Here is a 288,358-nt window from a genome sequence, read left to right on the forward strand (position 1 = left end):
CCACGTTTGATCCCAAGATGTATTTCCGATCTTATACTCTAGCCTCCACAACGCCTGCTATTGCCATCTCCATAACACTATTCAACTTCACCACTGTCTCTTATTTTTTCTTTTTTTAAATTTAGAATTCTTTTTTTCCAATTAAGGGGCGACTTAGCGAGGCCCATCCACCTACCCTGCACATCTTTTTGGATTGTGGGGGCGAGACCTCGAACAGGCGCCGGAATGTGGCGATGAGGAGCTTTTCACAGTAACCTCATTGCAGTGTTCACGTAAGCCTACTTGTGACACTAATAAAGATTATTATTATTATTAACCACTGCGCCACCGAGCTGCCAACTTCACCACTGTCTCAGCTCATCGGCAGCTGAAGCCCTCATTCATGCCTGCCTTAACCTCTAGATTGACTACTCCAGCACACTTTAAAAAAAATAAATTTAGAGTACCCAATAATTGTTTTCCAATTAAGGGGCAATTTAGCACAGCCAATCCACCTAACCAGCACATCTTTGGGTTGTGGAGGCTAAACCCACGCATACATGGGGTAATTGTGCAAACTGCACACGGACAGTGACCCAGGGCTGGGATTCGAACCCAGGTCCTCAGCGCCATAGTCCCAGTGCTAACCACTTCGCCACCATGCTGCCCTTTCCAGCACACTCTTGGCCGGTCTCCCATATTAGTCCCTCCATAAAACTGAGGTCTTTCTAAAATTTGCTACCCGTGTCTTAATTCACAGCAAGTGCTGTTCCTCTGTTGACCTGATGCTCACTGACCTACAGTGGCTCCTCGTCATACAAGAGCAAAGAGGCAGAGGGTTGGACCTCGGTGCGTTCTGAAGAAACAGCCCTGTCCTGAAATATTAACTCAGTTTCTGCAGGTTCTGCCGGATCGGCTGACTTTTTCCAGCACTCTCTGATTCCATTTCAGATTTCCAGCGCCTGCATTATTTTGCTTTTGTTTGGCAGGCAGTCGCTTGTTTTAAGTATTGAGCATTTGTTCTCCCACATTGGTTGAGCTTGGCCTTGCCTATGCATGGCTCCTTTCAAGGCTAGCTATCAATGTCATCACCTCAGGATTATTCATTCCGTTTGCTTTGTTTCAATGGAAATGGAACCTTAAGCAATTTCTAGTGAAATGAAAGTTACAGGAAAGTTAATCCTTTAACGATTGCGAATTTGAATCAGTCGCTCTTCAAACACTCGAGTCGATTAAAATTTTAGCTAAATCAGTGTCACAGTGGTTAGCATTGTTGCCTACGGCGCTGAGGAACCGAGTTCAAATCCCGGCCCTGGGTCATTGTCTGTGTGGAGTTTGCACATTCTCCCCATGTCTGCGTGGGTTTCTCCCCCACAACCCAAAAGATGTGCAGGATAGGTGGATTGGCCACACTAAAATTGCCCCTTAATTGGAAAAAATAATTGAGTACGTTAAATTTAAAACATTTTTTTTTTAGCTGAGTCTTTAGATATTCTGCATTAGCTCAGGGTGAAAAATCACTGGCGTAAGAAAGCCGCGATTTCTTACACACTGAAGTGTAACCTTGTGCACAATATCTGGAAAAGTAACGTTGACAAGGGATTGAACAGAAACAGCAATAATTTCCTGGAATTGGCGTGAGTCACTTTAGCTTCTTTGAAGTCTCATTCAATGGGAAATTAAACATGATCGGTCTACTTGGTTTAGGTTCGAAACTAAAATGCAAATTTATTAAAAATAACAGTTAGACTGCATTCTAAAATCAAAGCAAATGCAATGTCAGTACAGGCTAGCTTTTAACTTGCATTTCCATGGTGCAAAAAAAGAAAAGAAAATGCTTGACAATTCACTAGCCGACACAAACATTGCTTTACTAGCACCAGCACCTATAATTATGTGACGTTTCATTTAATCACCAGAGTTCACCTCGATCATAATTGTTCCAGTAAAACTACTGGAAAACAGCCAACTCAATTTCCCTGCTTGGGTAAGGCATTGACAATCAACCCCTAGCCTCAGAGACACTCGGTGGGTCCTCCGCTTATCAGGCCTGAATAATACTTGAGTCCCAAGTTTCACAAACTTTTGTCAAACAGAAAGCGCAATGGTAACAGGCTAGCATGTAGCCTGACAGCCTAATAATAGATGCTAGACTTAAATCCATTCAAGGAGCACCTCTACTTTAGTTGACTAACTTTAGAACAAAGAAAATCAGTCTGTCTCCACAGAATCTATGGAAAGGTTCGCTAGCCTGGAACAAGACTTTTTCTTCAAACGGTTACCAGGGCCAATTTCTAAATGGGTCTAAATACACCTTCTGCTTGTGATAGACACATTTAGGCAACCAAACCATCCTATATTTCTTCCATGTATTTCAAAGTTCCATCACAGTAAATAAGACAAATGTATGATCTGTCACAGGCATACGTTTTTTTTTATATAAATGTATTTTATTGGGTTTTTGAACAAAGTATATTTATATTTATGTACACAGAATGAAATTTATATATATAGAAAAGAAAACGAAAGAAAAAAAAACTGGCAGGATATTGTGCTCAACAACAGCAACTCTGTACAGTTAGCAATATTATTATTATTTTTTAAAAATAATTTTTATTCAAATTTTCACATTTTCACAAAAAAGAAAACAGTAACAGAAAGTTCTAAGAACAAAAAAAGAACAACCCCCCCCCCCCCCCCCCGTGTATACAAAAGGGAAAAAATAAATAAACGCCCGTCGTTGGCAAAGATTTAACCCAAACAAAAACAACGAGACAAACCACCAACCCCCCCCCCCCCCCCCCCCCCCCCCGCGGGATGCTGCTGCTGACCTTTTGAATTTACCGTTCTGCCAGGAGATCTAGGAATGGTTGCCATCTCCTGAAAAACCCCTGCACTGACCCCCTTAGGGCAAATTTCACCCTCTCCAATTTAATAAACCCCGCCATATGTTTGACCCAGGCTTCCACGCTTGGGGGCCTTGCATCCTTCCACTGAAGAAGAATCCTCCGCCGGGCTACTAGGGACGCAAAGGCCAGAACACCGGCCTCTTTCGCCTCCTGCACTCCCGGCTCCCCTGCAACCCCAAATATTGCGAGTCCCCAGCCTGGATTGACCCTGGATCCTACCACCCTCGATACCGTCCTTGCTACACCCTTCCAAAATTCCCCCAGCACTGGGCATGCCCAGAACATGTGGACATGGTTTGCTGGGCCCCCAGAGCACCTAATATACCTGTCCTCGCTCCCAAAAAACTGACTCATCCTTGTCCCGGTCATATGAGCCCTATGCAGCACCTTAAACTGTATGAGGCTAAGCCTCGCACAAGAAGAGGAGTTCACCCTTTCCAGGGCATCCGCCCACGTCCCCTCCTCAATCTCCTCACCCAGCTCCTCCTCCCATTTACCCTTCAGCTCCAGCAATATTATTTTTAACACATAAGTAGGCACCTGTTTGTGGGGGTGGGGAGGGTGGGGGGGAAACTGGGGGAGGTACATATACATTTGGGTGCCAGAGAGACAATTACATTGGTTATGTCCAATACAGAGGGCAAACGAGTTTGGATCTGGTGTTGGTGTTACTTGCTTCTCCCAGACGGTTTTCGCTGCCATTGTCGTCTCACGTTCACCCCCGCTTCGGCCATTCGTCCTGTCTTTCACCTGGATTTTCCTTGCTCTCTGTTCCTGTATGTGCTAAGTTTGTTATTGTTTCCTGTGCTCTCCTGCCAGCTATTATTCCCTTGCCTCCCCCCCCCCCTTCTCTGGTTCCCCTCTATTGTTCCCTGTCTCCACCCTCTTCCACCACCTCCCCACCCTTCTGCCCCCCTTCCCCCATCCCCTTCTCCTGTGGTTCGCCTTTCTTTTCTCTTAGGTCACAGGCATAAATTGATCATCGACCTGGATTTTGCGATCAGTGTTGAAACGATGGCACTCGCCCCTGAGCTTGGAGAAAGCTGCTCATGAAGATCTGGCGGTCTCCGTGGTCGATTTCAAATTTGATTTTGTTGCTAACCGTACATAATCCTCTGGTGCCCAGCAACAATGGTGTCATCAAGCAGCTTAAGCAGCCAGTCACGTTGAAGAATTCTCACGGGGAGAAACCTCGGGATTAAAATGCACTTCTTACCCTTCATTATTGCATCAATCAAGAAAACAAATTAAAAATTGGAATGTAAACTTGGAATTAACGAAGAAGTCAAACTTCAATAAACACACTTGCTTTAAAAATAAAAACAGAAAATGCTGTATAAACTCAGCAGGTCTGGCAGCATTCATGAAGGCAACATTTGACCGAATATGGCATCAAGGAACTCTAGCAAAACTGGAGTCAATGGGAATCGGAGGGAAAACACTCTGCTGATTGGAGTCGTACCTGCGCAAAGAAGAACAAGGTAGCCTGCCTCAACGACTACCGACCGGTGGCCCTGACGTCTGTTATCATGAAATGCTTCGAGCGGCTAGTCATGAGACGGATCACTGCCAGCCTCCCAGACGGTCTCGATCCACTGCAGTTTGCCTATCACCACAACCGGTCCACAGCAGATACTATATCCCTGGCTCTACAATCAACACTCGAACACCTCGATAACAAGGACACCTACAAAAGACTGCTGTTCATAGACTACAGCTCCACCTTCAACACCAATATCCCGACAAGACTTAGAACCAAACTCTGCAATCTTGGACTTGACCACTCCCTGTTCAGCTAGATACTGACTTCCTCACCAACAGACCACAATCTGTCAGGATAGGCATCACCTCCTCCACAATAGTCCTCAACACCGGGGCCCCGCAAGGGTGTGTGCTCAGTCCTCTACTGTGTTTCCTATGCACACACATGACTGTGTTGCAAGCTTTAACTCCAATTCAATCTATAAGTTTGTGGATGATAAGACTGTGATGGGTCGCATCTCAAACAACGACGAATCAGACTACAGAAGGGAGATAAATCACTTGGTTGCATGGTGCACCGAAAATAACCTCTCTCTAAATGTTGGAAAGACCAAGGAACTGATCATCGACTTAAGGAAGCGTAGCACGACAAACACCCCGGTCTGCATCAATGGCTCCGAAGTGGTGATAGCTTTACGTTCCTGGAGGTCACCATCACCAGTCTGTCCTGGTCCACTCACATTGATGCAACAGTCAAGAAAGCCCAAGAACGTCTCTACTTCCTATGGAAGCTAAAGAAATTCAGCATATCTACATTGATGCTCACAAACCTCTACAGATGTGCGATAGAGAGCATCCTATCCAGCTGCATCACAGCTCGGTATGGCTTCTGCTCGGCCCATGATCGCAAGAAACTGCAGAGTGTGGTGAACTCAGCCCAACACATCACACAAGCTTGCCATCCTCCCATTGATTCTGTCTACACCTCCAACTGCCTCAGGAAGGCAGACAGCATTATCAGAGACCCCTGCCACCCAGGCTTTGCATTCTTCTAGACCCTTGCATCAGGCAGAAAATGAAGACCCGCACATCATAGAACATAGAACGATACAGCGCAGTACAGGCCCTTCGGCCCTCGATGTTGCACCGACATGGAAAAAAAACTAAAGGCCATCTAACCTACACTATGCCCTTATCATCCATATGCTTATCCAATAAACTTTTAAATGCCCTCAATGTTGGCGAGGTCACTACTGTTGCAGGTAGGGCATTCCACGGCCTCACCACTCTTTGCGTAAAAAACCCACCTCTGACCTCTGTCCTATATCTATTACCCCTCAATTTAAGGCTATGTCCCCTCGTGCTAGCCACCTCCATCCGCGGGAGAAGGCTCTCGCTGTCCACCCTATCTAACCCTCTGATAATTTTGTATGCCTCTATTAAGTCACCTCTTAACCTTCTTCTCTCTAATGAAAACAACCTCAAGTCCATCAGCCTTTCCTCATAAGATTTTCCCTCCATACCAGGCAACATCCTGGTAAATCTCCTCTGCACCCGTTCCAAAGCTTCCACATCCTTCCTATAATGAGGCGACCAGAACTGTACGCAATACTCCAAATGCGGTCGTACTAGAGTTTTGTGCAACTGCAACATGACCTCATAGCTCCGGAACTCAATCCCTCTACCAATAAAGGCCAACACACCATAGGCCTTCTTCACAACCTTATCAACCTGGGTGGCAACTTTCAGGGATCTATGTACATGGACACCGAGATCCCTCTGCTCATCCACACTACCAAGAATTTTACCATTAGCCAAATAGTCCGCATTCCTGTTATTTTTTCCAAAGTGAATCACTTCACACTTCTCCACATTAAACTCCATTTGCCACCTCTCAGCCCAGCTCTGCAGCTTATCTATGTCCCTCTGTAACCTGCAACATCCTTCCGCACTGTCTACAACTCCACCGACTTTAGTGTCGTCTGCAAATTTACTCACCCATCCTTCTGCGCCCTCCTCTAGGTCATTTATAAAAATGACAAACAGCAACGGCCCCAGAACAGATCCTTGTGGTACGCCACTCGTAACTGAACTCCATTCTGAACATTTATCATCAACCACCACCCTCTGTATTCTTTCAACTAGCCAATTTCTGATCCACATCTCTAAATCACCCTCAATCCCCAGCCTCCGTATTTTCTGCAATAGCCGACCGTGGGGAACCTTATCAAACGCTTTACTGAAATCCATATACACCACATCAACTGCTCTACCCTCGTCTACCTGTTCAGTCACCTTCTCAAAGAACTCGATAAGGTTTGTGAGGCATGACCTACCCTTCACAAAACCATGCTGACTATCCCTAATCATATTATTCCTATCTAGATGATTATAAATCGTATCTTTTATAATCCTCTCCAAGACTTTACCCACCACAGACGTTAGGCTCACCGGCCTATAGTTACCGGGGTTATCTCTACTCCCCTTCTTGAACAAAGGGACCACATTTGCTATCCTCCAGTCCTCTGGCACTATTCCTGTAGCCAATGATGACCTAAAAATCAAAGCCAAAGGCTCAGCAATCTCTTCCCTGGCTTCCCAGAGAATCCTAGGATAAATCCCATCAGGCCCCGGGGACTTATCTATTTTCACCTTGTCCAGAATTGCCAACACTTCTTCCCTACGCACCTCAATGCCATCTATTCTAATAGCCTGGGTCTCAGCATTCTCCTCCACAATATTATCTTTTTCTTGAGTGAATACTGACGAAAAGTATTCATTTAGTATCTCACTTATCTCCTCAGCCTCCACACACAACTTCCCACCACTGTCCTTGACTGGCCCTACTCTTACCCTAGTCATTCTTTTATTCCTGACATACCTATAGAAAGCTTTTGGGTTTTCCTTGATCCTACCTGCCAAAGACTTCTCATGTCCCCTCCTTGCTCGTCTCAGCTCTCTCTTTAGATCCTTCCTCGTTTCCTTGTAACTATCAAGCGCCCCAACTGAAACTTCACGCCTCATCTTCACATAGGCCTCCTTCTTCCTCTTAACAAGAGATTCCACTTCTTTGGTAAATCACGGTTCCCTCGCTCGACCCCTTCCTCCCTGCCTGACTGGTACGTACTTATCAAGAACATGCAATAGCTGTTCCTTGAACAAGCTCCACATATCCAGTGTGCCCAACCCTTGCAGCCTACTTCTCCAACCTACACATCCTAAGTCATGTCTAATGGCATCATAATTGCCCTTCCCCCAGCTATAACTCTTGCCCTGCGGGGTATACTTATCCCTTTCCATCACTAACGTAAAGGTCACCGAATTGTGGTCACTGTTTCCAAGGTGCTCACCTACCTCCAGATCTAACACCTGGCCTGGTTCATTACCCAAAACCAAATCCAATGTGGCCTCGCCTCTTTATGGCCTGTCAACATATTGTGTCAGGAAACCCTCCTGCACACATTGTACAAAGAACGACCCATCTAATGTACTCGAACTATATCTTTTCCAGTCAATATTTGGAAAGTTAAAGTCTCCCATAACAACTACCCTGTTACTTTCGCTCTTTTCCAGAATCATCTTCGCCATCCTTTCCTCTACATCCCTAGAACTATTAGGTGGCCTATAGAAAACTCCCAACAGGGTGACCTCTCCTTTCCTGTTTCTAACCTCAGCCCATACTACCTCGGAAGAAGAGTCCCCATCTAGCATCCTTTCCGCCACCGTAATACTGTCCTTGACTAGCAGCGCCACACCTCCCCCTCTTTTGCCCCCTTCTCTGACCTTACTAAAACACCTAAACCCCGGAACCTGCAACAACCATTCCTGTCCCTGCTCTATCCATGTCTCTGAAATGGCCACAACATCGATGTCCCAGGTACCAACCCATGCTGCCAGTTCCCCTACCTTATTTCGTATACTCCTGGCATTGAAGTAGACACACTTCAAACCACCTACCTGAACACTGGCACCCTCCTGCGAAGTCAAATCCAGACAAAGGAACAGTTTATTCCCCAAAGCAACTAGACTCCTCAACGGCTCCCCCTCGGACTGATCTGTTCCCTGTAAGAACACTGTTCATGACGCCCTATTCTGCTCTTGCTCATGCATTTGCTTTGTTTGGCCCCTTGTTCCGCACTGTAACCAATCACTGTTTGTCGATGTACCATTTGTCAATGTTCTCTGTTGATTATTCTTTGTCTACTATGTTTGTACTGTGTACGTTCCCTTGGCCACAGAAAAATACTTTTCAATGTACTTCGGTACATGTGAGGTACATAAATCAAATCAAATCAAAGGAAGATGGTTGTGGTTCTTGGAGTCTAACCATCGCAGTTCAAGGAGTTCCTCAGGGTAGTGTCCTCAGCCGAACCATCTTCAGCTGCTTCATCAATGAACTTCCTTCCATCGTAAGGTCAGAAATGGGGATGTTCGCAGATGACTTCACCATGTTCAGCACCATTTGCGACTCTTGAGTCACCTAAGCAGACTATTTAGCAAAATGTGGATAATATTCAGATTTCAGCTGACAAGTGGGAAGTAACATTTATGCCACACAAGTGCCAAGGCAATGACCATCTCCAACAAGAGAGGATCTAATCATCACCCCATGATATTCAATGGCATTACCATTGCTGAGTCCCCCACTATCCACATCCTGAGGGATATCATTGATCAGAAACTGAACTGGACTAGCCATGTAAGTACCGTGAGTACAAGAGCAGATCAGAGGCTTATGACATGTAATTCACCTCCTGACTCCACTAAACCTGTCCACCATCTTCAAGGCATAATTAGGTGTCTGATGGAATACTCTCCACTTGCCTGGATGAGTGCAGCTCCAACAATGCTCAAGTAGCCCGACACCATGCAGGACGGAGCAACCCGCTTGATTGCTATCTCTTCCACAAATATTCACTCCCTCCACCACTGATGCACAGTATTAGCCATGTGTACCATCTAGACGATGCACTGCAGGAACTCACCATGGCTCCTGAGACTTCACCTTCCAAACCCACAACAACTAAGACTGGACGGTGAAGGGCAGCAGACAAATGGGACCAGCGCTTCTTGCAAGTTTCGCTCCAAGCCACTCACCATCCTGACTTGGAAATATATTGAAATCGCAGCCGGGGCGAAGAATCCAGTTTGCCGCAGAAATCGGGACCGGCACCGTTTTGCCGATTGTCCAGGCACCAAAAAGTGGCGTACTCGGGGAGTATGCTGTGCCACCTGGGGCCATTGCCAGAGGCCCACTCCAACATCCTCCACCTCCAATCCGCCGAAGTCCCGACAGCGTGGAAGTAATGTGCACCAGCCGGTCGGGATACTCGCGTGACGGCTGCGGACTCGGTCCGCGGCCGCCCTGATCGGAGGCAGGTGGATCGGGGGCCGGGGGGGCCTTATAGGCGACCGAGGAGTTCTTGTGCGGGGTTTGAGGGACAGGTGCGCGGCCGATTGGGGGGTCTCTTTCTTTGGTCTGGCTCCGCGGTGCGAGTCTGCCATGGAGCACGGCCGCCGCCGCCGTGCGCATGTGCGGCCTCTGACCCGGAAGTGTGGGGGCCCGATCTGCAGTAAAAGCTGCGAGATTTACTCCAGGTCCATGCTAGCTCCATGAAGGGCTGTGAATTCGGCTCTTTAATCCAAGATTTTCAGGAGTAAATCTTTACAGTTCTGAAATCAGATTGGGGACATAGTCCCAATAATGGAGAATCCAGCCCATTGTTCTTTCATTGTCGCTGGGTCAAAATAATAATAATAATAATCTTTATTATTGTCACACGTAGGCTTACATTAACACTGCAATGAAGTTACTGTGAAAATCCCCTACTCGCCACATTTCGGCAACACTTCAGGTACACTGAGGGAGAATTCAGAATGTCCAGTTCACCTAACAAGCTAGTCTTTGGGGACTTGTGGGAGGAAACCGGAGCACCTAGAGGAAACTGACGCAGACACGGGGAGAACGTGCAGACTCCGCACAGACAGTGACCTAAGCTGGAATCGATTCTGAGACCCTGGCACTGTGAAGCCACAGTGCTAACCACTGTGCTACAAAATCCTGGAACTCTCTCCTCTTACTGCACAACGGTGTACCTACACCACATGGACTGCAGCGTTTCAAGAGGGGAACTCACCACCATCTTCTCAAGGGCAATTAGGGATGGGTAATAAATGTTCGCCGAGTCAAGAATAAATAAAATTAACTTTTTTTTCATGAATTTAGAGTACTCAATTCATTTTTTCCAATCCACCTACTCTGCACACCTTTGTGTTGTGAGGATGAGACCCACGCAGACACGGGGAGAATGTGCAAACTCCACACACACAGTTAAATAAATCCAACTTAGCGCACAATTAAAAATCTAGTTACACCTCATTCACAAAAAATTCTCAACAGCTCGTGCAGTGAAATTAATAATATAAATGTGGAAGCTCATATTTCTTCAGATGATGCAGAAGATTTCCATCTGTGGGGAATTCAACAATACATCATGAGGCAACCATGACAGCAATTCCAGATGTCTGTGTTTGACTGCCTAATTCTGGAGGTCAGAGGTTGCTGTCAATTTCACGGTTATATTGATGGCAAGCACTGCTAGTTTCACTGTCATAACCATCGCCAATCCAGGTTGATGCCAAACATGGTTTTAAATATTGTGTACGTTTGCTATTATCTACGTAGCTAGAATTTGTGTACCCAGGGGATTATTTTCTCACTGCCTCTGTTTTGCACGCACTCATTTGTCAGTCGTAACTGGAATGTGGTTGCACCCACTCCCAGGTAAAACTTGCAATTCGAGTTCCAGTTAAAAGGACAGACTCTCTGAGGAAAGACCCTGCAGGCATTCCGTAAACTAATTCATCAATTTTGTGTAATTTGAGAGATTTTCTTTAAGATAGTGAATTTTTTTGTCTGTCTGATTGGCTTGATATATGTATTGAGGGTTAGCGTTGAAACATAAAATGATCTATTTAAAGCTGCCTTTTTCGTTATTAATTCCCACCAACCTCATCCTTGTCAATTGCATCAAATTGATAATAGTTTCTCTCCTGCATTTGAACGGTCAAGTAGTCCATTAAAACATGGTTGATTAAGAAGGGATCAGGAGTTTAAAAAAAATGAAAATCGCTTATTGTCACGAGTAGGCTTCAATGAAGTTACTGTGAAAAGCCCCTAGTCGCCACATTCCAGCGCCTGTCCGGGGAGGCTCGTATGGGAATCGAACCGTGTTGCTGGCCTGCTTTAAAAGCCAGCGATTTAGCTCAGTGAGCTAAACCAGCCCCTATGTTATGAGAAGAAGGCAAGGAGAAAGGGGAATGAGAAAAATATCAGCCATGATTGAATGGCGCAACAGACTCGATGGGCCAAATGGCGGGGTCGGGGTCGGGAGGGGGGGTGGGGCCGGAGGGGGCCCGAGGGGAGGGGCGGAGGGGGCCCGAGGGGGGGTGGCTGTAGGGGGCTGGAGGGGGGGGGGGGGGGGGGGGGGGGGGGGGGGGGGGGCGGAGGGGGGGGGGGGGCGGAAGGGGGGGGGGGGGGCGGAGGGGGGGGGGGGGGGGGCCGGAGTGACCACCGGCGAGCCTGGATCCATCCGCCATGTTTGTGCGGGGCGGCCTGAGGGAGGGTGGCCACCGCGCATGCGCTGGTTGGCACCGGCCCAACTGCGCATGCGCGGGACCCGAGTCTTTTATGCGGCGCCCCAGCACATGGCGCCCCGGGCGACTGCCCGAGTTGCCGGTACCTTGAGCCGGCCCTGCAGCTAAGCACACTAATAGTTCACAGTAGCATGCACACACTGCTTCCTTGGCTGCTAATGGGTTGACAATCTAGTTGCAGGAGGTGCACCTAGGGAAAGTGCATGATGATGGTCCCGTGGCCGCATGCCATCAGGACATTAGCTTTTGTTTTAATTCATTGATGAGGTGTGGGCGCCTAGGGCTCAATCTTAATTTCTGGAGTGTCTCGCTCGGTAATTTCAGAGGGTAGTCTCACTGCAGCAAGTCTGGAGTCACGGCTGAGACAGATTAGGATAAGGACAGCGGATTTCTTTCCCCAGAGGATGCTAGTGAAGGAGATGGGTTAGTAGAGAAAGCCAGCAATTTTATGTTCACCATTACTCAAGTAGCTTTTTAATTCCAGATGAATTGGCAGCACGGTAGCACAAGTGGATAGCACTGTGGCTTCACAGCGCCAGGGTCCCAGGTTCGATTCCCTGCTGTGTCACTGTCTGTGCGGAGTCTGCACGTTCTCCCCGTGTCTGTGTGGGTTTCCTCCGGGTGCTCCAGTTTCCTCCCACAGTCCAAAGACGTGCACGTTAGGTGGATTGGCCATGATAAATTGCCCTTAGTGACTAAAAAGGTCAGGAGGGGTTATTGGGTTACCGGGATAGGGTGGAAGTGAGGGCTTAAGTGGGTCGGTGCAGACTCGATGGGCTGAATGTCCTTCTGCACTGTACGTTCTATGTATTTAACTAGCAGAAATTAAATTTCCCAGCTGCCATGGTGGGATTTCAACTTAGGTTTGTCCGGGCCCCAAGGATTGCAAGCGCAGTAACATAAGCAGTTTTCTCCCTGATTTTCAACGTTCATATGGGTTACAGGGTTAATAAGATGTGCCCCGATGCCCAGACGTAGTGCAAGGGTAGAAAGGGTCGAGAGCTTCAAGTTCTTACATGTCCAGATCACCAACAACCTGTCCTGGTCCCCCCATGCCGACACTATAGTTAAGAAAGCCCACCAACGACTTTTTCAGAAGACTAAGAAAATTTGGCATGTCATCTACGACTCTCACCAACCTCTACAGATGCACCATAGAAAGCATTCTTTCTGGTTGTATCACAGCTTGGTATGGAGCATGCTCTGCCCAAGACCGCAGGAAATTACAAAAGGTTGTGAATGTAGTTCAATCCCATACCAACCTCCGCGAACAGGCGCCGGAATGTGGCGACTAGGGGCTTTTCACAGTAACTTCATTTAAAGCATACATGTGACAATAAGCGATTTTCATTTCATTTCAATCCATCACGCAAACCAGCCTCCCATCCATCGACTCTGTCTACAATTCCCGCTGCCTCGGAAAGGCAGAATTAAGGACCCCACGCGCCCCGGAATTACTCTCTTCCACCTTCTTCCGTCAGGAAAAAGATACCAAAGTTTGAGGTCACGTACCAACCGCCTGAAGAACAGCTTCTTCCCTACTGCCATCAGACTTTTGAATGGACCTACCTTGTATTAAGTTGATCTTTTCTCTACACCTTGCTCTAACTGTAACATTATATTCTGCAGTCTCTTCTTCCCTCCCTATGTGTGGTATGCATTGTTTGTACAGCGTGCAAGAAACAATACTTTTCACTGTATATTAATGTGACAATAATAAATCAAATTTTTAAAAAAGCCACTTGCCACAAAGGAAAAGATGTCCGCTTGCTCCAACTGGTGCTTCCTTTTCACAAGGGAAGTGTACACAAAGCATTTGTCAACTGCAAGATAAACGCCCATGCTGCAGATTGCCTGCTGCGATCGATGTCCTCCGAGGTGTCTTGGAGAGAATAAGAAGATTTGTCCTCTTCCAGAACTCTCTCAGGGAGATTAACAGGGTTGATGCTGTGAGGTTGTTTCCCCTGGAGAATCTAACCAGAGGGTATAATCTCAGAGTTAGAGGTCACCCATTTAAGAGAGAGACGAGGAAATAAATTTCTATCAGAGGGTGGTGAACCTCTGTAATTCTTTACTGCAGAGGCTGGGTCGTCAAGTGTGTTCAAGGCTGAGCTAGAAGATTTTTAACTAGTAAGGGAATCCAGGGTTATGGGGATACGGCGGGAGAGGGTAGTTGAGGATTATCATATCAGATCATTCATGATCTCATTTAATGGCAGAGAAGACTTGACAGGTCGAATTGCCTACTTTTGCTCCTGTCTTATGGTCTAATTTTGCCTGCAGAACATTTTGCAGCCCCGAGAGAGCTTGACTTGTGATCTAGAGTTGGCAAATGCAAATCATTTCTTTATTAAAAATAAATTTAGAGTACCCAATTCAATTTTTCCAATTAAGGAGCAATTTATCGATGCCAATCCACCGACCCTGCACATCATTGGGTTGTGGGGGCAAAACCCACGCAAACATGGGGAGAATGTGCAAACTCCACACGGACAGTGACCCAGAGTCGGGAACGAACCTGGGACCTCGGTGCCATGAGGCAGCTGTGCTAACCACTGCGCCACCGTGCTGCCTTAGCAAATCATTTCTGACATGTCAAAGGTATGGGTGGTCTAAACATGTGGGTCTTGGTGTAGAAATGGCGTGGACAAAATGTTTCAGCTGCTGTTGCCCTGTATTTGTTGGCCCCTCCTGATTTCCTCTCTTATTTAAATATTGCAGAAAACTTGTAACACTCAGAGATACATCCATCTGCATCATTTATGAGATTGTGCCAGCTCTGTGCAAGGGCAACTCACCACCCCCATCTTTTCCCCGTAGTCCTGCAATTGTTTTCTTTTCACATAATTATCTAATGCTCTCCTGAAGGCCTTGATCAAATCTGTATCCATCACACTTGAAGGAGTGCATTCCAGATCCTAACCACTCATAGATCATAGAACAGTACAGCACAGAACAGGCCCCTCGGCCCTCGATGTTGTGCCGAGCAATGATCACCCTACTTAAACCCACGTAACCCGTATCCCAACAATCCCCCCATTAACCTTACACTACGGGCAATTTAGCATGGCCAATCCACCTAACCCGCACATCTTTGGACTGTGGGAGGAAACCGGAGCACCCGGAGGAAACCCACGCACACACGGGGAGGACGTGCAGACTCCACACAGACAGTGACCCAGCCGGGAATCGAACCTGGGACCCTGGAGCTGTGAAGCATTAATGCTAACCACCATGCTACCGTGAGGCTCACTGTGTAAAAATTAAATTTTCCTCATGTTGTCATTGTTTCGATTGCCAATCACTTTTGTTACATGAATGCGCTTTTTAAAAAAGATTCAATTTTTCTTTTGCCAGCTTGGTTTAAACAGAACTGGATGGAACTCTCGAAAGACAATGGAAGCTGCCCAGCCAGCTACAATCACAGTCACATTCCACCAAGTGGGATGAAGGAAAAAGACACCCAGCCCCCTGGGGAGTGTGAAAGACTCCGTCTGTTGGTTTTGCAGTATCTTGAGAATTTTCGAATGTTTCCGAGATGAGATATCAAAATGTTATTACTGTTCTGAAACAATAACTGCAGCGAACATGGATTAATATAATTTCTCTGGAATATACAGCCAGTACGAGCTGCCTACCAAGCAGGCAAGATAAATTAAAGGACATTTCTGCAGTGAAGTATGTCGCAGGCGTGCCCCCTTTATCTCTCTCTCTCTCAGAAGTACTGTGCCTGGATTGTCCCAAGACGATAAATATACTACAAATTGAGATCTTTTGGGAATAAAATGTACAAATGGGATCTTTGTTACTGCACCCAGGAAGGCAACTGAACAAAACAACCACGACATGAAATCATGACATTGAGACCAGTCAAGGAACAGTTAATGGCTAAACTTTTATTCTGTCATCTGTACTGACAGATTTTTGTGGGCCCAGATGAATGCGTGTGATGTATGAATAGTGGCTGCAATTTACCTAGCCTATTTTTTTAAATTTTGGAAATAGTTTCAATAAACTTATCTTGTTCTTTGTTTAACCTAAGAAAACCTGTCAGACTAGTTCCTTACAATCAGAAAATGTAAATACTGGGACGCCTACAGAATTGGCAAAGCATATCCTCTCTAAATGACTAAAAAACCTTGTTACGGTCAAGTGGAAGTGGAGTGGGAGAATAGGGGAGTCATTTCATTCCTCCCCACATGGACATAACACTTTAAATTGGCGTCCATTGGTTCTTGACTCTTCTGACACTGGGAAGTTTCTCTCCTTTGAGCCTGCCTGGGCCTCCTCATTACGTTGAGCACCTCTATCAAATCTTCTCCTAATCCTTTCTTCGCAAAGGAAAACGATCCCAGTTTTTCCAATTTATCCATGCAACTGTACTTGGTACCATACTCGTGATTCTTTTCTGCACTCTCTTGAATGCCTTTATATCCCTAAAACATGCTGCCCAGAATTGGACACAATCCTCTAGTTGGAAGTCAAACTTTTCATAACTCCTTTTGCACTCTATTTATAAAGTTCTTGATTTTGTATGTTTTGTGAATTGCTTTCTCTGCCCAGCTACCCCCGTTCAATGATTTGTTCAGGTATGTCCCCAGATCCCTCTACTTCTGCAACATTTTTAGAATTGTACTTCTTATCTTATATTGCTTCTGCTTGTCCATCGCTTTCAAAATGAGCCACCCCACACTTCTCTGTGTTAAGTCTGCTACAGGCTGTGTTAAGCCATCACCAAACTTTAGATTTATCTCAGATGTTTGGCTTCTTACCTAGCTGTCATTAAATCGGGTTCTTGCAGCTGTTTCTTTAACTCAGAGCACCCCCTCTGCTTTTTAACTTGAATTTTCCTAAACAGGACATGGCTCAACTCTTGTTCTTTGTTCCTTTAACTTTTTTGAAGGGGTAACAAAGAAGGTAGATGAGGGCAGTGCAGTCGACATTGTGTACATGGGCTTTAGCGAGGTCTTTGACAAGGTACTGCATGGTAGTTTGTTGCAAAAGGTTCAATCTCATGCAATCCAGGGTGAGGTAGCCAATTGGATACAAAATTGGCTTGGCGACCGAAGCCAAAGGGTTGTCGTGGGGGGTTGTTTTTCAAACTGGAGGTCTGTGACCAGCATTGTGCCTCAGGTATCAGTACTGGGTCCACTGTTTTTGTTATATATATTAATGATTTGGATCAGAATGTAGAAGGCATGGTTAGTAAGTTTGCAGATGACACAAGATTGGTGGCATAGTGGATAGTGAAGAAGGTTATATAAGATTGCAACAGGATCTTGAACAATTGGGCCAGTGGGCCGATGAATGGCAGATGGATTTTAATTTGGATAAATGTGAGGTGATGCATTTTGGTAGAGCAAATCAGAGCAGGACCTACTCAGTTAATGGTAGTGAGATGGGGAGAATTACAGAACAAAGAGATCTAGGGGTACAGGTTCATAGATCCTTGAAGGTGGAGTCGCAGGTGGACAGGGTGGTGAAGAAGGCATTCAGCATGCTCGGTTTTATTGGTCAGAATATTGAATACAGGAATTGGGACATCTTGTTGAAAATTTACAAGACATTGGTAAGACCACACATGGAATACTGTGTTCAGTTCTATAGGAAGGATATTGTTAAACTCGAAAGAGTGCAGAAGAGATTTATGAGGATGCTACCAGGACTTGATGGTCTAAATTATAAGGAGAGGTTGGATAGAATGGGACTTTTTTCCCTGGAGCATAGGAGGCTCAGGTGTGATCTTATCGAGGTCGATAAAATAATGAGGAGCATAGATAAGGTAGATAGTCAACACCTTTTCCGAAAGGTAGAGGAGTCTAGAACTAGAGGGCATAGGTTTAAGGTGAGAGAGGGAGAAATACAATTTATAATAATTATTTGTAATAATTAAAGGAATAATTTTCCAAAAATTTAAATGCATTCAAAAAAAATTATATAAATCTTGGAGGGTTTTTATTAAAGAACTCAAAACGTGTGTGCCTAAAGTTGCAGCTGTGAAATAAAGATTTTCTTCAAACTCTATTGCTGCCCTGGATCATCTTATTGTGTTAATGATGCGGTATAAACCCAGGCTGTCATTGTTGAAAGGCAGAGATAATTGAAGGGGGTGGTGTATCATGAACCCCTGGTTGAAACTGCTGAGACTATCAATGTCGCGATGCAGCAATTAATTTGTACCCCACCAGACAGGGCTCACTGCGATTTGGCTCTAGTCCCATGTAAAGTTGCAGCTGCGAAACACACAATCAGGTGGCAATGTGAAAGGGACGACTGCAGAACCCAAGTACGAACCTCCATCTCTAATTGAAGCAAATGGACCTCATAGTCTTTGCATTGTTGGTCTATTCCTATAATGTAAATGATAAATTGGTTTGGTGTTACAGATTATTCCCTTTGTAAAGGTCAGCTTTGAAACGCAGATAGGTTGAATTACACCACACTTGGATGTTTTGAATCTCTTGGCACAAAAACTTTGAACGCACTAGCTTTATGAATGAAATTAAGTGCACATGTGAATGCTGTGTATATACTTGTCTCCTTTGGGAACAGTGCATATGACATGAAACAACTCTGTGGCTGCAGATTGGTATTGTTTCATGGTTACGTTGTCAAACATGAAAGACCATTTATCAAGCCAATGTTGCACCTTGGTTCTGGAAATAAACAAACACAAAGATTCTTAGATACGCAGGATATAAAAGTAAGTAAAGATTAAATCTCAAAACAAGGGTGAGCAACAGTGAGGTGGGAATTACGTTGGGACAGAAACATGTAGGTTGTTGAGATGAGGGAGTGTGATTCAATCCCTCACATCACTGAGTTCTCTATCTTTGATCTACTAATGGATGTGGAAGAGGAATAACTCCAGGTTACTGCAGCACATCTGCTGTGGCTTCCTGAGGGCAAGATTAATGGAAGCATAGGAAGACGTTACGGCCTACATTCCAGGCTGCAAATGGTGTAAAACACCAAAGGGAACATGGAAGAAAACAGGAAGATTGCCAGTGAAAAAAGACAAAATTATAATCTAAATCCTCCAATAATTAAACCTATTATTTGTGTAATTATCAACGTAACTGGAATATATCTTGTAGTGATGTTACAAATAAGAAAAACAAAGCATTAGCAGAACACCCACTAGCCGTTTGAAAACAATCTTATATTGGCAAACTGGCCATTAGAAGTGTTTTTCAACCTGCGGGATGGTCACGGCGTTCCTGATCGTGGGAGAAGCGCCCAATGACCATGACTAGCTTTTTAACAGAACAACAGTCTTCTGACCAGACATGTCGGCAGAGAGTAGGTCACGCGCCCAGCACGTACACTGACGTTACGCACCCTGCACGTCAGTGCTTTACGTGCAAAGTCATGGAAGAGCGATTCCTTCATTTTCTAGCTGCGAGCAAGCAAGGCAACAGGATGATGGATGAAAAGAAGATGGTTTGAAAAAGAAAAAACTGAAAACGGGAACAAAGCAGTAACACTATGATGGGCGCAATTCTCCGGAAAGATTGCCAATGTGGTAGTGAACGGGAACTGCTGCGAGCTACCCGCCACTCAGCCCAGTGAGGCCAACAACACAATTCATTAATTGGACCACTTAACGTGGCCCACGGGCATCACACTGTAAATAAAAACTCGCCAGCTAATATGAAGAAAGGTTGAGTAGATTAGGATTGTTTTTGTTGGAAAGACGGAGGTTGAGGGGGGACCTGATTGAGGTCTACATAATTATGAGGTATGGACAGGGTGGCTAGCAACAAGCTTTTTCCAAGAGTAGGGGTGTCAATTACAAGGGGTCACGATTTCAAGGCGAGAGGGGGAAATTTTAAGGGAGATGTGCGTGGAAAGTTTTTTACGCAGAGGGTGGTGGGTGCCAGCGAAGGTGGTAGAGGCGGGCATGATAGCATCATTTAAGATGCATCTGGACAGATATATGAATGGGCGGGAAACAGAGGGAAGTAGACCTTGGAAAATAGGCGACAGGTTTAGATAAAGGATGTGGATCGGCGCAGGCTGGGAGGGCCGAAGGGCCTGTTCCTGTGCTGTAATTTTCTTTGTTCTTCTTGTTCTATGTCAGCACCGCGCTCGGCAGCTCCCCGCTAACAAGATTGAGCATCACTTAGACAGCTCTTAAACAGCCAACTCCACTCAGCTCTCAGCCATAGCCCCGAGACGCCCAGTCCAAAGATTTAGAGACGCGGATCTGAGGAGCGTCCTTGATGCGATCGAGGCCAAGGTCCTGTTCCCCCGAGGGTCCGGGTGGAAACCGGAGCACCCGGAGGAAACCCACGCAGACACGGGGAGAACGTGCAGATTCAGTACATTCCTGACCCACTCAGGAATCGAAGCTGGGACCCTGACGCTGTGAAGCCACAGTGCTAACCACTGTGGACTGGCCGAGGTGCTGCACAGTTTGTCCGTGTCGCGGGTGGGCATTGCCGAGGCACGGCAGAGCTGCCAGGGCCAGATGGCAGAGGGGCAGTCAGGACACAATCCAGCTGCCCCTTCATTCAGAGGTGAACCCCAGGGCCCTATGGGCACTGCCAGGAGGAGGGTGACAACCCAGATCCATCCCATGGATTGGTTTCGGGTGCCACCAGCTTCCCTGGGTTCCACACCTCTGACGAAACTGTGTCTCGCAGTCAGCACCCAGGACAGGGTAGCATGTTCCGCCGTCAAGTGAGTCGGGGCCCTCTAGCCCCAGAGGACATTCGCCAGGGGCATCAAAGGCCACAGGACGTGGTAAGCAGCTGGCTGCCTCAACCTCTGATGTGAATCCTGGGGATACACCTGGACGCAGCAGTAGAGAAAGGAAGGCCAAACAACTTGAAGATCACTGAGACGGCACTAGGCGGTGGGGGTAGGTAGGGGGTAAGGAGGGGAGTGTGCGTGGGGTTTGGGAGAGTGGGGTAATGGTGTACACTTGTACGAGGCACATTACAATACCCTCACCACAACCAGTATGACGCCTCTGGCTCTTTGTTCCACGATGTGGGATGACCACCAATCCCATGTCCCATTCCCTCCAGACATGGGGTCTTGGTCCCTCCACCCCCAACTGCCCATGCACACACAGCCACGGCGAGGGGGGCTGCTCGCCAGACTGCGCATCCTACACCTCAGAACAAAATATCGGCAATCCCGGCTGCAGGCATGTGCACGGGGCTGGGGCACATCCCCTGGGTGTTCGGAGGTGGGCTGCTGTGTCTGTGATGTTGCCTCCCGGCGGTGTTCAAGCACAGTGTACATGCATCGAGTTGTGATTGATATGCATCGCAAACGGTTTGGCGTCCCATGCGGTTCTCATTTTTGGCCTCTCCCACTATTCACCTGTCTCGTCGCGCTCTCGCTCGAGCAAACCGAGGCTACTGAATCATATCCAATTTTTTGAACTACACCTTTGTTAGCTGTGCCAATGCAATTCAAGATGCAAAGCCCATGTGTGTTACATGCTGGGAAGAACTGGCAATGAGAGTTTAAAAGTCTCAAAAGTTCAAAGGCATTTGAAGAATAAGCATGGCGAGTTTGAGGACAAACCTCTTGAGTTTTTTCAAAGGATAAAGCGAGAGCTTAACTCATCAGCTGAAGTCCTTCGCAAAAATGTAACATTGAATTACAAAGCAAGTGAGATCGCGAGGACCAAGCAGGCTCACCTGTTTCGCTAAAATAAGCGAAAATGGTGTGTTGCAAATGTCAGCCGACGTGGGTCCCAAAGGTCGGCCGGTTGGTAAAAGTGGGTCCCGGGAAAAAATAGTTTGAGAAACACCGCATTAAAGCGTTACATCCATGTAAAATAACAAAGGTTTTGTGGAACAGTGAATAGCATCCCTGCCTCCGAGCCAGAGGTTCCAAGTTCAAGTCCCACTCCGGGGTTTGATTGTTCATAAAACGGCCAACCAAGTTGATTACCTTCCTGCAAATCCTTCTAATACATGCCGATGGCAGGCGGTAAGAAATTCTTGGTCAACCAAGTGATGGAAAGAAAGTTGGAGTCTCCAACATCACTATCCATAGACTGCAACATGCATGTAAAAGTGCATGTTGCCACAGCGACTCGGACTCCGAATGATCTGTAACACACCACCAAAGTAGTAAACAGATGTAAATGAAAATAAAACCTTTATTAACATTCTTTTTAAACACAGTGCAATGTCACAAATATAACATGGTCACCATCAGTAATAAAAACTACTGTACATCGGTAACACAATAATCTGTACAAACCCACCTGACCGTTTAGTTGTGCAAATAAGGGTGTATTTACACTACATGTTCAGTACCAGCATATTAACACAGATGCTAATCTTATGCAGTGCAAATTGTGTTTAAGGCTTGAGCAAACAATGAAACAAAATGGAGTGAGAGTTTAAGGTGAAGCCTTGACTCGAGATTGAGAGTAAATTTACACGATCACCACAGTATTAAGATTCGCACTGACAGTTGTAATGTAAATGCATTCCACATGTTTCACAAACAACGGACGTTTAATTGGAATCACAGCACTCATATTGGAAAATCTACATCTTCAGTTGTGCAAACATGTTAATGAAAATGAGTAGAACGGAGAAGTAAAGAATCTCTGAAGGGCCCTGAAACACACGTCAAAAACGTGAGGTATTTTTCTGCTTCAACTTTTTGTACCAGGTTGGACGTTCTCGGTTTGTCTGCAAGAAAAAAATAATTTAAGTTAGGAAGAATGCAGAATCTGGAATAGATTTTCTATCAAGGGATCCCTTTGGGGTAAATAAAGACTTCTCCGACCAATTGTGATGATTTTATATTGAAGTAAAAGTTTATTAAAATAAAGGAAATTTTAAAAAATGACACTGAAATGCAAGAATAGCTATACACGGCACTTTAAAAGTTCCAAAAAGATCATAGCTTAAACTATATTCAGAGCTAACCTTTTCTGATGTCAACAGTCTTCATTGATGTTGAAATCTATAGAATTCCAGTAACTTTACCACACAATGCCTTGTTACTCTTGGGGAGCTCTTCAAGGGTGGCAGAAAACTGGTTCTCCAGACCTGGCCTTGTCCACATTCTGCCTTCTGGGAGAGCTGACCGGCTACCACATTGTCTTCTGGGAGATCCAGGCAGTTACCCCCTCACACAAGCTTCAGAATTTTCTTAAATGTGCTCCTTCATTTTGATCTTTCTACCCTCTATTGTTTCATAAAAGTTCCCTTGTCCCAGATCTGATCAAACTCCCTTATAGCTCCTATATTTTACAAAGGAAACTTACCTTATTTTTACTTACAATTTTATGCTCCCCTTTGAAGTAAAACAACCACTTCAAAACTCCTTATTTTATTGCCTTATGTAAATTCGTATTTATGTTTCTCTTGGTTTATTAACATATCAAACCCAATTAATACTGATGTTCAGACCTTTGCAGTCTCTCTGTCTCTTAATCCAATTATACCCATCGCACCACCACCGGCCTGTTTTCCAGCATATGAGAAATATGACAGTGATCTTACAAGAAAAATAATGTAATTTCTAATTTTCCTGACAACTTAATTCCTGTGACAATCGGAAATCTGTCTAACTGAGCCGTGAATAAATTCGAAGACCCAGCCTCCACCCCTCACTGGGGAAGCGAATTACAGACACTAACAACTATCTGTAAGAAGGAATTCCTCCAGACCGTCTGTCATTTTCTGTGTTTCCATTATTACCTCAAAGGCTGAAGATGAGCACGAGTAAAAATCCCGAGATTGATAGGTTAAATAAACCTGCCAAGATAGTTCTGATACCCGTGTGTTAAGTACTGGCATTCGAGGAACCACTGCATTTCCTGTTTTCTATCCAGGTTTTCTGGATATGCTAACTTTCCAACTTTATGCTATTAAATGCATCATATGGATGTAATATTTTCATAGATCATCATAGATTATCATAGAATTTACAGTGCATAAGGAGGCCTTTCAGCCCATCGGGTCTGCACCGGCTCTTGGAAAGAGCACCCTACCCAAGGTCAACACCTCCACCCTATCCCCATAACCCAACCCAACACTAAGGGCAATTTTGGACACTAAGGGCAATTTATCATGACCAATCCACCTAACCTGCACATCTTTGGACTGTGGGAGGAAACCGGAGCACCCGGAGGAAACCCATGCACACACGGGGAGGATGTGCAGACACCGCACAGACAATGACCCAAGCCGGAATTGAACCTGGGACCCTGGAGCTGTGAAGCAATTGTGCTATCCACAATGCTACGATGCTGCCCAATTTTGTAAGCTGCATGTGCAATTAGCATGCTCAAAAATATTCTGATGTGATGTGGCGGACATGTTCTCCTGTCAGTTTCTTTAGCACAATGTTTTGATTCTTTAAAAAAAATTTTTTTTTTTTTTTCTTTTTAAAGAGTACCCAATTATTTTTTTCCAATTAAGGAGCAATTTAGCGTGGCTAACCTACCTAACCTGCACATCTTTGGGTTGTGGGGGTGAGACCACATGTATGTGCAAACTCCTCACGGACAGTGACCCGGGGCCGGGATCGAACCCGGGTCCTCAGCGCCACAGGAAGCAGTACTAACCACTGCGCCACCGTGCCGCCCCAGCAGTGGTTTTTTAAGTAAATCTGTACATATTCTACCCTTCCCTATAGTATGCTCTCATCCTTCAATGGTCTTTCTGAAACATAATGTGTTACACTGAGACCCTTAAAGTGAGAAACAGAAATTAGGCAAATTATTTTTATATATATATATATATATATATAGTAGAGATCAAGATTGCTTTCACATTTTTCAGTTCGCATTGCAAGTTTTAAAAAGTCCAATTATGCAAAATTATACTACATTTTGACTGATCATTTACCGCAACATGAAATTGCATTAATAATATCAACGTAAACCTCCCGGCATAAGATCCATTTCATGTGCTCTAAGTATGGGTCCTCTGCCATTCCATTAGCCATTTGAGTGATTGTGTAACGTCTGGAATAACTATTCTGAACTCAGATGGTGCCTAAATTACATCACTTGTAATTTAAGTGCTTGGAAAGGATGGAAAATGATATGACACCCAGCGACAATAGCTTCCCATAGGAATGAACATTTCCTTGCTCAAGGGATTTGGGAACTTTTAGGGGGTTTCAAAAAACCCATTGCACCGTTAAAATTGGTTCAGGTTACTCCTTGTGTCTCTGCACTTTCATACGTGAAAAGTACACAATAGCACTGAAAACCTCAAAGTGAAACAGATCGCTGCAAATGGCTTTTTAAAAAAAGGAGGATTATGTAATCTGCCCAACAAAAGGACTAAAGATCGAACCCAGGTCCTTAGCGGTGCGAGACCACAGTGCTAACCATTGCGCCACAGTACTAACCCTAAAATTTTGGAATGTGATTCAAAATTGATCAAATTATCGTTGGGAATCTGGATGCAGATGATAAATCAATTGAAATTTTCAAGACTGACAGCGATAGATTCTTTTTATAGTGTCACTGATCAAAGAACTCAGTGCAGATCAGCTATGTTGATTCAATAGTTGAACGAGCACAAGAGATTGCCTATTCCTGGTTCCTATGTTTCAATTGGCTGGAAGAAGCCAAAGTATTTGGGCTGGTGAAAAACTAACATCCCCTTTGCTCCAGACAAAAAGATAACTTACAAAAAGAGTTGGTTTTGGTTTGTAGATGTTTTCACCCTCATGTGGGGGAATGCTCAGAGACAGTTCTGTTGCTTGTGCAATTGGATGGCTTGTGACTTCATCTCGAGAAACTGGCAAGCCACTGCCATACTGCTTGTTATGCAAGTTTATCAGAACCTGCTTCATTACTGCCAATTCCTGCAAGATATAAACATAACTGACATTAAAACAAGTCATCAGAACAAGACAGGCAACATGGTCTCAATTGCATTTGCTGTCTGCCCAATTTTATTGCTAATTACAATTATTCTACTCCTATGTTTATTTAACAATTAAACAAATTGAAAGATGCACCTTAATAGCGGATGTAACGTTAAAAAATTCCTGTTTTTCAGCCAAGTTACAAACGCGTGACTTCAATTAAGTAGAATTTCATACAATTTACAGTGCAGAAGGAGACCATTCGGCCCATCGAGTCTGCACCGGCCCTTGGAAAGAGCACCCTTCTCAAGCCCATGCCTCCATCCTATTCCCATAACCCCATCTAAATGTTTGGACACCAAAGGCAATTTAGCATGGCCAATCCACCTAACCTGGACACCTTTGGACTGTGGGAGGAAACCCACGCAGACATAGGGAGGAAGTGCAAACTCCACACAGACAGTCACCCGAGGCCGGAATTGAACCCGGTTCTCTGGAGCTGTGAGGCAGCAGTGCTAATCACTGTGCCAACCCTCCATTTTCTTTTTTTTTTTTAAAATATTTTTTATTCAGATTTTTCAACAATAAATGTTATCCCAACAAAGAAAACAGAAAGAAAAAACAGAAGCCCCTCCCCCCCAATACAAAGCAATAAATTAACAAGAAAGAGTAATAAACATAGAACCGTAAGAACAAACCCCCCTGACTGAGCCAAAGCCCCCCCCCCCCCCCCCCCCCCCCCCCCGGGATGCTGCTGAAGATGACCACCCTCAAACACTCCGCCAGGAAATCAAGGGCTGCCACCGCCGAAAGAACCCTTGCACCGACCCCCTCAGGGCAAACTTGACCCTCTCCAGTTAAATTAACCCAGCCATGTTACTAATCCAGGGTTCCGTGCTCGGGGGCCTCGCGACCCTCCACTGTAAAAGGATCCTGCTACTAGGGACGCAAAGGCCAGAATGCCGGCCTCTCTCGCCTACTGCACTCCTGTCTCCGATGCCACCCCAAACATAGCGAGCCACCAGCCCGGATCCACCCTGGAGCCAATCACCCTGGACAAGGTCCCCGCCACCCCCTTCCAAAAACCCTCCAGCACTGGACAGGCCCAAAAATATGGGTGCGGTTCGCTGGACCTCCCGAACACCTCCCATACCTGTCCTCACCCCCAAAGAACCAGCTCAGCCTGGTCCCAGTCATATGCGCCCTGTGCAGCACCTTTAGCTGAATTAAACTGAACCGTGCGCAAGAAGATGAAGAATTCACCCTCCCCAGGGCGTCCGCCCACGTCCCCTCGTCAATCGCCTCCCCCAGCTCCTCCTCCCACTTCGCTTTCAGCTCCTCCACCGAGGCCTCTTCCCCCTCCTACATCACCTGATAAATTGCAGAGATCCTGCCCTCACCGACCCATGTCCCCAAGAGCACCCTATCCTGAACCCCCCTTGGCGGCAATAGCGGAAACTCCACCACCTGCCGCCTAACAAACGCCCTAATCTGCATTTACCTAAAGGTATTCCTGGGGGGAGACCCCACTTCCCCTCCAACTCCTCTAGGGTCGCAAACTTCCCGTCGAGGAAGAGGTCCCTCATCTGCCTGATGCCTGCCCTATGCCAACTCAAAAACCCTCCATCTATCCTCCCTGGTACAAACCGGTGGTTCCCCCGTATCGGGGACCAAACTGAGGCCTTCACCTCCCCCCATGACGTCTCCACTGACCCCAGATTTTGAGGATAGCTACCACTACTGGACTCGTAGAGTACCTTGCCAGGGGGAGTGGCAGCGGGGCCGTCACCAGCGCCCTCAAACTCGTGCCCACACAGGACGCTGCCTCCATCCTCTTCCATGCAGCTCCCTCCCCCTCCATCACTCACCTACGAATCATTGCCACATTCGCGGCCCATTAATACCCACACAGGTTGGGCAATGCCAGCCCACCCACCTCCCTGCCTCGCTCCAAGAATACCCTCCTCACTCTCGGGGTCTCCTGCGCCCACAAGAACCCCAAAATGCTCCTATTAACCCTCCTAAAGAAAGCCTTCAGAATCATGATGGGTAAACACTGGAAAAGAAACAAAAATCTCGGGAGCACCGTCATCTTAACCGACTGGACCCTGCCCGCTAGGGAGAGTGGCAACACATCCCACCTCCTAAACTCCTCCTCCATCTGCTCCACCAGCCTCGTAAAGTTTACCCTATGCAGGGCCCCCCAACTCCTGGCTATCTGGACTCCCAAATACCTGAAGCTCCTTTCTGCCCTCTTCAACGGAAGCTCTCCTATCTCTCTCTCCTAGTCCCCCATGTGCACCACAAACAATTCACTCTTCCCCACGTTGAGCTTATAGCCAGAGAAGTCACCAAACTTCCCCAGGATCCTCATCACCTCTGGCATCCCTCCCCGCCGGATCCGCAATGTACAGCAGTAAATCGTCCGCGTACAGCGACAGCCAGTGCTCCACCCCCCCTCACAATCCCCCTCCAGTTCCTCGATTCCCTCAGTGCCATGGCCAGGGGTTCAATCGCTAAAGCGAAGAGCAGGGGAGACAAGGAGCACCCCGCCTCGTCCCTCGGGACAGCCGAAAGTCCTCCGACCTCCTCCCATTCATCACCATGCTTGCCACCGGAGCACTGTAGAGAGGCCTCACCCAACTAATGAACCCCTCACCAAACCCAAATCTCCTCAACACCTCCCACAGGTAACTCCACTCTATCAAAAGCTTTCTCCGCATCCATCAATGCCACTATTTCCGCCTCCCCGTCTGTCGCCGACATCATTATAACATTAAGAAGCCGCCGCACGTTGACATTCAGCTGCCTCCCCTTCACAAACCCCGTTTGGACATGCGGAACCACATCCTCCACCCTCCTGGACAGTATCTTGGCCAACAGCTTCACGTCCACGTTGAGTAGCGAGATCGGCCTGCAAGACCCACACTGGAGGGGGTCCTTATCCCGCTTCAAAATCAGAGAAATTAGTGTTCTGGACTTCGACGGGGGCAAAGCCCCCCCCTCCCTCGCCTCATTCAGGGTCCTCACTAACAACGGACCGAGCAGGTCTGAGAATTTCTTGTAAAACTCCACCGGGAACCCGTCAGGTCCTGGTGCCTTCCCTGACCGCATGCTCCCCAACGCCTCTATCAGCTCCTCCAACTCGATTGGGGCCCCCAGACCCTCTACCCGCTTCTCCCCCACTCTCAGGAACACCAGTTTATCCAGAAAGCAGTCCATCCTGCCCTCCTCCCAGGGGGTACCGACCGGTACAGCTCCTCATAAAAGGACCTGAACACCCCATTGATGTCCCTTGCACTCCGCACCAGATTCCATTCTACATCTCCAACTCCCCCTATCTCTCTCGCTGCCTCCCGCTTCCGGAGCTGGTGGGACAGCATCCGACTTGCCTTCTCCCCGTACTCATATACGGCCCTCTGCGCCCTCCTCCACTGCGCCTCCGCCTTCCGGGTGGTCAATATATCAAACTCCGCTTGGAGACTACGACGCTTCCTCAAAAGCCCCTCTTCCGGGGCATCCGCGTACCTCCCGTCTACCCTTACCATTTCTTCCACCAACCTCTCCCTCTCAACCTTCTTCCCCCTCTCCCTGTGTGCCCTAATAGATATCAGCTCCCCTCTAACTACCGACTTCAACGCCTCCCAGACCACCCCTACTTGCACCTCCCCATTAGCTTCCAAATATGCCTCTATGCACCTACGGACCCGCCCACATAGTTCCTCCTCCGACAGAAGCCCCACATCTGACCTCCACAGCGGGCGTTGATCCTTCCCCTCCCCCAGCTCCAGGTCCACCGAATGCGGAGCGTGGTCTGATATGACTATTGCCAAGTACTCCGCCCCTACCACCCTCGGGATTAGCGCCCTGCTGAGGACAAAAAAAATCGATCCGGGAATAAGCCTTGTGGACATGGGAGAAAAACGAGAACTCCCTACCTCCCGGCCTCAGAAACCTCCAAGGGTCTACCCCTCCCATCTGGTACATGAACCCCCTCAGCACTGTGGCCCCCGCCGGCCTCCTGCCCGTCTTGGACCTCGAACAATCCAGAGCTGGGTCCAGCACAGTGTTAAAATCTCCTCCCAATATCAAGCCCCCCCCCCCGTCTCCAGGTCTGGAATCCGGCTCAGCATACGCCGCATGAAGCCTGCATCGCCCCGTTGGGGGTGTACACATTGACCAGTACCACCCGCTCTCCTTGAAGCCGACCACTCACCATTACGTATCTGCCACAGCTATCCGCCAGCACACTCGACGCCACAAACAACAAGCTCTTTCCAACCGAAATCGCCACCCCCCCGGTTCCTCGCATCTAGCCCCGAATGGAACACTTGTCCAACCCACTCTTTTCTCAGCCTCACCTGATCCGCCACCTTAAGGTGCGTCTCCTGGAGCATAGCCACATCCGCCCCCAGCCCCTTCAAGTGCCCGGGCCCGCTTCACCGGTCCACTCAGCCCCCTCACATTCCATGTGACCAGCCGAATCGGGGGGGGGGTCTTCCCCCTCCCTCTGCGCCGGTCAGCCATAGCTCTCCCTCGGCTCACCACATGCCCGCAGTACCCCCCAGACCTGTTCCCCACGGTGGCAGACCCCCTACCCAACCCCCCCATCACCAGCAGTACCCCTTCGGCCCTTCCAGCAGCAACCCGGTACCGCCCCCCTATTCCCCCCACTTCTCCTATCTGCGTAAACCCTTCCATCGTACTTCCGTAAGTCAGCCGACTCCTGCTGACCCCGGCTGCTCCCGCCACCCCAACGACTCCCCCCGGTGCAACACAACCGCCACCCCTCCCGCCCGGTGCCGGCCCCTCCCACTCCACACCCGGCACGGGAGAAACCCGCGCTTCCATCTCAAACCCCGCCCCTCCGGCCCAACACGCGGGAAAAAGAAGGGCCCATGACCCAACGGGCCCGCGAAACAGCTCCCCAGCCCTCCACCAGTGAAAAACAAGAAAAAACACCAAAATAAATAATTAAAGAGCCCCAAGAAAGCAAAAAAGCAAAAAGGAACCAACAAAAACAGCAAACAGGAAAAAAGGATACCAGGGAGGACAATGCCTCTGGAAAATGTACATCAGTCCCCAACCCCCACAGTCCTCAGTTCGAGTCCAGCTTCTCTGCTTGGACGAAGGCCCAGGCATCCTCCGGGGAGTCGGAAGTAGAGCTGGCGATCTTTAGAAGTGACCCAGAGGCGTGCCGGCTGTAGCAGGCCGAACTTCACCCCCTTCTTGTGAACCACTGCCTTCGTCCGATTAAAACCAGCCCTCCTCTTCGCCACCTCCGCACTCCAGTCCTGAAAAATCCGGATCTCTGCGGTCTCCCACCTGCTGCTCCTCTCCTTCTTCGCCCATCTCAGCACACGTTCACGGTCAATGAAGCGGTGAAAACAGACCAGCACCGCCCTTGGCGGCTTGTTCGGCCTGGGCTTCCTCAGCAGCACTCGATGGGCACCCTCCAGCTCCAAGGGCCCCTGAAAGGACCCCGCGACAATTAACGAGTTCAGCATCACGGCCACATAGGCCCCCAAGTCCGAACCTTCCAGCCCCTCCGGGAGGCCCAGGCTCCGCAAGTTCTTCCGGCAGCAGCGGTTCTCCATCTCCTCCATCCTCGCTTGCCATTTCTTGTGAAGTGCCTCGTGCGACTCCACCTTCACTGCCAGGCCTAGGATTTCATCCTCGTTCTCCGAGGCCTTTTGCCGTAACTCGCGGATCTCTGCGCCCTGAGCCGTCTGAGTCACCATAAGCTTGTCCAATGAGGCCTTAAGCGGTTCCAGGAACTCAGCTTTCAGCTCTCTGAAACAGCGCTGAAGCTGCTCCTGCGCCCACTGCTGCCTGTTCCCTGCCCGCCGCCATCTTGTTTTTCCTGCCTCGCACTTTTCTCTGCTCCAAAGCCGATTTTTTGATCGCCCCGCTCCTAGTCCAGCCCATCCACCGGCAGATGATCACAGCAAATGTGTTCCCCCACTGGGAACAGTCCAGCCAGCGTTGCTACGGGCCCTTAAAAGAGCCCAAAAGAATGAAAAAAGCGCGAGCCACCGAACGTGCGGCTTAGCTCCGCATCACCACAACCGGATGTCAACCCTTCATTTTCAAAGTTAACTGAGAAACAAACTTTCTATGAATTATTTTATAATGACAACTGGGAACATTACATGCATTTTCATCTAACAGGACTGTGTGCCCATTTTTGTATGGATGCAATCTACATGTAGTGTTAAAGATGCATCAATGGGTGGCACAGTGACGCAGTGGTTAGTACTGCTGCCTCATTGTGCTGAGGACCCAGGTTCGATCCTGGCATCGGGTCACTGTCTGTGTGGAGTTTGCACATTCTCCTCGTGCCACTACCCAAAGATGTGCAGGGTAAGTGGATTGGCCATGCTAAAATTGCCCCTTAATTGGAAAAAAAATAATTGGGTACTCTAAATTTAAAAAAAAGATGCATCAATAACTGGAAATGTAATATTTAATGTTCACTGCAGCATAAATCCTCCTTAAATGCGATTGCCTATTTTGTTTCTGGATCTGTCAAAAGTGACAATGGAAAATTAGGTAGGGGAGCAAAACGTGTAGGTAGTAACACAATTCCCTATACATATAGGCGCTCCTTTCTCATTTCCCACCTGAGAATTGGGTGATGCAAAGAGGAAAATCAAGGTTCGGTGCCCACTTTTTAAAAAAATCAATGCTTTAAAGAGCAAAATATGGCAAAGCTTTCTGTTTTACAACAGATGGCTCCCCTTTCCATTTATGATATGCAAAATTAGTTATAATTTGGATTTTCTTTTGGAAAATACTGTAGGGATATTAATAATCAATAACATGATTTATTCATAACATTTTGGTCAAAAAGTTAACCACATCTACATGAAAAGCCATATTTAAAATTAAAACTCCTGATTTAAGTTCGTTCAACAAAGCATAAAAACAATAAGCTTAAGTACACTAAAGTAGGAATTGGTATACCAGAGTTTTGATCACTTAACGTAAGTGACCAGGCATTTTGCGATTTGCATATGTGTAGTGCAGCTGTCCTGGAAGGCAGCACAGCTAATGTCAACTTGTTGATGAAGATGAGACCAGCACAGTATGCAAAATGACTTCAAGTGGATTCACAGGGACAGTTTTAAGTATAAAGATGGAAAGGTTGTGATGAAAACCAAGCTCTCACGCTGAATGATCAATGTAACACAATTTAATCTGATTCCAGCTCAAAAATGTAAGAATTATGCTCCAAGCATTAGGAAAGTTTACAAATGAATCCCACAATTTTAAGAATTGGTGGATTGTTAGGTAAAAATAGCAAGAAAGATCTTGTTGCCAAACACTCCTGTTATGCAGTGCGGGACCTCTGCCAATTTTCATGCCAGCTGAACCTCATTAACTAGACATCTGGAGATATGCTGGGCCAACATTTCTACAAACATCTTTAAATGACACAAGCAGGTTGTCTCTTCAATTTACTCCCATGGATTTCACTAGTGTATTCAGCTATGAGGTGAGATTATTCTTTAGAAGGGACAAGGATATAAACATATTTACTGTTACATCAAATAAGGGCCCTCTGCACCGCCGACCCCAAATACAAGCCTGACCCTTTCAGAACGAGTCGTGCTGCCCTGAACTTTGGCTGGATTTTAAACTGACAGAAATGACTGCTTTAGTGATTTACGGATTTTAGGGTACAAAGGATGGCTCTCAAATTATTACACTGAATGGTAAGTGAAAGACGTCCAATTTTGAAAACCAAGTCTCCACATGTTGAAATAATCTTTCAGAGATGGGTAGAGTATTCTGCCGGTTGAGTATCTCCACAAAATAAATACTTTCAATAAAGATTACATGCGAATGATCAAACTTATATTACAGTAGCATCATGTTGAGCCTGTCAAACTGTTGGGAGTAAATATATTTAGCTAATTTTAGCATTTAATTGAATGCTTTTGCAAGGGTAGATTTAGAGCTATATATATTACATGTTAAATGAACGCACTGCATTTTCCAAATATATAAAATATTTTAATAGGAATGACATTTGGCTCTTTTAGTATGTAGTGCCAGCAACATGGTAAGATAGCAAAGCTCAATAATCTTCCCCTGCTACTGTCGATTGTACTTACAAAAGTACAACAAATCTTTTGGTCAAGATAAGTTCTTATTTATGCTCCATTTCTTTGCTCAATTAATTATCATTAGATACCTAGAACAACGAAACAAGATCACAATGTAATCTTGCTAAGTTCTTTTGCTTTTCATGGGATGATACTTCTGTGGTCCCACAGAAAAGCGTTGTAACTCATACAGTATTTGACCTAGCTACATTTACTCCTTTCAGTATTCCATTCCGACTTAGAAATCTTAGTTTTTAAAAAAATAAAGAAAGACGAGTTGATGAACATAATAACCCCTTTCCTGCTCTCACTTCTTATGTGGTTACGTTCTGCCAATTACAAGATAATTTGAGAAAGAATTACCTCCCGTTGATTCAAGAGTCTCTCTAAATCTGCTGCCATTTGATTTTTCATGCGGAGTAAAGCTGCTTTTTCTTTATTTAGCTGACTGAAAGAAAAGCAGATACATTTGATTATAGTTAGGATGTCACATTTCTTATTGAACTGAGGCTTCTTTCTCCAGTTGTGCACTGAACTTAGCAGGTTAAATGAACAGGAACTTCATGTAACAATCACAAAAATATCCCAACTTTAAAGGTCAATACAAGATCACTGACTTTAAAGAATATATTCACAAAGCTTATCGTTATGAGAGAAAAGTGTTTGAAAAACGATGGTTAATTAATTGAAAATTGGCTCACCACGGCTGCTGGAAGGCAGTGAATAAAGAACAAAGAAGAACAAAGAAAATTACAGCACAGGAACAGGCCCTTCGGCCCTCCCAGCCTGCGCCGATCCAGATCCTTTATCTAAACCTGTCTCCTATTTTCCAAGGTCTACGTCCCTCTGTTCCCGCCCATTCATATACCTGTCTAGATGCCTCTAGTGCTTGGAGGTTGGGCTCTGGACAGCGATACAAGTGAGTTTGGTGTCAAACATAACTAAATTACATAGGGATAGGTCGCTGCTGCTTAAGTTCAGCATAGTCAACTGCTGGAAACACCATTTATTGGGATGTGGCTTGTGCCCATACTGCAGTCAGAATGATGGTGGAAACATATTTTTAATGGTGAACTGTGCTGCTCACTATTTGTCATTTGCCAGCAATTCTTGGCACCTACTCTTTGTTTAGCGATAGCTCAAACTCTCGCCTGGATGCTCAAGAGGAAAGTCAAATTCTGTGGCAGGACTGTGTAACAGCGGTAATATTTATTGGGTTCAGAGCCACCAGGCTGTTGTCCCTCTTCACATGCAAGGCTAACCTGGCTAGCCACAGAAATATGCACGCTACTCAGATCTGAGCAGGGTTGGGAACAGGAAGCAAGGCCCATCATCAGCCTTGACTCCTGTCAAGCCATAACCAAGAGAAAGAGGCAGGAGATGGGATCTTTCAATCCTGCGTCTGTCCACATTATCATCATCTCTGCACCTGTGTAAGGTGCAAGTTCTTCATGTTGTTGGTAACACCTGCATATGTTCCTGTATATGTAAACAACCCACTATATCATAATATACTGTTTTTGAATAAGAATATTGCTTGTTTTAGAGCAAAACTAGGCCTGGAAACATCATGGCAAATTGGTAGTGGGTCTTGCATTCAGCCAAACTGATGATGTGCATAATGCACTTGCATTTCTACACTGCATTGTATTTTGAATTGGCTCAGTGGATTTAACAGGTCAGAAGCACTTAAGATTTACTAACATCTCAGGTCCGTTACTGATGACTATGCTGAACTTCAACAGCAGCGACTTATCCCTATGTAATTTAGTTATGTTTGACAGGATTACTACTGCTTTTCTAGAGGTTGGATTATTTACGTTTAGCAGTACTGGGAACCAATTGTTGCCTGTCCAAAGAGATGAACGGAAACACGTTCTGATGTTATTGGTAATTCAAGGTGCTAATTTCTCCTGTTCAATTTTCCATTTGGAAAACCTTGCAGGCTATCACTATTTTTCAAAGGCTGCAGGCAAGGGGATAGTCCAATTTTAACAAGCCACGTAATGTTAAATCCAGCTGGCCATTAATTTGAAGAAGGACAGAAATGAGTTTGAAGATGAGACAAGGCCAAGGGAGGTTTTTGTTTCCTTTCCAATTTTCATGGGAACAACACAAGCTGTTTGATCAAGAAAATAGAGCACCTGGGACCAGATAATAATCTACTGATGGTATGAGGCAGATAGAAATAGAAACATCAACAAGAGCTTGCTTGGTGAACCTCTGCCAAAAGCATCTTCTCCGAGGACTCTTTCAGTCAAATGCATTTGCCTCTAAATCTTGCCTGTGAGAGGTTGACAACTGATGCCAAAACAGGGAATAATTCTGTCACAAGATGTGCATTGGTCCTGCCAAAATAAATTGCTGCCATGGATGAATACCCCCTTATTTATCATATGGTCCTTTGAGAATGATTCACAGATATCTAATATGTCAGGCCTGTCAGAGACCTAAATCAGCAGCAGGGGACAAATTACCTTGAAGGCTACGAAGGTTCGTGCAACAAAAATTCAGGAATATTTTGTTATTTGGAAAACAATGACTTCAGTCCAAAAATGGCAAAAAAGAATTAAATCATACTTGGTGCCACTGAAAAGGTTTCTCCACCCACCCACCCCCCCGAAACGCCTGCCAATTTATTTCAAGCTCAGGCCACAGATATAATTTATTCATCACCTCAAGTTCTAGCTCCAGATCATTATCTGTTTTTATATTTCATTATATACACACACGCTTTAAATAAACTTAATGCTGTTATTGATGATTTGTAGGTTCTCTGACTGGTACTTCTGACAGTCCTGGCAAACAAATTCAAGTTTGAGTTCAAGTTCAACGAAAGTTCGCTCTTTGCAAATTGGATTCAAGGCAGAAAAAAAGTTTCAGATAGATCTGAAAGATAGGAACAACAACTAATGTTGCATACACCATAAATGTTAGTTTAAAAAAAAAGAGTGATCACTAACATTAAATAGAAATTGTGGTATGGTATGCACTAACAGCGACCCTTTCTATCAGCACGAGAGGTGAATGGCTTGGTCAATTAGCACTTGAATAGGAGCAGGTTCAAAGATCCAGCCAACACAGATTTTTGCCAGTGAATAATATCACGCACTAACTAGGCCCTCGTAACATTGACACTCAATGTGAAATGCTGGCGTTTGGTGCATACACACAAACAAGGTCCAAATTTTTAAATCTGGGTTTGGGGGGGCGGGGTGGAGAAGGAGAATTTTCCAGCCCCCTGTGGTGTGTTTCTCAGTGCAGGGAGCTGGCCTTCAATGATATCAGTTATGGCAATGTCCCCAGGGTGGAAAGTTGTTGTTGGTGTTGGGGAGGGGGAAAGAAGAGGTGGAGGAGGAGGAGGAGGAGGGGAAGAAGATGAGGAGGAGGAATCCAGTTTGCTCTTTTAGGTAAAGCAAAACCATTGCAGCAAGATGAAGAATTTGATCAACCCAAATTTTATGGCATGAAATCCAATTCACATATAAAAATAAAATTTGCTTCAGAGACATGGTCACACAAAATGAGTTTGAAAAAAATGTCATCTTAATAATCAGTGCGTACACCTCTTTTACCAGCTATTATGCTTTATCATCTGTGATTCCAAATGGAAACCTCCTTCATATAAAGTAGAAGCTAGTTCCAGGACAGAAATGTGGCACGGACACCATCGTGAACTTTTCTTTTAGCAGTATGTACTGAAGTGTACAATTGGAATAGATGGAATGTACTCCAGTTCTATTGAGCAACGCAGTAGATACAAAAGTCTAGTTTCTTCACATTAATAGCAGCATCAATCCATTCACTATAAATAGACTAATGCCACCCGAAATAACATCAGTAGGAAATCTATTTGAAAACCCCATCTCCATCATATGGATTTTAAAAAAAAGCAGTGTAGAGACTCTTCAAATACATTGGTATCCATACCAACATGTTTCTGCAGCAACTGGGTGGCAGATAGGGTTAGCAGACTATCTTTTCTCTCTGGAATCTGGGTGTGAATCCAGCCCAGATGGGATGAAAATCTACTCTTTCTTTGCTGGCTGTATGAATTTCAAGTGAACTGAATTTGGACAATTTCAAACCGGTTCCTGGTGAGTGTGATCGAATGCACAAAATATTGCATAACTGAGCATTAATACTCAAGAGTGGCTACAAGAATGGCCGGTGACAGCAGCGTAAACTTCACAATGGCGCATGGAAAGGCCATTCCTCTCTGGTGACTGCACTGTAAGGATTCTTTAAAATACTCGGAACATCACGCTGCACGTAACCTGATCTGATGCTGAATGCCAAAAAGCAGAAAATAATCAATTTCCCAGTATGAGTGGCTCTGAACTTGATAGGCACAAAGAAAAAAAGCTGCAATTGCAAGGACCCTTCCTGCTGATACCCTTATTTCCCCTTTCTTTATTTTTGCTGTCCTCATTTTGATCCGTGGACGCTTAATGGACATATATCTTTAAATCAAGCAACAGAGTGAAGGAGGAATTCAAGAATATACAACATGGTATATGCTGCTGCTAGCTTTGGACAGCAAGGCACGGACAGCAAGACCCAGACCTTTTGGCACCCAAAAGATAGGGTAGGACTCAGTTCCATTTATTGACTGGTGGCCAATGAATTGGCCAAAATGTCGTATTCTGCCCAGTAACAGGTGGTGATTGGGTCCTACTCAAGTGGGATGGTTATCAGAGACCCAAGGAGCTCACTTTCAATCCTAGACACTCAGGGGAAAAGGTGCTTCTCTCTCTCTCCAAAAAGGCGATGAGTTGCTGTATGAGGTCTCTGGGGCTGTCCTCGTGGGAGTTTAGAAGGATGTGGGAGGATCTTATTGAAACTTACAGGATACTGCGAAGCCTGGATTGAGTGGATGTGGAGAGGATGTTTCCACTTGTAGGAAAAACTAGAACCAGAGGACACCATCTCAGACTAAAGGGACTAACCTTTAAAACTGAGATGAGGAGGAATTCTTTCAGCCACAGGATGGTGAATCTGTGGAACTCTTTGCCGCAGAAGGTTGCGGAGGCCAAATCACTGTGTCTTTAAGACAGAGATAGATAGGTTCTTGATTAATAAGGGGATCAGGGGTTATGGGGAGAAGACAGGAGAATGGGGATGAGAAAATATCAGCCATGACTGAATGGCGGAGCAGACCTGATGGGCCGAGTGGCTTAATTCTGCTCCTATGTCTTATGGACTTATTTCTGAAACTGCAGAGACCTGAATGAATGGAAACCATTACAGACTGGAAAGCAGAATTTTGACCTGAAAGCCTGGCTTGAAGGACAGTGTGCTACAAACAACCATGTTTAACATATTGTTTTTAAACACCCCACCCCACCCCATCCTAATGTGTTTGCCTGTGTGTGTGCGCGCAATCACAGAGTGTGGGGGCAAGTTAAAGTGGGGGATTAGGAAATAGATAATAGTTAACCAGTTCTAATTGCTGCACGTTGCATTCTGATTCTTGTTATAAATAAAAAGTAATTGTGTTAAAATTACAAATATGGTGACTAATTATTGGGCAGCCAAGGGCCAAAGACTTCGGGTTTTTTCTAAGAATTATTAGTTAATTCAATTGTGCTGTGACTCTGCGGGTGTGATCTAACGGGAGAAGCAGCAAGTGCGGTAGTGAGCAAGAATTGCTTCCCGACGGCCGGCCTGGTGAGACTGCAGCCAATATCTAATGCCAACTGGGATAGGTAACAATGCCTCACGGTTTCACGTTGGAAATGGCTCTCCCACCAGCTGATTCGCCTGGACCGCGCCTGGCAGCACGCCGCTAATGAGGGGGAGCAGCTCTTAAACCGCCCTCTCCGAGCAAATCACAGACAGCACACAGTCATGCCACCGCGCAGACCAACCCCACAATTTGGAGATGCCGACCTGGCCCAGTTGTTGGACGCGTGAAGTCGAGACGGGACACCCTGTTCCCCCGAGTGAGTCAGAGGGTCAGCTACAAGTCAACCAGTGCTGCCTGGTGGCAACGGCAGAGGCCATCAGCGCGGGAATGTCACAAAGAGGACCGCTACCCAGTGCCACAAGAAGCTCAATGACTTCCACCGGGTGAGTTGGCGTTGGCCCCCTGACACCGCTCCCACCTGCCACCCCACGTACCCCGACAAACTGGCGGTTGGCACAACACACATTACCGTGCATCTTGGCACCTCACTCATGCCCAGCAGCAGTGCCCACACCTATTTTGTGCCATATCCACCCCCCCTCCCCTCGGATGCATGAAGCCTGTGGCTCACAATGCCATCTGTCTCCTTAGGAGGAACAGGCCCCTAACAGGCAGGATAGGGCCCAGATGGATACCGGGGTGCCGGACATCAGAGTGCTCCCTTCTATGAAGAACGGGCCCTGGAGGTCACGGGGGTGACCCAAAGACAGAGTAGTCACCGATGCCGAGGTTGGCCTGCGCTGCAGAGATGAGGATCCATCGGCCCCCACCCAGATGACCTGTCACATGTGAGTTGTTCATGCCAGACATAATGATCCTAATCTCCCACTGACCACATGTCCATTCTCCTGCAGTATCTCCATCTGATGGTGCCAGCTCATCCGGGGCCCCCCCACTTCTGCCTTCCAAGAGAATACCTCGGAGGAGAGTTCACAGCTGCCATCACCACTTTTCAGCAGCGCAGAGACACACACCTCAGTGGGGTATATTAGTGGACAGGCCTCTGGGGCACAATCTGGTAAGTACCACACAGTTGCTCATGCACATCAGACAGAGACAGGAACAACACCTCCTGGACAAAACTCGGAGGTCTGCTGAATCCAGGACCTAGCTTGGTCCCAGTCTGATGCCGAACCTCTGGACAAGGTTATCCCAGAGCTGATGCAGATGCTTGGGTGTGGCCATGAGATTTAGAGGGAGATGTCAGCAACACTCCAGCCAGTTGGAGGAGTACCAAAAGCTATGGATGTCGGAGATGGCGGCCGGCAATGCGTGGCACCGAGGGCAATACTGCAAATTTGGTGACCACAGTGGAGCTTTACGTCAGCTCCATGAATGGTGGTGTCCAAAGCATTGCTCGATCAGCGATGGCCATGTCTGAGCGCCTTGACAGCATGTCCTGGTCACTGGCTGACGTGTCCTGATATACGTTACCTTGCCGAAGCGCTGCAGTGCATGTCCCAGTTTCAGGTGGGCATTATCGAGGCGCTGCAGAGCATGTCCCAGTTTCAGATGGGCATTATCGAGGCGCTGCAGAGCATGTCCCAGTTTCAGATGGGCATTATCGAGGTGCTGCAGAGCATGTCCCAGTTTCAGATGGGCATTATCGAGGCGCTGTAGAGCATGTCCCAGTTTCAGATGTGCATTATCGAGGCGCTGCAGAGCATGTCCCAGTTTCAGATGGGCATTATCGAGGCGCTGCAGAGCATGTCCCAGTTTCAGATGGGCATTATCGAGGCGCTGCAGAGCATGTCCCAGTCATTGGTTCCCTTCAGATCCTTGGCTGTGGCTTGATAAGATCAGCAAGAAACCATGGAATGAGCTTTTGCTCCATCTCCACCTCCTTCATTTTCTGATCACCCTGTTCCTGCAGACTGTCTGCTATTAATAGTGGATGAGACAACATTTCCTGAACCTAGGGTCGGCCTGGGGCATTGCTTCATTGTAATTTCCTCCAGCTGAATCAGACTGGTGTCCAAATCAAACCTGAGGTGGGTTGCAAATCCCGTATCCTATCCACCACAAATACTTTATATTTCCACGTCAACAGCAGTGCCTGTCATTGCCACTGGCGCCATTTGTGTCAATTAGAAACTGGATTTCTGGAATGTGCCATCCATTGCCAACATGATGCAACTCAAGCCCCTGGAATAACATGAGAAAATAAATTTAAAATGTAGATTGGCTGGGGCCAATCACAATGCTTGACGACCTTCTTTCTATTGTGTCAGATTGCACAGTACAGCTCCTGCTGCTTTATGTGATACAGGGATAATAAATCTTATGCTGCACACGCCTTCTACAAAACTGTGCCAATATTTTCAACCATGTCTTGATCCACAGCCTCCTTTTCTTGCACACCCTCATCATCCTGTCGCAATGAAGGCGCTCACCCCACCCCCCGCCCCAATGCACCATCATCATGCTGGTCGGCTTTCAGAAACATCAAACCTTTATTCATCGCAATGTAACACAGGAAGCAATTGCAATCCTTCTGGCCCTCTTGAAAAATGAAATGAAAATTGCTTATTGTCACGAGTAGGCTTCAAATTAAGTTACTGTGAAAAGCCCCTAGTCGCCACATTCGGGCAGCCTGTTCGGGGAGGCTGTTATGGGAATCGGACCGTGCTGCTGGCCTGCTTTCAAAGCCAGCAATTTAGCCCTGTGCTAAACCAGCCCATGGGCTGTACTGCGGGATTCCACTGGAGATATCCAGGAACCTAAAATGAGACTTGGAATTTCATTCATATGATGGGTAAGGTGACTAACAAAGCACAGTAGTTGCATATTGATCGACTGAAAGCATTTCACGTTCATCAAATTGAGACAGTTGCCACATGGGGTTTTGAGTGTCTCAATGTGTTTTGTCAATATATAAAGGTCAGAGAGAGGCAAAAATAGACATTGGATCACTGGCAAATGTGGCTGGAGAAGTAATAATAGGAAACAAAGAAATTCAGACAAACTGAATAGTTACTTTGCATCAGTCTTCACGTTGGAAGACACCAGCGGGATGAAAGAGCTCCAGGAGAACCAGGGGCAGAGGTGAGTGCCGTAACCATTACGAAGGAGAAGATTCTGGGGAAACTGAAAGGTCTGAACGTGGCAAAATCACCTTGACCGGATGGACTACACCCCAGAGTTCTAAAAGAGATAGCTGAGGAGATTGTGAAGGCATTGGTGATAATTTTTCAGGAATTACTGGAGGCAGGAAGGGCCCCAGAGGATTGGAAGGTGGCTAATGTAACACCATTGTTTAAGAAGGGAGGGAGGCAAAAGACGGAAAATTATAGGTCGGTTAGCCTGACTTTGGTCATTGGTAAGATTTTAGAGTCCATTATTAAAGATGAGATCGCGGAGTACTTGGAAGTGCATGACAAAATAGGACTGAGCAGCACGACTTCATCAAGGGGAGGTCATGTTTGACAAATCTGAGGTATTTGAGGAAGTAACAAGGATGTTAGACAAAGGAGAACCAGTGGATGTGATTTATTTAGATTTCCAGAAGGCCTTTGACAAGGTGCCGCATAGGAGACTGTTAAATAAGTTAAGAGCCCATGGTGTTCAGGGTACGATCCTGGCATGGATAGAGGATTGGCTGACTGGTAGAAGGCAGAGAGTGGGGATAAAGGGGTCTTTTTCAGCATGGCAGCCGGTGACTAGTGGGTACCTCAGGGGTCAGTTCTGGTACCATAACTTTTCACAATATATATTAATGATCTGGAGGAAGGAACTGAAGGCACTGCTGCTCAGTTTGCAGATGATACAAAGATCTGTAGAGGGGCAGGTAGTGTTGAGGAAGCGGGGGGCTTTAGGACTTGTACAGACTAGGAGAGAGGGAAAGAAGTGGCAGATGGAATACAATGTGGAAAAGTGTGAGATTATGCACTTTTGAAGGAGAAATGGAGGCACAGACTATTTTCTAAATGGGACGATGCTTAGGAAATCAGAAGCACCGAGGGACTTGAGAGTCCTTGTTTATGATTCTCTTTAGGTTAACGTGCAGGTTCAGTCAGCAGTCAGGAAGGCAAATGCAATGTTAGCATTCATGTCAAGAGGGCTAGAATACAAGACCAGGGATGTACTTCTCAGGCTATATAAGGCGGAGTATTGTGAGCAGTTTTGGGCCCCATATTTAAGGAAGGATGTGCTGGCCTTGTAAAGGGTCCAGAGGAGGTTCACAAGAATGATCCCTGGAATAAAAAGCTTGTCATATGAGAAACGGCTGAGGACTCTGGGTCTGCACTCGTTGGAGTTTAAAAGGATGAGGGGGGAACCTTGTTGAAACTTACAGGATACTGCGTGGCCTGGATAGAGTGGACATGGAGAGAATGTTTCCACTTGTAGGAAAAACTAGAAGCAGAGTACACAATCTCAGGCTAAAGGGATGATCCTTTAAAACAGAGATGAGGAGGGATTTCTTCAGCCAGAGGGTGGTGAATTTGTGGAACTCTTTGTCCAGAAGGCTGTGGAGCCAAATCACTGAGTGTCTTTAAAACAGAGACAGATAGGTTCTTGATTAATAAGGGGATCAGGGGTTATAGAACATAGAACACTACAGCGCAGTACGGGCCCTTCGGCCCTCGATGTTGCGCCGACCTGTGAAACCATCTGAAGCCTATCTGACCTACACTATTCCATTTTCATCCATATGTCTATCCAGTGACCACTTAAATACCCTTAAAGTTGGCGAGTCTACTACTATTGCAGGCAGGGCGTTCCACACCCCTACTACTCTCTGAGTAAAGAAACTGCCTCTGACATCTGTCCTATATCTCTCACCCCTCAATTTAAAGCTATGTCCCCTCGTGTTGGTCATCACCATCCGAGGAAAAAGACTCTCACTGTCCACCCTATCTAACCCTCTGACTATCTTATATGTCTCTATTAAGTCACTTCACAGCCTTCTCCTCTCTAACGAAAACAACCTCAATTCCCTGAGCCTTTCCTCGTAAGACCTTCCCTCCATACCAGGCAACATCCTAGTAAATCTCCTCTGAACCCTTTCCAAAGCTTCCACATCCTTCCTATAATGTGGTGACCAGAACTGCACGCAGTACTCCAGGTGTGGCCGCACCAGAGTTATGTATAGCTGCAGCATGACCTTGTGGTTCCGAAACTCAATCCCCCTGCTTATAAAGGCTAGCACACCATATGCCTTCTTAACAGCCCTATTAACCTGGGTGGCAACGTTCAGGGATTTATGTACCTGGATGCCGAGATCTCGCTGTTCATCTACAGTACCAAGAATCTTGCCATTAGCCCAGTACTCTGCATTCCTGTTACTCCTTCCAAAGTGAACCACCTCACACTTTTCCGCATTAAACTCCATCTGCCACCTCTCAGCCCAGCTCTGCAGCTTATCTATGTCCCTCTGGGTTATGGGGAGAAGGCAGGAGAATGGGGATGAGAAAAACATCAGCCATGATTGAATGGCGGAGCAGACTCGATGGGACGAGTGGCCTAATTCTGTCCTATATCTTACGATCTTATGGTCAGTTGGTTATTGTTCTGTGGGCACCCCGCCAGTCCGTAGTAATTCCCCTATTTCATTGGGATGTATATAAATTAGTGTTCTGCCTGAACAGAGCACAACTTCGTGAAATGGCAAGCACTGCCTGATTCATGGCAATCGTCTGCTGCTAGAAAGATTTAGCGGCTAAGAAATTCAAGGCAGTGATGACTTGGAGTTGTTGAGGCGTAAATGCCTGTTGGACTGAAGTAGATTCTTTTGTTGGCTGCTGTTGTATCATCTTAGTTACCTCTGGAGAGAAAGCAGAGCTTGCTGAGGTAGTGACATGCAAAACAATCTAAGTATGAAGATGTTTGTCTGTAAACTCTGGTGAATGGGTACCTTCATTTGGGAAACACGTGTTTTATGATGCCTCTCTTTATATCCCCTTTGCGATTCTCCTGCTCCTCCTCAGAAAAAGACTAATAGGATTCTAATTGCAAAGTTCACAATCATATTTTCTAAAGGACTAGGCAAACAGGGCAATAAGAGTCTTGATGGACCCTCCAGGGGATCAAATGGTTAAAATTAATATTCAGCCAAAGAACAAATCGCCAACTCCGACAAACAAAATGGGTCTCTTAATGTGCTATCGACCTCAGGAATAGTGGGCGAGATTCTCTGACCCCCCCCCCCGGCCGGGTGGGAGAATCACCGCGGTGCCATGCGAATCGCGCATGCCGTCCTGACGCTGGGACGTGATTCTCCCACCCGTGAAAACGGCCGCGTGCGAATTGTGCCGGGCTGCACGGAGAATCGCCGCAAAAGGCTGTAGCGGCGATTCTCCGGCGGCGCCGCATTTCTCCGGCGCCGCCGCAATTCTCCGGCTGGATGGGCCGAGCGGCTGTCCGAAAAATTACAATGTATTTATGACACAAAGTGGCTAACCATCTCATGAGGCTGCTCCACCCAAGCCTCTTCACACCATTCTTTTTTCAAATAAATTTTGTGTGTCCAATTCATTTTTTCCAATTAAGGGGAAATTTAGCGTGGCCAATCTACTAGTTTGCACATCTTTGGGTTGTGGGGGTGAAACCCACACAAACACGGGGAGAATGTGCAAACTCCACACGGACAGTGACCCAGAACCGGGATCAAACCTGGGACCTCAGCGCCATGAGGCAACAGGGCTAACCCACTGCGCCACCGTGCTGCCCACACCATTCTTCATCTAGATCCTTTAATGTATCGTTCATTTCCTTTCTCCCTCATGCGGTTGTCCACCTTACCCTCAATTCATCTTTGGTATTTCTCTCAACAATGCAGTAGCGAGTTCCACATACTAGCCACTCCCTGGATAAAGACGTTTCTCCCGAATTCCCTATTGGATTTGTTAGTACAGTAAGAAGTCTTACAACACCAGGTTAAAGTCCAACATGTTTGTTTCAAACACTAGCTTTCGGAGCTCTGCTTCTTCCTCAGGTGAATGGATCATGGATCCACATCATGGATTTGTTAGTGACCATCTTTTATGCTTGTCCTTTAGCCTGGTCCCACCCACAAGTGGAAACATCTTGTCCATGCTCATCCTATCAAACCCTTTCATATACTTAAAGGCCTCAATTGCAACACCCATTTATCTTCTACTTCTGGAGAAAAATAGAGCTTCAACCTCTTTACGCTTTCCTGATAAGTATGATCTCAGTTCTGGTTAAGCTAATAATTCTTGATATTTACCAAACTTCATTCTCCAATTGTGAAAGTTGTCCTTTGTATGTCTGGATTTGAGCATCTCTCTGACGTACCGTTTCAATAAGATAGCTGTACGGTTGTTGTGCGTGACTAAGCAAGGCATTGGCATCTGCAAGCTGAAGAAAAAAGAGAGATACATTGGTTGACAATTACTTTCACTAACAATTCAGCTACGTAACTTTATTTGAAATGAAATGAAATGAAATAAAAATGAAACTTGAAATTTAAACTTTCATGGAATCAATCATCGCAAGTTTAACAATCCTGAATAAACCTGAAACAATCACAAATTAATGTTTTTTGAAAGGAGAAAAGCATGTTGGGATCATTTGGTGGGTGGATTAAAGCAACAATGAAAGACTATGCAACAGATCAGCGATCTGATAAACATTAAACCAGTGATTTAAGGCATTCTGCAAGATATACTCAGACCGCTCAACAGAAAATATTGATTATCCACAAATAAAATAAATTTTTCAATTCATTCTATCAATTAATGAGTATTTAAGTTATTCTGTGGGGTGACAAAATATTATTTTTAATTAACCTTTCAAAGAAGTGTCAAGTTCTCCATTTTGAGTATGTAGGTTACACACTTTTGCCAATACAGTTTAGCACTAGTTACAAGACGCATTTCCCATGAAATCACTCTAGGCATCACTCTGTTCATACATTCACACCACTACAAACTTATTCTCTTTATCAAAAAAGCCAAATCAAAACCAGCTTTATATGTAAATATTAGCTATACTGACATGTCCACAAAACTAAAATATTACCGAAAGAATGCAGCAAAAAAATTCTGAAGAAACAAAATTGGGCTGGCATGGTGGCACAGAGCCTAGCGCTGCTGCCTCACAGCGCCAGGGACCTGGGTTCGGTTCCGGCCTTGGGTGGTTGTGTGGATTTGCACTTTCTCCCCGTGTCTGCATGGGTTTCCTCTGGGTGCTCTGGTTTCCTCCCACAGTCCCAAGATGTGCCAGTTAGATGGATAAGCCATGATAAATTACCCCTTAGTGTCCATAGATCTGTAGGTTAGGTGGAGTTATGAGGAAAGGGTGGCGGAGTGGGCCTTGGGAGGGTTGCTCTTTTAGAGGGTTGGTGCAGACTCGATGGGCCAAATGGCCTCCTAATGCACTGTGGGGATTCTATGATGCATGATTAAACACGGAAATCCAAAGATTGTTTCTTGGAAGGAGTGCACCACAGCTAGCTTTGCAAATATTGCACGATGCTGTCTGCCTCACAATTGGAATGTATTAAATGGTGAAAAATTGTAATGCTTGAATGGTAGATACAATCTAAACTTTCCACAAAAAGTTAAGTATCCTTTAAAACATGTGATGTGTTAATTACTGAGCCAACCTTTGACTAACTAGTACCAACGTGGATTCTCACTCCTTTTGATATTAATTGCTGGAGATTTTAAAAGAATGAAAAATGTAAGATGTAAAATATGCAATTTTAAAAACCCTAGAGGTTATCTCTAGCTAAAATGTTAATTCTGTTTCTCTCCACAGATGCTGCCTGACATGATCTGCTGAGCATTTCTAGTATTTTCTCTCTGGCTTTTCCTTGCTGTTAATGCAGAGAATTTAGCTGCTGCAAACTGAAAGCAGGAAGTCCTGCTCTTGGAAGAATCCCTGTCTTTAATGTAGAGCAGCCAGGATCCAGGATCCCTTGTAAGAGTGGCAGGATTGGAATAGTGCACAAATGTAATGGGCCTGGCCTGTGTTGATTGTGGGGCCGAAAACATTAACCAGGCCATGAAATAGCTAATATGAATGTGAAATGCTGATGGTCTAACATGTAAATTCAATCTCTGGTTATTTTTAATGATGTTTGTCAAGTTTAATATTCCGTATCATTTAAAAAAATTATTTCATGGGGCTTGGGCTAAGCCAGTATTTTTACCCCCCATCTCGAATTATCCGTGAGAGTGTGGTGGTGAGCTGCCTTCCTGAACTGCTGCAGTCTCTGTGGAATAGGTGATATAGGGCTTTTCACAGTAACTTCATTGAAGCCTACTCGTGACAATAAGTGATTTTCATTTCATTTCATTTCATAGGTACACCCAGCACTGTTACAGAGGGAGTTCAAGGATATTGGCCCAGCGAAGTGAAGGGACAGTAATATATATTTCCGAGTCGGGATGGCGAGTGGCTTGGACGGGAACTTGCAGGTGTTCCCGCGTATCTGCTGCCCTTGACCCTCTAAGGTGGTAGAAGTCACTGGTTTGAAAGGTGCTGTCAAATGAGCCTTGGATAAGTGATAAAAGAGCTTTCAGTAACAACTGTAATTTCTTCAGTGTCTTTTTTTTTACTAAGACACCCAACGGGCCAATTCATAACAAATTCTGAAAATTGGCAGTAGACCAGTAAAACTTCCAAGTTAATTTATAAAAATTCAGTAGACCAGTAAAACTTCCGAGTTAATTTAGAAAAATTGCCTTTGCTGATCTTTACATAAAGGTGCGGTCGGCTATTGAAAAAAAATAATCTGAACATGATCATTTGCTCTGTTGCTTACAATGGAGAAGAATCAAAAAATTAGATTTTAGTACATTTTACAAGTTTGTTTTGAACTAGGGCAGCACGGTGGCGCAGTGGTTAGCACTGCTGCCTCATGGCGCCGAGGTCCCAGTTCCGATCCTGGCCCATATTCCTACTTAATCTTAAAAATGTTTATAAGTCTCAAGAGAAAATAAAATATTATTTGTGCTGAAGTTGTAAGTGCTTATCCTGAATTTTTGGTCACGATTATGTTAAATTAAAATATCCCAGAGTTTAGTTTTTCGATAATTCATAATTCAGTTAATGGCACAGATATTATTAATTTGAGGTGCATATTAAATTTCCGTTCCAGAACGAAAAGCTACTGAAAATGCAAGCTTCACGATGTTTCAGTTTTACAGTATTGGGGCTGTGGATAGTCCTGCTCCCTCTTGTACTATATGCTGATGACAACAATTTTTCTGCATGCCTTTCTGGAGTGTATATGTTCCTTCCAAATCATCTTGGATTGTGATCAAATGGCACTTTGTTATTCTTACTCAATTAGTTCAGCATGCTTTAGCTGGGTCAGAATGATTGAGATCATATAAAAGGAACAGGCAAGTTTAAAACTGTTGGCTTTGGTTTAAAAAATGTGTAAAATATTTTATTTATGCTCAGTTTAAAGTGGTGTGACACATTTTGGACAAATATCGCTGCACGAGTTCACTACTTAAAAAGCAAAACAGCACTTCAAAATTAGCTTTTAAAATATGATTTTTAGAATTCTGCAACATTGGATGATTTTTCTCAAGTTGTTTAAACGTAAAAACACCGTACCATGCATAAAGACTTAAATAATTGAGCAGAACTTGGGGGAAAAAAATACCCCACCCAGTCCCTAGTAAATTTATTGTGCAACTACCAAGTCAGTAGTTTTACCCGTGGAAATCATGGCAGTTCTGTTTGTTTGCTCTTGGTGTTTTACATATTTGGGGACTTAAGTTATCTCAGGTAGGGATTCATTACATTTAGCTACGTGTACAAAACACAAGCATTGGAGTCAGGGATGTCGGGGCAATGGGTGCAATGCAAGTAGGGGAAGAATTCCCAAAGGCGGGTTACTTCAACACAAATGCCAACAGGTAAGGCAGCAGGGAACAAGCAGGCAACAAAAAAAATAATAATTTGTCGGATACGAAAAACATGGGGAAAGAAAACTCAAGCCGACCAATTATTTAGCAATTTCCTGGAGAAAATCTCTCAGCATTCAATTTTACAAACATCACCCTGGCACTCCAAAAGAAAGGATATTATTAAAAACTTCTGTTCCCTCATTAAATTCAGTTATCTCACCTTTTCTTCACTGTTCAGGGAAACGTGCTCAGGGGCAAACATATAGATGTGTAATGAAAAGACATTTCCAGTCAAAGCTAACCAAAATCAGCAGCCATTTTGAAAGCTGAAATCAAGCTGGGGCTGCTGTATTATTTAAGGTTATCAGTTGTAGCATCAACATACATATGTATTTAATGTTGAAAACTTTTTACTCAGCACAACTATAATTTAAACTTGGAAGCAGTGGTGGCATCATAAATAAATGACATTTCCTTAATTTAAATCTCTTGGCTTTTTTTTAGCCTTGCAAAAAGTGAGCTTGTGGCTAATTCAGCTAGTTAGTTAGAAAAACATATATATCACTTCAAAGGAAGCAATCGATCAAAGACACAAAACTCTTACCTCTTCTTCCTCTAAGATAATAAAATAGAAGTTCAAAACACATGAGTTGGCCAATATTTAAAGTATTTGAGCTCTTGCTTTTGAACTAAATATCAGTAAACTTTGGTCTCAATTTCTTCCGACTTGAACTGTTGTTATATGTCTTCAGTTCAAAACCAAGATGTAGCAGAGTAGAGATGTACTTAATATTGGTGAATTTTAGGAATCAGCTTAACTGATGACAGGATTGATTCACAGTCCTTGCTTTGACAATAAGCATGGATAACTCCACATAGCGATTGGATTGCTCCTGGTTGGAGGAGTTAATAATGTAGATCTGAAAGGAAAACATTGCTTCTAAATTGATTTTGAACTTGTTCATGTTCAGAACTGAAGAGGGTAGAGCTATTTTCTGTAGTGATGCAGATCAGTCTAACTGTAATATCCCGTGCAGGACTTACGGGGTGGGACTGATTATCTTCCCCAAGGTCCTTGCGGAATATGATCTCCCCAGCTAGGGGTGGTGGGATCTCTATTAAAAGTTGTATAAAAGGTCGGCCAGTATGGCACCGACTAGACAGAGAGGAACTCTGATATATATACCAGGCAGTGTATATATATCATACTGTAAATAAAATAAAGTTCTTTATTCTACTCGGTGTGAACTCCCAGTGTCCTTATTAAACTGACAATGAGGGCGGGATGCAGGCTTTCTCCTCCAAGTTCTCGGAGCTGACTGTGGAAGATGGTATCCTCCTATGGGGCAACAGGGTTGTTGTTCCAGAGAAGGTCCAGGCAATTGTGTTGAAGGAATGTCACAACAGCACCTGCCACAAGAGGCACCCCAGAGTGTCCAAAATGAAACTACTGGCGAGAAGCTATGCCTGGTGGCCAGGTTCGGATTCGGATAGAGACGTTGACCCAACGGTGCTCCATCTGTCAAGAGCACCAGAAGCTCCCTGTGACGGTATCCCTACACCCTTGGGAGTAGCTGGGGCACCTTTGGGCTTGCGTGAATGCCGATTTCACTGGTCCATATCTGGGCTTGATGTTTCATGTCCAGGTGGACGCTCACTCCAAGTGGTTGGAGGTCCAAAGATGGTGCCGATCTCTTCCCGGGCGACCATCGAGCGACTGCACATTTCTTTCCACCCATGGAATCCCCGAGGTGCTCGTAACAGATAACGGGCCTCATTTACAAGCAAAGACTTGCCGCTTTGTCAAAAGCAACAGAATTTGGCATATTCCCACAGCCACATTTCATTTAGCATTGAATGGCTTAGTGGAGAGACCTTGCAGATTGTTTAGAACAGTACAGCACAGAACAGGCCCTTCGGCCCTCAATGTTGTGCCGAGCAATGATCACCCCACTCAAACTCACGTATCCACCCTATACTCGTAACCCAACAACTCCCCCTTAACCTTACTTTTTTTTAGGACACTACGGGCAATTTAGCAATACCCCCATTAACCTTACACTACAGGCAATTTAGCATGGCCAATCCACCTAACCCGCACATCTTTGGACTGTGGGAGGAAACCGGAGCACCCGGAGGAAACCCACGCACACACAGGGAGGACGTGCAGACTCCACACAGACAGTGACCCAGCCGGGAATCGAACCTGGGACCCTGGAGCTGTGAAGCATTGATGCTAACCACCATGCTACCGTGAGGCCCCTAAACTGTTAACTGAGGCTAAACAGACTTTGGGCTCGATGGACATCAGGCTGACACGATTTTTATTCTCATATAGGACCACACTGTATACAGTAACTGGGATGGCCAGCTGGGTCGTAGGCTTCGTACCCGACTGAGTTTGATTCTCTTGGACATCAGCTCAAAGATACGCTGTAAGCAAGGTTTGCAATGATGTTGCCCAGTCAGACGTCGACCTCTTCACACCTGACGATGCAGTGTTCGTTCATAACTTCAACAATGGTGCTCGCTGACTCTTTGGGATTGTTGTCGAAAAACACCAAGTTTGGGTCCAGGGTCAACTGATGAGAAGCCATTTGGATCACATTTGCTCACGGAGGTTGCTCCCTTGTGAGGTTCATCAGAAAAAACCTGTCCTGGATCCTCCAACTCCATTGCCGAACCAGCCCATTGTGACGCCTCCAGTCTCTTTCGACGCCGACAGGCCCGATGTTGTATCTTTCGACTCTTAAGTTGAGACGCAGACATCGGAGGTCTTGGAAGCCGATTCAACAGTTCAACGCCTCCTGCCGATCATTCACTGTGACATTCCTACCACAGGCAACGTTCACCGGAGAGGTATACGCCGACTAATACCCGGCACATCAGGGACATAACAAACGGCTGCAATTGAGGAGAGTCTGATGTCCTTCACCTGCTCTTCCTACTTATCGGTCATCAAGGGGGTCTTTGGAGTTTGGTGGGGTAAGAGGGGAAGGAATATAATATCCCACATGGGATTTACGAGGTAGGAATGGTTTTTCTTCCCTGTGGTCCTTGCGGAGTATTTTGACTGGGGGAGGAAACCCAGGCAGACACGGGGAGAATGTACCAACGGGGATCTTATCGAAACATTTAAAATTATGAAGGGAATAGATAGGATAGATGCGGGCAGGTTGTTTCCACTGGCGGGTGAAAGCAGAACTAGGGGGCATAGCCTCAATATAAGGGGAAGTAGATTTAGGACTGAGTTTAGGAGGAACATCTTCACCCAAAGGGTTGTGAATCTATGGAATTCCTTGCCCAGTGAAGCAGTTGAGGCTCCTTCATTAAATGTTTTTAAGGTAAAGATAGATAGTTTTTTGAAGAAAAAAGGGATTAAGGGTTATGGTGTTCGGGCCGGAAAGTGGAGCTGAGTCCACAAAAGATCAGCCATGATCTCATTGAATGGCGGAGCAGGCTCGAGGGGCCAGATGGCCTACTCCTGCTCCTAGTTCTTATGTTATGAACCTGGGTCCCCGGCGCTGAGAGGCAGCAGAGCTAACCACTGTGCCACCCATTAAAGTGGCGCAGTCACCGATTCAACTATTATGGCATCACAAAATAGACTTGATAATGAAACAAGAATTCACAAATATTCATTAGGTTAAAGTCCCAGTTCGGGGCGTAAAAGGTAACCATAACAATCAGTGTGCTCACCAGAGAGCCACAGACAATTACATAACTGCCGTTGGGGTTGGTCAATATCTTACAGGCAGAGAACTGGACCCTTTTATTAATTAGAATCGCCGCACCCCTGGCCCTCCCATCAAAAGCCAAATGAGAGACTGGCTCTACCTTCCCCTTGTGCGGCCTAGTTTGGTCTGACTGCAGATCCGCAAATGAGTCTCTTGCGAAAACACATCGGAGTTTGAAGGTGAACAAATGCCTTCGTCCGTTTCACTGGCCCATTCAAGCTCCAAACGTTCCGTTGACCAAGCAAATTTGGGGCCTCCCATCCATCTCAATCTGGAGTCAGCCAATTCCACCAAGAGACATTACCCAAGGGATACTTAAAAAGTACAGTCGGGGCAGCACGGTGGCGCAGTGGTTAGCATTACTGCTGACGGCACTGAGGACCCGGGTTCGAATCCCGGCCCTGGGTCACTCTGTGTGGAGTTTGCACATTCTCCGCATGTCTGCGTGGGTTTCAACCCAACAAGCAAAAAAGATGTGCAGGATAGGTGAATAGGCCACACTAAATTACCCCTCAATTGGAAAACATAATTGGTTACTCTAAATTAAAGAAAAGTACAGTAATCAGATCCACCCAAGATGGCCATCCCACCAAGTCACCAAACTGGACAAAGAAAAGGCACCGTCAGCAAACTACCATCACCCCCCCCCCCCCCCCCCGTGCTATCGTTCTTGAATACAACCACACCCAAGTACAAATACAAATGGAGCGAGGCAAACAAAAACTATGAAAATCCATATTGAACAAACCCAAACTCAGTATCCAAAAAACTACTATGATGAGCTGCAGCAAACCCTTCAAAACAACTCCCGTTAGCTAAATAAGTTAGTAGGGAGGGCGTGATCCAATGCAGGTGGCAATGTGAATCCACCATCTTACTCAACATACCTGAGAAGTACTTTGTGGGTGTTGGGCCTTCCAACCCCTCCGGCAGCCCCACAATTTGAATATTCTGCATCTTGGACCTACTCTCTCGGTCATTCGTCTTGGCCCTCAACAATTTATTTTTTCAAGCAACGAAGACAGCTCTGATTCCAGTGAGGAAATCTGATCATGCGGCCCCTTTGATTGTGGCTCCATGGACTTCCCCGATCTGAGTGTTTTTCCCAGATCCGCTAGAATGGGGACCAAGGCTTCTTCGATTGATTTCCTAAGATCCTCAGGCACAACATGTTGGTGATTTTCGAATTCCTTCGCCAAGGTACTAGAAAGTGCCTCGGCCATTAGTGGAAGGGCGGAGCACCAGAAACTGAATCTGCCATTTTACCTGCTGATGAACTCCGAGAGGCCATGAAGTATGTGTTATGGGCCAGGTTTCAGAGAACCCCAACATGTATCATGGAGTTCACCTGACCCACAACTTTTAATAGATTGTGGTATGGGGAGCACAAGGCCCACTCTACAGTTGTGGTACAGCAGAAATGGCAAAGTATTTTTTAAAGCAAAACAATGTTTATTCTATAAACTCAAGTTAACTGTTTTAAAACATACAGCGAACATCTCAGCAACCATTAATTCAAATACAATCCCCAAAGAATATAACACTAAGTAATGCTTAATAACTTCCCAAACAATATCCAGAAGACAAAAGAAATACCCTTTAACAGAAGCACATTATGTTTACATTCAAAACTGAGAACATGTATAATTCTGAATTCACCAAATGATCAAGAGATAGTCTTTTGATGGCAGAGAGAACAGCAGTACACCTGCTTGGTCTGGCTTCAGCTCCAACACTGAAAATGAAACTAAAACACACCCCAGCAAACAGCCTAAAACGAAAGTAAAAAGCTGACAGGCAGCCCAGCTCCACCCACTCTGACATCACTGATAAACAGCATTTCTTAAAGGTACATTTCTCAAGCACCCATTTCTTAAAGGTAATGTCACATGACTTATGTAATTAGCAGAATCCTTGGGATCGGGTCTCTGCAGAAACTTGTCGAGGGACAAATGCTCAGGAAATTCAAACCTGTATTTATTTTGATATTTTGATCAGTGTGTGGGTCATACATAAAACGCATTAGCTGAAGATGCAACACCGGTGGAAAGGTAAGAAACTTCACTCCCATTTCTGCATCCTGTAAATCCATCAATGAGCTTCTGCTCCCAACTTTTTCCTTGACTTTTTTGGGCATTTCAGTCGTACAGGATCTTTATTACAATTGTTCTGTGGGTTTACGAGAGTAAACACTCCAGGTACTAAGAAAAGGAGCAAAAAATACAGTACTCCAGCAGGAGCCACCTCGTGCACGTTTTCTCGCTGCATCAGGGGCAGCACGGTAGCATGGTGGTTAGCATAAATGCTTCACAGCTCCAGGGTCCCAGGTTCGATTCCCGGCTGGGTCACTGTCTGTGCGGAGTCTGCACGTCCTCCCTGTGTGTGCGTGGGTTTCCTCCGGGTGCTCCGGTTTCCTCCCACAGTCCAAAGATGTGCGGGTTAGGTGGATTGGCCATTCTAAATTGCCCATAGTGTCCTAAAAAATGTAAGGTTAAAGGGGGGTTGTTGGGTTACGGGTATAGGGTGGATACGTGGTTTGAGTAGGGTGATCATTGCTCGGCACAACATCGAGGGCCGAAGGGCCTGTTCTGTGTTGTACTGTTCTATATTACACCACCAGAGATTTTACAAGAGGTAGTGAAAATTTTAAAAAGTATTTTCAATACAACTACGCAGACAAAAATTATCATAGAAACCCTACAGTGATAACCACTGTGCCACAGTCAAAACAAATTTGTAAAATCTATTAAGAGATAAATAGCTACTCAAGCATAATGCAGTCTAGGCTGATAGTGCAGGAAATCAATGGTATGAGCTAGCATCCTAATTATTCATGGCAGCATCCCTGCACGACTACTTGCTCAAACAATTGTGACAATCACAAATTAAATTGCAAGTACTTTGAATGCTGACGGTTCAATGAGGTTGTCCCTTTCTTAGTGAAGCTTGTCATTACTGGGGAGGGTAACTCACCACTTTTCTTTGCTGATAGGGTTGGCAGAGGCAGGACAGAACAGCTGATTCTCTCCTTCCACTTTAATTGTGTGTATTAGAAATATAAACAGTGCAAAATGTCACCAGATTGCAGTCTAAATCCAGACACACAGAAAAATAACGTTTTGGATGCCTCTCTGTTTCCCTTTCAGATACTTTTAGATGCTTTCTGATTCCAATCCTCCCTTATGAACACCACAATGTGGTCTTTGGATTTATCTTCCAGCTATTGAGTAATCATTGTGTTAAATATAACTACAACCCATGCCCAGATAAAATAAAATGGTACTTACCAGTTATAGATGGCAAGGACAGGGAGAACTGCCCCACCCTGTCATAAATGTTAGAGATACAAACTTCACATTGCCTATTTGTAACAAAACCCAATTTGTTGTGAAGGAAACCGTGTCTGAATTCTGATTAATCTTTTTTGCCAGAATTTCTAGTGGGATGGCTGGTGGTAAGAATTTGTGGCTGGCGTCAACGGTGATGGTTCCAGTCTTTTCCCTGTTCAACTGTAGTGTACTGCTTTGAGCAAGACTAACAAATGCTCAGCTGCAGGCAAGCTATTATTTGACTCAGACTGTGAACTTCATCGTCGTGGCCTGGATCTTGCTGAATTCTGGTGACCTTTCCCTCCTGGCCCAGGAAAAGAACTCCCTTGCAACTTTCTGCCATTTCCATGGATGTGGGCCCATCACAGGCCTCGCTCCACTTCAGCTTGTGGCCTTTGCTCAAAGGATTGGCCTTGATTATATGGTTCTTTAGGCTCTCTATGAATGTGTCTTAAGGTAGATTTCCAAGTCTGTGCCATACCCATGGTGATGGGAGTTTCTTTAATGTGAGAATGTAATCTGTGACAGTTTCACTTGGCATATATGCTTCCTTTCACGGAATGCATTTGCAATCTTAGTCGTGCCATAATGAGTCCAGAATCTCACTGACTTCAGAATAGTCCATACTATTGGGATACTGCAGGCAGCATTAGTGAGACATCTCCTCAAAAGCATCTGGCCCCAAATTGGTGAGTAAAATATTTACTTAATCCTCATCCATGTTATTCGCTTCCAGCCAAATGTGTAACCTTTGTATTTACACTGGTCTTCTTTGCCAGGGTTGAATTTCCCCATTGTCCCCAAATATATCTTCAGTTTCATTTTCAATAATGTGCTGTGCTGACTCAATGTGTACCTGAATATGATGCACAAACATTGAGTAATCTTTCAAACCGCTCAAATTTCTCAGTTAACTTTAGGAGTTTCAAAAAGTGAGTCACAACATTCTTCAGTCTTCATTTCTCAAATTGAATGCAACAAAACAAAATTCTATCCTATCCGCCTTGTCATTTTTCTGCTGTTTATCACACGGAGTAAACCACCCTCAACCTGCAGGCAATCATTATTGAACTAACTTCATTTATACCTCCCTTGGCAAAGAGGACAATATAGCAAACTGCTCAGGTCTTACAATATACTACACCGTGAAATTTGTGGCTCATCCAGGGCTGAATATCTGACAAGTGGACTGGCAACAAAGAGGAAGCAGTCATAGCATCATTACTGAACAGAAGGGTGCCATGAATTCTGTACGTACTTGTTATGTGCCAAGGCTTAGAAAACACCAAAGTGTATCATGGTGTTCACCTGACCCACCACTTTTAATAGATTGTGGTTATGGGGTGCGCAAGGGCCTACTTTACAGGTATGATGCAACAGAGATCTATCGTACTTTTAAACCAAAACCATGTTTATTTATGAATCCAGTTAACACTTTATAAACCCACAGCAAACATCTGAACAACTATCAACACCAATTCTCCCCACAGATACAATATTCTATAAGTAACCCATCATAACTTTCCTAACAACATCCATAAGACCAAAATACCCTTTTTACAGAAAGACAGCAGATTTATATTCTCTACAGAAACAGGTATTACTTTGAAATTATCAAATGATCTGGAGAGTCTTTAGATTGCAGAGAGAGAGCAATGCACCTTCTTGCTGTGACTGCAGTTTCTTCAACTCCGAAACAAAAACACAGACACACACCAGCTTTTTTGCTCAAAGCAAAAGTAAAAGCAGAGTCACAGCTCAGCTCCACCCACACACTGACATCACTCCAGCTATTTGATAACACCAATTTCCTAATCTAATCTATCAACCTAACTGAATTCCTGCAGCCCAGAAATGACACTGCCAGTTTTGCAGTTAGCATCACAGCTTCTGTGCTCACACTCATCAAAAAGAAAGCTGCCCAAAAAGAGCTAGAAATCATGGCGATGTGGCTTTTCCTTCCTCAATTTCAATTTAGCATCACACCAGAGGATCTCTGGTATGCAGCAATATTGACAATAGCAAGCAGAATAAGCAGGCAATCACAGTATTCTCACAGACAGCAAATCAGCAAATTAAAAGCACGCTATCCATCCCTTTTAGTTTAAAATTTAAGATGGATAAATAAATGATGATTGGACTCAAAATGCGAAATTATGAATATATAAGCAATTTAAAAAAAAGTAAAATCTTATCATAATGAAGATATTCCACAAAGTGCCAGTGAGGGTGTTTGGTAATAATTATAAAGTTAGTACATTGTTAAAAATATAGTTACACCTCATTCAACAAGGTGTAACCTTTTCAAGGGCTAACAGAGTTAGTGCGAAAGTTTGCAGGAGTTCAGATTACACAGGAAGTCCACTCTCTGAGGAACCGCAACAGTGCATCCTCTGGAGGAGTGTAGTATCACTATCACTGAGAGCAATATCTGGATTTTCACATGATTCTGCACTCTGTAGGCTCCTGAAGTCGCTGCCAGTTTCAGCGAAGTAACGATAGCGTGAATTCTGACAGCATCACAAAGTCTGGGCAAATATTTTTTCAATTCCTGCTTTCTTTATGCATTTTTAAAAATTCAATCTCCCACACTGCTTTCATTGTTATTAACTGTTTCTTTTAAAAGCCACCAACGTACAAAAGAAGTAAATTAGATTTTGAAAGCTTTCCAAACTTGCCTACAAAAGGCATATATAAACTTGTTTTTATGATGTGCTTGCTGACATTTCAATGACATGACACGAACAGAACCACTTTTTCATGATGTGGGTGACAGGGCATCATTCAGTTCACAAACTGACCAGGACTTGTTTTTTCAAACACCTAGAAATATTGTCACAAGAGAAAAAAATGGCACCATTTGCCAACTTGAATTCATCAGGGAACATAGCTAGTTAGAATAATCAAAAGCACGATTCTGTTAAAACAAGATTATGAGTAGCAAAAGCAATAAAGGCCTACATTTTTACATTGTATTAAGACTTGCTACTAATATCTAGATATTGCTATCTGAGGAAGAAAACATTGTTCAGTATGCATTACCTGGCAGCTGGCGTATTATAATCCTGCATTTGTTTCTATACTTCATGTTATGGCAGTTTCTGTTTACTAAGAACTAGAATACTTTACATTCCTTGGAACCTACGCTTCCTCACAATGTTTAGCTAGCTGCCAGCTTCATTTAAAAATAAGTCAAACTCCTTTAGCACCAATTCAACAAGGGAGGTAACAGTACATCCAGAATAACTCTCTTAAAAGAATCTGCTATCCAGATCACCATAAACTATAATTATTCTGTTCTAGCATTTGCAGCACACTGCACCATTCCAGGTGCCTTAAAAAAAAACATTAGCTCCATTCATATCGAAAACCAGAACATTTTAAAATTTAGACTGATGGCAGTACTTAACCACTATCTCAGAACTTGTGAAAATAATCACTTTAGATCCTGAGATTATCGTATTATCGTAGCAGATTATCGTATAATATTCGGGTAATGGTCAAATCTATATTGGACCGACGTTTAGCCAACAAAATCCAAACTCTTTGCACATACTACTCGCTCACCGCTGAAGTCAAACTTGCCCTGGTGCAAGCCTACCCACTGATAGAATCATAGAATTGTATACCATTGTTCAGCTCCAGTTGTCTGCGCTTGTCAACATGTGACGTCAAGTCAAGGCGACCACCTCACTGCTGCGCAGGGCCAAACCCACCCTCTAATATGGCAACATGATATAAGGAGGAGTGGTGGTTACAACCCAATTCAAACTTAAAGTCATTGAGATTGCAGAGCCGGCAAATAATTGTAGTAGAAACTAGATGATTCAAGATATCGGAGAAGAACTTTAGAAATTGAAGGAAGCTTTTTGTACACGTTCGGCTCATTTTGTGAGAATTTTGGGGACAGACTTGGCCGGTACAACTCTGCAATAGCGGGAAAATGGGAGAGGGGTGGATTTCAACCACTTGAAACTATTACTCATAAAAGTTAACCCTTTACTTTTTGGCTCAAAATTTAGCCTGAGACACTATTTTTATACACGTACACAGAGTACAAAAGTTAGTTTCCACCATGGGAGGACGACATTTGGGCCATAGTGCCTATGCTGGCTCTTTGAAAGAGCTATCCAACTGGTCCTACTATCCTGCTCTTTCTCCTCAGTCATAGAGATTTTTTCTTTACAATTATAATTCAATTCCATTCTGAAGGTCACAATTACATCTGCTTCCACCATCCTTTCAGGCAGTATATTCTACATTATCAAACCTTGCGTGAAAAAACCCAATCCCCTCTGGCTCTTTCGCTAAATAACACAATTACGAGTATTTAACTATCTTGACAGTCTGGGATGTTCTAATTCTAATAGGTTTTGCTGATTTTATTATACACAATATTAATCTACTTTTACCACTTTCATTGTAATTTTTAAATTTGCTGACATTATTTGGCACGAAAATTCAAAAGGAATATAATGACAAAGGTTTTCTTAGCTTACTCCTTTTGACAGGCTGTGTACTGCACTGTCACTTTCATCAACTCATGCAATCTACCTTACGTAGCAGAATAGATAAGAGGCCCAAGTGAAATAATTGAAACTTAATGAGCAGTGCATGGAACACAGATGTTTTGCCCTCAAATTAATCTCCTTTTAATCACATCATCCAGATCTGTTTCTACAACGCTGCTACCATTTTTTAGGAAATGGGCCAAATTTTGTCAAGCTTGCATTCGTGTTCACTACTGAATCAGCCATTTAAACTCTGTGACTACAAGAGCAGGCCAAGGCTGGGAATTCAGAGCCTTTTCACCACGTACAACTGAAAGTTATGATGTGGAATACTCTCTACTTGCCTGTATGAGCGCAGTTCCAATAACACAAGAAATCCAACACCCTCTGGGACAAAGCAGCCCACTTGATTGGCATCCTACGTTAAATATTCATTATCTCCATCAACGGCACACCATGCGTACCGTATATTAGATGATTGCGGCAACTCACCAAGGCTTCTTTGACCTCCCAAACCTACAACCCTGAGAAGAATACAGCCATCAGGCACAAGAAACACTAACACCTGCAAGTTCTCCTCCAAGTCATACATCATCCCGACTTGGAAACAAATCACCATTTCTTCATCATCCGAGTCCAAATCTTGGTACTCCCTCCACCTAACTGTGAGTGTACGTACCTACCTCACAAAGACTTAAACAATTCAAGGCAGCAGCTCACTGCCACCTATGGTGTGCAATACATTTTTTACCGTTAACATTTTAATTTTAAATCACACTTACGTGCTCAATAGAATGTCATCGCAGTGTGTGGTTAATTTGTTGGCAAACCCTTCATGCGGACTAGAAATATTTAATGAATGGGTGATGACCACACCCAAATCCATTTAATTTTCACCCTTTGCAGTGAATGGCCATTTGTAGTTTAAAAATATCAAGAAATAGGTACTCCCATACTCCATTACACAGGCTATAAAACCCTATCGTTATTGTATTTTCATATTTCCCTACATGAGAAACAAAGAAAAGTTTTGTAACTTGCAGCAAGTTTAAGCTGAATACTGCTTGCTAAGAACAAATTATAAGGCTGATTTCCCCAACCAGGTGCTCGCAAATGGTCGGACAATCAGTGGGCTGTCTTGCGTTTTTTTGGCTAGTGCTGCTCCTTTCTGGGGGAATTAGCCTTTACATGTCCAAACATGGTTTCCAGGAGGTTGCAAGTGTTTACACTCTTCAAAAGAGATTACATGCGTGGAACGCAAAAATGTACAAATTTAACTACCGTGAATAAGAAACTTGCAAGTACATTCCTACATGTACATGGTAGTAGAACCAAGACATAAATCAATGAATCGACAACTACAGAATTTGGTGGGTGGCACGCTGGCTAGCACCGCAGCCTCACGGCTCCAAGGACCCGGGTTCGATCCCGGCCTCGGGTCACTGTCCGCGTGGAGTTTGCACATTCTCCCCGTATCTGTGTGGGTCTCACCCCCACAACCCAAAGATGTGCAGGATATGTGGATTGGGCACACTAAATTGCCGCTTAGTCGGGGAAAAAAAGAATTGGATATTTTACATTTTTAAAAAATGATAATAATTTTGAACTTTTAAACATGATCTAGTTCTGGAGTCTGCATCACTTCGACAAGTCGACCTCATGTTCCCTAGAAATCAGGGTTCATCCTTCTTTATCTGTTCAATAGTGACATATTGGCAGCACGGTAGCATTGTGGATAGCACAATCGCTTCACAGCTCCAGGGTCCCAGGTTCGATTCCGGCTTGGGTCACTGTCTGTGCGGAGTCTGCACATCCTCCCCGTGTGTGCATGGGTTTCCTCCGGGTGCTCCGGTTTCCTCCCACAGTCCAAAGATATGCAGGTTAGGTGGATTGGCCATGATAAATTGCCCTTAGTGTCCAAAATTGCCCTTAGTGTTGGGTGGGGTTACTGGGTTATGGGGATAGGGTGGAGTTGTTGACTTTGGGTAGGGTGCTCTTTCCAAGAGCCGGTGCAGACTCGATGGGCTGAATGGCCTCCTTCTGCACTGTAAATTCTATGAAAAACTGGAATCGAATAGGCAACTCAAATAATAATTTCCGACTTACTGGAATAGATCATCTACCACCATGTTTTCTCATCTTTGGCTGCGGATGAATATCTATTTTATCAGAATGAGGCTTTCTTTAACATTTAATGAGTAAACCAACAGTATATTTAAAATAATTATAAACCTCTCTGTTCTCCCTCTATTGTTGAAACAAAAGATACTCTTTCCTGTGCCATTTCTCATCATAAAATATGTTGCAACTAAGGCACTCACTTCTCACACTTTGAAACACTAACATGAAGCCACTTATTCAGCCCAATCTATTGGCCCTATCCCTTGAGGCACCTAACTCATATCTTTAACCCATTTCAATCAAAACACTTTCCATAAAAAAGGCCCAGAATGTAAATCTTAAAGAATGCTTCAAACTGACTGGGATAACCTGGTTCATTGATTAGTACCAAATACATTGACTAACCTGTTAGATGGGTTGTCTAGGCACAAATCCAATGACAGAACTATGTAGACAAGGATTTTGTGAACCATGGACATCTCAGCCCTAACTGGATGTACGTTTATTAGTCAGGCTGCTATGTAATCAGCCCACAAATTGTAGAAACAACAAGCAATAACTGAACTTCATTCAGTATCTATTGTGGCTAGTAATAAATAATCCATTGAGGAGAAACATGCTTAATTTTTGCCATACGACTTCCGATGGCGGGGTGTGCTGAGTAGTCGCAGGAAATGTGGGAAAAGGTGGAAATTGCCGCTTTTAGCCCGAAAATAGGCCACTAAGCCAGAAAAACCTGCCCCATCCCTTCTCCAAGATCATCATAGGCACGGAGAGATTCCCGCAAAAACTCAAAGAGCCGAAGAGATGGCAGAATTAATAGAAGTCTCGAGAGGAAAGTCAAAACGGCGAGCACACGGAGCTGGCCACAGCCAATCGGGCCGGGTCGCGACACACAGGCCGGACTACCTGCCAATAAGCCAGTGGATGCTCCTCAAATATAGGGAGGCTATTAAGTTGAAGATGATGGCGGCAGTGAAAGCGTCGATTGCGAATGCCTTGGTCCCTTTCTGAAAAGGACAGAGCAGCGGTTGGAAGTGCAGGAAACGACGATAAGGGAGCTTCAAAAAGCAGCAACCGAACAAGGTGACCAGATCACCTCATTGGAGACGGAGGTGACAAGGTTGGAGGCAACCTAAGGAATGCGTAAGGGGAAGGCTGAGAATCAGGAGAATCTGTCGCACCGCCAGAATCTCCGCATTGTGAGCCTGCTAGAGGGTATTGAGGGCAGAAACCCCACGGAGTACATGGCCCAGATGTTGGGCAAGCTGGTTGGGGGAGGGAAAACGTCCCCAAACTCTCAGAGGTGGCCAGGGTCCACAGGTCACTTCGGCAGAGGCCAAAAGTAGGAGTAGCAGCGACGGGCAATCAATGCCAAGCTGCACTGGTTCCAGGATAGAGCACGGATCCTGAACTGGGCAAGACAGTCACGGTCCTGTAAATGGGAGGGACACTCAATCCGTGTTTACCAGGGCATTGGAACGGACCTGGCGAAATGCCGAGCCAAATTCAGTGCCGCTAAGGCGGCTTTGTACAGAGTATTGTTCGGGATGCTGTATCTGGCCAAGCTATGGGTAACCTTCCAGGGCAATGAACATTATTTTACTGCACCGACCAAAGCGTTCCATTTGTGCGGAGAGAAGGACTAGGAAAGCAGCAGCAGCAATAATGAGAGACTTTAAAAGACAATTTCGCGGGAGAAAGATGCCATACTTTCAAACTGTTGGAAGTCACAGGAAGAAGGGAGGGACCACAGTAAGGTACAGAAACGGTAGAGGGTAGAGTGAGGAACACAACAGGTAGGGGGAGTTAAAGATAGCTCCGGGGGTGGGAAACTACACTAACGAGCAGGCTAGCACAGGGAAGTATGGGAAAATGGGGGGCCGCGGCACAGCTGCTGACGGGAAGTGCCTGCCTGGCAGTGGGGAGGGGGGTTTAAAACCCGAGGCACTGGGGAAGAACGGGGTGAGGGGGGAGGAAGATAAGATGGGGGGATGGAAGAGATGATTACAATAGGTCGCACATGGCGACAGCAGGAACAAGGACACCAAGAACAGCCATCTTGGATGGTTCCTGAACAAAGGGAAATCCCGGAGTGCCGAGTCACATCCACATGGAGAATATGGCAACGTCATCAGGAGCGGGACGGAAACTCCCCATCAGGATAGTCACCTGGAACATCAGGGGTCTTAACAGCCCAGTGAAAAGATCCAGAGTCTTCACCCATTTGAAAAGCCTGAGAGCCGATGTAATGTTCCTCGACCTGAGGGAGAAGGACCGACTGAGGGTAAGAAAAAGCTGGGTAGGACAGACATACCATTCGCGTCACGGAATGAGGGCTCGGGGAATGGCCATACTGCTCAATAAGAGGATGGTATTCATGGCAACCCGGGGGTATGGCATGTCATGGTTAGTGGTGCCCAGTTAATGTGTACACTCCCAGCTGGACGACGCTGACTTCATAAAAAAAACCATGGCAGATTCCTCGACATAGACTCCCACTGACTCATTATTTGGCGGGGGCGCGGGGGAGGTTTATTTCCTGAACGACATGCTTTGATTTTGTCTTGTTGTATAAAGTATATTATGAAATCTTAAAACCCTAAAAAACGATACTGTTAAAAAAATTGTCATACAATTTACCTCTTGACTTAAGTCATTAGCATGGATCTTCTGACAATCCACATCTCTTCGAAGGAGTGAATTCTGCTTTTCCAATTGCAACAGCCTTCTTGCAAGATGAACACTGTGAGAAAAAAGGGGTTAGCAATTAATGGACTGAAGCATATTTGTTCATTTAGAGTTACAATGTCCCACAAGGCTTCTGTGATTACAATTTCTTAATATAGCTGGGTGCTAAAGAATCTTACCATTTGTAATCCAAGGATCAGACAAAAGAATGAAGAAAAGTATAAGATTAATCTTCTATGATTGAATTGAGTGGGAAACTACACATTTCGCCAGTATCAGTTCGTGCTCTAAAAAGCTTGCGTTTGCGAATGATGGAATAAATTAATCAAGACTGAACAGAATATCCATCACTTGATGCAACAAAATGATGTGGGGAAGTGTGGTCTGTTCCTCATTTTTATCATGACGCAAATGTAACTTTGAACCAAGTGAATCGAATCATAACTGCTGCATGGTATGTCCAACTTACAGGAAATCAAAGCAGTTCAATGAAATGTATAAAGCCTTCGAACATCTACTTTGTTCAACACCTCTGTTCCATGGGGTTGCCAAACTTGGTTTCCAGTGCCGGTTTAGCCATGCTCAACACAACTTTTAAGAGCATCACCTCTTTCGTTTGCAGTCCTCTGATCTGAACATTTTATTGAATTTTCACAAAAGAAATCCACACCTGGAATGTTACTCTGTCTCTTCTTTTCCAGGAGAAACTGATTTGTCCATCTTAAAAAAATGAATTCTGTTGAAAGCCATAACCAAGTAGGTACACCCAGTGATGAAATCTCAACTCGGTGAACAATGTCAAACCACACAGACCATTTTGTAAATACTTCAACTGCTGAATGACAGACTCTATACATCCATAAAGTAAAGAAACATGCTTTTCTAAATAAAAATGCATTTCCAAAGATTAAAAATAAGTATTCTACATGATTGCAAATCAAATCCCATAACTAATTCAACAATATTAATCTTCCTATAGAAAATCAAATCAAACCAAACCAAAATAAATCATGCCTTTACGGTTATACATTGGGAAATGTGGCACTCAATACAGCATGTAAGGGCAACAACTTGAATGACATGCTATTGATAATACTGAGATCATGTTTAGTTTACCATTTCACTTCAAAATTTGTTTAAGAGGCAGGAAAAGACCTGCACAATAGTAAAGTAATATTCTGCAAGGTTGTAGAAGTTCTCCACATTACCGGGACACATTTTTAAATTTCAGCAACTACAGAAATGAGCATGCCAAGCGTTGATTGCTGAAATAATCAGAAAACAGTTTCTCGTGTGTGAAAAACTTTCAAAATATATTTTCAACTTTTATGTGGAAATAATTCAGAAACTGCATATTCATATGTATTTTACATATTCCACATAGCATAAATTAGATTACTGATCTTTAAGTGTAAGTGCATTCTCTGAAGCAATTTATATTCCATAAAAAGTGCTCATAACAAGAACCACATGTTAAGAGATAAGTCAGAGGGACAACTTCCCTAGATGTCTTTGCATCCTATAAGATTTCCTCTTAGCATCCCGAATTTATTATTTTGAACACAGGAGGTGCTACCTTCATGGAATAAACTTAGCAAATCTTCTTTTGGAGAAAGGGTAAAGGACCATTTATCATCATCTTCATGATTCAGAACCGTGATGTGATGATGTATTTTGTACCATTACAACATGTCTGCAAATGCAAAAATGTATTGACGCTTTCTTTTTCTTGTGGATGGCGTTCTCCACGAGTACTCTGCAATAAAACCTCAAAACAAGGATAAACATCAGAATCTCAAACAGCGGAGGAAAGAAACACAACTAAGAACTCCCTTGTCCTCAGGTTACTCAGAGAAAATCGCACATCTTCAACAATCTCATCTATGTTCCAGCTGCAGCTTGCCACCCGTGGATTCCAAACAGGACTGTGGGAGAGAGTCATTAATCTGGTAAACCCCACGATGACCATGGGTACCATTTTGCTCAGGTTAGCCTAGGTAACAAGTTATACAGAATTCCACCCAATTTAGTCAGGAAAGCTGAAATAAAAACAGAAAATCCCGGAAAAAAATACAGAAGGTCTGCAGTTAGAAATCTTAATTCTGTGAACAAAACCGGGTAGCCTGTTCCCACGCTAAGGTCTGATTGAGTTGAATTAATTCCTATTTTCGAAAATTACAGAGATTATTTCCTGGTTGGTTAGCCCAGTTGGCTGGATGGTTGGTTCATAATGCGGCCCTACTTCAGCAACGCGGGTACAATTCCCATACCAGCTGAGGTTATTCATGAAGGCCCTTCCTTCTCAACCTTGTTCCTGGTCCGAGGGGCGCAATTCTCCGTGCTCACGAAAATTCGGAGAATAGCGGGCGGCGTAAATTTTTACGGACACGCTGGTCCAACGCCCTCCCGCTATTCTCCCCCCCACGCCCGCCTCGAATCCCTGCCCGCCGTTTTTTTACGGCGAGCAGCTATTCACCCCTGGCCGATGGGCCGAATTCCAAGGCCTTTACAGCCGTTTTTATGAACGTAAAACACACCTGGTCTGACTGTTCGTAAAAACGGCCGTAAAGTCCCGATCTGGGGAACCATGGCACCGACTGGCACGGCAGTACCACGGCCACGGGTACTTACCCCGCGCACTCTTTCTCCCTCCGCCGCCCCGATGGATCCATCCGCGGGGCTTCTGCGGGGCATGACGGCCCGCGCATGCGTGGGTTTCACGCACAAGCGCGATGACGTCATCCGCGCATACGCGGGTTGGAGTCGTCCAATCGGCGCATGCGCGGCTGACGTCATCTGACACGTCAGCCGTCGCTAACTCTGGCTAGCGGGCTTAACGAAAATCGTTAAGCCGCGATGCCGGAGTTCACGGCCGCGCGATGCTAGCCCCGACCGGGGAGCTGAATCGGTTCCTGGTCGGGGGGGGGGGGAGGCTGGCGTCAAACGCGCCCGTTTTTGACGCCAGCTTCCCGAGTTTTCGTGACTCGGGAGAATCGCGCCCGAGGTGTGGTAACTCGCATGTTAAATGACCACCAATCATCTCTCAAAGGGGAGACCAGCCTATAGTCCTCTGGGACTGTGGCAACATTTTGTTTCCTGCAGCTGATGATAATTGCATCTATTTGTCATGTGAGAGTACCTTTAAGAAATGGGTGTTTACTACTGCGGTGATGTCAGAGATGGATGGAGCTGGGCTGTCTGTCAGCTGTTTACTTTCGTTTTTGAGCAGGCTGCAGGGTGTGTTTTAGTTTTGTTTTCAGTGCTGGAGCTGAACTACCTCTTGATCATTTGGTGAATTCAGAATTATAAATGTTCTCAGTAGTGAATGTAAACCTAATGTGCTTCTGGTAAAAGGTGTTTCTTCTGACTTCTGGATGTTGTTTGGGAAGCTTAAAAGATTACTTAGTGTTGTAGCCTTTGGGGGTTGTATTTGAATTAATGGTTGGTAAGATGTTCACTGTATGTCTTAAAGAAAGTTTTTTTTTTTAATTTAGAATATCCAATTCATTTTTTCCAATTAAGGGGCAATTTAGCGTGGCCAATCTACCTATCCTGCACATCTTTGGGTTGTGGGGGTGAAACCCACGCTGACACGGGGAGAATGTGCAAACTCCTCATAGACAGTGACCCAGGGCCGGGATTCGAACCCAGGTCCTCAGCGCCGCAGGCAGCAATGCTAACCACTGTGCCACCGTGCTGCCCCGTTTTAAAGAAAGTTAACACGAGTTCATAGAATAAACAGCGTTTTGCTTTAAAAAATATTTTTCCATTTCTGCTGTACCACGCCTGTAGAGTGGGCGGTGTGCTTCCCATACCACAATCTAGTAAAAGTTGTGAGTCAGGTGAACTCCATGATACACTTTGGGGTTCCCTAAACCCTGGCCCATAACATATTTTTCTGACGTTGAAGCATACATTCTTGGGTCTATGGAATAGGCTGTTTCCAATACAGGAGCACACCGCTAAGGAAATACTAGAAATAGCAAATGCAAATAGTGGAAATGAATGATATCTGTGGATTGCCAGCATTTTCTATTTTATTCAAATTGCCCAAATTAAAAGACCTTTTCAGAAGGAGAATCTGTTTCACTGGGGGTGAAAGCGAAAAATCACTGTTAAAAATGATGTAATATGTTTGGAATTATAAAAGATAGCTACAAGATCAATGCCAGCAATTTTAGATTGTTTTTAGTCTCTGTTACCTAGTCTAAACATTGCCAAGTTGACTTTGAGGCAAGGGAGAAAACACAGAAGTGTGGATCCAAGGGTTTCATGTGTGTAGAAAATTGAAGGGGTAGCAGATTCAATGGTAGCAAGGAGGTAAGGGGAGACTAAGCGGAGATGGTAAACTGCTACCGCTGGCTTTCTTCACTGCCACACCTCCAGAAAGGAAAGGATAAAGAAAACAGAGCATGAATATACCAAAGGAAAACGAGCAAAAAAGGAAAAAACAGAGGCAGAAGTATACAAATAATAGAATCAGCATCACTAAGATATTAGAAGAAAGTAAAGAGTGGTCATATTCTCTTGACTTAGAGTAAAAACCCAAGGAAATCTATAACATATAGAAAGATAACTGCGGACCTATGTCACCCTGTTAGCTGGCTGGGGCATATGTTCATGGGAAATTCCCGGGCCTCTTCCACCAATAGGATTAGGATGTCAACCATAGCAATGCAAAAGGGAATCAGCAACTCCGAGCAAGGGGAATTAAAGATGACGGCTGTTGATAGGTGATCGCATTATTCAGTAAGTCAACATTTCCACATACATAAGTTGCAATTATTTTGTCCTTCTCACAGCTCCTCCTACATAATGAAGCATCAATTTTGTAAGACTGCAACTGTTGTTTAAAAGCAATCTCCTGGTGCTTTATCATAGCTGTCATCTTCGGCTCTGTTGAGGCCTGGATATTCTCTTGTTAAACCTGAGTAATTTCCAATTGCATGCCAAGACTACTCGTCAAGATAGGAGTTTCACCCAAATCTTTGTAACTTTATTATTTCCTATTCGACAATAAGGAATCCAGCCTTTAAAATAAAAGTCAGCTTTACTAAATCAAATGCTAGTAAAGCACTTACATCTTCCTGACTACCAAAACTCAACTTTAGGTTTATTTATAAGCGACTTAATTTAGATTCACCTTGTTTTGCATTTTGTAAGAGCATAAAAACTATTAGTTACTGCCTACAATCTTAACTAAATTGCAGATATTCATTAACTCAAAGACCTTTCTTTATAAAAATTGATATGCATCACCAGCATAAAATAAATCTTGAAGTTACCAGATGTTGCAAAAACATTCAGCAACATCCTTTTACTGTACATTTATTCTCAAGGAGTTCAAAATCTACAGTAACTAATGATAAAAATTAAACACAAATTTATCACATTAATGCAGAAGTAATCAAATCTTTGTGGGTGCCGAGGACATGGGTTCGATCCTGGCCCTGGGTCACTGTCTATGTGGAGTTTGACGTTCTCCCAGTGTTTGTATGGGTCTCACCCTCACAACCCAAAAATGTGCAGGGTCGGTGGATTGGCCACACTAAAATTGTCCCTTAATTGCAAAAAAAAAGAATTGGGTACTTACAATTGATAAAAAATAAAACAAAGTAATCAAATCTAGTAAAGATTACAGTCCAGATTTGTTTCAACTGCATTTGTTTTTTTCTGCATTTGCTTTGACTGAAGACGTCTAGTGTTTTTACTGTCTGCATTTCTCAAAGGTTTCTTTTTAATTAAACTCATGCCCTAGAGCAGAACTGAAGGATAAAAGCGGAATCTCAGCAATGTTTCAGAAGGACTAATTAGAAAATGAAGACCTGCTCCTGTTTAAACATTTTGCATGCCTGTCTATTGAGATTGTTGTACGCAATTGATTGCATTAAAGAATGTGGAAAAAGATAGCAAAACAGAGTCTCAAATCTAAGACTGATTCCTCCCACAAGTTCCGAAAGACGTGCTGGTTAGATGAATTGGACATTCTGAATTCTCCCTCTGTGTACCCGAATAGGCGCCGGAGTGTGACGGCTAGGGGATTTTCACAGTGACTTCATTGCAGTGTTAATGTAAGCCTACTTGCGACACTAATAAAGATTATTATGAGATACCGGTCCCCAGTATTGGACATGCTAATTAAGTTTAAATGGCTGATATTTATTGAATAAGACAGTTTTATTGGATATGACTGTTTTTTCATGAACACATTTGTGACCAAATGTTTTTGAATCAAGCATACAGTCTATCGACCATTCATTTGAGAAGAGTCAAAGTTAGAAAGGATTCATGGAAGAGGGAAAGCAGGCAGCATTCCTACTGAATTAGGGCAGGCAGGGACAAAGACATGATGCTCCGCATCCCCACCCATTTTAATATTCCTTAAATTCACCAGCAGAAGTGACTATTTTGTACGTCCGGCCATTTGTGGGTGTGCAGGGTTTAATTGATTTCAATAATGAACTTCAACCCAATGTATTTCCCATCATTTGCACCACAATGGGTGAGAGGGATGATAATTTGTCCTTTGCCATCTAGTGTATTATGGACAGCGTGGGGGCCTTAAACATTTTTCTACGTTCATATTAGCAGTGTTGATACCACTGGCAGTGCCACACTGTGGTAGAGCTTTTGGGAGCTTTGTAAATGCACGGTCTTATTTTATTCAGAAATGGATTAGCAGAGTGAAGATCTCTCAGCTCTGGTTCATGACGCCGCAGTGGAACAAGGAAAAGAGAGAATAAGTTAAATTTTTAATTTTGCGACTGAACATATTATGATGGGTGTATTGTGCAGACGTGCAATGCGAGACTCAAGGAACACAAACAAATTTGTTATGCACAGCACTATTATTGAGCAGTAAAGGGTTCTGAATTCATTTTCTTTCACCGCCCAGAGGGAGTGCAGTCCCGATGATGCAACTTTATTTCACATTTTTAATAGAACTTTTCTTTTGAAATTGCTATGATTGGTGTAAACTGAAAAAGGAGAGATAGACCTTTTCACTGTTAGTGATTCAATAAGGTCCTTGTCACTCAGTTGTTTGTGTAAGGGCTTGATTGTTTTCAAATTTAATTTCCTGCTGTTTACTTCTGCTGGATTGGCTTTTCATCTTTGATGACCACAGATATGACTTTTCCTCTGTTGGTCTTTGCTAAGCCGTGACCATTGCAGACTGTGCTTGTGATTTTCTGATATGGTCTAGATTGTCCATGACTTGGAAGTTTTGTCTTCAGAGACAAAGACAATGGTCTGAATTGTACATTCCCCACCAGGGGAGAAGGCCATAATATTCCCCGAATGGCCTTCCCACCGGGATACCTCCAGCCCAGACCTCTGCAATTATATGGTGGGGCTGGCCCATCCACCCATGTCCCATTTGAGATCCTTAAGTAGCTAATTAATTATCGCTTCAGGGCTGTTTTCTGTCCAGCCTCAATGTTCAGGCTGGCAGGAGGAGTTCAGGCACAGGAATAAGAGCTGGAAAAAACTAGCCTTACCAATACGCCTAACTGCCTTTTGCCCACCCCCATGCTCTGGGACTTCACCTTCCCTCCCAGAGATCCTGACTTATCTGGTCCTGGATTCTTGGGACTAGGATCCTGGGGACTTCCCACAGTCCAGTCATGTCCACAGCAACTTCTGGATTGCTGAGACCAGAGAGCTGTTGGCCAATCAGTAAGGGACGGAAGTGTAATCTCCAGTCAACTAACACTCGCTGCAGTGCTAAACTGCTGCTGACCAGCTAGTAACAGCGGGAATGCGCTCACCACTGACACTGCAGGTGGCACAGTGGCGAGCACTGCTGCCTCACAGCTCCAGGGACCCGGGTTCAATTCCCACCTCGGGACACCGTCTGTGTGGAGTTTGCACTTCCTCCCTGCGTCTGCATGGATTTCCCCCGGGAGCTCCGGTTTTCTCCCACAGTCCAAAGATGTGCAGGTTAGGTGGATTGGCCATGCTAAATTGACCCTTGGTGTCCAAAAGGTTAGATGGGGTTGCTGGGTTATAGGGATAGGGTGGAGGCGTGGACTTCGATGGAGTTCTCTTTTCAAAGGCCAGTGCTGCCTCGATAGGCCGAATGGCCTCCTTCTGCACTGTAAATTCTATGATTCAGGTGTGGGAAGAGAATCCTAAAAATCCTGGCCAATCTTTTTAGAACATAGAACAGTACAGCACAGTACAGGCCCTTCGGCCCACAATGTTGTGGGGTCCATTTATCCTAATCTAAGATCAACCTAACCGTTACCCCTTCAATTTACTGCTGTCCATGTGCCTGTCCCAGAGTCGCTTAAAAGTCCCGAATGACTCTGACTCCACCACCTCCACTGGCAGTGCATTCCACGCACCACCACTCTCTGTGTAAAGAACGCACCTCTGACATCTCCCCTATACCTTCCTCCAATCACCTTAAATGTCCCCTCGTGACAGCCATTTCCATCCTGGGGAAAAGTCTCTGGCTATCCACGCTCTCATTACCTTGTACACCTCTATCAAGTCACCTCTCTGCCTTCTTCGCTCCAGTGAGAAAAACCCTAGCTCCTTCAACCTTTCTTATAAGACACGCCCTCCAGTCCAGGCAGCATCCTGGAAAATCTCCTCTGTACCCTCTCCACATCCTTCCTATAATGAGCCAACCAGAACTGGGCACAATATTCCAAGTGTGGTCTAACTAGGGTTTTATAAAGCTGCAGCAAAACCTCCGGCTCTTAAACTCAATCCTCCTGTTAATGAAAGCCAACACACCATACACCTTCTTAACAAACCTATCAACCTGCGTGGCAACTTTGAGGGATCTATGTACGCGGACCGAAGATTCCTCTGTTCCTCCACATTTCCAAGAATCCTGCCTTTAACCCTGTATTCAGCATTCAAATTCAACCTTCCAAAATGAATCACTTCGCATTTATCGAGGTTAAACTCCATCTGCCACTTCTCAGCCCAGCTCTGCATCCTGTCAATGTCCTGTTGTAACCTGCAACAGCACCCAACACTATCTACAACACCCCAACCTTCGTGTCATCGGCAAACTTACTAACCCACACTTACACTTCCTCATCCAAGTCATTTATAAAAACACAAAGAGGAGAAGTCCCAGAACAGATCCCTGCGGGACACCAATGGTCACCGACCTCCATGAGGAAGACTTTCCATCCACTACCATCGCTGTCTTCTTTCGGCCAGCCAATTCTGTATCTCGACAGCCAAATTTTCCTGTTTCCCATGCTCCCGAACTTTCTGAATGAGGCTACCATGGGGAACCTTATCAAACGTGTTTCTGAAATCCATATGCACCACATCCACTGCCCGACCTTCATCAATGTGACTCGTCACATCTTCAAAGAATTTAATGAGGCATGACCTGCCCCATACAAAGCCATGCTGACTATCTTTAATCAAACTATGTTTTTCTAAATAATCTTAAATCCTATCTCTCAGAATCCTTTCCAATATTTTGCTCACCACAGATGTAAGACGGGTGGGTCTGTAATTCCCATGGATTTCCCTATTCCCTTTCTTAAAGAAGGGACCAACATTTGCCTCCCTCCAATCATCCGGTACTACTCCAGTGGAGAGTGAGGATGCTAAGATCTCTCCCTCGCTTCCTGTAGTAACCTTGCGTATATCCCATCAGGCCCAGGGACTTATCTATCCTGATGCTCTTCAAAATTTCCAGCATATCCTCCTTCTTCATATCAACCTGTTTGAGTCTATTAACCTGGTTCACACTGTTCTCATGAGCAACAAGGTCCCTCTCTCTATGAAAATACTGAAGCAAAGTTTTTATTTAGGGCCATCCCCATCTCCTCAGACTCCAGGCACAAGTTCCCTCCACTATCCCTAATTGGCCCTACTCTCACTCTGATCATCCTCTTATTTCTCACGTAGAACGCCTTGGGGTTTTCCCTAATCCTTCCTGCCAGGGCTTTTTCATGCCCCCTTCTAACTCTCCTCAGTCCGTTTTTGAGTTCCTTCCTGGCTACCTTGCAACCCTCAAGAGCCGTGCCAGACCCTTGCTTCCTCAACCTTGCGTAAGCTTCCTTCTTCATCTTGACTAGAAGCTCCACTTCTCTTGTCATCCAAGGCTCCTTCACCTTACCATTCCTTCCTCGTCTCAGTGGGACAAAACTATCCAGCACTTGCAGCAAGTGCTCCTTAAACAACCCCCACATTACTGTTGTGCATTTCCCCAAGAACAATTATTCCCACTTTATGCTCCTCAGTTCCTGTCTAATGGCAGTATAATTTCCCCTCCCCCAATTAAATACGTTCCCATACTGTCTGTTCCTATCCCTCTCCAAGACTATGGAAAAGATCAAGGAGTTGTGGTCACTGTCACCGAAATGCTTTCCCACCGAGACATCTAATACCTGGCCTGGTTCGTTGCCGAGCCCAAGTCCAATATGGCCTCACCCCTAGTCGGCCTATCTACATATTGAGTCAGGAATCATTCCTGTACACACCTGCCAAAATCTGCTCCATCCAAACCATTTGCAGTAAGGAGGTACCAGTCAATATTAGGGAAATTGAAGTCACCCATGACAACAACTCTATTACTTCTGCACCTTTTCACGATTTGCCACCCAATCTGTTCCTCTATCTCTCTGTTTCTATTGTGGGGTCTATAGAAAACTCCCATAAAGTGACTGCTCCTTTCTTGTTTCTCACTTCCACCCATACTGACTCAGTAGACAAACCCTCCTCAACTACCTCCTTTTCTGCAACTGTGAAGCACTCCCTAATCAACAGTGCCACTCCCCCTCCTCTTTTCCCTCCCTCCCTATTCTTCTGAAAACACCTGAACCCCGGAACATCTAACAACCATTCCTGCCCCTGTGAAATCCATGATTCCGTAATGGCCACAACATCGTAGTTCCAAGTACTGATCCATGCTCTAAGTTTATCTCCCTTTATCCTGACACTCCTTGCATTGAAACAGACACACTTTAACCCATTCCACTAAGTGCAACTTTGCCCTATCAACTGTCTATCCTTCCTCACAGACTGGCTGCATACTATTGCCTGTTCAACAGCTATCCTATCCTCTGATCCATAGCCCTCTGGTTCCCATCCCCCTGCCAAACTTGTTTAAACCCTCTCGAAGAGTTCTAACAAACCTCCCATCCAGGATATTGGTGCCCCTCCAGTTTAGGTGCAATCCGTCCTTCATGTACAGGTCTCACCTTCCCCAGAAGATGTCCCAACGATCCACATATCTGAAGCCTTCCTTCCTGTACCAGCACTGTAGCCACGTGTTCAGCTGCACTCGTTCTCTGTTCCTTGCCTCACTTGCACGTGGAACCGGTAACAATCTTGAGATCACTACTCTGTTTGTCCTGCTCTTTAGCTTCCAATCTAACTCCCTAAAATCTCTTTTTAGACCTTCAGCCCTTTTCTTAGCTTTCTCGTCATCTTAAGCACGTTGTCTCGTGCCACTGACTGTGCTGCAGTTGCCTCCTCAGACCCACTGCCTTTTTTGCAGTGTGAGAGCAGACTCCAGGCCTCATCAGGCAACTAATTCATATGTCATATGGGTTATCTTGGAAGCACCTCCAGCTCACGTTCCATCAGTGAATTAGGATTGGCCGAGTAGATCCTGCTCAAGTGTGCATTCTAGAGCTGATTAAAACTGCGGTTCATTGAAAACATGAGCCATTACAGTGAGGTTATACAATAGTATACCTGTAACCCACCTGCCAAGATTTTAATTTTAACTCAGCTAATTAGATAACTGTAGCATATTGGGCTACAGGAGGGTATGAACGTTTAAATACATGTGCTTGGTCTTCAAGATGTTAATCTATCTGTTCTTGTATTTATATAACACTTTCCATGACCTCAGGACATCCCAAAGCATTTCACAGCCAATGCAGTACTCCTGAAGTGTAGTAACTGCTACAATGCAAGAAATCCAACTAATCCACATACAGTACGGTCCCATGGCTATAAAATTAATAACCCAGGCAATTATTTTCTTTAGTGATTTAGATGAGAAAAATGAACTGGCCCGGGCAATTCTATAATTAGAATCCCCAAAATTTCAGCTTTTGACAATATATCATGTCTTCAATATGATTCTACCTCAACGAACAATGCAGAAGATCCGAAAAGCATTGTGTATCGATTTTCTAAACCATACCTTCTCTCAACGAGATCCAATGAAATGCTGAAATTTGAGCCAACAATTAATGCATTATTCTGACTTTGAAATGGGGAGCAAGAACAAGACCTGATATTCAGCCATTTGAATTTGTTGGTTAGTTCCAACCTCATTCTCTGGGTATTTTTACTTTTAGTTTGACAAGTTATTGAGATTTCCATTCCACTCTTCTGTAAATATGCACAATTTTCACAGAGGGTGAACTCATGATCAATAGGATAAGAGAGATAATATAAATAAATATCAGCGATTGCAGAATCTTGTATAATAAGCACAATATTTGAAACACAACAGAAAATCAATCAATGATCCAACACAAAACAACAAATTAAAGGCTTAACAAGGGCACATTTCATGCTTGTAGCGGAGGTTCTCGGAGGTCAAATAAAGGAAAGCTGAAACAGGCTGCCTGAGAACCGTTACTTAACTTAGAAAGGAAAACTGTTACGAGCCCCAGAGACTGATCACTGTGGTTCCTTTTTAAAGGTTATGGAAATAAACCGACAAACAAGATTTCAGTTTTTAAGAAGTTTACAGTAACGAAAATCACCCCAGATCAAATATTAATTAAAGACAACTAAAGAAAAAATACCAAAGAACTAAAGAAAAAGATATGCTTCACATCAGCTAATTCAATACTTTTACTCTTTGCCATGTTTCTGGCAGATAGGCAGCAATAAAGTAAGAGTCTCAAAATTACTCCCAGCAGAGGTTCATCTCTACCTGCCAAGCCTGCCGCATCTTATATATCTTATGCCAATCGTTCCACTCCAATTGAGTTTTCTGAATCGGATTATCACCAGCTAGGCATACCATGAAAAATCCTCCCCTGTCTCAGGCCATATCAGTCCCAATGATCCAGAATATCAGAGATCCTGGCATCTGACCCCTTTAGTCGGCTCTGCTAAACGTACTTTCACTAGAAAGTTTGACTTTTCCTTCCCATCGTTTCCTGCAGAATAGCGAAGGCCTGTCTCTGGAGGAGTTCCAATTATTTCCTGTCTGCATCTCAGCAACAGCTATTCTTCATTCTGTTCGCTGTGGTGAAAGGTGCTAAAACTGCCACCTGACATTTCAATAGGTTCTTTGAGTTTCTCTCCCCATGACAATCTCCGATCACATGGGGATTTCTCTGAACCAAGGTGTTTAGCGGAAATTCACCATTCTCCTTTTCATAACTTTATTTTCCGTAAAACTTAGTTGTCTCATAAAGTTCCGCATTCATGACAAAATACTACAATATTTGCTTCAACAATCTTTGCAGAATGCATGGACGTTTTCTATTTCATGTGGTACCATACTCAGGAGCTGGAAATAGCACAAAGAGTGTCAATTTCTCACCTCTGCTTAAGGCGTCGTTTTGCTGACGTGGGGACATTCGCACCGTAGCCATAAGAAAAAAGAACCCGTTCTGCATCATCCTCATTTTCCACTGTGGAAAAGCAAAATTAATTTAAATATATACCAGTAGACTTTGAAAGGTCAAAATAAATTCTCATCTGGAATTAACATGTGGAAAACTGTGGTACTATTCATTACTGGTAAATGTTTAGAGTTGGATTTTGGAACGATCTTATGAGACCTCACTTTTTATATGAATTACCGGGGCATTGAAATCTGAGGCCCGTCAATGGTTTTCAGTCAAAATTCACAACATTGTGTGGAATTGATCCACACAAACCAGACAGTTATGTACATAGATAGTACATAGAATATACAGTGCAGAAGGAGGCCATTCGGCCCATCGAGTCTGCACTGACCCACTTAGGCCCTCACTTCCACCTTATCCCCGTAACCCAATAACCCCCTCCTAACCTTTTTGGTCACTAAGGGCAATTTATCATGGCCAATCCACCTAACCTGCATGTCTTTGGAATATGGGAGGAAACCGGAGCACCTGGAGGAAACCCACGCAGACACGGGGAGAACGTGCAGACTCCGCACAGTGACCCAGCGGGGAATCGAACCTGGGACCCTGGCGCTGTGAAGCCACAGTGCTATCCACTTGTGCTACCGTGCTGCCCATTCTTGAACTCGGCTACACTGAGTCAGCTGACCACATGGGAGTGTTGCAATAAGGGACAACAACTGTTCTCATTGTCTCTGAAATAGTGAACTCGGTCCACCCAAGTTCCTCAAGGTAGCATCCAAGGTCCAACTATCGTCAGTTGCTTCTTTAATGACCTTCCTTCCATCACGAGTGGGACTGTTAGCTGGTGATTGCAACTTCTTCTGATCTATTCACAATTCTTGAAATCATGGCTGAAATCTTCTGGTCCACCGATGACACACCCCGCCGTGGGTTTCCCGAGAAACACGCCGCAGGGAGGCCAGAGAATCTCGTCCACTTAAACAGTCCATGACCCCATGCAGCATGAGGTGGGCTACACAGAATACTTCCGATATGTGGCAGGATTCCATCTATCCCACAAAAGTGCCAGGCAATAACTATATCTGAGAGAGATCCTAATCGCCTTCGTTGCGATCCCAGTTGATGTTACAACTGGGGCCTCACGGTAGCATGGTGGTTAGCATCAATGCTTCATAGCTCCAGGGTCCCAGGTTCGATTCCCGGCTGGGTCACTGTCTGTGTGGAGTCTACACGTCCTCCCCGTGTGTGCGTGGGTTTCCTCCGGGTGCTCCGGTTTCCTCCCACAGTCCAAAGATGTGCGGGTTAGGTGGATTGGCCATGCTAAATTGCCCGTAGTGTAAGGTTAATGGGGGGATTGTTGGGTTACGGGTATACAGGTTACATGGGTTTAAGTAGGGTAATCATTGCTCGGCACAACATTGAGGGCCGAAGGGCCTGTTCTGTGCTGTACTGTTCTATGTTCTAACTGGACGAGAAGATCCCAGAATGGAATGCTGGCTCAAAAGACCTGAACGTTTACCTTTTTTAAAATCAAACGTGGAGAACTAACATCAAACGTGGAGAACCAGAGTAACAGGACTGCCAATTAGTTTTAACAATAGAAAACATTTATTAAATGGTTAGCACAGCTGCTTCACAGCACCAGGGAAGCGGGTCCAATTCTGGCCTTGAGTGACTATGTGGAGTTCGCACTTTCTCCCCGTGTCTGCTTGGGTTTCCTCCGGATGCTCCGGTTTCCCCACACAGTCCAAAGATGTGCAGTTTGGGTGGAATGGCCATAATAAATTGCCCCTTTGTTTCCAAAGGTTAGGTGAGGTTACGGGGATAGGGTGGTGGAGTGGGCCTGTGTAGGATGCTCTTTCAGAGGGTAGGTGCAGACTCGTTGGGCCGAATGGCCTCCTTCTGCACTGTAGGGATTCGATGAATACTCCTGTACTCCCCCCCCCTTAGCTAAATACACACAGGTTTTAAGACTAACACAGAGGACAAAGTACATTTGAAGCTACAATGGTTTCATTAGCACAAAGTTAGTGTTTGTGGATTTCTCCTCAGAATCCCCCCAGATGATTGTCATATGGGAGTTTCCAAACTCAACTCCCAAAACAAGCTTTAAAATCTCCTTGCATAGCAGGTTTCCTCCCACAGTCCAAAGATGTGCGGGTTAGGTGGATTGGCCATGCTAAATTGCCCGTAGTGTAAGGTTAATGGGGGGATTGTTGGGTTACAGGTATACGGGTTACGTGGGTTTGAGTAGGGTGATCATTGTTCGGCACAACATTGAGGGCCAAAGGGCCTGTTCTGTGCTGTACTGTTCTATGTTCTATGTAATACTTTCACTTAAAGGTTTGCAATCTGGATTTCAGTCCAGGTTTTACAAATAACACCTTGGAACAAAGCTTCCGCTCCACTTTTAAGTTGCTCTGTTCCAGGATTTTGTACCCACCCTTTTAGGATTTCTTCCCCTTGATGGTCTTCCCCTGTTACACAACTTCTGATATCCAGCCAATACTTTCTTCCCAATTACTTTAAAATTGGTTTCCCAGACATTCCAAACTTTAGGATTACTTTCAAAACCCTTTTCCTTCCAGGCACAGAAACATTAAGCACACCTAAAACTATACTTTATTTCAAATGTTTACCAATACAAGTATAAATCCCTTAAACTACCTTTATTTTCCTAACACCTTCCTTTGACATTGAATTGCATTAACATTGTCAAATCCCCCAAGATCAAGAGCTGGGAGTGCATAAACTCAACTACACCGGCCATGTAAATGGCTACTACAACAGCACTAAGACCAGGTATTCTGTGACAAGTAACTCCTCAAAGCCTCTGCACAACCTACTATGAACTCAGGTTGACAATGGAATACTCTCCACCGGCCTGGATGGTACAGCTGCAACAAGACTTGAGAACCTCAATACCATTCAGGGCACAGCAGTCTACTGGATCAGCACTACAAATACCAGCTTAAACATTCCCTCCCTCCACCAAAAGTGCACAATGCTAGAACATATAGAATTTAAAAGGTACCCAGCAGCTAGTCGCCAAGACGTCTTCAGTAGCATCGGTCATATCTGCAAACTTTGTTACCTAGCAGGTGAAAGGAAGCAGGTGCACGGCAAAAAGCATCACCAAGTTGCCCTTCATGTCACACACTATCCCAACTTGGACACAAAATGTCCCATTCCTTCATTGTTGGTCTGACAAAATCCTGGAACTCACAACCCAATAGGACTGTAGGTGTAACTTCTCGACAAGGATTGCACCATCTTCTCAAAGTCAATTAATGACAGAGAGTGAAATGTTTTTTTAAAATATAAATTTAGAGTACCCAATTATTTTTTCCAATTAAGGGGTAATTTAGCGTGGCCAATCCACCTATCCTGCACATCTTTTGGGTTGTGGGGGTGAAACCCACGTAGACACGGGAAGAATGTGCAAACTCCTCACAGACAGTGACCCAGAGCCGGGATTCGAACCCGGGTCCTCAGCGCCGTAGGCAGCAATGCTAACCACTGTGCCACCGTGCTGCCCGACAGTGAAATGTTAGCTGCGTCAGCAATGTTGATATCCCACAAATGAATTTTAAAAAAACAGAAATCCACTGGACCTTCTAAGGGCTTAATTTTCAAAGCTTTGAAGGCTCAGAGAAGATGGGACCTTTCTGCCCACTATCTATGATTCTATGATTTAAATATCAAACATTGAGCATGTGCGACCAAGCACACATGCACAGCATGTCGGTCAATAAGAGTTGGCAATATGTCTTGGTCTCCCAATTGAATTCTACTGTGCTCTACTGATGGTAAGTGTATCCTGTGTCCTAACATTTCATGATAAAACTGATATGGGGAAAATGTCCTCCATGCACACGATGTAGCAAAATTGTAAGGATGTTCTTCGTTAACACATTTACAATTTTGCTACACAACAGAGCAAATAAATATCTGCTCAATTCCAACTATGCACGTTGACCTACTTTCAGCTGATTGCATTATAACACCATCCAGCTCTTCTTCTAGTTTCTCATAGGTCACCAATCGTGCTTGAAGTTCAGCGTTTTGTGCCTGAAGTTCAGTGGTATGCTTATCTGCTGATGACTGCAGTCTATAAAATTCTTTTGTTAAAACCTGTTGAGAGGATAATGCAAGAAATCACAATTAACTGTGAACTTATTTTTACGAACAAGTAAAGGCAAATTACATGGAAAATGTAACTAGCAATTTGCTACTTAGCAAGGCTTACATAAAATTCCTCTGTGGGCTATTAGCACAGGTTTCAAATGATTTACTTTCAATGACTAATTATGCAGTTACGTTAACCACCAAGATAGATGAGGTACCAAAAGACTGCAAAGAAAAGCACAGCCGAAGCTGGGGGGTGAGGGAGGGAAGGGGCGCAACGGGAAGGGGGAGGAACCATAGACCGATCCAGAGGGCAACGAAATGCACATTGGGTCAGTTAAACGAAGGACAAAATAAACCTCTTATAATAAAGGAAATTAGCGCGGGCGAGAAAAATGTGATGTGTACATATACAATTGCTTATAAATATGGGAAATGCCAATGAAAACATTTAAAAGAATTTTACACAACTAGTGAAGCTTTATATATGAGGACTAAAGAACTATTTCATAGTCAGATGAAGGAGGCAGAGAATAATAGGCAGGAGAAGGTGGGAAGGAAAAGGGGTGAGGAGGAATATGGAAGAGTCAGATGGAAAATGGAATGAAGAGCAACATGGAGTAGAGGAAGCCAGGAAAAGGAATGGGATAAGAGGAGGTGGAGCAAAAAAGCAGGAAAGGAGAAGGATGATATAGGTTAGAAAGAGCAGCTGCACACGAACGGACGAGAAAGTGGAAATTAGCAAAAGGACAGGAAATGAGACACCTCCAAATAAAACACTTCCTCTGCAAAGAGACGGTAGGGAACCCTGGGGCACCAGAAGCCACACTACTAGAGGACCTGATAGGCACAAGAAACGAGAAGGGGGGACTATGTGGGAAAATATACGGACAGCTACTGGACAGAGCCCGGACTCCACTGGAAGAGACCAGACAAAAATGGGAGGACGAACTAGGGACAGAGGTAGGATGGGGACTCTGGAGCGAAGCACTGAGCAGGGTAAACTCCACCTCCTCCTGCGCAAGCTAAGCCTAATGCAGCTCAATGTGATGCACAGAGCGCACCTGACCATAACCCGAATGAGCAGGTTCTTCCCGGAGGTGGAGGACAAATGTGAACGGTGTCAGAGGGGCCCGGCCAGCCTCACCCACATGTTTTGGGCTTGTCCCAAGCTTGCTGGGTTCTGGGCAACCTTTTTCGAGGCAATGTCCCAAGTTGTGGGGGTGAGGGTGAAACCATGCCCGAGTGTGGCAATCTTCGGGGTATCAGAGCAGCCAGAGTGACACATGGGGAAGGGGGGCAACGCCCTAGCTTTCGCTTCCCTAAGCGCACGCTGGAGAATCCTGCTCGGCTGCCGATCGGCAGCACCACCCACGGCTGCAGACTGGCTTGCTGATCATTCGGAATTTCTTCATTTGGAGAAGATTAAGTACGCCACCCGAGGGCGGAGGAAGGCTTCCTGGATACTTGGGGGCAGTTTGTCGGCCTGCTCCAAAACCTGTTCGAGGCCAGCAACGAGGAGTAAGCTAATAAGAATTTTTAAAAACCACCAAGATAGATGAGGTACCAAAAGACTGCAAAGAAGTGGGCGGCATGTGGCGCAGTGGATAGCACTGGGACTGCGGTGCTGAGGAGGGGGAGGGGGGGGAGAGACAACGGGGAAGGGGGAGAAACCATAGACCGATCCAGAGGGCAACGAAATGCACATAGGGTCAGTTAAACGAAGGACAAAATAAACCTCTCTTATAATAAAGGAAATTAGCGCGGGGGACAAAAACGTGATGTGTATATATACAACTGCTTATAAATATGGGAAATGCCAAGAAAAAGATTTAAAATAAAGAAAGGGCAGCTGGAAGAAGGGGGCAAGTGAAGAAAAGAGTTGGGTGAAAGATAGGAAGAGGAGGCAGCACGGTGGCGCAGTGGGTTAGCACTGCCGCCTCACGGCACCGAGGTCCCAGGTTCGATCCCGCCTCTGGGTCACTGTCTGTGTGGAGTTTGCACATTCTCCCCGTGTTTGCGTGGGTTTCACCCCCACAACCCAAAAATGTGCAAGCTAGGTGGATTGGCCACACTAAATTGCCCCTTAATTGGAAAAAATGAATTAGGTACTCTAAATTTATTTTTAAAAAGATAGGAAGAGGATAGGGAGGGGAAGAGGAGGAAGATGACAGGGGAAAGATACGGTTGAAGAAAGGGTAGGAGACAAAGGAGAAGGAGGGGAGAGAGGAGGGCATGGAAAATGGGAGACCAGGGGAGCAAAGATAAGGAAACTACTCCAGAGAGGCGGATATTTAACTCCTGCTTTCTCCTGCCCAGGGAATAACAGATTCCCTCTTTCCATCGGCTCAAAATTTAATTTGTGGGAAGGTTGTTCAAAAGGTGTGAACTCTTCACAGTATGATGAGTTTGAGAAATCGTCTTGAAAAGGGGAGTTGTTACCTGCCTGTGGCTTTTTTATTCTCATTCAGAGAAGTCAGGGCACACACTTAGTTAATATTTATTGTGTGCAACTAATAAATATAGAAAAGATATACTATTCAAGTCTTCCTTTCACGTTACTATTTTAGTTGTAAAATTCTGTTTCAATTATCAGTCAGAAACTTAGTCTCTAGTTTACATATGAAACGGACTTTTACCAAAGTTTGGCAAAGTGTCAGTTGAGATGTGAAAACAGGTGGTGTGAAAACCTGTGCAAATCCCCTGGCGGCAGCGGCAGGGTGCCTGGGAGGCAGTGGCACCCTTCGTCAGTGCCAGCTCACTACTGAAGAGGGGGGGGGGGGCAGCACTATCGCAACAAGATGAATGACCTTCTTTGTGCAGCCAGGATAAGTCTGCCACCTCGTCTCTCTTTGAACCCCCTCACACACCACTCGCAACTCCAAAGTGATCGCATACCCAGCTACAACACCTGTCAAAAGACCTTTTTCCCCACCCCCCAAACCCCATAGTCTCCCCCACTAGCTACTCTACTCCTCACATCCCTGCTGCCACTCAAGTCCCACACATGCCACATCTCATCAATATCTGAACAAGGCAGGACTCCCACCTACGCTTTCCCCATCTGTCTCACAGCCACCCAGAGTCATGAGCGAGTTCAGATGCCTCACCTCCTTTGAGGATAGAGCCCTTGAGCTGGCTGGGGAGGAACAAGACAGTGCCCGTGCAGCCGGCGAAGTGGGGCTGCAGACAAAAGTGAGAATCCTCAGGACACACAATTCTTCAAGCCTCATGTCGAAACATTGTGTCATCATTTATCTCCCATGCCATGATGCACTAATGCCATCTCCCTTCCCTTGCAGGGCAATTGGTTGACCAGCCAAGGCCATCTTCGTGCTCCTTGGAGACCATGGACATGAGCAGCTTTGGGGACAATTCTCGGACACCACCACTGAAGAGACGCCACATCTGTCACCCGCAACCTGCACCAGTGCAGATACTCACACCTCGATGGGATTAAAGTAGGCAGGCGTCTGGGTAACTCACTGGTGAAAACCTCAAAACTGAATATCCACATCAGGCAGAGGCAGGGAAGTCGTAGGGAACCGGCACCCGGTGAGATGTCAGAGCCCGACACCCTGCTGAGCCACTGACCGACGATATGCCCCTGGGTCCAGTAGTTCCAAAGCTGCTGGAACTGCGAGCATCAGAAAGGAATGACAGCAACTTTCCTCGGAGTGCAAGGCTAACTGGAAGAGTCCCATTGACCTCTGCCGAGGAGATGATGCTTTCACTCCTACGCAACACTGCAAGTGTGGCGCGCGCAGAGGAGACCTTGGCACAGGACGTGTACTCCATGGCAGGGGATGTCTGCTCCATGGTTCAGCTCATGAGCTCCATGATGCAGGGCTTCAACTGCATGGTGCAGGCACAGGTGGGAGTTCATGAGTGTCTGCCTCAGAGGACGACCAGGTTACTGGCTCTCAGTCCAGCTACCTCTCGATCCCTTGGAGGAGCCCAGAGGCGAGGCCCCCAGAGGCAAGAGAATGGGCAGGAGCGCAGCGTGGGGCCAGCCACCCAGGAGACCCTGCGGTATACAGCCGATGACACTCTGCTCCACGTGAGTGACACACCTCCAGCCCAGCACAGAGAGGAGCAACCCACATGCTGCCCAAAAGTAGGCCCGGCCCCTCAAGTTCCAGGCCCAGGGGATGCCTGCCAAGATCATCTCAGGCAACAGGCCCCACTTCAACCTCAGCTGCGGACCATGGGATATATCTTGATGTAGAAGGAGGGTGAGGAAGATTAAGAAAGTGTAGACCCCTAGTGAGCACAGGTAAATCAAGGCACTAGTTTGAGATAGGTAACCATTGTAATGTAGCTCTTGTATAAAACATCACTGTTCACCAGCAGTCTATCACACCTTGCACCCGAGACATGCATGCTAAGCGGGTGTAACCTATGGCCTGGCTTCCTGGTCTCAGCCCAAATCAATATACATGTGGGCCCTCGTATAAGGGGCATCAGTTACCTCCCTTATGCATTTGTGTGTGGGTGACTGGGAAATGCCACACAGATAACCGGTACTGGCCTGAATCGAGCCACCTGCATAGAGGTTCAGAGCGGCGGTAACTTTAAGGACCACGAGCAGTGGGTGTCCTGCCATTCCATGAGGTACCAGCTCTTGCCAGACCTGGAAAAGACGGTCCACTGACCCCTAGGACAGACAGTCTTCTCCGGCACATGGGTTCTGACATCAACAGGCAGGATGTCTGATGTCAGAAGACCCTTTGGCAGCAGTGTCTCCGGTGAGGCCCCACCATCTGTGGTGCAGCTCCCAGAACAGCTATATGTCCAGCCTCCCCTGCAGGGCCCTGGTCCTGGCCGGGTGCAGCGGCACATCGACGCCTCTGCTGCTGCTCAATCGTTAGAAACAGAATAGCCAATTCAACTGGCTCCATGATTCTCCAGAATCATGCACTGCTAAGAAGAGGACACCAAAATGAGGATTCCTGAGAGCCCTGACCCTTAGCCCTCCATGCCTCTGGGACATCCACCCATGCACCTCTCCCTTACAGAGTGTCTCTTGACTAAGCCTCACCCCCTCCCCTCTCACACTACTTCACTTTCCTGCAGTTATCCCTCTTAACTCCACCTAGGTGAGGCACCTGGACCCTCAACAGTCTCAGTTCCATCTTCCCTTCGACCATTCTCTCTCACTACCTCCACCCACTGGCATTAGACCAAAGGGACATTGAGTGGATGCATGGGACCAGCATCTGCATCCTCATGGGACATCTCCAAGGCACACCTTCACCATGACTTTAACCTTGGTGATGATAGACATCACCATCACACTTTGCATAGGGACATCAGTGTCATTTGTGTAACGTTAATGCTTGTATGAGCACTAAAGTTCAATGCTTGGGGACAATGTTTCCAAAAAGTTAAGAACTTGGTTTCAACTATTTTGATTGAAACTAAATAAACTAAATTAAATAAACTGAGAATCAGTGGCACTAATGTTTAGCTCATTGGCACAATTGACTAATCAAGGAAAGGTGAGGTAGCATTTCAGGTGAATGACTGTCTCTTGAGGCACAAATGATTCACGTGAAGCCTACAAATAATAGCATCACATGCACACCCCGAGAGGACACCCTATTTTTCCCAGGCCACAAGGGCTGCAGAGTTGTCAAGCCTTTCATCAGCCATATGTCCACCCAACAGTTCCTGACAGTTAAACACCTTTGCGAAAGTGGATTGGAACTTCCATGCAGCTTAACCCCTTTGTCCTCAGAATGCTGCCTGAGTGTGAAGTTCTGCTCTCACTGAAGTCGTCCTTCCCCCAGTGAAAGGGTCTTCATAGAATTTACAGTGCAGAAGGAGGCCATTCGGCCCATCGAGTCTGCACCGGCTCTTGGAAAGAGCACCCTACCCCTTACCAAGGTTAACACCTCCACCCTATCCCCATAACCAGTAACCCCACCCAACACTAAGGGCAATTTTGGACACTAAGGGCAATTTATCATGGCCAATCCACCTAACCTGCACATCTTTGGACTTTGGGAGGAAACCGGAGCACCCGGAGGAAACCCACGCAGACACGGGGAGGATGTGCAGACTCCGCACAGACAGTGACCCAAGCCGGAATCGAACCTGGGACCCTGGAGCTGTGAAGCAATTGTGCTACCCACAATGCTACCATGCTGCCCTGTAGCATGCCTCATGCCTTATGAGGCAAGGATGCAACTCATTCCCGAGTCCCCCACTCTGCCTTTACAGCCTGGCCTCTCATGGAACCACACCCAGGTGCCTCACAGTCGCTTCCCATTCTGACCCTCTGCATTCATCTCCTCTCACCCACTTTCCAGCTCCCACTAAGGACAATTTGGCCACAAGCCCAGCAAGAAGGACAGGGGAAGCGATACCTGCATGTCAGCCTTTAGACCCCCTTAAAGCAAGGGGCGCACTGACATGAAGGGGAGGCTGCGAATGACCCCTACCCCCGAGATTGAGAGACTGAACGCCACTCCCGGCCCAGAGTTGAACTTATCAGTGTTCCTCCGCTTCCTTTCACCCGGTGCACCTGGGCATTTAACACCCTGGAGAATGTTGGCCAACTGAGAGCTCACCTCAGAAATTCTCCAGAGGTGAGGCCACCAGGTTTACATTTATATACACCTGTTGTAAACAGCGCCGAGACATCATACTGGCGCCTGTTGAATTTTCAGTGCAACTCCAACATTCATAACACAGAAATCAATACCCAGGATGAATATGGTTCGCCAAAATTGCAATAAGGATTCCTTGAATCTTCAAAAATATTACAACAGATCAGAGTTGAAATTGCTTTTTGACTGATTTTTGGGATCTTCCCATCCCGCAGAAAGAGATTCCCCCCCTCTCCCCATGGCAGGTTCCCCGGTGGTGGGATTGGTGAGCCATGGAACACAGAGTAGACATCGGCAGGACTGGAACATCCCACCGGTGGCCAATGCGAGCAGCTTTTGGGGGGTGGGTGCAAGATGGAAAATCCCACCCCTAAATCGTCAGCGTTAATTTATAATTCTTTAGTTGGGTCGCGCACACAGGCGTGAATGTAAACTGCAGTGTACTTCTGTTGCATCTATACTGAATAATTTGGTTACCTTGTGGAGCATGGGCCTTGAAATTCTGCTACCAGGTGAAGGATCAGATGCCAGCCATTCATCAGTTTGTTTAAAAAGAACAATTTTTAATTGTTACTATCTTGAATTATTTAAAAGCGCTTGAATAATTCAAATTCCACCAATAAGATAAAAGCTCGATGCAATGTCACAGCATAAGCCACCTGGTGTATGGCTTCCCACATCTGCGAATATTCCCATTTTCCAAGCAAAACTACCATGCTAAACCACCAGAACTATATGAATCACATAAAATATGCTAGTTAAATGGATTAATATTTTTTCTGCATGAATGTATGGGTCATGACTCCTGTTAATATCAAAATGACATGTGACTCAGAATACCACCTTAAATGTACTATATTAAGATAGTTACAGAGGAGGAGCAAGATGGCCTTAAAAGTAGACGATCCAGCAGCATTGTCCCATTGAATTACTAACGATCCACCAACACATGGAGACTGAATAAATTCTACTAACTTGGTCCATCTTGTACAAAGAAAGAAAAATAAGTTGATTTGATATCAGTGAGAAAAGTTGGGTAAGGTGATCAAACGGAAATATTTCGTTGGCATTATAGTCCAGTGGAAGGTACTGATTTTGCAACACGTTGGAATGAGTTAAAAAAGACAAACTTGCATTTATATAATGCTTTTCATAACTGACGGATATCCCAAAGCGCTTTACAGGGAAATATGTACTTTCTGAAGTGTAGTCACTCTTGTAATGTAGGACTACAAATTACTTTTAATGATTAATCTATCTGAAACCATGTGCATTGACTAAACTTAATGATGGAAATCATTACATGGGACAATGCGGGATATCTTAGCACATGTTTAAAAACAAAATGCACGGCATCTAATATTCACCATAAAATAACCATCTGTTCCCAATCGATTCCAAACCCGCACAACATGCCAAATATGTCTGAAGAACTATTATAGATACCACAGAAAACTGTAAGTTTTTTAAAATTTTAAGACTATATTTTCTTTCAGAGCATGTGGGCAATTTTGAAGAGCAGACATTTTAATTATTTCTGGAAAGCACTGGTTGTACTCATTAGATGCACCTCAAAAGCTTCATTGATATTCTAATATATCTTTTTCATTGTAGTAGTCAAGGTAACAGTCTGTAATTCCCAGGATCACGCTTCTGATCTTTTCAAAGATTGGAATAACATTTGTAACTTCCCAGACTGCTGGTGCCACAGTTTTACCTAATGAGCTGAAACAAATTTTAAGAACTCTTAGACCTATTCAATCAGATTGTGATGCTTTATAAATATTCAAGGCCACCATTTTTTTGATGGCTGTGCTGAGTGCTATTTTTTCCATGAACATAAATCAATCCTGCATAGTCTCTGAAAGAAAGCGCTCCCTGAGTCACTTTTAACTGTAATTTTGAACTCTCTATTGTCAACCCTTTGATTTGCTATGGTACTTAAAAAGTTTTTGATTTATTCAATCACATTCTCGCCTTTACCTTTGTTGTACTTATCCCCAGTGAAATAGTTTCTCATGTCAGCTTTATTTTCCCATGGTGATCCTCACACTGTTGCTCCCTAAAGTCTAAGGGGTACAGTTTTGAGCCTACCTGGTTTAATTGTCCATCATCAGATACGGCTGGAACACATCAAATGCTATCAGGCTTCAATTTCCTCGACCAAAATCACCAAATACCCCATGGATTGACCTGGGGAAGAAAAGTAACGCCTTGCTTCTTTTCTCCACTACTAACTGACCCCTGTCCCCTCCAGTCTCACCTCCAACAATAAGTGGCTTTATCGGGAATGAGAAAGTGTATTTTTCAACAAAGGATAACCAGTTCCCGGTACAAACTGAAGTGTTTCAGGGCATATTCCACGTCAGGTCTCAAGAAATACACTGCATTTCTTTTTCAGACTTTTCCCTTTTTTCTCCCTCCCCCCCTGAAAGCATCGATTCATAGAGAGTTTTTTGGGTGGAATTTCCTGGCTGGTCATACTGGCGGGAAATTCTGGTCCCACGCCGCGCACGGGTTTCCTGGTTACAGGAAATCCCATTGACAATGGGGGGATTGGTCGACCCCGCTGGCGGGCCGCCACCCCCGTCGAAAAACACATGGCGGGATGGGCGGTAAACCCGCCCTTTGTTTTAAATCATTGAAACAAAATGCAGTGCGTGCTCTGATGCAGCTTAGCATGTACTGTCCCTTGCTATGTTGCTAAATCTACTTTTGGTTCCATGGAACCTGTTGTGGGTAGAATTTCACTACATAAAGTAAATACTGTTCGGCGTGCATTGAGTTTGAATACAAATTAAACAGCAAAGTTCTACAAAGGCCACTAGATTTACTGTGACATTGTTTAGATTGAAATTTCTCAAACCCTCATTCCAGAAGTACACGATGGAAGGGACTTTTGATTGCCAGTCTGTCTGGGCATTGCCCTGGATGCAAATCCATGGTTTGGAGCCAATTACATAAAGGTGATGGCACTTATACGCTTAACACCCCCTTGTGCTCCTATCCTGTAAAAGGGCAGGGAATTTGAAGCTGCACCCAACTACTCCATTGTGGGATGGAGGGCCTGACCATTCTCGGCAAGGAGTTACATTATTCCAAAAGTTAAAATTGTGAATTTCTCAAATCACTGCTCCATGACAGCAATATTACCTTTGGGAAAGAAGCATTATGCCCCTCCCCCCATAGCCATAACGGTTTAGTCAAACTGGCTACTTCATACAAATGTATATGGATTTTGTCATGAATTTGCCTGACAACAGTAGTAAAACAAATTTAACAAAACCTAACAGGATAGCTAGATGGCCAGCAACAGGTAGAAATATGTCGAGAGACAGCAGTAGCCAGTATTCAAAAGGCCCCAGTGAGATTCGTCTCTCGCAACAACTCGATTAGAAGGCAGTTTAGATAAGAATTTGATGTGAGTGGTTTAGGAGTAGAAACCGTTTACATAGATAATTGGAAAAATGGGGTAATGGGGTATACATATGTGAATTTGTAATGTCAAGGAAGTTGAACGGGGCAGACAGCCAAATAAGCATAATCAAAGAAGAACAAAGGTATAATTGGCTGGACCCTCAGATGAATGGAGGCCAGTTAACACCTACCAGACTTAGGAAGCTGACAAGCCAGTTTCCAGTCACCAAGCCCGAAGGCCAAGTTTTACATCTAACAGCCTCAAGGCTTTAGAGCCAAGGCAGCGCAGAAAACCTTCTTAAAGGCATTTGAAATATCTACGTTGGATCAGGAAAAGATGTTGATTGCCATCCCTGTATTGTGTGGTAACTATAAGCTGGTGTAACTTATAGATTTATTTACTTTGGATGCTTTTTGGGGGAAACGGGGCAGTCTTAAGAAGTTCAAGGACTACAGATATATTTTGGAATAAGGAGTACGTTCTACATAAACTGTGAGTGTATGTAGTAATTCATATACCTTAATTGTTGTAGAGTGGAGTAGTACCGTTCGTGTGTATTTGTCTTTTCTTTACTTTAATAACTAGGAGTTAATCATTGTCACACAATGACTGGCTACTTAGTCTCACTGGGGTTCACTTGTCTCCTCAAACAAAAACAAAGCTATACACCCAAACAATCCGGTGTTTCAAGTTGGGAGAACCTCGCAGATAACATCAGCGTGCTTTGTGAAAATTTGGTCATATTAACAGTGGAACTGGCAGGGGGAGTTGGCTCCGTTAACTACAATGGCTTCAGGACAGAAGAAGGATGGGTGCAAGACATTTCCACCTCCTCCAGAATTTTAGGTCATAAATAATGGAGGCAGAGACCAAGAATCGGTTCCCTCCACAAATTCTGGCCCCTCTAACACTGCTTGGCTAGCATCCTTGTTCACCATCTAAGGTACAGTGGAAGGCAGTGGAGTTAAACAGCAAAATGGATAATGCAAAGTGGATCAAATTAGCAGTGTGTTATGACTCGTGCATTTTGATTCTTTCACCCCGGCAAATGTGTATACTATCTGGTGGCTGTAAAATGAAAATCAAATCAAATGTTCTACCTCAAGTTTCTTTTGGTATTTATCACATTCCACCTGGCACTGTTTGAGATTCTTGGCTGTTTCTTCTTGCACCAACTGAGCTCGCTCTGCCTCGAACGTTTTTAGCTTCGTCTGATTCATGAGTTCAGATATGCGGCTGTCTGTGGTACCCTGCATCTGCCTAAACCTGGAAAGTAAGAGAGAGGTAGGAAAATATACGTAACACCATACATTCATAAAGACATACAGTGCAGAAGAGGCCCTTCAGCCCATCAAATCTGACAAAAACTGCGGAAAATCTTCACAAATCCCACTTTCCAGCACGCTATGACATTTCAAGTGCTCATCCACATACATTTTAAAGGTTGTGAGGTTCTCTACTAGTCTCCCAGCCCAGTGCATTCCAGACTCCCACCACTGGTGAAAATATTTTTCTTCAAATCCCCTTTAAACTATTAAATTCTCCCCCTCCTCCATGCGCCCCTCAACAAGATGGAGTTACAGAAACTTTCCTTCGATTACATTTGTCCTGAGTTTGAAAAGAGTGCATATATACAGCGAATATAAACGCAGATCAATTATTTTCAATTTTCACCTAAAGATACAACAGTCGAATAATATTTAACATGCTCAACAATGGCCCTGATAAAATATGATACATTATATAATACAAAACAGTTATATGCCAACTCAATAATTAGAAGCATTTACAAAATAACAAATTTATTTTATTTGGCACATACTACCAATGTGACTTTTAACCTAATTTTTGTACTTCAGGAGCTGTACTACTTGATGGGTTATCTTTTTTTTTGCTCACTATATTAAGTTTGGTTACAAAAATAATCCTTGCTATTTTGCAACAATATCATTCCTCTTACATTCCTAACGCAACATGTATGAAGAGCCAAGCTTCAAAAAATGCTGAAGCCATGTTTTATGGATCTGTAATGAAAGGATTTCATGGCAGTGAGCGCCAACAGTGAGTTATTGCTGAGTCCTCATCTCTAGACATAGTAAAGGAATCTCAAAAACGCTGCTCCTTTTTCCGTCTTGACCCGAACAAAATGCAGTTTGAGTGACTTCCTACACCATTTTACGTCTCAGCTGTATCGCAGCATCTGTCATTGTTGGCTCAGAAACGTTGGATTGTATGAATGTGAGCAATCTTTTTTATGCTTGCTTAAAAACTCTGGGTATGCTCAACAACTGTACCAAGGATTTGCAGGCATTCAAAGCATGTATTTACTGCGCTACAGCACATCTCTAATACCAAGATCAAATAGGGGAAGAACTGTAATGTTTAATTTCTAAAGGTCGTGAAAAATAGAAAACTTCAAAGAGCTTATAAAACAATGCATGTTGGTGTGAAAAATTGTAAAAAGGCCTATCATACATGTGATACAATTATATTGTGTTGTTATGTTATTGCTAGTAACATAAGCTGCCACTTGATGTAGGCTCTGCTGAAATGCTCCAGACTCGGAGATAGGTTTAACGTATTTATTGAACGATTAACAATGCTCTTAAATGAGTTTGACACTCTGCTAATCTGCCTCTAGTAACTCAGTCTATTCTGCTAACTATACAAGCTTGCTCTCGCCCATGTGCTAGGGTGTGATGTTGCTGATAACCAACCCTGTCTTGCTCTCTTGGTTTCTGCCGGTGGAAGAGGCAGAGCCTGTGTGCCTTTTCCTTTTTATATGGGTCGTGTAGTGCCCCCTTGTGGTAATGCCACATCTGGGTGTCCTGATTACCCATTGATTGTGTCCTGTTCTAATGACCCATTGGTTGCGTGTCTGCATGTCGTGACATCTCTGGTGCTCCCTCTCGTGGTTACTTAGTTGTAGTGTATTTACATTAACCCCTTGTGTATACACAGTGATGCATATCACTACATATTGTACATCCGTTAAATTGTTGACCACACAAACTGCAGTCTGTGTCCAAGTATGTTGTGGTAAATTATTCTCGTCATTAAAATTGCTAACATACACCAGCTTCCTTTATTAAAGCTATTTTGCAGCAAGCAGTTTGGTCAAATATTTTAAAATAATGATCTCACACAGCCGCAGATTATTTTAGCAACTCCTCGCACACCCCACAAGACATTTAAGGCAACACAACTTTTAGAAAATGATAGAAGTTGATGTTTTGTGTGATGCAGGGCATCAAGCAAGATTTGATTCACAAAATCAAAAGCAAATGTTAAATAAGCTCTATTTATTTCACACTGTTCAAAGACTAATCCCTATAATTGGATATTCTTAAAGGAATAGGCTAGGCAATGTCAAATATAGCTTAATCTTGCGGCCAGGATAACACATTGCTTACTACCGAGTTCAACATGCTTATTCTTATAGAACTGCATACTTTGCAAACTGGGGAGGACAGAGAGAGGCTAATGAGTGGGCAGAAAGTCAGCAAATTAAGTATAATGCAGGGAAGTATGAATTAATTCAGCTTGGTCATAAGGGTACAAAAAACGGGATACTTTTCTTTTAAAAGATATGAAACTTTCGAATATTGATGTTGAAAGAGACTTGGGTGTGCTTGTGCAAGAAATGCAGAAAGGTAGCATACTGTTACAACAAGGAATTCGGAAGACAAATTGCATGTTGGCCGCTATTGCTGAGGGATTGGAGCACAGGAATTAAGTCTTGCTACAATTATAGAGCTCTGGTGAGACCACATCTGGAATATCGACAAGAATATTGTGCTCTCGCTGGTAGCGACCTTGGAATCGGAAGGGCATTTTTTAAAAAAAAGATTGGATGGTGGCATCCTGGAATCCCACCTCCACCAAAATTAAGTTCTCGGAGGGAAGGAACATGGTAAACCTTCTCGCTGCCAAAGGACGTCCTTAAATGACCAATTCATTTTGATTGAGGGACACTAGGAGGGGACATTGAGTGCCAACCTCCGACATTTGCTGCTAACCTCTCTCCCCACGTACCCTAACCCCCTCTCCCTCCAAAAATTGCTTACTTGGGGTTTTGGTCGCTCTGTGATTATGGGGCTCCTGTGCCTGTCCTTCCGAGAGCAACCACAGATTCTCAAGTGGCACTGCTGAGCATGAGGCTGACGGCTCTCAGCAGGCAAACATTTTGTCCCAGGGGCCTTCATTCCAGGGGAATTGCCACTATCTGATTGGTGCGTGGCTCAGCAGCCTTCCTGAATAGAGGGGGCATGGGTTTCTTGCCAGCTCTCCAGTCTCAACAAGATTCTGTCCACTGCGTGCAGTTTTGGTCTCTGTATTTAACAAATCATATACTTGCATTGGAGGTGGTACAGCTAAGGTTCACTGAATTGGTCCTGGGATTTGGAGGTTGTTCTGTGATGAGAGGCTGGATAAACTGGGCTTATATACTTCGAAGCTTAGAAGAATAAGAATAACATCATTGAGACACAGAAGATTGTGAAGGGGCTTGTCAGGGTAGATGCAGAGAGATTCTTTCCGTTGATCGAGGAATTTAAAGTACAGGGACACTATCTCAGGATAGGGGGTCAAACACTTAGGACCAGGCTGAGGAAAAGTTACTTCACTTAAAGAGTTGTGAATCTGTGGAATTCTCTACCTCAGAGGGTCATGGGTACTCCATCATTGAATATATTTAAGGTTCGGGTATACAAATTTTGGTCCCTCACGGAATATGGGAAGCCAGCATGAAAGCGAAGGTGAAGCCCAAGGTCAGTGACGAACGATTGCATTGAATGGTGGAGCAGGCGTGATAGCCCATATGGTCTACACCTGTTCCTCTTTGTGCCTTCTTATACATGATCCTACAATTTATTGTGAGTGCAATGTGGTAAATCCACCAGTATATTTGAAAGCTTAACATTTTTCATAGTTCAAAAGGTCAAAGTGTTTTTCTCAAAATATTTTGTCTTTCATCATTATGAAAAGAGCAAAGGTAGTCTGACATTTCAAAGTGTGCTCTTAAAATGGAACTTACAATAGATAAATCTCCAGACCACAATGATAGCGTCTACAAGTACCAAAACATGAATGGGAACAATTATAACCAGGGGCTCTTGCCAAATTAATTTGTTCTCTAAGAGTCAAAACACTTATTGCAGAGTGAAAACATTCCATTATATTTTGCTCTGAAGAAACAAATAATTATTTCATTAAGCTATCAGTTTGTTATCGGAAAACAATCTTTCATGACCAATACATGCTTGAAAGTGTAGCTCTGCAGTGCAAAACCATTGCTCAATTTGTATGTCAATAGTTCAAACATGTTGATGTCGAACATAATATATGCAATGTAAGTTTTTGCATTATGTAATTCTGATAATATCTTAGAAACATCCCAAAGTGTTTCATACACAATAGGCTGCTCTGAAGTACAATGACTTTTGTGATGTCGGCCAAATTGGCAACCACGTTGCACAAACCACAATTTCACCAACAGAATTGGGACAAATGACCAATTAATCTATTTTGCTGGTTAAAAAATTAATGTTGTCCAGGACACTGGGGATGCAACTCTCCATTTTATATTTGCAACTTTCCTAAAGCTTGAGGAGGCATTCTGTTTCTGTACTTCTGTTTTCTAGACACGAAGAGGGAATATTAAATATATGTCCAGTGACCGTTCCTCTCCAAATTTGTTTTTTTTTTTAAATTTAAAGCACCCAATTCTTTTTTTTCCCCAATTAAGGGGCAATTTAGCATGACCAATCCATCTATCTTGCACATCTTTGGGATTGTGGGGGTGAGACCCATGCAGACATGGGGAGAATGTGCAAACTCTACACGGACAGTGACCCGGGGCCAGGATCGAACCCAGGTCCTCAGTGCAATACCAATCTACTATCATCCTTGATTTTCCTGGAGAAAAATGAACTTACAGGAGGCAACTTGCATAACATAATGCTTCGAATATGCTTCTCACATAAATACAGAAACATAGCAAGCAGCATTGTTCAATAAATACTGTAGCACACCCTTTCAGTATCTTTTAGTATTGAAGTACGTCAGAGCATTGCAGGTTTCAACCGTGAATAGCTTCATTTTCCATTGTGTATGTGACATATACATTTTCTACTTATCCTGTGAGCTTTAAAAAAAAACTGCATTGGTTGCTTAAATATTTTGTTGTGATAGTTAGCTTGTGAACTGAGTGATCTGTACAGGCTGAGCAACTTGTTATCAGATTATCATTAATTTGCAAGAGATCCTTCTCGTTCAGGTGTGGCCGGGACCTTGCTGCCCCGCGTGCTTGCCATCTCCTCATTCCTTCTTTCTAGGCTTTGCCGTTTTTTGGCCCTTGGAGCTGCTGCCACATGCCACGTCTTGTCCTGATGGTGTTGGAGGAGGGCGAGGGTTTTTTTCACCCGGTTTTACCAGGCCATTTTTGATTTAAAGCGCCTAATTTCAAGTTTTCAGGATGACAGCCACCTTTTGTGCATCCGCACAGCACATCCGTGTCACCGGAAGTCCACTGGACCATTTCTTGAGGGTATTTAAGAGTCAACCACATTGCCGTGTGTGTGGAGTTACAATCAGGCCAGACCAGGTAAGGATGGCAGATTTCTTTCCCTAAACAACATCAGTGAACCAGATGGGTTTTTATGACAGTCATTGGTCCTTTTTATTTAATTCAAATTTTACCATCCGCTGTGGTGGAGTTTGAACATGGGTCCCCAGAACATTACCCGGGGGTCACCCAGATAATTGACACATACTTTTTGATTACCCAGAATAGGATCTGCAAATAAAACATTTAAGTTTATTCCTAAATGTTTTTTCAGAAGACTTACTCAGAGTAGATACCTGTACATCTGGCTTTAATCTTGACTTTGCATTCTTACATCTATCACTAGTACAGCCGCTTTTTGTGAATACACTGAAAAGTCCCTCAGTGGGCCTTTCTGAACTTTGAAAACTATTCTTAAAATTAATTGAACGCTTTTGATAAAAACATAGTATATGCTCATGTTTTTATATAACATGAAACAATATATCTGCAATGTTGCAGGCTTGGTGCCAAATTACAGTTGAATAATCAACGAGCAAGTCAACTTTATTTTATATAGTGACAAAAATAGAGCAGCAAAACATGTTGAACCAACAGTGGATATCGCCATGGGAACACAAAGTGCACGTACAACCCTAATTGTAAACAGTTCATTACGTTGGTTAGATAGAAATCAGATAGCTTTCACTAAAGGAGGGAAAATTAGAGGGAGAATCATCACTTGGTCTCACAAAGGTCTGTTCTCAGGTATTTATCTAAACAGACAGTGCTGAGCAGTATCAAAGTAAGCAGCTGAGAGAGCTCAACCATATCTTGGAAAATTTGTTTCTGAATGTCTAAGTGATTTTGTGCCTGTAGAAATTACTCAAGGATTGCCTCTTTTAACTGTGCCCAAGCAGCAGACTTTGCTCTGGAGCAGTGTTCTTCAAAGTCTGGGGCGCGACCCGCGGGTGGGTCCCGGGCAGGTGTTGGGAGGGTCGCGGAGCCGTTGTCCGCGGCGCTCCCAATTCGCGCAAATCCCCGCGCAGCAGCCGGTTCTTCATAACGCCGGCTGCAAGCGGCCGCGAACATGTGAAAAAAATTTGGCCGCGGTGCGCATGCGCGCACGATGATCGGCGCGATAATCGGGCACGCATGCGCAGTGCGGCCGCTATTTTTAAAACGGTTGCAGCTTTTTGTTTTACAAGTTCTGTAGTGGTTTTTATTCATTTACTTTATTCATTTAATTTTTAGTTTTTTCATTTATTTTATTCATTTTATTTTTTTTACACGTTCAAGAGGGTTTTATTAATTTTTTTCATTTATTTTATTCTTTTTTCTTTACAAGTTCGGGGGCGTTTTATTCATTTTTTTTCATTTATTTAACTCATTTTATTTTTTTTACAAGTTCGGGGGGGGGAGGGGGGGGGGGGGGGTTTATTTGATAAAATTTTACAGGAAAAAAGTTCAGAACTTTGGACAGATGGAGACTCCATACTTTCCGACACAGGAAGGCTTCACCTTCATCCAACAGGTTCCATTGGAGGAGTGTGTATGAGGGCCAAAGGGACCCAAAACCATTTCCTCCATTTTTGTCAGCAGCAAACAAGGTAAGAGAAAATGGTGGGTCGCGCAGGTCGGCCGACGTGGGTCGCGAAGGACGGCCGGCGTGGGTCGCGAAGGACGGCCGGGTTGGGTCCCAAAGGTTGGTTGGTTAGTAAAAATGGGTCCGCGGAAAAAAAGTTTGAAGAACACTGCTCTGGAGTATCATTCTGGAGTATTCTCAAAGCTCACTGTATTATTTTGTGACACGATATCATCCCTGGTTACGTTTCGGTAAAATTTGCAGAGGCTGAAATAGACAAATATCTTGTTTACACTTGAGATGGTCAAGTTGACTGACGGCAGCAGAATAGTCTATATACATTTCAGTCTTGGATTACCTATAATGATAAATATTTCACCACACATTCTTAAAAATTCTTGTATTGCCTTTCAGTACAAATTTATCTACAGTAGAGGTTAAGGAAATACCATCTTGGACGTCTTCCAAATACCAGATTGAAAATACTCTTATCGCATCTGTTGTTGAGGGGCATGAATGCCTGTATATGTCATGGAATGGTTTTAATAGAGGGATCAGTGATTCGGGATCCAGAACGCACCAGTTAGCACCACCTTCATCCTTTGATAACAGCATATCATTAACATGCATGAAGAGTTTAGTGTCTACATAAAATTCTATTTAATTGTGTGGAGAAAAGTCCCTTCCACGTTGTTTTTAAATGGGAACCAAAATAAAACAAAGTTACATTTTCAAATCCTTCCAAAAAAAAAGGTTGAGAGAGAACAGAAAGCAATCGATCATTCTAAAAATTCATATTATTATGCACCTTTAACATATGCTCAAAGGCAGTTTGCAGAGTAGTAAGAAGCGAAGATGCCAACTAATTGAAGATGCCAGCTAATTGAAGATAAATATTAGGAGGTGACTAAAAACATAGCCTCAGAAGATTTTTAAGGGTGCATGGATAGATTCAGAAGCAGTTTCTAGGGAGATAATTTGAGAGATCAAAGCCAAGGCAACTGACGGTATGTGTGGGCACGGAGGCTGGTAGGGGGCATTCACGAGAGGTTGAAATTAGAGGACGTCTGAGTGTGGACAATGACGCAAGACTTGAAGGATCCCTGTGTAAAAGATCACAGATCATCTACTATTCAAGGTTATTGAGTATGGATGGTGATTTTGATGGGGTTGCAGAATACATCAAATGTAAAACAAAATCGTTCCATTACAATCTCAGGTCCATGCAAGCAATATGCTTCTCACGTCACCCCAAATGTATGCCTTAAGACAACGCCAGTTGGGGTTAGATGCCTGTATCAAAATTAGTGACCAGGTTACATATGTATGAAGGATCACATTTCTATGTATACATGAAAACTGTGAACCCCTTCTCCGACCATGAAACACAAAAGTGAAGCATCCAAAATGATGTACTCCTAAATAGGGAGATCCTTATAAACATAAAATTCAAACCCGCTCTCTTCCTCTCCCCATTCTCCTCTATTCCAAAACCCAAATGCTTCAGTACTGTAACGGTCCTGGATGAAGACGACTGTATATGCTGGTTGGTTCAAAAAAGCTGCTCCCTAATTGGTCAAAAAGCACAAAGTCAGGGAGCAAACATTTCTATTTTCCATATCTGGGAATTTTTTGGAACTGAAATCAAGATCAACTATTTGCACAGGGTGCAGTGAAAGGAACCTGAAAGAACTCCATCTAGACCAAAGGCAACCCATGTGGTGAAAGCACTCCTGAAGTTACGAACACAGTAAACTGTATCAATAGGAACAGGAAATTACAAGGGTCACATGCAGATTAAGTCGACAGGCAAATGAAATTCAATCCGGGGAAACGTGAGGTCATTAATTTTAAATCAATGAAAGGCTGATCAGAATATTTTCTTCATGTCAACAGATTGTAAACTATGGATGACAAATTTGCCATCATTTTGTGTATTTTCATAATCTGTCTATGCCCCTTCATAGCTTGCTGTTCCCGTTGACACAATGTTCCTCACATCATTACATCTGTAAACTTGAATATGCAGATACCTGGGTGAGATTTCCCCAGAAATCAACAATGGCCGCCAGTGGCGGGAAAAGAGGCGTTGAAGTCCTCAACTGAAGGGCAGCCTTTTCCGCTGTATTGTCCAGGGCTTTGGAAACAAAACCTTCTGGGATTGCGTCCCAATGACGTATTGCTGACAGGGTGGCCTCGGATTCACTCTCCCCACCACCAACTTAGTCAGCCGAGGATCGGGTGCCATTTTTAAAGGCCGTCCTAGTTAAGAGAGAGATAAGCAGGTCACCATGGAGCCCGCCCACACCCTTCCTGGCACTTCCCGAGCAGTGCCCAGGCAAGACTCCCTTCCCCTCACCCGAGTTCCCCTAGGAGTGCACCTTTTAGGAGATTTGTGATTCACGATGTTCTGCCATCACACAAACATCGATGCATTTTCTGACGGGGAGGATGGTTCAGGGTAACTGCTTGATAATGAAAAATGTTGTTCCGATGTTGATGATTGGGAAACACACCCCATCACTGATGATCACTGTTTGCGACAATTTAAAACAAGACCTTTCAGCTCTCGCGATATTTTCCACTCCATTCTTACGTCACCCCAAATGTATGCCCTCCTAGACACAAATGAGAGCAGAAAGTCTTGGCCTCTATGTCTTCTTCTAGGCCATTGGTAGATACAGTCAAAAGCAGAGGCATAGGAGAGATTTCTAGGAAACACACTTGTCCCACCAAAGGAATTTAGGTATCCTGGACACAATTAACTAAAAGCTAGTGAATGCATGGGTACAAAATGTAATTACAAAGACTTTTGAAATGTTAGTCTTTATCTCAAGGGGACTGTAGCTGTTCACAGCCTTCATCAGACCCCAACTCGTATCACAGAATTGTGCATAAGCACATCAGCCCATCAAGTTTGGGACGGTTCTTTCAAAAGGCAATCCAGTTAGTCCCATTCCCCCAATTCATTCCCATATCTCTGCCATGCTTTATCCTTCAAGTGTGTAATCAATTCCCCTTTGAGTCTGTTTCCACCAGCATGGCATGCAGCACATTCTGAATTCTAACCACTAACCAGGTAGAATAGAATTTACAGTGCAGAAGGAGGGCATTCGGCCCATTGAGTCTGCACCGGCTCTTGGAAAGAGCACCCTACCCAAGCTTACAACCCCACCATAACCCAGTAACCCCACCCAACACTAACGGCAATTTTGGACACTAAGGGCAATTTAGCATGGCCAATCCATCTAACCTGCACATCTTTGGACTGTGGGAGGAAACCGGAGCACCCGGAGGAAACCCACGCGCACACGGGAGAACGTGCAGACTTCGCGCAGACAGTGACCCAAGCCGGGAATCGAACCTAGGACCCTGAAGCTGTGAAGCAATTGTGCTCACCACTATGCTACCGTGCTGCCCATGTCGCCTCTGATTCTCTTGCCAAACACCTTAAATCCGTGCCCTCTGGTCATCGACCCTTCAGCCACTGGAAACATTTTCTCTATCTACACCCTAATGATTTTAACACCCCTACCAATCTCCTCTTTGCTTTCTCTATTCTAACAACAACAACCCACTCCCCCAACTCCAGTCTGTTCACATAACTGTAATCTCTCATCCGTGAAAACCACTCTAAGTAAATATCTTTTGTACCTCCTCTAAAGCCTTCAAGTCATTCCTGAAGTCTGGTGCCAAGAATTGGACAAAGGACCCCAGCCGGAACTGGACTAGCATTTCATACAGGTTTCGCCTAAACTTACAAATAGAGCCAGGCCACTCAAGGGTGAAATAAGTAAGCACCTTTTCACATGAAGGGTTGTAAAACTTTTTAAAAATTAATTTGCCCCAATGAGCTGTGGCTGCAGGCTCGATTAGAATTTCCCAGACCAAAATCAATAGATTTTTCTTCTGCAATTGTATCAAGGGATTATGGTCAAAAGTAGAAGAGGTACAGATCAGCCATGCCATAAGTGAATGGCCGAACTGACCAGAAGGATTGGGTGGCCTACTCATGTTCCTAAGTTTCTACTAAAAATTATAATAATTTTTAAAAAGCACCAGTAAAGAGTAATGACACTTGGCAAAACTACAAGAGCAGTGAATTCAAAAATATGTATTAACACATCAAAGGCACACCTAACTCAACATAATCACCCTTGAGGCCAGTTTGCCAATGGCTTTGAGTTACTGAAACAGGTCCTTACAAATGTTACCATTGAACGGCTCACTTGCAAAAGGATAAAATTGCTTCTTAAAAGCAATTTTCCACCATGCTGGTGGGGCAGCACGGTAGCATGGTGGTTAGCATAAATGCTTCACAGCTCCAGGGTCCCAGGTTCGATTCCCGGCTGGGTCACTGTCTGTGTAGAGTCTGCACGTCCTCCCGTGTGTGCGTGGGTTTCCTCCGGGTGCTCCGGTTTCCTCCCACAGTCCAAAGATGTGCGGGTTAGGTGGATTGGCCATGCTAAATTGCCCGTTGTGTAAGGTTAATGGGGGGATTGTTGGGTTACGGGTATAGGGTGGATACGTGGGTTTGAGTAGGGTGATCATTGCACGGCACAACATCGAGGGCCGAAGGGCCTGTTCTGTGCTGTACTGTTCTATGTTCTAAAAGTAATATTGGTTTCTGCTACTAGTCACCGAAAATGCCCTGTCTAAACCCGATGCCATCTTCCCCCATACTGCTCATGAAATCAGTTTCCGCATCCTTTACCTCTCCTGAGAAAGTCAGTATCTACCAAAACAAATAATTTCCTCTAAATATCTAGAAGCATGCAGAAGTTACAAATGGAAACAAGTCAGTCACCCCCAACAATGGGTCAACATTTATCCTCTCACAAGCAAATAATTCCAATCACATTTAATCATCGTGTTTATAAATCCCTTCAAGCTATTTTTCCTTTATCCACATAACTAATCTACTCTCGGGTCCTTGCATGGATTTGCTTGAACTAATGAAGAATTCCTACACCCTCACAACTCTGTGTAAAGAAGTTTATCCAGACCTCTGTTCCACATCATTCCTTAATCCTTGTACTTTGTCCCTTATCGGCTGATAAAACAGCCTTCTTCTACTTCTTCCGGTCCCATCTTTTCATACTTCTGCCCATTTCTGACATATTGCCTCATAATTTGTATTGTTCTAAAAACATTTTTTGCATTTGTATTTCCTCATACCAGATATTATCCTAATAAATCGATGCTGCAACCTCCAAAAAACTAGTATTGCAGCCCACAACCGCACACAGGGTTTATCAAGGTTTGTACAACTTCTTCATTACCTCTTGCCAACTTTCAGATACTCATAATTCATATTCCTCAAAGGAGCTAAATGAAAAACATTTCTCCCTTGTATCTAAAATTGTCTTTGCATTTCTAATCTTCCTGAATGGAAATTGACTTCATCGTTTTTTTTTCCAGATTTGACTAAAAAGTATAATCTTCAATGAATTAGGTTCATGCTCACAGTTGACACTGGCAATTGGTGATGAATCACAAATGTGGCCATATTGTGCCACCCAACTTTATTTCCTTCAATGCAGGCGTTTGTAGAGATGATTATGCACATTTGAATGAATATCACTCACTTTCATGACTCTCAGGGCAGAATTTTCTGCGCAATCCGCCGCATGTTTTTTGGTGGCGGAGGTGACCCGTCAGTGGGATCTTCTGGTCCCACCGTTAACAACGGGATGTCCTGCTGAATGCAGCTCTCGCCGACGGGAAACCCGAGGCGGGGGTGCGTCGTTGATGGGACCGGAATATCTCACCGCCGTGAACAGTCAGCAAATTACGCCCTCAGTTGACTTCTCTCTCCTTTATGACTAAAAACATATCTTTGTGAATCAGTATTTCTGTATTCGTTTCTCATAAGATTCCTGCTTATGCCCAATGGCACTCTAGGATCTAGATCTCTTCGAACTGTTTTGGCATCGGATCCAAGTAAAAGGCTGTCAGCTGTAATTACAGTGCAGCAGCAATGCACATTGGCTGTGCCATAAACTACAAAATTATTCCTGTGTACAATATTTACTCAAAACATTACTAACGTGATAAATCAATGTAAGATTGCCTGGGGATTTCTTCTGCACCTTGTGCAAATGGATATTTTCCAAACCAAGTATTAATCTGATGTGATATTCTTGTGCCAAACCAAACCAGTTTGCCTGAACATGTTTCAACCAAGTTTCAAGCAGGCTTGTAATTGATGTTAATCTGATTACCATTTCTTTCCAACTTTGGTCTGGCAGATCATCATGTTTCTTTATGCCAGGAGTGCCCAAACAACTTTACGAAGGGCCACATAAAAAAACAGCTGTCAGCCGGGAAAACTAAAAAATATCAAGTGACCTCTGACAGCTACACACAAGTGGATGTCAGAGAACATGATTGATATCAGCTGTGACAGCATCCTCCGAGGTGGTTACAAAAATTTGATTTGTGGTTCTGTTACATTTAGAAGATTGAAGTGTGATTTGGTCATGGTGCTTAATTGATAAAGGGATTAGTGGGTAGATACAAAGAAACTACTTCCTCAGAGGTGCAATCCAGAAATCGGGGGCATTTTCTTAAAATTAGAGCTGGATTATTTAGAAGCGAAATCAGTAAGTATTTTTTCCACACAAAGAGTAGTAGAAATATGGAAAACTCTCCCAAAAGACTGGATTCCTGAGTCAATTTTAAAGACTTAGATGATTAATTTTTACTAGATAAGGATGTCAAGAGATATCGATGAAAGGCAGGTAAATGGAGTTGTTGTATAGATCAGCCGTAATCTAACAGAATCGCAGGACAGGCTCTAAGGGCTGAATCCCTACTCCTGTTACTATGTTCCCAAAGCTAAACAGTTTCTCATCGCCGTTCACCATTATAATGTTGTTAGAACTCCATTTTTTATGGATTACTTCACAACTTTTAAAACTAGGTAAAAGGGGGAAGAAAATGACAGTTCAGTGTAAATCTGAAAAATACATTTCTTTACATAATAAAATGTCTAGGATGTTATCAGCATATATTCTCTGTGCATTAATCATTCCTCCTGTCCCACTGCTTACTATGGAGAAATTGGGACTCCCAGAGAGGGGATCTAGTTCACTACATTGCTGACCATGGTGGAATTACAACACAGGAATTTGGAGAAGGCTCCTACCAACTCTTTGATGGAAGTACTCATATGGGAATATCCATAGGCTATTCAGTTCCTCAAGCATGTTCCACCACTCAGTTAAATTATGGGCTGTCTGTATCTTTATTTCCCTTAAGTTTTAGTACCTTAACCCGTAATACTTCAAAAATCTCAGTTTTAATATTTTCAGTTGGACTAATTTCAATAGTTATTTGGGAGCAAGAGTTTCAGATTTTCATTATAAATAGAACATAGTGCAGAAGGAGGCCATTCGGCCCATCGAGTCTGCACTGACCCACTTAAGCCCTCACTTTAACCTTATCCCCATAACCCAACAACTCCTCTTAACCTTTTTTGGACACTAAGGGCAATTTAACATGGCCAATCCACCTAACCTGCATGTCTTTGGACTGTGGGAGGAAATCGGAGCACCCGGAGGAAATCGGAGCACCCGGAGGAAATCGGAGCACCCAGAGGAAATCCGCACAGACGCGGGGAGAACGTGCAGACTCCACACAGACAGTGACCCAGCAGGGAATTGAACCTGGGACCTTGGCGCTGTGAAGCCGCAGTGCTAGCCACGTGTGCTACTGTGCTGCCCAAATGATTTATGTGAATTAATAACTGTTTCTGACGTCATCCCGGAAGAGCCCAGCTCTAATTTTAAGGTTATGCCCTCTTCTCTTTACATCGCCCCCGACATTCAGGCCACATCTCAAATTTAAACCCATCTTTTTCGGAAAAATGTGGCCCATATTCAAAATGATACAGTAGCAAGATGAAAATACCAAATGCTTCTGCTAAGAAATGCCCAGGGGAATTTGGGGTTTAAACACAGAAGTGCCAAGCAAATCTGGAGCAAACTCAGGTATAAGAAAGATGAGAAATTCCTAAAAATAAGGTCCAATTCCCAAGAAGATTGAGATGCATAATTCCTCAGTCATACTTCAGCAAATGACTACAACAGTGATTGGGCCAGGCAGCTAGTTATACAACATTACCTCCATTGGTGCTGAGTGGACTGAAGGAAGGCCTCTATATATACTCAAAGCATGTACATTTTGTACACAACATAACTTGATAGAATATTAGGATGCTTCATCTTTTTTGAAACTGTACACTCAATGTTCAACACCATGCTGCAAGGCTGATGGTGTGAAATACCTATATTGTGCAACTTCCCGTTCAATGCCAGACTAAGCAATGACGACATTATAGCTTCATTGCCCCATATATCAATATTAATTGATGTGCAGCATAACAGCAATATGAAACTCCATAAATCTGAACCAAAATCAAGTCACAGTATCAAGGTGTATCAAAGAATGTGTTTCACCGTAGCTGGATGGCTCATCATCAAATGCAGGAATTGATGGAAGAAAGTTGAACAATGGCAAATTGTCATTAAAATATTATGATGCGGAGATGCAGGCGTTGGACTGGGGTGAGCACAGTGAGAAGTCTTACAACACCAGGTTAAAGTCCAACAGGTTTGTTTCAAACACCAGCTTTCAGAGCACTGCTCCTTCCTCAGGTGAATCTGAGGAAGGAGCAGTGCTCCAAAAGCTAGTGTTTGAAACAAACCTGTTGGACTTTAACCTGGTGTAAGACTTCTCATTAAAATACTAGACATTTTTGTTCATTACACGGCTAGTATTCATTTAGGTAGCTATGGTTACACTTTTGCACACAGATACAGACTAGATTTGATCAGCTATCACAATTCAGATATCTATCAAGTCATTCTCGAAGACGAAAAATAAAAATCGAGAATCAGGATTAAATATCTTGGAACATTTTTTACTTCCCTTTCCTACTCCTTTCCCAAATGCTGGGATATAGTTCTATGGTAGGTGCCATGTTCAATGTGAGAACCGTTACAATAAACATTTGGCATCCTACTTAACAGTGGAAGTTATCTCAGGCAAGTCTGATTCTTTTGTCACTTATTGTCCAGATTGGTACACTTCCCAGCAAAGATCAATAGGATATGGGAAGGTTAGGTGACTTTTACTTTTCCTACTCCAGGAATACATTTTCAACGACCTGACATTAACTAAGTGAGCATAGTTTAGCGACAAAGCTTCAGGTTCTCCTGATCTTTCTAATTAGTTAGCAAAATGTGGATCTATTTACTTAGGGCATGGTTTTCCAGCCACGCTGCGCTGGAAAAGCAGCTTGCCACTGCACAAGCACGGCCAGTGAAGGCCAGAGACCCCGCTCCTGGGATCTACCCGCTTGCAACACCTCGCGAGTTCGGGGAATTTTTTGCTGGGCCTCAGAGATCGGGACGCCATTTAAAAATCTATCGTTAGAACGGAGAGTGTGAGCAGAGCTCCCCGTAGTGAAAAACAGGGCTATGTGTGGCCTTGACCACGTGTTCCCTGTTTAGGCCCCTTATTCACAGCAAGTTGCGTTGACTAGCCATGTGTTTCTTGGAACTGCGAGTGCCAGCAAACACGCGGCTAAACATGCTCACTCAGGAACTTTTTTCCCTTTTAGGAAGATCGCGTTCTTAATCACCATATCATCTGAAGAGCAGATATGGACTTCTCAGTATACATGCTATCATACTCTGATGTGGTGCAGAATAATGCTTTATTCCCTAGCTAGAACTTTACAGCCTCTCGCAAGTACCTAATTTATGGGCAATGTTAAGGTTAACAAAAGACAACAAAAGTAGAAATTCAAAACACGTTGTTTTAAATATACTGGTCCATACTGAAGATCTCGTGCCTCAGCAATGGCACAAATTTTTAAAATGACTAAAATAAATGTAAACTATTATGACAGTAGAAAATATGAAATGTAATCACTGGATAAGCGTTTTCATCCAGTTCTAACCAACATGGAGTCACAAGAATTATCAATTTTCTGTGCATTCAACCTGCAGAGGACAGGATTAATTCATCATGAACTTACTGTTCCAGAAGTTGGTCACATTTTGCGAGCGCATCCTTTTCTGCTTCAACAGCTCGATCCTTTTCCGCAATTGCATTTTCTCTTGCTTCCCTTAAATTTCTGAATTAAAACAGATTTGAAAAAGAAAACCTTCAGGTGAATACAAAGCAAAATGTGGAAATGCACCCCGTGGGTAAATTTATTTCCTTTCAATAACTAGAAGACATTACTTTCCTATAGGAAATTCAAAAGTAAATGTAAATAATCTTTATTGTCACAAGTAGGCTTAGATTAACACTGCAATGAAGTTGAGAGGAGCCGGAGCGGAGGAGCCGGAGCGGAGGAGCCGGAGCGGGAGCGGAGGAGCCGGAGCGGAGGAGCCGAGGAGCCGGAGCGGAGGAGCCGGAGCGGAGGAGCCGGAGCGGGAGCGGAGGAGCCGGAGCGGAGGAGCCGGAGCGGGAGAGCCGGAGCGGAGGAGCCGGAGCGGCAGCGGAGCGGCGACAGGGGGGCCCAACAGCAGCAGGTCCATCCCCTCTCCCTCCCCCCCCCACGCGGGCCAGGAGCGGTGCGGCGGCGGCCCCCCTTCTCTCCCCCCCCCCCCACGCGGGCCAGGAGCGGTGCGGCGGCGGTGGCCCCTCTTCTCTCCCCCCCCCCCCACGCGGGCCAGGAGCGGTGCGGCGGCGGCGGCCCCTCTTCTCTCCCCCCCCCCCCCCACGCGGGCCAGGAGCGGTGCGGCGGCGGCGGCCCCTCTTCTCTTCCCCCCCCCCCCCCACGCGGGCCAGGAGCGGTGCGGCGGCGGCGGCCCCTCTTCTCTCCCCCCCCCCCCCAGCCAGCAGCGGGGACACCCCACCCCCCCCAGCCAGCAGCGGGGACACCCCCCCCCCCCCGAAGCCAGCAGCGGGGACACCCCCCACCCCCCCCCCCCACCCAGCAGCGGGGACACCCCCCCCCCCCCCCAGCCAGCAGCGGGGACACCCCCCCCCCAGCCAGCAGCGGGGACCCCCCCCCCCCCCCCAGCCAGCAGCGGGGACCCCCCCCCCCCCCAGCCAGCAGCGGGGACCCCCCCCCCCCCCCCCAGCCAGCAGCGGGGACACCCCCCCCAGCCAGCAGCGGGGACACACCCCCCCCCCCCCCCCCAACCGGCAGCGACCACCGGCCCACTCCCCCCTCCCTCCCCCCCCCCCAACTGCTGTGACCACCACGTGGCAAAGACAAAGGGACTCTCTCTCTCCTGGTTGAGTGGGGAAAGAAGACAAAAGAAAAAAGAGACTTGTATTTCTGTTCTTCCCAAAAGAAAACTGGTAAAGAGAAAAGGGGTAGGGGAAATAAAAAAAAAAATATATATATATATATACACATATATAGATATATAATAAAAAATAAAATAAAAATAGGGTGCGGAAAAGGGGGAAAAAGAAGAACAAGGAGAGAAGAAAAGATGAAGGGGAAGGGGGAGAAAAAAGTGCCAGAAGGGAGCCAAGAGAAAGGGGGCACCGGAAGTAGACTGGGCAAAGGGAAAGCCAGCTCGGGCGAACGAGTCAACACGCGAAGCGGCGGGAAGGATGCTTCGCCGCATCCAGAAGAGCTGGACGGGCGGGCAACCTCTCCCCTGGGGTTAGAGGGGGGCGTGAATTGGAAGGAAGCCTTTGCCGAGGTGGTGAGGGAGCAGCTGCAGGCAATCAAGGCAGAGTTAAAAGCAGACGCAGAGGCCGCAGCACAGGCAGCAGTGACCAGGGCCATGTCAGGGGTGCAGCAGGTTCTGACCAGATTGGAGAAGAAAGTGGATGCCCAAGGGAAGATACTGGAAGCCCAAGGGAAGATACTGGAAGCCCAGGGGGCAACCATTAAAGAGCTGGAGAAGGCAGCGACTGACGCGAGCGACCGGGTCATATCCCTGGAGAGGGGAATGGTGAAACTGAGTGCAACACAGGGGAGCCTGAAGGGCAGGGTAGACGACCAGGAGATCAGCTCGAGAAGGCAAAATATTAAGATAGTGGGCCTGCCAGAGGGGATAGAGGGTAGAAATCCCACAACATTCGTGGCTGCGATGCTGGGCTCCATAGTGGGGCGGGAAACTTTTCCCACCCCACCGGAAATGGACAGAGCTCATCGGTCACTGCGCCCGAAGCCCAAGGAAGGGGAAAAACCGAGAGCAGTTATAGCCAGACTGCACCGGTACCGGGATAGGGAGACAATCCTGCGCTGGGCCAAGGAGAATAGAGCCTGCAATTGGGACGGGCACGCCATCCGAATCTACGAGGATTTTGGAGCGGACATAGCTAAGAGACGGGCGGAGTTCAACAGAGCGAAAGCAGCTCTCTATAAGAACAAAGTACGTTTTGGTATGCTGTACCCAGCAAAACTCTGGGTCACATACCAACACAAGGAATATTTCTTTACAGCCCCTGCCGAGGCGAATAGATTCGTCGAGGAGCACGGGCTGGAAAAACGCCATGGGAAGTAGGGACGAGGGGCCCATGGCAAGGAGATACGTCATGCCGACGGGGGGGTGGGGAGGGGCGAGGCAAAGCCAGCCCCCTCCCCCCTGGCAGGAACACCCAGAACGGAAAACAACCCAATGCCCAAGGGCCCGCTCCAGGTGGGAGGCCAGGCCCCGGCACGAGGGAACGGGAGTACTGGAGAGGGGAGAGGGGAAGCGGGACAGCAACCTCCAAGAGGGGAGCCACCGTGCTAGCAGGAAAGCTAGCGAAGGGGGCGCGCAACAGAGCAGGGCCGCAGCGCACCCCCAACAGGGGGGAAGGCGCCAGGCAGGGGAGGGGGGGGATCACCCATCAAAGGTGGGAGAGCAAATGGGGACAGGAATGGGGGAGAGAGGGGCAATGGAGGGGTACACAGGGGTATCCCCGAAAGGGATAGAGCGGGGGGGGGGGGGGGGCACTCGGGGGGCGAGAGACCAGGGAGGGGAAACGCAGGGACGAAGGGACAAAAGAGGCCAGTAAGGGAATAGGGCCACAAAGTGCCACAGACAAGGGCTCGAAACAGGGAACTGCTGCAAGCACCCACCCAGTACGGTCTGTGGGTGAAGGGGCCCCCCGGAGTGCAGGGGACTACCCGCGTGGCGGACACAAAGTGGACGGCCATGGCGGGTGTCCCCGGGACAAGGGGGAACCCCGGAGCGCAGGGACCCGACCGCATGGGGAGAGCAGTGATAGTGGACATCCTGGACGGCCCCCTAACAAAGGGAAACCCCAGAGGGCAGGGGCGCGTCCACCGGACAAATATGGTTAACCCCACAGGAGCAAGGGGGCAGAAGCCCCCCACCAGAATAGTCACCTGGAACGTAAGGGGACTTAACGGCCCAGTGAAGAGATCTAGAGTCCTCACCCACCTTAGAAACATGAGGGCCGACATAGTCTTCCTCCAAGAGACGCACTTGAGGGAGCAGGACCAACTGCGGGTAAGAAAGGGCTGGGTGGGACAAACCTATCATTCCTGTTATGGGGCAAGGGCCAGGGGGGTGGCGATCCTGATTGGCAAGAGGACAATGTTTAGGGCGACAAAGACGGTTACGGACCCAGGGGGACGGTATGTCATGGTCAGCGGGGCCCTGGATGGGGCGCCGGTAGTTCTAGTTAACGTGTACGCGCCCAACTGGGACGACACGAGCTTCATCCAAAAGACCATGGCAGAAATCCCGGACATAGCGACGCACCGACTAATCATGGGGGGGGACTTCAACTGTGTACAGGACCCAACGACGGACAGATCAAACCCCAGAACGGGGAAAACCTCAAACATGGCAAGGGAACTCAGCCACTATATGGAGCAGATGGGAGCAGTAGACCCCTGGAGATTCACCCACCCGGGGGAGAAAGAATTCTCTTTCTTCTCCCCAGTACACAACGTGTACACCAGAATTGACTTCTTTGTGGTGGGGAAAACGGTGCTTCCAGAGATAGACAAGGTGGAATACTCCGCAATTGTGATATCAGACCACGCTCCACACTACATGGATGTGCGGCTAGAGACGGGAAGGGCCCAGCGCCCCAAATGGAGGTTGGACGGTGCCTTACTAGCTGACAAGGCCTTCAGCGAAAGGATAGCGCAGGCCATAGCGGAGTACACTGAGATCAACCAAAACGGGGAGGTCTCACCCTCCACGTTCTGGGAAGCGCTTAAGGCCGTACTAAGAGGGGAAATCATAGCCTACAAAGCGCAAAGAGATAGGGAGGAAAGGGTGGCTAGGCAGAAGCTGGTCGACTCCATACTGGAGGTAGACCATAAATACTCCGAGGCCCCGACTGTAGAACTCCTGGCGGAGAGAAAAGAATTACAAAGGAACTTTGACCTGCTCTCCACCAGGAAAGCAGTACACCAACTCCGCCAGGCACGCGGGGCCCTATACGAACACGGAGACAAAGCCAGCCGCCTGTTGGCCCACCAGCTGAGAAAGCAGGCAGCCAGCAGAGAAATTGCGCAAATCAGAGATACCAGAGGCACGTTGGAAACAACCAGAGAGGATTAACAAAACCTTCAAGGCCTTCTACCAAGAGCTGTACACCTCAGAGCCCCCAACGGGGAAGGCTGGGATGAACCGGTTTTGGGAGAGATCATGGAGAGCATTAGCTCCATGCAGGCGGGGAAGGCGCCGGGACCGGACGGATTCCCGGCGGACTTCTACAAAAAATTTGCGACAGCGCTGGCCCCGCACCTGCGGGAGATGTTCACAGACTCGCTAGCTAGGGGCACGTTGCCACCCACGTTAGCACAGGCCTCAATCTCGCTGATACCTAAGAAAGACAAAGACCCAACGGAATGTGGGTCATACAGACCCATATCTCTGCTGAATGCAGACGCCAAAATACTGGCCAAAATCCTAGCCAAAAGGCTAGAAGACTGTGTACCTGAGGTGGTCACAGAGGACCAGACGGGCTTTGTCAAAGGTAGACAGCTGACCGCGAACATCAGGCGCCTGCTGAACGTGATAATGACCCCCTCCGGGGAGAGAACACAAGAGGTGATCGTCTCCCTGGACGCAGAAAAGGCCTTCGACAGAGTCGAGTGGAAATACCTCATAGAGGTACTGGAGCGGTTCGGGCTTGGAACAGGGTTCACCGCTTGGGTAAAGCTCCTGTACAACGCTCCCATGGCGAGTGTACAGACCAACAATACCAACTCCCAATACTTCCAGCTGCACAGGGGCACCAGACAAGGATGCCCACTGTCCCCGCTGCTGTTCGCACTAGCAATTGAACCGCTAGCAATCGCGCTCAGGGCAGCAAAAAATTGGAGGGGGATCCGAAGGGGAGGTAGAGAGCACAGAGTCTCACTCTATGCGGATGATCTGCTCCTCTATATCTCGGACCCACAAAGCAGCATGGACGGAATCATCGCGCTCCTGAAAGAGTTTGGAGCCTTCTCCGGCTACAAACTCAACATGAGCAAAAGTGAGATCTTCCCATTACACCCGCAAGGGGGGGGGGGGGGGGGGGCAGCACTAAAGGGGCTGCCGTTCAAACAAGCCCGACATAAATTCCGCTACCTGGGGATCCAAATAGCCCATGACTGGAAAGGGATCCACAAATGGAACCTCACCAGCCTGACGGAGGAAGTTAAAAAGGACCTGCAAAGATGGAACACACTCCCGCTCTCCCTCGCGGGGAGAGTTCAGACGATCAAAATGAACGTACTGCCCAGGTTCCTCTTCCTGTTTAGATCCATCCCGATCTACATCCCCAAGGCCTTTTTCAAAGCGCTGGACAAACTCATCATGGCGTTCGTATGGGGGGGTAAAAATGCTAGGATCCCAAAGAAGGTCTTACAAAAAACAAAAACCAGGGGAGGGTTAGCCCTCCCGAATCTACAATTCTACCACTGGGCAGCAACAGCCGAGCGAGTAAGGGGATGGATCCAGGAGCCAGAAGCTGAGTGGGTGCGTGCGGAGGAGGCCTCCTGCATGGGAACCTCCCTCCGGGCCCTCGCCACGGCAGCACTCCCATCCCCACCCAAAAAACACTCCAGCAGCCCAGTGGTGACAGCCACCCTCCAATCCTGGAACCAACTGCGGCAGCAACTTGGCCTGACCAAAATGTCGAACAGGGCTCCCATCTGCAACAACCATAGGTTCAAACCAGCACTGACCGACGCCACCTTCAAAAGGTGGAGGCAGGACGGGGGAACATTGACAGTCAGGGACCTATACACGGACGACAGGATCGCAACACTGGACGAACTGACAGAGAAATTTCAGCTAGCTGGGGGGAACGAGCTACGGTACCTGCAGCTCAAAAACTTCCTACGAAAGGAGACAAGGACGTACCCACAACCGCCACCACAGACACTACTGGAAGACCTACTGGACGCAAGTATCCTAGAGAAAGGGAACTGTAGTGACATGTATGACCGACTGGTAGATAGGGACGACACCGTACTGGACGCAACAAGGAGGAAATGGGAGGACGACCTGGGGATGGAGATAGGGTGGGGACTCTGGAGCGAAGCACTGCATAGGGTCAACTCCACCTCCACGTGCGCAAGGCTCAGCCTGACGCAACTAAAAGTGGTACATAGAGCCCACCTAACAAGAACCCGTATGAGTAGGTTCTTCCCGGAGGTGGAAGACAGATGTGAACGGTGCCAAAGAGGCCCGGCCAACCACGCCCACATGTTCTGGTCTTGCCCCAGACTCGTGGAGTACTGGACAGCCTTCTTCGAGGTTATGTCCAAAGTGGTGGGAGTGAGGGTGGAGCCATGCCCGATAGTGGCGGTCTTCGGGGTTTCAGAACAGCCAGATCTATTCCTGGGGAGGAGGGCGGACGCCCTTGCCTTTGCCTCCCTGATTGCCCGCCGTAGAATCCTGTTTGGCTGGCGGTCAGCAGCACCGCCCAGAGCTGCGGACTGGCTGTCCGACCTCTCGGAATCTCTCCAAATGGAGAAAATCAAATTTGCCATCCGAGGGTCGGACGACGGCTTCCACAGAACGTGGGAGCCATTCATGCAACTGTTCCGGGACCTATTTGTGGCCAATGTACAAGAGGAAGAATAGTCGGGGGAAGGTAGCGGGAGGGGGGGGGGGGGGGGGGGGGCTACAGGTTCGTTACGGGGGTTCGATGGCTAGCTAAGGCCCAAAACCAAGCTAAATAAACATGTTGAGGGGGGGGGGGGGGGGGGGGGGGCGCAGTTACTACTACGAAGATGCTTACCTGTAAATATGTATGTTAATTTTTGCGTGTTTGTTTTTGTTTGTTTTTTTTTTTGTTTCTCTCTCCTAACAATTTGTAATTTGTTCAATATAAAATACGAAAACTGAATAAAAACATTTATAAAAAAAAAACACTGCAATGAAGTTACTGTGAAAAGCCCCTAGTCGCCACATTCCGGCACCTGTTTGGGTACACAGAGGGAGAATTCAGAATTCTCAGCTGGTACGCGAATTTAACCCGCGCTGCTGGCCTTGTTCTGCATCGCAAACCAGCTGTCTAGCCCACTGAGCTAAACCAGCCCTCCCATACTCAATCTTTGTTGATACCGAATTTAGTGCAAAGATAACTGACATAGTAAATCATAACATAATATTTAAGATTACTGACAAAAGACTACCAATAATATTCAAAGTACTCCCTTTCCCCTTTATTCATATCATGGGTGAGAAAATTTGAGGCCTGAGATAAGTTTGGTTTGATACAGGTTGTAGGGCAAATGAGCATATAAACTAGTATTGAGAATCAGTTTCATCCAGTTCCATAGCAAAAGGACATCTAAGGTCACCGAACCTATACGTAAGACCAAGAAAAGATATAAACAAATTTTAGTCACACTGGAAAAGGCTTGTTTAGGTTTATTTCCCCACTTTCACAATCCAAGCACCATTGACTTTGTCAAGATTAGTAACTAAAATGAAAAGTAAAATACTGAGGATGCAGATAATGAAATAGGTTTTCAGGAAATGAGCCTCTTAATTTGCTACCTTCTCTCAGTTTTGATAAAAGGTTACAGACCTTGAAACAACAACTGTTCCACTCTCCATAGATGTTGCCTAATCTGCTGAATATTTCTAGGATTTTCAGTTTTTCATTGTAATTAAAATGGCCGACATTTAGTGTCATCTCAGATAGTGAAAGCGCAGATGGAGGCAGTCCTTTTACATAAATAACTCAAACACTTTTAACATCCGAGGCAGTTATTAAAAAAGTTAAGCTCTCCAAAAATAAGGATATTGCCTGCTGCATTTGATCAAAACTACCAGCAGTGACAGCACAAAGTGGAAAAATTTGGGACTACTTGGTGGCATGGTCTCTAGTCCAGTATTGTTGGCATCGTCAGCTTGTTCTGGATTTTCCCTCACTTCAGTGTGTTCAAAATGTGCAAAATGGTTCAGCAATAATTACACATGCATGTAACTGATCATGTGTGGTAGCATTAACGATGGTGTCAGCCTTTAGTGACTGCACTTACTTCTGTATTAGAAGGCCACTGAGTCTAGTTCCACTCCACACTAAGTACAGACAAGTCTGACAGTTCCGCGCAGTACTGAGAGAGAGTTCTGTCCTTTAGGAGGATAAATATTTTGGATCTGTATTTAAACGGGAGGCAATGTTGCCTGCTCAGGTGAAAATACAAGGGCACTTTTCAAAGAAGAGCACGGGAGTTCTCTTGGTCTCCCTTTATCCCTTAAGCAATGGAAGTAAGTCAATATCATAGATCATAGAATTTACAGTGCAGAAGGAGGCCATTCGGCCCATCGAGTCTGCACCGGCCCTTATAAAGAGCACCCTACTCAAGCCCACGCATCTACCCTATCCCCGTAACCCAGTAACCCCCCTCTTAACCTTTTTGTATACAAAGGGCAATTTAGCATGGCCAGTCCACCTAACCCGCACATCTTTGGACTGTGGGAGAAACCGGAGCACTCGGAGGAAACCCACGCAGACACGGGAAGAACGTGCAGACTCTGCACAGATAGAGACCCAGCCGGGAATCGACCCTGGAGCTGTGAAGCAACTGTGCTACACAGAGTTATAATTCACCATTTATATCATTACTGTTTGTGGGGTCTTGCTCTGTGCAAACTGGTTGCCGTGCTCTCAATTGACTACTTCATTTGCTCTCAAATACTTAGGAATTCCCTCAGGTCATGAAATGTGCAATATAAACGCAAGTACTTTCATTTATTTCAAAACTCACAACCTCTACCACTTAGAAGGCCAAGGGCAGCATTCCCAAGGGCAGCAGGTGTACGGGAACACAATCACCTGCAAGTTCCCCTCCAGGCCATACACCATCCTAACTTGGAACTACATTGCTTTTATCGTTTCTGGGTCAGAAAACCTGGAACTTCTTGCCTAACAATACTCTGGTGTACCTACACCACATGGACTGCAGCAAATCAAGCAGGTGGCTCACCAGCCAGTAAGGCCTACATTCACAAAATAATTTTAAAAAAACGCTGTGCACATCTGCATCCGGCACTTCTGCAGTTTCCCCTGTTGTTGAATCAATATAAACTGAGTAGAAGCTGCCCTACTACATCAGAAATGATATAAAAATAGTATGGGTAATCACAGATGCAACCCTGTAGCCCCCTCCCCAGCATGTACATTTGGTCTCATTAACATCAATTCATGTAAACTGCTATTTTTCTGTAGAGTAGACGGCTGGTATCAATCAGCATGACCTGTACCTTGATAGAGATCTGAAAAAAAAAGTACAAATCCAAAAGGACATGGATGGTTCATATTTTGCAAAAGCTAATTTTATACAGTACTTGTGGAATGTTATTTTTCTTCCAGGAAAATCCCACATATTTTCTGAAGTTATTTTCCTTCTTTTTAAAAACTTGTAGTTTCCCCTCAATTTAGTCACAAACATGGATTCTCATACCTGAAAATTTAAAAGGGAAGGATTTTAGCCTCCTGGTTTGCAGTCTATGAATACTTCAATACGATTGACTTTCTGCCTGCTTGATGATATCACTGCTACGGTCTCGAGGCCTGGTTGCAGGTGCAGCCACAAGCCAGAGTTGTAAAGGGATTCCCACCCCATAATGATGGCCTGGCTACCTCTTCTTTTTATTTAAAGTTTTTTTAAAAAGGTGGTGAGGAGGAACGTCCATGTCGAGATGCCCTCACCGTTACTTACAATTTAATGCAGCTGGGTGCTTCTCTTCAGCTGAAAGGCCTCCAGTTTTGAGAGCCCATCTGCGCCCATAATTGGACAGAGAGGCTGTCTCCATGCCAATTTGCGGGGAGCCTCCATGAAAATCCCAGAGACAAAGAGATAAAAGAAAATATTTTTAAAAATTATTTTAATTTCTTTAAAAATCTCCAAAAGTCCAAAGACATGCAGGTTAGGTGCATTGGCCATGCTAAATCACCCTTAGTGTCCAAAAAGGTTAGGCGGGGTTATTGGGTTATGGGATAGGGTGGAAGTGACGGCTTAAGTGGGTCAGTGCAGACTCGATGGGCCGAATGGCCTCCTTCTGCACTGTATGTTCAATGTTCTAATTAAATTCTGAAAGGATGGGACCCAACACACGTAAAGTTAAAATGATAAGAATCAGTAAGGCTATTTGGCAGTAATTATGACTAATCATGCAACTAAACTTTTGCTTACTTTTGAATGCCTCCGTTTAAACTTTTCTGATGTTTCTACAAGTACTGCAACTGAATACTCTTACACTGATGTCAATGTTAAATCAATTGGTACCTTACGTTATATAATTGATTTGGGTAACTCGGACCGCAACTTTCAGATTTTCACATGTCAATGCATGCACACATGCTCAAGAGGTTCCTATCCAATTTACACCATTATAAGGCTGAATAATAATAATAATCTTTATTGTCACAGGTAGGCTTACATTAACACTGCAATGAAGCTGCTGTGAAAAGCCCCTAGTTTCCACATTCCGGCACCTGTTCGGGTACACAGAGGGAGAATGCAGAATGTCCAAATTACCGAACAGCACGTGGGAGGAAACCGGAGCACCCGGAGGAAACCACGCAGACACGGGGAGAATGTGTAGACTCCACACAGAAAGTGACCCAAGCCAGAATCGAATCTGGGACCCTGGAGCTGTGAAGCAACAGTGCTAACCACTGTGAATGTTGTTAACATCAGAATTATGCTCAATGCAAAAACCAGGCCACTCTAGCTGTTACAAACCCCATGGAGGCCATGGGGTGTGAACCATTCAGTTCCCCGTGACCTCCACAGAATGCAAACTTCCCCAGTAACAGGGCGGGGCTTCCCCTTTAATGAGGGGAGCCTTCCCGGTATAAAAACCCCGACTTGGGTGCAGGTTGGGGAGGGAGACCCTTTGAGGAGAGGAGCATTTGTGTATCGTTAATAAAAAAGTATTGTTTGCATCCTCCTTACTGTTTCATTTGTATTCTTTTGGCGTGGATACTCCAGTAGCTTTACCTAACCTTTATAAAATCTGCTGTTAAGTTTTATGGTTATTGAACTCCATGAATCATTAAAAATTCTTCCTCCAGGACATAACTATAAAACACTAACTTTATTTTAAGCTTGAGGTGCATACCTGGGAGGTTAGGAACAAACATAGGTTGAAAGAGAATCCTGTTTGACTAACAGTTGATCAGAGGCTAATCTCCATGTAATATTTAGAAAAGTCATTAAAATGAGTAATGTGGTGGAGCAGCATCAGTGTATTAACATGTTGCACCATAAATCTGTAGGGTGTGGGCTTGCAGTTATTACCACTCATGGCAAATGCTCAATCTAAGTTGAGCTGACACTGAGTAAATGTTAGGCATTTCACTGCTATAGTAGAAGCAAATAAGTCATAGAAAGAATCCGTTAACAGCACTTTGATGCAACTCCTAAAAATAATGCTGGCAGCAGAAGGTTGCAAGAATGAGTCCACTGAACCTATTCTGTGGCAGAAAATAAAAAGAAATTAAAGAAAAAAAGCAATATTACTGTTATTCACCTTCGCGCACTTAACTGCAAGCAGAATAGTGCATGCAAACATATGCCCGTGAAATTTGGGTTTGTAAACTGGTTTAACTTGTTGTCATCACAAACTGGAAGCTACTGCCACTTTCATGAGGACCAAGAGATTTAAAGAAAAGCTGAGGCTCAGCTATTGGACACAGTGAATTCCAAGTTGTACTCAATCCAAGGTAATATACTGCCATTAATATTACTTTAAAAAAAAAATTACAATGTTAAAAGGTACATCAACACACACTGTGACTCCGAGAAAAAGGATCCAGGTGCAAACATTGACCAAACACAAAGTGCATGATGGCAGCTGTAAAGACAAATAAATTGCGGTGATATGTAAACAGATTTGTTGAATATAAATCCAAGGAGTGCTACTGATACTCTACAAAGCATCAGAGAGAACAAAGGCCAGTATTTCATTCTGGTGTGGTCACCATATATAAGATATAGGGGCAGATAAAATTATTTCAAGAATTGTTTTTATGTACTTAAGTGTGAAGAGAAGCTAAGGAAAATAAATCAGTTTGTTTTTAAAAAGATTGATTCGAGATTTTGTTTTTAAAATGGGAAGCCATTAAGTAAGGTGGGTCAAACCAGGGCTCAACTACACAACTTTAAACTATGCAAGCCGTGAGCAAAGGAATTAATCATTCAACTTAGACAGGACTGCCACCTAGTGCAAAAAAAATGGACTTGATACAAAGCATTCAAAGAGGAAATACTATGACCTGAATTTTTCAATCAGTAACGATTGGTGGGATTTTTAGCTGCAAATTCTGGTAATCGGGCGTCTGATACAACACTGAAGTCTCTACAGGGGATTTGCATTATATGAGAGCAGGACAAGCAAGAGAATACTTACTGAGTAACACAGTATGAAAGAAGAGGTGTAAGATCAAATATTTAAACAGAAAATTATGTAGAGAGAATTAAAGAGAAGGATAGAAACAGAGGGGATTGAGAGAGAGAGAAATAAAAGAGACAAAGAAAATATTTAAATTTTTTATGAAATATATAATGATTGACATCTGGAAGGATCAGACTCCACACTTGTAAAGTAGATTTTCAGTGCCAGTGAGGAGTTTGGTTATAATTAAGGCATCACACCGTTAAAACTTCACTTACACTTGAATGGACAGCCCTAACTTTTAACTTTAGTGGGTATCTAGTGATTAGGTATTGCAATTTCATGCCCTTCTTGCGTTTGAATGCTAGTTCTCTTGGTAACGTATCAGTACAGCACAACTTAGGGAAGAGAGGAAAAATTGGACATCAACTTTCTGATTTCAGTGTTTAACTATGCGTGTATAGATGCTGGGAGTTGTTATTTACTCCATTATAGGTGAGCCCCATTAGCGTTGTGGTTATTTCTATCTCAAAGGTCTGGCCAATTAGTTTCTAATTCAAAAAAAGATAGTAGTTTCTGAATTTGAACAAGATTAAAGAAAGGGTCTGAATGGGGAGTAGCAAGGAAAACATATTAAATGTGCTCAACAGCCTCTCATCATTTTATTCTTATGCTGTTATCCAGTTAAGCAGCTGACCAAAGGTGAAGATTTTTGTTCCACCTCTTCAACTCAAAATTATTAATTTATAAGCCTAAAACCAAGAGCTTTACAAGATCTAAAACTAAAGTAGACGTGAGGTTGAAGAGTATTACAATTGTCAGCTTGCCATTTTTGGTAACATCCCTGCCTGAGTCAGAAGGACCTGGTTTCAAGCTCGACTCCAGGCTGGTTTAGCTCACTGGGCTAAATTGCTGGCTTTTAAAGCAGACCAAGCAGGCCAGCAGCACGGTTCGATTCCCGTACCAGCCTCCCCGGACAGGCGCCGGAATGTGACTAAGGGCTTTTCACAGTAACTTCATTGAAGCCTACTCGTGACAATAAGCGGTTTTCATTTTCAGATACTTTATCTTTATTTCCAATTAAGGGGCAATTTAATGTGGCCAATATACCTCCCCTGCACATCTTTCGCTTTCTCACGGCCCCGCTGCTGGCCCCTTTTCGGGGCCTGAATCGATGCTGCCGGCGACCCGTTAGCGCCGTCGTGTTCACAACAGCGCGGACACTCTGACTCACCATGGGAGAATCCTGCTCCATAATCTCCCAAACAGAGAACCCAGCCCTATGTGTTTACCTGAAAATGTGGTGCTAAAGATTTGCAAGGGAGCACTGGGGTTCCATAGAAAGGCTCAGCGATCAACTGCTCTTTGAAAGGACATCAATGTAATCGACATTATGAATAAAAAACAGCATTTAAAAGTATTTATCAGCTCCCTCTTTTTTATGTTAATCATCATAATCATGATTAACAGGAACTTATAGAATTTACAGTGCAGAAGGAGGCCATTCGACCCATCAAGTCTGCCCTTGGAAAGAGCACTAGCCCCACACCGCCACCCTATCCCCGTAACCCACCTAACCTTTTTGGACACTTTTTGGACACTTAGGGCAATTTAGCATGGCCAATCCACCTAACCTGCACATCTTTGGACTGTGGGAGGAAACCGGAGCACCCGGAGGAAACCCACGCAGACACGGGGAGAAGGTGCAAACTCCGCACAGCTAGTGACCCAGTGGGGAATCGAACCTAGAACACTGGAGCTGTGAAGCAACAGAGCTAACTAACCACTCTGCTACCGTGCCGCCCGAACATTTTAAAATACATGAAACAGGATCCTTCATAAGCCTATGCATGAAATCAAATTAAGTGATTCAACTAAATAATGAAACAACAAACATATTTAGCCTACTACAACTACCTAGGTTGATTTCCTTTAACATTGCTTGAATATTAAAATGATGAGTTACATAATTGCTTGCCAAGTATCATACAAGACTGAACTTGATCATTTGTATAAACTGGAACATCACCAGAAATTGCTTAGACACATGCATGCATATGATGAAAACACATTTATTTTGTCCAATTGGCTATAAATTCATTTTCCAGTGCAGCTGAAGACTGAATACTGCTCGTCATTAAAAGTAAAAACACTGCGGATGCCTCTGAAATAAAAAGAGAAAATGCTAGAAAAACTCAGCAGGTCTGGCAGCATCTGTGGAGAGAGAAATACAATTAAAGTTCTGTGTCCTTGACTCTTCTTCAGAACTAAGAGAGGGGGGAAATGTGATGGATTTTATACTGTTTAGAAGGGGGTGGAGCAGGTGGAGGAAAATAAGTCAGTGACAGATGAGAGCTGGGAGATCCAAGAATGGCGAACCGCCTGCCTTCGCCTCAGACAGTACCCAGGGGGAGGGTAGAATCAGGTTTTAGAGAATGGAGATTGTGGCAGGGACAGCTTTCTCTGTCTATTTTGGTTCAAATATGATCCAATTTGTTCCCCCCACATATTTTTCACAAAGGGTGTTGATTGTTTGCTAAGGCACTGCTACATTGGCCAATTCCCATCGTATTGTGGGACAGCAAAATCAAATGGATAGTTGACCTCATTCAATGGTCATAAATGTGCTTCTAGGAGTTGCTGAACGGCAATCAGAAATGGGAAACCTATCTGAATTTACTGAGCAAATGTTATATCTCTCCTACTGTTACAATTGAAATCAAACGAGACAAGATGATTCTTGGTCTGCATCGTCAACTCTCACTGGATAAACTTGCTGAAATATTCGGTAGGTTGGCTGATATATTTCTAATCATCTTCTTTCCACACCCACCCTTTACCCTCCCACAAACTTTAGGAGCTGTCATCCAAAGTACGATTCAAGTACCGCATGAATAACGTTTGACAATAATATTCTGACAGATGTTATGAACCGTTATGGAGAATAATGCTTCAAGTGTGCTTTTAATACACTAGGCAGTCTGTCACAGCATTGTATATGGTAAGTCAGATGACTTAGCTACCCTCTCATCCTTCTCAGATGTCTTTGTGTTGCCGTTCTGCTTCGTTTTCCTTTCTGGTCATTTGCAACTATAGAGCAGGAACTCAATTGCTTATTTTAGATACTGTGGATATTGCTTTACCTGTTTTCCCTCTCATACATCTCTTTGGAGCCACATCGAAGGTGTTCAATTTCTAGGTCTGTTTTCACTCGAATCTGCTCCAATTCATGACGAAGCTTGTCTTCATATTCATTTTTGTAGTGATCCCTTCCAAAAAAAAAGTTCCATATTGTCTTCAACATCAAAAGAAAAATGTGGTGAATTCTATACGTTTATGATACAACTGATCAAAATACTCACTGCAACAAATCAGGTCAAAGCATGATATTAATGTAAATTCAGTAAAGTTAGACATAAGTACTTTACTGTTTGAAATATGTTTTAAAGTTTGTTCATTATAACAAAGTTTGTGCATACTACTCCATCATTTAACCTTTCTGTTAATATAAACTCTTATACAAATTTTAAAAGCGCCATCGACATTCAGCTCTAACTTCTTCCAATCCACTACCTCCAAATGAATGTTTGCAGCCATACAGAATATGGGTTTTAATAAATAATCAATATTACTTTCATTTTAGCTTGTAATGGAGAGAAATGTTATATTAAGCATGGCACAAAAGCCATCGTAATTGAAAAAAATGAATAATTAAAAGGGCACATCCTACAATCAGACAGGCCTGTTCTTAAGCTTATGATGTCTGCAAGCAAAAGGCAGGCATTGTGCCCTTTTTGAATTAAACAAAAGGCTGGGCGACAACAGAATCCGGGTGCATTTATCAAGCTAACATCTCACCCAGAGTCAACTTGCCAAGCAATCAGCACCCTTGCCGCATGCAGTATAAATTGTTGCTCCCTTTAGAATTTGGTATTCTTGTGTGTCCTGATGGGTGTAAGTTGAAAAGTTTTGGCAGCATGTCTCTTTTTCAGCTATATGAAAGCTCTGTACTACCAAGTGACTATAAACTTAGAATCCTTGTGGATTTATATATTGAACAATAAATAAAGAATTTATTGATATTAACAACAATGTGTATTTATATAACACTATTTAATGGTCTGCAGTGCTTCATGGGAACATAATCAAACAAAAACTGACCCCCATGCCAAGAAAGACGCATAGGAGAGATTCACAAAGATTGGCTGAAGGGGTAGGTTTAAAAGAGCAACATAAAGGAGAGTGGTATAAAGGGAGGGGTTTACGCAGAGTATTATAGGTCTCGGGCCTATTAAAAAATTCATTTGTGCGGGATGTGGGCATCGCTGGCTAGGCCAGCAAATTTGCATAAGGACTAAATTGAGGGAAGCTAGCTAGAATAAATGTCAGCCAAACAGACCTTCACTATCAGCAGAATAAAACACCAATTGCAATTAAACAGTCTCTCAGCAAACAACCCGATAAATTGAAAACAGAGAATCTTCCTAAACTCCACCCGACTCTATGACAATGAAGCCTCCTCTGGTCTGTCCTCAAACCAGTTTTTAAGTTAACCATCCCTCATTTACAATTTAGTTTTTGATTTCAAGTATTTGGGTTTTTATTACCTTTCAGCGTTAATGTAATTCCTTTAACTCATTTAGCTCCAAAAACAAAACATCCCTCTGGACTGCAACTTCAGCAAGATTTGCAGACATCACATCTCCAGATCTTTTGCTGTGTAAACCCACCTGCTGTTTTATAGCTCTATCTCTTCTGACTTAATTAAACAAACAATCGTCACATGAACTGATATCTTGAGGTTCTCTGCCATTCTCCAAGTCCAGCATTTCAATTACTGTATCGTACCTTTCTAGCTGTTAATCTCTCACCGCAATATGGCCCCACCCGTAAAAGTGTAATAGGCTCCAAGCTTGCTTTACCCTCAAACTAAAAATATTCCAAAAACACATGAACCACACACTGGATATTCACAACAAACCTAAGGTTAGTGGCGAAGATGCAAAAACTCTAATGAGCCTGTATATGGCTTTTGAAACAAATGACAGCAAATTCACACCAATCTATTTTATGTTTCTTCAGAAGATCACTAGCCAAGGAAAAGGGGACGCTGGGGTCGTCTGTCCTAAGGCATCAAGAATCATTTTGAGCTGTGCAATTTGGATTGTCAGGCCAATTAACTGAAAATAAATCTTTCATTTTAATATAAAATTATAAGTCTTGGACAATATGACATACCTTGAAATCACATATTTTTCATACATTTCTTCCCTCGCTCGCTTTGCCTCCTCAAGGTGAGTTTGAAGGCGTTCTATACGGTCTTCTTCATGGGCACAGCGGACATTCATTTCCATATTTTGGCGATTCAAATATTCTTTGTCCTTTTGCAGCAAACTAACAGACTGCTGTAATGCTGACACCTGCAAGGGCAAAAATAAACACTTTCAAATGAAGATCACTGATTTTTAAACATGTTAATGATTTGAACAGTTAGCAGTGGACAAACACATTTTAAGAAGTAGTTATTTTTCAAGCAAGGTGGTCATTAACCATGCTTGACATGGTTAAGGGACTGTTTAGCACAGGGCTAAATCACTGGCTTTGAAAGCAGACCAAGGCAGGCCAGCAGCACGGTTCGATTCCCGTATCAGCCTCCCCGAACAGGCACTTCTGAACAATTCTGTGTGACTTTTAACATCTACCTGGATAGACAAAATGTAGACTCAGTTTAACGTCTCATCCAAAAGATGGCAATTCTGAGAGAGCATTCCCTCAGTGCTGCATCAAAATGTGAACTCAACTTACGTACTCTAGTCTCTGGAACAGAACTTGAACATAAGACCTTCTGACTTAGAGGACAGAGTGTTACCACTGAGTCAATGCTAACAACAAGTGTCGTATTGTTAGATTTCCTGACAACTAAAATTGGGTTTTTGAAAGTCAGACTCACGTCAGAGAGCCCGGGGGGGGTGTGTGTGTGTGTGTGTGTGTGTGTGTGTGTGTCTGTGTGAGAGGGATTGGAAACCCCCAAGTCCAGGCAGCCACTAGGAGTCCATGTCTCTGGGGACCGGGAGTGGGCTGAGGTTCTTAGGGCTTCCACATGAAGAAAGAAATAGAAAGATGCGAAAACTCAGATCATGCAGCTGGAAGCGGAGTACCACATTCAGAGAAAGGCTAACATGAAAGAGCAGAAAAAGAAGCTTCAAGCAGAAAGGACTGTAGGTGACAGACCTTAAGTTCAGGCAGCTCAGGTAAAGTCCAGGCAATCCAAGTGGGCTTGGGAGAAGTCCTGAAGATCTAAGAAGGTAGCAGACAATCGGTGACTCCGTACTACAGGCCATTGGGCCAATATTCTTCCTGGTGTGGTCAAAGAGCTGAAATTTGGTTTGTGAGTGCAGACTCAGGAATCCAAGGGAATGGAGTCTTGGTAGATGAGATTGAAAACCTACGACACGAGCCGTCATTAAGGCCTTCTGAGTTGGAGCAACCTTTGGAAAGAATTCCAAGGTGATTTCTTCAAAGTTGAAGACTGGAATCCCTTGTGTCAGAAAGACAGTTTCAATGAGACTGGTTCACGCAATGTTTACTTATGTCTGTATGGGTTGAGAAATCCATGGAATCTATTTTGGTCACATCTGCCATTTGCTGTGCCGTGTAGTGTGTCAATGATAACCATCATTAAAGTCATCATTAACCATCATTTGCCTTTTAATTCACAAGTACCTTCTAGTAACCCTGAATGTCAGAGTATAAGATAAATATTGTAAATTGTTTGATCTTTCGAACCTTGTGTAGTAAAGTGTATCTTTGTTTATTCAAAACCTGTGGAATCTTGTGGCTTTATTCTCGTAGCTAGTGTCTTGAATCTCAAACTTTGTGTACTTTAAATTAAGTGTTACTGGTCCCTAACTTTGGGGGTCTGGTCCAGGATCATAGCAACTGAAGGAAAAAACGAATCACTAAACATTCAGTGAGAATTATAAAATTACATTAACCCCGAGAGTAGTAAGGGCAGATTGATGGTCATACCTCTTTGGTTAAGTCATTTCTTTCCTTAGTTTGTGCCTTATGTGTGATTTCAAGCAATTCTAGTTTTTTCCTGAGCTCGGAAGCCTCCCGATCAAGCACATCTCTCTCACTGAAACAAATCACATGGAATGTGACCAGACACAAAATAACTATAATGTGCAAAGTTAAAAACAACTCAAATACATTTCTCATTCCTAAACCTCAGCAGATGTCTCAGCATTGACAAACAATCATTATGAGGTTTCATCACAGACTTTGTTTCTGTGTAGACATGCAAAGTACATCTCGTGCAAATAGCTGCAACCATCTAACCCCATTAAGTTTACTTCCTGTGTCAAGTGTTGAGTATTGTTTTTATGTCAAAATGTTTAAAGCAAAATGCTATATGAACATTTTTTTAAATTACAAAATTAGACGTTAAATATTTGCGTCATGTTTCTGAAGGGCACTGATATCCAATAGGTAGCGCTGACTTTTCATTCTTGTTACATCATGATTCAGTAGAACTAAAGTCAATGCTTGAACTGTTTATTAACTACTCACCTGCAGGATATATACAGAGATGCAAATAAGGCAACTCACAGGAATATTTGGCACAGTTCAGTGTCTTGTAATATATTAGAAGTCTTCCACTTGGCATACATTCAGACACTTTAACAAATCCTATGTCTGATCAAATTAAATGAAATTTTACATTTCAGTCTTCCAAAAGCAGGGTGGCAGGTACACACGTGACAATATAATTCCAGAGTTAATACCAGAATATGGAGGCATTGTGGTGCAGTGGGTACGGTTCCTGTCTCTGAGCCAGAAGCCCAGGTTTGAGTCCCACCCCAGACCTTGGTGGCCAAGAAAGGTACATTCATAATGCTGTCGAACAGGATGAGTACCAACTTGCTATCCTTCCAATGTACGCCAATGGCAGGCAGTAAGACCAGAGATTACTGGTCAACCATGTAATTGATGGAAAGTTGGAGATTCTACTATCACTTTCAATAGCTCCACAATGCAAGCATTTAAAAGGTGCATGGCCACAGCGGCACCATAGCATAGTGGTTAGCACTGCTGCTTCACTGCTCCAGGGACCCGGGTTCAATTCCAACCAAGGTTCTTGCCCTTGTGGAGTTTGCACATTCTCCCTGCGTCTGCGCGGATTTCCTCCCACAATGCAAAGATGTGCAGTTTAGGTGGATTGGCCAAATTAGTGTCCAAAAGGTTAGGTGGGGTTACAGAGATAGGGCGGACGACTGGACTCAGATTGGGTGCTCTTTCAGAGGGTTGGTGCAGATTTGATGGACCAAATGGCCTCCTTCGGCACAGTAGGGGTTTCTACGACTAAATCTCAATCCCCCGAGTGAACTGTAATATATGCAATGGAATGGTATGACATACTTGCAGGACACCTCATGCCACTTGATTTTAATGCCACTAGGGAGTACAATTCCAATGTGGTGTCAAACCAAAAGTTTTAAAAACCTGAGGAAGTTTGCTTTCAAATAGTCAAAATTAACCACCTCACAAAATAGATCATGGCATTGAAGAGCAACTCATATCCGAGACTGCTGAGTACCAGGCGGGATTTTGACAGATGTAAAATGGGTATTACCTTTATCCCATATCAGGTTTTGGCCCAAAACAACTACCAAAGAGATTGCCAATGAGTGTACTTACTGCTTCACTCGGTCGTAGTTCTCTCTCTTGTAGTCTGCTTGCTGAATAAGTTGTTTGGTGTCTGCTAGTTCCAAGGTAAGGCGCTGACAACGGACTTCAAGATCGGAGCGAGATCTCCTTTCAGATTCATAGCTCTAAAGATTTTAAGTGTGTCATAGGTCAAGTGCTAAACAAAATGTGCACGAATCATTTAGCATGGCATCATGGCTCTAAATTGGCCATATTTCCACAGAAAAGGGTCTCACTAACTCAAAAAAGGACCAAGGCGGTGAAAAGACACTTTTTTAAAATTTAGAGTACCCAATTCCCAATTAAGGGGCAATTTAACGTGGCCATCCCACCTAGCCTGCACTTCTTTGGGTTGTGGGGTGAGACCCATGCAAACACGAGGAGAATGTGCAAAGGGACAGTGACCGGGGCCAGGATCGAACCCGGGTCCTCAGCATCGTGAGGCAGCAGTGCTAACCACTGGGCCACCGTGCCGCCGCCCTCATGTGAAAATATAATCTATCTTCAAAATCTGTAAACACTAATTATTTCCTGGCTCGTCTCAGGAATTGCTAAATAGCTTACAGCTACCTGGCCCGTTCCAGACACTTGGCGGGGACGCCAGTCACAGGTCCTTTCTTCTACTTGTCAACGTAGAGATAAAAGTAAAGACAGAGATGCACAGGCAGGCATTACGATCCAGCAAATGGCAGGTTCAGAAATTCTGCATTTTGGAGTTATTTCTGTTTGTGCAAACTGAGATGACTGCCATTAGTGAGTATGCAAAATTCAATAGGAATAATTCTGTCTCGCCTTCCACACTTTGGGAATCCTTGAAGGCGGTGATTGGAGGAGAAATTCATTGTATATGGTGCATATGGACAGGGAAGTAAGGGTGGAGCGGCAGAGGTTGGTGGGTGATATCCTGGAGGTACTCGTGTGACCCTACCCTAACCTATCCTGCCAAACAGGAAGAAGCTGCAGACACAGTTTGATCTGTGGTCTACAGGGAAGGCAGTGAGACAGATGCGGCATTCGAGCTGGTCTTTTATGAGTATGGGGAAAAAGCCAGCTGACTCTAGCGGTGGCTTGGGTTTCGCCCCCAGATAAAGATTACGTAACGTTTGAGATGGGTTGGAGTTTCTAGTGGTGGGGGATGAGATGGGAAGAGTTGGAGGCCCCGTTAGGCCCAGAGGAGATGTGGAGGTATTGAGGAGCTTTGGTTCATTTTCAGGTTGCAAGTTGAATCTGGAAAAGAACAAATGTTTTTTTGTTAACCCCCCCAAGGGAGAAGAGCCAACTTGGGGGTGTTGCCTTTTTGCTTGGCCAGCTCAAGCTTCAGGTATTTGGGAGTCCGGGTGGCCCATGATTGGGCCCAGCTTCATAAATTGAACTTCGCAAGTCTGGTGGATAGGGTTAAGTCCAAAGTTGAGACAACCTTCCCCTGTCCTTGGCGGGCAAAATCCAGTGTATAAAATTGAATATTCTTCCAAGATTTTTATTTTTATTTAAATTGCTTATCTTCCTCCCTAAAACTTTCTTTGGGAGGGTCAATAGGTTGATCTCATCCTTCATATGGGCGGGCAAGACCCTGAGGCTCCGTAGAGTAGTTCTTCAAAGAAATAGGCAGTCAGGTGGCCTAGCATTGCCCAATTTGCTTTATTATTATTGGGGCGGTCAATGCTGAGAAAGTGCTGGGGTGGTGCAGTGACCCAGGCTTCATATGGGGACAGAGGTGAGGTTGTATAGGGGATCGAGTTTGGGTGCACTGGTGATGGCCTCGCTTCCATTTTCTCAGGCAAGGTACTCCACGAACCCGGTGGCCGAGCCCACTTTAAGGATTCGGAGACAATGCAGGCAGCATTTTAAGCTTGGATCCGTTTCGAGGATGACCCCTATCGGTGCTAATCCTTAATTTGAGGCGTCGAGATTGGACGCTACGTTTGGGGTGTGGGAAGGTAAGAGACTTGAGAGATTCGATGATTTGTTTGTGGAGAGATGGATTGCCTGCTTGGAGGAACTGTTGCCGAAATGTGGGCACGTAGGGCTAAGCTCGTTCAGGAATCTCTAGATAAAGAATTTTGTACGGGTGGCCTTTCCAACATTTCCCATGGCACCATGAACATCTATGTTGGAAAGGATCCTTTCGCTGACAGGGTCGGAGGAGGAGGGTAGCATGTCCGGTATTTATAGGTGAGTTCTGTCTGAGGATTTGGACTTGGCAGATGGGGTGAAGGACAAGTGGGAGGGGGAAATGGATAATGAGGTGTGGAGTGAGGTCCTTAGCAGGGTGAACTCCACATCTTCATGTGCGCAGCTTGATCTAATCCAATTTATGGGCGCGTCTGCCTAAAACTAGGATGAGTGGTTTCTTTCTGGAGGTAGAAGACAGGTGCGATCGGTGTTCTGGGGGCCGGCCAATCACACACACATGTTTGGGTCTTGCCCCAACTGGTAAGCTTTTGGGTCTCCTCATTCAGCACCATATCACTGATTCTGAATGTCGATCTGGGGTTTGTTTTTGGTTGTCTTTCTTCTCTTGGTGGAATAATAATACTCTTTACTGTCACAAGTAGGCTTACATTAACACTGCAATGAAGTTACTGTGAAAATCCCCTAGTCACCACATTCCAGCACCTGTTCGGGTACACAGAGGGAGAATTCAGAAAGACCAATTTGCCTGACAGCACGTCTTTTGGGACTTGTGGGAGGAAGCCGGAGGACCCGGAGGAAACCCACGCTGACACGGGGAGAATGTGCAGACTCCACACAGACAGTGACCCAAGCCGGAAATTGGACCTGGGACCCTGGCGCTGTGAAGCAACAGTGCTACCCACTGTGGTACCATGCCGTGCTGGAAGGGGTAGTTTTGATTGGTGGGGGTTTTGATTTGTTGGTTTTGTATATCATCTATTGTGGGTAATATGGGTTGTGGTGTAAAATTTATTGCGAAATGGGAATTTTTGATAAAAATACTAAGATGACCCACTGATGGGGACGCATAGTGCATCCATTATTTTGTAATATCACATGTAGATAATTGTAATATCACATGTAGACAGTTTGATCTCTGGTCTACAGGGAAGGCAGTGAGACAGATGCGGCATTCGAGCGGGTCTTTTATGAGTATGGGGAAAAAGCCAGCTGTCTGTTAGCTCATCAGCTGAGACAGGAGGAAGCCTCCCGGGAGATTATCCAGGTTAGGGACTCTAGCGGTGGTTTGGGTTTCGCCCCCAGATAAAGGTAACGTAATGTTTGAGATGGGTTGGAGCTTCTAGTGGTGGGGGATGAGATGGGAAGAGTTGGAAGCTCCGTTAGGCCCAGAGGGGAGTCCGGGTGGCCCATGATTGGGCCCAGCTTCATAAATTGAACGTCGCAAGTCTGGTGGATAAGCAACTTGATGAAGCAAGTCTGATCATAACTAGAACTGTATATTTTCACAAGATATGAAAGGAAACTGCTAAACAATTGATAATTCAGGGGCGGCATGGTAGCACAGTGATTAGCACTGTTGCTTCACAGCGGCAGGGACCGGGTTCGATTCCTGGCTTAGGTCACTGTCTGTGCGGAGTTTGCACATTCACCCAGTGTCTGCGTGGGTTTCCTCCAGGTGCTCCAGTTTCTTCCCACAGTCTAAAGATGTGCGGGTTAGGTCGATTGGTCACGCTAAATTGACCCATAGTGTCCAAAAGTTAAATGGGGTTGCTGGGATGGGGTGGAGGTGTGGGCATAGGTATGGTGCTCTTTCAGGGGCCGGTGTAGACCCAATGGGCCGAATGGCCCCCTTCTACACTGTAAATTCTATAATAACTGGCCTCGTCTTGCCAGCTGTTTTTCTACTTTCACCCCTCTGCATTGTGCTATTATGTAGCTGGGTAGTACAGTTACACCCCAAACTAGATGATGCTCAGACTGCTTATAGGAACGATGAACACCACTGTATCAAGCTAATATTTATCAAGATAATGTCAAAGACTTAAAACAGGTTTCTTTAAAAGTTGCAGTTGTATTGTTTCACCGCTTCCCAAATAGCATTAAAAAAACCTTAGTGCATGTCTGACTCAGCCATGTTTCACAGGCCATAGTTAGGTTCCGGGTAAAATATCAGTACTTTTTGTAGAATATAGCTGAAAGATCAAATTAAAGTGATGGACAAAGCTTCGAAGAAGAATAAACTGTCCAGTCTCCACAATACTTTGCTGATAAACCAAGATGTAGGGTTGACAGATTAAGTCACAATGATAGAAAATTAATAAATGCCTGTAAATACAGCTTTGAAAACTAGAAAGCCTCCAGGTAAAATGATCTGTCCAATTTTGGAGATGGTGTCACGCATTAAGACCAGGAGAAAACTAATTTCTATCATATTACACAGAAACATGAATGTTTGCCTGAATTGTTACGCAATCCACTATTGTAGATCAGTTTCAGCAGCTCACGTTTCTGTATTCAGCTTCACCTCTCACAAAGAGATCGCAGTATATTGGTAATGTCACTGGGCTAATAATCGTGTGCTCCAGACTAATGCTCTGGGGAACTGAATCCCACCATGGCAGCTGGTGGAATTTGTTTGCATTTAATAAAGTCTGGAACATAAAACTAGTCTCCGTAATGATGACCATGATAAATATCATTAAATGTTGTAAAACCCCTCTGTAATGTTCTTTACGGAGGGAAATCTGCCACCCTCACCTGGTCTGGTCTACATGTCACTCTCTCATTTCTGAGAGTCTGGAATCACACGTGGGTCAGACTAGGTAAAGATTGCGGTAAACCAAATGGGTAACCAGTCGTTTTCATGGCTATTATTGATGACTAGCATTTGATTCAGATTTATTAATTAAATTTCCTCCAGCTGCCGTGGTGGGTTTTATACTCATGCCTCCGGAGCATTAATCCAGGTCTTTGGATTGCAGGTCCAGTAACATTATAATGCTACCGTCCCCACAGAGGTTTACCTTGGACAGGACACTATGGGGGACTACAACATTTGGAATACTGCAAATGGCCATCCCAATAGAAACATGCCTTCCTTTCACCCCATCAGTCTTGGAATGCATTCATACTATAACCGCAACATCAGTAAGAGCTGATTTTGCTTTGGCATGGAAATGCGGGCTGAATCCAATGTCAGATTGGGCCCTAAACAATATAGCAGTTTCAATTGGCTTTGCTTCAGTTTGTTCAGGTCATCACACACCACCTGCTCTCCCAATTCCGCAGTGCTAAGGGCTCTCAACTTCATCTTGTTGACTGTGAATACTGACAGGTCGAAAGCTAAAGGGCTGTCAAACCTGCCTGGCACTACCAGCTGAAGCAGAACAGCTACAAGATGGAAACCAAAACAAGAGGATTTAACATTTTTTTTAAGGTGATAGTTATATTAACAGCGATAAGGACAAGTAGTTATTTGAAAATAAGTTTATATTAATGGATTAAGACTGATGTTTTCTTGTATGAAGCTAATAAACAAACATGTAGCACAGTGGCTAGCTCTGCAGCTTCACAGTACCAGGGACCTGGGTTTGATTCCGATCTTGGGTGACTGTCTGTGTGGAGTTTGCACGTTCCCCCAGTATCTGTATGGGTTTCCTCTGGTTTCCTCCCACAGTCCAAAGGTGTGCAGGCTAAATAGATTGGCCAAGATCAATGCGTGGGGTTATGAGGATAGCGCAGGGAAGAGTGGGCCAAGGTAGAGTACTCTTTCCAAGGAGCAATGCAGGCTCGTTGGGCCAAATGGCTACCTTCTGCACTGTAGGGATTATATCGGACAAACTCTCGGTGTGGTGCCAGTCGACTGTTTGGACGATCACTGCTTTTTAAGCCATCCACATCCATCAGCAATAAGGATCCGTGATTCAGAAAGAGTTAACAGGAAGGAAATTCAACAACAGGAGTGACATAAATATGAGCCATGAGTGGATTGGGAGTTAGAGAGTGAAATTAAACTGCAAAACATTTGGCAGAGGAAAGCAGAAGCTGCAGTCTAACAAAATGCACTCTGGAAAATACACAACAGAATGTGAGAAACTACTCTTTAGAAAGATAAATGGCAGGATTCTTCTGTTCCGCACCCAGACCATAAATTCCCGCCTCAGGTTAACGGACCTTTTAATGGTCCGTTAAATTATCTATTCTGCCCGTAAGATCGAAAAATTTACAAAAGGTTGTGAGATAACACCATACAATTTAAAAAGCGTGGTCCATCCAAAAGGTTGCCTGAATATACAGATCAGAATGTGGAAATAATGTTTGTTTTTTTATAAGTAGTTGTGAGATGAACAGTGCAAATCTTTACAAGAAAAACACTGTCTGTGCAAACTATTTGTTTAAATAAATCCACACAGGAATGGCTGCACTGTAAGTAGCTACAAACATGAGGACGCTAAGACGTTCAGATATTTAAAAAAACATCAAGAGTTACCCACCTCAATCATGCTGTTCAATTGATTTTTCTGGCTGTTGCTTTCTTCCCAAAGACTGGTTCTCTTTCGTCGAACCTCTTCAATGTCTTCTCTCAAAGGTTTCACCACTTCATAAAATCGTAACTAGCGATAAGAATGATGGTATGATAGATGATTACAAACATTATGATACCGTAATTACATGTACTACCTTCCACAATTTACGCAATAGGGTCTATTCCCCCAATGATGCTTCATGGACAGAGGATCATAACTTCCAACCAGCAGCGCAAATTGTCCGATGGAATTCCAAGAGTTTAACTGTGCTTACCCGCTCTGGAAAACGTGGCTGAAACCCCCGCAAGCTGGAGCTGCTTGGGTCCTGCTGCAAAAGAGACCCTGAAAGCCGCAGCGCAGTGCAACACCACGACCCCTTTTTTACTGAACCGGCTGTCGGAAAGCAGGTAGGTCTATCGGGCCCGGTGAAATTGACAGGCCAAGGAGAAGATGCCCAGCCATCAGGCAAGTGGATGAGATTTGGTTGGTTGGAGGTTTGGGGCGGGAGCGATCCTATGGAGGATGGGGGTGTCCCATGCAGGGCTCAGACTGGGTGTTTAAGATAGTTATGCTGAAATTAGAAGCGCTTTTCTTTCTTCTAACTGATTCAGTGTACTAGTGTAACACAGGTAGAACCGTCCAAAGTTAGTGATTTAAATTGTCCAGGTGAAGTTCGTTCTACTGGACAATTGCTGCATAAACCCTTACTGGGAACTTCCAAGAAACGTTCCCCAGCACATCTTTAGGTTACCCCCCAAATCCGACGTTGGGGAGTCAGGAAGTTACGGGCGATAGGAGTTTTAAACAGAGTGTAAACAAAAGCCTTCTCTAAAATTATGAAAATAAATATATATATAATTTACTTCTTCATGACAGCAGAACGTTATCATATTACAGTAGGATATGATAAAGTGTTTTGGTTAGATGTTAAGGTCCATAACTGCAGTTTGGTTCAGCCACACTGATTTATGTTCTTGCTCATGGCCTTTCTTAGATATATCTGCCCCTCAATCTGTATACGGCAGTTTTGTTGAAAGCATGACTAACCATTTCACTTGCTTACATCAGTGACTCTAAAGTCAGCTTAAGATGTATTTGACAACAACTTATTTTAACAATTTAACTACTTGCATTTATATGACACCTTTAAGGAGAAAAACACTGCAAGGACCACCAAGTCGTAAAACTATTTGGAGGGTCAACTATAGGCTGGAAGAGAGAGGTGGGATTTAAGGTGGGTCTTAAACAAGGGAGAGGGAGGTGAAAAAGCAGAGCGGTGTAGGGAGGAAAATCCAGACTTTAAGATAGATGATGGCATGGTTGTCAATATTAGATTGAAAAGATTGGGAGATGCAGAAGAGGCCAGAGTTGGAGGAAGAAGAGGTGTGAAGGGGTGGGGGAAGGTTACAGAGGTAAGGAAGGGATGAGGCCGCTGGGGCACTTAAACAAAAGGATGAGAATATTTTTTAAAAAGGGATTAGTGGATGGTGAGCCAAGGATGTTGAGTGAGCAGGACTTGGTGCAGGACTGAATTGGGACCTGCAGGGTTTTGGTTATGGCAGGCTTGAGGATGGGAGCCTCGCCAGGAAAATAGTGTGCCTGGACTTAGAACCATAGAGCTCCTACAGCACCGAAGGAGGCCATTCAGCCCATGGAGTCTGCACAGACCCTCTGAAAGAACACACTACTTAGGCCCACGCCTCCACCCAATCCCCATAATCCCATCTAACCTACACATCTTTGGACAGTAAGGGGCAATTTATCGTGGCCAATCGACCTAACCTGCACAACTTTGGACTGTGGGAGGAAACTGGAGAACTCGGAGAAACCCATGCAGACTCAGGGAGAACATAAAAACTCTACACAGACAAGCACCCAAGGCCGGAATCGAACCCGGATCCCTAGCGCTGCGAGGCAGCAGTGCTAACCACTGTGCCACCTTGCTCCCCCTATGATAGAGGTGAGGAAGAGGGTTTGAACAGCAGCTGCGCTGAAGCAGCAACAGAGATGGGTAAAGTTCGGGAGGTGAGGGTAGGCTTGTACTTTGCGGGATATGGAGTCAGACGTTCAATGTGAGGTCAAGAGGTTACAGGGGTTGCAAACACTCTGGTTCAATGTAAGATAGTGGCTGAATAAAGGGATTGAATTCATGGCGAGGGTATGGTTTTGTTCAGATGACACTTCTTTCCATTCTTTCTCTCCTGGGATCTCGCTCTCTCTTCATCCTGTCGTTGACTGACAATCATTCATGTTTCCCTCACTCTGTGATAAACACACCCATTCTCTCAATTTGTTCTCAACTCCTCCTTTATTTATTTTCTTTTTCTTCCCTCCATGCTGTCTCTCCTTGCACATGCTGCAATGTTAGCCTTAATCCACCAGAAATTCTATTTCAACCAAAATCCTGTCACCCTCACTCGTTATTTTCAATAAGATTAAAAATCCTCTACACATCTATAAATCCCCTAAAAGTCTTGGGCCAACCATTGTCTACCACATTTACCAGCCACACACCCCATTTGGTCCTCTGAATTGGGCCTAGACTAACCACCCCCAGCCCCACACCTCTATTAGTAGCCGGAGTTTCAGCCATTTGCTTTTAAACCTTATCACCTCTACTGCTAGATCGCTATTCCTGCTTCCAAAACTAAATTATTTAACTCACCTTTACAGCATCACTTCAAATTGTCTGACAATGGCCTAGTGGGGACCAACATTCCGTTTCAGGGATGAACCTTAGGATCATTTATCTACATTAAAGAATCTCTATAAATGCAAGATGTTATTGTTGAAGAGGAACCCAACTGCTTCTGAAGAGATATTTAATGCATGCCATTTAAATTCAGAGTAAGATGCAAAAGGCACGTTCTGTAGAAAATACTTTCAATCGAGATAATAGATGGAATTCTCCTGAGGCCCCCCCCCCCCCCCCCCCCCCCCCCCCGGGCAAGGGGGCAGATTTCAGTGGGAGGTCCAAAAATCGGTTTTACGCTGCCCTAAATTTACGGCAGGACCTTCCACTGGTGACTGTCATGACAGATTATGCAACCCACTATAGGCCAGCATGAACCTCACTTGCAGCCCGCTAATGGCATGTAGATAAAGGCTTAACCACCCATTTTTGATTCTCTTTTTAAAAAATAAATTTAGAGTACCCAATTCATTTTTCCAATAAAGGGGCAATTTAGCGTGGTCAATCCACCTAGCCTGCACATCTTTGGGTTGTGGGGGCGAAACCCACTCAAACATGGGGAGAATGTGCAAACTCCACACGGACAGTGACCCAGGGCGATATCGAATCTGGGACCTCAGCGCCGTGAGGCAGCAGTGCTAACCATTATGCCACGCTGCTGCCCAATTGATTCTTAGCGTTGCCAGTGGTAAAACATGCCAGCACGAAACGCACTTCGAACAATGTGGCATGCAGATGTCAGGACTCACGTGAACAATGCCTGGGATTGCCTCCGGAGTTTAGGATGGGGACCAACGGCAACTCTGTACCACCAAAGCAGTGGGTTGGGGGAAGCATCTATAAGTTCCAGATTAGATTGTCCTGGAGGAGGTCTATCAACCAGCCTCAGAATGTTCCTGGAGATCCATCTTCTTTTTCCGGTGATCCACCTTCTTCAATAGCAATGTTTAGCGCGTTTTCAATTTGGCACTCAGATAGCAAGGCGGTCTATGTGCTGTCAAGCCTGCCCCATCATGGAATATGGTGCAAAAACCCAATTACATAAGTAATGAGGTTGAGGCTGGAAGATGTGGCGTATTTTCCCATGTCCTCCACAGACGGAAACACTCCGCTAGCTACCTCCATGGGACTTTGTCCCCAGATGAGAAAATTCTAGCCAACGGGGGTGATTTTCAGCCCGCATTAGCCGGTACGGCGACACGGGCGGAAAATCCCGCGAGAATCAGAAAACGCGATTCTCGACGTCGAGAACACGTTTTCTGAATTTCCACAAAAAGTACATGTGGCACTATCAGGCCCAGCCCTACTAGTGATGTCGTAAACCACGCCTCCCATGACCCTCAAAATCTGGACTAAAATCTTGTCTGTGCTGCTGGAGAGCGACAGACCAGGCATCAGTCAGAGCCTGACACTGAAAAAATATGGGAAGATGCCACGCAATGATTTTCAAATACAATACTATGGCACCATCTGGTGGGCAAAATTTATCACAGCAGGTCCAGTAACACAACTGGAGGAAAATAAGCAGCACATTGTTTTTTTTAAGTGCACTACTGAATATTGAATTTACAATTGGACATAATCCAGGATACATTAAAAATTAACTGCTGCTGACAGGCTTACAGTATATTAACTTTCTTGTATTGTATTTTTAAACAAAAGAAAAAAGCCCTCAAAAAAATCAATAGCTTTGTAGAATCATACAATTTTACAGCACATGAACCGCCATTTAGCCAACCAGCCATGCTCCCGCTCTTTGAGAGAAAGAGTTTAGTTAGTTCCTCTGCCTGCTGCTTCTCTACACAGTGATGCCTTAGTAATGCTCTTTAGATTTTGTATATTAAGTCACTTAACCACCCCCCATGCAGTACTTCACAATGCTCCCATTCATCTTGGATGTTTCTTCATTCCCTACTCCACATTCCCTATTTTCAACAGGATCACAATATTTTCATGCTTCCCAATGTTTAAATGCACCCCACACATTCGTTTAAATCCATCTATTAATGGGAATTGTACAGAACTGCAGTTTATGGCAATTAAATATTTTCGTCTACAGTGCTATACAGTTAAAAGAATTAGATTACCGGGGAATCTCGCTGTTCGACTTTTACTTACAGACACATATTCAGGGATGGAAAGCTGGTCTTCAGACCTGGTTTTCAGCTCTGCATACTGATCTTCAGTCAATTCCAGATCACGCAAACTGCGACGAATGTCACCCGCTCGCTCTTGCAGCTGCTGATTTGTCTCTTCAAGTTGTTTCTGCCTCTCTAAAATGGTCTCCATTTCTTGTTTGCGAAGATCTTGACGTCTCCTGTGCCATAACGTAAAACCATTTGTTAGCAGGGGCTGCTATTTTACAAATGAATGTATTTTCTTTTTCCGCCATGTGGCAGAACTGAAACACCCTGGATAGAATTGGGATCAGAGAACTAAAAGTGTGAGAATGATTTAGTTATCGGAGGGAGCTATTCAAAATTGCACTTTGTATGTACCGGCCGTTCTGATTTCCGCCCTTCCAGTTCACCTCCAGATAGAGCAGTGGGCTCAGGTGATCTTGGCACTTACGCTAAATGTCCACTCACTTACCAAAAACAGAAATCTGAATTAATTCTATATTGGAAGCATTTTTTTGACCCACAGGGATTCTATCAGAGGGAGTGCAATTTTAAAGATTGGAAAACTGACTACCAGGACAGCAGATTTCAAATATCACAGTATCATACATGTTTGCAGACTTACCTGGCATCGTCCTGCTGAACTTTCAGCTGGTTCTCCAAACGGACCTGTAACAATTGCTTCTGGTGAAGGGAATCATTCAGCCTTTCCTCCAAGTCTTCTATCTGTGCCGCAGAGAAACAATGTGAGAAATAGGCACTCTAGGCAAGGGCGGGGAGTGTACTGGCTGAACTCAATTCATAGAATCATAGAATCCCTACAGTGCAGAAGGAGGCCATTTGGCCCCTCGGGTCTGCACCGACCCTCCGACAGAGTACTCCACCCAGGCCCAACCCCTGCCCCCACCCTATCCCCTCAGCCCCACCTAACCATTGGACGCTAAGGGGCAAATTAGCATGGCCAACCCACCTAACCTGCACATCTTTAGACCGTGGGAGGAAACTGGCGCACTCGGAGGAAACCCACGCCGACACGGGGAGAACTTGCAGACTACACACAGACAGTCACCCAAGGCTGTAATTGAACCCGGGGTCCCTGCTGTTGCGAGGCAGCAGTGCTAACCACTGCGTCACCCTTAATTAGTTTAAAACAACCATCCAGAATGATGTTTACCTCTGCAGGGTCCAAACGACACAAAGGTGGAGGTTGAAATCGTCTTTGAAATCTCACAAATGGGCCACGAAAGTTCAAAGATGGATGGAACTTCAAAAATATTTGGAAGAAAAGTCACGCTCATATATACATTGTTAGATCTTTTCTGAAACCTGGAAACACCACTTGTCCGGAACATTTTTTCAGCTGGTCCTGCAATTCTCGTACTTGCCACTCGTGATGCCACAACCGTCAATCTATCAGAAATTTTAAAAATGCAGGATTGTCCCATGAATCATTTTCTAAGAATCTGCTGTTGTGTAATAAATGTTGTTAGAAAGTATAGGTACTGGTAGAACCAATTTTGTTTTCTCCATTCAAAGAGAATATAGTGTTGGGGAGGCAGTGGCCTAGTGGTATTGTCACTAGACTGGGGATCCAGAGGCCCAGGTTAATACTCTGGGGATCCGGGTTCAAATCCCACCACGGCATGTGGTGGAAATTGAATCTAAAAAATCTGGAATTCAAAAGTCTAATGATGACTATAAAACCATTTTCGAATAGTATAAAACACCCAGCTGGTTCACTGATGTCATTTAGGGAAGGAAATCTGCCAACCTTACGTGATCTGGCCTACATGTGACTCCAGATCCACAGCAATGTAGCTCCCTCTTAAATGCCCTCAGAAATGGCCTAGTAAGCTATTCAGTTGTATCAAACCGCTACAAAGTCAATAAAAAGAAACCTGACGGACCACCTGGCATTAACAACGGCAAAGTCAGCCCCATCGACCTGCGAAGTCCTCCTTACTAACACCTGGGAGCTTTTGCCAAAGTTGGGAGAGCTGTCTCACAGATTAGTCAAGCAACAGCCTGACATATTCATACGCACGGAATCATACCTTACGGACAACGTCCCAGACCCCACTATCACCATCCTGGGTATGTCAAGTATGTCTTGTCCCACCGACAGGACAGACCCAGCAGAGGTGGCGGCACAGTGTTATACAGTCGCGAGAGAGTTACCCTGGGAGTCCTCAACATCAAATCAATATTGAACACCACTGAGAGGAAGCACTGAGGGTGGCCAGGGTCACAGAATGTACTCTGGGTTGGGGACTTTAATGTCCATTACAAAGAGGGCTCAGTAGCCCCACTACTGACCGAGCTGGCTGAGTCCTAAAAATATAATTCATTGCCACAGAGGGCGGTGGAGGCCGGGACGTTGAGTGTCTTTAAGACAGAAATTGATAAATTCTTGATTTCGCGAGGAATTAAGGGCTATGGGGAGAGAGCGGGTAAATGGAGTTGAAATCAACCATGATTGAATGATGGAGTGGACTCGATGGGCCGAATGGCCTTACTTTCGCTCCTATGTCTTATGGTCTTATGTTCTTATAACTGCTAGACTGGGTCTGCAACAGCTGAGGAGGGAATCTCGTCCTCACCAACCTGCCTGCTGCAGATACATCTGTCCATGACAGTATTGGTAGGAGTGACCACCGCACAGTCCTTGTGGAGATAAAGTCCTGTCTTCACATTGAGGATACCCTCCATTGTATTGTGTGGCACTATCACTGTGCTAAATGGGATAGATCCAGAACAGATGTAGCAACTCAAGACTGGGCATACATGAGGGGCTGTGGGTCAGCAGTAGCAGAATTGGGCTCAGCCACAATCTGTAACCTCATGGCCTGGCATATCCCGACTCTACAATTACCATCAAGCCAGGAGATCATCCCCGGTTCAATGAAGAGTTGCAGGAGGGCATGGCAGGAGCAGCACCAGGCATACTGAGAAATAAGGTGCTGACCTGGTGAAGATACAATATAGGACTACTTGCATGCCAAACAACATAAGCAGCAAGTGAGACAGCTAAGTGATCCCACAACCAACTGATCAGATCTAAGCTCTGCAATCCTGTCACACCCAGCCGTGAATGGTGGGGAACAATTAAACAACCCACTGGAGGAGGCTCCACAAATATCCCCATCCTCAATGATGGAGGAGCCCAGCACATCTGTGCAAAAGACAAGTCTGGAGCATTCGCAATAATCTTCAGCCAGAAGTGCCGAGTGGATGATCCACATTGGTCTACTCCACCAGCATCAGAGATGCCAGTCTTCAGCCAATATGATTCACCCCTGGCACTGGGTACTGAAAAGGCTTTGGATGCTGAAAATACTCCGGGAATAGTACTAAAGACTTGTGCTCCAGAACTTGCCGTGCCTCTAGCCAAGCTGTTCCTGTACAGCTACAACACTGGCATCTACCTGGCAATGTGGAAAACTGCACAGGTATGTCCTCTACATAAAATGCAAACCAATCAATTACAGTTCTATCAGTCTACTCTCAATCATCAGTAAAGTGATGGGATGGGTCACCAACAGTGCTATCAAGCAGCACTTACTTAACAATAACCTACTCACTTACACTCAAGTTTGGGTTCTGTCAGAGTCACTCAGCTCCTGACCTCATTACAGCCTTGGTTCAAACATCGACAAAGAGCTGAATGCCAGAGCTAAGGTGAGAGTGACCGCCCTTGACATCAAGGCAGCATTTGATAGACTAGGGCATCAAGGAGCCGTAGAAAAACTGGAGTCAATGGGAATCAGGGGAAATACTCACTGGGTGGAGTCATAACTAGCAGAATGGAAAGCCGGCACGGTGGCGAAGTGATTAGCACTGCTGCCTCACGGCACTGAGGACCCGGGTTAACCCCGGCCCCGGGTCACTCTTGGTGCAGAGTTTATGCATTCACCCCATGTCTGCATGGGCCTCACCCCCACAAGCCAAAGATATGCAGGGTAGGTGGATTGGCCACCCTAAATTGGCCCTTAATTGGAAAAAAATAATTGGGTACTCTAAATTTATTTTTAAAAAGAAAGGAAGTTGGTTGAGGTTGTTGGAGGTCAGTCATCTCCGTCCAGGGACATCACTACAGGAGTTCCTTCGGGTAGTGTCCTTAACCCAACCATCTTCAGCTGCTTCATCAATGACCTGCCTTCCAACATAAGGCCAGATGTGGGGATGTTCGCTGATGATTGCACAATGTTGAGCACCATTTTCAACCCCTCAAGACACTGAAGCAGTCCACGTGCAAATACAGCAAGACTGCCAATATCCAGGCTTGGGCTGACAAGTGGCAAGTAACATTCATGCCACACAAGTGCCAGGCAATGACCATCTCTAATAAGTGAGAATCAAACCATCGCCCCTTGACAATCAATGGCATTACCATCACTGAATCCCCACACCTATCAAAATCCTGTGGTTATCATTGATCAGAAACTGAACAGTCGAGCCACATTAATACTGTGGTTATCAGAACAGGTCAGAGGCTAAGAATCCTGCAGCGAGGAACGCACCTCCTGACTCCACAAAGCCTCCACCACCTAACAAGGCACATATCAGGAATGTGATGGAATATTCTCCACTTGCCTGAATGAGTGCACACCATCCAGAAAAAAGCAACTCGCTTGACTGGCATCCCTTTCACAAACATTCACTCCCTCCACCACTGATACACAGTGTCAGTCGTGTGTACCATCTACAAGATGCACTGCAGGAACTCACCAAGGATCCTTAGGCAACACCTTCCAAACCCATGAGCGCTACCTTCTAGAAGAACAAGAACAGCATATTCCACCATTTGGATGTTGCCCTGCCGAATTGGAACTATATCGCCGTTCCTTTACTGTTGCTGGGTCAAAATCCTGGAACTCCCTCCCTGATAGCACAATGGGTGTACCTACACCACATGGGCTGCAACCGTTCAAGAAGGCAGCTCACCACCAACTTCTCAAGGGTAATTAGAGATGATCAGCAAATGCTGGCCCAGTCAACGAAGCCCACATCCCGTAAAAATTATTTATTTTTAAATTCACTGAGGGTAGGACTCCTAGTTAGTTGACAAGGGCAGATCAGCATTATGGAAACAGTTAATGCTTTAGGGCACATTAAAGAGCTTACTTTGAGGGAAGCACGATGGCGCAGTGGGTCAGCACTGCTGCCTCACGGCGCCGAGGTCCCAGGTTCGATCCCGGCTCTGGGTCACTGACCGTTTGGAGTTTGTCCATTCTCCCCGTGTTTGCGTGGGTTTCACTCCCACAACCCAAAGATGTGCAGGTTAGGTGGATTGGCCACGCTAAATTGCCCCTTAATTGGAAAAAATGAATTGGGCACTCTAAATTTACTTTAAAAAAAGAGCTTACTTTGGTGAGGTATTCCACCTTCAGGTTGTCAATGACCAGGTTTTTCTGCGATAACTCAATTTTCAGGAGTTGTAGGTTGTGAAGGAGCTCCTTCCTCTCAATGAGCTGCTTGGTGACTTTAGTGGAGGCTTCTCTCTCTTCTGAAGAAGAAATGTCATCCGTAGGCACAGTCGTTTCTAAACTGATGTCCTCAGACTCAAATGAGCTGGAAACGTGGGCTTTGTTATCATCTTTACACTTCTTCCGAGACATGGCTTTCTTCTGGAAGATTTAGTGCGACGCTGGGTGAAGACACGGGATCTTAAATATGAAATAAAGAATTTTTAACTCTCTCTTCCTCAAAGGTGATGGCGGACCAATCGCCTCCTCTTAATGACCTACAGAAACAGATTACAAATAACATAGAAATTGGGTTTTAATAAAGCAGCATTCTAAAAGGAATATGAACAGGAAAAAACAGTTTACACCAATAAAAAATGATCATGTTGAAAATTCTTGTGTCCAAGTCAGGGGAGTAGCTGTTCTTTTTTGTATTCATTCACAGAACATGGGCATATCTGGTAACACCATCACGTATTACCCATCCCTAATTGCTCAAGGTGGTGGCGGTGAGCCGCCTTCTTGAACAGTTGCAGTTCTTACGGAAATACTCAGCATGTCAGACAGCATCTGACATGGAGATAAAGATCAGAGTTCACGTTTCAGGCCTGTCACAGACCTGAACGTTAATGCTGTTCTTATCTCCACAGATGCTGACAGACCTGCCGAGTATTTGCAGCATTTTCTGTTTGTATTTCAGACTTCCTGTAGTATTTTAGGGAAGCACAAGTGGATAGCACTGTGGCTTCACAGTGCCAGGGGTCCCAGGTTTGATTCCCTGCTGGGTCACTGTCTGTGCGGAGTCTACACGTTCTCCCCGTGTCTGCATGGGTTTCCTCCGGGTGCTCCGGTTTCCTCCCACAGTCCAAAGACGTGCAGGTTAGGTGGATTGGCCATGATAAATTGCCCTGAGTGACCAAAAAAGGTTAGGAGGGGGTTATTGGGTTATGGGGATAGGGTGGAAGTGAGGGCTTAAGTGGGTCGGTGCAGACTCGATGGGCCGAATGGCCTCCTTCTGCACTGTCTGTTCTATGTTCTATTTTGCTCTTGCTATCTGTAAAGTGTAAGTACACCCACAATGCTGTGAGGTGGGAAGTCCAGATTTCACCCAGTGACAGTGAAAGAACGGCGATATAATCCCAAGTATGATCGCAAATTAAGATGGTGTGCATCGTGGGAGGGAAATGTGAAGGTGGTGGTGTTGCTATGAATCTGCTGTCCGTGACCTTCTGGATGGTACAAACCATGGGTTTGGGAAAGGATGCCGTCAGAAGTCAATGCATTTTGCAGATGATACACATGAAGCCATTGTACATTATTGGTGGAGGGAGTCATGTGGTGTTGGTCAACAAGGTTCTTTTGTCCTGGATGGTGTTGAGCTTCTCGAATGTTGTTGGAGCTGCATTCATCCCAGGCAAATAGAAATTATCCATCGTACTCCTGTCTTGAGCCTGGTAGGTGGTGAAAAGGCTTTGTAGAGTTAAGAGGAGAGTCGGGCCTGCTCTTGTAGCTACAGCAGGGGTTCCCAAAGTGATGTCTGTGGAAGCCTCCCAGGGGTTCCGTGGCAAGACAGGCATATTTGTAAAATTTGAAATATAACTATCCAAAACTTGTCCAATCAGAGGCTGGTCAACATGAGGGGACTATGTAGCTGGTGAATGTATTTGTGACCGTGTGCCTCTTCCCAATTTCTAATATACTCATAGATATAGCTCGAAAAAACTTGTTCACATTTGATTTGTTTTCTCACTTATTTCACGGTAAGAAAAAAAGCCCGTCGATATTACGCTTGGGATTCCCTGATGAACCTGGGAGATCACTAAATTCTATGATCACTATTCCGTGGCTCGGAAAGTTGGGAAAGCCTGAGCTACAGTATTTATATGGCAAGTCCATACACATCTCTGGTCAATTGTGATCCACTCAGGATGTTGCTGGTGTAGCATTCTATGGCAGTAATGAAACTGAAGGTCAAGAGTAGACTTCCTCTTTCTGCATGTGGTCATTGCCTGGCACTTGAGAGATGCACATGTGGCTTGCCACTTCAGGTGTTTCTCCAAAATTCTCCTGCATCCAATCATTCAATAGCCTTGTCCCCCCCTATCTCCACAACCTCTTCAAGTTGTACAATCCTCCAGAAGAATCATAGAATGGTGGTTAAAGCACAGAATGCATTCATTCAGCTTGCTGAGTCCATGCCTGTCTTCTGCAAGAGCAATTTAGTTGATCCTCATGGCTTTGCAAACTTTATCATGTTCCTCCAAGGCCATGGATGCGGCGTTTGTCATCTTCAGGACGATCGCTTTTGCCTCCCGGACCCTGGCTGCGGCCAAACGAAATATGCCCTGGCACAGGATGTTGAATTTACTCAGTGCATAATTCCACCCCAGCCCCCGCCGCAAAAGCTCTATTCCCAATTCCTCCTCCCATTTCCGTCTTATTTCCCCCACCGGTGCTTTCTTCGTATCCAAATTTACTTTGTATTGTACTTTGCAATCCTCCCTTCCCCCAGCTCATCCTGAATTTGCAATTTTTCCAATAGCGTATACTTTAGCAGCTAAGGGAACGAGGGGAGCTCCTTCCGCACGAAATCCTGCATGTACTTGAATTCACTCCCGCCCGGCAGCTGGAACCTCCCCTGCCACTCCTCTAGCTCGTGAACCTCCCCTCTATGAACAGGCCCCTTACCCGCTCCACCGCTTCCCTGTGCCAGTTCCTGTATGTCATGTCGAACCCTGCTGGTATGAACCTATGATCCCCACATGCTGGGGCCACTACTGACATACCCGACACCAAAGAGCCGCCTCAGCTGGTTCCATATCTTGAGCGACAAACACCACATGGAGACGGTTGGTATACCTACCCGGGGAGAACGGGAGGCGTACCAGCACCAGGGCCCTTAAGAATGACACCATGCAGGTGGCCTCTTCCATCTGCACCCACTCTGAACGCCCCTCCTCCAACCAGCGTCTCGCCTTCTCTGCATTCGCTGCCCATTAGTAATACAGTAGGTTTGGGAGCCAGCCCTCGCCTTCCTCTCTGTGTGCAAAAAAGCCCTCCGGATCCTAGGCATGTTACCTGCCCTTACAAAGGGTGACACAGTAGAACAGGGCGGCATGGTAGCACAGTGGTTGCTTCACAGCGCCAGGGTCCCGGGTTCGATTCCCGGCTTGAGTCACTCTCTGTGCGGAGTCTGCACGTTCTCCCTGTGTCAGCGTGGGTTTCCTACGGGTGTTCCGGTTTCCTCCCACTAGTCCAGAAAGACGTGCTGGTTCGGTGAATTGGACATTCTGAATTCTCCCTCCGTGTACCCGAGCAGGTGCCGGAGTGTGGTGACTAGGGGATTTTCACAGAATATTGGAAGGGATTGAAAAATAAATAAAACGGCAAAATGTTCATTTTTCACAGTCTGTAAGTTGTTGCGGAACCAAGGACAGCGGCAGGTTATCCCACCTCCTCAAACCCCCTTTTACCCGTGGCCAGATTCTACTTATGCTCAAATACCGAAACCTTATTTTGGCCAACTTAAATGGCAAGGCATCCAAATTTGCACTCCTTCTCTGGACATTCACCGAGACTACCTTGCTTTTTGTCACATTCAGTTTGTACCCAAGAAAACTCCAAACTTTCCCACTAGGTCCATTATTTTCCCCATACACTCTAGCGGATTCTAAACATACAGCAACAAATCATCGGCGTACAATGACACCCTGTGCTCCCTACCTCCCTTTACGATGCCCTCCCACTCTCGACGCCCGGAGCATAAGAGATAAAGGCTCGATAGCCAACACATATGACAGCAGGCATCCCTGTCTAGTGCCCCTATGCAGCCTAAAATATTCCAAATTCATTGTATTCGTTCTCACACTTGTTGTCGGGGCAGCATACAGCAAACACACCCATGAAATGAATGTCGTCGGATGGTCGCCATTTTATCATCAGCGATCACCAGCCCTTCCGTGAAGACAAGGCGATACTGCCAATAGTGTCTACGAGGATCCAGCGCAGGGCTCCATTATCGGCTGCTTACGAATACTCTTTCGAGCACGGCCAGGGACCTAGACTGCGCAGGCTGACGCTTGAGCTGTCTTCCCCTGCAGATAGCATATGCAATCCCGCCTACGGCAGACAACGTCCTGAATTTCATGGACTCCTTGCCTGTCAACGCCCCGTCTGTTCGTGACTGGATGCAAACCGACCCTGTACTTGCCAAGGTGCGACATCTGGTCCTCTACGGTGGGCAGCATCGACAGCTACCAGAAGAGTTAACCGCTTTCTCCTCAAAATTCTCAGAGCTGAATGCAAGGACGGAATCCTCCTGTGGGGCACCAGGGTTGTTGTCCCAGCGAAGGGACAGGCTGTTGCGTCGAAGGACCTTCACAGCAGACATCCGGAGTGTCCAAAATGAAGATACGGGCGAGAAGCTACATCTAGTGGCCGGGTTTGGACACAGATTTCGTGACAGCACCCCAACACCACTGGAGTGGCCCTGCATTGTGGCTCGCATACACAATGATTTTGCCGATCGCTTCTTCGGATCGATGTTTCTCATCCTGGTGAATGCCCGCTCAAAGTGACAGGAAGTCCACAAGATGATAATGACCACATCCCAGGCAACCATCGAGCGATTGCACATTATTTTTCCACCTACGTAATCCCTGTGGTACTTATGATTGATAACGGGGCCTTGATCACAAGTGAAGAGTTTTGTGAAGAGCAATGAGATTCGCCACGTCTACACCGCCCCACATCATCCAGCATTGAATGGTTTGGCAGAGAGTTGAATTAGGACTCAGGAAACAGAAGTCAGGCTCGATGGATGCAAGACTGGCAAGATTTTTATTCTCGTACAGGACCACGCCACACTCAGTAACTTGGGTAGGCTACGCCGAAATGTTAATGGGTCGTAGGCTTTGTACATGACAGTTTGATTCTACCAGATGTTGGCGTGAAAGTGCGCTGTAACCATGATTTGCAAGAGCGTTGCCAATTTCGATGTCGACTTCTTTGACACTTCGCACCTGAAGGCGCAGTGTTTGTTCGTAACTTCAACAACGGTGCTTGCTGGCTCTCTGGGATTTTCGTCCACCAAATGCTATCAGTCACTTACCAAATTTAGGTCCGGGGGTAACTAATGAAACGGCACCTAGATCACATTTGTTCACGGAGATTGTTCCCTCCTGAAGTGCCTCGAAAGATGCCTGTCCTGGATCTTCCGGCTCCATTGCCGAAGCAGCCTGGGTATGACGCCTCCAGTCTCTCTCAACGCCGACATGTCTGGTGTTTTGTCATCCGGCTCAGAAATGGGAGACGCAAACCTCTTGAAGTGTCTGGCGCTGACTCCATAGTTCAGTCGCCTCCTGACGGTCGTCCACCACCGACTGATCTAGAGCATCAGCTCCACAATGACTCATCTGAGTCAATGAGATGCTGAAGCCCTCCGATTGCTCCTCCTTCTCTGTGTCATCGCTCGTCGAGGTGGTCTTCGGACCTTGTGGGGGAGGATTGTAATATTCCGCACGGACCTACGGGGTGAGAACATTCATCTTCATCGTTCTCTTTGCGGTGTATCTCAATTAACCAATGTATACAAGGTCGGCCAGTAAAGCACCGACCAGAAAGGAACCTGGTCGGGATCTACCGGGTAGTGCATACATCCTTTGTGCAAATAAACTTTGTCCTTGTTTTACTCGGTGCGGACTTTCCGTGTTCTTATTAAAGTCCTGCTTTGTTCTTGTGATTCTTGTTCTTTCTCCTGCCTTCCCCTTTTCTTGACCGAAGGAATGAACTTTTCGGGAATCCTCCAGCATCCGCATTGAAAGGGCAGCATGGTAGCACAGTTGCTTCACAGTGTCAGGGTCCCAGGTTCGATTCCCGGTTTGGGTCACTGTGCGGAGTCTGCACGTTCTCCCCGTGTCTGCGTGGGTTTCTTCCGGGTGCTCCGGTTTCCTCCCACAGTCCAAAGATGTGCGGGTTAGGTGGGTTGGCCAGGCTAAATTGCCCTTAGTGTCCAAAACGATTGGGTGAGGTGTGGGTGAGGTTACAGGAATAGGGGAGAGGTGTGGGCTTAGGTAGGGTGTTCTTTCTAAATGCCGGTGCAGACTTGATGGGCTGAATGGCCTCCTTCTGCACTGTAAATTCTTTGTCTGGATGAAAGGATTTGGAACACCCCCACCTCCCATAAGGACGATTAGCCAGTCCCCCCCCCCCCCCCCGGTGCATTTCCAAGCTGTGTCTGACTTCCAGCATTTGCCAGAGAAATGCAATCAATTAAAGTTGCTTTTAAACACAGCATCGCCATTTGAAGCAACTTTTGTTCCCCAAAGGGAAGAGGATCGATCGCCAACTGTTTTACACACAAGCAGCGTTAGTTGTGGCTGTTCAGGCCCATAGCAACCGTGGCCCTCCCTTAGTCAGCTCCCCAACCCCAGTCTGCTGAGTCAGACTGGCACCGACTTACCCAGCTGGACCACCGCTAGAAACCCAAACACACCTTCACTACAACTTGAAAATGCCGCCTCGACCCCCACATCCACTCACCACCTCCACAACCGATAGGACCCCGAGTAACGCCAACGAGAGACCAGCAGCGCCCCCTGCACCGGAGGACCGCGTTCACAACAGCGCCCCCTGCGCCGGAGGACCGCATCCCGCAGAGCCCCCTGCACCGGAGGACCGCGTTCACAACAGCGCCCCCTGCGCCGGAGGACCGAGTTCTGCAGAGTTCCCTGCGCCGGAGGACCGTGTCCCGCAGCGCCCCCTGCGCCGGAGGACCGCGTTCACAACAGCGCCCCCTGCGCCGGATGACCGCATCCCCCGAGCCCCCTGCGCCGGAGGACCGTGTCCCGCAGCGCCCCCTGCGCCGGAGGACCGCGTTCTGCAGCGCCCCATGCGCTGGAGGACCGAGTCCAGCAGCGCCCCCTGCGCCGGAGGACAGCGTCCAGCAGCAGCGCCCCCTGCGCCGAAGGACCGTGTTCTGCAGCGCCCCCTGCGCCGGAGGACCGTGTTCAGCAGCGCCCCCTGCGCCGGAGGACCAAATCCAGCAGCAGCTGGGGGACCGCGTCCAGCAGCAGCGCCCCCTGAGCCGGAGGACCGAGTCGACAGCAGCGCCCTGCGTTCAGCAGCGCCCCCACGCCGGAGGACCGCGTTCAGCAGCGCCTCCCTCGCCGGAGGACCGCGTCCCGCAGCGCCCCCCACGCCGGAGGACCGCATTCTGCAGCGCTCCCTGCGCCGGAGGACCGTGCCCCGCAGCTCCCCCTGCGTTGGAGGACGAGATAAGACAGCTTCACCTCAAATCAGGTTACATTCCCCGTCTTGACCGAACCATGAGTGATTTTTGAGTATCACGCAGCTGCATTTTCGATCAGACCGTAAAAATAAAGAGAACTTCCAATGCGCAGTACGGGGGGCGGAGGGGAGAAGCAGTGGAATAAAAAAAATCGAGAGTTTCAGTCAGGAAAGGGTTTTAATCATCACCCAGCGTCTGAAGTTGGGCAACCAAAATAAAGACAACAACCCCCTCATATCATTGCATTTTGGACAAACACTACACAGCATTTCCAACAACATTGATTCACACCCAAAACCAGATGAATTCAGCTCATAAAATATAATTATAAACCGCCTAACAACAGTCTGAACCTAAGGAGAGAAACAAATGAAAACAAAAGAGTTGGAATTAAGGGGGATTGGGGATATGGGGAAGAGGACCCCTTTAAAATGTGATTTCCCGCAGAATATTGACAGCCCAGGAAGCCATTTGGCCCATCGTGTCTGCCCGTCCCACCAGTGGTTCATCCAGTGCCATTCTCCCCGTTAGCCTGCACATTCTTCCTTTTCAGGTAAAGGTCTAATTCTCTTTCGAGAAGCGCGCGCCCCTCGATCCTTTTGCAACTGCGAATAGTTACCCCCCATCTACTCGTCCGGACCCCTCATGACTCTGAGTGCCTTTTTATAATCTCCTCCCAACCTTCTCCTCCAGGTGCTCCGGTTTCCTCCCACAGTCCAAAGATGTGCTGGTTAGGTGGATTGGCTATGCTAACTTGCCCTTAGTGTCCAAAAAAGGTTAGATGGGGTTACTGGGATAGGGTGGAGGTGTGGGGATAGGGTGGAGGTGGGGGCTTAGGAAGGGTGCTCTTTCCATGGGGCAACACAGGTGCAGAAGGTAGTCAAGAAAGCATATGGCATGCTTGCCTTCATTGGCCGGGGCATTGAGTATAAAAATTGGCAAGTCATGTTGCAGCTGTATAGAACCTTAGTTAGGCCACACTTGGAGTATAGTGTTCAATTCTGGTCGCCACACGACCAGAAGGATGTGGAGGCTTTAGAGAGAGTGTAGAAGAGATTTGCTAGGCTGTTGCCTGGTATGGAGGGCATTAGCTATGAGGAGAGATTGAATAAACTTGGTTTGTGCTCACTGGAATGAAGGAGGTTGATAGAGCGACCTGATAGAGGTCTACAACATTATGAGGGGCATAGACAGAGTGGATAGTCAGAGACTTTTTCCCAGGGTAGAAGGGTCAATTACTAGGGGGCATCGGTTTAAGGTGCGAGTGGCAAGGTTTAGAGGAGATGTACGGGGCAAGCTTTTTACACAGAGGGTAATGGGTGCCTGGAACTCGTTGCCGGAGGAGGTGGTGGAAGCAGGGACGTTTAAGGGGCATCTTGACAAATACATGAATAGGATGGGAATAGAGTAGAGTAGAGAATGAGTAGAGAAATACAGCACAGAACAGGCCCTTCGGCCCACGATGTTGTGCCGAACTTTTGTCCTAGTTTAATCATAGATTATAGAATTTTGGACACGAAGGGCAATTTATCATGGCCAATCCACCCAACCTGCACATCTTTGGACTGTGGGAGGAAACCGGAGTACCCGGAGGAAACCCACGCACACACGGGGAGGATGTGCAGACTCCACACAGACAGTGACCCAAGCCGAAATCGAACATAGGACCCTGGAGCTGTGAAGCAATTGTGCTATCCACAATGCTACCGTGCTGCCCCTAGAGGGATACGGACCCCGGAAGTGTGGAAGATTTTAGTTTAGACGGGCAGCATGGTCGGCGCAGGCTTGGAGGGCCAATGGACCTGTTCCTGTGCTGTACTTTTCTTTGTTCTTTGTCTTTCTTCTCCTCTCTGAGCAGAACACCCCCAACTTCTCCAAGGTGAATGCAAATTACAGCGGATGCTAGAATCTGAAACAAGAGCAGAAAATGCTGGAAACTTTCAGCAGGTTTGACAGCATCGGTGGAGAGAGAATGGAGCTCACGTCTGGAGTCTGGATGACTCTTCGTCAAAGCTTCTCCAACTTCCCCAATCTGTCTACATAAACTGAAAGTCCTCATCCTCGGAACCATTCCATTGACTCTTTTCCACACCCACTCTGGTGCCTTCACATCTTTCCTAAAATGCAAAGCCCAGAACTGTGCACTAGTTCAGCCTCTGCTGTAGGATTGTATCTTATACAAGTTCAGCATAATCTCCTTGCTCTTGTACTTCATGCCCCCTGTTAATAAAGTCTATAATACTGCATGCTCTTTTAACCGCCCATTCAACCTGTCCTGTCACCTTCAATGACTTCCGCATTGTTGTTAGATTTAGATTTATTGTCACGTGTACTGAGGTACAGAGAAAAATATTGTTCTGCATACAGTCCAGGCAGATTGTTCCATATATGAAAAACATAGGACATATGATAAATACACAATGTAAATACATAGACATCAGGGAAGGCATACAGAGTATAATGCTAACAACAGTAGAGAAGATGCATGGAAAGATTAGACCAATCTCTAAAAGGGTCATTCAGGAGTCTGGTAACATCGGGGAAGAAGCTGATTTTGAATCTGTTGGTGCGTGTTCTCAGACTTTTGTATCTTCTGCCCAATGGAAGCGGTCGGAAGAGAGCATAACCCAGTGGGCGGGGTCTTTGATTATGCTGCCCGCTTTCCCAAGGAGGTGGAATCAGAGTCAATGGATGGGAGGCGGGTTCGCATGAAGGACTGGGCTGTGTTCGTGACTCTCTGCAGTTTCTCACGAGCAGTTGCCATACCAGGCTGTGATGCAGCCAGATAGGATATTTTCTATGGTGTAAAAATTGGAAAGAGTTGACGTGGACATGCTGAATTTCCTTAGTTTCTGTTGTGCTTTCTTGGTGGTAACGTTTTTGGTCCTGTAAAGAACTGTGCACTTTGTTTTATAGTCTCTATGTTCTTCCAGCTGAAGTGTATCACTTTACATTTCTCCACGCTGGACCTCATGGGATTTTGACGCACGTACTGACTTGAAACTGAACTGGGAGGGGGGGGGGGGGGGGTACAGACATCAAAACTTCAGGGATATCGGTAAAAGGGATGTAGGTGAATTGGGTATTCTGAATTCTCCCTCTGTGTTCCCGAACAGGAGTGTGGCGAGTAGGAGATTTTCACAGTAACTTCATTGTAGTATTAATGTAAGCCGACTTGTGACAATAAAGATTATTATTATTATTATTATTACTTGTCACAAGTGGTCTAGTCAGCATTCAAATGGAACTTTTTAGTTGGTAATTTGATTTTTCTCAGCCAGGCGGCACAGTGGGTTAATGCCGCTGCCTCACAGCTCCAGGGACCCGGGTTCAAATCCGGCCTCGGGTGACCGTCGGCCCGGAGTCGGCACCTTTTCCCCGCGTCTGCGCGGGTTGCCTCCGGTTGCTCCGGTGTCGTCCCGCGGTCCGCAAAGAGGTGCGGGTAACGCCCGAGAGGTTACGGGGATAGGGTGGCGGCGGCGGCGCTGCAGGCTCAAGTGGGGCTGGACTCGACGGGCCGAACGGCCTCCTTCTGCGCTGTGAGGTCTTTGATTGCCTGGGGACTTTGAACAATTTTTTTTTTGCTCCCCCACATTTCCCTTAAGAAAACGAGGGGAGTGGGAGAGGAGGAGAGGATTTAAGTTGGCCAGTTGATCCTGTGGTGCAGGGTGTGGGGGAGGGAGCTGCAAGGTTATAGTCGGCCATCCGGCTGAGAGACCCGCCCCCTCCCCCACGCCGGAGTGAGCTGCAGGGCTATAGTCGGCCATCCGGCTGAGAGACCCGCCCCCCCCCCCCCCCCCCCCCCCCCCCCCCCCACGCCGGCGGCCGTTGGCCTTTCAAAAAATTCGAGTGGAAATTTCGGTTGGCGGCGGATTTTTTGTTGTTGCCGTCAGTCGGAGAGGATGCTGAAGTCGAAGAGTTTCATCAAGAAGACGCGCTCGGGCGGCGTGCTGAAGGTGGTGCGGGAGCATTACCTGCGCGACGACATTGTGTGCGGCTGGGCTCCGTGCGAGGCGTGCGGCGGCGGGGAGGCGGGGAGCCGAGGCCCAGGGGCCCAGCCGCCTCCTCCCGCCGGCTCCGGCCGCCTCACCGACCAGCCGCACACCGCCAGCCGGCTCTGCCCGGAGCCTCACTATGTGCTGCCCGACACCAACGTGGTGCTGCACCAGGTATTGATTTCCGGGCCGGGGGTATTCAATTCATCCTCAAACCATTGCCAAAAGAATTGCATTTACATATAACCTTTCCCCACCTTTTACCGACGCCCCCCCCCCCCCCCCCCCGTTTCGTGAAGCCCAGTGGCCTGCTTCCCCTCCCATTTCGTGAAGCCTGGTGGCTCTTTAAAAAAAAACGCCAACATGGTGCTGCACCAGGTTTTTTTGGGGCGTGAGGGTAGGTGGTAGTATTCAATTCATCCCCAAACCGCATCGGCCAAATAATTTCATTTACATATCGCCTTTCCCCACCTTTTGCCGACGGCCATTTGCTGCCCGACACCAATATGATGCCGCACCCGGTATTGGGTGGGGGGGGGGGTTATTCAATTCATCCCCAAACCACATTGGCAAAAGAATTGCATTTGCATATCGCCTTTGAACACCGACGGCCATGTGCTGCCTGACACCAACGTGGTGCTGCACCTGGTATTGGCGGGAGGGGGGGGGAGGACGTATTCAATTTGTCCCCAAACCATTGGCAAAAGAATTGCATTTACCTATCGCCTTTCCCCACCATTTGCCGACGGCCATGTGCTGCCTGACACCAACGTGGTGCTGCACCCGGTATTGGTGGGAGGGAGGAGGGGGGGATGGGACGTATACAATTTGTCCCCAAACCATTGGCAAAATAATTGCATTTGCATATCGCCTTTCCCCACTTTTTACCGATGGCCCCCCCCCCCCCCTGTTTCGTGAAGCCCAGTGGCCTGCTTTCCCTCCCATTTTGTGAAGCCTGGTGGCTCTTTTAAAAAAAAAACACCAACATGGTGTTGCACCAGGTTTTTCTGGGGGTGGGGTTGGGGGAGGTGGTAGTATTCAATTCATCCCCAAACCACATCGGCAAATGAATTACATTTACATATCGCCTTTCCCCACCTTTTGCCGACGGCCATGTGCTGCCCGACACCAACGCGATGTTGCACCCCGTATTGGGGGTGGGGGGTATTCAATTCATCCCCAAACTACATTGGCAAAAGAATTGCATTTACATATCACCTTTCCTCACCTTTTACCAACGGCCCGCGTTTCGTGAAGCCCGGTGGCTCTTAGAAAAAACACCAATGTGATGCTGCACCCGGTATTGGGGGGGGGGGGGGGGGGAGAGACGTATTCAATTCATCCCCAAACCAAAAGAATTGCATTTAATCGCTTTTCCCCACCTTTTACAGACGGCCCTTACCCCCTCCCGTTTCGTGAAGCCCAGTGGCCTGCTTCCCCTCACATTTCATGAAGCCTGGTGGCTCTTTAAAAAAAACGGCAACATGGTGCTGCACCAGGTTTTGTTTGGGCGTGAGGGGGAGGTGGTAGTATTCAATTCATCCCCAAACCGCATCGGCAAAAGAATTGCATTTACATATCGCCTTTCCCCACCTTTTACCGACGGCCGGCGTTTTGTGAAGCTTGGTGGCTCTTAAAAAAACACCAATGTGGTGCTGTACCAGGTATGGGGCCGGGGGGGGGGGGGGGGGGGGGGGGGTGAAGGTAGTATTATTCAATTCATCCCCAAACCACATCGGCAAAAGCAGTGCATTTACATATCGCCTTTCCCCACCTTTTGCCGACGGCCATGTGCTGCCTGACACCAACGTGGTGCTGCACCCGGTATTGGCGAGAGGGAAAAGGGGGCGCGTATTCAATTCGTCCCCAAACCATTGGCAAAAGAATTGCATTTACATATCGCCTTTCCCCATCTTTTACCGAGGCCCCCCCCCCAAGTTTCGTGAAGCCCAGTGGCCTGCTTCCCCTCCCATTTCGTGAAGCCCGGTGGCTCTTTTTTAAAAAACAAATCACCAATGTGGTGCTGCACTAGGTTTTTTGGGGGGGGGTAGTATTCAATTCATCCCAAACCACATCGGCAAAAGAATTTCATTTACATATCGCCTTTCCCCACCTTTTGCCAAAGCCCATGTGCTGCCCGACACCAATGTGATGCTGCACCTGGTATTGGGGGTGGAGGGGTTATTCAATTCATCCCCACCACATCGGCACAAAAATGTAATTTACATATCGCCTGGTTGCTTAAAAGAACTATGGGGGGGGGGGGGGGGGGATTGGTGATGAGGAATAAGGATATTCATCAAGCCACAGCCAAAGGTTATGCTGCTGGCCGGGAGTCTTCTGCCTGGGGTGGGGGGCTAGCGGGAGCAGCCAGGAGGTGGGCCATGGGGTTGGAGGGACAGGGTGGGCTAGCTGGGGGTGGCCAGTAGGTGGGCCATGGGGTCAGGGTGGACGGACACGGAACGCCATTACCGCAGCCTGCAAGACAGCCATGTGGCTGTGCACTGTACTGACTGCCCACTGTGAACATAATGCTACGAGTCGTATGGGTGTTCCCCTCGGGTACCCTTTGGCCCCAGCCGACCCATCAACGGGATGGGCGTGCTCCAGTATCATCTTTTTGGCTGGGATGAGTGTGTGTGGGGAGTGGAGTGTTAATATTTGCTGCAGCTTGTCAGCCACTCGAGTGCCAATCCTGACCCCAGCGAATCCGACACTTTTTCATTGGAATCGCTTGTACTGCATGTGGCGCCAGTGCTAACCCATTAATGGTTCCGGAATTGCTCCAGGACTGGCGCCAATTTTGATGTTGTAGAAGTCGACCGATGCTGTCCAGGTGTCGAAGCTTAGTCTTTGAAATGGTGAATCGCACCCTGTATGTTTTCAAGAAGCAGTTAGATATAGCATGTGGGATGGATCAAAGGATATGGGGGAAGGTGGAATCAGACTATTGAGTTGGATGATCTGTCATAATCTTAATGAATGGTGGAGCAGGCGCGAAGGGCCGAATGACCTCCTGCTCCTATTTCCGATGTTTCCATGTATCGCTTTTTGCCACTTTTAGCCATCAAATAAGCATTTTCTATTTTTGATTTTGTTTTGAAGCTTGCTTCATAAAATAGGCAGTGTGGTGTTGGAGACAAGGATATTCATTCGCCTTTCTCAATTGGGGGGGGGGGAGGGGGGAAATGCATTTATATATTGCCTCTTTACAGCCAATCAAGCATTTTTATTCTGAAGCCTGATCCCTTGAGCAAAAACATGGAGTGGGGGGGGGGGGGGGTGGAGATGTTGAGAGGGTGGGAACAGGGACACATATTCATTCATCCACCCGAGCTCTCCAAATAATTTGTAAAATAATTTCATTTGTATATCTCCTTTCGCCACTAAACAAGCACTTTTAAAAAAATATTGAAGCCTCGTTCCTAAAAACGCATGCAGTGTTGTGGGGTGAAGTGACAAGGACATCCATCCATGCACTCGACAATTTGTAAAGATTTGCATTTACATATCACCTTTCACCATTTTTACAGCCAAACAGGCACCGTATATTTTTTTAATGCCTGGTGTCGTGTTTGTATGATGCATGCCAACCGACACCGTTGCTGCTGAACAAACTTTATTGATAACAGTTTTCTCATATGAACACATTACAATGCATCGGAAGCCTTATCCGAACCTTATCCCGTTTTTAGCATGTGGAATCTGGCCTTCAGCGCCCAGGTTAGGTGACCCCATATGTAGTACAGAGTGGACAGTATCTAATATGGAAACCACAACCATCATCAGCTCTTCGGATGACACCTGGTTCCCAAGAAAAACAGAATCTAAAATAAAAGCAAAAAGCTGGTAATCTAATAAAAACAGAAAATGCTGGAAACAAATTGTGTAGGTCTGGCAGCGAGGAACGTAGCAAACGTTTCAAGTCTAATAAGATGCTTATTTGAAATTGTCCCAATGAACATTGCAAACATCTCTCTCTTCCGCTCTCCACAGATGCTATCAGACCTGCTGAGTTTTTCCAGCACTTCCTAATTTTAATACTTACCCAGTTCCTCTGCTGAACTGGAGTGCCCCAGATTTGTGTGATCCAGTGTCTGGGGCGGAACTTGACCCACGGCTTTCTGATGTCGGAGGTAGAGTACCACCCCCATTGAGCCACTGTGATTTTCTGGCTTCCTGTTGGGGCATTGGTGCCATGGCAAAGAACAAAGAAACGTACAGCACATGAACAGCCCCTTTGGCCCTCCGAGTCTGCGCTGACCATGCTGTCCGTCTAACCAAAAACCTCTCCACTTTCGATATCTGTATCCCTCTTATCCTATCCTAGTCATGTATTTGTCAAGATGTGTTTCCACCACCTCTTCAGGCAGTGAGTTCCAGGCACCCACTACCCTCTGTGTAAAATAAAAAGATTCCCTTGCACATACCTAAACTTTGCACCTCGCACCTTAAACCTTAGTAATTGACCCTTCTACCCTGGGAAAAAGCTTCTGACTATCCACTCTGAGCATGCCCCTCAATTTTGTAGATTTCTATCAGGTTGTCCCTCAACATCTGTCATTCCAATGAGAACAAACCGTTTAACCAACCTCTCCTCATAGCTAATGCCTTCCATACCAGGCAACATTCTGGTAAACCTTTTCTGTACCCTATCCAAAGCCTCCACATCCTTCTGGTAGTGTGGTGACCAGAATTGAACACTGTATTCCAAGTGTGACCTAAGTAAGGTCATCTTGTTTTACCTTGTGTTAAATTGTAATTAATTATGAGTGCATGTGATTCCTGCAAGTGTTTAAAGAAACATTGGGTGGAATTCTCTGGCCCCCCGGCCATGTGTTTCTCGACAGCATGCAATTCGCTGACGATGGTATTCTCTGTTCCTGCCACTGTCAATGGAATTTCCCATTGAAGCCACCCCACGTCGCCAGGAAACCCACGAGCAGGGGTACACTGCCGGCACGACCAGAGAATCTCACTGCCAGCATATGCCCGGAGAATCCTGGCCACAATGTTTCTGATTGAATGCAAACATAGATTTGAAATCATTTTGTGATTGTAATTCTTTTGAGTGCAAAACTGTTACTTTTTTTTAATTAGATTGATATCCTTGAGGATTCTGCGATCCAGAATGTGGTGATCCTGCAGACAGTGCTGCAAGAGGTCAGGCATCGAAGTGCTCCCGTATACAAAAGAATTAAGGACGTGATTAACAACCCTGAAAAACATTTTTACACTTTCACAAATGAACATCACAAGTAAGAGAAGATAAAATATAAACTTTTTAAAAATAAATTTAGTATAAAGTTTAAAAAAAAATTAGAGTACCCAATTCTTTTTTTTCCAATTAAAGGGCAATTTAGCAATTTACCCTGCACATCTTTGGGTTGTGAGGGTGAGACCCACGCAGACACTGGGAGAATGTGCAAACTCCACACGGACAGTGACCAGAGGCCGGGATCGAACCCGGGTCCTTGGCGCTGTGAGGCAGCAGTGCTAACCACACTTAGGATTTATTGCTCAGTATTTAATCTCAGAAAATGTGGGATTGGGTGATGTTTCTTCCACCTCCTTGCCTAATTGATGTCATGTGGTAATTTCCTCCATAATGTGAGAGGGTGAAACACAGTTCTGGATGAAGACATCTGTTGAAACCTGAATTTTGTTCTTTGGTGGGAAATTCCAAACATTTTCTTCTGGTTTAGATATGGAGAAATGCCAGACTGCTGTATCAGAAGACCATATTTTTGTCTTTACTGAATAAAATTTAAATAAAGCACTCTATTATCAATGACAACTTTAGCAAGTGCTGAGTTGCATCCCTGTCCTCGCAACCAAATAGGTTGCTGAACAGAAAAACTATTGATCCCTTTTGGACCTAATTTAGCCAATCTCAATCGAGGCAACAGTCCAACGGTTACAATTGCCGTTAACTGGTAGAATGAAAGTCATTGTGGGTTTCTATGTGTATTGAATGCGCAGCATGTGGTTAAAAGGAAAAGCAAAGCTACCACATACCTAATAAACTGCTTGACTCTGACTTTCCCCAACTCGTCCCTCTCATTCTTTCCCTCATTCCCCCTCCTTTCCTTCCCCTTCCATCTGTTGGTATAACTAGGAATACAAAAACAATATTTTTATAGCAGAGGTGGATGGTTATACAGATTACCACAGCTGTCATGATCGAAACATGTTTCCAAAAAAGAGACTTTTAAATAAAATTGAACTGATGAAGTCCTGTGTTGAAGCCTTCTGAGGTACCTGCGTTTCTCGAACTCTTGGCCTTTTGGGGATCACCAACTAACTCTCCTGAGAATGCTTTGGAGCATTTTATTACATTAAAGGTGCTATGCCAATATAAGCCATCATTAAATGAATATGTACTGACATTTGCTCCATAATATTTAGTAAACTTATTGCAACCTTATTTCTTTAATGTTATTACAATCATTCGTGAACAGAATTCAGTGCTCTGGTCAAGATTATTCACACTGATCCCCACTGTCTGCAGATTGAATAAAACAATTCCAGCAACCCTCAAATTCTTTAGAATCACAATTTAAAGGTACCAAGGAGCAAAGAGACCACTGACTCATCCCATAGTTGCAGGGACATTTGTAAACTGTTGGACAATATCTGAACTTATTGATGATCCACTTTGTGATTTCTCGCTATGTTCTCTTTGTAATATGTCTAGTGAACAGTTCTGCATTCAGTTTGTCAGAAACCTGCTGTCTAGCCTAGAACAGATTGTGATCTCGCTGATTTACCTATCACTAAATGAGAATTAATAGTGAATCCACTTTAAAACAAGTTTGTAACGTATGATATCCGTTGCCTCCTCAGAGATACCTATATAGAGCAAGAACAAGGGGAAAGTGCAAACGACAGAAACGACCGAGCAATACGGATAGCGGTTAAGTGGTACAACGAACATCTAAAAAAATCACAAAGCAACACTGTGCAACTTCAGGTTATCTTAATAACGAATGACAGAAAAAACAAAGAGCGGGCTGTGGAAGATGGCCTGGTGGCATTTACATGTAAGTATCGGGGGATTTGTAGAATTAAAGACAATATTTCTTTAGCTGAGGAATATTTGGAGGCAAGGCCTACTGTATTGATCGGATTTTTCCTGTCATATAATTTCCTGCTTTTGTAGCCACAATATTTATATGGCTGGTCCAGATCAGTTTCTGGTCACTGGTAATTCCCTAGGATGTTTATGGTCAGGGATTCAGCTGTTGTAATACCATTGAATGTCATGGGGAGATGGTTGGATTTTCTCTGTTGGAAATGGTCAGTGCCTGGCAAATGTGACGCAAATGCTACTTGCTATTTATTAGGCCAAACCTGAATATTGTACAAGTCTTGCTGCATATGGACATGAACTGTTTCAACACCTAAGGAACCATGAATGGTGCTGAACATTGTGCAATCATTTGCAAGCATCCTCATTTCTGACCTTATGGTGTAGGGAAAGTCATTGCAGCTGAAGATGATTGGGCCGAGGACTCTACTTTACTTTGAGGAATTCCTGCAGTGATGGATGACCTGGTGCTGAGATGATTGATCAGCAACAACCACAGCTTTGTGTTAAGTATGACTCCAACCTGTAGAGAGTTTACCCCGATGCCCATTGACTTCAGTTTTGCTAGGGCTCCTTGATGTCATACTTGTCAAATACTGTCTTGAAGTCAAGGATAGTCACATTCACCTCCCCTCTTGAGTTCAGCTCTTTTGCCTATGTTTCCAATAAGGCTATAAATGAGATCAGGAACTGAGTGGCCCAAGTGGAACACAAAGAGAGTCATGTAGTAATAATAATCTTTTATTGTCACAAGTATGAAGTTACTGTGAAAAGCCCCTAGTCACCACATTCTGGCGCCTGGTCAGGTAAGCTGGTATGAGAATTGAACCCACGCTGCTGGCCTTGTTCTGCATTACAAACCAGCTGTCTAACCCACTGAGCTAAACCAGCGCATAGGTTATTGTTGATTAAATGCCACTTGATAGCACTGTCGATGACACCTTCCATCACTTTGTTGATGAGCGAGAGTAGAATGACGAGCTGGGGAGAGTAATTGATCTGTGCAATATTTTACATTGCGAGGTAGATGCCAGTGTTTTAGCTATCCTGGAACAGTTACAATGATTGGTGTGGTATTAAATAATTGATTATATTCGGACCATCTACTCTCATGATCAAATAATGTGTTGACATTGCTGAAATATAGACCCACATGTGAAGAATGATCCATAGGGCTCTTGGTCATGCAATTCTGACCCAGCATGAATCATTACCAACATGAAAGAAAGGATTAGGTGTAATAATTAACCCATTGTAAAAAGCAAAATAGATTATGTTTTTTTTATTGTTGCCATGTGTCTGGAGTCACTTATGAAGTAAGCAGGTTTGTCTCCAGTTATATTTGCTTTAAGCAAGTTTAAAGAATGCACAGTGAAATTTGTATAGAAATGCTTATTTGGAGTGTGCACCCTATTTAAAAACTGCAAAAATGTCCACTTTGACGAATGATGATTCTCTGTCGTGTCACAAGATGGCATTTTGATGTGGCTGTATCAACCTACTGCAGACAAGTAAACGCACTGGAGAAATACCACCAGTGGGACCTCTGCAAGATTCTCCAAATCTAGCAAAGTGCTACAATAGCAGCATCCTCAGCAAAATCAACATCCTGGCAGCGAGGTGCTAATCACACAAACCCAGCTCTGCTAGCAGGGCATGTTGTTCATATACCTCACACTAGACCCCCCTCAAAGCAAATCTCTACTCAGAACTCAGTTGAAGAAGGAAATTCCCAAGAGGACAAAGAACAATTCTCCTTAGCCCCTGCTGGTGGGTTTGATGACTGGCATGAGAGTAAAGTATGGCAGGAGTTCCAGAAATCTATTTTACGCCGGCGTGAATTTCCTGCTGGATCTTCTGCTGATGCCTGCTATGACGGTTTCTAAAAATACTGAAATTAACATGCATCCTGCTAGTGAGATACAGATGAGGCCCGGTCGGAATCTTCCACCCACGCCCAATTCTTCACGACACCAGCAGGAAAGCACGCAATTCCAAAACACGTTTGGAACAATGTGGCTTACAGATAGATGTCAGGACTCATCTAAACTATGCCTGGGGCTGCTTCCTGAATTTGGAATAGAGGCTGCCAGCAATAGAGTCATAGAAGCCCGAAGCACCACAGCAGTGGGTTGGGGGAACATCTGCAGGTGGAACTTCCAGATTCGATGTCATTGAGAAAGCTGATCTTCCAGCCTCAGTATGTCCCTGGAGATCCGTCTTTGTTCTCAGGAGGTATATCATCCGGCCTCGGAGTGTTCCTGAAGATTCGTTTGACTTTCAGGTGGTCTGCCTTATTTCTTCAATGGTGGGTCAGTGATGTTGAGTGGCAACAGGCCTGCCCTACTTACAATATGGTGTTAAACATCCGGTTTCAGAATTGAGATCGGGGCTGGAAAATGTGGCATGTTTTCCTGCCGGTTCCTGCAGCCGGAAACACTCCACGTTCCCAGCCTACCCAGTATAGGAGAATTCCGCTCTTTGGTACAATTGTTAATAAATCTAAGCAGGATCTTGTCAGCACCACAAGGTGGAGCCTGTTCATCCTTGGATCTCCATTTAGCTATGCAGTGGGCCATCTGCTACTATCTTTTGTACAATTTTCATTTGAAAAATATATTTCCAAAATATTTACATGAGCTGCTTCCTATCTTTCAAATGAGTGTGTTTTTAAAAAAAAACAAATCTCACAATAGTCAATTTGTGGTTGAAGGATGAATGTTTCGTCAGGCCACAACTTTACAACACAGCTCTTGGCTGATTTGTTTAGTTATTTTCATTCCTGTTACATTCGTCTTCCATTCCTCTCACTGAGTGATTTATGATTTACACTGTCCAGTGCTGACCATTTCATCCTTCCCCACCCCTTCCTTTTAGGTGATGAATATATCAAGAGTTTGGTTGGAAATCCTGAACTAGTTGATCGGTTAGCTTGTACCTCAGATGCATCTGTAAGTATCCGTCTCAAGATCCTCTATGGTCAAGGTGTGGGGGATTAGAGAGGGTCTTAAGTCTCATTTTGTCAACTTTTGTGATATTTTACAAAGGAAAATGGTAATGATTGTGTCAATTTTACAGTTACTACAAATTACATTAGATTTTTAAAATAAATTTTGAGTACCCAATTTCTTTTCCAATTAAGGGGCAATTTAGCATGGCCAACTCACCTTCCCTGCACATCTCTGGGTTGTGGGGGTGAGACCCATCCAGACGCGGGGAGAATGCACAAACTCCACACGGACAGTGACCTGGGGTCGGGATCGAACCTGGGTCCTCAGCACCATAAGGCAGCAGTGCTAACCACTGCGCCACCGTGCTGTCCAAATGACTGATTAATTTGAGGACTTTTATTAATTTGTTTGTCAAGATCTTGCCAAGATCTCACACAACACAAATCTTAGTTGATATCCAGTCTTCAGTATGGCCAGAATATATCCCTTATTTTGCATTGATGTACAATTGGCTGATTGAAATGTAAGGATAGAATCTGCATTTAATCGACACAGACACACTTTGTCTACATAAATTCAATAATATAGAAAAGAATACAAAAAGTTAGAACAACACTAAGATCAACGATCCAACATAGCTATCTGTGATTTTAGTTTTAGGTTTGGGACTTTCCCAGATTTGCTGATGAAAATTGCTCTTGCTAATAAAGTAGGAATTCTATAATATCCAATTGTCCTAATTTTTTTTGTTTAAAAAAAAACTGTTCTTGGGCATGGGTAAGCGGACTAAGCTTTTGCCCACCCCTACATACCCTGAAAAGCTGTTGATGGGTATTTTCCTTGACCTGCTGCAGCCTTTGTGGTTATTATGCTCCCACCGAGGTGTTGCTTCAAGATATTGGCCTAGTGGAGATTAAATGTCTGAGGGATACATATCAACATGCTGTTAGAAGAAGTTGCCATATGTGAATTTATCAGAACAGTTTGTCATAAATAGGTACATTAAGGGCAGCACGGTGGCCTAGTGGTTAGCACAACCGCCTCACGGCGCTGAGGTCCCAGGTTCGATCCCGGCTCTGGGTCACTGTCCGTGTGGAGTTTGCACGTTCTCCCCGTGTCTGCGTGGGTTTCGCCCCCACAACCCAAAAATGTGCAGAGTAGGTGGATTGGCCACGCTAAATTGCCCCTTAATTGGAAAAAATAATTGGCTAATCTAAATTTAAAAAAAATAAATAAATAGGTACATTGCACTGCACTGTAGTACAGGATGTAGACTCAGATTTTCTTGGTCGTAAATAGGTCGTAATATCAGCTAAGGTCAGCACTGCTGCCTCACGGCTCCGAGGACCCGGGTTTGACCCCAGCCCCGGGTCACTGTCCGTTTGGAGTTTGCGCATTCTCCCTCTGTCCGTGTGGGTTTCACCTCCACACCCAATGATGTGCAGGGTAGGTGAAGTGGCCACGCTAAATTGCCCTTTAATTGGGAAAAAAAAGAAATAACATTTAACATGTAATACTCCTATTCAGCTTGGTGAATTTGAAGTTGTTTTGCTAAAGTACAGTTAACTGGGTGTGCATAATAAAACCAAAATTAAAATTTTGTTCCCCTGTAGAATGAAATAGAGAATGGTAGGCTGATCTTCACCGAACATCTGCCTTTGTCCAGAGTACAGCAAGGTATAAAATCTAATCGTTACTTTCAAGGGACCTTCCGAGCCAACAGGGACAACTATCTGGAAGCCACAGTCTGGATCCATGGGGAGGAAGGAGAAACCAAAGAGGTAATTTTGGTGTTTTTAGAAAAGTGGAGTGGATGTTTGGCTATTGGGGATGGAGAGGGGTTGGGATTTGGTGATTTCCAGGTTTTCAAATTTGGTACCTTGGAATGAAGCCCAAACTGGAAATCTGTTGCTTCTGGCTGTGAGGGTCTTGCATCAAATGGGTTTGCACAGTCTTAGTCAATTTCAATATCAACATCATAAATTGTCTGTATTTATTTCAAGACACAGATGAAGTTCATATCAGCAATATAGATGCTCTTTGGAGATGAATAATTTCGAAAAAAATAAGCTTTTTCCATCAGGAGTTCCAAGGAATTAGATTTTGAATTCTACCATAGCCTGTTTTATGAAATTTTTTTTAATACAGCATCCGAATTGAACATATCTTGTTTAAAAAAACCCATGGCTAGAAATTAGTTGTACATTCCATATATAGATAGATATACTCGTAGATATACTCCTTGTAGATGGCAGTCATTTCAAACGTGCCAATTTTTCTTAAATGTAGGACCTATTTTGTGCTAGGGGAATTCCATCCTTTAGCATATTCTCCACAACACCTTGAATGTAATTTGACTCAGTTGTTAGTTTTGAATTTGTGGATTCCATCGTTTTTAATGTGGAGAGGAGAGTTTAAACTCTGCTGGGGGTAGAAGAGATCATCGATAGCGGGTCTTAGTGGGCCAATGTTATGAAATGCTCGATCCTTTAGACCTTGCAAAGACATCTCCATAGTTTTGTAAATAATATACAGTTGCTTAGTCGTACAGAACTTTAGAATTGCTGAAAGGAAGAGACAGGCTGTCAAAGCTTTTCATCCTTCACTCATCAGGCCAGAGGCAAGAATGTCAAATTTCAAAGGGCACAACAATTTATACTTGAAGTACCCAATTATTTTTTTCCAAAATCCAGAAATGTTTGGTCCCAAGAATTCTGGACTGGAGTGGATAACGCAATAACATTAAATAGGTGCATAATGCTTGACGTGTTTCCTTTCTCTAAGTACTGCATTTTTTTGTCCTCCGTTAATTAATTGGGAATCACAAAATAGTTTTCAGAGGCTTGGTAATACAAATTAAATTTGAATTTATTTTTGTAATTTTACAGGTCCTTGTACAAGGGCTGAAGAATCTCAATCGAGCTGTACATGAAGATGTGGTGGCAGTGGAATTGCTTCCCAAAGAGAAGTGGGCGACACCATCAGCTGTTGTACTTCAAGATGAAGGACATGTTGAGACTGATGAAGAGGTTGAAAAAGAAGACCTTGTAAGAGATCTAATACCGTGCACGCACAATGTTTTCATAAATATTCATTAATAGAACCATGCAGCCTGGAAAACGGATATCATAGCAATAAAATAAATTATTTTTGCCAAGCTCTCCATTCCAGTATTTGTAAGTAAAATCAAAGACTTGATCTCCATAGGAATTGCAACAATTATCTTCGTGGCTGCTACATATTTAGGACAGGTTAAAAGGTGTTGGGGGGGCGGGGGGGGGGGGGGGGGGGGGGGAGTAGAAACACTACACCTTTAATGTGTCAACGGAGTGATTTTATAGATACAATATGAAGGAGAGAAGTTTGGAAGAACATGACTGCAGGATCTTTTTGGCTTGCAGTTGCCATTACCTACAAACCAGTTGGCATCTGATATCTATTGACTGAGATCTGATTTAAATACTCATAATTTGTCCCTTGCTATCTGACTTCTGTACATTATTTGTGTAAAGATTCTTTATAGAGTGCAAGTGACATGCTTTTGTATACTTAAAATGAAGAAAAAAGGCAAGTTTTTATGCATTAACAATGGTTATGTATAAAAAGATTTATAATTGAGACATTTCATTGAACTGTTATCAAGCTGTTCAGATCAAGAATGCATTCATAAAAGTTGACAACATGCTCTTTTTAAAATTTTCTCTTTAAGCTGAAGAACATTAGAGCCAAAAAAAATTCAAAGCCAACTGGTAAAGTAGTTGGAATAATTAAAAGAAACTGGAGGTCGTATTGTGGCATGATTTCAAAGTCACAAATTAAAGAGGTAAGCATATGATTGGAAAGTGCTATCACTTTCCATTAAATAATATAATAAATGATTATTAAATGGAAATTTGTATTTGCACTACCAGTACCTGTATTTTTATCTACATTTCAAGTCAACGAGACACTTGTTCACACCAGCAGACCGCAGGATTCCTAGGATTCGAATAGAAACGCGACAGTCCTCTGCACTTGAGAACCAGAGAATAATTGTTGTAATTGATGGCTGGCCCAGACATTCTCGCTATCCCAATGTGAGTATGTCCGTTAAACATGCTTGTTTAAGTTGCCTAGGAAACATCACAAGAAAAAATATGCAGACAACTTAAAGCTTGACAAGCAAACACGGACAGTTTGTAAATCATCTGAGTATGAAGGGTATCTGTCATTTTAAGTAAAGTCTATACTAGTTTCTATTTTCATTTTTAAAAATGTCCTGTTTGCAAAAGCTATTAAAGACAACTAAGTTATTGGTACCCGATGGCTTCTTCAGTAAAGCACCAACAACTACGGTGTAATCATTGCAAGTTTATTAAAACAATTTCTAATTGAATTTTTTGAGGAGTGCCAAAAATGATTGACTAGAGAAGGGCTGTGGATGTTGTCGACATGGACTTTAGTAAAGCAGTTGATAAGGTCCCTCCTGGCAGGCTGGTGCAAAAGATTAGATCACATGGGGTCAGAGGTGAACTAGCTGGATGGATCCAGAACTGGCTTGGCCATAGAAGACACAGTGTAGCAGTGGAAGGGTGTTTTTCAGAATGGAGGTCTGTAACTAATGGTGTTCCGCAGGGATCAGTTCTGGGACCTCTGCACTTTGTAATATGTAGAAATGACTAGGAAGAAAACGTAGCAGGTCTGATTAGCAAGTTTAGGAATGTTACTAAGATTGCAGGAGTTGCGGATAGTGATGAAGATTGGCAGAGAATACAACAGGATATAGATAGGCTGCAAAATTGGGCAGATAAATGGCAGATGGAGTTTAACCGGACAAATGCGAGATGATGCATTTTGGTAGATCCAACTCAGCTGGGAGCTATAAAATAAATGGCAGAACCATCAGGAGATAGAGACACAGAGAGATCTGGGTGTGCAGGTCCACAGATCCTTAAAAGTGTCAGCACAGGTGGAAATGGTGGTAAAGAAAGCATATGGCATGCTTGCCTTCATAGGACGGGTATCGAGTATAAAAGCTCAAATTATGTTACAATTATATAGAATATTGTTTAGGCCACATTTGGAATACTGTGTCCAATTCTGGTCACTGCACTACCAGAAGGACGTGGAGGTTTTAGAGAGAGTGCAGAAAGGGTTTACCAGGATGTTGCCTGGTATGGAGGGTATGAATGAAATGAAATGAAAATCGCTTATTGTCACTAGTAGGCTTCAATGAATTTACTGTGAAAAGCCCCCAGTCGCCACATTCTGGCGCCTGTTCGGGGAGGCTGGTACAGGAATTAGCTATGAGGAGAGATTGAATAAACTGGGATTGTTCTCACTAGAGAGACGGAGGCTTAGGGGCGACCTGAGAGAAGTGTATAAAATTATTAGAGGTATAGATAGGGTGAACAGTTGGAGGGGGTGGCCTCCACCGTGGCCTGGCCGTGATCGGGGCCTACCGATCGGCGGGCTGGCCTCTCCTGGTGGGGGCCCCTTTTTCTCCGCGCCAGTCCCTGTAGCCCTACGCCATGTTGCGTCAGGGCCAGCCGGCGCGGAGAAGGAAGCTAGCGCGCATTCGTGCCAGTCGCAGCCCGCATGCGCAGACCCGCGGTGCCCATTTGTCGCCGGTATCGGCATCTGGAGCGGCGTGGGTCGCTCCAGTGCCTTGCCGGCCCCCTGTACATAGCGGTCCATTGACGCTGTCGTTAAACTCTCCAGTTTTTAGGGCGGCGTCAACACTCTGCCATCAGGTGGGAAAATACCACCCAGGATTTCTGTGTCCTGGGTTTTGTGGTCAGCAACAAAGTGAACGGCGAGCGCTGTTGCAATGTGGACAGCTACTCTACAAAGTTGTTTGCATGCCTTTGAGTGGCGGCCCACTCTCATTGGGCATCCGATCAACCCTCAATGAGACATATAGTTTAACTTCGGAATTTGAATTAAACCATCTACAGAAGGTGAAATAAAGAGAGGGAATAAGATGGGATAATAAAGCGAAAATATTTATATATAAAAGAAAAATTCTCCAGCACTAATTAAATTCGGAAGGGATGGGACTCCACACTGTTAAAATTATATTTTTGGGGCTAGCGGGGTCATGTGACAGTAATTTTAACATATTAGGCTGAGAAAAATGCACCAGCCATAACATTTTCCTGTGTGTTTATTGGCAAATGCCCTAATTTAACACCCGTATATGGATTTTAATGCTGAGCCTATGGGGGAGATACTGTAATTATGCAGCCGATGGAAGAGCAATGTAACCTGGATAGCAGGGGCAAAATGTTATGGCTGTTCACGCCTGCAGAATCTTCCAATGATGAACCCCTGCTGCAGTTTTCCCAGATGCGTGAGGTGAATTCAGTGGAAAATCCTATTAACAGCGGCAAGACCATATGAACCCATCGCCGAGACCATTTGATCCCGTCGCCGGTCAACGACAGGCCGCCTCCCGCCACGAGAAACACGCCGGGGGGGGGGTCAGAGAATCTTGCACCAGATTTCTGCATTTTATTGTATGGGTGTACACTCCGAGCATTGCTGTCTCATTTACTCCATAAACTGATGAACTCTTAGCCTCGGTTTTATTCTTAATGCAAATTCCAGACTGTGATTCACTTGCAAGACAGTTTACAAGGGAGACAAAAGCAAGCTAATTAGCCATTCTGTGAAGTACTTTTGAGCAGTCGTCTTCACTTTGGATGTCTCCTCTTATCTTATTTTTGGAAATTATTTCAAGGTTACCTTTTATCTTTGCTCCAAAATCATTTTGGCATTTCCAGTACAAAAATATGCAATGGCAGGAGCTATATATGAAATTGAAAACTAGCTCCAATCTTCTAAGCACCTTGTAGCTATCAGTTGACTACTATTGTAAATAAATGATGGACGTTATGAGCATGAATCTCCTGTTTTTAGACTAAATGCTCTCGCCAGCAACAGTGTTTCCTACTGGCGCTACGAGCATCTCTCAGGTGCTTTAGTATTTGAAAATATGCATTTCGGGAAGTGCGCTATCCAGCTGGCCTTCACCAATTTTGCACCCTTTTCCAGCATCCACATGCAGGCCCTCTCCCTCCACACAATGGATATTGTGGCACTTCCACTGACAAGAAGAGTACCCGAATCAAAGAGGGGCATCATTTCCCCCCCACCACAAAAATAAAACCCCCACAACATGCAGGCATGAGGGGTAACTGGCCCATCAGGTCCCGCCTCTAAGCAGTGGCAACGGCGCACTGCTCCCTGGCCGGGCACAGTGGACCGGGGGGATGAGGGGAGGGGGGGGTGCGGTTCAAGGAGGTAAGTTCAGTGTTCATGTGCTGCTCTGCTGCTGTCTGGCTAAATAGGGAGGGTTCCCCAAGGGTCCTGAAGTTTGGGTGGGCTCGGGCTGGGGGCAAGGGGTTGACATCTGGACTCAACCCTGGGATGGGTCTCGTTGCTGGACTGCCCCTTCTAGCCTGGGAAACCTGAAGATCACTCTTGACATGGTGATTTCAGGCAGCTCTCTGGTCAAAATCTTCATTCTTGTCTGACACCTGGCGCCAATCCCGATTTTGGGCCAACGTGTGATTCTCCACCCAATTCGCGATTTCAGTGAGGGGGGGGGGGGACTGGAATACAACAGCTGTATGTTGTATTCCCTTCCTCTTTTAGTTTTGCATCCAGATAAAGCATAAAACCATGCCTCTAATGGTGATACAATATTCTTCACTGGGGTATAGCTATATCACAAAATTCTGTAATGCAAGATTAAATCTTTATTTCAGATTTTAAAATAATATCCAACACACACAAACTGTATATTTAAGGCTATTTGTATATTTGGTTATTTCTCTAACTGTGAAAGCAAATGTTCAAAAAGGTAATTTCAGAGTTGTATAATGCGTATGTGAATTGACCATCTTCAAAATGGTTTATTTGATGAACAGTGCTAGCTAGCTGAGCCATTCACACCAGATGATCTTACATTTGATTCCAGTCTACACTGTTCTCAGCATGGATGTTAATGTTGGCCTTGGCATCCCTGGATAGGAAGGGGAAATTCACCCAACATTGCTGCATCTGTCCAGTGACTCCTTGTTGAAAGTACATTTGGCGAGGTTATTGTGTAAGGACATAAGACTTTGCTGCAGTACCCCCCAGTCAGGTGTCTAGATTACTGATGCTTGCTATTTGAACATATTCCTATGGAATAGCTGCTTGAGTGATCTACTGAAGAGGAGTTGGTCATACCCCAACTAGGCTCACTCAATGATCTTGGGAAATAAAGGGGAAAATGGGCAACAAAATAATCAGACATTAATGTGTTACATTTGGATTTTTCAGGGCCACTTTGTCAGAAGTCTTGGAAATGCTGGAGATAAAGAAACAGAAACTGAAGTACTTCTGCTGGAGCATGACGTTCCTCATCAGCCTTTCTCACAGGCTGTTCTTAGTTTTCTGCCGAAGATGCCATGGATAATCACAGAACAGGTATAGTAAATATCAAACTACTCAATCAGTCTCGAGTGGATGTTTAAGTGCAGGAAACTGCAATTTTCATACATTGCTGTACTTTTATACTTTTGGTAAACTAAGCAGCAGGCCAGACATTAACCCGACTGAGTACAAATTCAAATAAGGAAGTAGGAATATTTCTTTGCATTTTACCTAATTTAAAATGCTTTCATAGTTGTGATTATTGGGCTAAATGGGCATAGGCCAGCAAAACTTGGAATAAGACACATAGTCATTACAGTTTAATGCCTCATGCAATTTTGTAATGAATATGTTTGAAAGTCAGGAACTCTGGAAATTTTTAGCTGATAAAAATGGGCAAATTTGCATCAGGTAATATGTTAAAGTAGGAAAAACCTGTTTCCCGACACAGGCCAGGCCATTGCTGGCTTTAGCTGAAGCAGGAAGGTGGGTGAATAGCCATCCTGAGTCAAGAAGACAGGTTGTCGCTTTAAATTTGATAATGACACTGCAAGCCTCATTCTCAAGTAGCGTTTGACTTTTCACTGTTTTCCGTCGGGTTTCCCAAGCTGAACGGAAGCTGCCAAATTCTTCAAGGCTAGAAATGTAGGGCCATAGGAGCAGGCACATGCCATTCAGCCCATCAAGGTGGCACTGACATTCACTTAGGGTGGAATTTTCCTATTTTGAGACTCGCTCCCATGCCGCGGCGAGAAGGTAGAGTGTTTCTCGCTGTGGAGGCTGGTCGGAAAACATACCAAATCTTCCGGTGCCAGACATAATTAATTGTGCACTCTGTTGTTTTGTGCTGTATTTTGTGGGGGGCAGGCCTAGATGGCGCAAGGTCTGCTGTCGTGCCTGGGTGCTATATTGCAAAGATGCCCAACACAGGCGCCGGAATGTGGCGACTAGGGGCTTTTCACAGTAACTTCTTTGAAGCCTACTCGTGACAATAAGCGATTTTCATTTCATTTCATCACTGACCCACTGTTGAAGAGAGAAGGTGGACCTCATAAAAATGAAGTTGAATCCCCAGCAGCAGCCTGAGGCAGGAAGATGGATCTCCTGAGAATGAAGGTGAATGTCCAGCAACATTTTGAGGCTGGTAGATGGACCCTTACAGGACACTGATTCTGGAAGGTCCAGCTGCAGATGCACGCCAGTCCACTGCTGTGGTTTTAGGCTCACCAGTCTGGGGAAGTATCCTATCTACATCTACCGTGCCATGCCTTGAAAGAATTTTGTAAGTTTCAATGAAGTCAACCTTCGTTCTTTGAAACTCTAGGGAACATACACCCAGTCTTCAGAATCTCTTCTCATAAAACAATCCCACCGCTCCTGGGATTAATCTGCCAAACCTGTTTGATTCCCACTGGCAAGTATATCCTTCCTTTGATAAGGGGACCAAAACTGGACAATAAAGCTGGCATTTTATTTTACTGACTGGGATCAGGCCCGGGATGCCATGTGCACGTGAGGTAGGGTGCGAGGGGACCCCCTTATAGAGGAGTTGGGGCTTTGGAGGGACTCGGGGTTGCATTGGAGTGAAGAGAGATCGGGTCAGCAAACGGGGTTCCTCAGTGCAGGAAATGGGACTATATGTGGCCTCAACTGCGTGTTCCCCGCAGGGGCCCCATATCTAACCGGAGTCGCATTAGATAGTGTTGTGTTTCTCGGCACTGCGAACACCGGGAAACACGGCTAAATGCGCAATGGGACTCTGTTCCCATTTGGTTAGATTGTGTCTCTTATAATTGAACTTGATGGATTCAGGAGGTAAGTGCCTTCACATTGACCTGATCCTGGTACCTGTCTGAGGAAGCCCACCACTTTTCATCTAGATCATTACATTATAACTAAAGTTGTAAGGTGCTTGTACATTTATACAGTACCCCTCCTGTCCCCAACACTATCTGTTATGTAAAATGTATTAAACCACTGACTTCTAAGTTCTAGCTTTCAGTTTGGATGATGGGTGGATACCAAAAACATTAACCTTTCTTTTCTGTTTACATATGCTGATAAACCTATATAATTGCAGCGCTGATCATTTTGTAGGTGTTACACAATATTATAGCTGGTTGCATATAGAACATAGAAAATACAGCACAAAACAGGCCCATCGGCCCACAATGTTGTGCCAAGCCTTTGTCCTAGATTAATTATAGATTATCATAGAATTTACAGTGCAGAAGGAGGCCATTCGGCCCATCGAGTCTGCACCGGCTCTTGGAAAGAGCACCCTACCCAAGGTCAACGCCTCCACCCTATCCCCATAACCCAGTAACCCCACCCAACACCAAGGGCAATTTTGGACACTAAGGGCAATTTATCATGGCCAATCCACCTAACCTGCACATCTTTGGACTGTGGGAGGAAACCGGAGCATTTGTGTTAACTTTTTTGGCACAATCTCTGAGGTCTCATCTCATCTCTAACGATTTTTCAGAATTGTTGCACTAGATAAATTTCACCAAATTTACGAGACTTTTAACAGTGAACTTTGTGTTTGTGTGTGTGTGTAGTTCACCATTTAAAATAAACCTTGAAAAATAGGAAAATTTAAAAATACACGCACTTGATCCATCAATGAAATAACTATTCTGTATTATTTTAGGACTTGAAAAGTAGGATGGACCTAAGACATCTCTATATCTGCAGTGTGGACCCTCCTGGATGTACAGATATTGATGATGCTCTGCATTGTCGAGAGTTAGAAAATGGAAATCTGGAGGTAATTTCTGATATAAATTGTACACTTGAATCTGGTTACGAACTGGATTAGGAATGTCTCTTTTCCACTTGGAACAAAAATTGAGATTGCATCAGAGAAAAGGATTGTAATAACAGTTTTTTAATTCTAATATCTGGTTTGCTGCAGTTTTATTTCACAAAATTGCAAATAGGTTGGCTAGCTGTCTACCCACCTCTTATAAAAATGATACCTCTGTGGACAATTCTTATTTTTAAAAATATAAATTGAGAATACCCAATTATTTTTTTTCCCAATTAAGGGGCAATTTAGCATGGCCAGTCCACCTAACCTGCACATCTTTGGGTTGTGGGCATGAAACCCACGCAGACACAAGGAGAATGTGCAAACTCCACACGGACAGTGACCCAGGGCCGGGACTCAAACCCGGGTCCTCGGCGCTGCAGTCCCAGTGCTAACCACTATGCCATGTGCCACCCCTCTCTGTGGACAATTCTTGTCCTGTGCGCACCATTCTTGGAAAAAGTTAATAACATTGACATTTCTTGCAGCTGATTGCCTGATAGAAAAGTTTAATTTTAGTAATGTGCAATTTTCTTAAAAGGTTGAAGATAAGCCAATCAAACTATTAAAAAACTTTATTGAAAACAATTATCAACCGTTTTGTTTCACCACTTAAGGATTGAAAATTAAGCGTGTAATGTAATACGGTTGCAAAAAATTGTTTCACAACATCTCCACCCAGCGTCATCGCCCTCAGTAAGAAGCAATATTGAGGCTCCTACTTTACTTCTGCTATGCATCATAATGGTGCTGCTGTCAAGTATCTTAAGGATATATTCCGGTTGGGCTCAAAATTGGTGCAGAATTGATAAGGCAGCTGCCCGAGGTGACATATGGAAGGTCTGAGGTGTATTCGGGTCCAGGCAAGTTGTGAGCATCTAGTAATCCCTTCATTGCTGCTTGTCAGTTTGGTCTACAGAAAATTAGTTAGGATGAAAGAGCAAGAAGGGTCAGCAACGAGTCCTAAAGATTTGTGCAGGAGGAGGAAAATGGATAATTTTGTGAGACTCTATCCCTGCAAAACAATTAAAAAATACATTGGTTTACCCGTAATCTGTGCACCGTAAGGCATACATTATGAAACAGTGGGTAGTGTACTGCATTTTACAGGGGTCAGGTAGATGGCACAATACAAGCCGCACCCTCCCCATGCAAGCTGCCTACCATCACAAAACACTGGGAGGGCTAAATTGGCAGCTCCAGAAGTTCTGGTAATTCCAAAAACTCAGTAGTGAGTATTTCCGGAGCTGCAAGCAGTCCCAAGAAGAAAGCCCAATGGATCCTGGTGTGAGGTAAGTCTGGAGCATTGGGTGAGGAGAGTTGGGCAGTTTGGTGGAGATGTTGAGGGTAGGGCCAATGGTGGTGGTGGAGAACGGTTTGGTGAGTAGGAAAGAAGTGGGGTTGTGCTGTCATAGGGGGCAGCCCTTTCCTTCCTAACATTTTAAAAAGAGGCACACTCCCTCTTGCCCGCACTTGTCTTATGGTGTTATCAGGATTAGCTGGCCTGTTACCAAACTCAATTGACCCTTATTACATATGATGAGAGGACACCAACATTTGTGTGTTGCATGGATGAACGCAGGGTTGGGTGGTAGGGTGATGGGCTGAGTGCCTGCCTTTTACATATCCTCCTGCTGAAAACATATCCAGTGTATCCTTTGATTTACCTCCAGAGAGTATTTTGTTCATGTAATGAAGATGAAATGCTTGGACTAAAATTCTACCACAATGCAATCTTTCTATCATGTTTCAAAAACATATGAAGCAAAGGGAGTCCTAGACAATTTCGAAAAACTTTGCAGCACCAGAAAATGGCAAAGCCAGAATATCTCATCCTTTTAACCTTTCTTGGAAATAACCAGTTAGTAAAAAGCCAAGTACACGTGACCAGTACCTTAAAATATAATTCTGAATGGACTGAGCCAGTGTTTTCGTTATCGCTACCTTGAAAATCAAAGTGCTGTAAGGAAAAGTAATGAGGTGAGAACAGAAGGAAGAGAATGACACAAAAATATTAATATAGAAAGAAATTGGATTAAAGAGAACAAAATTTGAAAATAAAATTTTGAAGTCAAGAAATTAAAGGATGGAATAAAGAGATATCTTGAATACCCAGTTCCATCTATTATTGGTGTCATGTGATTTTGTTGTGTCAAGTATTTATTTTAAGCACTAACTAATTTCAATGTGTATGTTACCTTTCGAGTTGAATTGTTCATGTTATCTTCAATTCCAGCAGTTATGGAACTACAACACCAAAGGATTGAAATATGACATATTTTGTGCAGAAATCTGTTTTTATTTAAACTATTGTGTTAACTGTGATTTGAGAAAGTGAGGTTAATGTTTTGTGTGCTATCTTTGTCAGAACTGGCAAATGAAATAGCTGGTTCTTACATTGCCAATTACACCATTGTTAAATTTGTTAAATAAGGAAATCTAAACAGTCAACAAATCAGAATGTTGGGTGTGATTTCATTTACTTGTCTCTATCTCTGATGATTGATCAACTTTGGGATAGTAGGATGTAGCAAAATAATTTCTGAGAAATGTTGAGAAAACAGCTAAACACCTGAGGGTTAATAACATTCTTAATGTTCCAGATAATTTTAGTCTGAATTTTTTGCCGGCACATAGTGGGCCTGGAAGTAAGCACAAAACACAATCCTCGCCGCAGTTGATCCCAGGGTGCGATTTCAATTAACAACAGTTAGCACGAATATTAAATTCATGGTGGCATGGTAGCACAGTGGTTTGCACTGTTGCTCCACAACGCCAGGGTCCTCAATTCGATTTCTGCTTGGGTCACTGTCTGTGCAGAGTCTGCATATTCTCCCCATGTGTGCGTGGGTTTCCTCCGGGTGCTCCGGTTTCCTCCCACAAGTCCCGAAAGACGTGCTATTAGGTGAATTGGACAATCTGAATTCTCCCTCTGTGTACCTGAACAGGTACCAGTGTGTGGCGACTAGGGAATTTTCACAGTAACTTCATTGCAGTGTTAATGTAAGCCTACTTGTGACAATAAAGATTGTTGTTGTTATTATTATGAAACGTGTGCTGTGAAAGACTGAGCCCTGCCGGAGACGGTGGAGAGAGGGCAGGCACCGAGAAAAGGAAGGGTCCGTTCTGGCATTTGCAATGTGCTCCGTTAGGCAAAGCTCAGCTGCTGTGAGCTGTCTCTGGAAGCTGCTGATCCGTGAAAAATAATGGCAAAACTATGCCAAGAGTGTCCAGGCAGCACAATTGTATATAGATCTCAGTCCCCAGACATATTTTGCTAATTTTCTTTGAACCCTGACCGTTAATCCTACCTTGGATTGAGGTTGCAGTTTAAACGAATGGCCGCCTTGCCGATCGGCCTGCCGTCAACTGTGAAGACAAATGTAAAATTCCAGTCAATTCGTTTTAATTAAATTAAAACTGGACTCTTGATTGTTGGTAGGCGTGCTTCCGACACTTAGCGCACCCCTGCTGACCAGAATATTGCGTGAGTGCGCGATGACATCAGGAAGCGGGTCTGACATCTTGCATAATTTCATGCACCTCCGTGTCAGGCATGCATCAGAACTGTGTCTGTAAACTTCTGGCCCATGTTTGCGTGGCAAACTAAAGCATAACATGTTCTATTTCTGGTAACATTCAGAGATCGTATGTTTCACGCACTACAACCCTATGTGTGATTGAAATAATTTTTCTTCCATAATTTTAGATGTTGTCTGAGCACTTTAGGAATAATATTATCTGTGAATGTTCCAAACAGGTTGGAGTACATATAGCTGATGTGAGCCATTTCATCCGACCTGGTAATGCTCTGGATAAAGAGTCAGCAAATCGAGGGACCACAGTATATCTTTGTGACAAGGTAAGGATCTTATAATTATAATTATAATCAAATTAATTTTGAGACAAATTCTATTTAATTGGACTTGCTTAATGCATACCCATAATTATTTTGTAACTGTTCAAAATGACAATGCATCAATTTTGAGTAATGCATTTGTGCTGTTTTGGTCATGAAACTCATAGCTCTAGGAGATGTATTGTTTTATTTCAGTACAGGCGCAATAAAGAGGGTGACATGACAGCAATAATACTGCTATTTTTGATTTGTAATAGAGAATTGACATGGTTCCGGATCTACTCAGCTCTAACCTTTGCTCCTTAAGATCAAATGTGGAAAGGTAACTAGCTTTTTGTGCATGTTTCTTCTATAGCTATAGAAAGGTACTGTTTGAACATCAAGTGCATTGTCCCTTCTTCCTCCCACCCCACCCATCTGCTTACAGTGTGTAAATTAGATGATATTTAACATTCATTACACAGTGAATTTGTTAGATACCTGGGAAGGAGTTGCCACCTCCTTCAGACTTAAAACTGAGGATAACAACAGATCAAATTTATAGTAATTTGATAAATCAGTTCCTTTTTTAAATGTGAAGGTTTTGACAGTCACTTAACTTGTGTTCAATTATTTTACAGGTTTGCATTTTCTTGCATTTGGGAAATGACACACAATGCTGAAATTCTACATACAACTTTTACAAAAAGTATTATCAATTCTAAGGTAAAGTAATATTTTATGCCCCGAGTCCAGGAATTTCACACCACTTTCCCTAATGTGGCTGCTTAATATTTTGGTTGTGTGATTGGAGACAGAAAACAGGCAGATGAAGAGAATGTTGAGGGGTCACCATGAAGCTTTATTTAAAATATAACAAGCCATTTCAATTTCCCTAGGAATAAATTTGTATGAACGCCGAAATCATTTTGAATCTTGTCTACTTTAATCCTTAACTGTTCCCTTTTTTAACAGCTGTAAAAGAAGAACGTTGCATAAATGTTATCTTCACACAACTTTATATGGCATATCAGCCAAGATATTTGTCTCATGCCACTCACATCATTTATTTTTTAAAATTTAAATCTTTTATACTTCATGCCAGTATCTTACCTGGGTATCTAGATTTCTGAGGCATTATGCAACATATACTATCCAAAAAATGTCAGATAATTAACTGGCAGTCTTACTAGATAATTTTGCAATCGTAACATCACAATTATGGTATATTTTTCATTCTGTACGTTGCTTATTCAGGATTGACATTGATTGCCCTGCAGTCATCTGATTTGGATAAAAGCCCCTTCCAGAACCAAAAGTGAACTAAATAACCCCATGTCTTCTATAATGTATTTTTGAAAACCTCTTTTTAGTTACGTGGTACGAACCTAATCTTGTAGTGTAGATGATAACGAACTGACAAAATCTGAAAGATTAGATTGCAGTCTTTTAACCATTCCTTGGTATTTATTATTGTGCTCAATAGAATAATAGTATTATCCTATTAAACCTGAGCATTCTTTGTTGCATTATGTATTCAAACACAATAGCCTGTTATTTATTTGCTGACATTTTTTGTGTGTGTTAACTAGAAAGCAAGCTGTGAACATTGAGCATGACATAGGAATGCTGTCAAATTAGTTTTTGAATACAAATGTTATTATGGCAGAATATTTTTGAAGTATCCTACTTAATAAAAAGGTCAGCAACAAAAACTATCAACACTGCTCTAATATGGTTTGAAATGTAATGTTTGATCATCTTAACCCCTACATATTAAAGTAAAATAGAGTATGTACAAACAGACAAAGTAAATAAATAATTGGTTTACATCGAGTAGATCAATGGCAGTTAACTAGCTGTAACATTGTCATATCTTTCTGAATTCTAATGTTGCATTCTGAAGGCTGTGGGAAGCAATTACGTACAAATGTGACATTTATATTTTTATCTGTTTCTTGTGGACTTGCACATTGGTGTAACAGGCATCACTCACATATGCTGAAGCACAGATGAGAATTGATGATGAAAACATGCATGATGATGTAACATTCGGACTTCGCCGTCTAAATAAGCTGGCAAAGATTCTGAAAAAGAAGAGGACTGACAATGGGTGAGATTTTGAAGTTTTTTTTTCAAATGCAAACAAAATACTCTTTTGTGTATGAGACTATGTCTGCCCCCTCATATGATATTAAAATATTTTGTGACACTATTCAAAGAAGAGCAGGGAGGTTGTCCCTGTGCTCTGCTCAAATGAATGACGCTAATAGGATAACTCACTCGGCCATGTTCTCTCTTCGAGGTTTACAGCCTAACTTTGGCCCAACTTGTCCATGCCGCCAGTTGTTACCACTAAGGTGCCCCCCCCCCCCCCCCCCCCCCGCCGCATTTGGCCCAATAGAGTCATAGAGGTTTCATGTTTTCTTGGATCTTGAGTCTTAGTTGCCAGGGGAATCAGAATGCTGTTGTTGAACTGAAGGCTGTTTTTGTTTTCAGCGCTCTCACTCTGTCTTCTCCTGAAGTCCGGTTTCACATAGACAGCGAGACCCATGATCCTATCGACCTGCAAACCAAAGAATTAAAGTAGGTGCTGCAGAATTTGAACATTGGGTAGCTTTGAAAGTCAGCAAATTTCAATTTGTAAAATGATTTGCTCCTTTATTGTAATGGCTTAAACCTAATCAACCTCTAAAGATACAGATAAAAATAGAATTCTGTTCGAGATTTATTTATTTTTTAGGCAGTTAATTTTGAGAAATAATGCACTGGAGCAATTTATTCAGTGATTACAGTACATGATTTTTAATGAAGTGCTAAAATTGATTTTCAAACCATAATATGAATAGAATTTGTTTTTGTCTTTGTACGTCTGTATGACAGGCACTAAAACTTTGATTATATCCAGTGTTTTTTATAAAGTGACAAAAATATTTGATACTTGATCTGTTTTCTCTATCGCAACATGTTTATTCTTAACATTCCAGAATTATTGTGCTTCTTTAAGTCCTTCATTTATTATTTGAGTCAGACTGTGTTTTAGGTTAAGTCTCACTCCAGAAGTTGAGCATAAAAATCTAGGTTGACATTCTCCGTGCAGTTCATAGGGTTTGCTGCATTGTTGGCAGTGTTGTCTTTTGAAGAAGACATAAAACCAAAGCCCATCGTCAGTCTCAGGTGGCCGAAAAAGAATCCGTGACATTATTTTGAGGGACAGCAGGGAAATTATTTGGAGTATTCCAGCCAATATTCATCCCTTAATTATTAATAATATGATTTATTATAATCAGAAACAGATTATCTGACCGTTATCACATTGCTGTTTGTGGAAAATTTCTGCATGCAAATTGTCTGGTGTGTTTGCTACATTACAACAGCAACTACTCTTCAAAGTATTTCATTGGCTGCAAAGTGCTTTATGATGTCCCAAGGTCATGAAAGGTGCTGGATAAATGCAAATTGTTTTTTTAAAGCATTTTTGTAGCTTTGAGCAACAGCTAGTTGAATGAATCAATTTATTATTTTAAATGTCGACTGGAATTCTCCGACCATTCGCTGATGGCGGGATTCTCTAGTCCCGCCAGCAGCACACCCTCTACTTGCGGGTTTCCTGGTGGTGCCGGGTGGCTTCAATGGGTCTTCACATTGACAGCAGCGGGAGCAGAGAATCCCACCGCCAGTGGACGATGCACCGCCTCCTGCCGCTGAGAAACAGGCAGCTGGAAGGCCGGAGAATCCCGCCTGTGGACTCATCAATACTGTAAAGCTTGTGCCTCTTATCATTTTGGTATAATTCAAGACTACAGTGCAAACCTGTTGTATTTCAGTGATATTTTAATACAAGTCTAGTAGTTATACAATTATTTGGCCCTCATTTATTGCTAGTTTTATATTTGTATCCACATGGCAACTAATGGTTAATACTTAGTGCAGGTGCAAAACCAGAATCATTTGAAATGGCTGTACCAGTCATGGCTCTGGGGTTCACCATTTTCCCAATTATTTCCCATTGTATTCGAATGATGTGATTTCCATCAGTAGATGCTCAACAGTAAACTAGTTGAATGGGCTAATTTACATGATGCAGCGTTGTGTCTTGTACAGTTTCATTACTGCTATCAACTTAGAATTATGAAAAAAGATAATGTTATTGGGAATATTTCTTTTATTCCCTCCCCGACCTGAGGTGCTTAAGTTATTTGGAGCAATTCTACAGTTACTCTGGGTTAGATCAGGCTAGCTTAGTATACAGACTAATATTTGAACCTCGGATCTTTGAATACCATTTGTTCAGCTACTTGCAGGGTAAACATATTGAATCTTTCGGCCTGGAATTATTAAGGTTTATACAAGATTTTAAACTTAGAAATTTTCTTTGTACCTTCAGAAACATCGTGGGGCTGGATCCACCTGCTGGCAGTAACTGGATTTAAATACTCGTTAATGTCTCCCTGTTTTTATTCTCCAGTCTACCCATGGGATAAACTACGGTAGTCTGCCTGAACAATATCCCATCTATTGGCCAGAGCTTTTTAGTCATTCATGCCGGTGGCGTACCGCTGCTGCGCGGGTTTCATGGTAGCGAGGGGTGCATTCAATGGGAAACCGTCACTGGCCAATGGTGGGTACCTCTGCCTCTGTGAAACACGTGGGGTTCGTGGAAAATCCCACCTGTTGTTTCAATTAAGATGTTGTAATTCTAGTTTTTTGGAACATCACTTTTTTTTAAACAGACAATTTTATTGAGATATTTTTGGCATTGTAAACAGTAACAATATGCATTAGTGTGCAGATACCAATTACAAAAAAACATAGTGCAAATAACAGTACCACTCTCGCAGATGGACCCGCCTATTCTTCCCCCCTACTCTACACTATTCTTACCCCCCCCCCCCCCCTTGCTGACGATTAGTTCCCCACGAAGAAGTCGATGAATGGTTGCCACCTCCGGGCAAACCCCGATAGTGATCCTCGTAAGGCGAACTTGATTTTTTTCCAAGCCGAGAAAGCTTGCCATGTCTGACAGCCATACTTCGGTCTTTGGGGGCTTTGAGTCCCTCCAGGCCAACAGTATCCGTCGCCGGGCTATCAGGGAAGCAAAGGCCACAACGTCGGCCTCTATCCTCTCCTGTACTCCCGGGTCTTCCGACACCCCAAAAATCGCCACCTCTGGACTCACCGCCACCCGTGTTTTCAGTACCCGGGATATGACGTCCGCAAATCCCTGCCAGTATCCCCTGAGTTTTGGACATGCCCAGAACATGTGGACATGGTTCGCTGGTCCTCCCCCACATCTAGCACACTTGTCCTCCAGCCCAAAGAATTTGCTCATCCGGGCCACCGTCATGTGGGCCCAGTGAACCACCTTGAACTGAATCAGACCGAGCCTGGCACATGTTGCGGTTCCATTTACCCTCCTCAGAGCATCTGCCCATGCGCCTCCCTCCAACTCCCCACCAAGCTCCTCCTCCCACTTAAGTTTCAGTTCCTCGGTCCCTGTGTCCTCCGCTCCCATAAGCTCCTCATAAATATCTGAGACTCTCCCCTCTCCTACCTCACCCCTGGAAATTACCCTGTCCTGGATCCCCCTTGGTGGAAGGCGTGGAAAGGACGGGACCTGTCTACGTACGAAATCCTGCACCTGCAAGTACCGAAGGTCATTCCCCCTTGCCAGCCCGAACTTATCCAGCGCCCTCATGTTCGCGAAGCTCCCTTCCAGGAACAAGTCTCCCATCCTTCCCACCTCCGCCACGCTCGAAACCCGCCATCCATCTTCCCTGGGACAAATCGGTGGTTGTCACATATTGGGGACCAGACCAATGCTCCCACTTCCCCCGCATGCTTCCTTCATTGGCCCCAAATCCGCAAAGCCGCCACCACTACAGGGCTGGTGGAGTACCTGGCCGGCGGAAACGGCAGGGGAGCTGTGATCAGGGCTTCCAAGCTGGTGCCCCTGCACGAAGCAGCCTCCACCCGCTCCCAAACCGACCCCATACCCACCATCCATTTCCTTATCATGGCTATGTTAGCCGCCCAGTAGCAGTTGCTGAGGTTCGGCAACGCCAGCCTCCCCTCGCTACGGTTCTGTTCCAGCATCCCCCTCTTTACCCGCGGGGACTTCCTCGCCCAAACAAATCCCAGGATGATTTTATTGATTCTTTTAAAGAAGGACCGCGGAATGAAAATAGGGAGACACTGAAAAATAAACAGGAATCTCGGGAGGATCGTCATCTTCACTATCTGTACTCTTCCCCGCTAGTGACAGCGGGAGTGCATCCCACCTCCGAAACTCGCTCCTCTTTTGCTCCACCAGCCTGGACAAGTTCAACCTATGCAACTTACCCCAGTCGCGCGCCACTTGTATCCCTAGATACCGAAAACATTCCCCAACCAGCCTAAATGGTAGCTCCCTCAGCCTATTCTCCTGACCCCTCGCCTGCACCACAAACATCTCGCTTTTTGCCATGTTCAACTTGTAGCCCGAAAACCGGCCAAACTCCCATAGGATTTCCATAATCCCGTCCATCCCTGCCGCTGGATCTGACACCTATAAAAGCAGGTCGTCCGCATAGAGCAAGACCTTGTGTTCAGTCCCCCCCCTGACCATTCCCTTCCATCCCCTTGCCGCTCTGAGCAATTGCCAGCGGTTCTATGGCCAACGCAAACAGCAGTGGAGAGAGGGGGCATCCCTGTCTTGTCCCGCGGTGTAGTCTAAAATACTCAGATGTCGCCCTGTTCGTCCTTACACTAGCCACCAGGGCCTAATATAGCAGTTTAACCCAGTCCACAAAGCCCTCTCCAAACCCAAACCGTCCCAGCACCTCCCATAAATAGTCCCTTCCACCCGGTCAAAAGCCTTTTTGGCATCCATTGCCACCACTACCTCCACCTGTCTGCCCTCCGGGGGCATCATAATCACTTGGAACATCACTTTTAATCTTTGAAAGCACTCTTGTATGTTTATGCAAGTTTCCATCATTTGATTGCAAAACTCTGTATGTTGCAAGAAAGGGAGAGGAAAGCCAAACCCTTTAGCCAAAACATTGAAATCCAAAATGAGGCACCTAATTTGAGAAGAAATAATTTATTTTTGTTTGCTCATGGATTTGGCCATTGCTAACGAGGCTAGAATTTATTGCCAATCTGTAACTACCCGTGAGAAGATGATGGTGAGCTTACCTTGAACGATTGCTGTCTGTGTAGTGTAGCAGTGCGGGGTCATTTCCTGTACCGGCTGAAGTTTTTAAAAAATAATAATTTTTTTCACAAGTAGGCTTACATTAACACTGCAATTATATTACTGTGAAAAGCCCCTAGTAGCCACACTCCAGCTGCTGTTCAGATACACACAGAGAATTCAGAATGTCCAAATTACCTAATAGTATGTCTTTCGGGACTTGTGGGAGGAAACCCGAGCACCCGGAGGAAACCCACTCGACATGGGGAGAAAGTGCAGACTCCGCACAGACAATGACCCAAGCTGGCAATCGAACCTGGGACCCTGGCGCTGCGAAGCCATAGTGCACAAAGGCCCTGCCTTCTCAATCTTGCTCCTCACCTGAGGTTTGGTGATCCCCCGGTTAAACCACCATCGGACTGTGGTCATCCGGGACTATGGTGACTTACCGTTAGTGGTTTTTTTTTCAATTAAGGGACAATTTAGCGTGGCCAATCCACCTACCCTGCACATCTTTGGGTTTTTCGGGGTGAGACCCAAGCAGACACTGGGAGACTGTGCAAACTGTACACGGACAGTGACCGGGGGCCAGGATCGAACCCAGGTCCTCGGTGCCGTGATACTTTACCTTTAATGCAGATGCACCCACAGTACCATTAGGCAGGGAGGTCTGGGATTTTGATTCAGGAGGAATTTAGGAATGAGTTGTAGTTTGAAGTCAGGATAGTATGTGACATGGCGGGGAACTTGCAGCTGGTTGTGTTCACCTGCCCTTCGCAATAGAGGTTGTGGTTTTGGAAGGTGTTGCCAAGGAAACCTTAGTAAGCTGCTCTGCTGCAGTGAATCTTGTAGAGGATACACACTGCACCCACGGTGAGTTGGTGGTCTAGGGAGTGCCAATTAAGTGGGCTGCTTTGTCCTGGATGGTGTCAAGTTTGTTGACTGTTTTTGGAGCTGCACTCATCCAGGCAATTTGTATCACTTACTAGATAAATGTCCAGTATGATTGGTTCTAAGCTGACAATTAAACATTGTTAAAGCGTTGTTCTAACTTCATTTGCAGAGAAACAAATTCAATGGTAGAAGAGTTCATGTTGCTGGCCAATATCTCGGTTGCACAGAAAATTTATGAAGAGTTTTCAGAGTGTGCACTACTCAGAAAGCATCCAGCACCTCCACCATCAAACTATGACATCCTTGTCAAAGCAGCAAAATCCCAGGTGAGTAAATGGGGTACTGGTTGCAATGTTCCCTTAATTGCATAAGATTGAAATAAGGTGGTGCTGTGGGATGTTGACTTATTTGAACTAGTCTGACTAAATGTAAAGTTACTTCAATTGCAGTCTGTTTGCTTTTTAATGAAATAGTACATAATTTAGTTTGCAAAGATATCCTATATGTGTACTGAATAAATCTCTCCGATCATCATTTTTGACCTTGTTGTTTTGAGTGTGCCTTTGGTAAGTGTTGTGAAGAAATTGGGGGCTGATTTTTAAGTGTTCATTTTATAGATTCTATTGTTTTTAGTAGAGAAACAACACAGCACAAAGTTTGAATAATTAGAGCTATTTTTAAAAAGTGCATTGATAGTTTGCAATTTCTTATAAAATACTTAACCAATCTGATGATCGAGCTAGGCCTATCTGCAGGAGTCCGAGCTATCAAGCCATTGACAAATAACCGGGAACCTATTGTTTTACAAAATAGTTAGAACAAAGTGCTCAGTGAAATCCTACAAAAGGAGCATAAATGTAAATTTGCTAAATGGACACAGTATTAGCATATCTAAAGGTATAAAGTTAAAAAATATATACAGTGGTGCTTGATTTATTTCCTGTTCATCAGAATTTAGAGATCCGGACTGATTCAGCCAAAGCCCTGGCAGACTCTCTGGATAAAGCTGAATCTCCAGGCTCCCCATATTTGAATACACTGTTGCGAATCCTGACAACACGTTGTATGATGCAGGCTGTCTACTTTTGCTCCGGAATGGATACTGATTTTCATCACTTCGGCCTGGCGTCGCCTATCTATACTCATTTCACATCACCAATCAGAAGGTGTGAACTTGTATCAAGTGTTTTTTAAGTCTTTAGATCATGAATAAAGTGAATGTCCACATGGCATCAGTCTGCCTTGATGAATGATGGTCTCATCATTGATGCTTGGGTGTTTTCTGCAGCTTAAAATAGGTAACTGTCGGCTGTGTGAAAAATTCTCATGTTGTGTTGAAAAGGATTTTCGTGCACAAGTCTCTTATAAAGACAGTGGCCAGAATTCTCCAGTTCCCTGGGAGGGTCCAGTGTGCCATTGAAATCTTCGTTCACATCGGTAGACTGAGGAGGTGGAAAATTCCAGCCAGTATTTGTTATTCCCAAATTGATTTCATTAGTGTAGATCACATGGAAGTATAATAATTCCTGTTTTTTACAAACTAAGGAAACATTCTTTATATTTAATATGCTACTATTTAGATGAAATATAATTTGAATCCTATCACATGATCTGATCAAATATCCAGTATATTTTATCATAGAGCATTTGGTGAGCAAATGCCAGTTATTTTAAAAATTATACCTTTACAAATATAATTTTCGTTTTGTTTTAATCTTGTGTTGTACTTTTTATCAGTAATGTGATATTGGAAGTTTCACTAACTTTTTTTTAAACCAGTATTGTAATAGATGTTACTTTGATCATTTAGTCACTTGCGGTGTCTGGGTCTTGCCTTTTATGTAGATATTCTGATGTAATAGTACATCGTTTGCTCGCTGTGGCAATCAGTGCTGACACTACCTACCCGGATATCATGGACAAGCACAAACAACAGGCTCTGTGTAATAACCTCAACTATCGCCACAAAATGGCACAGTATTCCCAGCGGGCTTCTGTTGCATTCCATACTCAGGTAAACAGAAAATTATTTATTCATGAATAATTCAGCCAAAACTTCATACCTCATAAAAGCTTCACGTTGTAGAAATGGCTGTTTCCAGATTCGGATGTTCACTTCAATGATGGTAGGTTTACTGCTAATTATTGGTAAGGAAGATATTTTGCTACCAGACTAAATAAAAATGTGTTAAATACTTTTTCTTGTAGTTTTCTTTCTTTCCAATCCCTCCCAAATGATCACAAAACTGTAATATAACTACACAAATGAAACTTTCGGCTGTTGTAGTTTAAATTAGTGATATGTGGAACTTGTCTATTAAAGAGCTGATGTTGGGATGTCACCACTGTACGCAGACACAGTTAAAAGTCATGAAGCATTTTCAATCTTTTGAAGTAACAATTTGATTTTGAGTGGAAGTATTTTTTTTAATTGAATATTCAGTTAATAGGGCAAGTCAGCTTGTTTGTTCACACTTCCTTTGTGTGTTTGCCATAAGATTCTAAATTCTTTCTGTCCAATGTTATTGCAGTTATTCTTTAAAAACAAGGGATTTGTTGATGAAGTCGGTTATATTCTGTTTGTGAAAAAGAATGCCATTGTGGTGCTTATTCCAAAGTTTGGTTTGGAGGGCACTGTCTTATTTGAAGAGAAAGGCAAACAATCTCCAAAATTGCACTACAGTGAAGAGGTACAAAACTTTCCTTCCATTCCTTTTGCAACTAATTATATTTGGTATCTTCCAAGCTAGTCAATTTAATTGTGCATTTAGATTTAGAATATACAAGCAATATCTTTATTATTACCTTTTCAGATCCCATCTTTAACTGTAGAAAGCACAGTGTTCAACATGTTTGACAAGGTAACCGTGACAATCACGTTGGATGCATCAAATGTCCAGCACCAGAAGATTAGAATGTCACTGGTAGAGCCAGTGGTAAGAGTTCAGTTTTATTTAAACTTTCTTTGTTGGAGTCTAGTTGTTTGATGTGTAATCCATTTGACACGTTGTTTTGAACTTTTATATAGTGCTTGTCATTTTTAAATTGCAATATCTATATCTTTTTTCTACACCTTGCTATAACTGTAACATTATATTCTGCAGTTTCTCCTTCCTTCCTTATTTACAGTATGCATTGTTTGTACAGCATGCAAGAAACAATACTTTTCACTGTATACTAATACATGTGACAATAATAAATCAAATCAAGTAACCTAGCTTTCCAGCCCCTCCTGATAGGAACGCTGCATCTATAATTTGTGGCTAATTTTAAGATTGTATTATTTATGCCCAGATTCTGAATCCCTCAGTTAGGTAACTTCTCTTCAGCCATGTTTTTACATTGCTCCTTCACGAAAACGTTTTGTTGTCTTCAGTTTTTCTCTGACGTGTAGAATACAGAAACGGGTTTCTGTATGTGATTGTAAGGAACTATTTTCTCAGCTCTTAATGAGTTTGTACCAGGGCTGAATGAGCCATGGTTTAATAAGTAGGGCCAGAATTTTACATTGCTCGGGCGGGCGCACACCCGTCACAGAAGCCCGTGAAAAGGCATCCTGACATAATCGCGCACTCGCAGTTTATCGTCGCGGGCACTCGATAGTCCAAAATGTGCCCCAATGTTTCAACTTTAACCTCGATCCAGGGCTGAAATAAAATTTTAAAGGTGTGTGGAGACTGAGCTGTGTTTGAATGTGCTGCTTCTAAGAATGTGGCATTCTTTCAAATCAGCTGCTCTGCAGCGGCTGCCACCCTGAGGGGGCATTAGAAGCCCCTGTCCATCCTCTCCTGCTGTGCCGTGCCTTTCCCAGCATGTTTCAAGCTGGCTACTCATTAATTGTGAAATCAACCGTGGCTGGAAACCTGTTTTGCATCTGCGTCTAGACCCACCGCGTGCGCCTGACAGACAAAAAACTCAGGCCTAGGTTTATACTCTGATTTTCTGAAAAGTGGGAGGGAGCCATGTCAATTCACCATAGTTTACCCCTGGAGGATAAAAACATGAGGACGATCAGGGTCACTTCATGATGGTGCAGCATGGTTCACAGTGATTAGCACTGCTGCCTCACAGCTCATGGGACCCGGGTTCAATTCCGGACTCGGGTGACTGTCTGTCTAGTGTTTGCGTGGCTTTCCCCTGGGTGCTCCGGTTTCCTCCCACAGTACAAAGATGTGTGGGTTAGGTGGATTGGCCATGCTAAAATTACCCCTTAGTGTCCAAAAGGTTAGGTGGGGTTACGGGGATAGGATGGAGGCGTGGGCTGAAGTAGGATGCTCTTTCCAAGGGCCGGTGCAGACTTAATGGGCCAAATGGTCTCCTTCTGCGTTGTAAATTCTATGATTCTCTACCTAAATGGGATCCTTGTTGAAAGATTGGTATCCGAAGAGTAACTCCCCTTGCTTTATAACTGAAATACATAGTCTTGGTTGTTTGTTTGCCTGCTTTATTGGCAAGCCATGTTGTTGTGGTGAATTGGGTTTTGTTGATGATCTGGAGACCATTAAATTTAATTTTATATTTTACTTTTTGTTCCAATTGGTACGCTTGCTAGTCAGAATACACGATCCACACCATTATTACACACTGTTTCCTATTTCACATTCTTTAGAAATCATACCGTTATGCTGTTTATGCCTCAGGTTCATCAGTTTATTGGTAGTTTAATATTTCCTTCTCATTAAACCCTAAATTACTCCTATATATTTGTTTGCAACAGATGGCCTTTGTAGAGATAATTAAAACTCAGTCTTTCACCAATTAGCAATTTTGCTTCAAGGCAAAATGAACGATGCATTTCAGAATTTTTCTCAACCTCAAGCTTCTGTCCTCTTCACCCATCCTTCTTTTGAAAGAGGTCAGTATACAAATTGTAAATTTGTTTTATATGTTTGCTTCTTCTGACAGATTCCTGGAGTCAGTGTTCCAAGAAGTTCATCGCTGAAAAATACTAATATTGAAGAACCTATGGTGAAGAAAACTAGGCTAAGCTAGAAAAAGTTCCACTCTGCCCAACTATTACTCTGGCTAGTATTTGTTCTAGCTCATTTAGTGTAAAATGTCTGTTTTAAGCAGAGATGACAATACATGTATAATAAGGAAAATCATTTGTATGATTTACGTATTTTTTATAATAGAATGTCATCTTTTTTGAATAAAACATTGAATTTTTTATACATCACTTCACATTTTTAAAAACTCATTCAAGAGTATATTTTTAAAAAACAAAAATGTTGGAAATATGCAGCAGGTTATGATGGCATCAGCGGAGAGAAATAAGATTTAATGTTTCAGATTTGTGACCTTTGACCAGAACTGTGAAAAGTTAAAAATGCAATAGGTTTTGAGCAACGAGTAGGTGGGACAAGGCAAAAGAAAAGTCGGTGATGAGAATACAGGAGAGATTTAATGTCAGAAGAGTTAGTCTTTCAGGATTATAGAGAATGGGGCTTGAATTATTTGTGTGCAGATCAGTCTTTCTATTGCAGCAAGAAGAGTAGTGCATTGACATCTACCAAGTTGGCAATTCCATGACAACTAAAGTTATTGACCAAAAGCTAGCGCTGATCACACTTCAGAGTATTGTTTACTAAAAGCAAAATTTCAAGTGTCTCTCAATACTTTGGTGAGCAGCACGGTAGCACTGTGGCTTCACAACGCCAGGGTCCCAGGTTCGATTCCCCACTGGGTCACTGTCTGTCTGTGTGGAGTCTGCATAGTCTCCCCGTGTCTACGTGGGTTTCCTCCCACAGTCCAAAGACGTGCAGGTTAGGTGCATTGGCCATGATAAATTGCCCTTAGTGACCAAAAAGGTTAGGGGTTATTGGTTACAGGGATAGGGGGGGTGGGAAGTGAGGGCTTAAGTGGGTCGGTGCAGACTCGATGGGCCAAATGGACTGTATGTTCTATGCCCAACAATTAAAGGAGGGCAATAGGCAAAAGTTCAAGTCCCATTTTCCACTAATTGTTTCTCTTTTGAAAAATACTATAACTAATTGTGAAAAAATCAAGTTAACATAGTAATGAAAAATGATTTTAATAATCCTTTCACAAAGCAACAATGTCTTAGTTAGTTTTCTTTCAGTAGTATAGTACTTCAGTACAAAGTCTGAAAAAAATGTTCCAAATGTTTGTGGTAGTTTATAGATGGGGCTGGTGTACACAAATTAAAGGATTGTCACCTGGATGTAGATCTGTCTCAGCCACTTATCCAGCCAGTATAGTTGTTGTCTGGGGAGGGGCCGTGGGGCTTGGTTTGTACATGCAGAGCAAGATCTCTGATCATTTTGTGGTATTATAATAAAAATCCCAACTGAAACCATCTTGCTGGCTGTGGGACAATACAGGCAACTCCAATATTTGGGGCAGCACGGTATCATTGTGGATAGCACAATTGCTTCACAGCTCCAGGGTCCCAGGTTCGATTGCAGCTTGAGTCACTGTCTGTGCGGAGTCTGCACATCCTCCCCGTGTGTGCGGGGGTTTACTCCGGGTGCTCCGGTTTCCTCCCACAGTCCAAAGATGTGCAGGTTAGGTGGATTGGCCATGATAAATTGCCCTTAGTGTCCAAAATTGCCCTTCGTGTTGGGTGGGGTTACTGGGTTATGGGGATAGGGTGGAGGTGTTGACCTTGGGTAGGGTGCTCTTTCCAAGAGCCAGTGCAGATTCGATGAATATGCTGTTTCTAAATTTACTAGTTTGGATAATTCTGTATCTTGGGGAATCTAAATTTACATGCAGGATAACCCGCCCTTTCCCAACACAAACATATTGGCTCTTTCTAAATAGACCAGAAACAATTTGCTGTAGTGCACAGTTCAAACATTGCTGCGATTCCGGTTGTAAGTCCCATTCAACCCTATCTCATTGACTGACAATGGCGTTGTCAATAGTCTGGTATCGAGATGAAGGTAAGTGGATAGAATATGGAATTTGAAGCTCAACTCGGGGTTGAAAATAACATTGAGGTTCTGCACCACCATTCTTAGCTTGAATGAATATCGACAAAGGATAAAGGCAGTGAATGATGTTCATGGTGGTGAGCTGAAAATAATAACTTAGATCATCCTGGTGTTATGGTTCATGACAGTCAATCAAGTATGGTGTTCTGACTGACGGTAGTTAAAATGAGCTTCACTTGGGTGTTTTTTTTAATATAGATTCCCTAGTGTAGGAGGCGGCCGTTCCACCCTTCACATCTGCACCAACCCTCTGAAAGAGCACTACCTAGGCTCACTCCCCCACCCTATCCCCATAACCCAGCGCATCGATCGTGGCAAATCCACATAATCTGCACATCTTTGGACTGGGAGGAAACCCATGCAGACACGAGGAGAACATGCGAACTCCATAGTCACTCAAGGCTGGAATCGAACCTGGGACCCCGCTGCTGTGAGGCTGCAGTGCTAACCACTGTGCCACCAATTCGTCGGAAACACTTTTAACTGAGCAGAGCAGTAAAATTATGTATTTAACAAATTACACCTCTTTCCTTCAACGTAGAATCATAGAATGGTTAAAACATAGGAGTTGGCCATTTGGCCTGTCTTGTCTGCCATTCTGCAAGAGGAATTCACCTATCAACAACACCATAGGAGAGCTACTGATGCAGAAAGTGACAGAAGGGAAGTAGTAAATCCAGGTGACAAACATTAGACTCAACATTTTTCTAAAGAACTTTTGGGAAATACTACTTTGCAGTGAACGGGTCTTCAAAAATGTGCTTCTTTTTGTAAACCAGTTAAATATTTGCAATTAATAGTATGAAGGAATGTACAAGCCATTATTAAAACAAATTTTGGAATGCACCGTTGTTGCAATGTATAGAAATAATTATACATTCTAGGGCAAGGATAAGAAAAGTAAAACTCAATTTTTAAAAACTTTTATTAAATATTGATTTTAAAAAGGCACCAATATAAAATATTGCTGCCAGACCATTGTAACCAAACATTTAGGTCTAAAATGTAAACATTAGTTTTTTTTTTTGCTATTTAAAATATTGAACTACAGAAATCAAAAGCAAAATTTTGAAAGGAGAATATTTTGGGAGTATATTTTTCATTTCAAATTGAAACTTGATTGTATCAGCCATTCTGTGCGTCCAAGATCCTGATTTAGATGTTTCCAGACAAAGAGTCAGGTGATAAACTGCCACAATTTTAAAAGTTCTTAATGAATTTCATCTATTTTCTTACATAATAAAATAAATGACAATACATGCCAGGCCATAAATAAGAACATTGTTGGTAAACAAATCTGATTAATGGGGAAATCTGCTTATGCATAAATTTGAATGAGAAAACACAACAAAACTGTTGCTTTCAATTCATGATTTTATGGATAACAGATCAGTAACTTCCCTCTAACTACATGCAATTAATATTTTTAGAAGTGCTGATCAAGAATTTGCCTTTCACCCTCATTGCCAATTGGGACATTTACAGATGAATTTTAAATCCATTCCTGTTCAAAGGTTCTAGCCTTGAAGACTGACATTTTTCAGCCACAGCTCAGTTACAACAAAGGCATAGAGTTATCCCCGATGGGCTCCATGGTCATTTCAGAGTTTCTTGTACAAAACAAGGTGACTTCTCATCACAGTCGCGGTGGAGAACATTTTACTGCAAGGAAAGAAGAAAGTTTTAGAGAAAACTACTTTGCCTCACCCCAAATCCATATTAATGTTTCACTTTTGGAGCAGGCATGTCCACTCCCATATTTAAACATTCATGTTTTATTTGATTTTTGACGCTATAAGGAGGAATGATCACCCTCCAGCAAATCAAGTGGCGACCATTATTCACATGAGCCTCGAAGTAAATTGCAGCTAAACCTGACATAGTCCTTGTTTGTGATCCACGCATGTACTTACAGCAGGAGTCAGTATTCAATCAACAGTCACTTAGAACCATTGACAGCTATCCCAGTTCAGACCATTTAATATTAGCAACCTGAAAACAAATTTCCCTGCTCAACATAAGACTTCTGAGGACCTATTCATCACTAAGTTAGAGACCCTTGTTAACTGACATTTCCCCTTTCTCCAACCTCTTTTTTTTACAATCCAACCCGGTCTACTAATCTAAACAAAGCACTGCTTGATTGGCATGCCATCCACCACATTAAACATTCAAACCCTCCACCACTGACCCACAGTGGCAGGAGTGTACCACCTACAAGATGCATTGCAAAGAAACTCGCCAATGCTCATTCGAAAGTACCTTCCAAATCCGTGACGTCTACCACCTAGAACAAGGCCAGCAGAAGCATAAAAACACCATCTCTTGCACGTTCCCTTCCAAGCCACTCGTCATCCCGACTGGTAACTATATCGCCGTTCCTTCACTGTCATTAAGGAGTTCCAGATTTTTTACGAACAGCATTCCTCTAGTACATGGACTACAGCAGTTTACGAAGGCAGCAACAATACCACTATCTCCAGGGCAATTAGGGATAGGCAATAAAGGCTGGCCTAATGAGTGAAATGCATATCCCATGAATGAATAAAAAAGGTATTTGCAAGCCATTGCTCCAGTTCTAAGCTCCCTTTCATTTGCAAATTCCTTCAATGTGTTTCCCATCCATGGTTCCACATTTGAATCTTTCCAATCAGATTTCTACCCGTTACAACAAATAAATTAATTGTCCCCAACTAAAGTCACAAATTATGTTTTGTGGCTGTGGTGCATTATTTCTCCCATCCTCTCTAGCCTTCAACAGAGTTAACCTCCTCATCCACATCCAACATAACAGGTTTACCTACGCTTGGTTCCATTCTCACCTGTCCAATCATAGCCAAAGGATCTCCGTCAATGGCTCCTCTTTCCATTGCAGGACCTTTGGAGTCTTGCCAGGAACTTTTCCTTAATCATGCCCCATTCTGCACATCCACTATCCCCTCTACTGCCTCTTTTGTCAGACTGCTTTTCTGACATCAGGTCCTGGATACGTAACAATTTCCTCCAGTTAAATATTAGAAGGACTGAAGCTATCAACTATGGCCTCAATATCAAACTTCGTAACTGAGCAACTTGATTCAATTTCCAATCCCAGATGCTCTGCATCAAACGCTCCGCCTACTTACACTTTCATAACATTGCCCGTCTCAAACCTATCTACGAAAACATTCATCCATAGCTTTTGACACCTTGATTATTCTAAAGTTTTTCTGGCCTGTCTCCCATCCTTTACACTCAAATGCTAAACACTTCCTTCTCCTACTTTTTATCGCTTGGAACATTTTCCAATGCCAAAAGTACAACACAAATATTCTAGCCCACAGGTTAGATCAATTAAATTATTTGCTTTCATTGCATTAAGTATTATTACAGTCCAGCTTGAAGCAACATTGACAGTGACACTGACGTGTTTGACCCACTCATTTACTGAGAACATATGGATTTGCTTTCAGCACATGTTGATCAGTCATCATGCATAGATAAAGGAACTTTGACCCAATGTATACCACTGAATGCTATTTCTATACTTCAATGTATCATTGCTAAAATTGGGTTAAAAAAATAGCCTCTTACATATGCTACAAATGCAGAGACTATAATGCAAATATGTAGATCATCAATACAGCCTGCATTAGGCACAACCGCAACTATTTTGCTGCATCGGAAGCTAAATTAACAAATAGATCCAAATTAAATATTTGAAAACAAAACTATATCTCACACTTGTTTTACCACAAGCAGCTACTGAAGCCAGGTCAATCACAGCATTTAAGAGAGAATAGAAAAAATAGGAAGAACAATATTAAGTCTGGGAAAAAAATACTGAAATAAGATTAAACTGGGCACTTTTGACAAGGAGCCAGCACCGACACAAGCAAATTGGATCAACTGGCCACCCTCTGTACTGAAACGTCCATGGTGCACGCTAGATTGCTAATTATAATTTGATGTTCTAATCTCGTATGGAGTTTTATAAAGATGAAAGGAACTCCTGAATCCAATATTATAAGAGTCTTCATGGTAAAAGAAAGCCGATAAAGAAACAAAGTTTTATATTTCATAGTGCATCACAGGCAGGCATTTGTAAACTTTAAAATCAGAAATTGCGAGTTCATGTATGTAGGGGTGACATGGCCATTTGCATTGAAGCCAATTACAGCACATTAATCAGTGTTTATGAAGGTTATAAGTAGAACTTTCTAGAACGCAGCCTTGAATATATAATCTCCTTATTTGCTAAATAACAGCCTCAATTCACAGATTAACTATAGCCCTCTCTTTACAGTTTACAGCTATTAAGATGGCTTCCATCATGGTTCCATACCATTATTTTTAAATATTCTATTTAATGTTTGTTCACAGGGATTCTTCCAAGCATTCAGGTAGCAGATGTTCTGGCTTAGCACCGCATTGTGTGTTGAACGTGGCCGACTGTTATGAAAAGGCTTATTTAAATGAGAAGCCGAGTTCATTTCCAATGCCTCTTTGTTCTCTTTGCACTCTGAACAAAGGAAATCCTGGAAGTAAAGAAATGCACATTATTTTCCCCCAAAAAGCAATTTTTGATTATGTTCTTTTGATAACAAAATGAATAAGTTGATTCACAGACAATGCATTGCCTGTCATATTTTACAGAACCGAAACAGGCCAGTCAGTCCAAAAGGTCCATATTCATGTCTCCTACAATCCTTCCAAAGCTAAGGCTAGCACTGCTGCCCTTCCGCATCGAGTTCGATCCCACCCCGGGTCACTGTTCGTATGGAGTTTGCACATTCTCCCAGTGTCTGTGTGGGTCTCGCCTCCACAACCCAAAAAGCGGGCACGGTAGTTGGTTGGCCACACTAAATTGTCCCTTAATTGGAAAACAATAATTGGGTACTCTAAATGTATTTTAATAAACCCTTCCAAAGCTAACCCCATCAACACATTCTATTCCTTTCCCATGTACTTATTTATCTTTCCCTTAAATGGGTCTTCCCTACAAGTTGAAACACGGGGCAGCACTATAGCACAGTGGTTAGCATGTTGCTTCACAGCGCCAGGGTCCCAGGTTCAGTTCCTGGCTTGGGTCACTGTCGTGTGGAGTCTGCACGGGTTTCCTCCCCCAAGTCCCAAAAGACTGTTAGATAAATTGAACATTCTGAATTCTCCCTCTGTGTAGAACATAGAGTGCAGAAGGAGGCCATTCGGCCCATCGAGTCAGCACCGACCCACTTAAGCCCTCACTTCCACCCTATTCCTGTAACCCAATAACCCCATTTAACCTTTTTGGTCACTAAGGGCAATTTATCACGGCCAAGACGTGAAGACTCCGCACAGACAGTGACCAGGCGGGGAATCGAACCTCAGACCCTGGCACTGTGAAGCCACAGTACTATCCACTTGTGCTACCGTGCTGCCCTAAATCATGTATCCGAACAGGTGCCGGAATGTGGCGACTAGGGGCTTTTCACAGTAACTTCATTGCAGTGTTAATGTAAATCTACTTGTGACAATAAAGATTATTGTTATAAACACTTTCTCCATATTTACTGTTTCAAAAGAACTCTTATTAGGTCGCCTCTCAGACATCTTGTTCTGGAGAATAGAGCCCCAGTCTCTTTAATGTTTCACTGAGACATAATCTCTCAATTCCACTTTCATATTAGTAATTTTGTTTGCACCTGCTCCAGTGCCTCTATATCCTATTTATAATACGGTAATCAAAAATGTTTGCAGTCATTCAAGCATGGTGTAACCAAGGTTTAAAATAACTTTTCTGCTTTTCAATTCTATTCTAGAAATTAACCTCAATGCTTTGTTTGCTTTAGTTTTCAGGGCTGTAACAAGCCCTGCCATTATTTTTAATTATCTGTGTATCTGTACCCCGTTCCACCACCTCATTTACACACTTATTTCAGCTTGCTCATTCTTCCTACCAAAACACATTGAGTTTGACAATCATTTACCAAATAAGCCCATTCTGCAAGTTTATTTATTTGCCGCCTTGCATTTCTTTTTTACAGTCCTCCATTTTATTAACTACATTCACAATTTGGTGTCATCTGCTAATTTTGAAATTGTACTTCCGATTCCGGAGTCCAAATTGTTTCTGCAAAAGTGTACTTGGAAGTAATAGGCTCCTCTTGATGCATCATGTTAAATGATCGAGCCTGGTAGGTTTGGTTTCATTCTTCAATCACACACGAGTCTTAACTCCTTTAAAGGAGTTAAGACTCGTGTCTTTTGATTCCTTCGAAATCACTGCTTAGCCATAAAGGTGTTATCAGACTGAATTTGCTCGTCATGCCTGCATTTTAACACAAGCATCAGGGACCACCTACTTGATATTCTTTGAATTTCAGACGCTTCATATTCAGCAGGACCTGTGGGAAAGGCTGTGTGTGATGATGGTATCAAGGTAATGTTCTCATCAGAGAACATGTGCAATATAATCTATACTTTTCTCATTCCATACTATCAACAAGTGTAATAACATGCCAAAGCAACACTATTTAAATTGGGAATTCCCAAAATACATTTTGTCATCTGCCAAGTCATCTCTGCTGAACACCCTGTGCGGTCACCAGTCCGATGATTTATTTTTAGAAAAGGTATGCAGGTTGCTCCATGTTAATCTGTACCCAATTGAGAGATGTTCAATTACAGCAGCTGTAAAAAGGATGAAATGATCTTTACTTGGCCCTTTGGAGGACAAAATGGTGATGATGTGAATTGCCCTTTATCTATTTAGCTATTTTCTGTTCAGACACTGGTTTGTCACTACAGGAAACAAGAAACCAGCTAGGAAATTGAAAATCTGTTAATGTACAATATTAGATTTCTACAGGTGTCAATAAAATAATTAAATGTTGCAAATCAGGTTGATGAGGGGGCTGACAAGTCCAAGGGAACACGAGGCTAGAATACCAAACAAACATAGTTAACCTCATTCACTGCAACATTGGCTGTCAATACTGGGTGAAATTTTCCACAAAGAGAATGGCAAAGTGTCAGGTTCTGAATGAAAACTCTCCAGAAACACAGCCACGATTTCTGAGCAGATCTTCTGACATACTGTCAAAAAGAAAGTCAGAGTGTGTGGTTTGCACTGTCACTCTGCTGGGGCGGGGAAGGGAGAGCAAGGCTGGCTCCACAAAGATCGAGGCGCCATCTTTAAAGAGCACCCCGATTTGCAGGGGGAAAACATCCACAAAATTCAGAGCGAATCCTCAGCCCCACACGGAAGTATCGGGGGGCACCCCCACACGGAAGTATCGGGGGCACCCCCACACGGAAGTATCGGGGGCACCCCCCCCCCAACCGATGTTGGCACACATCCCTCTCCCCTCATAAGGGCAACCCCCTCTCCCCCAGTGGAGAGGGTTACAGCCCCACTCCCCTGTAGGACCCTAATGCTCAGACTCGGCCCTCAACCCTAGGATATCCAGGCTCCTCTGCACCCCCAGCGTGGTCACCACGGCTGGCTTTTGTTTTTGAAAACCAGAAGTAATTTGCATTGGCGTGATGTCACTCTGCCAATGGGGGACCATCACACAGGGTTGGATCTTAAGGTGTAAAGCCGTTTAATTATATCTAAATTAATGTAAATGCATGCAAGTCAGGGCATGCCCCAAAAGTACTACACCACCAAAAGTAACTTCTCCCACGGTGAATGGGAGAGAAGGAGTGTAGGCTATAAATCCAAGAATGGAACTTAAAAGTTCAAGTATACAGGGGCAGCACAGTAGTGCAGTGGTTAGCACTGCTGCCTCACAGCGCCAAGGTCCCAGATTCGATCCCGGCTCTGGGTCACTGTTCGTGTGGAATTTGCACATTCTCCCCGTGTCTGCGTGGGCCTCGCCCCCACCACCCAAAGATGTGGATGAGGTGGATTGGCCACACTGAATTGGCCTTTAATTGGAAAAAATGAATAGGGTACTCTAAATATATATAAAAAAGAAAAGCAGCATACTATTTAAATGGAGAGTTGGAGAACTCAGTGGTACAGATGGATCTGGGTGTCCTGGTACATGAATCACAAAATATTAGTACACAGGTACAGCAGGTGGTTAGGAATGTAAATGAAATGTTGGTGTTTATTGCAAGGGGAATGGAATATAAAAGTAGGGAAGTTTTACAGCAGCTGTACAGGGTATCAGTGAGACCTCATCTGGAATACTGTGTACAGCTTTGATCTCTTTATTTGAAAGAGTATATAACTGTGCTTAAAGCAGTTCAGAAAAGGTTCACTCGATCCATTCCTGGGATGAAGGGCTTATGTTGTGAAGAAGCATTGAACAGGTTGAGCCTATACACATTGGAGTTTAGAAGAATAAGTGATCTTATTGGAACACGTAAGAACCTGAACAGATTGATAGAGTAGATATCAGGAGGCTGCTTCCATTTGTGGGGGAGATTAGAACGAGGGGACACAGTTTAAAAATAAGAGGTCTCCCTTAAAAAAAAAAGAGGAAAATGTTTTTCTATTGGAGTATCATTGGCCTGTGAAATTCACTCTCCCAGAAAGCTTGGAGGCGGGGTCATTGAATATATTCGTGGCTGAGTTAGACAGATTTTTGATATGCAAGGAAGTCAAGAGTTATAGAGGGGATGGGGCTGGTTGGAGACAAGAAAATGGAGCTGAAACCACAATAAAATCAGACGTTCTTATTGAATGGCAGAGCAGGCTTGAAGATTGAATGGCCTACTCTTCCTCCCAAGTCCTACGTTTATTTACTCAATATTCTGAAAAATCACAGCAAAGTGAGGGCTAGAAATACCTTCACTTACATTCATTGTCAGTGTTTTACCTGCATAATTAAATAAAATGTTAAATTTTAATTTGGTGTTCGGCCGGAAAGTGGAGCTGAGTCCACAAAAGATCAGCCATGATCTCACTGAATGGCGGAGCAGGCTCGAGGGGCCAGATGGCCTACTCCTGCTCCTAGTTCTTATGTGCATTAGTTTTGTAAACACCACATAGACATAGAAGCATTACCTTAGATTTTAGATTATGCTTATTTGGAGGTAAAGTTCCAACTAAAGTTCGCAGTTCCAAATGCTCTTTACCAAGCTGGCTATCTGTTCCAATAACATCCATTAAGCTACTTGCAGAAATGGTTTGTGTATTATAACCACTATCAGCCTATTAATTTAAAAGAAAAGTCAATACAAACAATAATAAAGGCATGACACATGCATTAACACTCAGACTGAAAATTCAATAACATAAACATGCACAGCTAACCATATTACTCTGTAAATAGGATGTGATTTTATTCGGTCAAAAATTGCAAAACAAAACTTTTTATTGATCTCTTCAGAATCAATAGGAGCAATAGTTTAATTATAACTGCTCAAAACATGATCCTTACCTGCATACAAATGCTCTCGGAAGGAATAGCGCTGCTTTCTGCAAGAGGTGACAGAGACATATGAGGGCTATCCATGTTTCCGGTCATTGAGCTAGTCATTGGAATACTAATGTTGGTTTCGGTTTCCTTCACCCAAGTACTATCATCCTCATCAGTTGTTCCTAAGTCAGCCATTTCAACAGTATGATGCTCACTCCCGTCTTGAAGCACTATTATATTTTCATTAACTTCTGAGAAATTGAGACGCGAAATGCAATTTGTTTCACTTTCTGTTCCCAGATATAGAGAGAACACTTTTGCATCCTTTTCAGGGTACAGGTTGGTTTGAGCTGGAGAACAGAGTCTATCCTCAATTTTGTGTTCGTGCTGCAGAGTGGTCTTTTGAGGAGAAGTGCGACAAAGGATACTGCGAAATCTTGAATTTGTAGGGGGGTATATTTTAATTGGCGAACATCCTTCTATTAAAGGAGATTCTGTGCAGCGGCCAAAATTCCCATCTAAGATTGCTGCAGACGGAACAACGGGAGACATGAAAGTAAAGTCCTTTTCTTCTGTATAAAGAAAAAACAGAGGTTATGCGAAGAATAGACTTTCCCAAATAAAGTTATTATAACATTTGTGAATATTGGACAAAAATACGTGATTCTACTTATGAAGAGAAGTTTATTTATTGGAAGAAAGGTGTCTCAGAAGAATAATGGAGCATTAACTGAACTATAGCAAATTCAAACAAGTGGTCATTGTTTAAAGAATGTACAGTCAGCTACATATTTTTAATTTCATATTATAGCCAAATCTCTAATCTATGCATCAATTGAGTGGTATTTGTTCTCGGAGTATTCATGAACGTTTATACCTTATTTTTCCTTTAATATGCAATGTGATGGCCCCTGCGATTGAGAGAAAACCTATATATATCGTATGGAATGATCTGCCTGGACTGCACGCAGAACAAGAATTTTCACTGTACCTCGGAACACGTGGCAATAAATCTAAATCTATTTTATGTTGGAATGGTGGGCCTTATGAAAACTAGGTTTCTCTGGAAGATGATTTCTTTAAAAGGCCACCTGCATTCCATAACTTCATATGGCCAAGTTGCCTGGGAGATGAAGACAAGAATTTGATTACAATGGTGGAATAGATTCTAGAGTTTGGGTCTGCTTTTCAAGCAGTTTACTGTAGAACAAGCTGGCTGAAAGGTACATTCCTTTCCCCAAAAAACAATTGAAATTCTGCCTGCTGGTTAAAAGGGTTTACGGTCTTTGATAACTGAAGGAATCTACTAGCCACGAGTTAGATGTCTGGGATAGCCAAGCTGAGAAGAGAGAGAGAGAGAGGAAAAGCTATTTGATTTAAGATTCCAGAGTAAGGAACATTGGGAGTTCTGACCAGAGGGGTTGAACTGGTGGTCTATAAGTGAGGGACTGTTCGAGGAGATTTGAAAGGACAATCTTAGCAGAAGTAAGCACAAGGCCCAAGAAACCCCAACCTTTTTCCCGATCTTTGAAACAGTATTCAGACCATATACTTAATCGTCCAATTTATGTAAGTATCTGACTTGAGTTTTTTCAGGGTGTAAGTCAAATGGGTTTAGAAAGTAAGTGAAGAGGTTTGGTTTAGAGCATGACCTGTGTTCATTGTACTTTTAAAGTCTTTAATGTAATTGACTATTTAAAGGTAGCGTGTAGTTCTCAGTATTCATGTTCTTTGATTTTTGTTTCGCAAAATTATTTTATTTGAAACAGTGAACATTTGTGGCTTCATTCTGATCGGATTTCCAAAGTAAACCTTTGCTGGTCTCTACCAAGATCACAACAGCAAGCAAGGACATAAAAATAACCATTTGAATACTATAGTGATGATATAGCTCTGATTCAATCAATATCTTAACAATGAATGTAAAGACGGGAACTTTTTAAAAGGCTTTACCAGCCTGTTTCAGCAATCTGGCTTGCTTCATGTCAGATTAACTGATGTAAATATGAGTAGTGTTATAAATAAGCACCAAGCTGCAAGGTCCTTAGAGAACGATCACATCCAGATACAAGATTAATTTATTGCAGCTATCCTTACATTGGAGGAGAGGGGAAAGAAGTAATCTGAAGCAAATATTAAGTTATCAAGTTTCAAATCCCCCATTTAATACAAGTAAACATTTAAAAAAAGAACAAATTTTTTTTTAGAACTTAAAAATTGTAAGTTCAAACCTGAAACTGGCATTTTGTCAAACTGAAGTCCAATTGGAGACAAAGGTGGTGACGCAGAATGTGAACAAGACATCTGTGAAAACATGGGGCTGGTTATGCTCCCTAAACTGCACGCTCTTCCACCATCTTGGATGGGACTCGATGAAAATTGCCCCTAAAATTGACAAGAATGGATTTACATTACCACATTCTACTGTGTGGCTTGCAACAAATTCTTGGTATAAACTGCTTTTTTCAATGAATATTCGAGTTGTGAAAGGAATGGAACAGCATGATGGGTCTCTTATTCTGGTCACTCATCTAAATGTGTGTTTACTTATTTCACATTCAAACACTTAACTGTATTCCTGGAAATCAATGCAAGTCAGAAACATTGTGTGGAGGACTGGAGACATAAAGCCATTTCTTACCAATCTAGAAAACAGCACATTAGAACCCTACATCCAACAATCGCTTTATCCATATAACCTACAGCATGGAGCCCGGAAATTATATTAGAAGCTTTATGAGTACTTACAGAACTGGGAGTTTTTGTGGGGCTTTTGCATCGAAATGGAGGCGACTCCAATGAGCTGAGATTTCCGTGGGACTGAATAAGGCCAGCACCCAGATTTTGCTGTGGAGAAGGAAGGGAGAAGCTACCAAAGTGGCTTCTTTCACCATCAATAAATAGTTTCCTTCGAAGTGAAGATGCACTCAAACTTTCATGGGACTGGTCAGCAGGGTCTTCCAATTTATAATGTTCACCTGAACACAGAAATAAACTTGACTGGCGTAATATTAAAATTTACAGTGCAGCTAAAAGAAGAAAAACAAAAATGTTTTGGCACTGACATTATTTTGCAGCAACATTGAAAAACTCAAATAGGACTTCCTTTCCTTCTTGGCCACTACAATGACAACAACTATAGCCTGCATTCATGTGCATGACACAGCGGCTTCATTGCAAACACCATAGCTACAATTTCAAACTGGACTGACAATTCTCTAGAGTTGTTGAATCCTGGGAAGCAATATTACAGGCTGGGAATCTGCATCCCTGAGAACATGTTTCCTGGTTGACAGGCTCAGAAGCAGCTCCTGTTTTTACAAGATATGGATACCTTACTTATTGCCTATGCAACGGCAAAAATACTTAAAAACCAAAATCCAAATTAGTTGCTTAATAAATCACCAACCCTCCCCATACTATTCTCCCCTTTTTAAAAAATTTTTTTTATTCTATTTTTGCACGGAGTATATTTTGCCATTATTTACACAGGATATGATATATGTACATATACGTAAGTAGGCACCCGTTCGTGCCGGCGAGGCACTTCCAGAGGGCAATCCTCGAGTGGGTCTGGTGCTGGTGTTGCCCCTCGCTTCGCCGCCGGTGTCTTATCATGCGTGCTGCCGCTTCAACCGGCCCTCCCGTCCTCTGCCTGTGTTCTCCTTTTTCTCAGTTCCTGTGGATGTCAGGTCGTCCAGTGCCTGCTGTCGGTCTTTAGATCCCTGACTGTCAGTGTCCCCTCATCCTGTCTCCACCTTTTGAAGGTGGCGTCGGTCAGTGCTGGTGTGAACCTATGGTTGTTACAGATGGGAGCTTTGTCTGACATTTTGGTCAGGCCAAATTGCTGCCGTAGCTGGTTCGATAACTGGAGGGTGGCTATCACCACCAGGCTGCTGGAGGGCCTTTTGGGTGGGGATAGGAGTGCCGCCGTGGCGAGGGCCCGGAGGGAAGTCCCCTTACAGGAGGCCTCCTCCGCACACACCCACTCGGCTTCTGGCTTCTTGATCCATCCCCTTATTTGCTCGGCTGTCGCCACCCAGTGGTACAATTGTAGGTTTGGGAGGGCTAACCCTCCCCTTGATTTTGTTTTTTTGTAAGACCTTCTTTGTGATCCTAGCATTCTCCTCCCCCCTCCCCCCCCTCTCCTCCTCTCTCTCCCCCCCCCCTCCTCTCTCCTCTCTCTTTGTCGTTTGTCCGTACGCTCACCATGGGAGCGTTGTATAGGAGTTTTACCCAGGAGGTGAATCCTGTTCCAATCCCGAACCGCTCCAGTACCTCTATGAGGTATTTCCATTCGACTCTGTCGAAGGCCTTCTCTGCGTCAAGGGAGACGATCACCTCTGGTGTTCTCTCCCCGGAGGGGGTCATTATCACGGTCAGCAGGCACCTGGTGTTGGAGGTAAGCTGTCTACCTTTGACAATGCCCATCTGGTCTTCTGCGACCACCTCTGGCACACAGTCTTCTAGCCTTTTGGCTAGAATCTTGGCCAGTAATTTGGCATCTGCGTTTCAGCAGTGAGATGGGTCTGTATGACCCACATTCCGTTGGGTCTTTATCTTTCTTAGATATCAGCGAGATTGAGGCCTGTGCTAGCGTGGGTGGCAGTGTGCCCTTGGCCAGCGAGTCTGTGAACATCTCCCGGAGGTGCGGGGCCAGTCCTGTCGCAAACCTTTTGTAGAAGTCCGCCGGGAATCCGTCCGGTCTCGGTGCCTTCCCCGCCTGCATGGAGCTTATGCTGTCCATGATCTCTCCCAGTGGGCAGCACGGTGGCGTAGTGGGTTAGCCCTATTGCCTCACGGCGCTGAGGTCCCAGGTTCGATCCCGGCTCTGGGTCACTGTCCGTGTGAAGTTTGCACATTCTCCCCGTGTTTGTGTGGGTTTTGCTCCCACAACCCAAAGATGTGCACGTTAGGTGGATTGGCCACGCAAAATTGCCCCTTTGGGGAAATTTGAATTGGATACTCTAAAATTTATTTAAAAAAAAGATCTCTCCCAGTGCTAGTGGTGCTTCCAGGCCCTGTTTTCTGCCCTCCCCCACGACTGGTATGTCCAGTCCATCAAGGAACCATTTCATCCTGGCCTCCCCCATTGAGGGCTCTGAGGTGTACAGCCCTGGGTAACAGGCCCTGAATGCTTTGTTGATCTTTTCTGGCTCTGTTTGTAATGCGCCTCTAGTATCCCTGATTTCTATTCTCCCCTTTTCAGTAATTATTGGAAGGGCAAATCAGACCATTAGGTATATAAGTGAGATATTTCAATTATGGCCCTCTTAAATTTTTAATTATTCTTTTCAATGATCATAAAATTGAATTGGTTACACTGTTTTCTGCCATTAACTATCACTGAATGAGATCCCGCTCCTGTAGGATTTACCCCAATTTTGAGTATAAATAATCTATTTAAATTCAATCCTGATGCAGCTTTCGGATTATGAAAATTGGTTTTGGGTAGTTCCAGCAGTTCTGACCCAGGATTGAAATTTTAGATGATTAAATTAGCCTTTTAAAACTTGTACTGAACGAAAAAGATTAAAGTATCAATTTTCTCACCCATCATCTCTTGTACCATTTGTTGTGTGAATTCTGCCCAAAATACTACTATTAATAACAGAAGTTGTACTTCAAATTTCTAAAAGTTTATTGGTTAAACAGTGTTGTTCAGATGTTGTGCATTCCATGAGTGAGATAGTTGATATTATGATAGATCATAGAATTTACAGAGCAGAAGGAGGCCATTCGGCCCATCGAGTCTGCACCGGCTCTTGGAAAGAGCGCCCTACCCAAGGTTAACACCTCCACTCTATCCCCATAACCCAGTAACCCCACCCAACACTAAGGGCAATTTTGGATACCAAGGGCAATTTATCATGTCCAATCCACCTAACTTGCACATCTTTGGACTGTGGGAGGAAACCGGAGCACCCAGAGGAAACCCACGCACACACGGGGAGGATCCGCACAGACAGTGACCCAAGCCGGAATCGAACCTGGGACCCTGGAGCTGTGAAGCGATTGTGCTATCCACAATGCTACCGTGCAAGGGCCTCTCATTAAAATGTTATGAAAATAAAGGTAGTTTTAAGGGATTTATATTGGTACTGGGGCCTTGTGAGGTCGAGAGCTTTTTTAAGTTTTAGGTTAGCTAATTTGATTGTAGTTGGAAATAGGTAATGAGAAAGAAGACAACTCTCACAGCTCTGCGAGAAGCAATTAGTTTTAGAAGGCAAAGAGGGAACATATCTCTCAGCCTTGCCAGAAGAAAAGCCATACAATGGAATAATAGTTAAGAAAACAGATGCCGGAAAACTAAAGTCCAGCTAATTAAGGAAAGTAGAGAAATTAAAAGAAATGAACCTTTGACCCCTCCATCCTTGTAAATTACCGACCCATTTCCAACCTCCCTTTCATTTCCAAAATCTTTGAATGTGTTGTCGCCTCCCAAATACATTCCCACTCTGCTTCATTATGATTTGTGTTGGAAAATGCAACATTCTATGGAACTCCATGTTTGAATCCCTCCAATCAGGCTGCTGCCCCTGTCACAGTACCAAAACAGCTCTTATCAAATTCACAAACTACATCCTGTGTGACTGTTACAAAGGCCCTGCTGGTTAAAGGTTGAAGTGACACGGTGATCCAGAAAGGATGACTGTACTTTTCTTTTCCAGATTGTCTTATCTCCCACTCAAGGGTAGGATTTATTATATCAGATTTTCTTTTGAGAGGGGGAGCAGCGACACAAAACTTCTAAAAGCGATGTATTAAATCACACAAGTTCACAGTTTTGTCTGTTTCAATTATCACATTCAAACAATATATTAATGCTTTCTACATTACCTATTATTTTTTCCAGATCAAAGTCCACAGGTAATGACAACAAGGTCTGACAAGCAGCTGCACAAAAAACAGAATTTAAATTATTGCATAAATCTCCTTAAATTACTTTTCATACTTAGTGTTATCAGCATTACATGTTTAATATATTTGATAGAAGTGATCATATTTTAAAAATCTTCATTAGGTATATAATTGTGCGAGCATACAAACATGCTGTCACTATATTTCCTCTGTTCACCTAGGATAAACTAGGTAACTATAGACCAGTTAGTCTATGTGTGTGGGGAAATACTTAGAACCCATTTTTTGAGACCAAGTTGATGGGCATTTAGAAATGCAGAGGATACTCCAGGGCAGGTAATACAAATTTGTTAAAATCAAGTAATGTTTGTCAAATTTATCAAAGATTTTTGAAGTGACTGCATGCTAAGGGGAATGTACTATATACGTTGTACACTTTAAGATTTTTTTTTAAAAAGCAGACAAAGTATCTCTGAGAAGCATAATACAAACATTCAGGTATATGACATAAAGAGGAAAGATAGCAGTTTGATTAACAGATAGAAAACAAAGGGTCAGTGTTCACGTTGGTCAGATTGGAGAATTGTTGCAAGTGACATAGATCATAGAATTTACAATGCAGAAAGCGGCCATTCGGCCTATCGAGTCAGCACCGGCCCTTGAAAAGGGCACCCTACTTAAACCCAGGCCTCCACCCTACCCCATAACCCAGTAGCCCCACCTAACCTTTTGGACACTAAGCGTCAATTTAACATGGCCAATCCACCGATCCTGCACATCTTTGGACTGCGGGAGGAAACCGGAGCACCAGGAAGAAACCCACACAGACACGGGGAGAAAGTGTAAACTCCACACAGTCACCCGAAATTGTTAAAATCAAGTAATGTTTGTCAAATGTGCTCCGTGTCCTCTCATAGTCCAAAGATGTGCAGGTTAGGTGGATTGGCCGTGTTAAATTCCTGGAATTGAACCCGGGTTCCTGGAGCTATAAGGCAGCAATGCTAACTACTGTGCCACAATGGCGCACAAGGGTCAGTGCAAATTCCAATTTTGTTCTTAATGTATTTGGATTTATTGTCACATGTACCGAGGTACAGTAAAAAGTATTGTTCTGTGTACATCCAGACAGATCATTCCATACATGAAAAACACAGAACATGTGAATATTATATAGCTCAACACAAAAATAGGGATTTGGGAAGGAACAAGCACATCGACAGATTAATCAGCTGGCCAGAATGGTGACAGATGCAGGTACTGAAATTTAGGAAGGAAAATGAGGAATTGGGAGTATATGCTTAATGAAAGGACATTGAAGCTTATGGATGAACAGAGAACTAGGAGTGCATATGAATCATTGCCAAGTTCAGGTAGATAAAGCCATGAAAAAGAGGCAACAGCATTTTTAGTTTGAGAAACAGGGCTTACAGTTGAAGAGTAAAGAGGTACTAATTAATTTGCACAAGACAATGATAATTCCACAATTGGAGCATCATTTTCAAGTTTGGGCAGCCATTTATAGAAAGAATCTCAAATCCACAGATTCATCAGGACGATACTAGGGATCAGAAACTATATTTATAAACAGGGACGTGGGATACTGAGGCTATGTCCAATGGAACCAAAAAGGCAATTTTAAAACATAACGGATTTTGTTTGCTAGATTAGATAAAGACCATTTTACCTAGCTTGGGAGTGTGATCAAAATGGCCACTAAGAAAATGAGGAAAGGGGGGGGGGGGGGGGGGGGGGGTTTAAGAGAAATGTATTTTATGTAGGTCACTGGAGCATAGAATGCTTTATCACAGGAAGTAATTGAGGTATGGGACATTGCCCTCTTTTGAGGAAAAAAAATGAACAAAATATTTACAAAACTGAAGATACAAGGTTGGAAGGAGAATGCAGGCAAGTGATAGTAGTTTTAAATTGTTCCAGCAATGTTTACTCCAGTGGACACTGACTCAGTGGCCTCCATCTATACTGAAAACAGTCTTAACATTCACGATCTTGTGACACTGAAAGTATAAATGGGTTATTAATGTAGCTAGAGTAATTTAATCAAGGCTAGTTAAAGGTGTGTGGAATACATAGCAAGTTAAGTTGCAGATTGCATTTGCATTAAAAATTATTTTCAAGTACCCCCCTGTGGCAGGTTACCTTATACACATCAAGAAGTGCAGACAAAATTCTAAAAATCTACTTTAAAAGCAAATATTCTGGAGTTAAACTTAATATATTTTCATAAAATATGAATTGTCCCCAAGTTTGCATATCGGCAAGCAAAAGGTGGCATATCTGGATGGCTATTTAATAACATGCTTGGAGTGCGCACCTGGTTGGAGAAAATCAAGCAGAGAAACAACTGACAAAAAAAAGAGAAATAAAGGCAACATTTTAAAAATTCTTCAGAGTGGTTAGAATGTTGAATTCTCCAACACAAATCGTAATTGAAGCAGAGTCCAAAAATTAATTTAAAAGGGATTAGTGTTGCTTGAAAAAGTGATATATTAATAAAGCAAGTGAGAAGTGAAATTAGACTGCATGGGGCCTGTGGAGAAAATACTAAACAACATATTTCTGTGCTCAAGCTTTGAAGGATCCACAAAATTTCAGTTCATACAGTATGGATTGTAAATGCACAAGAACTGTACCACAAAACATTTGATAATTCGGAACTCTTGTGTTTATTATTTTATATGTACACGGAGTAGCAACATTTGGGTACGATATTTATCACCAGGACAATTTGTGAGCAATATAATTTCAAATAAATAATATTCTTATATCAAAATCAAGGGCGAGTATGCGGTAATATTGTTAAGTGGCATTTTTATCTAAGGAAGTTATCAGTAAAGATAAAGTAAGGGCACAACATTGTCCAAAACAAAGAGTGAAGCGCCAAAATGAACAGGCAAGTTTGGTTTGCTACAATGTCACTTTATCATGCATTGCACAAGTAGTAGCTAGCGCTGAATTATATCTTGCAAATTTTCCACCAAAGTAAAATATGGCAACCTCCATTAATCTGATAAAGATATTCACGCACATGGTTCCCTTACTTGCAAAATGTATGTCAGTGTGAAGCAGCTACTTTAAAAAAATGTTTTAAAAATAAATTTAGAGGATCCAATTATTTTCCCCCAAGGGGCAATTTAGCGTGGCCAATCCACCTACCTTGCACATCTTTGAGTTGTGGGGGTAAACCCATGTAGACACGGGGAGAATGTGCAAACTCCACACGGACAGTGACCCAGGGCCAGAATCGAACCCGGGTCCTCGGCGCAGTGAGGCAGCAGTGCTAACCACTGTGCCCCCGAGGAAGCAGCTACTTAGTTATTTATTACATTAACATTTGTAAGAAAGAAAAATGAGAGAGATTTAGGGCACAGGTATTTAACCTTGGAATTAAGTAGCCTATGGATCATATTGTTCTGTAAAATAAATGATCGACTACATAGTTTAAATTGATCTGAAATCCACAGAACAAATTAATTTAGTTCAGATAGGCACTTGCTGCAGACAAAAGTAGGATAAATAATTCTCTAAATGGCAATAAATAGAATGGCATAACTCCGTGCAATGATTACATGACAACTACTAACCATTATGCATCCCAGGCAATACAACAGATTCTGTTGATATAACTGAAGAATCCCTATCCCAGGTTGAACCTGAAAGGAACGGCAAATAAAGAAATGTCATTACTTTATAGTTGTACTATCTTCCATTAAGGCTCTAGACAGAATCACATTTTCTTAACCTGGCAAATCTCACCAAAGATGCCGACTGCATCAGAATACTTATGTGAAAAACAATGTCAACAGGAACGGGGAAAAGGTAGAATCAACAGGAAAACAAAAAGACACACACACTGGGGGCACTCAGTACAAAGAGAAATCTGGCCTACTGTTGACAAACAAGAATCCACCCCTCACTCCAATTTCATTTGAACATGCCAAGCTCACAATGTGAGGAAAACAAAATGTGCTGGAAAAACTCAGCAGGTCTTGCAACATCTGTGGAGAGAGAAACAGATTTAACAATTTGAACTCCGAAGAAGTCATATTGGACTCAAAACATTGACCCCGTTTCACTCTCCACAGATGCTGCCAGACCTGCTGAGTTTTCACACCATTTTTTGTATTTATACCAGATCCCCAGCATCCGCATTTTGCTTTTAAGCTCACAACGGGATACTCTTCCAGAGCACCAGCTGTCCTAAAGTATAGCATGTGTAAGCTTAGACAGTATCAGTGTGACTATGTATGCACACAAGCAAAGGTAGGCCTGACCCAACAACCATACACAGTTGACTAAAGGTGTCACTGTATTGTGATTAGGGATGGGAACTGTGGTATTTTTGCCTTTATTCCCTATCCTTTGGACGTTTAGCAAATCTGGGACTACCCTGGTCTATATGATATTTATCCACTCAGATGACAGGATAGTTCCTCAAGACCTATCAGGGAGAATGGCAACTGACTCAGCAAACTTCGGTCCAATTCATAGAAAGGTGTTAAGTTGGAAATCTAAGTGGAAGTGCAATTTACTAATTTAATTAAAAAGTTTTAAATTATATAAATAATCACTGTTGCGATGAAATAAAGTGGACATGTTTGTACTCAGGCAAATACCACTGTATTGCTCTAACTTGTGCTGAATAAAACTAGACTATGCATCATTTACTTTTAAAGTTTCCTGAACATTTTAAATCTTATACACCCAGAATAATATCTTGTACCAAACAAATCCATCACCTTTGCGTTTGATTTCCCCATTTTAGATAGCATGCAGTGAAGATATTTAATTTATTACATAATTATTAATTTTGTCACAATCTAATACATTGAGCCAATAATAAAGAGCATTCAAAATCAACTGATTGAGAAGTATGTTGTGGTCTTAGATAACGATTCATTCCCCTCCACATCTATGAACCAAAGTCTACTTTTGTGAAGAAAGTCCATTTGTGAGACTTTTGTTGTTTACATAAAAGTAAAATATAATCACTAAAACGCAGGTATTTCCAAAGAACTCACATTTGACTCGAAGGGACTGTGCAATTGGTTTCCCCTCAGCTTGAGTCCATGGAGAAGGGACGATGACACTATTCAAGAAAAACTACAAATAAGCAAAAGTCAGATAAATCAGAATATTAGGATGCATTACATGCTTAAATCTTGGTGAATTTTCAAGTAATATTGCAACATGGCATTGAGTCAACGCTTAAATTAATAAAATTGGAGGGTTTCACCAGACATTCTTCTTATGAGCTGTGCTAAATGTCTCTCCCGCAAGCAAGCCCTTACTCCTACAAAATGAATTGTGAGATTATCCACACAATAGTTGACAGAGCAGTATTGTCCAGGGTAAAGCAGAAATCTTGTCCTTGAGATTAGCTGTCAGATAGCAGATAAGCATGGGGACCATGGACTGGGGCAAAAAAGCCTCAAAACATGTTTATTTACAAAAAAGAGAGAAACGGCAGCAAGATGTGTATTTGACAAACCCTGTAGAACTTTTAATATATACCTCCTCAGGCACAAAATTAACAAAACCCAAAGACACTTCGCATACTCTGCTCACAATACTGAATCCTGCACCAAGTGTCTGTCATGAAACGTATGTAAGAGGTTTGTCCATTCACAACCAAGGCTCCATTAATCCATCTCTTCGCTGGCTACAAGGTGCCATGGTATGTAATATTTGCAGAATCGAGACACATTTGAGTCACTCGCTAACCTGAGACATGATACCCCTCATCGACATGACTGGCTTTCCAGAGTTCAAAGCAATTAATCATGAATTACAATCAACCGTGAGAAAAATACGACGGTGCCCATCCAGCATTTGAGCAGAACAAAGCCGAAAGCCCAGTCACTTATGAGACATCGGTGATAGATGTAAAGTGATCAAATAAGGAAGCATGTCAAAGTCTTGGGGAGAGTGCAATAGATATTTACCGAAACAGCATCATGTACGTGGAACTTCAATTATGTAGACAGAGTGGAAAAGTTGGCATTATTCTCAAAACAGAGAAGAATACAAGGAGATTTGACTTAGGTGATTACAATCATGAGGGGTATTGGTCGAATGAGATTAAAAGCAGATTGGATAAACACTGGGAGGGAAAACATTTCCGGTGCTATGAAGAAACAGTGTGCTAGCTGAGCAGCTCTATCAATGGCATGATGAGCCAAAGGGCCTCCTTCAATACTTTATCATTTTAGAATTCTACAAAACAGTTAATAAAGTTGACAATATTAAATATTTCAATCAATTCATCTATTTAATCAATTAATTCAAAATATTGAAAATCCAAATTGTCCACTGGTTCTTTAAAATGGAAAGAAAAATGAATTAAACCGTTTCATTTTTTCAACAGTATCTATATTTGGCATGCAGTGTTGAATTTTAAAAAAAATTAACTGTGAGCACAATATCAATTGTACGTGGATGAATGAATTGTACTTTAAAAACGGTGTAAAAATTAGTCACTTGAGAAGAACGTTCTTTTGAACCAGTTTGTCAGTGAGACGTGCCGGCCAGATTTTACTTAAAATGAATGTCACATCAAAAACTTTGGTCTAAACACTTACTTCTTCAATGGCTTTTTGTTTTCTTGCCTCAATATCATTGTCTAATCTAAAAGCATAAATAAAAATGTTTTAAAAAAAAGTAATATTAGGGTTACAAGTCTGCTAACTTTGAAACTAACCCCCTAGTACTGTACGAAGAACAATAATCTTTCCCCCCTGGTGACTTAACAAGAGTTTATATGCATATTTTTAACTTTCAACATTTTTGTACCCACATTTTTGAACTACAAGAGACATTGATTTTCTCATTGTTGTAGCTTACTACTTAAAAATAGAATTAGACAATATTATGATTTATCCTTCAACCATTGCAGGTAATGAACATTCTAGATTGCAGTTCTTATCTGCACTGTCCACAATTAGAAAGAGCCACACTTCAAATACCGGTCTCATTAGCAAATGAAACATTGGAAACAATGATATACTGGTAGTCATTGGGTAGTACAGAACTTGAGGATTGCTGAGAAAAAGAAACATGGGGTGGGGTTTTCCAGCCATGCCCACCATCAGGATCATCCGGTCCTGCCGAAATTCAATGGACTTTTAGCTGGCCTACCGAATCTCCTGTGGTGGCTTCCGCCATGTAGGAACCAGAAAATCCCAGCCATGTTGTCGAAGCTTTTTGTCTTGCACTTATCAGGACAATTTACAAGAATACCAAATGTAATGGGAACAACCAAACTGTTGTTTCCTTTACATTTGCTGTTCTTGCGAATTGTCCTGATGAATGCAAGACATAATGCTTTGACCACGTCTTTTTGCAGCGATATACTTGGCGAAGTGCATTTAATGTGGAATGAAAACTTTAAAGTCAAAACCAGTCAAATAAAGTTTAATTCACTATACGACCTTGTATGCAATACAATCCAAATGCAAGAAAATACAATGTTATGGAAAAAATATGATGGGTGCCTTAACTGAACTAATTGAGGCCATGCTGACATTATCAAATCATTCTGAATTGAAAACAGCTCGAGAGTGAGAATGCTTCATTAGCTTCCCCTCCTGAATGGCAAACAAAATTCTACCACATATACAAGTTAAACAGATGCTAAAGAGCATTAGTGATCTGGGCGGCATGGTAGCACAGTGGTTAGCACTGTTGCTTCACAGCGACAGGGACGCAGGTTCGTTTCCTGGCTTGGGTCACTGACTGTGCAGAGACTGCACGTTCTCTCAGTGTCTGCGTGGGTTTCCTCCAGGTGTTCCGGTTTCCTCCCACAAAGTCCCGAAGAACGTGTTTGTTAGGTGAATTGGACATTCTGAATTCTCTCTCCGTGTACCCGAGCAGGGCGACTCGGGGATTTTTACACTAACTTCATTGCAGTGTTAATGTAAGCCTACTTGTTACACGAATAAAGATTATTATTATAATGACTCCAATGTACACAACACATAGTAGAATAAACGAAAGAGAAAATGCTGGAAAATCTCAGCAGGTCTGGCAGCATCTGTAGGGAGAGAAAAGAGCTAACGTTTCGAGTCCGATGACTCTGTCAAAGACTTATCATAGCAGAATAAAACTGGTAACCTGGTGTAGCTCATGTATGTAGATTGCTGGTGAACATCTTCTGGGTCAATTTCAATTGGATGCAAGATGGCTAGCTCTTCAATGGACCATTTGAATTTTCCTGGTGTCTAAGTAAGGAAAGTAGTACATTGTCAAGCTATTCACCAGATGTAAAAAATAGTTTACATTTATATACCGCTTTTCAAGAACTCAGGACATCCCAAAGTTTTTCGCATTGTAGCCATTGTTGCAATGGATACAACCAATTCGCACACCAATAGGTCCCAAAACAGCAATAAAAGAAATGACCAAAAGCCAACCAACATTACAACATTCCCTCGGTGCTGCATGACATTGCTAGCCTTGACGATGTTCTAACGATTCTGTACTAAGCTGACCAACATGCATTACTGCTGGCAATTTTCAAACTGACAAAATATTAAGTAATAATAATAATCTTTTATTACCACAAGTATGAAGTTACTGTGAAAAGCCCCTAGTCGCCACATTCCGGCTGGTACGGGAATTGAACCCGCGCTGCTGGCCTTGTTCTGCATCACAAACCAGCTGTCTAGCTCACTGAGCTAAAGTCACCCCAAAAGCGTGTAAATTTAAAGACAAAATTATAGCCAGTGTCTTGTTTGCTTTTAAATATTTCTTCTCCCTCCTATCCATCTATTTCTGAATCACTTTAATTTGCTACTTGCTAATCCAATTTCTTTCAAAAATAGATTTCACATGGTATATATCCTTTCTTCTAAAACAACCAACTTAAAATACAGCATTGCTAATTAGTGTTATATACAGAAGCCAAAATATAATTGAAATCTAATATACTAATCAGAGTCAAGCTGCCTGGTTCAAATTTCAAACAATGCTTGACAGCTTACTGTCAGTCACCATCAACTGTGCATTCACCATGGCAACACTTCTACTAATCAGAGTTCACTTGCCAACCAATAAGTACCTGCATCTCATACAGTTTAAATTTGTTCTTTCCGCCTAACATTGGTATTCCTGCAAACCATCTTGATGAGTGCAGGACAAAAAGCTTCAACAAAGAAATCCCTTTTTTTCAGCAATACTAAAATATTAGTCAGGATAAGAGAAAATAATTCTCCCTTTGAAGAGTGTCAACAAACCTGTGAGTCAGGGGTTTTCACCAATCTGAAGACAGAAGGACTCGGAACGATTGGCTCGTGCAAACTTGCATAATCACTGGGGCTCTCAAAAGGGTTTGAGATAGGAGGCCGCCCAGGTGTGTCTGGCATTACATGTAACCTGGTCTCACTCTTCAGATCTCCCATTACTCCTTCTTAACAGTATGCAACACTTTTCCACTTCCAGTTGCTTAACATTGGGGAAACAAGAATCTACAGGGCAAAAACAATACGTTTCAAGTCAAGTGAGTTTTATTTGGGTCATGTTTCTAGGAAGCACTTTGGGACATTCTTCTACTTAAATGCACATATAAACGATAACAGTAAGAAGTCTTACAACACCAGGTTGAAGTCCAACAGGTTTGTTTCAAACACAAGCTTCCTCAGGAGCAGTGCTCCGAAAGCTAGTGTTTGAAACAAACCTGTTGGACTTTAACCTGGTATTTAAGACTTCTTACTGTGCTCACCCCAGTCCAACGCCGGCGTCTCCACATCACATAAACGATAGCAGTCTTCTCCAGTAATCCATTAGCATTAAATTAAACATGATAATAAGATTTTTAAAAAGGATTTCATTCAAGAGCACACATTATTTTTGAATTAAAGAGGACATGGGCACATCCTTAGAGAGCTTGCAAAGAAACTTGTAACTGAGCCTACGGATTTTTTGATTATTTCTTGGAAAAATATAAAGGTTTCATTTGCAGGCTTCAGTTAAATAAATGAAGCAAGTACTTTAATTAGTCTCTTCACATCGAGGATCAGCTCTTCATTGGTCAATTGTTTAGGTTGATTATTTTTGATATAAACAATTTATTTCTATACATCTGTCCTGGTTAATCAGATACCCTTAAAATACTACTTAGCCCAGTCATTTTCAAACTCAGGGTCGAGACCCACAAGTGGGTCGTGGGCGGGTATCGGGAGGGTCGCTGGGACATCGGTCGCTTTGAAAAAGGCCGGCCACGACCGCCTTCTGAATGCCAGCCAGCCGCACACATACGGTCCTGTGTATGTGTGCCCTCTCAGCAGTGTGCAGGCCCGGAAACCAGTGGGCCAGACCACCTCCTCCTGACATCACCAGGCTGACCCAGGAGCAGATTTCTTTTTAAAAAAATCAATGGAATCTTCCGGCCAGAAGCTGCGGCAGAGAGATCACGTGCCCCGTACACTGATTTGTTGTCACGTGTACCGAGGTACAGTGAAAAGTATTGTTCTGCGTACAGTCCAGACAGATCACTCAATACTTGAAAAAACATAGAGCATACATAAAATTACAATGTAAATGCATAGGTACGGGCATCGGGTGAGCATGGAGCGCAGTATTACTCAGTAGAGAAGATGTGTGAAGTGATCAGTTCAGTCAGTAAGAGTGTCATTCAAGTGTCTGTAACAGCGGGGAAGAAGCTATTTTTGAACCTGTTAGTGTGTGTTCTCAGACTTTTGCATCTCCTGCCCTGGGTGCAAGACAGATTCCGCCATTTTGAGCTGCCAGAAAGCAAGCAACAGGACCGAATAATTGAAAATGGATCGTTTCGTAATAAGGAAAAGAGGGCCAGAGACACAAATAGGCCAGGGTCTCACAATTAAATCTGCTGGAGAGAGCTGCTCATGGCAGGATAAAGCAGTGCTGGTATGAGCTCCAGGGCCTCTGGTGAACAACCCATTAAAAAGCTGAAATCAGGAACAAAGTAGTATAAAGATGTTTTCTTAAGGTCTGGCTTTATTAATTATGCCAATGCAAAGCATGGTGAGGACAAACCTCTTGATTATTTACAAAGCATGCAACCAGAACTAGCGGCACGGTAGCACAGTGGTTAGCACTGCTGCCTCACAGCGCCAGGAACCCAGGTTCAATTTCAACCTTGGGTGATTGTGTGGAGTTTGTACGTTCTCCCAGTGTCTGCATGGGTTTCCTCTGGGTGCTCCGGTTTCCTCCCACAGTCCAAAGATGTGCAGGTTAGGTAGATTGGCCATGATAAATTGCCCATAGTCTCGAAAGGTTATGTTGGATTACAGGGATAGGGTGGGCGAGTGGACCTAGGGCCTGGGTAGGGTGCTCTTTCAGAGGGTAGGTGCAGACCCAATGGGCCAAATGGCCTCCTTCTGTACTGTAGGGATTCCATGAACTTAAATCATCAGCTGAAGTCCTTTGCAGAAATGTAACATTGAATGAAAAAGCAAATTAGACTGTGAGGACCAAGCAGGCTCACCTGTCACAATAAAGGGAAGCAAAAATGGTGTGCCACGAAGTTCAGGTGGCCTGGGTTGCGAAGGTCATCCGGCAAGTAAAAGTGGGTCCTGTTTTGTTACCTGTGCGGTAGGTAACATGTGCTACTCAATCCTTGGTTAATTATGAGGTATTCTGAATCTCGATGAAGAAGATTCAAACTCGTCCAGTAGTAACAAAAGGTTTATTGTATAACTACAACAATAATTGCATGAGTTCTTTACTTTAACTTTGATACTAGTGATAAGGTTAACAAGATCTAACTACGGTAACTGTACATAACTCCAGTAGCCACCTGAACTAGTCTGCTATTGCCCTGGTCACAGTGCACCCAAGAGAGAGAGAGAGAGAGACCCAATGTGGCTGCCTTTTATACCCCTGTTGGTCCGGCCCTCTAGTGATCATGCGGTGCTACTGATTACACATTAATCCCTTGTGTGCATGCACATAAAGAGATCACTACAGGTCCCAGGAAAAAATGTTTGACTTAGGCCCAGCAAGTTGTGCAAACTACAATGCATCATCACAGTAACTTAATTGCAGTGTTAATAATGTAAGCCTACTTATGACAATAATAAAGTCTGCTTCTACGGAGCCACAATAACCATGTGAGCATCTCTGTACAATTTGTTTAGCTATTGTGTCCATTGACCAAGTAACATATCTTACAGATTTGGATTTTTCATGTACACATAACAGGAATCAAGTCCCAGCTCGGCAAACTTATTTTGTGCTGTACATATTATTCAGGTAGAAAAGCTGAAACTCTAACTATGTTCAATGACTCTGCATGTTTTATATTCGTTCATGGGATGCAAGCATTGCTAACTAGGCCAGCATTAATTGCCCATCCCTAATTTCCCTGGAGAAGTTGGCGGTGAGCCACTGGAGTAAATCTGGTCTAGATACACCCACTGTTAAGGAGGGAGTTCCAGGATTTTGACACAACGACAGTGATTGAATTCCAACTCATTATGGTGTATGATTCGGAGGGGCACATGCAGCTGGTGGTGTTCCCATATGTCTGCTGCCCTTGTCCTTCTACGTGGTAAAGTTTGTGGGTTTGTATTTTTTTAAGCACATGGGAAACTGAACTCAGAAATAAAAGGGTGCCCCAAACTCTAAGTGAGCTTGTGGGTCCCACACACCTATTGGTAATGTCAACCCCCACACCCCCCACCACCCCCCAAGTGAGGACACCCCCACAATGGGGTCCCTATCTTCAGGCTCCCCCCTCAATCCCCTTTACAGCACCCCCTCCCTTCTAGGGCCCCCATTCATCACCCACCCAGCCTCACGAAGACCCCTATATACCTGCCCTGCACTCCCCCACCCTTCAACTCTCGCCCCCCCTCCACCCTCATTTCATGGGCATGGCCCCCTGGCCCTTGGCAGTGCTCCCCTGTCAATTGAGCACCCTTGCACTGTCACCCAGGCAGTGCTCCTGCTGACTTGGCAGTGTCATATGGGCACCATGGCAGTGCTAGCTGGGCAGTGCCAAGGTACCCACGTTCCAAGGAGCCACCCTGAACTTACCCTGGCCACCAAGAGCTCTCCGATGGCCCAGGAGATCCCCTCAGGTGCCGTTCCTCCTGGTCCACGAATCGAAGGAGGCTGGTGGATTCTGGGCAGATAGGGCAGCACGGTAGCATTGTGGTTAGCACAATTGCTTCACAGCTCCAGGTTCGATTCCCGGCTTGGGTCACTGTCTGTGCGGAGTCTGCACGTTCTCCCCGTGTGTGCGTGGGTTTCCTCCGGGTGCTCCGGTTTCCTCCTACAGTCCAAAGATGTGCAGGTTTGGTGAATTGGCCATGCTAAATTGCCCTTAGTGTCCAAAATTGCCCTTAGTGTTGGGTGGGGTTACTGGGTTATGGAGGTGTGGATCTTGGGTATGGTGCTCATTCCAAGAGCCGGTGCAGACTCGATGAGCCGAATGGCCTCCTTCTGCACTGTAAATTCTATGATTCTATGTAAGTGGGTTTACGACCTACTTCCGCGAGCCTCATGAAATGAGGGTCATTTGGGGCAGAGTTCTGACTCCAATGTCTCACGTGTCTTCTGCATGGTAGAGCAGTGGTTAGCACTGTTGCTTCACAGCACCAGGGTCACAGGTTTGATTCCCAGCTTGGGTCACTGTGCGAAATCAGCACTTTCTCCCCGTGTCTGCATGGGTTTCTCCGGGTGCTCCGGTTTCCTCCCACAAGTCCCAAAAGACGTGCTGGTTAGGTGAATTGGGCATTCTGAATTCTCCCTCTGTGTACCCGAACAGGCGCTGGAATGTGGTGACTAGGGCCTTTTCACGGCAACTTTATTGCAGTGTTAATGTAAGCCTACTTGTGACAATAAAGATTATTATTATTAAAAAAGAATCTCACAAGGCGCGGAGGGTCAGGAGGCCTCTCCTGGGATTCTCCGGTCGCATTGTGCTCTCTCTTTAGCGCAACGTGGCTGGAGAATCGCGCCCAATATCTTTATCAATTACACCACCACCAGGCTCCTAGTATGCCTGCCTGGGGAAAACAGAAGCGGAGCAGTCATCTAGACCATCAAACCCGTCCCCCTATACAAGGTTTCATCCACCTCCCCCCATTCTGTTCCCCCCTCCCCCCACCATCGTCTCACCTTTTCCACTTTTGCCGCTAAGTAATAGTACAGCAGGTTTAGGAGGAGCAAAATCCTCACCCGCCGTCCCCTCTGCAAGAAAGCCCTACAACGCTCGGTGTCCTACCTGTCCAAACTAACTCAGAAATCAATTTATCCACACTCCGGAAGAACGCCTTCGGCAGGAAAATTGGGAGACTGAAAAATAAAACAAACACTTTGGCAACACATTTATTTTCATGGTGTGTACTCTCTCTCTCTCCCCTCTCCCCCCCCTCACAATCCCCTGCAACTCATTCTAAGCCTAGAGCACAATTGCCAAAGGCTCAATGGCCACATGAATAACAATGGCGATAACGGGCAACCATGTTTCGCCCCCTTATACAATCTTAAATGCCCAGAATTCATCATATTAGTCCTCGCCGTGGGGACGCGTATAGTAACCGTACCCATGCAAGAAACATCGGCCCAAACCCCCTAAGAATCTTGAACAAGTACCGCCACTCAACACAATCAAAGGCCTTCTCTGCATCTCTCGATATGATAACCTCCGTGACGGGGTCATAACCACATTCAACAACCTCCTGATATTACCAGAAAATTGTCGGTCCTTAACGAACACTGTCTGATCCTCAGATACCACCTCGGAACACACCCTTCCAACCGCCTCGTCAACAATTTTGCATCTATATTCAGTAAGGAGATGGGCCTATAAGTGCCCACACTCCGTCCAATCCTTCTCCTTCTTTGGAATCAATGAAATAGAGGCTTGTGCCAGCATGGCTGGCAATTCCACCCTCTCCAACAATTCATTTAACATACTTGGAAGATGAGGTACCAATTCTATCAAAAATCGCTTATAAAGTTAAACTGGGAACCCATCTAGTCCCGACGCCTTTACCAATTGCATTAATCCCACACACTCCATTATCTCCTGAAACCCCAATGGCACCTCCAATGTCTGGCTCTTCCCCTCCCCCACCTCCAGAAACAGCAACCCGTCCAAAAACGGACCCATATCCACATCCTCCCCCCAGGTTTAGACTTATACAATCCCTGATAGAAGGCCTCATATGCCTCACTGATCTTCTCTGGTGCTGTCAGCTGTCACCAGCCACCCCCCCCCCCCCCCCCCCCCCCCACCTCTCTCACCTGCACAATCTCCCACACCGCCACCTGAACTGATGAGCTCGCAGGCAACTACCTTTTCGCCATATTCATACTGCACCTCCCTTTGAACGGCAGAGCTGACCCACCGCCTTCCCTGTTGTCAACCAGTTGAACTGTCCCTGTGTTTTTTTTCCTTTTCCGCCAGCAACTCTCATCGGGGCCACCCAGTATCTACGATCCACCTCTACAATACTTTCCACTAACCTCTGCCTCTCCACCCTCTCAATTCTGTCCCTGTGGGCCTGTGCTCCCCTGGACCACTGCCTTCAATGCCTCCCAGAACATAGCCGCAGAAACCTCCCCATGTTGATTTAGCGCCACATAGTTCCTTATCGGCAATGCCACCTTCTCACAAAAACATTTTAGCTGCCAGGAGTGCAAAACCCAATCTCCATCCTGGCCTCTGTGCCTGCCCCATCCCAAGCCTCATATCCAGGTAACGCGGCACATGGTCCACGATTATTATCCCGGCAGAGATTCCCCCGAAAATACTGTCTTACCCACCACAAAAAAATCAAGGCGGGAGTATACCCAAGGGACATGCAAGAAGGAGTATTCCCACTCCCTAGGTGCCAAAACCTCCATGGATTGACACCCCTCCCCCCCCATCTGGTCCATGAATATCCCCAACTTCTTCTCCATCCCTGAGCTAACCACTGACTTGAGACTAGATCTATCCAGCCTGTGTTCCAGCACAATTAAAATTGCCCCCACCCCCTCTCCCACGATCAACTGATGAGAATCCAAGTCCGGAATGGAAACCAACATCTTCTTCATGAAGTTCACATGTGCCCAATTGGGACATATACATTCACTAAAACCACCCATGCTCCCGCTAGGACCCCACTCACCATCACAAACCTACCCCTGGGTCCCGCACCTCCCTGGCCATCACAAATGTCACCTTTTTACTAAACAGGATCACAACCGCCCCCCCACCTAGAATCAATCCACAAGTGGAACATCTGCCCCACCCATCCCTTCCTTGACCACGTTTGATCCTTTACCCATAAATGTGTCTTTTGCCTTCAAGCTCTTTAGGTATGCAAACACCAGAGACCGCTTAATTGGACCATTTAACTCTCACACATTCCATGTTACGCTCCTCACCAGGCATTTCCACACCAAACCCCCCCCCCCCCCCCCCTCCCTCACCACCTCTCCCCTCTGCTAAGGTCTACCATTCTCAACCCATTCCCCACCCAACCATGCGATTCCTCACCAACCTGAGGCTGTCCAAAATGGCAACCCCCTCCATCCTCAACCAAACCTAACCAAAAAAACAACTGTGTCATCAGCCTTCCCCCACCCTCCCTCCACTCAGGCTAACCACTGCAGCCTCCACCGCACCCTACATCCATTTACTCACAAACCCTGCTAGCATGGCGACTCCCACCTGGAGATCCAAACAAAGGAACCTACCCAAACTGCCCATCCCCCAACTCGCAACTTCCATACGATCCCCTCATCAATTTGATTTCATTTATTGTCACATGTACCGAAGTACAGTGAAAAGTATTTTTCTGCGGTCGAGGGAACATACACAGTACGTACATAGTAGACAAAAAGAATAACCAACAGAGAACATTGACAAATAATACATCGACAAACAGTGATTGGTTACAGTGCGGAACAAGGGGCCAAACAAAGCAAATACATGAACAAGAGCAGCATAGGGCATCGTGAATAGTGTCCTTACAGGGAACAGATCGACCCACCCCAATTCCCAAACTCCTGTGCAAAAAGACAAATACAACAAGTACATGCTATTGGCACCTGTGTCAAAACGTAGTAACAAAATTGAACAGTTCAATAACAAAAAAAACACCACAGTTGCATGAACACCACATACAACCACCCTCCTGTCACTTCACTCTTTTTCCCAAAAATCACCCATTAACTGGGCAGAAAGGACCAAAACCAACAGCGCCAAGTAGGAGCCATGCTTTATGCAACCTATCAGACCATAGTCGTCACCGCAAGTCCTACTCCAGTTTTAAAAAATATTTTTACATTGTATTGATATTTTACCCAATGGAGGAGGATTCCCACTTCCTAGTCTCTTTATATTTTACATTATATTGATAATAGCTTACCACAATCCCTTTATATTTCACATTATATTCAGAATCATAGAAAAATACAGCACAGAAGAGACCCTTCAAGTATGCACCAACGCACAAAACAAACACCTGACCTGCCTACCTAATCCCATTTGACACATTTGAACGTTATGACATGCCAAGTGCTCATCCAGGTACTTATGTTTTTAAATTTAGAGTATCCAATTCATTTTTTTCCAATTAAGGGGCAATTTAGCATGGCCAATACACGTAGCTTGCACATTTTTGGGTTGTGGGGGCGAAACCCACACAAACAATCCAGGTACTTTTTAAAGGATGTGAGGTACGACTTCCGGTGGCAGCTATGGAGGAGTAAGTCGCACATTTGGTGGCTCTCGATCCGGTCAGACTTTTAGACCTTTTCCGCCGCCTTTTTTGTACTTTTGAACGCTGGCTTCACCGCACTGAAACGGGACAGTCTAGATCCAATTCAGAAATCAATCGAGCGCCTGGAGCACAGGCTGGATGCCCAGGATCGGAAGATCCAGAAGCTGGAAAAGGCGCTGGAGAATCTCCAAACGGTGGTGGAGGTGGAGATGGAGAAGCTGAAAGATCAACAAAAAAGGCTCCTGGAAAAGGTGGAGGACCCGGAAAAAAGGTCCTGTCGGCAGAATTTGAGAATCGTTGGTCTCCCGGAGGGAGCTGAGGGAGAGGATGCCGCCGCGCATGTGGCAGACATGTTCCAGAAGCTGTTGGGGGATGATATCTTCCCTCGTCCGGTGGAGGTGGACAGGGCACACAGAGCGCTGGCGAGGCAACTGCAAGCGCAACCCCCCTCTCTCTCCCCCCCCCCCCCAAGCAATGGCGGTCAGGTTCCTGGACAAGGAGCGGGTGCTACAGTGTGCCAAGCGCACGCGGAGCTGCCGTTGGAACAACAGTGTCTCGCGCATCTACCAGGACCTGAGCATGGAGGTGGCCAGAAGGAGGGCAGGCTACAGGCAAGTCAAAGAGATTCTGTTTAAGAAGCAGGTCAAGTTTGGACTGCTATGCCCGGCGTGCCTTTGGGTTATGCACGAGGGACGGCACCAATACTTTGAGGAGCCCAAGGACGCAATGGACTTGGCCAAGAGAGAAGGGCTGGTGCCGAACTGAGGACTTCTTTGGACTTGCGTTAAAAAGACACTAAGCGATGTTTACACGTTTTTCTTGTTTTGTGTTTTTTCTTTTCTGTATTCAAGTTTTCGCTGGAAAAAGAGGGTAGCTAAGGTATTTAGTGCTGGAGGCTTTTTTGTGTTCTGATCGGGGTGGTTGGAAGTGCCTATTACTTATTTTGTTTTATTGGATTTGTACTAGCGTTGGGGTTTTCTTTGTTCCTTGTTTTTTTTCCAGAGCAATTGCTCGAGGATGGCTGGTTCGGGGAAGTGGTGTGGATGGGCGGAGAGGATGGATCAGAGGGAACAATAAGTGGGAGACTTGTTGGCGCCGGAGTCGAGAGTCACCAGGCTAGCTGGGTGAGCTGGTTTACGGAAGCCAGATGGGGGGGTGTATATATAGCTAGTTCATGGCAGGGGTTAGGTTATAAGGTGTTGCTGCTCCTGGGGGGGGGGGGGGGGGGGGGGGGGGGGGGGGAGAAGAGAGAGAGAGACGTACGTAATAATGCTTCAGGAGACTCACCCGAAAGTAGCTGACCAGGTCAGATTAAGGGCGGGCTGGATTAGCCAGGTCTTCCACTCGGAGCTGGACACTAAAACCAGGGGGGTCGCGATAGGGGCTGGTTTAGCACAGGGCTAAATTGCTTGCTTTGAAAGCAGATCAAAGCAGGCCAGTAGCACGGTTCAATTCCCGTACCAGCCTTACCGAACAGGCGCCGGAATGTGGCGACTAGGGGCTTTTCACAGTAACTTAATTTGAAGCCTACTTGTGATAATAAGCGATTTTCATTTCATTTTGGTTAATAAACGGGTGCAATTCGAGGTGGGTAGCACAATCTCGGATGGGGGAGGCAGATTTGTCATGGTGAGTGGCAAGCTCGAGGGGATGAGGGTAGTTTTGGTCAATGTATATGCCCCAAATTGGGACGATGTGGATTTTATTAAGAGACTGCTGGGGAAGATACCTGATCTGGATTCGCACAGGCTGATTATGGGAGGTGATTTTAACACAGTCCTTGATCCCGGCCTAGACTGGTCATGTTCAAAAACGGGTAAGGTGCAAGCAATGGCAAAAGAACTGAGGGGGTTTATGGAGCAAATGGGGGGTGGGGGCTGATCCATGGAGGGCAGTCGGCCCACGGGGAAGGAGTTTTCGTTCTATTCACATATTCATAAGGTGTATTCCCGAATTGATTTTTTTCATCATGAGCAGAGATTTGCTGGCAAGGGTGACAGACGTAGAATATTCGGCAATCGCTATCTCGGACCATGCTCCACACTGGGTTGATCTGCAGGTCTGGAAGGAAAATTTTCAGCGCCCTCAATGGAGGCTAGAGGTCGGTTTGTTGGCGGACGAGGCGGTGTGTGAGAGAGTGAGGAAATGTATGCAAAGCTACCTGCAGGTCAATGACAGAGGGGAAGTCTCTGGATGCTTGGGAGGCTTTGAAGGCAGTGGTGAGAGGGGAGCTGATCTCGATTAGAGCACATAGGGACAGGACGGACAGGGCAGAAACGGACCGGCTGGTAAAGGAAATCTTACAGATAGATAGGAGATATGCGGAGACCCCGAGGGCAGAGCTATTAAGCGAACGACGAAGGCTACAGGCTGAGTTTGGGGTGTTGTCCACAGGTAAGGCTGTGGAGCAGCTTAGGAAGGCGAGGGGTGCGATTTATGAGCACAGGGAGAAAGCCAGTAGAATGCTGGCACAGCAACTGAGGAAGAGGGAGGCGGCCAGGGAAATAGGAAAGGTAGTTGACAGGGGGCGGGGGACGGACGGGACTTGGTAGGAGATCCGGCAGGGCTGAACAAGGTGTTCAGGGAATTCTATAGTAAGCTTTACAACTCGGAACCCCCTGCGGGGCCGGAAGGGATGAGGCGCTTAATTGAGGATTGACCTTCCCAAAAGTGGGGAGGGGATTGGTAGGCGGGCTGGGGGCCCCGATTAGGACCGAAGAAATATTGTGGGGCTTGAGGGCCATGCAATCGGGTAAAGCCCCAGGGCTGGATGGGTATCCGGTGGAGTTTTATAAAAAGTTCTCGGAGATAGTAGGGCCGGTGCTGGTTAGGGTTTTTAATGAGCCAAGAGACAGAGGGGTGTTACCCCCGATGATGTCAGAGGCCACCACCTCCCTGATATTGAAAAGGGACAAAGACCCGGAGGCAAATGGGTCCTATAGGCCGATCTCTCTGCTCAATGTAAATGCTAAAATACTGGCCAAGCTCTTGGCTGCTAGGATTGAGGACTGTGTGCCGGACGTCATTATGGAAGATCAAACCGGGTTCGGCAAGGGCAGGCAGTTAGTGGCCAACCTAACAGGGTTGCTGAATGTGATCATGATGCCCTCGAAGAGTAGGGAGGCAGAGGTAGTTGTGGCAATAGATGCCGAGAAGGCTTTCGACCGGGTTGAGTGGGACTATTTATGGGAGGTGCCGGGACGATTTGGGTTCGGGGAGGGCTTTATCGACTGGGCCAGACTGTTGTACCAGGCTCCGGTGGCTAGTGTAAGGAGGAATAGGACGACGTCTGACTATTTCAGACTGTACAGAGGAACAAAGCAGGGGTGCCCCCTCTCCCCACAGCTGTTTGCGATAGCAATAGAGCTGCTGGCAATTGCCCTGAGAGCTTCTAGGGGTTGGAAGGGCTGGTACCGGGAAGGGTGGAACATAAGAGTTTTGTTGTCCGCCAATGACCTGCTCCTATACATCACGGATCCAGTGGCTGGGTTGGATGAAATCATGGGAATCCTGAAGGAATTTGGCCGGTTCTCAGGGTACAAACTGAACATGGCAAAAAGTAAGTTATTTGTAGTCCATGCGAGGGGCCAGGAGGGTCGGTTGAGGGGGCTGCCGTTTAGGTTAGATGGGGACAGTTTTAGATACTTAGGGATACAGGTTTCACGGGACTGGGGCCGGTTGCACAATGTTGGACTTATCTCGGTTGGTAGAGCAAATGAGGGTCGAGTTCCGGAGGTGGGATGCGCTCCCACTGACACTAGCGGGGAGAGTGCAGGCCATTAAAATGACGATCCTCCCGAGATTCCTGTTCGTATTCCAGTGTCTCCCCTGTGTGTCTCCCCATTTTCATTCCGCGGTCATTTTTCAAGATGGTTAATAAAATGATTATGGGATTTGTGTGGGCGGGAAAGCCCCCGCGGGTGAGGAGAGTGATGCTCGAGAGGAACCGAGGGTAAGAGGGGCTGGCGCTGCCTAACTTTAGTAATTACTACTGGACGGCCAACATAGCTATGATAAGGAAGTGGATGGTGCGTGCGGGGTCGGTTTGGGGGCGGATGGAGGCCGCTTCATGCAGATGCACCAGTTTGGCAGCCCTGGTTGTGGCACGCCTGCCCCTCCCACCGGCACGGTACTCTACCAGCCCTATAGTGGTGGCGACCTCGCGGATCTGGGGCCAATGGAGAAGGCACGTGGGGGAAGGAGAGCAACGGTTTGGTCTCCAATTTACGACAATCACCGGTTTGCCCCAGGGAATATGGACAGTGGGTTCTGAACATGGCGGAGGGCTGGGTTAACTCGACCGCAACATGCGAGAAGATGGGGGATCTGTTCTTAGAAGGGAGCTTCCCGAGCATGAGGACGCTAGAGGAGAAATTTGGGCTGGCGAGAGGGAATGATTTCAGGTACTTGCTGGTGCGTGACTTTCTACGCAGACAGATTCCATCCTTCCCACGCCTGCCACTTAGGGGGATCCAGGACAGTGTAGTGTCTAGTGGATGGGTGGGGGAGGGGAGGGTCTCGGACATATATAAAAAACTTATGGGAGCAGAGGAGACGCAGACCGAGGAGCTGAAGCTTAAGTGGGAAGAAGAGCTCGGAGGTGGGATAGAAGAGGGCTTATGGGCGGACACGTCGAGCAGGATTAACGCGACCGCAACATGTGCTAGGCACAGCCCGATTCAATTCAAAGTCGTCCACCAGGCCCACATGACAGTGGCCCGGATTAGTAAATTCTTCGGACTGGAGGACAGGTGCGCCTGATGTTCAGGAGGACCAGCGAACCATGTCCACATGTTCTGGGCATGTCCAAAACTCAGGGGGTACTGGCAGGGATTCACGGACGTGATGTCCCGGGTACTGAAAACAAGGGTGGTGATGAGTCTAGAGGTGGCAATTTTGGGGGTTTCGGAGGACCTAGGAGTCCAGGAGGAGAGAGAGGCTGACGTTTTGACCTTTGCTTCCCTGGTAGCCCGGCGACGAATTCTGCTGGCATGGGGGGACTCAAAGCCCCCGAAGTCGGAGGCCTGGTTATCAGATATGGCGAGCTCTCTCGGTCTGGAGAAAATTAAGTTCGCTCTGAGAGGGTCACTGTCAGGGTTCGCCCGGAGGTGGTAACCATTTATCGACTGCTTCGTGGAAAATTAATCGTCAGCGGGGGGGGGGGGGGGGGGGGGGGTGGTTAGGGTAATGTAGATTAGGGGGCTAGTTAGGTGGGCCCTTGCAGGAGGAGAGCTGGTTTTTCCACTACGTTAATTGTTCTTTGCACACTGTTTTGTATTGTTGTTGTTTACTATGCCAAAATGCCTTAATTAAATTTTTATCAAAAAAGGAGGATGTGAGGTACCCCCCCCCCCCTCCCCCTCCCTCTACCACCCTCCCAGGCTGTGCATTCCAGACCGTCACCACCCTCAAAAAGGTTTTTCCTCAAATCCCCCTTAAACTTCTTCCCTCTGACGTAGAACATACAATGCAGAAGGAGACCATTCGGCCCATCGAGTCTGCACCAACCCACTTAAGCCCTCACTTCCACCCTATCGCCATAACCCAATAACCCCTCCTAACCTTTTTGGGAACTAAGGGCAATTTATCATTGACAATCCACCTAACCTGCACGTCTTTGACCTTGAACTTGTGTCTCCTCGTACCTGACCCTTCAACTAAGGGGACCAGCTGCTTCCTTTCCACCCTGTCCATGCCCCTCATAATCTTGTACACCACGATAATTCTTGCCAATACTTTACCCCGTCTCTCTATATTTTACATTATATTGATAATAGTTTACCCCAGTCTCTCTCTAGTTTACCCCAGCCTCTCTATATTTCACATATTGATAATAGTTTACCCCAGACTCTCCATATTTCACACTATATTGATAATAGTTTACCCCAGACTCTCCATATTTCACATTATATTGATAATAGTTTAACCCAGTCTCTCTATATTTCACATTTTTATTGATAAGATTTTACCTTCAGTGTCCTCTCCTCGAGTTCGTTGCCTTGAATGTCCCTCCTGCAGCCGGCGGCCAATCGGCGCCTTCCTCCGTCGGCGGCGGGCGGCCAATCAGCGTCGTTTTCGTGTAGCGGCCAATTAGTGCCGTCCTCCGGCGACCAATCGGCGGCGGCCTCGGCCGGCGACCAATCGGCGCTGACCTTGGGCGACGGCCGGCGGCCAATCGGCGGCTGCCCCGGCCTGCAGCCAATCAGATTCAAATCCTAACGGCCGCTCTGTCAATAAACTTTATTGACAACCCCTGCTCCCCAAGAGGGAAGAAAGGAAGAGGCGGGACGGAGGAGAGTTAAAAAAAAAACACACGCTCGGTTTTTTTTCTCCTCACCTCACGCTGAGGGGGTAATGTCGGTGGGTGGCAACGGGGCCCAGCTCGCGTGGTGATTTTTTAAAAACGTTTTTAAATAGTTCAGCGAGTGGGCGGGGTAGGAGACGGAGGAGGAATGGCGAACGCTGGCAATCTGAACGCGGTGAGGGAGACCATGGACGGTGAGTCTCTGTCTGCACCTTCTTTGCGTTATCGTCAATCCTTTGGCGGGCGGTGGGCATCGCTGACGAGAACTCATTGCCCCTGGAGGAGGAGGAGATGGTGTGCTGATAAGCTGCCTCTGCTGCCGCCCCCCTCTGCTGTGGGCACAGGTCCCCTTATCGAAGGAAAGATGTGCTGCCCATTGGAAACCGCCCAGAGGAGGTTCACTGGGTTGCCCCTGGGCATGGAGGGGTTTTATTATGAGGGGAGGTTGAGTATGTTGGTTCTGTGTTCCCCGTGGAGTACAGACGAATGAGAGGTGACCCTATTGAGGCATAGAGCAGTGCTTCTCAAAGTGTGGTACGCGTACCGGTGCCGGTACGTGAGCCATCGTCTGCCGGTACTTGGAGTGTTTCCAGAAAAGAAAGAGACAGTAATCCTGGATTGGCTTGTTTCGCTCACCGGTCCCTGGCACATTGAAAAAAAAAACTGCCGGTACGCCACATCAGATAATTTGAGATGCACTGGCATAGAGGATTCGCCCAGGGTGCCTGAAAGGATAGACCTTGAGAGAATGACTCCCCTTGTGTGAGAGTCTAGGGCCAGAGGGCATAATCTCAGAGCGAGGGGTCGCTTCTTTATGACTGAGGTGAGGAGAAATTACTTCTCTGAGGTTAGCAAATCTGTGGAATTCCTTACCACAGAGTGGAGGGCTGTTAAGTACGTTCCATCCAAATCCTACAGTGCCAAAGGAGGCTATTCGGTTCATCAAGTCTGCACTGATTATCCGAGCGAGGGCTCTACCTCGGCTCACTCCTTTGTCCTATCCTTGTAACCCAATGCATTTACCATGGCCAATCTAATTAACCTGCACATCTTTGGACTGTGGGAGGAAACTGGAAAGCCCGGAGGAAACCCACACAGATGTGGGGAGAATGTGCAAATTCGACACCGTCACCCTAGGCTGGAATCGAACCCCGGTCACTGGTGCTATGTTGCTATTATTGGTGCTGTTGTGTCACCATGCCATGTTCAAGGTGGAGATATGTAGGTTTTTAATCCAATAAAGAAATTATTGGTTATGGGATAAGGGTGGGAAAGTGGACTTGAGGATTATCAGATTAGTCAGGATCTCATTGAATGACAGAGCAGACTCAATGGGACAAATGTCCCACATCGGCTTCTATGTCTTCTCGTCTTATATTGACCCCAGCCACAGTAAAGGAATAGCAATATATTTCCAAGTCAGGATGGTGAGTTGCTTGGAGGGTACTTCCAGGTGGTGGTGTTGCCATGCATCTGCTGTCCATGTGCTTCTAGGTGATAAGAGGCCATTAGTTTGGAAGATGACGTCGAAGGGGCCTTTCTGAACTGCTGTTAACCATGTTGAGTTAATGTAGCAATCATTCATCTTTTTCCTGCTTTCCCTTGCAGCCTCAACTTAATGATTGGTCCTATTGGTCTGGGAACTTTAACTCTGTTTTCTCTCTGCAGGTGCTGCCAAACCCATTGAGCATTTTCAACACTTTGTTTTTATTCCATTGGCATCTAGTCCAGTTAGATGGAATTGTTACAGCACAGACAAAGACTATATGGTGATCGTGTCCATGTTGCCCCTCCTAGGGGAAATTAATGTACTGCCACACATCTGCTCCCTCCCCACATCCTTCCACATTTCCTCCTTTTCAGACATTTAGAAAAATGCAGAAAAAAGTACTGCAGCAGGAGTTCATCCTTCCCATCGTGTCTGCACTGGCCAAAGGACAGCCAGCCTATTTCTGCTTTTCAGTACTTCGTCCATAGCCCTGGGCGATATGGGATTTCAGTACATAACCAGTAACCTTTTGCATTAATTGAGGGTTTCTACCCCCACTACTCTTTTTGGCAATGAGTTCCAGGCCGCTACCACTGAGTGAGAAATATGTTCCTCATCTCCCTTGGAATATTTCTACCAATTGCTCCAAATCTCTGTCCCCTGATCGCCGACCACGCTGCTGACGGAAATGGGTCTTTCCGATTTCCTCTATATCTAGGCCATTCTCAACTTTGTGCATCTCAATCAAATCTTTTTGAAAAAGGAACATTCACCATTAAGGACAGTTGAAATTTATAGACTCCAATTTAAGCTGTTTGTGGGGTCGGGAAGGCCGAGGGGTAGACTGATGGAAGTCCTGAAGACAATGAAATTGTTTGGGGCTAGACATGAAGAAGATATTTCCACTTGTTTTCCTTTGCCTTTTTTTACCATGGCCAGTAGCCCTCCCTTTGCCTTTTTACCATAATATCTTTGTCATTTAATCTCTGTACTCTATTGCGGGTACTCTCTTTTATTATTCCTCCCCATCCACCATGCCTTTCAAAGGCATAAAATTGCCATATGCCTCTTTCTGCCCATCTGAAAGGGCAGACTGACTTAGATAAAAGTCTTCAAAAGACAGCATCCTCAACCCTACAGCACTCACTCACCACTGAACTGTTTCAATATTTGCCCTCTGGCTGGGCCTTAACTGCTGACTTTTTCATTCACTTGGCATGTTATGACATAGCCCACAGCTAATACAAATGGTGTGTTGAAGTCTTTTTTTTCCCCCCGTTTTTTTGTTAGTTTTTAGCTGTGTCCAACACATGGCAGGAACAATAACAGGAACCTTTTTCTTTTTGAACTTGTAAAGAGTGCACTCATTTATGGAGTGTTGTTTATTCGGTTGGCTTCAGATTAGATTTTGGAGCATGGTGCCTGAGCCGCTCCTCCAGCAGTGAGTTGTTGTCCACCATTTACAACTGGATGTGTCAGAACTTGTGGGATTGCTTGGCACTGTCTATTGCTGCTTATACTGTTTGGCATACGTGTAGTCCTGTGTTGTGGCTTCACCGCGTCAACTTCTCATTTTATAGAAATGCCTGGTGCTGCTCCTGGCATGCCCTCCTTCACTCTTCATTGAGTCATGGTTGATCGCCTGGCCTGATGGTAGTATGGGTTTACAGATTGTGGTTGAATACAGTTCTGCTGATGGCCCACAGCGCCTCATGGATGCCCAGTTTTGAGTTGGTAGACCTGTTCTAAATCAGTCCCATTTGACATGGTTGTAGTGTCACACAACATGATGAAGGGTACTTTCAATGTGAGGACAACTCCCTAAGGGCTGTGCCGTAGCCACTGCGACCGATACCGTCATGGACAGATGTATCTGTGACAAATGGATTGTTGAGGGCGATTAGGTTTTTCTGTCAGTTTCTTCATTACCTGCAGCAGAGCCAGGCTAGTAACTGTCCTTTTATGGCTTGGTCAGCTACTGAGCCACTCCTGGTGATGGACATTGAAGTCTTCCACTCAGATGACATTCTGTGCCGTTGCCATTCTTGGTGAACCATGTCTGCATGGGTTTCCTCCAACAGTCTGAAGATGTGCAGGTTAGGTAGATTGGACATGTGAATTGGCCCTTCGTGTCCAAAGGTTAGTTGGGGTTATGGAGATAGGGCGAGGGAGTGGCCTAGGTAGGGTGCTCTTTCAGAAGGGTGGTGCAGACTTGATGGGCTGAATAGCCACCTTCTGCACAGTTGGAATTCTATGATTCTATAATAGTTTGTGTATAAAACAATGGGTTTTACATGGTATAACGATGCTGTCATTAAAAGACAGCATACCCTCCAACTCAATATTATGGCATGCCAGATAGTTTCATAAAACACTGCCTAAATCACTTTAGACTTCACATTGCATTAATTCTCAGCCACTAGTATTTGATTCGCACACATCCCACTTAACTATGTAATGTGGCTTACAGCAAATAATTAGGACTCAACACTCCCATATTTGCTGTAAGCAATTTTTAGAACTGTCGGTGTGGGTTAGATGAATGCAGAGGTTAATGAATCTAAAATTACCAGATTTGACAAACCTGCTAATTAAATACTGCATGCAATCGGATATTACATATTGAACACTGGTGTTCTCCATGAATCATCACTAATTTATTTTTACTTGCAGCTTCTCAACCATTACCTCACTTCTACCTCCTTCCCCAAATGCAATGGTGCCTCCAGCAGTCAGTATAATAGCAGAACCTTATGGGTTACATTTTGTATAAGCAGTGTGGTTAGCACTGCTGCCTCAGTGTCAGGGACCCGGGTTCAATTCGGGCCTTGAGTGACTGTGTGTGCAGTTTGCACATTCTCCCCGTGTCTGTGGGTTTCCTCCCGGTGCTCTGGTTTCTTCCCACAGTCCATTGATGTGCAGGTTAGGTGGATTGGCCATGCTACATTGCCCCTTAGTGTCCAGGGATGTGCAGGTTACGCTATGGGGTTACCGGAATAGGCAGGGTCGGTGTGGCAGTGGACCCGAGTTCTGTGCTCTTTCGATGGATTGGTGCAGACTCAATGGGCCGAATTGCCTCCTGTATTGTAATGATTAAGTCCTGGGTCACTTCTATGGACCAAATTAGGCCATGTGAAATTAGCAGTGAGCATATTAAGATGAACCAGTTGATGCATTTGGAAAATAGGACAAGGTATTTCTTGATGTGTTTCCCTGCTATTGCACAGTGTAATTTGACACATGAGGAGAGCATGTCCTCAGTCACATATTCATGCAGATACCAACAGTGGAAGAATTTCTATTGGGTTGAGCTGATTCTAATTTATCAGTCAAGTATTAAAAATGAAATTGGAATAAAACAAAAAGGGGTTTGATTAGGAGGAGGAGGGTTTTGATTTGTGCAGTGCGTATCAGTGAGAAAAGCAAGTGTTTATCTACATGATTAGTTGAATGGAGTCAGCACATTTTCCCCCGTGTCTGCATGGGTTTCCTCTGGGTACTCTGGTTTCCTCCCGCAAGTCCCGAAAGACTTGCTGTTGGGTGAATTAGACACTCTAAATTCTCCCTCTGTGTACCCGAACAGGTGCAGGAGTGTGGCGACTATGGACTTTTCACAGTAACTTAATTACAATGTTAATGTAAACCTACTTGTGACAATAAAGATTATTATTATTAAAACAATGGGGTGTAGAAGAGGTGACTTCAGTGTGGGACGTAAGGGAATTGGCAGTTGTAAGCTAAAAGCCAGGGTCACAGGAATCAAAGGGAAAGAGTGATAGATCCATAGCACAATAACTGGGGAAAGGCACAACACCAGGTTAAAGTCCAATGGTTTATTTGAAATCACAAAACTTTCGAAGCTCTCTCTTCTATATTGTGATTGTGAACCTGCCTCCACTTCACCCGATGACGGAGCAGTGCTCCAAAAGCTTGTGATTTCAAATAAACAGTCGGGCTGAGACTTCCTAATGTGCCCAACCCAGTCCAGTGCCGGCATTTCCACATCATGGACTGAAAGGCCTGTACTGTGCTGTACTGTTCTATGTTCTATGACGACTGATAAAGGCAGTGTCCCGTATGCCTTCTTAACTACCCTATTAATCTGTACTGCTGCCTTTGGGGATCTCTGGACAAGCACCCCAAGATCCCTTTGTTCCTCTGAGCTTCTTAGTGTCCTGGCATTCACTCCCTTGTCTTGTCACTCCTTCCAACGTGCACTTTTCAGGATTAAATTCTATCTGCCACTTGATCGGAACAATCCGTCTATATCTTCCTGCAATCTAAGCCCTTCTTCCTCACTATTAACCACCCTGCCAATCTTTGTGTCATCTGCAAATTTAATTATCATCCCACACATTCTCATCTATATTGTTTATATACATCTATTATGAAAAATAAAAGAGACCAAGCACAAATCCTGTGGTATGCAACTGGGCACCAGCCTCCAGTCAAAAACAGCCTTATACCACAACCCTCTGTCTCCTAACACTAAGCCAGTTTTGGATCCAACTTGCCAAGCTACCCTGAATCCCACGTGCTTTTGCCACCTTCATCGTCTCCCATGTGGGACCTTGTCAAAGGCTTTGCTGAAATCAATATAAACTACATCAACTGCAGTACCCTCATCCCTACAACCGATCACCTTGAAAAATTCAATTCAAATCATTAGGCCAAAGCCATGCTGACTATCCTTGATCAAACCTTGCCACTCAATGTGGAGACTAATTTTCTCCAATAGTTTCTCTACCACTTGTGAGACTCATCGGTCTGTAATTCTCTGTCTTATCTCTACCACCTTTTGGAAACCACATTAGCTGTCATCCAATCCTCTGGCACCTTCCCTGTGACCAGAGAGGAATTAAAAAATTGGGTCCGAACCCCTCTGTCAGAGAAATATGGGTAGTTGGTAACAATGGGGCAATTTCATGTGATACAGTGCGTGTATCACCATCAGTGTAGTTAAATGTACTGTTGTAGTGTATTATCCTTGTCATGTGTTTTTCTTTTAATAAATATTCTTAAATTGATCACAAAATGACTGGACTGTTCCTTCCTGGTTTGGATATCTTTTCTCACAGTATACCAAATTGAAAATGTACACCACTAAGAACTGGGTGTTCCAAATTACTCTTCTCGATTTTGGGTTGCCTCACATTTAACATCAACAGGGTCTTAACACAAGTGTGGCAGTCAGCGGTACATCATTGTCCACCTTGACTATTGAGAAAGGCAGAAGTCAATTCCTGTACAGTTTCCAAGTCTGATGCTCCTCTTCACACAGTATTTATTTAGGTTTTATTTTTGGATCACTGTTTCTTCTCTTTCCACTCCCCACCCCCCCCAAAAAAAGAAAAGGACAGTTTTATTACAATGCGAACATAATTCGAGTATGTTCTTCAAGAGCTTGCATTTGCTGAGATTATCAATATATTTTTAATCACAATAAACAAAAGATTTATCTTGAAAAATAACACACTTTCAACTTAAATGACAGTTTTAGTTCCCACAAATATGTGAAGCGTTCAATTATTTTAAAGCTTTTGATTTCTATGTCAACATTTGTTAATTATTCCTCCAATATAGCTCTTAACTTAATTGCACTGAAATGATAGGATGCTGTGTCTTAATTACTATTACCTGCATCAAAATGCCGTACTTTGTATGAGAAATGGGAGTATTTTGCATATAAGGACACAAGATCATTATTTTCTCGAGTCATTATATATTCCCTTGCCACTGTTCCACACAGGCTCTGGCTTGACAGCTGAAGATCTTCAGAGCTACATGGCTCTCTGCTAGCCGAGGGCATTCATAGTTATGTTTCATCAATTTTCAATCCTCTCCACAGTCAGTAGGATTGATCTGGTTGTGTTATCATTCCTGCATAAAAGCTTTGCAGTGGTAATACTAGCCCTGCTGACACAGCCAAGTCGGCCAGTCTTGTTGATTCCTGGTGGGAGGTGTTCCTCTGCATTTGTACATGTGTTGACCAATTGGAAAGGCAGCAGTGGGGGTTACGTTCTTGGGAATGGAAAGCATGTAAGAAACTACCTCTGGGCATTGTTGCTGGCACTTTCTGGAACAGAGGACGATGAGCGTCATTCGTCTGCTTTGTCCTTTCCATTCTTAATGTAACTTGCATCCTTATGGGTGGAGCAATACCAACACACAGGTACATTCAGCTGCTGGATAGCACAGGGCAAAAGCAGCTGGTAAATTTCCCCCATTTGTAAGCTTTGCTGCCTCAAAGTGCCAGAGGTCCTGGTTCAATTCCAGCCTTGTGTGACTGTGAAGAGTTTGCACATTATCCCAATGTGCGTGAGCTTCCTCCCATCGTCCAAAGATGTGTAGGTTAGGTGGATTGGCCATGCTAAATTACCCAGTGTCCAGGGATGTGCAGGTTTGGTTATGGGGGATACAGCTGGTTGGGTGGAGAGTGGGCCTTGGTAGGGGTTTCTTTCAGAGGGTTGGTGCAGACTTGATGGGCTGAATGGCCTGCACTATAGGGATTCTATGATAAGATGTTTCTGACTACAGTACCACCTTGGACTTTACTTTGACATGATCTTGGGAGTTTTGAGCATGACCTAATATTAGTCCAAGGTAACTGGCTTAAAGTTGTGTGGCAGTTTTCTCCTAAATTTAAGGTTAACTTCATCCTTTGCACCTCATGTTCCTAAGATGAAAAGAACTGATCTGTGTCTTTTTAGGTTTGGCCTGCAGATGATTAATCACAGCTGTTGGTTGACTTATCGAGTGCATGGTCAATGGACTACTGGCCCTCAGTGTAGAGGGCACTTCCAGTTTGTGGATGAACATGCAACATACGGTGCAGAAGGAGGCCATTGGCCCATCGAGTCTGCACCGACCCACTTAAGCCCTCATTTCCACCCTATCCCCGTAACCCAATAATCCCTCCTAACATTTTTTTGGTCACTAAGGGAAATTTATCATGGCCAATCCACCTAACCTGCATGTCTTTGGACTGTGGGAGGAAACCGGAGCACACGGAGGAAACTCATGCAGGCACGGGGAGAACGTGCAGACTCCGCACAGACAATGACCCAGCAGGGAATTGAACCTGGGACCCTGACGCTGTGAAGCCACAGTGCTATCCACTTGTGCTACCTTGCTGCCTTATGGGTTGGTACTTGGTTTAAATACTGAGCAGCACAGTTGCAAGAATTCTGCCTTGAGGCAAATTATTTTCTGTCTGCACCATCTGCTTCCCATGCCATTTGGTCAACCAAGAAATGGGTGTTGAGATATAAAACAGCAATTGTTCTGCGCCTGTGCCAATTGTCTTATTCTATGTAGATGCTGCCGACTTGTATTTCCTCTTTTTATCTGATTCCCACCCCCCCTTAATCTTTGTTTTTACCTCTGTAATTTGTGGATGCTATAGTTCTACCTGAGACTAGAAGATACGGCATGTCTGATGGTCTCTGTTCTCCCGCTGCAATGTCTCTCTCCCCGCTCCAAAAGAAGCTCTGGAGGTTTGGGAATTAGTAAAACTACTCCAATCATGTTTACCAGCACAAAAAGCCTAGTTTGAAAGAGTATTTCCAAAACTGATTCAGTCGAAAATAAACCAATGTTCCTCCACCTACAAATAATAATTGTGCTCAGTTTAACTTTGCAGTCAGTGATCAAAAGAAAAACACTTCTGATTCCTTTTTGTTCAGAGTTCATAAAGCTGGACCAAACTTAGTGACCAAAAAAAGCCCTTAGTCCTTACTAGATCAAGAGTAGTTTTTGCAAACATAATGTGAGAAAACACTTTCATACAGAATCTGGAATACACTGCCTGGAAGTGTGGTGGAGGCAGGCTCAATTGAGGCATACAAGAGGGCATTAGATGATAAAGTGCAAGGAAGGGTATGGGGAAATGCAAGAGAATGGAACTAGGTCGTAATTCTCATTTGGAGAGTTGATGCAGACACTGAGCTGAATGGCATCTTCTGCACTGTACATTCCTGTGAATTCAATGTGTGCAAGTTTTGGGAAGGAAATGATGATGCTCCAAACAGAACAAATCCATGTCTCTATGAGCAACCGTTAAGATGAGAAGGCTGATTTATCGCCTTGCCTTCTCTGTTATTTCTCTGTCCCCTGCGCCCAAAGTCTGTTTCTCCAGCCTTATGTGTCCAGCTCATTGGTATTGCTCCTTTTTGATATATGGTAACTGTTGGTAGAAGGAAATGCCTAGAATATGTATTACAATGAATGCTTTCATTGCATTTCCTTTTCAATTGGGTGGGCTAATGAACCTTTCTACATTCATGTGGTAGTCTGACTCAAACTCTAACTCCAGTACTTGCAGGTTGTTATTTAATTGAATGTTTAAAACGATGCCTAGTAAGTATCATCTTTCCACTCCTGAGTGGTGTAGTATGAACTAATTGTTTCGTGATTATGGTATTGAAAATTACAGCACAGGAACAGGCCCTTAGGCCCTCACAGCCTGCGCCGATCCAGATCCTTTCTCTAAACCTGTTGCCTATTTTCCAAGGATCTACTTCTCTCTGTTCCCCGCCCGTTCATATATCTGTCCAGATGCATCTTAAAAGATGCTATCATGCCCGCCTCTACCACCTCCACTGGTAAAGCGTTCCAGGCACCCACCACCCTCTGCGGAAAAAACTTTCCACGCACATCTCCCTTAAACCTCTCACCTTGAAATCGTGACCCCTTGTAATTGACACCCCCACTCTTGGAAAAAGCTTGTTGCTATCCACCCTGTCCATACCTCATCATTTTGTAGACCTCAATCAGGTCCCCCCTCAACCTCCGTCTTTCCAACGAAAACAATCCTAATCTACTCAACCTTTCTTCATAGCTAGCACCCTCCATACCAGGCAACATCCTGGTGAACCTCCTCTGCACCCTCTCTAAAGCATCCACATCCTTCTGGTAATGTGACGACCAGAACTGCACGCAGTATTCCAAATGTGGCCTAACCAAAGTCCTATACAACTGTAACATGACCTGCCGACTCTCGTACTCAATACCCCGTCCGATGAAGGCAAGCATGTTGCATAGACCTGAAGAGGAGACTAATGTGCTTGTTGATGATCTACTTGTATCATCTGAGGGGTTAGGGAATGCTTTTGAATGGAAGTCTTAAGGCAGATAAATTTTTGAAATAGAAATTCTTGTATTGTTTGTGGGGAGGTGGGAGTTTTGCTCACTTTAATGGATGGGGAGGTGGGAAAATAGCTCCTGCTTGGCTAACATATATTGAAATAGGTGTTATTTCAAAATGATAAATGTTTGCTTTTTTAAGTTACTTCCAAAGGGAATTTTCCTAAATCACACATGCGTCAGTAACTTGCAGATAATGTCTATTCCCTGAGCGTCATACCCAGGGATTACCGCAAAGATGCAAAGGAGGACATCCTGAAAGCCACCCATGTAAGGATTGCACATTGGTTGCCCAGGAAGTTCAGACTTTGGACAATTACCCTGCACCAGGAACCATCCACTTTATTCCAATTAAAATCACATGTTTGGGTAGTTACAACTATGTTCCAGGCATAGTTACTTCTAACTCCCGGGTAACTATCGTACTGACAATGTATTAATACCCTTTTTTTGTTATCTTCGCGAAAGTTCAAACTTGATATTTCTGCCAGTTGGGTTCAAGTAGATAATTGCTAGAGATTTTTGTGAGTATTTGATTGGTGGGTGGAGTGGGGGTGGTGGGGGGGGGGGGGGGGGGGGGGGGGCAAGAGACTCTTTCATCTGGAGTCCCAATCCAGAGATTTGAGCACAGAATGTTAACACCATGTTTTTCAGAGGAGACTTTGAATCAAGGCCTTGTCCAGTGGCTGTAATGATCCCATAGCACTAATTTGAAGAAGCCCTGGGGTGTTCTCTCTATTATCCAGGCCAATATTTATCCCCAAAGCATTATCTGGTTATAATGTTGGGGTCTGTGGGTTCTTGATGTATGAATTGCCTTGTGTAATTCCTAACTTTTATAACTGGTAATTCCGAAAAACATTCAAAAGTATTTGTACAGCACATTTGGGACACACTCTGTTCTGAGGTGCTATGCAAATGCAAGTAACCTTTACTTACTGTGTTTGTTTCTTCCAGTTCTCCTTGAAATTTCGAGGCTGCTGAATACTGGTCTTGATCTGGAATCTCTCTCTATTTGCGTCCGTCTTTGCGAGCAAGGAATCAATCCAGAGGCCTTGGCTTCCGTCATCAAGGAACTGCGCAAGGCGACTGACTCACTCAAAGTAAGAAAGATTGATGTGCAATAAAATCTGATGCATGTTACATGGATTGTATCAGCAGCAAAATCCTTTTGACCCTTCCAGTGTCTGCTTTCTGACATCTCTTAGAACTGATTTTATCCTGATTTGCACCAGGAGAGCCGGCATTTTGCCACAACAGAATTTGGTGGATAATGGATCTAAAACCTGTGATGGATAATATGTAAAGGATTAACTAAGAAGCAGCAGAAATCCTGCCGATGATCTGATGGATGAGTGCTCTGCTAGTTTAGTATTGATGGTCTTTTTTTTATACGAGTGTAAATTTCCAATTTTACTTATCAAATATGATTTTCTTAAGCTGTAATATCTTGGAGTTACTAATCAGTATGTAATTGCAGTTTTGCAGTTCTGAGTAAGAAAATGGTTTATATAGATTTATTTTAAGTGATTGAATACAGATGTAGACTATGCGGTTAGGAGAAAAGCAGTTTTGTGGTTCTAAATACAAACAGGGTATGTCTTTGCACTGAAATCTGGCACTACCTAATGAGATCTTCAGGCCTGTAAATTGGCAGTTTCCTAAGAATTGAATAGTAACCAAATTTCGGATTAGCAGATCCACATGGTTGAACGACAATTGACTCCAGCAGGAATGTGCTGTAAGCAGGAGTGACTGGTGCTTAAATCTTGAAACCAAAATTGTAATAAAGAATAGTCAGCATGGATTTCAAAAGGACAGGCCATGCTTGAACAAACATATTAAATTCTTATGGGCAGGTAAGGGTAATACAGTAAATTTAATGATTTGTACTTTAAAGCAAGGAAAATAAGGTTAATTATTATGAGGCGTTCAGATTATTAAAAGTTTTGATAGAGTAATAACAAAAACTTTCCATTGTCAGCAGAAGACATAGATTTAGATTAATACTACAAAAGCAATATACTGCAGATACTGGAATAAAACAGAAAATGCTGGAAAAATTCTGTTCTGGTAACATCTGTGGGGTGGGAGAAACAACCTTTCTAATCCAAAATGATTCTTTGGAATTGAGGACCGGTAGAAATGTGCTGGGTTTTTATGGTGTTGAAAAAGAGGAGGGGCTGGTGGAACAAAAAGGAAAGTCTGGGATGGGTGTGGTGGAGATTAAATACAAAAGTCATGGGACAAAAGGCAAATGGAGTGATAATTGTAGCAAAGAAACATAGCGTAGGTTCAGAATATATGTCAGTGGCAGAATAAAGGTCAACTCGGTATGAAAGTTTTAAGGTCATTGATGAAAGAAGACGTGTGATGAGAGTTTTAATGAAGCAAATAATTATCTGGAATGCAGTATCTGAGGGTAGTGGAAACAGACTTGGTAATAACATTCAAAAGGAAATCGGAAACATACTTGAAGGGAGAAAGTCCCACTCTTTTGATCTAAGAGCCGGCATAAGCACAAATAACTAAATGGCCACCTCAGACTGTACGCTACCACATTGTAGACTCTGCCTAACTAGGTCAGAGAATTTAGAGTTAGAATAAGTAGCAGAATGGAAAGCAAGCTACTTACAAAACAGGGTAACAATATTTACATATTACATATGGTAAATGATTTAGAAATCAAAATTACAGCCTCAAAGTTTACAGTAACACCAGATCTGTGGTTGTGTATCGTTCAGCCTGGGGACGAACACCACTGAATACAAGACATTAATAATCTTGTACTGTGCGTGTGTATTTTGGAAATGAATTTCAATATACATATTTGAGGTGGTACATTTTGATAGCAGAAACAAGGCCATATATTCCTTGGGCATTTGGAGTCTTAAAATGAGAATAAGGAGCAGTTAGCTCCAGGATAACAGATTCACAAATCATTAAAAATAGCATCTAAAATAAAAGCAAACTACTGCAGATGCTGGAAATCAAGACAGAAAATGCTGGTCTGCCAGCAGCAATTCATATTAATGAGGCTTTAAAATAAAAAGGAATGGAGTTTATTTCTGCAAAAATAGAATTTTAAATTAGAGATATTTAAAGTTGTGTGGAACAATGTACATTGTCTGGGCTCCATATTGTGAATCAGTAGAAAAAATGCAAAACATATTTATACCGATGATGCCAGAACTGAGGTTATATCTATCAGGGAAAGCTGAACTGGCCAGTGTTATTTTTCTCTACCATTGTAAATAGAAAACTGAGAAATGACTGATTGAGATCTTTTAAGATTATGAAATAGTTTAAAAGGGTAGAAATAGTTTTAAACGGTAAATACAGAGAGACTCCATAAATATAAGGTGGTGACTATCAGGAACAACATTTGTGCCAGAGGATGGTTAGAACAGGCTACCATGAGGGGTAGTTGAGGCAAGTGGCATTGTTGCAGTCAAAGAGAAGCTCTAAGCATGAGGACGAAATAAATAGGAGGTTATGCTGGTAGGTTTGATGGAGGCTTGTGTGGATTACAAACACTGGCATAGACTAGTTTGGCTAAGTGATCTGTTTCTGTGCTGTGAAATTATTTGTCCTCTTTGCTATGGTGCACTTTGCTAGCCAATGTGAAATCCTTCATAAAATATTTGCATTATTTTTAAAATATATACATTGTAGCCATGTCTTCAATGGGACTGAACCCAAATTGAAAGAAATGGTGCACGAGTATCCAACATATTCCATAGAAGGAATGCATTTTAGGGCTAGTGTCTGATTCACTGCAGCAGGGATAGGAGAGTACGAAACACAAGTTTCCTTTCTATAAAAGAGCAGTTTTTGACAAATAAAATGTGGTACAATGGGAGGGGGGGTTTTTAAGCCAAAGATTCTACAATCATGTTACATTTACTTTGATTTGGACAAATTAATTTATATAAATCATGAGTACCCAGAGCTAGTCACATCTACACAGGTTACATGAATGGTATTGTATGACCAGTGAGGTCTTGTGGCACAGTGGGTAGCATCCCTGCCTCTGAACCAGGAAGCTCTGGGTTCAATTCCCACGTTCAGCATGGGAGCGATTTCTGGTCAACCATGTGTCTGTAGAAGACGATGGCAGGTCACTGCAGTATGTTGCCACGCATAACCAAGGACCAAGACACCCATGGTTTCTGATGCCCTCTTTAAGGCATGGAAGAAGAATGTATGACCAGATCTCATCTCATGTACTGCTGTATCGTAGAAGATTTTTTTCAGTGACAACTGACCAATCTCTCGGCTGTCTTTAGTATTACTGTAATATGTGTTTGTACACTTAAGTTTCATTTGTAACACATAGTTATATAAACTGTAAACCGAGAGGAGATCTTAAGGAAAAAATACTGCACCTCCTTTAGTTTCCACATTTGTAGTGCTAAGTGAACTGAAGAACCTGCACTATGCTTAATTTAGACATTGTTTCTTCTCCTCGTTAGGTTGCTGAGAATATGACTGGTTGACATCCGCTTTGTGAAGGAGCTCCCAGCTTGATGCCTGTATCAGGTTACACTGAAAATCATTGAGATGAAAAAGATGTATAGAACTGACAAAATATCATTTTTGTACCCAAGAATGTAAAAATGGTAATTCCCACATTGTGGAGTAGTCTGTTGATGTTGAAATGTATATGCTTGCTATAAAGAACCACAATGAATTTGCTTGCCTGTATTTAAAATGTGCAGTGTTGAGTCAAAAAGGATACGTATGAAAAGCACTGACCGCTTGTAGGAGGGAGGGCAGTTACTAAACCTTACACAGTATAATTTAATTTGGATTATGTGGCTAGAAGTAGCAATTTTAAGTTTGACCATGATTGATCCGGAGACTGATTCTAATTATGCTTTTGTTATGTGGCCTTTCTGTTTTGAGTGCAATATGTACTTCAACTTAAAGCATGTAATGACTCCGAACGTAGGTTATTCTGAAGCTGATCCTTTACAATTTTGTTATTGTATTACACATCAGCAGGGTAATGTGAATGTTATTTAACATGCTTTGTCTTTTTTTTTCCCCCCCATAGAATTATACACCACTCACCTATATAGTTAATCACAATGTGTTGAAAATAAGCAATGGTCAATTAAATCCATTTAGTTTCGAAAAGTGATTCCGATTGATTTGTTATTTGCAATACTGTAAATTAATATTATAATTTATAATTGTCATAACTATCAAGTCGACAAATTTAGATTGTAGAATCCTACTGGATCCACAGTTTTCGTGGATTGTGTGGTTTTTCTGCAGGAAACTAACCGATTCACTCCAGGATTATGGTTTGTGAGCATTGCCTTGGTTTTGCTACTGTATAAATACACTCCATCCTTTTTGTTTTGGAATGTGTTCATTTTTAACATCTTGTTTTAAGTTACTGTACAATCTTAATATGGTTTTGTATCAGTGGTTAAAGTTACAGAAACTTTTTTTATAAATGTACACAATAAAACCAAGTTTGATTTTTAGTTGATGTTTTAAAATTATCTACAGTTTATTTACAAAGTATCTATAGCAGTTAAATTCAAATTGCACTTTTTGATTCATTTTCATATTTAATTAGATTATCTGATTTCATTTTCATATTTGTTAAATGGAATGTAAATGTGGTGCTGTCCACCTCTTGGAGTATATAAAGTCAATTTATTCTTCAGCTAAACATAACAATGAATTTACAGTTGAAAAGAAAAATGGCTTTTACCCTCCCAAGTGCTGATATTTCATCAATACAGTTTCATCTGCCAGTTGCAAAGTTAAATATCTGTTCTGTGTTGCACCCAAAATAAACTTTGTACAACTATATTTTATAAATACACCAATCATATACCTGGGACAAGGCACCCAAAATTGGAGTATTCAACACTATTTTAACCATTGCAGCAAGCTGGCTATTGTGTTTCCAGAGCAAGTTCATCAATCTTCAATGAACAAATATTTGGTAACAGCCTTCAGGTATGTCCCAAATTGGAAAGGATGCGCACAGGAAGGGGTTATGTCCAGAACATAGTGGCAACTGCCCTCTGGAATGTTTTGGAGCTGGGAGGAGTACTTGACTCCTGGCTCCATGTGAAAGATTTGTTTTCAGTCTTGCTTTATATTGACAGCTGCTTGTTAAGAGAAAACTGTGGGTCTCACCTAATCCAGTGATTGGGTTTTACATCTGCTTGTTATAGACTTCCACCAAATTTTACACTTTGCTGAGGGCAAAGGAGAGCAAAGTTGGATAGGGTTTAAAATGGGCAGCCAACTCGAACCTGGTCACTGAGTTGGATATGGCTTTCTCCTTCTGATAACATTTTAGAGTGGATAAGAAATTGAAGGAAGTGGTTGACAGGATATGCAAACGGGTGATAAGTGTGATTAGAACCATTTGCTCATGTGTAAGGTAACTGCCAGACTTGACAGCTTGGGCTGAATACCTGTTTCTATGTTGTAACTTTGTCTATTGTGCATGCTTTCTGGGGAAAAAAACTGTTTGTATCCTTAGTATATTTTAACTCAAACTTGGATGGTAGTAACAAGTGCTTAGATCCATGGAGTTCCATCTCACCATTGTGTGTAGGAGCTAAATGAGTAACAAAGTTTTAGTTGCTTCCACGCTAAAAATGACTTGGAGTCCAGTGTGTGACCGTGAGTCTCTGTCACAGTTGGGGTAGATGGGGATTGGGAGATCGAGTGGGTGGGGTGCCTGGATTGCCTTGCGATTCTAGGCTTCAGCTTGTTCTCAGCAGTGAAACTGTGTTCAGTTGCGTCCCGGATGCTTTTCCTCCACTTCGGGCCATCTTGGACCAGGGATTCCCAGGTGTCGGTGAGGATTTTACACTTTCAAGGAGGTTTTGTGGGTGGCCTTGAAGAGTTTCCTCTGCCCTCCCAGAGCTCAATTGCCATGTCAAAGCTCCGAATGGAGCGCTTGTTTCTGCAGTCTCTGTCCAGCATGTGGATGATGTGGCCTACCCACTGAAGCTGACCAAACCTGATTGATGCTTTGATGCTGGGGATGTTGGCCAGAGCAAGAACGCTAATGTTGGTGTGTCCATCCTGCCAATGGATTTGCAGAATCCTCCACTGGTGGTACTTTTCCAGGGTTTTGAGATGGCTGGTGTACATAGTCTCAGGCGGGATTCTCCAATAACGGGGCTATGTCCCCACTCCAGCATGAAAACACGGGCGAATCACTCTCCTGGAGGGGGCTAGCAGGGTCCTGGAGTAGTACTCGCAGGTCCGGCTGCCCTTACAGGGTCCTGCACTTCCGGTCGGGGGTTCGCGTATGCGCACGGCGGCAGCCTCTGCTCCGCTTGCGATTTCGGCCCGGAGAATCCCGTCCTATGTCTCTCACATAGGAAGACAGGTATCACTATTGCTGTGGAGACCATGAGCTTGGTGCTGAGGCGGTGGTCCTGGTCTTCAGATTCTTCCTTTGGCAGTCATACGCTGTGCTGGCACAGAAGGCAGTGTTTATTCACATTTCTGATGACGGCTCTTGTTGACAGTAGGCTCCCAAGGAATGGAAAGCTTTACAGTCTGGAAAAAGGCCCATTGGTCAATTCTGTCCTTGCCCACCTATTTACTCTAATCCCATATTTAGAACTATGCCCGTAGCCTTGTATGCTGTGGTATTTCAACCACTCACTTTAAATGTTTTGAGGGTTTCCACTTCTACCACCCTAGGAAGGGGCAGTTCTCCGAAAGCTAGTGTTTGAAACAAACATGTTGGACTTTAACCTGGTGTTGTAAGACTTCTTACCCAGCTTCATCATGACCTCCCTGCTCTTGTATTCTATGCCTTGGTTAATAAAGGCAAGTATCCCATATTCCTTGTCCATCATATTTACCTGTCCTGCTGTGTTCAGGCATATCTGGACGCCCATGTTGTCTGGGGGTGTGTGTGGTGGGGCAGGTTGGTAGAGGACCGTTCTCTTACAGATGTTTCGTGTAAGGCCGGTGCTCTCCTACTCGGAAAATGTTGATGATGGCTTGGAGCTTAGCCTCCCAGTTTGCGCGGGTACAAGCATCGTCTGCAGACTACTTCAATGACAGGATGGGACAACCTTCGATCTGGCCTGCGTGCGGCAGAGGTTGAACAGAGTTTCATTTTCTTCTGTAGGTTGGTTCCATTCCAGCGGGGAGCTTGCTGAGGGCGAGATGGAGGAAAATCGACCACCTTGCCTGACCCCTGGTCTGAACGTGAAATGGGTCAGCTGTGGATCAGTTGGTCAGCATCACAGCTTGCATGTCATTTGTGGAGCAGGCGGCGGGATGGTGGCGAACCTTTGGGGCAGCCAAAACTGAAGAAGATGCTCCAGAATCCCTCATGGTTGACAGTGTTGCAGGCCTTTGTAAGGTAAAAGAAGGCCATGTACAAGAATTGGTGCTGTTCCTGCATCTCTCTTGTAATTCTTTTGATACATCTATCAAAGAGCAAGGTGGCAGCTGCCATCAGATATCACTGACCAGAGAAATCAATGTTTGTGCTGTTAACAGGTTTATTCTTTGGGATATGTTCTCTGACGATGCTGCCATACAACTAAGCTGCTGAAATAAAATTGCTAGCTGCATTAATCCACCACCAGCCAATCTCTTCTGTGTGTGGAGGAGATGTTAACAGTGGGACTTCAGTTTTCTGTTGGCCAGGCTGATGGGAATAATTTTTTTTATTGCCACAAGTAGGCTTACATTAACACTGCAATGAAGTTACTGTGAAAAGCCCCTAGTCGCCACATTCCGGCGCCTGTTTGGGTACACCGAGGGAGAATTCAGAATGTCCAATTCAACCAACAAGCACGTCTTTCGGGACTTGTGGGAGGAAACCGGAGAAACCCACGCAGACACGTGGAGAACGAGCAGACAGTGACCCAAGCCGGGAATCGAACCTGGGACCCTGGTGCTGCGAAGCAACAGTGCTAACTACCGTGCTACCATGCTGCACGATGTTCGAGCAGCCTCAACTGTACCTCAGAAACTGACCAAATCAAAGTTGTTTTGGGCTGATTCAAAACGTCTTGGCATTTTTAAAAAACATTGTGGCTCAATGCTATTTTAAGTGCGTATATTTTTTAATATGCTTAAACAATGCAAAAGGACTGAATGCTTACAGTATACATTTATAGGAAGTCTTTGTTCATTATTTCTGCTTCTGGATTAGTTTCCTGGATACCGGAAAATGGATTGTTGCTTCAAAATTTAATTTGGAAAGAAACTCTAAGAGTCCTGCAAAATATGCCTACTTCCGTTACTTTTACTTCCCGGCATGATCTAGTGACCCGTTGTTCTTTCAACATTTTATCCTTTATTTCCTTAATGTACGCATGTGAAAAGTGGCTTGTCTTCTGCCACCGCAATATTTGACAATGAAATGAAAATTGCTTACTGATGGCGCAGAGTGTTTGGTAATGAATTAATATATAAAATCAGTAAATTTAATTTGCAGCTGAATACACTTGGCAGCGCTAACTATTCTTTCTAACTTGTGTAAATGATATCATACTCTTCAGCTGCAATATGTAACATTCAAAGAAAGATAAGATGCAAAGTTACTACTGGGTTTATGTATCAGTGTTCCACATTAATTATTGGTTTGCATTCTGATTTCTTGGATGGGAATGCTTATGCCTTATGATCTAATGTATGTGATGGAAGCCTTACGTCTCAAGGTGATAGTTCAGCTGGTGAGGTTTGTCTGATGTGGCTCAGAAGCCCATCACTGACATGCCACTTGCTGCCACATCTGGTGTAAAGGAAGACAGTGGGCTGAGAGAGTGCACAATTTGCCAGCCTCTGTTTTCTCAGGGCCGTCTTCACAGCTGGTTGAGATTTTTGTTTTGGTTTGCCTCTCCAAATGTCCTTTCAAACAGTCCATCTCTAGAGGGCACAGAAATCAGCGACTGACTCACAGTTGTCCATGTCAAATCCACCACCTTCATGTCACACTTGCAGATGCATCTTATAGAAGAGATATGGACATGACCCAATGGCCGATTCACCATACAGAAAAAGGTATTTTGGTACATGGGCGCGATCCACCCATTGAATGTGGCCAAGCCAGACACTTCATGGCAGTTAGAACGATCAGCAATTCACTTTCCTCCTCCTCACCATCACCCCCACCCCATCACTCTCAGCAACAAAAAAAATCTGCTATGGAAATGCCATGCTGCGTGCAGACAATCCCACCCAAAATTGTTCACAATCTGTGCAGCTACTTCCTGTGTTCTGAACGGTAGGTGGATTAGTTGTGGGAAGAGGGTCTGTTATAAGATCTTCTGTTAACAATACCTTGGGGGACGACAAGCTAAGAAGAGCAAAATGTTTGTAAAATCTGATGCATTTGGATGAGGAGCAACTTTCAAAGACGTTAAGTAGCTATTCGCGCAGGAGAAATTCACTGGCACCAAGAAGCTTAAGCCCACCAATCAAAAATGACTGCAAAAAAAAATCAAAGTACTGCCACCATCCCAGACATCAATACTAATAAGGAGTGCAAATTGGAAATATCTTGGATAAAACAGTTGGCATAATGCTAATTAGAGAATGAATGCATTTTTTAAAAAAGTGCATCTGTTTTCCATTTACAATCAAAATTGAAATTTTTGTATAAATTAATTAAGGCTGTGGTAGAATATTATTGTTAAATGCTTCCAGCTATCTCTGGCAGATTGGCTTCTGCCGTTGTACCAACGTTTTGTTTCTGCTATCTTGTACAAGTTCATATTAAATCTGGGACCGTTCAGTTCCAGCAAAAATCAACTTCTACAATCTGTTCTGAATATACTGACAACATTGACAAAGTGGATACATTATTAAATTCATTATGCAATAATGTAATGACATTTAAACTTATTGTTGCTTAATACATCAAGACTGTGGAGATGGTGCAGAGGAGATTTACCAGAATGGTCCCAGGACTTGGGCGTAGGAGTAGGCCATTCGGCCCTTCGAACCTGCTCTGCTATCCCCCCCCCCCCCCCCCCACCCTGCTCCTTGACTCTCTTTATGAATAATTTATTAACCCAGCATTGTGTAAATTTTATGACCCAGCCTCCGCTGCTTTCTGGGAAAGAAAATTCTGCATACTAATGACCCTTGGAAAGAAAAAAGTTCTCTTTTATATCTGTTGTAAAAGGGAGACCTATTATTCTTAAAAACTGGAGTCCCTTGGTTCTAGTCTCTGCCGCAAGTGGAAACATCCTCCTGGTATCTACCCTATCAAATCCCATTTGGATCTTGTTTCAGAAAGATCCCCCCACTCAATACAATTATATATTTTTTAAAGTAAAGAGGCCAAAACTGTTCACAGCATTCCAGAAGTACTCTCACCAGGGCCCTATATAGCTGCAGTCAAACTTTTCCACTTTTATATTCCATTCCCTTTGCAATCGTTGCCAATGTTCCATTTGGGGAATAGAAACATTATGTGGCATTGTTCTTGGAGCAGAGAAGATTATGGGGGGGATTTAATAGGGGTGTTTGCAATTGTGAGAGATTTTGATGCAATAAGTAGCAGGAAACTTCACATTTAAAATAATTGGCAAAAGAGGTGTTGGGGGGAGAGGTTTAAAAACAAGTTATTTTACGCAGTGACATATGGGGATCTGGAATTTTCAAAATTTCAAAAGGGAATAACTACGTGGAAATGAGAAAATTCCCAGGATATGAGAAGGTGAGTGCGATAAATTGGATAGTTACATCAAAGCATCAGTGTAGACATAATGGGCACTTCTGCTGTCAGATTCTATGAACGTGAATCAAAATGTCTTGCAGTTCTCGCAGGCCAGACAACAGCCACATGCACTGCGGCGGCTCAAGAAGGCAGTTCACCACTACCCTTTCAATAGCAATTAAGGGATAGGCAGTACATGCTGGCCAGCACAGCTCACACCCCGTGTGAGAATTTTTAAAAGCATCACATCACTCCAGGAGCACAATAGAGTGGACGCTGACGTCTGAAATAAATAAAAACTGATTGCGCTGGAAATCAGATGGAAAGTCGTCGGCCTGAAACTTTGACTCTTTTCCTCTCCACAGATGGTTGTCAGACCTGCATTTTATTTTTGAACGTGGCATTAATTCGTTATGGCACTGGGCAGTTCGGACAATTTGGGTTTTTTGGAATCATTAAGCACCTCTAAGTGCCCTGGCCAAGCTCCCTCTTAATGAGTGGATTTGGAGCTCTGTGCTTTGTATGGTATGGCTTATCCTTAGAAGTAAAGACACCACTAGGTGGCGGAAAATAACCACCGTTTGTCAAAATGAGCTAGTACACTTCAGCAGCTTGGTTTTCCTGGGCTGGACAATTGCTGATACCTGCTCTATCATCAGATTTAATTCTCCATGCATTTTTTTTCATGAAATAAGATTTTTGTTTTTGCCCTAGAATTCCCTCCCTAAATCACTTCACTTGTTCTACTCTTCTTTAAAACTCCCTGAAAACCTCCCTCTTTGACTAAGCTTTGGTCACCTGACCTAATATTTGGTGGCAAATTGTGTTTGATCACACTCCTGTGAAAAGTGCTGCATCAGTGGAAGTTGTTGTTTTCGTCTTATTGGCAAAAAAGATCTCTGGCACATCTAAACTTTCACATACATTGCATCTTCAAACTCAATGCATCCGATTTCAGCAAGACAGAAGTCCGACAATGCTTGAAATGGATTCCAAATAAGTTGATTCCATTGCACTGATTCCAAATATGTGTAATTTTGCCATCTTGAAGGTACTTTAACTTATTATGCTTTTGAAGAATAATGATTTTTGTTGTGAATAGAGTCATTTGTTTTCAAAGCTCCCCCCCCCCCCCCGAATCATTGTTTTGCGTCTCTTTCCTGTCAGGTGCAGCCAGTATGACCGGCTATAATAAGTGTCCAGGTGCACTCAATATGTAACTCATTACAGAGGAGGAAAAATCAGAACAAAATAGAAACCTCATTGTGTGTCTTTCTGAAGAGCACAAAGCCCCATAGAAACATCAAGACATCTAGCTGATTGCTATTTGTTGTTGGAATAATGCCTCTTAGTCAAATAAAATCAATGGAATTGTGAAGCTATCGGGGTTGCTGGACAAGCGTCATGTAAGTATATTGTTTACTTTTTACACTGTAAAATATTAATGCCAAGGTGAGGATGAATGTAGTATCTTAAAACAAACACCTAAAAGCATTTTACTGCGTGTTGTCGGATCAAATAACAACATGGAGAACATATTTTTCTTCAGTCTCTGCCTCAGTACATGAAGGACAATGATCTAAAATATCCTGAGCTGTGTTTCTAACAAATTTTAACCAAAACCTGTGCCCAAACAAGTTCCATAATTTAATTCTGTATCAATATTGTTTGATTTTCAATTTGTATGCCCCTCCTTTACCGGTTTTCATTATAAGATGTTCTGCATCACATTTGTGAAAAATGAGCCACATTCACACCTGATTAGTTTGAATCTCAATCATGTAAAGTTGCCATAGTCCCAGATGGCCATTGGCTGCTTTCCCCTTTGATGGGGGGGGGGGGGGGGGAGAACTGACTAGTGGTGATTTAACCTGAGGGTCACCACACCTCAGGTGAGGGGCACGGTCAAGAAGGCGGGGCCTTCACGAATAACCTCAGCCAGTACGGGGAATTGAACCCACGCTGCTGGCCTCGCTCAGCATCACAAACCAGCTGTCCAGTCAACTGAGCTAAACCGGGTGTAAAAGCAATCGCCTCCTGGATCCGTCATCCCTCGCCTGGATCTAGCCGGCAAAGTTTCCTGGGGTCAGGAAACCCAGCCATCAATGGATATGCTTTGAGGCTTGCAGCTTTGTGATAATATCTAAAGAGCTACCTAACCTCCTAATAATAATAATAATAATCTTTATGGTCATAAATAGGCTTGCATTGCAAGGAGGTTACTGTGAAAAACCTGCTCGGCATGGATTGGTCACCACCCAATTTTCCTGCCTCAATTAATGCTAGATGTTGGTGGGTTTGGGTTGAGATTTTGATTTCAATGGGCACAGATTTCCCATTTTTAAGAACCTGTTGTAAACCTTTGTTTGGGTGTGAGGAGGAGATCCTAGTGTTGGGGAATGATACGGAGGGGAAGCCCTCTAATGATACAATTTACTTAAATGATGTTCCCGACCTTTCTGGGTGGGAATTTTATCACATCAGTGGAGGGGGGAGGCAGGGAACTGGTGAGATTTTCATTTTTCGAGTCTTGTGAAATTTAGATGCAACGTGGCCGCAAAACCCCCGTCCAAGACTTTAACGTGTCCTTTTTGTTTCAGCTAAAATTCCCCCAATCGTGCCTGCACTTTCTCTTTGCTGCTGAAACCCTGATCTAATTGCACAGCCTTGCTTCCCTGCTATAAATCTTTACCGTCCTTGGATTCAAATTATTATTCGCATTTCTCTTTCAGATTCAATGGTGTCAGACTCAACAACTTTGTGCTTTCCTAATTGTTCCTAATTCTTCTCGTCCAAAGGGATCGTTACTGTCCCTCGTCTCCTCGTGGAGGAACAATGATTACTCTGACTGACAATCTTATCTGAATCATTAAAAACAACAAGGAATTTGCAGTTCAACTCATTTTTCTGCCTGTGGAATCTTGCTGTGCACAATGTTATTGCTGTGTTGACAGCCACCACACTTTAATATTACTAATTGTAGAGGGGGCGATTGAAAACATTTGTGAAATAGGGTAAGGCGCTAAGTAAATAGATGTTTCTTTTCTTCTTGCCTTTTTATATCAAAACACATGTTGAACATATGAGTAACATTTTTGGAAAGACTACAGAGAGATTCCAAATCAGCAGACAGTTTGATACATTTTGTTTTTTGTGTCTTAATAGCAGTATGATGATAACGCATCAGCTAGTGTAAGATCTCTGAAATCCTGGGAGAGTGAAACTTTTCACGTGGCCCTGGTCTATCAGAAAAGAGCCCATAAACCACTTTACAACTTTGCACAAAAATGCTGGTGTATAACTATTTAAGCTGTGTCATGAACTACAAAAGGTAAAGAAAGTCCTCTGTGGGGCCAAAGACTGCGTCAGAGACTTGTTTTTATGTCAACATTCAGAGCTGCATGATATCATGTGACAAGAGTAGACAGTGACAAATATATTTTCATTGTGTTTCATGGAAATTCTGTACGTTTTATATATTCTGGAGGTACATTACATTGTAGGCATTGTTCTACTTTATTAACAATCTCATAAATGTCAAACATTGCTCTTTTAAAACTGTTTTACTCACTCACTCATCAATCAACTAGTTCTGCTTTGGAAAGACTGTGTCAGAGCTGCATCAGTCTGAAGGAGTTTAGATTCTGCTTTTACCTAACCTGGTGGAGAATATTCTTGAGTCTGTCAGAAGCACGCATGAACTCATTTGTCATCGTACCATACCAAAGAGAAAATTAGAACTACTCAATCCAGTCCGACGATGGCAGCCTTGGCTTTTGCGGAAGCTTGTTAGAGCTCCTCATGTATACCTAACAGATGTGCGCACAATGAAATCCTATTGCATGGAATCAGTCAAGGTGAAGTAAAACGTGGCTTATAATCAGACACTTAACAGGAACAGCTTATACAAATGCTGCCTAAACCAAAATCGGATTACGAATTCATTAAAAATGCTTATGCCGCACATTAATGTGTGCATATAGGTTTGACTGAGTGTTTGTATTTTACAACAGGACCTAATATTTCACATATGGCTCAGACACAACTCGCAGCTGTTCACAGCATGACATCTTTGTTAAGTATTTGCCATGGATTATTCTTTCTATCAACATCTACTGCAGGTAATATTTTGAACGTAAAGAAACAAGGAATTTAAAAAGGTCCTGAAAGTGGAACGCAGCATTCTAATCCATCTCATCTTTACGCTATCTTGGTGCCTTTCTGAGCAATAAAATATTCGAATCACTTGTATACTTTAATTGGTCCTGAGCAATAGGATGTTGGAGCTACCCGTAATTGAACACATACTCCAAAACCTATTATAGCAGCATCTAATATGTAATTCATGTCTGGAACCACAATATTTGGCTTTGCAGTTTGTAGTGGCCTTATCATTCATTGATTTTACTATTGGCAATACAGCCTCTGCCAAAACGCTCCATCTGCCCTTGATATCCACTGAATGACTCTACTACACTGCTGAAGTTTTTTTCTCCCTGTCTGGTGCTATAAAGTGGAAGGCCTGTGAGCTCAGAGCAACTCAAAAGCATTTTTGCTTTATAGGAAAAGTTTAGTCTACGAGGTAGCAGCTGGAGATCCTTTCTGTAATGATATGTAGAACATGATTTGTGTATAATTTAATAACCAAAGTGTGAGTAAAGATAGGTGCCGTATGCATAGACTGAGAGTCTAGCATTCGACCACTAGGTGGCGTGACAACAGGAGACGTTACTGGAACACACAAGGTGTGCAGCAGAATGTAGATAGCAGGCGTAGAGTCCAGTCGCATATCGAGTAGCTCCTTAGTAAATCATAGTTAATACTAGTTAATCATTATTTTTATTTAGCCATAGTATTCAACTGTACTTATCATTCACACCGTAAAAACCTTTATAGTATTTAGTTAGTGAATAAATAGTTTTGTTCTTTAACAAAGCCGTATGTTCTCTAATTGATTCAACCGCCGTCCGTGAACATAGAGAACATTATACTTTCCACTCAGGATAGGAACCTTGGCTGAAGTGACTGAACGTGGGGCAACGGGAATAATTAGTCACCTTTGACAACAGCATGATGGGCTGAATGGTCTCCATTGCACTATATTATTCTATGAACATTGGCAACGGCCGAGTAGGAGAGGTTTTTTCTTTTAAACAATGGAGTAGATCAGGCCTACTTCTCCCTTTTTATTCATACCACAAACCAAAATAGTTGGGATTATCAGATGTTATACTTTCTTGTTGCCGCAAAGAGAAAAGATTTAGAAGTGCCCACACTCTGGATTTGTGTAAAACACGATGAGAGGTTTATTAAGAGTGTAGCTCGTATAATCAAGATAGTGAGCTGCCCAAAGCCAGTGCAAACACTCTGCTAACATCACTGCACACCATGTGATGCCGAACTGCCAAGAATGTATTCCCAAATACATAACATCAGGAAGTCGATCACTGACATAGATCCAGATGGATAACTCCTTACCGCAAGTTCTAAGGTGTGAGGGAAAATATATGTGGGAAACACAGACAGTGAACTGTTCCGTAAATAAGTGTAACTTGCACTTATAGAATATGATATGTAGCCAGCAATGATACATGCTCCTCGGTAATTGATTTTTAAGTTTGGAGAGTTCAGTTCAAAGTCTTATTTTTCTCAGAGCGTTAAACGATTCCTTAGCAAAGTTAAGGCTTACTCGCTCTTCCAACTTCTTCCATCAGGCAGGAGATACAAAAGTCCGAGAATACGCACTGACAGATTCAAAAACAGCTTCTTCCCCTCTGTTGCCAGACTCCTGTATGACCCTGTTATGGACTGAGCTCATTAACACTACACTCCTGTGTGCTTCACCCGCTGCCGGTGTCTATGTATTTACATTGTGTATTTTATGTTTACCCAATGCATTTTTTTCATGTATGGAATGATCTGTCTGAACTGTACACAGAACCATACTTTTCACGATACCTCGCTACACATGACAATAAACAAATCCAACCAAAAGACGCTTTCCAATGAATTGTGTGGATACTTCTGAGCGTTTACTGCACACTGGTCGCAGTACAATCCAGTCCATGGAAAGATCAACAAATGTGACATGACTAATACATTCAAGCATTGAAACCTGATTGCTGATCTGACTCCCGAGGAAAGGTTGCACTCTCACATATTACAATGATTTACATTGCTGCTTTAATGATGACACTGATCAATGACAAACAAACACAGCCCATGGGAAAATCATAACTCTTGCCTTATATAAAAAATGGCCTCGCTTTTCAGTTTATAAAGTACATTATTATGGATAAATGTTCAGGAAATATGCTCATTATATGACTAACAAGGTGTATTATCTCAGAGGGTAGTCTTACCTACTGAATGGATAAAACTAATGGAAAGTATGTGCAGAAAATGTACCAGGGATTCTCTATGGGCCTTCGAAGAAGAAGGTCTTCAGTGTCTAGAGTATGGGCTGCGAAGGCTGGTTTTTATTACACATCCCTAGTTGCTTTTGAGGAGGTTGAGGTGAGCCATCTTCTTGACCTGCTACAGTCCAGATTGTTCTGTAAGGTTCTGGTGTATATATAGGGTTAACGTGGCACGGATCCGGTACAATACCGCCCACGCACTGATGTAAAAGAACACATGACCCACACTGAAGAGTGAGTCCAGTGACGGACAGAGCAGTGCGCACAGGCAAGCATGGTGACAGCTCCTCCCTTGAACCATTTACTCTTTATGTGTACATCGCTTTTGTAGTTATTAATGGAAGTCTTTGTAGACTTGAGTTGGTTAACTGTGTGTGTTTAAGACCTGTCGAACGGTATCCAAAGCTCTACAACATATCTGACAAAGATATTTCCACAATGCTGTTAGATAGGAAGTACCAAGATTTTGACTCACTGGCAATGGAGGAATGAGGATGTATGCCCATGTGGAGATGCTGTATGACTTGGAGGGGACCTTTGTGTTCCCAAGCACCCACTATTCTCAATGGTGAAGGTCGCAGGTTTTGGAGTTGCTCTCAAGGAAGCCATGGCGATTTGCTGCAATGAATCACTTAGATAGGACATACTGCAACTGATAGAAATGACACACAATTTAAAAAGCGTTAAAAATGCATTTCCGCCCGTGTTTGGGCACTGGGTCATGATTTGTGATCTGCCCTCACCCCAACCTGTTGAGATCCGCAGCAAGCACCCTTCATACTGCCTCCTCAGTTTCCTGATTGTAACATTCAGCCCAATGCCAAATGTAGTGGCTGGCTGAATGCTCACCAGAGTGAAAGATGGCTCGCTCGTCTTACAGCTACTCCATAACTCTCAAAATCAGTCTGACCCTCTTAAAGGGGAGCTGCACTGAGTAGAAGGAATGGACTCCATGTAGAAATGGAACATCAAGAAAGAGAAGCAGGGGTAGAGGGCAGCCAGGTTCATGGATGCAGGGGTGGTGGTCATGTTTCCACAGGGGCACGGAACCCCTCAAGAGACACCAGCCAAGGAAAATGGGAGATTAACTTCCAGATTCTGGTCCCAAGGACATGGCAGCAATAACCAGAAGAAGTTCAATCATCTCACATGGGTGTACAAAATCTGTAAATGCATCTACAAAGCACATCCAATAACCACTCCTACTGCTCAATGCACCATCACTCATCCATCAACAGTCCTCTTCAATCAGGACTCAGATCTATCACTCAGGGATTCAACCTTGATCTCATCTTCCAGTGATGCAAGACTCACACCCACCTATTACAGCTGCCACATACCTCAAGTTATTCTGTGAGGGCAAGCATATCACCCAATCATTGTGCAATACAACCTTTGGCATTCTTCCCTCTCCCTCGCAGGGTAACATCACACACAATCACAGGGTGCAGAGCAGAACCAGCGCTGTAGAGATAATAAGTGAATGGTTGCAAGAGAACCTATTACATCTAGTATTTCTGAGAGTGCTGGGAATGACAATATGTCCCCTTCACTCCTCATCCTGCTATCTCGCTTGAAGCACATGCAGCTTATGGTGCATATGTGGACCTCCTGTTTTCTACCCCATCCCCCTTCCCTCACCACCAATCCTCCATTTCTGATTTATTCCTTTCAGGAACCTAAACACGGTTGCCTGCCCGACCACAGCAGCTTCAGAAGGAAGGACAAGGACACACCAATGATGAAGAGGCACCGTGACTTGATCTGATACTTGTAGTGACCGGCTCAGTTCCTGGGGCTGCGCGGACGTCAGTGGATAATATAGATTTGAGGTCAGCACATGGTGAATCATTGGGCCCAAGTGGCCTGTTCCAGGCCAGGGCGAAAAGGGTATTTTGTGGGCCACCTCAATGGCGGACGAGGTCGCACAAGAGTTCTACTTCAGGGGATTCAGATGACATCTTCACGGAGGGTGGCATACAGGACTGATGGCCATGCACACCGTGGTAGCTGACACATTGGCAGGCCTGCCAGGCCATCTTTTGGTTCTGTCAAGGAGTGTGAAGGAGTCTGGCTCTAACATGGCACAGGGCTTTGTGCAGAGCTTGGAGTCCATCCTTTGCACCTTGGAAAATGGTGGCCAGCTCCATAACAGGACTAGCAGACTCTGCCAGGATTCAGCGTCTGACAACCAGTGTTTCAGCTTCCATTGCAGTGTAAGCAGAAGCCGCACAATGTCTGCATGCTGCAGTGGAAGCTCAAACTGTGGTCGTGAGGGTGATGTTTGCTGTCACACAGGGTCAGACTGTTGGCATCATGGGTGGGGATCTCAGTGCTGAAAGGATTTCACACCAGATTGTAACAATTGCTCAGGTGCTGCCCCAGACAGTGGCACCATGGACCATGACGTCTGCCGCCCTCTGCTGGCTTTGAAACCAGATGAAGGCAGGCCAGCAGCATGGTTCAATTCCTGTACCAGCCTCCCTGAACAGGCGCCAGAATGTGGCGACTAGGGGCTTTTCACAGTAACTTCATTTGAACCCCACTTGTGACAATAAGCAATTTTCATTTAATTTAATTTCAGATGACAGCATTAATTCTCTCACCATTGCCATTCCTCCAGTGCCCTTGCTGGTGCCTCTCAGCCATCCAGCCCATGACAGGGTGGTGGAGTCTGAAGCCAGACCCTCAAGCCCTGGAGGTACTGAAGGTCATTCGACAAAGCCGTCAGCAGTCTACCCCAGCAAAACTGAGCAGCCATGCGACAGACACTCAGGTAACACTGTGTAGGATCACGAGGTCAGGTGAAGGCACCTAGACGGCAGTCATGAGGTTAATGGGAACGGGTTAACAGTACATTCTTGTTTGCTAATTGGGTGAGTTGCTGGATGTTATGGCAAGATTTTGATCGGTATCTGTTACCTTGACCAAGAGGTGGGATGTGACAGATGAATCGGAAGGTGGGGAATTGTTGAAGCCATTGAGGGGCCAATTAGCTCAGGTGACGAGGCAGCTAGCGCGTGGATCAGATTCCTGCCAACAGCACGTGATTCAATCCCTATTCTGGCTGAGGTAGATTCGAGGCCTGTCTCTTCACTCGACCTATTGTAAAAATCACGGCACTTTGCTGTGGTTCAGCAATCACCAAACATCTGCAATCGGGCAGAGATCCGAAGAAGATGATTAATGCCAAAGCCAGGTTGGTGAAGGGATAATGGAACTGCTGACCTTCTGGTATGTGCCCACACATGCCCTTCCTTGTATGCCCAGAAGTACGGCATATATCAATTTGTGTGAGCTTGGTCTGAACCTTTAGATTTGCTCGATTAGGAATTTGGATAATTGAAAATACGCAGCAAGCTACTTCGGTAAAAAGTTAGGAAATTAACTTTTATTTGTTCCAAACATTTCACATTTGTTATCTGGCTTACATAAGTACATAAGTACATAAGTACATAAGAACTAGGAGCAGGAGTAGGCCATCTGGCCCCTCGAGCCTGCTCCGCCATTCAATTAGATCATGGCTGATCTTTTGTGGACTCAGCTCCACTTTCCGGCCCGAACACCATAACCCTTAATCCCTTTATTCTTCAAAAAACTATCTATCTTTACCTTAAAAACATGTAATGAAGGAGCCTCAACTGCTTCACTGGGCAAGGAATTCCATAGATTCACAACCCTTTGGGTGAAGAAGTTCCTCCTAAACTCAGTCCTAAATCTACTTCCCCTTATTTTGAGGCTATGCCCCCTAGTTCTGCTGTCACCCGCCAGTGGAAACAACCTGCCCGCATCTATCCTATCTATTCCCTTCATAATTTTAAATGTTTCTATAAGATCCCCCCTCATCCTTCTAAATTCCAACGAGTACAGTCCCAGTCTACTCAACCTCTCCTCATAATCCAACCCCTTCAGCTCTGGGATTAACCATTAAGGCTTCATCCCTTTCTGGATTGGAGGAGAGCAGTGGTCGGAAACATATTTAGAAATAATTTTGAAATCATATTATATGATATTCAGGAAGGAGAAATGGGGAACATTATACATCCAGCCCTTTGTCCAAGTATAACGTGGCAGCAGAGGTTTTGGCCAATGGGCTGCCTTTGCCTCTGTCAGACGAAATAAAAAAGAAATGCTATGTTGTCATTAGGTAAGTGTGAGGACATGAAATGATCATAATCAGCATGAGTACCAGGCAGACTGAAGCATTTTCTACAGAGCTGGTCTGGAAGGGGGAGCCAGTGAACTCCTCTTTGGATGCTCACCCTTAACCTTGTTAATATCGGTCTAAGGGGAAACCTCAAACTGCTGACTTTTCCACGGAAGATTACCAATCGAGATGATCACGTGTTTATGAATTTGATGAGCACGTCAGTACACGAAGGTACTTAATATCTGTTTGAAACCATTTCAAATATTTTTTTAAACTGAGCAGGTGAGGCAGCATTTGTGTTGAGGGAGAAACAGAGTTAACGGGCACGATCTACCGGTTGTTCACGCTGGCGGGATATTCCTGTCCCACGCCGATGCACGGGCTTTTCAGCGACGAGGGGTGCAGTCACCGGGAAATCCCATTGACAATGGCGTGGTTGGCAAATTCCACTGGTGGGCCGCCTCTCCAGCCGAAAGGCACATGGTGTGTTGGTCAGTAAATCCCGCTCACTATTTCATAGAATTTACAGAGCAGAAGGAGGCCATTCGGCCCACTGAGTCTGCCCCGGCTCTTGTAAAGAGCACCCTACCCAAGGTTAACACCTTCACCCTATCCCCATAACCCAGTAACCCCACCCAACACTAAGGGCAATTTTGGACACTATGGGCAATTTATCATGGCCAATCCACCTAACCTGCACATCTTTGACTGTGGGAGGAAACCGGAGCACCCGGAGGAAACCACGCACGCACAGGGAGGATGTGCAGACTCCGCACAGACAGTGACCCAAGCCGGAATCAAACCTGGGACCCTGGAGCTGTGAAGCGATTGTGCTATCCACAATGCTACCGTGCTGCCCCTATTTGTGACCTTTTATTAAAACCCATCAGTGTCTGCAGCATTCTGCCTCGCGATTAATTTCAAATCTATTTTTTATAATAATCTACATTCTCACAAGTAGGCTTACATTCACACTGCAATGAAGTTACTGTGAAAATCCCCTAGTCTCCACACTCCGGGGGCCTGTTCGGGTACACAGAGGGAGAATTCAGCATGTCCAATTCACCTGATAAACATGTCTTTTGGGACTTGTAAGAGGAAACTAGAGCACCTGGAGGAAACCCACGCAGGCATGGGGAGAACGTGCAGACTCCACACAGACAGTGACCCAAGTCGGGAGTCAAGCTTTTTTCTTCGTACGATATGCTCCACGGCAAAACCTTTTGAGCACAGAACTTATTACTGATGTTCAACCGGTTAATTGTTTTGACGATAAATAATCCAGGAAAATCCCCAGTTGATTTATAATGGAAATACCGCTTAATGCAATGATTGTAACAGTAATAGTTAGTGCGCATTTTAGTGCACTAGTTAAACTTCAAACTAAAGGGATTATTTAGTTATGTACAAGAGCATATGTATATAAATATACAGACATGTTAATGAGCAGACATCCATATACAAACAGAACAAGTTAAACACACCATTTAGCAATCTAAGAGAAGACTGGTAAATCGCCCGGCCAGAGATAAGGGTTGGAATTACGATATGTGGATGTGTGGGGGTGAAATGTTCTACAATCAACCTGGAAGACGAAAATGACTACCTTCATTATTTGCCTGTTTTTTTTTACATGTATTGCACTGTCCATGCCACAGTAATGTCTCTGCGGAAGCAGAGGAACCTCGTCATGTAATATTAATAAAGCATGACAGACCACAAAATCCTTCTCCCTCTTATTTCCCTCCCCACCCACAGGCACTAAAGAAGTACACCTGTTAGCAGAAATGCTGCATTGCATCATTGCTCCAGCCCCCTAAGCAGATCTGACATTTCAAGTTGAGTAGAGGTCTGAAAGCAGCAGAGCTGACATCAACCTAAAGCTGAGTCAGAGATAGGAAGCTAAGAAATCTCAAATCAACATTCTTCCCATTCCGGAACTCTGACCCAGAGCTCGAATTCCTTCCCAGGATTCCGACTTCCAATGCTCCAGATTCTGGAAGATTAACTCTGTCCATTGATTGTGGCAAAAAAAATCATAAATTTGCTCTTGTTACATGTGTTTATGATTTAGTTACAAATAAAGAACATTGGATATCTTCTCTACCCTCCCAAATGGATAAGTGACTGGATTCTGCTGTATGTAATAAAATTAATAACTCGCAACAACAAAATTGATTTTTAATTACTCTAATGGTTTGGCATAAGGAAAGCAATATGCAACATGGTGAGGATAGATGTTGACCTTTTTAACTTGCTGGTTGATATTAGGTATGTATTACACAACAACAAACTCCCCAACGGCAGACCCAGAGAAATTACGGAGCAGATTTTTGCGGAGTCAGGAAGACTCTGTGCACCTTTAAAATGGTGTGTATGGGCCAGGGTTTAGAGAACCCCAAAGTGTATCATGGAGTTCACCTGACCCACAACTTTAAATAGATTGTGGTATGGGGAGCACACGGCCCACTCTACAGGTGTGATGCCCCAGAGTTCCACAGTACTTTTAAATTAAAACAATGTTTATTTATGAAACCAGTTAACACTTTATAAACCCACAGTAAACATCTAAACAACTATCAACACCAATCCTCCCCACAGATACAATATTCTATAAGTAAACCTCAATCTTTCCTTATTAACATTCATAAGACAGAAGACCATTTTTGACACAGAGATCAGGTTTAAATTCACTGCTGAGAGCAGTCAGCACTTTGAAATCACTCAATTGATTTGGAGACAGTCTTTAGTTTGCAGAGAGACATCCTTATACAGCTCCTTGCTTTGCCTGCAGCTATCCAGCTCTCGAAACAAAACTAAACACACCCTGTAGTTGCAAGTCCAAAGCGAAAGTAAAAGCAAACAGACAGTCAAGCTCCACCCATTCTCTGACATCATTGCAGCTCTCTAATAAGCACCCATTTCTTAAAGGTACACCCACTACAGCTATTCAATAAACCCCCATTTCTTAAAGGTACTCTCACAGGACAGGTGGGAATGACCTGGATGCAGAAGTCCCGCCCCTATTTCCAACAGATCCGATTTGTGCCGGTAGGGGAAAGGAGGTGACATGTCATTCACCCAGGAGGGAAGCCCAGCAGGACCATTTGAACTTAGTGCTGAGTTCAACTGATCCAATTTTGACTATCGCTAAGGCTTTAACACACAGTGTGGGAGTCACTAATTAATGAATTAGATGTAAGCACTCTTTTGGGGTAAGGTCTGCATAAACAATAATTATTTGAAGTTTTTTAAACACCCCGCACTTTAAATTTAAGGATCCAGCTGCCATTGAGAGTTTTAAAAAAAACACGCTGCACCTCTTTGCAGTAGTGGGTTCAAAAAAAAACATTAGTGCCTGTTAATGCAATTTCAATAGAGCTCTTCGTTAACATTTCTCTAAGGGTTATCATTATGTCATTATGAATGCCTGGATGAGTTTCAAAAGCTCCAGTTATCTGAGCAGGGTCTCTGAGTTCACAATTTGATAGAAGCTGAAAGATTCTATTAAAGCATCAATTGTCTTTGTTGTATCTGAATAGAAGTTGGTTTTTATAAGAGATTAACCACTTAAGGTTTTATGAATGAAATTTATTTTTGCCATTAAGTGTATCGGAGTGAGAGTATTAGATTGACTGCCCAGGTTTTCCCATGGTGGATACTGGCTGAGTAACTATGGAGATATTTTGGAGTGTGAGCAGGGCCATGGGAGTGGCATTGAGTTAGCATGGAGGGTATGAGGAGCCATGGGGACTGGGGTGAGATGAGGGGTGGGAAGACTACAGGCTAGAGGGCCCAACAATTTCAAAAACAATTGAGACAACGTCCCAGACAACTGAAGCTGGATTTCTAACCAGCCTGCCTCATTGCACGACTCCACTCCTGTGGTCACAAATGCTCTGCTTCAGGAGTTGGTGCAGTCATCTGGCTCTATCCTGCACCCACCCCTCTCCCCTTCCCCACAGCAAGAACTACACTGAATTGCACTGAGGCAGTTCTGGTAAATTTGGAGACTTTCCAGCTCAAGCTACCTGCCCTGGTCGCCAAATTTAAGCCTGAGATATGGAGGTAATTGTTGTCAGTTCAGGTAAATAGAACAGTAACTAACCCATCAACAATGTTGGAAAATTTGGGACAAAACATTAATTGTGCATTGATGGTGACATGCCACGTTAAATGTACTCATTCTCAATCTAGCGATCGTGATAGGTTACGGCCTTTTTGATATCAAATAAAAATTACCTCGACCCTTTCTATAATTTCGTTTTATTTGAATTATGGGCTTATTTAGAGAAGGGTGAAAATCATTGCTTCCAAAGGGTTTTATGTTATAGCAAATTCTTTAGGCAGCACCTTCCAGACCCATGATCGCTACTACCTAGAAGGACTGAGATACCCTCAATCACGACACAGGAGAGAAGATAGATGATTCAAAGGCTTTAATCATCTGAGAACTGTACAGCAGCCGAGAAGTGTGCTCATCACGTGTTGCCTTATCTTATATACCGTTTCCTGGGGGCGGAGCCAGAGGCGGTGTCCCCCAGGGTTCCAAGCCCGGTCTTAAAGGGCCAATGCATTAAAGGTAAGGTACCATTATATCAGCTACTGATAACATTCATCACAAGGACAAAGGTAGCAGATACCTGGGAACCCCACCTGGAGGTTCCCCTCCAAGTCACTCACCAGTTTGACTTGGAAATATATCGCCGTTCCTTCACTGGCGCCTGGTCAAAATCCGGGAACTCCCCCCCTCCTATCGTTGTAACTACACCTCAGGGACTTCAGCGGTTCAAGATGGCAGCTCAAGGGAAACCAGATAAATGCTGGCATAGCCAGCGACACCCACATTCTGTAAATGAATATTTAAAAGAGTTACAGAGAGTGAGTTTATTCTTTACTGCAATGTGACTGCCTTTGTGTGCATGGTACGTATGAGCAAACATTCGGTGAGGACAGAATTGTGCTTGGCAGTTATTGTCTCTGTTGTTAAATTGTATGCCAGATCGCAGATTGTTAATAGCATTTGAATGATGCACTGAGGGGACTTACCAGCACGAGGGGTTCAATACCCCAACATGAGTTAGCACTTTCAGGAGAGTGGACATGCCAACCTCACCATTTCCTTTATCATGAGACAACCTCTTAAACATCAAGAGGTTTCATATAAGAATCATGGGTTCCGATTTTTGTTTCAAATATTGATAGTTGGTTTATAAACCTAAATTGTGCTTTATATAATTTCTAACTGGTCGAAGCTCTTATAAAAACTATATTACTGCTTTCAAAAATGCTTTGCAAAAAACCTTTTAAAATTCCTACTTGTTATTCTGGTATGAACATGGTTATCCTATTTGTTCCACACATCTAGCTTTACAATTTATTCTTAGATAAAATTATACAAGAGCTAACTCCTCACTTCCCAGTCACCGTCATTACAAATAGTGAGTCATTGATTTACACACATCACTGAGACGTCTAGGAGAAGGAGCGCAGTGTGAACCAGAAGGGGGATTGAGTAGGGGTCCAGATGGAATTCATGAGGACGTAGAACTCAGGAGTCGAAGTCCGCAGTGCCAGAGAGGCTGATAGCCAAAGATTGCTGTTGCTGTTCATGCCAGTGGATGGCTAATGAGATCAAAGCTATTAGTTTGCATCCTGAGACATTAACAGAGGAAGGTGAGGGCCCAACTCTCAGAGTGAGAGTTGGTCTCTATGTACTGGTCCATCTTCATGAGAATGAATGTGGATCTGCCTGGCATCGCTCAGAACTTCAGTAAGAGTTGCAGAGAGTCATGCAGTGGAACAATGAGTAGGAGGACAAGTTAGATGCCCCTGTGCGAGGCACATTCACTTGGCCTCCAGGCTTGACACAGCAAAGTGCTTTGTTCAGCAGACCTCACTTCTAATCTCTTCTTCAGTCATATCCACGGAGTCATGAGCTGGTGTGAGCAGGTGTGCACGATCCTGAACTGGTTTTGCATGCACCAAAGGACTGTTAAAAATCTGGAGCTTTCAACGTCCTTTCCCAAAAAAGGACAAAAATATGATCAATTCGCAAGAGTTAGCATTTCTGGGCGAGGAAGGAGAAAAGGCATGACCACAGAAGGATCAGGGCAACAGATACATGGAAACACCACCACTTAGAAGTTCTCCTCCAAGCCACTCATCACCCTGATTTGGAAATATATCACCGCTCTTTCACTATCGCTGGGTCAAAATCCTGGAACTCCCTCCATAACAGCACAGTGGGTGTACAAACACCATATGGACTGCCGCAGTTCAAGGGGGCTGCTCACCGCCACCTTCTCAAGGGCAATTAAGAATGGGCAATGAATGCTGGCCCAGCCAGTGACGCCCAGGTACCTTGAATGAAAAACTGATACTTCTCCCATGAGGACTGTGGTAGGGCAGCCCCTTTAAGGGGTGAGCCCTCGCAGTGCAAGAGTGAAGACCTGTTCAGTGACTCTGTGCCTGTGTATAATTTACCTTTACTTGTTACCAATAAACCATTGTTCTATTCTACTGGAAGTCTCCCGAATGGAATGTTACCTCGAGCCACATTGACGATGAGTATAAACCGGATCAATCACAAGTAGTTCAGAATTCAACGGGGAAGGGAGAAGTCACCAAAAGAACAGAGAAATCAATAAAACAGTGAATGAAAAATGCCCATGTTTGGGACGCTTGACCCATTCAACCAGGGGCCCGAATATTAGAGCCAGTATATTGAGCGGCTTTGTTACTTTTTTACAGAAAGCAAAATGACGGGGGAGAACGAACAGAAGGTTATCCTATTAACGGTTTGTGGGCCCCAGACCTACAAACTTATTTGGAACGGCCTGGTCATCCATGGACGAGGGTACGTGTGGACTTCACAGGCCTTCTCTTGGGCAGAAAGCAAGTTCCTTGTCTTGGTTCACTCAAAGTGGTTGGATGTCCAAGAGATGGGGTCGACAAACTCGGTGGCCACAATAGAGACGCTGTGATGGAGTATTGCTACCCACGGCCTCCCCGAAGTAATAGTGTCTGACAACGGCACTGCGTTCACTGGAGAGGAGTTTCAGCACTTTGTCTGAACAAATGGCATTTGCCCCCAACAGCCTGCCCCAAAAAGGTTCAAACCTGTTTTGAAGAAGCAGTCCAGTCTCAGGTTGGCCAACTTTCTGTTAACTTGTAACACAACCCCTGATGCCACACTCTGTATAACACTGGCAGAATTACACATTGGCCGTCACTTCCAGACCTGATTGGACTTGGTTTCCCCGAGTTTGTCAGTGACGATAGAGGCACAGCTGGTCTCCCAGAGGAAACAACACGTTTCGCACGACGGAGACAGGTCATTTCAAGGGGGCTTTGCCTCAGGCCCACTTTGGCTACCAGGCAGAGTTGTGCCAAAGTCTTGCCCAATTTTGTACGTGGTGGAGTTGAACAGCAGGACAGTGCAGAAGCACGTTGACCATGTAAGAATCCAGGAGACCACAACCCCAATCTTGGAGCGTTTGGGGCCAGCTGGCAGCAACTGTGCTCCCGTGGTCGAGCCAGAACAGGGGGAATCACAGCCAGAACTGTGAGGAGGCCCCGGCGATGATTCGGGAGGGAGCTGCAGAAGGGACGGCCCGAGCTATAGCAGTCGAATTTCAGAGAATCTTCCATGGATGACAATGTTGTGCAGTACGGCGGCACAGTGCTTAGCACTGCTGCCTCACAATGCCAGGGACCCGGGTTCGATTCCAGCCATAGGTGACTGTCTGTGTGGAGTTTGCACATTCTCCCTGTGTCTGCGTGGGTTTCCTCCGGGTGCTCCGGTTTCCTCCCACAGTCCAAAGATATCCAGGTTAGGTGGATTGGCCACGGCCACCATTGGATTGGTGGGGTTACGGGGATAGGGCGGGTGAGTGAACCCAGGTCGGGTGCTTGTTCAGAGGGTTGGTGCAGACTCAATGGACCGAATGACTTCCTTCTGCACTGGAGGGAATTCTATGATTCTATGCGTGGGCAATTCCTGGCGGATATGTATCAACAGCAGAGACGACCACCAACCTGACAAACTCCCACAGGGATATTGCAGCATTGCTAATTCAGGAAATGAAAAATGATATATTGTACTGGTGCTGAATCTTTCCAATTATTGGTCTGAGACACGTTGTTGGGGAAGAGCAGATAGAGTGGCATTCTGCAGCTGACCTCTATTGACTCAGCAATGCTTATCACCAATAGCAACTTTAAGTGGAAAAATATTTTATAACCCAGTGCTAACATTCTTCACGCTGATGAAAGAAAAGTGACTCAGGCACACGTGTCCTTGTAGTGACTCGAGGCAATACTAGGGAGACTTCCACTATAACTGAACAAGGGTTTATTGATAAAATGTAAAGGTAGACTATATACAAGTGTGGAGTCACTAAACAGCTCTTCACTCTGACTCCAGGAACAACACTGCTCGGGACCCAACTCTCAGAGCCCCGCCCTTTCTCCCCATTGGCTGGGGTTCACGCACTTCTGCGCGATAGGCCGCAAGCTGGTCACATGCACATTCTCTTAAAGGGGCTGTGCTACCACAACCCTCCCCTCTTAAGTCCCTCAATAACATATTTACAGAACAGGTTATGTACAGTTCCTACATTCAATAAAAGGGTTGAAAAACAACAGAGTCCATAACAGTTATCACAGTGTCAATCAGTCAGGGGATTTTCTGGGTCTCATAGGTCGCCTTAGTCCCCCCCCACCAGCTCCTCCAATCCTGAGGTCCACTCTAGCGCCCTATCCCCATAACCCCACCTAACCTACACATATTTGGACTGTGGAGGGAAAGCAGAGCACCTGAAGGAAAGTTACACAGACACAGGGAGAATGTTGCAAGCTCCACACAGGCAGCCACCCAAGCTTGGAATCGAACCTGGGTCCCTGGCACTGCGAGGCAACAGCGCTAACCACAATGCCACCGTGCCGCCCTTTGTTTCACATGTGGTTGGGGCAACCCACAGGCACAGAAGGCTTTCAACTTACCAGCTTAATGTTAAAATAGGGTCTCGGGTAAAAGACCAATATTTAACTCGGCACATCAGCTGAACTTCGCTGATACAGCTTATCCCAAAAGAAGCATTCTCCCCATATTCTAATCTAAAGAGTAATACATGAGTATTCCTGAACCCACCATCAGAAGAATCCTTTTACTCTAATGTGTGCAGACTCAGCTGAATCCATTGGTTTTACAATGCTGCTACCTTTGCTTAATTATCAGTTGCTGAGAATGTGATAACGTGATGAAAAAACAAGGCAAAGTCAAACCCTGATGCCAGATGTTACTGAAAGGAGGGATTTGAGGGAAGAGACTGAAACAATGGACATTTATTCCCCATGCAAGCAGCCAAGGCATCTAACGAAATATGAATTGTCAGGGAGAAATAGTAAAGTGGCCAAAAATGCATTATGTAATGCTTCTGAAGTGGTTTGTTAACGTTTACCACTGCATTGTTCCTTCATAATTAATATATACACTCAGGTTCAACATCAAACCATTGTCACATCATTCCACAGCTAGAATTAACTATCTGATCTATATCCCAACCTAAACTGAATTTATATGATTTTGTGATGAGATGTTGTGTGGAAAACAATTCAACAGAATCCCTGTTTGTTACCTGTGCGAAACAGAGAGCTAAGTACGCTCATGGTACTTTTTTCACGGTGTTCGAACATCTAAAACCTTGTGTGTTTCTCTTGGCCAAGAAGAAAAGCTACGAACAATGTGCACCTGATGGAACATGTCAGCAATATTGCCCCTGAAAATCCATTGAGCCAAATGACTACGCTGCATTTTCTTCATATATCCGGATATCTTGCCTCTTCAAGCGTAAATCCAATTTCCAATTTCTCTTTGAAATTATCCATTGAATCTACTTCTACCACCTTTTGAAATGGGGGACAACTAGTTAGGCCAGATAATCTCCATGGAAAAATGAAATAGTCCATGACAATTTCATGACCCCATTTGTCATGAAGACAGATTGATTATCTCTTAAATTCAAAGCCGCTGCAAAGTCAGACCATCATTTGTATTATGCTAGCCATCTAAATTCATATAAAAATACAACTGGGCAGCACTTGCTGAACAAACTTGAGTGTGCTAATATTAATAGCCGACTTTAAGATAATTAATTGAGCTCATTCCATTTTATGCAAACAAAAGGAATATGATCAAGCTCTGTGCTTCTTTTGAATTAACCAGGTACTTTGAGAGCCTATAGTTGCCTTTTGCTTTCTCCATGGCAATTCTTCGGCCAATCAGAGTTGACTTGCCAACCAATCAGTACCCTTTTCTCCTGGAGTATAAATTATTGCGATTGTTTAAAATTTGGCATTCTTGCCCTGATGAGTGTGGGTTGCAAAACTTCAGCAACGTGATGCATGTCTTTCTTGTCAGCAGCAGTCAAAAATGTTCCTATTGAAGGAATAACAGAGCTTGCCTCTGCCATAAGTGTCCCACAACTTCAAGTGGACTGACGGAATAATGGAATTATCTTTTGAGGTGTGCTCAGTAAAGCTGTGCATAAATTGCTGCCTTCTCCACTTACATGAAGCATCGATTGCACTTCAAAATATTTCACTGCATGTGAGGTACTTTGCAATATTTGAGATGCAGTGTGCTGCAAGATTTTGTTTTCATTGAACTGTGGCGTTCTGCACTTCACAAAGATCCTGGGCTGGATTTTCCGATCGCGACGACAAAATTGGGTTCGGCGATCGGCCGGAGAATCCCTGATTATGCTGGATTCAGAGTCGGTACCGTTTTTGAGATGTTCTGCCCCCTCAAAAACGGGGATGGGACGTTTCGGCGTGGCCAGTTCGGCGTGGCCGATTCGGCGGGGCCAGTTCGGCGTAGCCGATTGGAATGGGACGTTTCGGCGTGGCCGATTCGGCGGAGGAGTTTTTCGGCGGAGGGACGTCAAATTAGTTATAGTCGCAAAATGTTTGTGTAGCCCATTTCTTGTATCATTTCCTTCCAGCCGCCTCAGATATCGTGTTTGTGCACCAAACCGGGTCTGACTTTATACAGCCGGTGTTACTGAAGATATTGTGACTTTACACAATGTGTTAAGTCAGACAGCAGTGTAGATCACTGGGCAGCTGCTTCAATACTTTCAGTAACACCGACTTTCTTTAAGAGACCCGGCTTGGTGCACAAACACGATATCTTCAGTAACACCGGCTGTGTAAAGTCAGACAGCAGTGTAGATCACTGGCAAACTGGTTTAATGTTAGTGCCTTTCTTTAAGAGACCCGGTTTGGTGCACAAACACGATATCTGAGGCGGTTGGAAGGAAAAGATACAAGAAATGGGCTGCACAAACATTTTGCGACTATAACGAATTTGACGCCGAAACGTCCCTCCGCCGAAAAATTCCTCCGTCGAATCGGCTACGCCGAACTGGCCACGCCGAACTGGCCACGCCGAAATGTACCAAACCCAGCGTACTCAGGGAGTACGGCGCACGCCGTATGGACGGCCTCAGGATTACACCTGAGGCCCACCCGCGATGCTCCGACCCAATGGGCCGAGTCCTCGATGGATTCGCCTGCATGTGCTCACACCATCCGGGGACCTTGCGTTGTGGCTACGGACTGAGACCAACGCGCCACAGTCAGGGGAGAGCCATTCCACTGGCCGGGGGGGCTTCGGCGGCGTCTGGGAGACTTGCGGGGGGGTGGTCCGGGCGAGGCTGCTTACAGGGGGGACAGTTTTGGCAGGCTGGGTCCACGCACGGCCGGCACCATGTTGCACGACGTGGCCGCTGCAGGGTGCCGCCGTGCGCATGCGTGGCCACAGACCCGACAATTCTCCAGCCATATCCACAGGTAAAGTTGGGCGTTTTATGCTGTCTGTTTGGTAGCCCCCCCCCCACCCCCCCCTCCCCGGATGGCGGATCGGTGCGGCGTGCCGCAGACTATCTGGTCGTAAAACCAGACGGATCCTGCAGACATAGCCGCAAGTTCGGAGAATCCAGCCCTCTTTATTTCAAAAAGCTGCAGTCTTTTTTTTAGGAATCTTATTCTTTATGAGTAAGTAGTTTTCACTTATTCATCTCTTTCATTTATTCATTTCTTAGTGTCTTATGGTCTGTCAGTGGGCTCAGTACATGTTTTGTTAAGAGTGCAAAAAATATACGTGTGACTATTTCTGAAAGCTCCTGCAAATTTTAGAGCCCTTTTGGCAAAAATGTCTTTTAGAGAAAGTAGCGTATTAATTTATTTATAATGTCCATTTACTAAGTTTTATGATGGACCACTGTGCAATGTGACATGCATTAATCTTCCTCTGTGTAAAATTATTTTTAGATTCTCAACCATTCCTGAAACAGCTGACAAAAGGAGCCTTAGGGAAACACTTTACAAGTCACTATCCATCCAAAAATGTGTCTCCCTCAGATCGACTGTAGAAACTCTTATCAAACAGTCATTTTTATGCCAGCATAGGTTGTTTTTAAAAAGTATCAAGTTAACACATCTGGGGCGAAATTCTCCGACCCCCAGCAGGGTCGGAGAATCGTCTGGGGGCGCCTAAAATCCCGCCCCCGCCGTGGCAGAGATTTTCCGCCACCCGGGAAGTGGCGGCGGCGGAATCTCGTCACTCTGATCGGAGAGACCCCTGCGGTGATTCTCCGGCCCGGATGGGCCAAAGTCCCGCCGCTGGGAGGCCTCTCCCGCCGCCGAGGTTTGAACCACCTCTGTAATGGCGGGATCAGCGGCGCGAGCGGGCCCCGGGGTCCTGGGGGGGGCGGGGGGGGGGGGGGCGATTGAACCCCGGGGGGTGCCCCCACGGAGGCCTGGCCCGCGATCGGGGCCCCCCCTCAGAGTCCGGTCCAGTGCCCTGGCTGCACTATTTTCCTCCATGGCCGCCACGGCCTCCGCCATGGCGGAAGCGGAAG

The 288,358-nt window shown here is 44.3% G+C and overlaps 4 protein-coding genes across 10 annotated transcripts; 2 read left to right on the plus strand and 2 right to left on the minus strand.

Moving 5' to 3' along the window:
- Positions 1-22,134: 22,134 nt before the first annotated feature.
- pibf1 (progesterone immunomodulatory binding factor 1) lies at positions 22,135-157,529 on the minus strand. 3 transcript variants are annotated; one of them, XM_038818594.1, is made up of 18 exons: positions 157,455-157,529; positions 150,816-151,192; positions 146,075-146,175; positions 145,448-145,646; positions 140,605-140,724; positions 134,189-134,322; positions 132,518-132,626; positions 130,727-130,908; positions 128,632-128,757; positions 112,732-112,830; positions 95,655-95,820; positions 84,378-84,528; positions 80,364-80,454; positions 66,815-66,917; positions 46,831-46,961; positions 34,316-34,400; positions 25,662-25,838; positions 22,135-22,696 (listed from the first exon to the last, which is right to left on the minus strand). In XM_038818594.1, the coding sequence occupies exons 2-18, from the start codon at positions 151,065-151,067 to the stop codon at positions 22,634-22,636; spliced, it is 2,289 nt and encodes a 762-aa protein (XP_038674522.1). In that variant the 5' UTR covers positions 151,068-151,192; positions 157,455-157,529; the 3' UTR covers positions 22,135-22,633. The 3 variants fall into 3 exon arrangements, with proteins under 3 accessions (XP_038674522.1, XP_038674520.1, XP_038674521.1); XM_038818592.1 differs by having other exon boundaries at positions 157,408-157,529; XM_038818593.1 differs by having other exon boundaries at positions 157,375-157,478.
- A 4,477-nt stretch (positions 157,530-162,006) lies between these two features.
- On the plus strand, positions 162,007-200,544 carry dis3 (DIS3 exosome endoribonuclease and 3'-5' exoribonuclease). Its single transcript, XM_038818305.1, has 21 exons — positions 162,007-162,371; positions 167,298-167,455; positions 169,044-169,240; positions 172,165-172,238; positions 173,852-174,019; positions 175,127-175,285; positions 175,948-176,061; positions 176,177-176,314; positions 180,549-180,695; positions 183,298-183,414; positions 187,217-187,318; positions 187,573-187,637; positions 187,936-188,020; positions 189,280-189,407; positions 189,794-189,880; positions 195,535-195,691; positions 196,317-196,531; positions 197,211-197,379; positions 197,897-198,055; positions 198,179-198,301; positions 200,271-200,544. The coding sequence occupies exons 1-21, from the start codon at positions 162,105-162,107 to the stop codon at positions 200,355-200,357; spliced, it is 2,916 nt and encodes a 971-aa protein (XP_038674233.1). The 5' UTR covers positions 162,007-162,104; the 3' UTR covers positions 200,358-200,544.
- A 2,796-nt stretch (positions 200,545-203,340) lies between these two features.
- On the minus strand, positions 203,341-242,289 carry bora (bora aurora kinase A activator). 5 transcript variants are annotated; one of them, XM_038818353.1, is made up of 13 exons: positions 242,210-242,289; positions 227,772-228,002; positions 226,651-226,757; positions 225,120-225,165; positions 223,560-223,641; positions 222,123-222,191; positions 218,500-218,556; positions 214,408-214,637; positions 213,891-214,044; positions 211,681-212,231; positions 211,305-211,451; positions 206,649-206,841; positions 203,341-203,986 (listed from the first exon to the last, which is right to left on the minus strand). In XM_038818353.1, the coding sequence occupies exons 2-13, from the start codon at positions 227,934-227,936 to the stop codon at positions 203,961-203,963; spliced, it is 1,827 nt and encodes a 608-aa protein (XP_038674281.1). In that variant the 5' UTR covers positions 227,937-228,002; positions 242,210-242,289; the 3' UTR covers positions 203,341-203,960. The 5 variants fall into 5 exon arrangements, with proteins under 5 accessions (XP_038674281.1, XP_038674283.1, XP_038674282.1 ...); XM_038818355.1 differs by lacking the exon at positions 242,210-242,289 and adding an exon at positions 232,748-232,816; XM_038818354.1 differs by lacking the exon at positions 242,210-242,289 and adding an exon at positions 231,556-231,773.
- A 200-nt stretch (positions 242,290-242,489) lies between these two features.
- Positions 242,490-258,675, plus strand: mzt1 (mitotic spindle organizing protein 1). The gene is made up of 3 exons (XM_038818498.1): positions 242,490-242,738; positions 254,135-254,280; positions 257,653-258,675. Exons 1-3 carry the CDS (start codon positions 242,693-242,695, stop codon positions 257,674-257,676), a joined length of 216 nt encoding a protein of 71 aa, XP_038674426.1. The 5' UTR covers positions 242,490-242,692; the 3' UTR covers positions 257,677-258,675.
- Positions 258,676-288,358: the final 29,683 nt, after the last annotated feature.

Source organism: Scyliorhinus canicula, chromosome 14 (assembly GCF_902713615.1).
Source record: "Scyliorhinus canicula chromosome 14, sScyCan1.1, whole genome shotgun sequence".
Classification (NCBI taxonomy): domain Eukaryota; kingdom Metazoa; phylum Chordata; class Chondrichthyes; order Carcharhiniformes; family Scyliorhinidae; genus Scyliorhinus; species Scyliorhinus canicula.

Excerpts from the sequence above, each read along its gene's own strand:
- pibf1 (XM_038818594.1), bottom strand. The coding sequence starts at position 151,067 with ATGTCTCGGAAGAAGTGTAAAGATGATAACAAAGCCCACGTTTCCAGC. Across the intron at positions 146,176-150,815 it reads AGGTGGAATACCTCACCAAA|ATAGAAGACTTGGAGGAAAG; the intron begins GTAAGCTCTTTT and ends TCTGCGGCACAG. Across the intron at positions 34,401-46,830 it reads CAATTGGAGAATGAAGTTTG|TCAGCTAAATAAAGAAAAAG; the intron begins GTAAATATCAAG and ends CTTTTCTTTCAG.
- dis3 (XM_038818305.1), top strand. The coding sequence starts at position 162,105 with ATGCTGAAGTCGAAGAGTTTCATCAAGAAGACGCGCTCGGGCGGCGTG. Across the intron at positions 172,239-173,851 it reads CTTGTACCTCAGATGCATCT|AATGAAATAGAGAATGGTAG; the intron begins GTAAGTATCCGT and ends GTTCCCCTGTAG. Across the intron at positions 188,021-189,279 it reads AAAGTATTATCAATTCTAAG|GCATCACTCACATATGCTGA; the intron begins GTAAAGTAATAT and ends TTGGTGTAACAG.
- bora (XM_038818353.1), bottom strand. The coding sequence starts at position 227,936 with ATGGGAGATCTGAAGAGTGAGACCAGGTTACATGTAATGCCAGACACA. Across the intron at positions 222,192-223,559 it reads ACAGTCCCTTCGAGTCAAAT|GTTCAACCTGGGATAGGGAT; the intron begins GTGAGTTCTTTG and ends CGTTCCTTTCAG. Across the intron at positions 211,452-211,680 it reads CCGAGAGCATTTGTATGCAG|GCTGATAGTGGTTATAATAC; the intron begins GTAAGGATCATG and ends TTAAATTAATAG.
- mzt1 (XM_038818498.1), top strand. The coding sequence starts at position 242,693 with ATGGCGAACGCTGGCAATCTGAACGCGGTGAGGGAGACCATGGACG. Across the intron at positions 242,739-254,134 it reads GGTGAGGGAGACCATGGACG|TTCTCCTTGAAATTTCGAGG; the intron begins GTGAGTCTCTGT and ends TGTTTCTTCCAG. Across the intron at positions 254,281-257,652 it reads AGGCGACTGACTCACTCAAA|GTTGCTGAGAATATGACTGG; the intron begins GTAAGAAAGATT and ends TCTCCTCGTTAG.